The sequence below is a fragment of the Hippocampus bargibanti genome, linkage group LG07 (genome assembly GCF_051943395.1).
Source record: "Hippocampus bargibanti isolate YZ-2025 linkage group LG07, ASM5194339v1, whole genome shotgun sequence".
Taxonomy (NCBI): Eukaryota; Metazoa; Chordata; class Actinopteri; order Syngnathiformes; family Syngnathidae; genus Hippocampus; species Hippocampus bargibanti.
In genome coordinates, this window is record NC_142740.1 from 467501 (window position 1) to 690000 (window position 222500).

A 222500-nucleotide genomic window follows, 5' to 3' on the forward strand; every position below is an offset into this window, starting at 1 on the left:
GCCTAACCCTAAAACGAAACCCTGATTTGTACTTGGAAAGACAAACCCTACTTTGAAGCCTCTCCCTTAGTTTTAAATCTCACAAACCCGAACCCTGATCTGAAACTCAAACCCTACTTTGAAACCTTAAACCTAGTTTGAAACCCCGTCCCTACTGTGAAACCCTAACCCTAGTTTGAAACCCTAACCCTAGTTTTAAATCTCGCCTTGAAACCCTAACACTAATCTCAAATCCAAACCCTACTTTGAAACCTTAAACCTAGTTTGAAACCCTGACCCTACTGTGAAACCCTAACCCTAGTTTGAAACACTAACCCTAGTTTTAAATCTCACATTGAAACCCGAACCCTGATCTGAAACTCAAACCCTACTTTGAAACCTTAAACCTAGTTTGAAACCCCGTCCCTACTGTGAAACCCTAACCCTAGTTTGAAACCCTAACCCTAGTTTTAAATCTCGCCTTGAAACCCTAACACTAATCTCAAATCCAAACCCTACTTTGAAACCTTAAACCTAGTTTGAAACCCTGACCCTACTGTGAAACCCTAACCCTAGTTTGAAACCCTAACCCTAGTTTTAAATCTCACCTTGAAACCCTAACCCTAATCTCAAAGCCAAACCCTACTTTGAAACCCCGACCCCACTGTGAAACCCTAAGGCTAGATCGCAAGCCTAACCCGAGTTTGGCGGGGCTTGACTCTGTCATGAAATTTGCCGAGTCTCACCGAGCAGCACGATGATGCAGATGAGGATCCCGATGACGGCGCCCATGCCCAAGCCGGCGGCCATGACGCGTTGCGCATCCACGCAGTCTCCGTGGCGGTCGCAGCGGCACACTTTGACGCGCAGGTACGACGTCTTGGACATGGGCGGGTTGCCCGAGTCGGTGACGACCACGGGCACCACGTAGACGCCGCGGGCCGGCGGGCCGGCGCGGGGACGCAGCTGTGCGTGTTCACCTGTCGCAGCCAAAACGTAGCGCTCGCTAGTTCGCTCTTGGCTAGCAATTTTCATTGACAAGGTCATCACGTAAACGGGATGGATCGTTTGCAGTTGCGGAGATGTTCAATGTTCTTACTGAAAGACTAATTATTCCAAGGGAAGGTTTTATATGAACACGGTCCGATTAAACTTGTGCTAGCTATGCGCTAGCTAGTACGTGCGCCAACGCGAATGTCACGTTTTGACAGAAAAAGGCGGGAAATGCGAACTCGCTGACCGCTGAGTCGTCCGAGCGTCCAGTTGCGTCGAATGTCAGCCGGACGGGTCGGTAGCTCAAAGGCGAAGGGTCCGGCGTTGGAACCGAGGTCCGCGTCGATAGCGGTGATGTTGATACCGCCGCTAGCCTCGGTCCTCTCGCACATTTCCACCTCCGGGGGGAAGACTTGCGGTGCGTTGTCGTTGATGTCCACCAGGTACAACTGAAGGGTACCCGTACCGCCGGCAGGGGGGACGCCTGCGCGGACAAAAACGTTAGCGACGGTGGCATTCCGTTCATCTGCGGCTGTTTTCCACTTTCGACAGACAATCGTTTTTTTCTCCGAGTAGAACCGACGATTCTGAGCGGAAGCGGAGAAGGAATTTGGGAACATTGGGAATAAATGGAAGTATTGTCAGGAGAGAACAGTACACGACTGTTGTCCCCCGGGAGTTTGAACGATGAGACCAACACGCCGTCACGAACTGGAAAAACGACACCGCGGCGTAGCGGAATGACAAAAAGCTACGTAGCCATCTGCATAGTCGAAGGAAAACGGCAAAAAATCATCAAGTAGATTCAGCAGTTTCCATCAAATACGCAGCGGTGAGCTGAAAATGCTAAGAAAATGGCTAGCTAGCGGATGGTTGTTTGCGTAAAATTGTTAAAATAACGCCTTGCTGTTGTGAGCTGAAAAGGCTAACACGATGCTACATGGGCTCGGATTAGTTACCTGAATCAAATGAAAATCAACAAAGGATTGTTCTATTTCAAACTTATTTATGGCTATGCGGCTGTTAGCTGAAAATGCTAATGCGATGTTACCCTGCGGTGGCCTTTTAATGTAATCATTTAATCTGTCCAAAAAATCAATCAACCAATCAACAGAGACCCCTTTACTTTATCTACTGCGGGGTGGTCGGTGATCGCTCGTATTATCTGGAGAATGTGGTGTGGTTGTTAGCTAAAAATGCTAACACACCATTACTAGCATAACCGACGTTTTCAAGTGTTTTCAAGAGGACTCAAAATCTGTGACTGTTGTGCTCGTTTTTGGTTCTGGTTCTCACCGTTGTCGGCGGCCATGAAGGTGATGTTGTACATGTTGTTCTTGACGTACGGAGATTCGCGATCCAGGACGGCGATGGTGGAGATGCGTCCGTTGACCGGATCGATTTCCAGCCAATTGGCGGGGTCGAACATTTTGGAGTACCTGCAGCGGTGAGATTGAGGTGAGGCGGTGCGAGAAAGAAAGGTTGGCGCGATGCCGCTGCGGTTCGTTTAAAAATTCGAGCGGTCGCAACCCAACAGAAAGATGCTAAAACCTGAAATAGCCTCCGTGTAAAACGCGACAAGCTAAAAACAAAATGGCGGTGGAAAAGGACAATGGCTAAAAACTCCAGCGCAAAAAGCCGTAGTACGACCCAAAAGCAGAATTGTAAGACGCCAACGGTAAGATCAGAGTAGTCAAACATCTTGGAGTCTGGTAGCGAGACAAGCTAGCAGAAAATGAAACCCCCCCCAAAAAACGGTGGCTAGCCGCAACCCGCCAGGAGGTCCTCACCGGACGGTCTGCCTCATGAAGCGGTCGGGGTCCTGCGCCGTGAAGGTGGTGAGCATGGAGCCGGCGGGCATACCCTCGTCCAACTTGATGGGTTTGGGATTAGGGCTGAACTCTGGACTCTCGTTGACATCCAGAACGCGGATGGAGACGGTGGCGGTGGACTGGCGCGGCGGGTGGATGCCGCGGGCTAGCGGGCCTTCGTTTTGCGCCTCCACGTTTAGCACGAACGAGCGAGTCAGCTCAAAGTCGATAGGCTGCGGAGGGACGGATGACGGACATCAGCGCCGCCGGAGACGGGGCGCCGAGGCTCGAGCGCTTCTGACCTTGACCACGGTCAGGAGCCCCTCGTTGGTGGCGGGGTCGGTGGGGATGGAGAAACGTCCGTCGGGGTCTCCGCCGACGATGCGGTAAACGGCGTTCCAGGCCGAAGAATGCGGCTGATCTTTGTCCGTCACCGTCAGGTTGGTCACGATCGCGTTCGGCAGGTTTTCGTGGACCTCGCCAAAGAACTGCGAGGAAAGGTCGGCCGCCCGGGCGCAGATCAGCGACGGAAACCGGCGCGGTCCGAGACGGGACGGGACGTACCGTGTCGGTGGTGAACTCGGGCGGGTTGTCGTTGACGTCGGTGATCCCGATGACGGCGGTGGCGGTGTTGGAAAGTCCGTACGTGGGGTTGCCTTCCATGTCGGTGGCTTGGATGATCAACGTGTACTGAGAGACTTTCTGGAAAGCAAAACCGGGGTCGGAAAAACACGCTACGCCAAATTAGCGACCGCCTGACAACGCCACACGCGCCAGCGTTCACTCAACCCGGAAGTCAATCAAATAGATAGAAAGCTAGCTAGCTAGCTAGCCAATAGATAGCTAATAGCTAGAAAGCTGGCCAACTATATAGCTAGCTATATAGATATTATAGATTATTAGATATTATCACGTTGCTGCTGTGAAATGTACATTTCTCCACTGTGAGACTAATAAAGGCAAATCCAATCCAATCCAATCCATTATATAGCTACCTAGACAGCTGATAGCTAGCTAGGCCCTTGAGAGTTATGAAAGGCGCCTAGAAATCAAATGTACCATTACTATTATAGCTAGTAGCCAGCTAGACAGCTATCACATAGCCATTAGATAGCTAACCAAATATCTAGCTAGATAATAGATAGCTAGCCAGATAGCTAGCCAAATTGCCAGCCAGCCAGCTACACAGCTAATAGATAGCTTAAAAATAACAAATAGATAGCTTGGTATCTAGCTAGATAACAGATTTATTTTACTTAGCTAGCTAGTCAATCAATAGCTAACAGATGCCTCGCTAGATAGCCAGCCAGCTTGATACCTAATAGCTAGCTAGCTAGATAGCGAGCCAGCCAGATAGCCAATAGATAGCAAATAGCTAGCAAATGTATTTTCTCCACCGTTGAATTAATAATAATAATAATAATAATAGTACATTTAATTTACATGTGTTGCATTGTATTTTGGACAGCTGCCCCCATTTCAAGCTCAGATAACTCCAGACCTATATAACTTAGGAATGAACTGTTTTTTTTTTCTTATGCAATCAGATTTCATCCGGTTTGAAGTTCTCATCTTCAAACCGGATGAAAGTTTACTCCAAAGACCCAGAGACCAGATCTGATCCGATTTCCTGGAGTTCCGACGGGATAGAATCCAATTTACAGTTCGCGCCGCCGACGATACGCGCGATCCATTTTCATTCACAGTCATTAAATTCCACGCGGCGATTTGCTCCAATTATGAAGCGATTCAATTCACTTCAAAATATGACAAGAGACCATTTCCTCCAATTACCGCGTAAAATGATGGACTTCCATTACCAGGTTGGTAGCGCGACATTTGCGCTAATTAGCGCGCGCTATCAACCACCCGTTGACCACGTCAAAATAGTTGGCTAATTTTAATTGTGGCGTTAACGGCTAACGTTCAGGGGAGGTGATGACAAGGCAATCAAATGGACATCCGTGACGGAGTGACAAAACATGTTTCGGATTTCAAGTTAGCGTGATCAGCTAACGCCATCGGAGTGAATTAGCCACGGGCGTCGCTAGCCTCCATCTTTTTTTTGACGGCGCCATATTGGCATGCAAATGACAAACGGCCAACGTGGCGGAGCGGCGACAACATTTTGCCGCCTCTCCTGGTGTCGGATTATGACTTGAAAGAAAGAAAGAAAGAAAGAAAGAAATGGCAATCTGTCTTAGCGCTGCGGGAAGCGCTTGCGGGCCAGACAGACGTTGACAGGCGGAGCTTCCATATGGCCACCGCACCCCCCGTTTCCCCAACACACACACACACACACACACACACACACACACACACACACACACACACACACACACACACACACACACACACACACACACACACACCTCGCGGTCCAGGCCTGCTGCCACGGAGATGATGTCACCAGTCTTGTTGTTAATGGTGAACATGTTGGAGGACGGGCTTTGGGGATTCTGAGTCAGGATCTTGTAGCGTAGCATCCCGTTAGCCGTCTTGGGATCATCCTTGTCCACGGCCATCACGGTCATCACAAAGGTCCCTGGTGGAAACGGGTGGAAAAACAATTCAATGGATTAAAAATAATGGATTGGGACTAATTACAATACAATACGATATATATTGATCTGGCAATAAAGCAGGAAAAGCGGACTTTGGTAACAACCCTGTGGATACTGGTCATGCAGACGACGTGTTGCTGCGCCGCATGGTTGACGTGGGAGTTGTTTAAAGGCATACAAAGACTGGAAGACGGAGGGGATGTTTTCATGAGCTTGTCTTGAATTTCCCATTATACGTTAGCATCATGCTGACAAAGTACACTTGACAAAATCGTCTTTTGTTTTAAGTGAGATTTTGTGTGCGCGTGTGTGCATGTGTGTGTGTGGAGGGTGGGGGGGTCTAGACTTTTTATATTGACTGTAATAAAAAAAAGTACAATGATATTTTAACCAAATTCACCACAGGAGTGAGGACTTTGAATGTTCTCATTCAAAGTCCTTACTCCTGCAGTCATTTCAGTTTCAAATCCATTTTTTTATTGCTTTGTTTTTTTTTTAAAGAAGTTGAAGTGGGAAATGCAGGTAGGGGGACACCAAGTGTTCAAATGTAACATTAGTTCTTCTCTAAACTTATCAAGGGTGGTCTTCACTCTTTATCTGGAGTTACCCGGACCTCACAAAAACGTTCAAACAGGAAAGTGTGCGTGTGTGTGTGTGTACCGGGCTTGGATCCTTCCGGAACGCTACCATTGAAGATGTTGTGCATGAACTCAGGCCGGTTGTCGTTCTGGTCGATGACGTTGATGTGGATCTCCACGGGGCTCTCCACCTGGTTGCCGTTCAGGTCCACGGCGTGGGCGCGCAACTGTGGCCAAGACATATACAAAAAATAAAAAACAAACAAAAAAAAACAGACATTTAAGGGACTGTCCGTTTTTTCCTCGACTTTGGAGATTGTCAAAGTGCAGTCAGTGCGGGTCATGCCACAACGCCCTTTTAGTTGTTTTCAAGTTGACGGCAAACAAAAACATAAAAAATGAACATTAGACTACGAGTACATAAGCACAACAACATAGACAAGTTAAATAAAGCTGCCTTGCTGTCACATTTCCATTCATTCATTCATTCATTCATTCATTCATTCATTCATTCATTCATTCATTCATCTATTTATTTTTGTATTTCTCTATTTATTTATTTCTCTATTTATTTATTTATTTATGTATCTGTTTATCTATCTAGTTATTTATCTATTCATTTTTGTATTTATTTATCTATTCATCTTGTCATTTGTTCATTTGTTTATTTATTTATTTGTTCATCTTTTTATTTATTACTGTTTATCTATTTAGTTATTTCTCGATTTATTTATTAATGTGTTTATTTATGTATTTATTTCTCGGTTTATTTATTTATTTATTAATCTATTCATCCGGTCATCTGTTTATTTATTTATTGATTTATTTATTCATTTATTTATTTATTCAAATGGGTAGCTAGCTACGTAGCCAGCTATCTAGATAGCTAATAGATAGCAAATAGCTAGCAGCTAGATAGCTAATAGATAGCAAAAAGCTAGCTAGCTAGGTAGCCAGCTCGATAGCTCGTTAGACAGCCAGATGAAACCTCTTTGTCACCGCAGTCCAAATCCGGCTTTTTTTTTTGTAATGTTGCTCCCGAGCCGAGCGGAATACATTTGAAAAAGTAGCAGAAGTCCTTCAAAAATAAATAATAATAATAATAATGATAATCCAGTGGGACGGCGTCCATGGAAATCACCAGCGTGTAACCTTTTGATGGCGAGCACCGGCGGAGCGCAAATCTGGAGTCGCAGCAGGGCCATTTGCATTTAAGACGCCTCATGAATATTCATCACGCTGGATGGCCTTGTCACAAGGGTGACGGGCCGCCATCTTTATTCAGCAGCTAAACTCAACCAATTACAGGTCAAAGGTCGCGAGCCAGCCCATGGCTTTATTCGTCATATTTGGCCTTTTTTTTTTTTTAAATTGGCCCAACGCTGAGAGGCAAGCGTTGGCGCCGCTCCTTTGTTCATCTTTGACGCCGATGCTGAGCCACAAAAAAATTAAATAAAATAAAATTATTATTATTATTATATTGCATACGTTGTATTTTATTGATGTAAAGTCCAAATGTTTATGTGTAAAGAATAGCTATCCAGTGGGACCTTGTCTTACGCACTTAATTGGTTCCCAGACAGAGTGTGTAAGGCAAAAAGTGTGTATCCCAAACATTAATTTCCCATAGAAAACCATTAAAATGAGAATAATCCGTTCCCAGGTCTCCATGAAATATAATTTTCAACTAAATATGCCTTAAAACTACAAACAATATACCTTATGTATGTATAATAAATGTGCTATTGTATTGTAATGAAAGAGATACACTGCAGGGTATAATAAAGTCCTTTTATTTATGTATTTGTATACTTGCTTGTAGTTCTACGGTGTTGTGAAATCACATTAAAGAATTAACCATCAGTACAAAGAACCTCTGTTTGGAATGGAAGCACAGAAGGCTTTCAAGATAACGTCAAAGTAGTACCTTTACGAATGAATAAAGACTGGAGATCTTTGAAAAGTGGTCTGAGTGTCCATCCATCCAGAACTTACATGAAAGTTGGGAATGTGCTCGCGGTCAAGAGGCTTGGTGACGGACAGCTGACCCGAAATGGGATTGATGATGAAGATGCCCGTCGGCGGCTGGTCGGCACCGGGACCCGTTACGCTGTAGCGTAGCATCCAGCTCTTGTCCCGGTCTGATCGGATCTGGAAGAGAGAGAGACAGATCAAGTACTTCCGCCATTTTGTTTCTGGGAATGTGCCCACCACAAGGTTTGACAACCACCAATGATTTCTTGTCGGTTGCCACGGCAACAGCGGATCGATTTCTTATTGCGTTTACGGACTTTGGCAACAACGTCATCGATACTTGTCAAGTTAACAATATGTCGCTGCTCTGCGCGGTCGACGTCGTAGTTGTTTCGAGGTGTACAATAACTGGAAGATCAATGGGACGTTTTTTATTAGCTTGTCTATGGAATTTCCCATTATAGGTTAGCATCAAGCTAACAAACTTAATTTTTTTGTTTGACATTTCACGCGCCCTTGTGAGTGTAAACAACATCTAAAAAGTACCGTCCGAGCTTTGAAATCCGCAATTGATTTCTAGTCGGTCGCCATGGCAACAGCATATTGGATTTCTTATTGCATTTGTAACGCCATCGATATTGGTCAAATAGACGATATGTCGCCGCTCTGCGTGGTTGACATCGTAGTTGTTTAAAGGTGTACAATGACTGCAAGATCAATGGGACGTTTTTCATTAGCTTGTCTATGGAATTTCTCATTATAGGTTAGCATCAAGCTAACTAACTTAAGTTTTTGTCTTAAGCGAAACGTGCGTGTGGACACCATCTAAAAAGTACCGTCCGGCGTTTGTCACCCGCCAACGATTTCATGTTGGTTACCACGGCAACAACGGATCCGATTTCTTGTTGCCTTTGCGCCCTAAACAAGATCGAGATGTTTTTTTTGCAGTTTTTCTTCCCCCTTGGCAGGCTATCCAATCGCTTTCGGGATGAATAATGAAAATGTACATCTGGCCGACTGGGCCCTGGCGGCGTGTAAGCTCGGAGCCAGGTTTAACCGCCACGCCCGGGGGGGAAGGGGGGGGGGGGGCGCTTTTCCTTTCGGATGGCTGCAACTGTCAGACTGCATTAAATTGTTCATCCGGGGCTGATATGTCAATTTGTTTGTTTTTTTATGTGTGCAGGAATGATCGGAATACATTGGTTGAATCAGTCAGGTGATGAAATACACTGATACCTTGGCTTACGAACTGAATTGGTTCCCAGACAAAGTGTGTAAGGCGAAAAGTCTGGATTCCAAAATTTTATTTCCCATAGGAAACCATTAAAATGAGAATAATCCGTTCCCAGGTCCCCATAAAACATCATTTTCTAATTTTCTAAGCCTTAAAACTACACAAAGTATACCCTATTTTATGTATAATAAATGTGCTATGGTATTATAATGAAAGAAATAAACTGTACAGTATAACGAAGTGGTTTTATTGACCTTTGTGATGGCTTGATGGAATGGAGTGACCTGTTTCATAAAGACTTGATGAGGAACGTAACCTTCTTCTTCCACCATTTTGAGGAAAAGGTGCTTTCTCTGCCATCATTGTACCTAGTTCCTCATCAATTGTGTTCTGTTTCGCTGGGTTGATCGCTTTTTCCATCAAGTGTACAAATGGCTTGTGTGGCTTGTTTGTGGAGCCTGATGGATGGGATATTTTAACCTTGCAGTCTACACTCTGCCTTTGAACTATCAAAGTTGAAACGAGTCCACATTTCACTGTTTTGTATCCATTTTCTCACGCCTGCGTGACCTCCCCTCACAACCGAAGACTGGGGGCGGGGAATGGAGGACAAACATGAGTTGGCTGCCATTTTGTTTTTAGGAGAACGGGCTCGTTCGCGAACGACACATCACTCATGGTGGCAGCTCCGTGCGTATCCCGAAAAATAGTTTGTATGCCAAGGTAAAGCGTAAGCCAAGGGCTTGGCAAAGCGACGTATGACTGTATTGCGGCGCGACGATGTGAAATTGTCTCGTCAAGCAAAAACAGGTTGCGATGTGTATCCCGCCAGCCGCCTGGCCCTCGCGTGTGCCTTACCCTGACAAGGTCCTCGGGGAACTGTCCTCGCGAGTTCTCGGGGACGTTGATGGGCGGAATGACCCAGTCCCTCTTGACTCGCCGCAGAGCACCGTCGCCCCTGACGACCGCGAGGCCGCCGGCGCCTCTGCGCCATGGAAACAACGTCTTCATCTCCGTCTTCGTCTCCGATGCACGCTGAGTCAGTGTTGCATCATCGGGTTTCACCTGCGACACCAGGTAAACAAGCGTCATGCACTGCGCACACACGTAATAATACTACTACTACTCCTACTACTAATAATAATAATAATCCATTTAATTTTCATAGCGCCCCCCGTAGCGCTTATTACGATACTATTTCTATGCACGCATGGAGAAAATTACATGCGCGCAGGGTCGGATATATCGATAGTCCCGGTTATATCGATATTTTTTCCGACTCCCGAGAATATCCATATCACGAGACTTTACTACGTATTGCATTTTATTTTGTACATCTGCCCCCATTTCAAGCTCAGATAACTCTAGAACCAAATAAGGTAGAAATGGACTCTTTATTCTACCTAGTGGGGTATCTAACATTGAATGTTGATGTAGTCCTAAAAGTCAATATTCTGTGGGTCCTGGAATTGGAGCGACAATGACAAAAACCCGGCACGGCAGTGAATGAGTTAACTGGCGAAGCGGATCCGAGTTCGGGTCGGCCTACGAATACGAGCGGTTGTAAACCATTTCACGGCGGCCACGTTTTTTGCTCATGGTGAAAACGACCTGAGCTCCCAAGAGCTCCATTTGCCTTAATTGTTGCTAGTCAAAGCGCCGTAGCGGTCGTAGCGGCGAATGTTGCTTTGCTGCCTGGCGGGCTAAATGCGCGCTTATTAACACGATCGTCCGCAAGACGTAATAACACGTGGCTCTTTGACTCGCATTGTGTCTGCGCTCATCAAAACTCCGCTATTGGCTAGCAACCTAGCTGGGTATCTATTTGCTATCTATTAGCACACGTAGCTATGTAGCTGGCTATTTATTAGCTATATGGCTATCTAGCTTGTTAGCGAACTGTCGAGCTGGCTATCTATTTGCTATCTGTCTAGCTAGCTAGCTATGTAGCTGGCTATTTATTAGCTATTTTGCTATCTAGCTAGTTAGCTAACTGGCTATCTATTAGCTATCTGTTAGATAGCGGGCTAGCTTTCAATCTATTTGAGTCACTTCCGGGTTGAGTGAACGCTGGCGCATGTGGCTGCCGCTTCTCACCCGCAGAAAAACCAATCCTGTGACTGTAAAGTGACCTTGAGAGTTTTGAAAGGCGCTTATGAATTAAATGTATTATTATAATCTTAAAAGTGCTCTCTGGTTGAGTTTAGACCCCGCAAACAAACAAAAAAAAAAAACAAACCAATGTCTCTCACCTGCCCGTTCCTTTCGGCGGAAGGCTGGACGACAAGGCGGACTTTGGTGTTCCAGATCCGTCTGGTGAGAGGCTCTCGAGCGTAAATCAGCGCCGTTTTCTCCCCCGGTCCGGCGCCATTCAGCGCGTAGACCACACCCTCTTGGCTTACGTGGAAATCGGACGCGTCGTCAGCGTGGAGACGCACCTTCCCGCCGCCGCAGTCCCGGAAGCTCACTAAAAAAAGATGGATGCGAAGGTTGACATCATACCAAAAATACGCGAAACACGGTGAAAACGTAGCAGATGTAGCGCATATGCTAAAGCTGCTGGTCCTGTCGTTTTGATTTCAACAACATTTTCATGGTTTCGCAGTCGCGCGTCGGCGGCGTCGACGCGCCGTGTGATGTGCTAATTAGACAAGCGCTCCAAAGTGGGGAAAGTAAATCCATTTAATCCTCCAATCAAAAACAAGGCGTCAGCGCCGTGAGCGCCGTCAGCGCCGTTAGCGCTGTTAGCGTCGTCAGCTTTGTTCTGCTCTGCAGCCCGCCGCGCGCCATTTTAGCTTAATTGCAACCACTGTTAGCGTTCGCGCGTCTGTTTAAAAAAAAAAAATCATATTTATATAGGTAGCTATCTATTAGCTGGCTAGTTAGCTTTCTATTAGCGACTGTATCCTGTGACTGTAAAGTGACCTTGAAACCTACTGTATCTATTTGCTAGCTAGCTAGCTTTCTATCTATTTGAGTTACTTCTAAGTTGAGTGAACGCTGGCGCGTGTGGCTACCGCTGCTTAGCCACAAAGAAAACTTATCCTGTGATTATAAAGTGACCTTGAAAGTTTTGAAAGGTGCTTATGAATGAAATGTATTATTATGTAGATTATTCCCCCCGTCATTGTTCATGACAGTCCGACATTTCCCATGATGCATAGGTTCTACGCCGGCGTGGAAAAACAGGCACGCCGACGGATTTAACACACCGCATGCGCCGCATGCGAGCGCGGGAAGAAAGTGGAGCGGAACAAAGGCGATGTCGTTGCCACGTTGCCACGTTGCCACGTTTGGCTCGGGACGCTGGCATTGGCAGAGGAACAAGCAAAGGGCCTCACGAGACACACGCGGACGGAGAAGGAATTAAGGGTCAGAAAAGTCGCCAAACATAGCGACAAACAAGCTCTTGATGATTAGGAAAGTAGTAATTGGAAGACATGGGGGATGAGTAATTCACACTTCCTTTGGACGACATCTACGTGTCACAATATGGCGACGGAGCATGAAATGAAGCTGCCCGAGTCACTTCAACCTAGTTCCTTGGCAACACAGATGGCGGTGCAAATGGCAAGACAAAACTCCTCAATTCACTTAGATTGAAATCATTGCTAACAGGATGACACCAGGTAGCGGCTAAGCACCGGACAAAGCTTCCCAAGTCACTTCAACATAGTTCCTGGTCCAAAGAAGAAGACGCTAGTTGGAAGAAAATGACGACGACAAGCAACTCAACTCACTTCAACCTAGCTCCTTGTAAACAAGCTGTCATTGGATAGCAGCAAACACCACACCAAACTTCCCAAGTCACTTCAAACTAGTTCCTGGTCAAAACAAGAAGACACTGGATGGCAGAAAACAACTACGCCAAGTTCCTCAACTCACTTCAACCGAGTTCCTTGGAAAGAATCTGTCATCGAATAACAGCAAAACGTGACACCAAGCTTCACAAGTCACTTCAACTTAGTTTCTGGTCAAATTTATTGATTAAATGTATTTCTGTATTTATTTATTTAAACATTCCAATGTATGCAAATACACTTGACATAATCCCGCCCCTTTGGCAGAGTTTCTCCGCCCACGACTTTGAAGCCAGGCTGGGTGAAGATCCATCCTTTTCAAATTGTGCCAAAAAATGGCATCAATTCTCCTTTGAAGTCATGGGGGGGGGGGATTCAGGCTAACGGCTATTGTGTCAATTACGACGCTTAGGTGGCAAGCTAGCACAACAAACAGAGCGAGGGTCACCTGAACGCGTTGGAAAGCACACCGAGACGGACTGTGAAGAGGCCTGCCTCCGCGGAATGTTGATGGATGGGAAAAACAGGGAACGTTGGCCACGTGTAAAGATGGACTTTCGCACGCCAAATCCCGCCGTGGTGGAGCGTGCTAGCTAGGCTTAGCGGCACAAAAGAGCCGTACGTTTACATCAACGCGCAAACACACAAAGTGCAAAGATTAAAAGTCAACAAAGGGAAGTTAACTGGATTAAAACCTCCATTTTTTTTCCAAACCATTTTTCCCGCCGCTAAATAATCAGAAATACTTTTCAGGCTAGCGGCGTGCGAGCGCGACAGCTGGCTGTCGCTAGATAAAGTGCGTCTTGAAGGCCCGCCAGAGGTTGCGTCTTGGCACCGGCAGCCACCCGACAACGTGCACAAGATGATGTTTTTCTTCGCAGGAATTTCATAAAGACACTCGCTGCGACGGGCGGCGCCTTCGCACACAAGCCGCGTTGCGGAAAAAAAATACTCAATTACGCATTGATAATGACCGGTAAATCCCCCCCCCCCCCTCCTCATAAAAGGAAGATATGGTGGCTCAAACGCGGGCATGCTAGCATCTTTAAAACTAGACTGTCACATATTTATTTTTTAAATCTAAATATTTGAAAATAAATATATAAATGAATACACAAATAAATACACACAGACAAATAAATAAAGAAAGAAAGAAAGATTGAGTAGCAAGGACGATCCGGTGGGAATGCGGAGCCCAGTTCTACCGCCATTCATCTTTTTTTTATTAGCGTCAGGAAATTTGCTTTTTGACAGCTCAACGACTGCAGCAAAGGACAAGCAGGAAATTAAAGTTGTTTTTATTTTTAATTTTCTCTTAGAAAATTGCAAAAGAATGTCGCCACGGTTCAAAATACACATATATTGATTGATATAGCGCTTTAACAACAGCTAAAGCTGGAACGAAGCGCTAACATTGACAAAAGGCAAACGCTGCGAAGGGAAAAAACATTGCAAGAAGTCTGACCAGCGCTTTATCGGCGCCACCGTGCAAGAAAACCCAAACAAATTCAGGAATGGCGCTTCACGTCATGCTTTTCAATTCCACAATAAATTCGGGAATGGCAGTGAATGAGTTAATGAATATAAAAAAATGCTTGAATGTGTATGTCAAATACTGTAATTCAAATAATTGTAGTATTTCTATATTAATATTTTTGCATTTACAGCTATCAATTTTCCAACTAAACGATCTTTTTTTTAATTTGTAATTTTGAATTGTAAATGTAATTTTTTTAATTAAGATACTATTTGATTAATGTGTACATATTTAATGACTCATTTTTCTGTTTCTTACTTACTTAAAGTGACATACTTTAATGCATCACCAATCATCCAAAAATTGGATGAATATTATGATTGCGGAAAACAAGCTAAGCACTCTTACGACACGGGCGGCCATGTTGTCGACTAAAAGTGACATCACCGTTCCACACGACAACCAATCGTGGCTCGCTTTCAGAAAACAGACGTTGGCAAATGGCTACCCCCGAGATCGGCAAACACAGGTGTTTTTTTACGTAGTCATTTATATTCGCCAAACACAAGAATTGCGGTATAAGCTAACGACACTTACAACACGGGCGGCCATGTTGTCGACTAAAAATGACATCACGGTTCCAAGTAACAACCAATCGTGACTCGCTTTCAGAAAACAGACGAACTGTTGGCAAATGGCCCCCCCCCCCCCCCCCCCGAGAGTTGCAGTTTCGGGAAAAGTGCAGCGAAGCAGGAAATTAGAAAATGAGCAATCACGGATGAACATCTGTTCAAATTGTCAAATTTCCCACAACTCCAAAACATCACACGAATAAACAAAGAAGTCCTGCCAACTGTTTGATTGGAAATATTCGCCCTGGTGCTAATTATTTAGCCCAGATGTGAATACAGTGATACCTCGGCTAACGAACGCTTTAGCTAATGAACTTTTCGCCTTACAAGTGTTAAATTTGCGAAAATACAATCTTGGCATACAAACTATTTTTCGGGAAACACACGGAGCGCCACAATGAGTGATGTGCCGGTTCTCCTAACAAGAAGCTGAAAATGGCAGCCGACTTTTTTTCCCCTCTAGTCCCCGCCCCCAGTCTTCGGTTAAAGCCGCACGTGATTGGTCAAGATCCGTGATAGAGGAGGGAGGGGACACACACAGCAGTGAGCGGGGGGGGAGGGGTTCCAGAAACACACACACATACATGAAAGAGCATGAAACAAAAAAACAAAAGTGAAACGCCAAGGTATCACTGTATAGCCAACAATACTTGTGTGAATCCTTTTGGTAGCAATCAGCTGACTTCCTGCTTCACAGGAAGTCAGCTGGGATCATTTTCATGACTTTTATTTTGGCGGCAATGCGTCAATCCCGAGTGGCGCATCGCGCCAAATTGACAGCAGAAAAGCGCTGAGTCGCCGCCAGATGTAAATCCACTTGATGATGGACGTATAAATCTGCCGTACGCACACACACACGCACACACACACACACACACACACACACACACACACACACACACACACACACACACACACACACACACGCGCGCGTCAGAAAAGTGGTTGAAAGAAAATGGCGCCATAGCTTATTGCGACAGTCCAGGACACACAATCAATATTTGTAGCGCCGAGCGGGCGACAAGCGCTGATGGGCCGGCTCGCCGCTAGCGGCCAAATGACGTTTACTTCATTACGCTTCTTTATTTAATTGCGCGCAGACGCCGAAGCGCCCGGGGGAAATCAAAACTGGCCGGCGTATTTTTGATTTGATTTGATTTCATTTTTAATCGAGCCGTTCGGCTTCTGAGGACGCCATCGACGGCGGTCGGGCGGAGCAAAAACAACGCGGCGGCGGCGGCTACTTAACATAATTGGCTTTTAGCTTTGCGGCTTGCGTTAGCGCTTTGGTCTGACAAAGTGTGTGTGTGTGTGTGGGGGGGCTAAGTAGGATCCTCCAGATCGCGTCCGTCCTATCCAGCCTGTTTTCAATCCATCAGCTCATCAACAAGCTCGACAGGAGCCTGATTGACATCCTTCTTATGTGAAGGATTCCGTGTAGGATGTGGTGTACCGCAGGGATCAATCTTCAGCCCAATACTTTTTTTCCCAAATGTCGTTGAATTGACGATGCGTAAGACCATATCGGAGCCTTAGAAACCTTAGACTCTCTTCTTTCATCAGAAAAATAAGAGTTAATTCCTAAATTATATGGGTCCGGAGTTATATGAGCTTGAAATGAGGGCGGCTGTCCAAAACACAATACAATACAATACATATTGATTGATATAGCGCTTTAACAACAGCTGAAGCTTGAACAAATCGCTAACATGGAAAAAAATGGAAATGATGCTCCCCTGTGGGGAAAACATTTCCAGAGTTCTGACCGGTGCTTTATTGGCACCCAAACAAGAAAAAACAAAACCCAAACAAATTCGACAATGATGCTCCACGTCATATTTTCAATTCTCGAAGAAATTCGCCACCTGAAATGATTTTAAAAATGATTATGATTATTGCTATTGTTATTGTTATTTTACCTCAATCACTGCCATTTTTGAATTTATTCGTGAATTGAAAATATGACGTGGAGCGCCATTCCTGAATTAATTCAGGTTTTGTTTTTTCTTGCAGGGAATGCCGATAAAGCGCTGGTCAGACCTCTGGCAATGTTTTGTTTTTTCCACGAGGGGGCAGCATTTGCCTTTTGTACAGTCGCCCCCCATTTCAAGCTCATATAATTCCAGACCCATATCATTTAGGAATCAACACTTTTTTTCCTTATGAAAATAGAGAGTCTAAGGTTTCTAACGCTGTATTGAATATTTATGTCGTCCTAAAAGTCAATATTCTGTGGGTCCTGGAATTGGAGTGACAATGACAAAATCCCTGGCACTGGAGTGGACACCTATTTGCACATGGTCTGGCAGTTAACGAGTTAAGTTTTGTTGACCGCCGCATTCCAAAAGACGAGTCGCTGGGAAATGTGTGCCAAATCTACCACCAAAATCAAGCGCGAGGGCAATTTGCAATTGAAATTCTCCGATTGTCATTCTGCTCAGCGGCCCCGAGGGGGCAACATTGCGCACCAACCGCTGATTGCGTCGTCGTTTGCTTGTTGATTGACGACGTTTTCAGCTTTGACAGCGTCTCTCCGCATTCCGCCCGCCATTATTGGGAGATAATTGCATTTTCTCTGCTGTTTGTTTCCGAGATGATGATTACGGCCCACAAAAAGCCATTTCCCTCGAGGCAGCCATCTTGCATTGGATTTCTCCCATCTGAGACTCGTGACTTCACAGCTAAATTACAATTCACGCTTCAGTGACGACGCGACTAATGACAGTCGCCAAGACCACACATACACGCACACGCACGGACACACACACACACACACACACACACACACACACACACACACACACACACACACACACACACACACACACACACACACACACACACACACACACACACGGCGACTGTTAATGGAGTCATTGACAGGTCCGCCTACTTCCCCTGGAAAATAGATCAGCACTTGAATTTGAGCGAATCAAACGCACCTTTTGTCCGCCTTGGGAACGTTTAGTGCGCTTTTAAAGCGAAGGCCCCCCTCGAGGGAGGTGCCTTGTTTTGAGGGGATGGAGGGAGTGGGGGGTAAAATACTAGCGGCAAAAAATGATCCGGAGTTTTCATCTGAGGCCGGCGATAACGACGTAAATCTCGTTGGCGGAGGAAATCGATGGCGGTGCTGCGAGGGACGGGCAGCCCTCACACACACACACAAACACACGCACACACACACACACACACACACACACACACACACACACACACACACACACACACACACATTCATACACGATTTTTGCACAGAGTGGGGACTTGATGTGTGAGGCACACACACACACACACACACACACACACACACATTCATACACGTTTTTTGCACAGAGTGGGGACTTGGTGTGTGAGGCACACACATATACACACACACACACACACACGCACGGAGAACGAGATAAAGCCGCTTTTTGGAGCACCTGAGGCTGCTACGGGAAATCCAGCCCCGCTTAGTATTCTTCAGAACTCCGATTTGAGCAGTTAGCGACCTATAAGCGCGCGGCGTATAAACGTATTTGCCTGCTCTGTCATCACCACACGGCGAGGGGCAAAGTTCAAACATAATACAAAGAACGTTACGCAATGCGGATTTCATTTAAGCAGAAATCTGCTAGCTTGATGCTAACATGCCATGTAGAATGCCATCGACATCGGCTAACGAATCTTTTCGAGGGTGTTTTAACAGGATCAGGAAATGAACTTCAATGGAGGACGGATGGTTCCGGAGTGTCGGTCGCCATTTGGATCACTCAACAAGTTCAAATCAAGGGACGATTAGCGCTCACTTTTCCCAAAAAGTGCTCGATGTAGCGTTTGGGGGAGTAGCAAAACCATTCCTAACACCCTTTTGGTATTTTTCATTTGCCGCTCGGTTGCCAGCTGCCGTTTGGAGTGGCTTTCATCTCCCGCAAGAGCGTCATCATCATCATCATCATCATCATCATCATCAGCAAGCCCGAATGAACGAACGGCGTCCAGCAACGTTAGCGTAGTGCGGAAGTCGCTAACGGCGACGCAGATGGCTCCATTTGGCCGGCCGCCGTTTATTCGACACCACCTTTTTATTGCTGATGTGTGACATTTGCGCCGCCGTTACGGTTGACATTTTGGCTCCGTTGGGCCCGCGTACTCACCTTCCAAAATGGCAGCCAAGCCAAAAAAGAACAAAAAATGGACGTGGTTTTATTTGTTATGATTTGATGCGTAACCAGATTAAATCCCGCGTGGTTGGTCATTTTGTGATCCGATGACGGTTAATCTACAATCCAGGCTGATCATGCAGTCGTGGGATTTTTCAGAAAGCTTCGCTCAAAACAAATGAGCAATAGTTGAGCAAACATTTGACGACGCTGACGGAGCTCGCATGACAAAGTCAATCTTCAATCAATCAGTCAATCTTTTGTTGCTCTTGAGCCATTAATATCTCTCTCTCTCGCTCGCTTGCTCTCTTTCTTTCTTTCTCTCTCTCTTTCCATCCATCCATCTCTCTAGCTAGCTAGCTCTCTATCCCTCTAGCTAGCTAGCTATCTCTTGAGCTAGCTAGCTATCTATGTCTCTATCTATCCATCTATTGCTCTCTCCCTCTTTCTCTCTCTATCAATCCAGCTACCTAGCTAGCTAGCTATCTCTCTAGATAACTAGCTAGCTATCTCTCTAGCTAGCTATCTATCTCACCCCCTCTATCTATTGATCTAGCTAGCTCGCTATCTAGCTCACTCTCTAGCTCTCTTGCTAGCTAGCTCTCTATCTGTCTAGCTAGCTAGCTATCTTTGTCTCTAGCTACTTATCCATCTATCGCTCTCTCTCTCTCTATCTAGGTAGCTATCTATCTAGCTATGTATCCCTCTCTAGCTAGGTAGCTATCTATCTCTCTAGCTAACTAGCAAGCTAGGTAACTATCTAGCTAGCTATCTATCTCACCCCCTGTATCTAGCTGGCTATCTAGCTCTCTACTTCTCTGTCTGTCTGTATATATAGGAGGAGGCCGGGGACTGTGGCAGATTAATGGCATTTCTGTTCACTTCATTGGGGGACTCAATTAGCCCAACTCCACCGCAGCGTACATGGAGGTCTGCCTGCAACCACCCCCCCCCCCACACACACACACCTCCATTACGGCTCCTTCAAACACACACACACACATAATCAGACAGTGGTTGCGGTTGGTCAGATGCGAGGTCGGGCGTGCTGACATCATTCATTTAGCAGCAAATGGCTGAGAGACGGAGACGCAACGAGGGAGGGAGGGAGGGAGGGAGGCGCTGGAAGATAAATGGACGGACGGGATTGAGCCGAGACCAAGTGTGAGTGAGAAGACCTTGTAGAGCGCAGACGAGCACACCGACATGAACGCCGGCTGATGTTGGGATTTGTAAACTCAGCATCCACATTGTCATGAGAAACAAGCTTCTCACACATACGCACACTCACATTTTCGGGCATGTTTGAATGTCAGCACTTTCTTTCTTTCTTTCTTTTTAAACGGCGGAAGGTGGGGGGGAAGAAAAAAAATATGAAATTAAAGTCTAATTGCTTTTCTGCCGGGAGAATCATCGTTTTGCTTTGCTGGAGGAAATATTTAACTGCGTAAAGGGGGACTCCAGGCGACATTTTCTTTGCCATAATGGCTTTGATTTACATCCAACATAATATCAGGTTAGATATTATTAACATGAATATTGGTTGACTTCAGTTGAATACATTCGCATGAGGCAGGCTCGGATGTCAACACGTCCTCAGTAGTCATTATTCTTCACAGAGGATAAAGAACGCATGCCAGTGGGTCGCATCAGAAGAAATCATCAATAAATACATACATAAATAAATAAAAAGAAGAAAGAAAGAAAAAAATAGATACATAAATAATTAAATAAATAAATGTAAATAAATGAATACATAAATACATACATGAAAAAGTACATAAAATAATCAATGTGTAAAACTAATGAGAATGATGGCACGTCTGTATGTGGGAAAGCAGTTGAGTACGTGACGGCGCCACTTTGGTGCCACTTTGGCGCCACTTTGGCATGACTTTGTGACTTGTGAGCATGTCAACGTGAGGCGTTTTGCCGTCCCGGCGTTTTGTTTACACCTGAAACGACGCCGCTCGCTGACAGCTCTCGCCGAGCGAAGACGCTAAGTGTCGGAAAGTATACCGCCGAGGCGCTAACGAGCGGAGGAGGGGATGCGGCGAAGCCAATGGGGGGAGGGGAGGGGCGCTTTGAATGGGGATCCCCATCCCGCATGCAGCTGCCAGCTTGATGTATGAGGCCGGAAGAAAAGAGGACACGCTCAACAGCCCCCCCAACGCCCCCCCATCTAGGCTGCAAGTTGAGGGACTGCAAAGGCTCATTTACGCCAAACGCTTGAACGGGAAGGGCCTTGGGGCTTCACTTCAAATGCATTTGAGGAAAGAAAGCAGGAAAAGGAAGGGCCACACGCGACCACACGCGACGACAACGCCCGATTTTCTATTCGGCAAGACTAACTAAGACGTTAATTTCCTCATTGTGGGACAAAGAAAGGGTTTCTGATTCTGATAAGATCAATTAGTTGGATTTTTTTAAGTTATATTTAAAAAATAAACTAAATAAAAACAAGAAGAAATCTACTGACATTTTATTTCTATAAAATTATATATTTCATTTTTATTGTATATTTATAATATACTATCTCTAGCTGGCTAACTAGCTAGCAAGCTATCTATCTGTATATCTATTGGCAATATAGCTGGCTAGCTTTCTAGCTAGTCCGCTATTAGCTATCTAATAATAATAATAATAATCATAATCCTTCATCCATTCCTTTCATCACTTTGCTGCTGTAAAATGTATAATTCTGCACTGTCAGACTAATAAAGGCAAATCCATCCATCCAATAATAATAATACATGTAATTTCTAAGCACCTTTCAAAACTCTCAAGGACACTTTATAGCCAGTTAGACAGCTAGCCAGCTAGCTATACAACTAACAGATAGCTAGCTAGCCAACCAGATAGCAAATAGATAGCCAGCTAGGCAGCTAATCACGTCTCCATTTTCTCCTAAATTTCCTTCCGATGACTTCAATCTTTTTTTTTTTGTCGAGCGGACTCGCAACCAAAAAAAGAGCCTGGAGTGGGAAGACGCGCTTGCTTTGCTTTGGGGTGTGTATGTTGGCTCCAACTGTGGGGTTTTTCCAGAAAGAGCGCGCGCGTCGTATCGCCGCCGCACACTTGCTGACGTCATGGGACGGATGGATGGGAAAACGAGCGAGGTCAGAACAGCTGGGCCTGCTGCTCGCCACAGGAAGTCACCGAGAGCAGCTGACTCGCTCAAACACGCACACGCACACACAAATGAGGCCGGGGGGGACGCAAGGGGGGCGCAAGGGGGACGCAAGGGGGGCAAGGGCCTTCTGTGGCAAACTTGCTGGCCCGGCCCGGCCCGGCAGCTCTATCAACTTTCCCTTCCCGCATTGTGTTTTTTCTTTGTGGTTTGCTGGCGACGTGAAAGAGAAAGTGGAGCGGCTTCCCCGAAAAGCGCCTTTTCTCCGTTTGACGGCGCTTCCGAGCGACAACGACCATTTCAAAAGTCCCGTCGGACTCAGCGGAACCTGAAACTACAATTTCAAGACGTCAAAGGAATTCATCCGCAGTCAAGTCCCCAAAAATATGGATTTATTTATTTATTTATTTGCTATCTAGTTCCCTGGCAGGCTATCTAGCTAGTCGGCTACCGATATAGCTAGCTAACTATTAGCTATCTCGCTAGCTTTCTATCTATTTGAGTTACTTCCGGGTTGAGTGAACGATGGCTCGTGTTGCTGCCGCTGCTCACCCACAGAAAAATTGATCCTGTGACCTTGAGAGTTTTGAAAGGCGCTTAAAAATGAAATGGATTATTTTTAGTTATTTATTTATTTATTAGTGTTTTTGAATTTTTCATCAATTTAATTATTTATTAACTAATTTATGTATTTAATTGTTGTCTATTTGTTTATTTATGTATCCGTTTATTTCTTTATTTTCCTTTTTGTCTATTTATTTATTTAGTAGTAGTTAGTTGTCAAACAAATGAATACAAAATAATAACCACACACCAAACAAATAAATACATTGCTAGATAACTATAAATAAATGAATGAATACATGACACATTGAAAAAATAAATAAACACTAATAAATAAATAAATAAATACATTATTTAATTGATGGGAATAAAAGTAACAACTAATAAATAAACGCATGCATAAATAAATACACAGAAAAATAAATAAAGAGATAAATAAATACATACATAAATCAATCAAGAAATAAAATAAACAACCAAATAAATAAAAATAAATAAATATAATAAATAAACAAATACATAAATAGACAAACAGAAAAATAAATACACAGATAAACAAATACATAATAAATAAACACACACTAAAATAAATAAATAAATAAATACATTGATGGCTAACTTGATAAAAAAACAATAAATAAATAAATGAATAAAGGCAGTGCTCACAATGTAAAATCGGTCGTGTGACTACTTCCCGATTCGCGTTATGTTGAGCAGTAAAAAAAAAAAAAAAAAAAAGGACAGTCTTTTTTTTAAATGCGCACTATAAAATTATAAAATGCTGAGTCGTGCTACAAACAAAAAAACAAAAAAGGCCATCAAGACAATGAAAAGGGTCACGCCGCCCCCCTGACCCCCGACCCCTCGAGACCACTACTGAAAGTCAACGCTAAGCGTTTTCAAACAATTGAATTGGTGGCATTATCGCCATTTCCTGTTTCCTGTCACGCTATCCCTCGGCCGTCACCTTTGACCCCTCTTTTCCCATCTTCGCCGCCGTCGCCATCTTTGTCGGCGCGCTTTCCCCGAAACTTACATCATCTCTCATTAACTCATTCACTGTCAGACCAGGTGCAAAAAAATATGTCCACTCCAGTGCCAGGGTTATTGTCATTGTCACTTGAATTCCAGGAGCCACACAATATGGAGGTTTAGGACCACACAAACATTCAATGCAGCGCAAGAAACCTTCTTTTCTTTCATCATATAAAAACAGTTCATCCCTAAATTATATGGGTCTGGAGTTATCTGACCTTGAAATGAGGGCAGCTGTCCAAACTAATAATAAAACATGTAATAATACATTTAATTTCTAAGCGCCTTTCAAAACTCTCAAGGACACATCACGGGATAAGAACTTCTTTTTGTGCGGGTGAGCAGCGGCAGCCATTTGCGCCAGCTGTAAGGTAAATAAGGTCAATATTTAATTCCCTTCGTAATCGTTAAAATTAAAAGGTAACTGTTAATGCTAATATTAGCTTGTAAATTTTTGGTGTCATGTCACTCCCAACAAGTTAGCCAAATAGCACTTTTGAGAATTAAGATGGCTATATAGCTATCTAACTAGCAAGCTATTGGCTAGCTAGCTAGCTTTCTTTCTATTCGAGTTACTTCCGGGTTGAGTGAACGCTGGCGCATGTGGCTGCCGCTGCACACCCGCAGAAAAACTTATCCTGTGACTTTAAGTGACCTCAAGAGTTTTGAAAGCCGCTTATAAATGAAATGTATTATTATTTTTTTCTTCTTCTTATTATTATTATTATTAAAAACAAGCAACAATAAAAAACCCAAACCAATTTGGGAATGGCGCTCAACGTCATGTTTTCAATTGGCGAAGAAATTTGGGAATGGCGGCGAAAGCGTTAACAACTCACGCACGTTGTACTCCGATGAAATCATTTACGGCGATGATTGCTCGGCCATTTTGTGTGTTAATTTGTCCTTATTTGCAATATGTTTCCTCAAAATGCTCATTCTGTCGTTTTGTTGAGTATTTTTTCCCCCAAGTTGAGTTTTCCTCAATCGTACGAAATCGTCATGAAAAAAAAAAAAAATAAAAAAAGTAGTTCAACCTCGAACTCTTGTTTAGCGTCATTTGAAACGGCAACGGTCAACACGGCCTTCCTTCCTCTTGACACTTTTGTTTTGTTTTGTGTGTGTGTGTGTGTGTGTTTTTGTTTTTGTTTTTGTTTTGTTCTCGTTTGTTTGATTGCGGCGTTGTGTTTGCCGCCGACGCTCTTGCCTCGTTATGCTTCGCCGCGTCCGGACAAGCTCAGTCAGGCGTGAAGGTGCACACACACGCACACGTACACACACACACACACACACACACACACACACACACACACACACACACACACACAAAGAAAATGACACACATTGTTTTTGCTGCTGCGCTAAAAGAATCCAAAGTGACTTTTTGACCTTTTGGTGGTGGAAGCGACTTTTTCTTTTTCTTTTTCTTTTTCTATGCTTTGATTTTTTACAGTCCGAAGGTTCAAATCAATTTAGTTTGCCGGCAAAAAAGTGAAGCTGAAGCTTCCTCTTGACATTCTTGCTGAGCCATGTATTGATTTTGTGTATGTGTGTGTGTGTGTGTGTGTGTGTGTGTGTGTGTGTGTGTGTGTGTGTGTGTGTGTGTGTGTGTGTGTGTGTGTGTGTGTGTGTGTGTGTGTGTGTGTGTGTGTGTGTGTGTGTGTGTGTGTGTGTGTGTTGGATTGCGGAAAAAATACATTTGAAAGTATCAGTTGAAACTTTAAGCGCGATTTAAAGAGCATTGATTTAATTAAAGGCGTCTTTTGAAACTTGATGCCGGCTTCAAAACTCAACCATGACCTTTGTTTGAAATTCATATTTTAGGGGTGGGGGGAAGGGGGGGGGGCATTTCAGGTATTGGTATGGGGCCGATTCCAGCCTTTAGTTCAAGATATTGGCTACTCGTGGACGCTGTCGATACTAAAATAAATAAATAAATAAACACACAAATAATAAATAAATAAATAAATAAATAAATAAATAACCAAACAAACAATTGGATACATAGATAAATGAGCAAGCAATTACATAAATAAACAAAAACATAAAATAAATATACATAATTAAGATAAACAAATAAATAGATAAATAAATACATAAACAAACAAACAATAAACACAACAAGTAAATAAAAATACATAAATAAACAAATAAACACACAAATAAATAAATAAATAAATAAATGAGTAAATCAATCCCGCAAATAAATAAATAAACAAATAGATAAATAAACAAATAAATAAACAAGCAAATAAATACATAAATAAACCCAGCAAATAAAAACATAAATACCAGATAAATAGACACATAAATAAACAAGCACAAAAATAAATAAATAAACAAAACAAATAAATATAAATAAATAAATAGACAAATAAACAAGCAAGCAAATAAACAAATAAAAATAAACACATAGATAAATAAATAAACAAGCAAATAAATAAACACACCATATAAAAATAAATAACCAACTAAATAAATAAATACATACATACTAAATAACTAAATAGATAATTGAATAAATAAATCAATAAATAACACAAATGATATCTAACAAGTCCTCCTCAGGGGGACACGGCGGCAGTTTGACACAGAAAGTACTTTCTTGATTCTGAAACGATATCTGAAAGTTGAAGCGCTATCGCTACGTGCTATCGCTACGTGCTATCACTCAAACAGTCATATTGCGATGGCTGGAATCCCAAACAGGGTCTTCCAAAAGCCAAAGTGACTTGAAAGCCCAACACAAACCTTCAACCCCTTTTTGTCAAAGCCACATGCTAAATAATCCACAGAAATCTTTTTTTTGCTTGTTTTTCTTGTTGTTTATTTTAAAAGCGTAATCTCTCTCCTCGGTGCAAGTAAACAAGCTTCTGCTTTCACGCCGCAAATCAAATGGAAATATTTAAGTCCCTTCAATCTTAAACTTAAGCTGCGCATAAGCTGCACTTTTTTTTTTTAACTCTTTTTAAATCCTGTTGCGGAGTTGAGCCAAATATTTGCATGCCGGCGATTAAATGCGCAGAGTGTCACGTCACGCATGCGCATTTCATGTCTTTTTCGCATCTGAGTGAAAGTTGGAAGTTGAGCAGCGTCCACGCGTTTGGGACTTTGAGGAGGCGGTGGGGGATTGTGGGGGATTTCCACATCACATAAAAAAATGGAAAAAATACATCTGTGTGCAAAAATGTGAGCACTCCAGTGCCAGGGTTTTTGTCATTATCACTCCAATTGCAGGACACACACAATATTGACTTGGAGGACTACAGAAACCTTCAACGCAGCGTTAGAAACTTTAGACTGTCAGAAAAAAAGAGTTAGTTCCTAAATAATGTGAGTCTGGAGTTATCTGAGTTTGAAATGGGGGCAGCTGTACAAAATACAATACAATGCGTATTGATTTACGTAGCGCTTTAACAACAAGCTAAGCTGGAAAAAAAGCACTAACATGGACAAAAGGGAAATGCTGCCCCCTCGTGGAAAGGAAAAATATTGCCAGATTTCTGACCAGCGCTTTATCGGCACCCAGACAAGAAAAAAACCAACCCGAACAAATTCAGGAATGGCGCTCTACGTCATATTTTCAATTTGGGAAGAAATTTGTGAATGGCAGTCAATGAGTTAAATTTAAGTTATTTTTTTTCCATTTTACAAAAGCAATTTTAATAAAAATAATTCATTACAGATTTTATATAAATAATAATAAAATAAAAATACTAATAAATAAGTAAATGTCAATTAAAATGGCAAGGTATGTGAAATTCATTTTGAAATTGCTCATTGACTATAATGGTGATGATGATGATGATGATGAGGATAAGCAGAAAAGTCACAACCTGGCAACCGCACATGCGTTCTATATTTTTTTTCGAGGGGGGGAGGGGCTCATGTTTACAAACACCTCCAAGCACCCACTTGGCCAAAAGTGATGAAATGACATTTGGTCAAGTGGATGAACTGATGACCTTTGAACTCGTTCGGTCCTCCGCTCAAGTATTGCGCAACACCGATGAAACATAGAACATGGCTAAACATGGAAAGCAGAAATACACGCAATGCGTGTGCACGCGTGTGCAAGTATGCGGCCAACATCGGGGGCTGTTGATTTTCTTTTTGTGTGATCACAGACATCGGAAGCGTGTGTGTGTGTGTGTGTGTGTGTGTGTGTGTGGGGTTGCATCGCGGACGGGGCTAATCCCACTCCACTCTCAGTCTTGGCAAAAGCCTCCCACCCACTCCGTCAATCTCCATTGTGGCTCAAATGGCGGCATTGCGCTTAAACAACCCCCCCAACCGCAAGCGGGGGATTATTACTCCGTCTGTGTGTGTGTGTGTGTGTGTGTGACTGACCGTTGCCGACGGCCTGTCCCTGTTCCAGTTGGCGCCGCCTCTCCACCGTGTATTCCTCCTGCGTGAAGCCCCTCATGCATGGCGAAGGTGAAGGCGGCCCGCCCAAGACCGCCACCTGCGTGGGATAAATGACAAATGGGGGTCTTTTTATGGTTTTTTGGGGGGTTCCATTGCTCATAATCATCATCATCATCATCATCATCATCATGCATTTCATTTCTAAGCGCCTTTCAAAACTTTCAAGGTCACTTTTCAGTCACAGGATAAGTTTTTCTGCAGTTGAGCAGCAGCAGCCACACGCGCCAGCGTTCACTCAACCCGGAAGTAACTCATATAGATAGAAAGCTAGGTAGCTAGCCAATCGATAGCCAACAGATACATAGCTAGATAGCCAGCTAGCTAGATACCTAATAGATAGCGTGCTAGATAGCGAGCCAGCTAGCCAGCCAGATAGCTAATAGCTCGCAAATGATATTTTCTTTTAATTTACGTGTTACATTGTATTTTGTACATCTGCCCCCATTTCAAGCTCAGATAACTCCAGACCTATATAATTTAGGAATTAACTTTTTTTTCTGATGAAAGAAGAGAGTCTAAGGTTTCTAACGCTGCATTGAATGTTTATGTCGTTGTAAAACCCACACAAATATTGCGTGGGTTCTGGAAGTGAAAATGACAAAAACCCTGGCACTGGAGTGGACGCCTATTTGCACATCATCTGGCAGTGAACGAGTTAATGACGTCAAAAAATGGAAGCATTTACAAGACAGGAAGTAAGCACCAAACTGTAATGAAAGCCAAGCCCCCCGCCCCCCCCCCCCCCCCCCAGGGGGAATAACAACCGCAGCGCACACAATTAATGAGGTCAGATCAGTGCGATGATCATTAGCGTGTCTCCTGTTGTTTTCAACAAGGACCCCTGGTGCCCCCCCCCCCCCCCCCCCCCACCAATAACAACACTGTCTGACTTGCTTGCATGTAAAGCATCTGTTGCAGCTTGTTAACACGCTAATGGGTTAGCGTCTGGAGGGAGGGAAGAGGGGGGCGGGGCGATTAAGTAGGGGGGCGGGGCAAAGTAGGGCCACTGATTTGCTTCCACTTAACCCAAAAACTTGGATTTAGCCTCGCCGGATTATGTCAGCGGGAAGTCAGCTCACATATGGACCGGACAACAAATGTTGTACAATCAAGTCGGCTACCCCAACGAAGTCAAGCTAAACGGCGCAAAGCTAACGACAATCAAAGATAATAAATAAATAAAGACTCAAATAGGTAGAAAGTTAGTTAGCTAGCTAATAGATAACTCATAGATAGTTAGCCAAATAGTTGAGTAACTCAAATAGGTAGAAAGTGAGCTAGCTAGCTAATAGATAACTAATATATAGCTATCTATATAGGTAATAGCTAACTCATAGACAGTTAGCTAGATAGTTGAATAACTCAAATAGGCAGAAAGTTGGCTGGCTGGCTAGCTGGTGGATGGCTAATGGATAGCTAGCTAGATAGCGAGCGACCTGGATAGCTGTCTAACTAGCTAGCTAGCTAGCTATTAGTAATCTATTAGCTAGCTAGCTAACTTGATCTATTTGAGTTACTTGCGGGTTGAGTGAACGCTGGCGTGTGTGGCCGCCGCCGCTCACGCACAGAAGAACGTATCCTGTGACTGTAAAGTGACCTTGAGAGTTTTGAAAGGCGCTGATAAATCAAATGTATTATTATGATTAGAATCCACGTGGCAGCCATTTTTGCATTCATCCCTCCTCAGTGGGTGTCTCACCGCAAAGCTAATTGTTGTTAGCGGCGAAAGAAAGACCCACAGTCGTGTGGCGCTAAGCTAGCAAACGGTCAATGTTTTTTTATTTCCCTCGCCAAGGCGCTTTTTCACTGACGAGGCACTTCAAACGCCTTCTCGCTCGCTAACTGATGACGCGGCATCAGGCTACTCGCTGGTTTGGGGACCTTGCTCGAGGACACTTTGACGTGGTCCCAAAGGGGCAAGGATCCAACCCACAACCGCTCAGAGACGCAATATTTAATAAATGGACGCAAAATGAACATATAAATCACAGGTGTCCAAGTCAAGGCCCGGGGGCCAAATCTGGCCCGCCAACTCATTTTATTCGGCCCTCGAAAGCTAATCAAGCATGACAAGTTCACAAGATGCTTGCTAAAGTCCAAACCAAAAATTTTTGCATAGAAACCACAAAAACAATCATTATTTTTGACTAGAGTTATTCATGAATTTGTTGCGCGCTCTAGATGAAATATGGCGAGGGGATTAAACATTCTAATGCCTTCCCCAAATTCATAACGCCCCCCCGCAGCAAAAAAATGAAGTTGACACCCTTGTTGTAAATGTACCGTACGCACAAGTATCAATAGGAACTAAAGGACTTTGATATCCAGCTAACTAGAACCCGTACAACTAGCATAGATAGTCAATCAAAGAATGATTTAAAAGATCTAACTAGAACACATATAATATAAATGACAAGGTGGAAAGCTTGATAGAATTAGTCAAGGTGCTTCAAACGACTAACGTACCAAAAACAAAAGGAGTAAAGATGAACATTTTATTATTTTGGAGGCAAAACAAAGAAACTAGATCAAGATAAAACAGCTAGAACTAGTCCAGCTAGATATCTCTAGCAAATCAAATTATTAAACACGAAACAACGTTCCAAATACGTCAAAAAAATCGATAGATCTAAAACCAATAGAACTAGACAGCGTCGGTCGTGAAGAACGTGAAGATCTCATTCGACTGCGGACAGTATAGATCTCGTCTAGTTAGAACGAACGTAGGACGGATGGATGGACGTCACTACGACACACACCAAAAAAAAACAAGTCAACTCGTACGGACGGAGAACTCCAAACGAGTAGACGGATTTCAACACGAATCATTATGGGATGGAAGCGCAGTGTGTTCTTCAGTGTGTGTGAATGTTGCTTTCTCATCCCCCCTCCTCACACGCACGCACGCACGCACGCACGGACCCGAGCCGCTTCGGCGCAAAGAATGGAAAAAAATGGATGTCAAAAATGGAATGACAAGCGTGACATGGTCCAAATCTGATCCAAGATAAGCAGCAAAGAAGACAAAGCGATTATTCTATGATTCTGTGCGCTTACGAGCTGATCTCAGATCAGTCGCCAGCCCCATCAATACTGTCCGTTAGTTAAGGCTGACAATAGCGCTACTATTAGAGCGTCTCTGTAATGAGATAGGAAAGGTGGTCTTTAGGGGGGGGGGGTCTCGCACATGCGTGTGTGCGTGTGTGTGCGCGTGTACGCGTACCTGCAGCGGGGCCGCCATGAGCGTCCAACAGATCCACAGTGGCCGCATGTCGTGCTCGTTTGTGGGGATGTTGAATCCCTCCAGCCGCCCGCCTAGCCTAGCCTAGCCTAGCCTCGCTTCGCCTCGCCTCAACTGTGAGCCTCTGAGCTCAGCAGACGAGCCAGACCCCCACCGAGACCACCACCACCAGCGGCGCCTCCTCTTTCTCCTCTTTTTGCCTCCGCCTATTCTTCTTCCTCCTCCTCCTCCGTACCACCTATAAATGTTTATCTAGCGCCTCCTACCGCTCAAACACAAGCACGAAAGGCGTTTTTTTTTTACTGCTACAGTACCGTACCTTTTTTCCCCCTCATTGAACACATTTTATGAATTAAAAAAATAGAAAATATCCATTTTAGAAAAATGTTTACATTTTTTAAAATCGCCATTTTAGATTACTTTACACATTTTTGAATCGTCATTTTAGAAATGTTTTTTAAAATTTCAAAAATCGCCATTTTTGATTTTTTTCATAAAAATTTTAAATTTGCCATTTTATAATTCTTTTAGAACATTTACAAAAGTCTCATTTTTTTCACAAAATTGTGAAAATCGACATTTTTTAATCGTAATTTTAGTTTTGTATAAACTACATTTTCGACATTTTTTAATAACATTTAACATTTTTTTTACAAAATTTGGAAAAACCACATTTTAGAAAGGTTTTATTTATTTTTTTGTCGTAATTTTAGATTACTTCACATTTTTTTTTTAAATTGCCATTTTAGAAATATTTGTAAAAAAATCGAAAATCGCCATTTTTGATTTTTTGGAACAAAATTTTTAAAATCGCCATTTTAGAAATTTTGTATAGCATTTATAAAAGCGTCATTTTAGATTTTTTTTTCACAAAATTTTGAAAATCGACATTTATTGTTTTTTACAAAATTTAGAAAATTGCAATTTTACAATTTTTTTACAAAATGACAAAATTTGCCATTTTATAAACATTTTTATCAACTTTAGAGCATCGTCATTTAAGAATTTTTTAGCTACCGTAATGTCCTTTTTTTCCATCCAGATGACTGAGCAATGAGCAAAAACCTAAACAAAAAAAAACATTTATTTGAATAGATATTTAATATTGATTATTTCCTGAAAATTATTTTTTTCCATGTTCAGCGCTTTGTTCCAGCTTCAGCTGTTGTTAAAGCGCTATATAAATCAATATGTATCGTATTGTATTTTTTTACTTCTTAAAAACGTAACACAGTACATGTATTTGTATGAATTATTAAATACAGACCTACTTGAGGTAACATACAGAAAAATAATCACGAAATGGGACAGATAGATATAATTTTGTGCTTCAGATAGATCCAGGTAAGCAGAACTAGCAGTCGGTTCGTGAAACTGAGCAAATATTGGAAATTTCCGAGGTTTCGTGAAGGCGTCATTTACTTGAGATGAATTCCTCTTGAGTGGCTAATCAATACTGGAGCTGATTCCAAACAAGTTGCTTCTTGTAACTGATTGCAAATCGCATTCTCGCCAATTGTGAGCGCATTGTTGTTCGTTGAAGGGAGATTGGATCAACATTGTGGTACTTTGTAGCGCATTGTAGCACGTCGTTGACAAATTCCTCCTGTACACAAAAACAAATACACTCATACCTTGGCTTACCAACTTATTTGGTTCCCAGAAAGTGTGTGTAAGGTGAAAAGTGTGTATTGCAAACATGAATGTCCCATAGGAAACCATTAAAATGAGAATAATCCGTTCCCAGGTCCCCATAAAACATCATTTTCTAATTTTCTAAGCCTTAAAACTACACAAAATAGACCTTATTTTATGTATAGTAAATGTGCTATGGAATTGTAATTAAAGAAATAAAGTGCGCTGTATATTAAAGTGGTTTTATTGACCTTTGTGATGGTCGTTGATGGCTCGATGGAATGGATAGCTTTTTGCATTAAGTGTCGAAAAAATCCGGCGGCCATTTCAGGAGCTCCAAGAACCGGCTCGTTTGCGAACAACACATCACTCATTGTGGCGCTCCGTATGTTTACCCCAAAAATAGTTCCTATGCCAAGGTAAAACTTTCATAAATTTAACGTTCATAACCTGAAGAGTTGGTTAGCTAAAGCGTGTGTAAGCCGAGGTATCACTGTACTTAGAAAAGAACACAAATTGCACACACACTGTGTCAGAGTTGAAATCCGGGGTCGGATGGCATGCAAAAAAAGTTTCTTTTCGAGATCACAAAGGTGCAGGAGATGTTGTCATGGCAACTTGGGGGGGAAAAAAAAACAACAAAAAATAAACAAACGCCAACATTTTTAACAAGCTTTGGGAAACGAACGACATCACAAGAGATTCTCCAGAGAATTGAAATCTGCCAAGGGGGGGAAACAGCTAACATTTGCTAGCAACATCCCACATAGCATATTTTTCAAAATGGCGCCACATTTTGACCCTCTCTTTTTATTTTTGTAATCTTTCAATTTGACCAGTCGTTGACATCTTTTGGTACTTAAAGTGCTTCCAGCGCGTTTTTCAAAAGAGACGTTGGCGATGATTGAGGATGTGAGGATGTGAGGGGGGGGGCGGAGCTGTGGGAGATTCTGGGCTGCTTTAAAAAATGTCGGATTTGGGACGCGGCGACAAAACACAAAGAACGGCTTTGAAAGTGTGACGGGAGGAAGAAGAAGAAGAAGAGGAGGATGAAGAGGAAGACGATGGTAGTGATGCTGTGATTTGGCTCACATGAATGGCGGAATGACGATTTGGATGAAAAATGGCTGACTGCATCAAGAAGGCTGTGAAAATAAACAAAAAAAATAGTGCGCGTGGAAGGAAAATGCGGGAAGGAGAGAAAAAAATGGTGTTCGGGTATGCCTGTGACTGCCGTGGGTGCCAGATGGAAGCAACACTATGTCAAGAGAATGGACGTAAAAACGCGGGTAAGGACATTAAAAAAGGGCTAATGAACTACGACCCGTTCGGGTATGTTTGTCTCTAAAAAAAATGCCGTTACGGTACTTATGTGACTGCCGTGGGTGCCAAAAGGAAACAGCACAATGTCAAAAGAATGGACGCAGAAATATGGCGAACGAGAAGAAAAAAAGGTCAATGAACTACAGCCCGTTCAGGTAATGTTTATCTTGAAAAAATAAAAAATTGAGTTCTGGTGTGACTGCCATGGGTGCCAAAAGGAAGCAGCTGCACACTGTCAAAAGAATGGACGCAGAAATGCGGGTGAGGACAGAAAAAAAGGTCAACGAACTACGGCCCGTTTTGGGTATGTTTGTCTCTAAAAAAAAAAACAACAACAACAAAAACATAACAAACAAATATGATGAGGGTACTTATGTGACTGCCGTGGGTGCCAAAAGGAAGCGGCGCAATGTCAACAGAATGGAAGCAAAAACGTGGGTAAGGACAGAAAAAAAAGGGTGTTGTGCCAGTCCGGTTTTGGTTCCGTCCGTCCCTCCGTCCCTCCGTCGGTCGGCATGCGTGCGTGCGTGCATGGCTTGGTTCTCCTTCCTTTCTTCGTGCCTTCCTCGTCATTCATGTTTGATGCTCGGCTGTCTCCTTGATTACTCGCCTCTCACCTCACCGCTTCAACACTGTCCAGTCCAATTACACCCTGTGTGTGTGTGTGTGTGTGTGTGTGTGTGTGTGTGTGCGTGTGTGTGTGTGTGTGTGTGTGTGTGTGTAAGTGCGTGTGTGTGTGTGTGTGTGTGTGTGTGCGTGTGTGTGTGTAAGTGCGTGTGTGTGTGTGTGTGTGTGTGTGTGTGTAAGTGCGTGTGTGTGTGTGTGTGTGTGTGTGTGTGTGTGTGTGTGTGTGTGTGTGTGTGTGTGTAAGTGCGTGTGTGTGTGTGTGTGTGTGTGTGTGTGCGTGTGTGTGTGTAAGTGCGTGTGTGTGTGTGTGTGTGTGTGTGTGTGTAAGTGCGTGTGTGTGTGTGTGTGTGTGTGTGTGTGTGTGTGTGTGTGTGTGTGTGTGTGTGTGTGTGTGTGTGTAAGTGTGCGAGTCTGCTGATGTGAGAATGGAAGTCGTTTGGGTAAGTGCGTTTTTCCGACACAAAAAAGAGCCCATTTTCCAGACTATAATAAGGCGGATGTTCTTTGCAAAAATCACTATTTTTTAAAATGTTCAGACAATTTAGAAAATCACCATTTTAGATTTTTTTTTTACAAAATTGTGAAAATTGCTATTTTAGAAAATTTTTTATTTTTTTTTTAAAAAATCGGCATTTTGGAAATGTTTTAAAAAAATTTGAAAAATTGCCAATTTAGATTATTTTGACAAAATTTAGAAAATCAACATTATATTTTTTTTTTATTTAAAAAAAAAACCATTTTATAAAATATATACAAAATTTTGAAAATCGCCATTTTAGATTTGTTTTATTTATTTTAGAAAATCGGCATTTCAGAAAATGTTTATGAAATTGAGAAAATCGCCATTATAGATTTTTTACAAAATTTTGAAAATCATCATTTTAGATTTTTTTATTTATTTTAGAAAATCGGCATTTCAGAAATTTTTACAAAATTAAAAAAAATACCATTTGAATAGTGTTTTGCAAAATTTTGAAAATTTCCATTTTAGAAAATGTTTATGAAATTTAGAAAATCACCATTATATAATTTTTTGACAAAATTTTGATAATCACCATAGTAGATATTTTTTACAAAATCTAGACAATCGCCATTTTAGAAAATGATTGATTACAAATTTTGAAAAAATTGAAATCACCGTTTTAGAATTTTTTTTCAAAATTTAGAAAATTGCCATTTTAGAAAATGTTTGACATTTAGAAAATCGCCATTACAGAACTTTTTTGGGCAAATTTTTGAAAATAACAATCTTAGATAATTTTTTTAATTTAGGAATTTGACATTTACGAACAATTTTACGAAATAAAAAACAATCACAATTTTACAACTGTTTTGCAAAATTTTTAAAATTGCCATTTTATAAAATGTTTATGACAATTACAAAATCGCAAATATAGAATTTTTTGACCAAATTTTGAAAATCGCCATTTGAGAAAATGTTTACAAAATTTAGAAAATCGCCATTATAGAATTTTTTTTTTTTACATTTAGAAAATTGACATTTTAGAAAATTGTCATTCAGTCATTGTCTCATCGACAAATTTTCTATTCCTAATTGAGCCTCTAGATGGCAGCACTTAGCACACGTAGCTAACAGCGCTTCATTCTACATGTGGGCCAGACGTGATTGATTTCAGTATTGATTCTGATTGAATGAACGTGATCGTTGACGCGCTTCACGTGTATGGGCACGTGAAGACGCAAGTGGGTTGCGGTGAGGCCATCTTGAGGCCACCCCCACTCGTCATGTAAAAATAATAAATGCATCTACGGCGCTATGATGATAAAAGTTGAGATGTGAAATAGAAGAGCGAGCGCTTCCTTCTTCAGAGCCGAGCGTCAAAGTGGGACACCATCAGCTTTCATCATTTGCCGCCAAACTGCAACGCAAAATCCAAGATGTCACATTTTAAAAAGATATATCTATTCATTTCATAAATGACGAGGAAGCCATCTATTCAACATATTTGATGAGGCTTGCCTCGACAATGCGTACACAGGGCTTACAATTTCCCAGCCTCCCTGAACACATCATCAGCAGACTTCCAATTCAATAACATACGGAGTAATTATTAGTGCTGAACTGACGAGTCCAGCGGTTCCAAACCGGGGGTGTTCACGCCCCCTAGGGGGTGCAAAAAAGCTTCCTAGGGGGGTGCGAGGATACAGGGGGGGGGGGGGGGGGGGTAAATTTACAATTTTTCTGGGATAATGGTCGGGTCACTGAAAAAAGTGAACAATTCTGGGATAATGCTAATTAAGCCTTATAGCGGTAAAGTAAACCAATTCTTTTTCTTCTTCTTCTTATTAAAGATATTTCATATTTTTTATTATTTATTCATCATGACTATTTTATGTAGTCCACTCCAGTGCCAGGGTTTTTGTCATTCTCAGTCGAATTGCAGACCCCACAGAATATTGGATTTAAGGACGACATAAACATTCAATTCAGCGGATGAAATTTTCGAAAGTCTTCTTTCATCAGAAAAAAAGAGTTAATTCCTAAGTTAGATGACTCTGGAGTTATCTGAGCTTGAAATGTACAAAATATAATACAATACATATTGACTGACATAGCGCTTTAACAACAGCTGAAGTTGTAACAAAGCGCTAATACGGACAAAGGCCTCGTGGTAGGGAAAAAACATTGCCAGAGGTCTGACAAGCGCTTTATCGGCACCCCTGGGCAAGAAAAACCAAAACGTGAACCCATTTCGGAATGGCGCTTTTCGATTCGTGAATAAAGGTTTTGTTACCTCCAAATTATGTTGACGATCAATTCGTCAATTGTAAAATGACCGAAGAGCAAGCGAAGAAGATGGCGGCGTCGTGTTTCTCTTCATTTGTTTTGACAGGCCAGCCCTTCCCCCGCTCCGCATTGCATGCGCCGTTACTCACTGCGACGCCGAGCGCGGCGGACATCTTTGATCGCTCCCGCGTCCCCGCTCGCGTCTCATCCGTCATGGCGGTCGGCCGGCCTGCAAAATTAACGAGGACGCGTGAATCCAAGTTTGACTTTGCTCCATAAAACATCATCGCCGACATGACATGAAGAGCGTCATTGTTTTTTCATGCGTCAACCGAGATGCCGTGCGAACGCCCGCTCAGCCTCCATCTTGGAAGACAGCCAACCAAGTAACACAAATACCCGCAAAAGAGCTACCTCTGCTCGTCCATCATATTCGTTATATTCTGATGCAAAATTGTGGAAATTTGCACACAAAAAAAAAGCGTTTTGGGAAAAGAAGAGAGTGGGCGTCGGGCAGCAGATTGAAGCGTCGCTCGCTCGCTCGCACGCTCGCACGCCAACTCGTCTTATAATTAAAAGGCGGCAGCTGGCAAGTCGTCAGCGACTGGCGCCGCGTCCCAATCCGGTCCTTCATCTTCCCCGAGTGCTTCCTTCTTCCCGATTGGAGCTCACCTCCGGAATCTTCCATAGGACGAACGGAACGATGTGGCACGGCAGGCGATTGGCAGGTCGGAACTGGGCGGGTGTCGCTAATAAACGGGTGTTGTGACCCGGCCAGGTATGAACTTCATGGAAATGGATTTCTGCTTTTGAAATGCGCGGAAAATCCTACTGGACCTTCCGCACCCTGCCCACCACCTTTTCCACTACTCCCCTGAGGCAGATGCGACCGATCTATGCGCACCAAATCCAGCATGCATTTAAACAGTGTGGCCCACTCTAACCCTCGCCCTCACTCCTAACTCTAACGCTAACCGCTAACCCCTAACTCCTAACCCCTAACCCTAACCCTAATGATAACCGTAACCCTAACTCAAACCTAACCCTAATCTTTAACCCTATCTTAAACTTACCCCTAACTCTAACCCATAACCCTAAGCCCTAATTTCTAACCCTAACAACCCTAACAACCCTAAACCCTAAACTTAACCCTAAACCCTAACCTTAACCTCAACCCGTGACTCTACCCCTAAGCCAAAAGTGCATAGTGCCTCTGCAACTTTTCTTGATCATGATACTAGTGCAGCGTGTTGTACCGGAGAGCAATTCCTTGCATGTTCAATAAAGTTGGTTGTGATTGTGAAGTGGCTCGGGAATGGGAATGTGAATGTGACTAGATATGAACTTGTTGGCAAAAGAAAGACGAAACATGAAACTGGTGTACACAACGGGAGAAACAGGCGATGATTGAACACGGCGCAAATCAACGCGTGGAAATGTGGAGAATGAAGCGAGACGTGAGCAAGGCTAATAATGCGACAGGCGCGCGGGCGGGTTTGCCAAAGCGGCGGGATAACGAGACAGTTGAGCGGCAGGTGGGGATCGAGGAGGGAGGGAATGCCCTCCGCTTACTTTTTGACCTTTCCTTTGCTGCCCACAATGGCACATTTCCATGCGCAGAATTTGCAGTTTGGCTTTGCCGATTTTTTTCATCGAAATAAGCGGATGAAAAGCAAAAAAAACAAAAGGCAGGGATCCCCGCGGACGGATGGAGCAGATGTTGGCGGCGGCGATAAGGGCCAACGGAATCTATTTTTACGTCGTCGCTCTGCGGTCAGGCGGAGTGAAAGAATGCACTCAAGTTAAAAGATTGAAGGGCGAGCGCATCGCACGATCAACTTTGTTCACGTCAAAGTGACGCAAAGGAAAAATGGCGGCACCAAAGTGAAATTGGCCAGAAACAAACAGAAACAATCAAAAGACAAGAAATAAATACGTACATAAATAAAGATGCTAATACTCCCAATGAGAGTGGTACTGCCCCCTACTGTCGTGGATGAGAAATGTCACCTTATTGTCACAGAGGAAAAAAGCTCTTCTAAAGTTTTAACATGTAATTTGTTAGTCAATTTGTCAATTTATCAATTGATCATTTTATTAATTATTTTTATATATTCAGAATCATAAAGCCTTTAAAGTCCCACAATAGGGAAATTAGCCAAATTTGCATTCATTTATTTATCTGTATATATATATTTTTTTAAGATTTTTGATATCTTTTTATGTAAAATTATTAATTTATATGAATGTATTTATCTCTCCTTTTTTATTTATTTAAAATTTTGTATGTATTTATTTATTTGTTTAGTTATATACAGTATTTTGTTTATTTATATATTTATTTGTTCATATATTTACATATTTATTGTGTTTATTGTTTTTTTTCTCAAATATTTATTTATTGTGTTTATTTATTTAGTCATTTATTTATTGTGTTTGTTTATTTCTTTATTTATTCATTTCATATATTCATTACATTTATTCATTTCATTTATTTACTCATTTACTTGTTTATTTATTTATTTATATATTTTTTTAGTTTATTTATTTATCAATTTATCTATTTATTCATTTATTTGTTTATTTACGCATTTATTTATTTATTCATTTATTTACTTATTTATTTGTTTATTTATTTACTCATTTATTTACTCATTCAGTTACTCGTTTATTTACTCATGTATTTGTTCATTCATTCATTTATTCATTTATTTATTTACTCATTTATTTACTCGTTTATTTGTTCATTCATTTATTCATTTATTTACTCATTTTGCATGTAAAAAAAGTGTCTTCCTCATTTTCCAAGCGGGCCAAATGAAGAGAATTCTTTTTGGGAAAGTGTCCTGGCATGTCATGGTGGTGATGAAGAAAAAAAATGGTTAGGTTTGTTTTGTTTTGTTTTGTTTTGTTTTGTTTTGTAAGGCCGATGCGACTTTGCTGGTGAGGCACGCGGCGTGACGACGACAGCAGAGTGACACGTCGTGAAGTCGACATGAAAAGCTGCTTTGTGCTTTTTGATGGCGCGCGACAGCGCCCACTTTCAGATGCTAATGGCGAGCCGGCGCAAATTATTCACTGCAAGGACGTGGAGAGAAAAAGGAATTCCGTCGAGGAACAAAAAAAAAAAAAAAAGAATGTGAATCATATTTCAATTCGGAATGGATACCTAATGTAAGCCTCATCATCAACATCATCATCCTCATCCTCATCATCATCCTCATCCTCATCGAGTCAGCAGGCTTTCTATTCAGACTTCATTTGGTCCAATTAAAATGCTGCAATGAAATGTTGCAATTTGCCAGCGGGTCGCTCGCTCGCTCGGTGGGTCGGTGGGTTCTGGGCGTACCCCGCCGACCGCCTGACGGCAGCTGGGATTGCTTCCTGCAGCCTCGCCACACTCGTGCGTTTCAGCACTTTGAATCGTGGAATGGAAATGACATGAGCATTTTTTGGGGGGCGGAGTTTAGAGCGTTGTCTCGGGAACAAATTCAAACTCTTCTGGACTTTGTCTTGCAAATGATGTCGACGCTCAATTAAAGGACAAGCGACGTCGCCGGACAAGTTGTGTCCATAATTTGTAAAATGACTTCTACTCAGCCTATATTACAAAGATTCCAGCGCATATAGTAGCTATATTTTACCTCACGCTGAATATTCGGGAAGTCTTGTTTTTCAGTTGGTGACGAGTCCGTACGTGACGTCACTAAAGGACCCCCCCCCCCCCCTGACCGACAAAAAGACACATTGAGCAGTCCTTCCATCACGTCAATGTATTTTGCTGTACTGTTTGTCAGAAAACCTTGATGTTGCACCCAAAAGCCGCCAAAAGAGGGCGTCCAAGCTCCATGGAAGGAATTTATCAGCCTGTGGAAACGGGCCGATTCATTCCTCACGGGAGCTGGTCGCCATTTTTGGGTGCGACATTCCCCCCCGCCCGTTTGCCTCAAAATGACACGGAAATTTTTTTTGAAGCGATTGCAAACTTGTATGCTTTCCTCTTCAGAACTATTTGAATCATATTCATAACTAGATGTGTAACAAGAGAGCATATTATCCGAATCTGAAGCCATTTTTTTGGATTTTTCAGCAATGCAAGATGTTTTGGCGTGACGTCACGACCTGGGGGCGGGACTTTCTGAAAATACCCAATCCGCAGCTCCATTTTTGGCAGATTTTGAGATAATGCATCCTCATGTGTTCATTTGAGAGATTTCTTATGGGCTGAGGGATAAATAAAAAATAGCTGAGTGAAAACGTTTCATGTCCGGGTGTCAATCAAAGAAAAATGTACATACTTTACTCACCCCAAAATAATAATAATTGAAGGAAAATTATAACATTGCCCAGGTAAAAACTTTTACACAAAAAATAAAAATAAAAATAAAAATAAAATAATAAAAAGATTTTCTAAACACAAGCTAAAACTCCCTTCAAAAAATAAAATACAAATATTTTTAAAAATGCCAAGTCATTCTCTAAACACAAGCTAAAACTCCCATAAAATTAAATACAAATATTAAAAAAATGCCAAGTCATTTTCTAAATGCAAGCTAATACTCCCATAAAAAGAAATTAATAAAAATATTTTTAAGAATGCCAATTTTTTAAACGGAAGCTAAAACTCCCATAAAAAATAAAATATATTTTCAGAAATGGCAAGTCATTTTCTAAACACAAGCTAAAACTGCCATAAAAAAATACAATAAAAATATTTTAGAAAATGCCATTTTCTAAAGGCAAGCAATATTTGGGGAAAAGAGGCAAATCCATTGAGTAGAAAACGTCCTTGAAAGGAGCTCAGCAGGCGAGTGAACGACTGACTGTTAATTCCGTTTAGCATCATTTTTTTTTTTCTTCCTTCTCGGCAAATATCAAACAAGCTGGCGTCATGGACATGACACTTCGAAGCGGCAAAACAATCACGCACGTCGTTCCTCTTACTAAGTACGCGTGTGCGGAGGCACGCCTGCACTTTGCCTCCTCCGATATTTATGTGGCGACGCGAGGTACAATCGAGCTTGCGTGCCACTTTTTAACTTGCTTCAAAAAATCATGTATTATAATAATAATAATAATAATACATTTCATTTATAAGCACCTTTCACACAGGATATTTTTTCTGCACGTGAGCAGCGGAAGCCACACGCGCCAGCGTTCACTCAACCCGGAAGTAACTCAAATAGATGGAAAGCTAGCTAGCTAGACAATCGATAGCCAACAGATACCTAGCTAGATAGCCAGCCAGCTAGATACCTAATGGCCAGCGCTTTATCGGCACGCAAACAAGAAAAACCAAAACCCGAATGTCGGTTTTACACACACACACACACACACACACACACACACACACACACACACACACACACACACACACACACACACACACACACACACACACACACACACACAAAAGAATTCACGAGGGCTAAAAAGGTCTCATTATCACGGTTTTGTTATCACCGTCCTATCACCTCCAATATGTGTTTTTTTTTTTCGTTTCTAACGTCGACAGCGCCGATTAAAACTTTAATAACGGCATCACGCGGCTCCTTCCGCTGAGTGACAGTCATTTTGAAACGGGGAGATTCTCGGCACGCCGGTTGCTATGGTGACGGGCTGCAAGTGACAATGAATTCAAGAGAAAGAAAGTCTGTTGTCAAACTTAGGCGGCGACTAAATTTAGGCGGCAAAAAGGGGGCTCGGCTCATCTGCCAAATGTCTGAAGATTTATTTTGGACTTCCAGGAACACACCGTGGTAACCAGTGGTGGTGTTCAATGGACAGGAAAGGCCGAGCGAGTGTGTGTGTGTGTGTATACATAACACACTAAGTCCCCACCATGACATAAAAGCATGTGTGTGTGTATATATATATATATATATATATATATAAATAACACACCAAGTCCCCACAATGTGGAAAAACGTGTGTGTGTGTGTGTGTGTGTGTATGCCTCAAACACCAAGTCCCCACCATGACATAAAACATGTTTTCACACACACACACACACACACACACACACACACACACACACACATATTTTTATATATATATATATATATATATATATATATATATATATATATATATATATATATATATATATATATATAACACCAATATATATATAAAACACCAAGTCCCCACCATGACACGAAAAAGTCCCCACAATGTGGGAAAAACGTGTGTGTGTGTTGTGTGCGTTTGTTGATGCGCTTGCTACCTAGCTTCAAATTAGTATCAAGACGATGTTTATTTAAAAGTTTGTTCCTCTGAAGGAATTTTTGCAACAAGAGCGATGATGATGATGATGATGATGAAGACGATAATGACGAGCAATTAGTCTTTTTTTAGCCGTATCTTCGCGGTTTGACTGAAGGCAGGCTGGTGTAAAGGCGGTAATGAGTATGCGTCCGGTGATGTCACCATGGCAACGCGGCACCCTGCGGTCAAATGTTGGAGGTCCAAAGTCTTCACGCACACGTTCTAGTATGGTGTCCATTGTCCACTGTATCATTTCACTGACATTTGGACCTCCTCCCCCGTTCAAGACCAAGGCGAACTGGCGTATTACTGGCGTCCCCACGTTTCGTTTTCATCGGATTCCGCGCCGTTCATTTGTTTTTCCTACCAGACAAATGCGAGAAAAGCGAACAAGCTGGCTGTTAGCGATATAGCTGCAAAGCAAACCTCTGAAGATGGAGGACACCGATTCGCTGTGGCGAGCCCTGAAAGGAAAAGCCCAAAGGACAAAAAGAAGAAGCTATCTATTAGCTATCTTGAGAGTTTTGAAAGGCGCTTATCAATGAAATGAATTGAAATAAAAGAATCAATAGGTCTGTGTAATACTGCCCCCGGTGGCCAAGACAGGAACGTCAAAGGTATCAGCACAGTGTAAAATTGAGTCGACGCGTTGACTCCTTTTCGGTGCTGCTTATTTGGTCCAGCGTCATAGGAGGGGGCGGAGTGGGCGGAGCCTATTCGGGGCCGCTTATCCTCACGACAGCAAATGCGTTCAATCTTGTCGCTGGTGTCCCATTTTCTTTCTCTGGCATCATTGGGCTCCAAAGAAAAGCCATCGAGGCAACTGACGCATTTCAAAAAAGTCAAAAAAATGTGTTTTTTTTTTTTGCTCTTTCACGCACACGTTATAAAAGAGAGAGTTTAAATCTCTCGACACCCTATTTATTGAATTCTGCTGCCTGGTTACAACAACTTTTTTTTCTTTTGAAGCAACAAAAAGTGGGCTTTTCATATCCGCTGTATTATCTATAAATATTTGAAGAGCATGCAAATAAAAAATGAGAATAAGGAGCGGAGATGGGGGGGGGGGGGTTGGAGGTCAAGAAAAAAGTACCGTACTCGTTGCTTGTGATTTTCATTTGTATTTTTTTAAGCCGGGTTTTCTGACTGGAACCCTTTCAGGTCTGATCGAGTCGACTCCTTATTTTTTTATTCCTAGTTTTTTGGAAAGCAATCAATCATTTCCCAGAGGTTTCACAACGAAACAAAGTCAGACGTGTGTACAAGTTGAAAGTGAATAGCAAAACACTCCACGAGACGTCACAAAAGAAGAAAAAATAGGACTTATGAGAGATTCTCAATCTCTAGTATCCAATTAGAGAGCTGTGTCACGTTAGCTAACAAACGACTTAGCTCTTAGTTGTGATTTAGCTCTTACCGGGTAAATATTACAATTTCCCAGCTGCCTTGAACACATCATCAGGATGATGATAATAATAATAATAATAATAATACATTTCATTTCTAAGCGCGTTTCAAAACTCTCAAGGTCACTTTACGGTCACAGGATATGTTTTTCTTTGGGTGAGCAGCGGCAGCCACACGCGCCAGCGTTCACTCAACCCAGAAGTAACTCAAATAGATAGAAAACTGGCTAGATAGCTTGCGAATCAAGAATCAACAGATACCTAGATAGATAGCCAGCCAGCTAGATAGTGAATAGATAGCTAGCTAAATAGCTAGCAAGCCAGCCAGAGCTAATATATAGCAAATAGCTAGCAAATGATAAAAATAATGTTGTTGATGTTACCTGTACATATATAATAATAATAATAATAATAATATAAAAATAATAAGTCGCCAGAGTGCTTCAATAAATGAAGAAAGACGGATGCTAGTCAGCATGGCTTCTCCTTGTCTGGCCTCGCAGTGAGGTCATGAATATTTGATGACATCATTTTAGGCTGTCAAGTCACACGATAAAACGCATTTGTGCTATTGATTAGCGACCCCGCGGCGCGCTGATTGTCTTACGGTGTCACGGACGTGTCGCTCCTTCCTCGTCCTTCATTAATTATGCAGAACATAAATTAGCAAATAGAAAAATCGTATTTTTGCAGGATCGGTTCAGAGGGGCTTCACCGGGCTTCCGCTGGAACGCTAGCTAAGCTAACACATGGATAGCGCGATTCATTTCAAGGACAACCGACACCTGTGTACAAGTTGCGTCCATAGTTTGGAAAGAAAAAAAATGGTGTCGGTTGTCCTTTAAAGCTTCACCAAAAAGTTGAGATGCCATTGAGACGGTATTTGAGCTTCAAATGCTTGAATAACTCGAGTAGGGCGACCCCCAACGTACCCCGGCACTAAGCGACATCCGCTAGCAAAGCAATCGAGATCCGCGGAAATAAATCGTGCGCCTGTTTGACACTTTGATTTGAGCGTCGCTCATTCGCCGAATCTGCGGCGTAAGCGTTTGTCAGAGGCGGGAGCGCTAGGTGCTAACGTCTTGATGGAACACACCCGATGGATAGCAATATAGCGTTCCGCTTGGTTGACTCTTTAGCGTCTAGCGGGAAGCTAATTAGCAAGGTAACGGAGAGAACGCTTTGCGATGCATCTGAGCTAGCTCCCTAATTACTTTTAATCGCCGCATCTCAGGAAGACTTCGTTAGCGGGCTGATTAGTAAGCCGCAGGAACAGGTAGCTAATAATAATAATCATAATCAGAATCAGAATCAGAATACCTTTATTCGTCCCGCAATGGGGAAATTTGCAGTCCACAGCAGCAATTGAAGAGGGATGGGGTTGGGGTGGGAGTGAAAGGATAGAAAACAAGATATTCTAAGCATCTAATCATAATCATAATCATAATCATAATCATAATCATAATAATAATAATAATACATTTCATTTATAAGCGCCTTTCAAAACTCTCAAGGTCCCTTCACAGTCAGAGGATAAGTTTTTCTGTGGGTGAGCAGCGGCAGTCACACGCGCCAATGTTCACTCAACTCGGAAGTAACTCCAATAGATAGAAAGCTAGGTAGCTAGCCAATAGATAGCTAATAGCTAGCCAGCCATATAGCTATATCGCTAATATATAGCTAGTTAGATAGCCGGCCAAGGAGCTAGATACAATAGCAAATAGCTAGCTCGCAAGATAGCCAGCTAGATAGCTGGATAGTTAGATAAATAAATCAAGAAATATTGGTGTTGTAATGGTGTAATATTCTGGTTAAGGTGGAGGTAAAAAAAAATAACTTTGTGGGTTTTGATTAAAAAAAAAGCTTCATTTAAAAAAGTAAATACATAAATAAATAAATAAAAGGAGAAAAAAAAGAGAGTACAAGTCCGTTTGGAGGCACAAAAGTGCCGCGGGGATTTTTCAAGGTCTTGTCTAATCCGCCGAAGCTTGTTTACGGCCAACGCTAAAAGCCTGCAGAAGAAAAAGAAGATGAAGAAGAAGAAGAAAGAAATGTTTTTCTCGTCATCCTGGTTATGGATGTACAGTGATACCCTCAGCTTACGAACTTTTTGGTTTACGAACGTTAAATTTATAAACATTTTACCTTGGCATACGTACTATTTTTCGGGATACACACGGAGCGCCACAATGTGTCGTTCGTGAACAAATAACCCGCACAAGCCATCTGTACACTTGATGCAAAAAGCGATCAACCCAGCTAAACAGAACACAATTGATGAGGAACAAGGTAAAATGATGGCAGAGAAAGCACCTACAAGGGATCATTCCTCAAGATGGTGAAAGAAGAAGGCTACGTTCCTCATCAAGTGTTTCATGCTGATGAAAGCGGCCACTCCATTCCATCAAGCTATCAACGACCATCACAAAGGTCAATAAAACCACTTTATTATATAGTACAGTGTATAATACCATATCACATTTATTATACATAAAACGGGGTATATTTTGTGTAGTTTTATGGCTTATTTAGTAGAAAATTAAGTTTTATTGGGACCGGGGAACGGATTATTCTCATTTTAATGGTTTCCTATGGGAAATTAATTTTTGGGATACACACTTTTCGCCTTACTTACTCTGTCTGGGAACCAATTAAGTTTGTAAGCCACGGTATCGCTGTATATAAAAGAGCCAAATGCAAAACTAAAATAGTTTCTGTACATGACGAGGGAATAAATGGGCTTGATGTTTTGATTTGAATTCTATGGGCAATTACTCACGGCCATCTTTGCTTGTTGATTCAAAGAATCTTTTTGTTTTCATTCACGGTGCTTAAAAAGGGCCTTGAACGATATGTCACGCGGCTTAGTATATTTTAAATATCAAGCATGACGTTTGAAGTGGGCCTACAAAAAATGTTTTATGCTGAGGCCCGAGCCCCGACCCAACCCCCCCCCCCCCCCTTTAGCTCTGATGTTGCGCCGCACTTGATCTACCGTGTCCAAAGTCTTTTTTTTTTTTTCGGTCGGAATTTAAGAAGTGAACTTTATTCACCCGAAAACTAAATAGTCCTTCAGGCAGGTGGACTTTTATTCCCCGCCCCTCCATGAGCTTAGAGCAGGAATGTTCAAAGTGTAGCCCGTGGGCCAAATGCGCCCCATGGTCAATTTCTATTCGGTCCGTAGCCGCCGTGATAAAATTAAGAAGGTCTGGCAGTGTCTGAAACTCCTGACAAAAAGTTAGCGGACACCAGGGCAGACAACTCTGAAAAGTTGCCTGCCCCATTTTTCACAATTTGAAACACAATAACACACTTTGCATACCAATCAGAAGTGTGTTTCGTGCTTCGGACTATACCGTGACTGTAAAGTGTACTTGAGAGTTTTGAAAGGCGCTTAGAAAGAGGAGTCCACGTGGCTTGTAGCAATTTGCTTGTAGCTTTTGCTTTATTGAATAAAATACGTGTTTGTTTTGAAATTTTATTTATTTATTTTTCTTGAGGAAGTTGTCGGCCACCCGGGCCGAGACGTTTTGAAAGTTGTACGCCCGACATAAAAGTTGTACCTCCGGGCAGACGTTATTTCAAACACTGGGTCTGGTTTGCATGTAGAATTGATACATTGGGCAGTAGCCCTGTTAGCTGCGTGTGCTAAGTGCTGCCATCTAGAGGCTCAATTAGGAACAGCAAATTAGTACATAAGTCTGACTGAATGAGCGCCCCGATTTTCCAAAATGGCAATGTTAAATTAAATTTCAATTTTCTATATTCATTCACTTTTCACGATCTTTTAATATTTTGTAAAGATTTTCAAAAAAGGCGATTTTCTAAATTAAAAAAAAAACTATTTTCTTATTTTCTAAAATGGTGATTATCTAAATATTTTTTTTTTATTTCTCCAATGGCAGTTTTCCTTTTTTAATGTTCTAAAATGGCGACAATCAACAAAAGAACAATTATTTCTGTTCGACTGTTACAAATGTTAATTAAAGTGTTAAAAGATGAATATTCAATGTCAATGTTCAATGTTGATATTCATGTTCCAAATGAACGAAAACATGCTGATGATGGTTGAAATTAAAACAAAAAACAAATACGTATCTTGAAATAAATTGCTGTCATTTGTAAAGAACGTCCACCTGCGTCATTTTGAACACACCCCCTTTGCAAAAAAATGTGGACGCCCCTCGTTTAGACATTCTGCTTTCTGAGGCGAAGGTAAGTAGTGACATCTACAGGCAACGGTGGGAACTACACATTAAGTTCCACTCCAAACTGTTATGGGCCCCGCTGACCATTTTTAGGCGCGTATACTAAAAAATGACACATTAAATAAACAAACAAACAAATAAATAAACAAATATATAAATAAATACATACACAAATAAAATAAATAAATAGGGAAACTAATCAATCCATAAATAAATAATAAACAAACCAATCAATCCCTAGATGGGTAAATAAATAAACAAACAAATAAATAAGTAACTACATAAATCAATACATACCTAAATACATAAATAATAGAAAGAATAAAAAGGGAAAGGTGAAAACAACAGCTAGCGCCACATACAAAGATACAAATAACCCAAAAAATTGGGAGTAAAATAAGAACACCATTTCTTGTCAAAACTCTGTCATTATGCAAAAAGAATCGTTTTCAAAAGCGGACATTGTTTCTTGCAAAGTCCGATTGATGAATATGAGCGATCCTTCGGTGAACATGTTGGCGCAAGTGAAAATATTTGTGGGCGGGATGTGAATGAACTCTGGACGTTTGCATTGAGCTTTCTTTCATGCATGAAGACTTTTCTTTGGAAAGCTTAGGACACACCCCAGGGTGTGCTGGATTGATGACTTTCTCATTGATTGATTTATATTAACAGGAATGTGTGTGTGCCTATTGGACCAGTACAACCCGTTTTTTGGACTTTGGGGCAATTGTGGTCTTTGTTGGTTGGTTGATTGAGATCTGTTGAAGCATTCAACAGATCTCAATCACAAGGAAACATTTCAAGGACAAGCGACGCCTGCGGACAGGTTGTGTCCAGAATTTGTAAAATCACTTCAAATCACTTCTACTGAGCGTATTTGACAAAGATTCCACCGCATATAGCTAAATTTTACCTTTTAAGACTCACGCTGAATATTCAGGAAGTCCTGTTTTCCAGTTGATGACGATTCCTGACGTGACGTCACGTCAGGAACGCCTCTGACCGAGAAAGCCACACACAATGCATTTTGGGTACTTTGTTTGCTCTGAAAACTTTGTGTTGATGGCGAAATTAGAAGGAAAACACATCAATAACGCCATGATCGTGAATCGTTGTGTGTTGCACCAAGACAACTATTTGATACTAGTTCACACAAATTGCCAGCAGACAAATCAGCCCATTTCCAACGGAGCTTTGGCTCCATCTTCTGCATTTCCCGGGTGCTAAATTGCTGTCATTGACGGCTTGAGTTGATACGGGAGGACTCCTTTAATCGATTGCAAACATTGATGCTTTCCTCTTCAGAACTATTTGAATCCTATTCATAACAAGAAAGCATCTTCTCCCAATCTGAAGCCATTGTTTTGATTCTAGAGCATGTCGAGACGTCCTGATGTGACATCACGAACAAGGGGGCGGGACTTTCTGAAACTCGGCATCTCCGGGGTCATTTTTGAAGTCGTTTTGGGACACTTGAAGTCGTTTTTATTGGTATTTTGCATTTGACTAAAAATATAAGCCTGCGTGTTTTGGGTATTTAAAATGCTAACGTTTTTCTGATGTCAGTTAGGAAACAAAAAAAAATGGTGTCGGTTGTCCTTTAAATGCAAAGTTCAAAAAAAATTGCTAAGTAAAATTATTAAAATAATGCAAAGGTGCAAAAACAATCATGGGCATTGTCGCAGAGCGCCATTTTTTAAAACCATTTTAGATATTCCATTTGTGTGTGACGTCACCGTGTTTGCTTTAAACTCTACAACTCAACATAAATGTGTTTTATGGCTTACGTATATCATGGCGGTGTTGGTGAATTAGCATATCTGGCATGAATTTTGCCGTCAAATGAACTCTGACCTCCTTTAACCTCCTCATGGCTCAATGTCAAGTTGGCATTGACAGAAATGCACTTTGTGCAAATGTCTTGCACTTTTGTGACTCAACGTTGGAGTGAAATGTAAAAAGAACGCACATGGCACACCCTCGCTGGACTCCTCCCCATCCGATACGACAAACATTTGCTCTGCCACTCGTTTGATGGATTCTGCTTGAAACGCAACGCGCGACCCGTCGTCATCTCAATCACCTTTTGACGCACGCTTGCGCCAAACGCAGCATTCAAGTTAACGCAACAACCGCAGTTCTATGTCGTAGTGACGTTTTTTTGTATTTTATTTTTTTTATGAACGCTTGAGAAAATGTTCAGCTATATTGACCTATCTAGCAATCTATCCATGTATCTAGCCATCGATCTATCTATCTATCTATCTATCTATCTATCTATCTATCTATCTATCTATCTAACCATCTATCCATCTAGCTAGCTAGCTAGTCAACTGGGTAGGTAGCCATCTAGCTAGCTAGCTAGCCATCTATCGAGCTAGCTAGCCATCTATTTAGCTAGCTATCTAACATAGATCTAGATAGCTATCTAGCATCGATCTAGATAGCTATCTAGCATCAATCTAGCTAGCTAGCTAGCCATCGATCTAGCTAGCTATCCATCTATCTAACTAGCTATCCATCTATCTAGCTAGCAATCTATCGAGCTAGCTAGCCATCCAGCTAGCTAGCTAGCCATATAGCTAGCTAGCATCTATCTAGCTAATTACCCATCTATCTAGCTAGCTACCCATCTATTTATCTAGTTAGCTAGCCATCTATCTAGCGAGCTATCTAGCCATCTATTTCTTTGTAGCTCTATCTATATCTATATGCATATGTAATAAAAATCCAGTTTTCTGGCCAGTTGTGCGATGCATGAGATGATTTCTTACTTGTCCTTTTTGAGGAAGCCATGACGGGTTGAAGTCTCACTGAAGGCCTTCTGCAGGCCGTGCTTGACTGCTGCTCCCATGCAAAGCCTTCCAACGGCTTCTTCTTCAGGCCTTTGTTGGGGCTGTTGGCAGGCAAGGAGATGTGTTACGTGTCAAGAGCAGAAAAGTAGGTTTTATTTATTGTTTAAAGAGAACACAGGTTAAAGATGCGTCCTAATTCAACGGTATTTTGAGAGCAATTTAAAACAACTATCAAAGTGCTTTGCAAATATCATCAATACAACAATAAATGTGTCCTTCTTGATTTTCGAGCAGAAGCCAAACATGCATTTATTGATTAATACATGAAACAAATATGTTAATCTATTAAAATCTTAGTATATATTTGTATTTTATTTGGGGCGAGGGGGTTATAGACATACAACCACCCACACCTACCACCCGCACGTACGCAAAGGGCGAGAGGGCGGTCCGCCATACAAAAAGCTTCCCTCTGCTCTTCCTCAGCTCAGACTTGAAGAGGACCTCCTACGAGGCTTCGTGATGGCCCGCGTGAGTGTTTTGTTCCTCCTGGTGAGTCACTTTGAATTATTCATACCTTGGTGGCATTGAGAGGAAAGGAAAGGAAAGCAAAGGAAAGCAAAGATGGATACAAGAATTGGATTCAGGTGGAAAGCAAAAGCCTAGGTAGAGAAAGTCGTACGTTTTTATTGGTATGCATATTATTTATTTATTTGACTATTTATTTGTATATTTACCCATTTATCTATTAATTTATTCATTCGTTTATGTATTCATTTATTAATCGGTTTATTTATTTATTTGTTTGTTTATTTATTTATTTATTTAACTATTTATTTGTATATTTAACTACGTATTTATCTGTGTATTTATTCGTTCATTTATTCATGTGTGTATTTATTCGTGTATTTAGTCATTTATGTATTCATTTATCATTTATGTATTCATTCATGTATTTATTTATTTAGTTCGTTATTTATTTATTTATGTATATATTTTTTTAATTTTTCTATCTGTCCAAACAATTTATTTATTTAAATATATTCATGTACAAATATATTTATATATTTTTTCATCTGTCTATTTATCTGTTTACACAATTTCAGAATCAGAAAACCTTTATTCGTCCCACAATGGGGAAATGTATTTATTGACAGTATTTACTTACTGATGTATTTATGTATTATTTATTCATGTATTTATTTATTTTAAATCTTACATCATACACAAAGCACATAATAAACTACTAAATATATTTAATTGGTGCACAAGCGGAGACATGAACTTTGAGTAAATGGGGACAAGCACAGGTGGTCTTTGGGGTGCGTACAGGTGGGCAATAAGACAAATAAATGTACATTTTGGTTACGTCCAAATGGACACGGGGGAAAAGTTAGACAAAAAAAGTCAATTGAAACCATTTAAAGGACAGGATGCGTCCATGCACACAATGGAGACATGCTGTCTATTTTAGATTGAAAGTGTGGATTAGATGGTGGGACATACTCACGTGAGGACGGTTGAAGGTGGTCTGAAGAGACATCTGGACGTTGGACAGGGAGTGGATATCAGGTACACATGCCATGGGGGATGGAAGCAGGGTATGCGGACGGGTGGGAGTTGTGTCCAGGTGGACAAAAGGCGTTTTTGTGGAAAGAAAGAAGAAAGGTTAAATGCGACCCGTCTCAAGTTTCACACACACACACACACACAGTGACAATTCATTGACTTTTTTTTTTTTTAATGAGCCTTACAATTAAAGCTGGTTTCACTTTGCAGCACACAATTTGCTCAATGCCGAGATCCAGCGCCCAAAATAAATGAATACATGAATACAGCAAGAATTCCAGGGTCCGTCCAATACAAACGGATCCTACAGGGTTTGTTTATTTATTTGTCTTTAAGATAATATAATTTAGTTTAATGTAACATTATTTCATTTATTTATTTATTTTAAATTCAATATACTAATCTAATTTGATTTAATGTAACTTTATTTAACTTCTGTATTTATTTATTTTCAATTTAATATATAATTTAATTTGTAATGTAACTATTTAATTTATTTATTTAATATATTATTACATTTATTGTAACTTTATTCTATTTATGTTTAATTTAATATAATATAATTTAATGTAACTTTATTTTATTTATGTATGTTTAATGCAATATAATTTAATGTAACGTTACAGTATTTATTTGTTTGTTTATTTTTAATTTAATATAATTGAATTTAATGTAAATGTATTTTATTTATTCATTTAATATAATGTAATTTAATTTAATGTATCTTTAATTATTTATTTATTTAATATTCAATATACTATGATTTAATTTAATGTAACTTTATTTTATTTATTTATTTATGTTTAATGTAACATAATTTAATTTAATGTAACTTTATTTTATTTATTTATTTATTTTTTATTTAATATAATATAATTGAATTTAATGTAAATGTATTTTATTCATTCATTTAATGTAATGTATTTTAATGTAACTTTATTTTATTATATTTGATTTCATTCTATGATATAAAAATTCAGCCGCATAAGCCGGTTTAAAATGTGGTGGGCATGCCTGTCATGAGAAGACCCACAAAACAGTCTTGAAAAGTCCCGACATTTTAAGGAAGTCTGACATTTGAATCTGAAGAAAACATGTGAAGAGTCACGGTGGGCATTTGTAGGGATCCGTCATAGATCAAGTCATCCCACCCAAATGCTCAACCTGAACACCACGATCCTAAATTGCGAGAATGTGATCTTTCAACGTCGGGCGTTCCCGAGCAACAAATTGTGACGACTCGTCGTAAAAGACAAAACGTAGTGAGCCACCAAAGTTCTGGAAATCAACCGATCGCAAGCTGTAGCCAGACAGGTGCCTAAACTTTTGTGATTTTTTCACCCGCGAGTGCCTGGTACCGCCATCCCAATCCGGGAAAGAACCGGTGCGGAAAAGAAGAGAATGGCTTCTGCCCCCAAGGCCCCTCAGGGAGAATCGAGACTACACGGGGAAGGAGTCGATCGCCAAGGCAAGTGCCGCTTTTGACCACAAGGGGGTGCTACAAAGACGCGTTTTGCTTCCAAAGCTTTCCGTGTCCGTCGCCTGCGAGTTTTCTCGATGTTACAGATTCGATCGGATTTCGAAAGCGATCGCAATATCAGCTACTCCCTGGAGGGCGTCGGTGCTAGCCAGGACCCGTTTAACGTCTTCGTGGTGGACTCCAAAACGGGACTCATTCGAGTCACCCAAGTGCTCGACAGGGAGGTCATCGGCGCCTACAATGTGAGCGAAGAGCCGCCTTCAAATCATTCACTTTTGACTTTTTATCCATAGCTACATATTTGTACTCCAGAATATTAATTACTTTATTTTGAAAAGCATGAAAATGCTTGTCCAAAGGGTTATTTGAGTTATTTCCGGGTTGAGTGAAAGCTGGCGCATGTGGCTGCCGCTGCGCACCCACAGAAAAACTAATCCAGTGACTGTAAAGTGACCTTCAGACTTTTCAAAGGTGCTTCCAAATGAAATGTATTATTATTATTATTGATTCAAAAAATGGAAAATGGAGCTGTTCGGGCAATTCGCTATACAAACACATTTCTAACATCTTCTCTATTTCCTTACACATCCTGCCACAAAATGTAGAAATGATTGTTTTGAATAACGGAATAGGTTGAATTTCCACTTGTGCCATGTAAGGTTTTGTTGCCACCTAGTGGACAAAATAGTCTCCACTACCGTATGTGCATTTCACATTCTGAAATACGGTGACTAGAAGATAAAGCATCTTAAAGGACTTAAAAGTTCTGTTTGTGATGTAATGTAAGGAAAGAGATGCCCATTTCACTGTACGATAAGAGCATTGACATCAAATGGACGCTATAATTTTTGCTTTTTTGAATGTTGCTGTGCCGATGACCATTTTGTGTTTGGGAGCCTTTTACTGAGCGAGTTGCTTGTTCTGTAGCCACAAAGGGACATAAGTCTTCTTGTGTCGGTCCCAAGCCCGGATAAATACAGAGGGTTGTGTCAGGAAGGGCATCCTTACTGACTTAATACTGACTTAATGCCTTTTGTCGTTGTTGTTTTGGCCAATTCTTGGTACTGATTGTGGTGTGTTTCTAAAATATGCATATAATGCCGTGGAGTAAATCAAGTCACGCCCTTGGTGTTTGTCATATCAGCTGCTGGGTATCGCCCGATTCAACGATGGCACCGAGGCAGAGAAACGGATTGACCTTCGCATCAAGGTGTTAGACGAGAATGACAACGAGCCACAGTTTGACGCCATGGATCCCGTCGACGTGTATGAACGTAGCCCTGCGGGTGAGAGAATATGAGCAATAATGCTTGGATCGTACAGGTCCATGAAAGAAGAATTTTGTGGCAGCTCGGATCTCAGCCTGATTAGTTCAATCACACTTACTTGGGTTGTATTTCATAAGATAAACTATTCTGGTCTTGCTTATTCCGATCGTGGTTATAGAAAGCTGGAGCCCATTCTAGCCAACAAATATCACAATAATTATGACTTCAAATACATTAAAACGTCACACTGAAAAGTTACTTTCACTCCAGTTCAGTAGATGGCAGTGTAGTATTACAAAGTCAGGCCCAACTGACTGAGCCATGAAATGGTTAATTTTTAGTTTGACTCTAGTTTTTTTAAGCCCCTGTTTAACAAACTGTCAGTTTGGTAGAGGGGGTGGGGAAACATCTGACATATATGGCGTGTCTCCGTTTCCAGGGACACCCATCACGACTGTCACAGCGACTGACGCCGATGAACAGGGAAACCCAAACTCTCAGCTACTCTACACCATTGTGAAGCAGAATCCACCTCACGACATGTTCCGCATACGCAACGATGGAAACATCTACGTGGACAAATCTACTCTGGATAGAGAGGTACCTGCCACCCTCAACAAAATGAAATGTTTGTGATGAATCAACTGCGAAACGTTGTGGTTTTGTTACCGTCAGACGACAGATCGGTACTTTGTGACAGTGCAAGCTCAGGACCTCAATGGCGACCCAGACGGCCTCACAGGAACCAGTACCTTGACCATCAATGTGCTGGACATCAACGACAACATACCAACGCTGGAAAAAGACCAGGTGCTTGCCATTAAGAATGAAGAATGCTATATTTCCGAGAACTGACAAGCCATGCGTTCTCCTTGGAGTATGAGGGAAGCATCATGGAGAACACTCAGGGTGTGGAGGTGATGAGGATCAAAGCTCAAGACCTGGATTTGAAGGACACAGAAAACTGGCAAAGTGTGATTGATATTGTCAAAGGCAACGAGGCCAAGTACTTCAGCATCAAAAGTGATCCAAAGACCAACGAGGGCATCCTAATGCTTGATAAGGTAGGGGTGGAAAGGAACAGAACCATGCAGGCTATCCGGACTAGCTTCTCAAGTCTCAATTTGAAACAAATGTGTACAATTTCACAGCCTGTGGATTATGAGGACGTGAAGGACCTTGCACTTGAACTCACCGTGAGGAACAAGGCTCCGCTTTATGAGGGACTTCCGCAAAGCACGACGCATAAAACCTACCCTGTCAAAATCAACGTACAAAACCAGCGTGAAGGTCCATATTTTGATCCCAAAGTCAAAGTGATCACCGTGCCAGAGGGAGGCGGTGTTCCGGGCAATGATGTCATTGCACATTACCCGGCACTAGATGGTGACACTGGGAAACCAGCGGAGAAAGTCAAGTGAGTTCTGCTAGTGGTGGAAGTTGTTTTCCAACAATTTAATCTTGTGAATTTTGCTGATAGATTGCATCCTGTAAAGAATCGACTGTTCTGTGTTGTAGGTATCTTAAAGGTTTGGACCCTGACAACTGGCTCACCATTGACCCAGAAACAGCTGACATCAGATTGAACAAGATGCCCGACAGAGAGTCCACTTTCTTGGTTAACGGGACATATTACGCTCAAGTGCTCTGCATTTCGGAAGGTAGACAGCAACAGTTGTAGCAATTAGTCACCCGATTTTAACTCTGGGGAGGTCCCAGCAGTTGTGGGGTGTAACTAAGGGTGTAACAAATACTTAAGTTACTGAATTTGAATTGACTTCCAGGTATCTGGACTTTATTATAATTAGTTTATTTACATCATACATAACTCCTTCACTCCCGTTCATGACTGTAGGGGATACATCTTAATTGGGAGGTTTGTCAGTCAATGAGTTTTAATCCCAAAAGAGTCTCAAGGGGGAATTGGCAGTCATAAATGCTAAAACTCCAGTTGTCAGATGGTGTGTCCTTTAGCGCAACAGAAAATAGTTTACTTGGATATTTACTGTAGTTTACAGATTATTTTACAGACATGTTCTGGAATCTGAGATGCAAGATGTTAGACCAATGACTTGATCTGAATCAGTCCTTCAAACTTCACCAGAATCTTTCTGGACACAAGTATCTGAACAAAAACCTTTACTGCAGTAGGGAGTGTGAGTTTGATCGCCACTTTTGGTTCCCACAAACAGACCCCCCCTCGACCACCGCCACTGGCACTGTGGCCATCCAGGTGGAAGACCTGAACGACCACTGTCCCACCCTGACTAGTACTGCCCAAACTCTGTGCATTCCCGATGATGCCGTCATCGTCACAGCCGTCGACGAGGACGACTTCCCCAATGGGGCTCCTTTCACCTTCGAAATCATCTCAGATGAAAAATGGCAGGCGGAGCATCTTAACGGTGAGGAGACCGGTTTGTTTTTGCATTTCATTCGACTTCAGCCTTCAAGCTCTTGTAGATCAATTTGTGTGGGCAGATACCGCAACCATCCTGAGAGCCCAACGGTCCTTATGGCCTGGTCTCCACAAGCTGGAGTTACTGATCAAGGACCAGCAGGGGCAGGCGTGCTCGGAACCACAGAAAATGGTGGTCCAAGTGTGCACATGCGAGGATGGATTAATCTGTGGGAGTCGAGGCGGAAGAGGTCAGCCCAACAAGAAATCTGAGTTAGGACCCGCAGGCATCGGACTGCTGCTCCTAGGCCTGCTATTGCTACTGTGTAAGTCCGATGAAAGAGATTAGAGTTTCTATCACACATCTTATTACGGGAAGCCTGGGAATTCTCTTCCAAGAATGGCATCACAAGGTTTTTTGTGAGTCTGATCATGACAGCCAAGCCTATCAAATTTGGTGTTGAAAAGGGGAATTGGCTTTGAGCGAGGTAAAAAAAAAAAGTCTTGCGTTGTTGTTCTAGTGGTTCCACTGCTGTTGCTCTTCTGTCAGTGTGGCGGGACTGCAGGACTGCCAGGGAGTGCGGCGGTCATACCGTTTGAAACCAAGTCCCACTTGGTCAACTACTGCACTGAAGGCCAAGGGGAAAACACGGTCAGTCCTGATCACTCTATCAACTCTTGAGGACACTTATTCCGTTTTTGACTTCTGACCGTCTGCCGGGTCTTTGGCAGGAGGTGCCGCTAAACCTCATCCCGACACAGCAGTTTGCTGAAGATGTCAGCGATCACATGAAGCAGTCGGTCCTTCTGGACACCTTCCAGGGAAACATGGAGCAGTCATGGGCAAGGAGACAGGCCAACATGAACACCTTCTACTCTAGGTTTGGGGCTGCAGCGATAGGAAACAAGGCCATGGAAGTGCACGACAGCATCGCTCTTCCGGACCACCTGTTAGCCCAATACTACCAACAGGTGAGAAATAGCTTTACACCAGTGGTGGGCAGGTAATCATCACAACTTTCGTGTTTTGTGTTATGTTTCAATAGAGGGTGTACAGCGAAGGTGGCGGAGGCAGCCTGGCGGAGAAGGACGGTCTCTTGAAGTACAATTTTGAGGGCCAGGGCTCCTCAGCGGGCTCGGTGGGCTGCTGCAGCCTCCTGGAGAACGACAATGACCTGGAATTCCTCGACAACCTCGACCGCAAGTTCAAGGCCTTGGCGGAATTGTCTCGCGGCTACAAGTTCCGAGCACATGTCATTCCGCCAGCAACAAAGGTCATAAGTGGACCAAGGCCAGAACTCCCGAAGCTACCACCAGTTGTCCCCGTAGTGGACCAGACTGCAAATCAGGTGGCGAAGGAAAACATGACTATGCGGAACCAAGGAATTACTACAATGAAGGCAGGGATGGAAAACCAAGGCCAGATGTTCTTGCTCCAGCAGCAGCAGCCAATCTATTACGCCACTGCTACTCCCATTCAGTATGTAGTCCAGCCACAAGTCCAGAACACCATGCTGCTGGCTGAGGCACCAGCTACTGGTCTTCAGGGTGCCGTTCTGGCAGCACCTGCTCAAGGGATGTTAGTGTCTGGCGGACACACCGAGAGTTCTGGCATGGTGCTGGTTGAGAACACGAAGGTCCAGACCAAGATCCCCGGCAGAAATAATCCCAGCCTCCAGAACATGGTGGTTGTAGAAAGCAACCGCCCTGTAGGATCTGTAAAAGTTCTCGGGGGGAGCCAAACTTCACCTGGGCAAACGGGTGAAAAAATTGAATGGATTTCTAGTCTTCAGAAAGTCCATTTGGTAGATGGGTCATCAACCATACACAAAGCTGGAAGTATGTCCCAGAAGAGGAACACCTCTGGGTTGAAGTCCTTTAACAGCAAAAGCACCACCACCGAGTCCACCGGACCTCAGGTGGCTTCTCCCACAAGCCCAATCTACCGCAAATAGTGGCGATGAGATGAGACACTTGGATACTTTTCCCATCCGGATTTTGAGCCATTCCTGCTGACTCGCTTCCAGGGAAAGGGACTGAAACCCTCGGATATTTCTGTTTCTTTTTATCTTTTTAAAAGTATGTGTTTGTTTGTTTTTTATGAGGTACTTTGCAATCAGGCGTTGAGCCTCCTTCCAATACTCTTTAACTGTTTCATAGTTGTGCAAGTTACTCGCCGCCTGTTAGCTAGCTTGTGGCTAGCGCCTGTGGTCATATTGTGGATGAGCGCCTTGACATCATGCCCCAACGTATTTTTCAATTACTTGTTTATTTGAAAGGCACCACGCGCATTGATGAACACTGCTACAATACCTGCGTAAAACTTTCCAAGTTAGCATACGGCTAATTTACATGTGTAATCCCTTGGCATGTCATAGGCGCTTAAAAATGAAATGTATGATCGTGATTATTCTTCTGGTGTTTGTTTTGTTTACACGATCTTTAAAGGGCAACCGACGCCACTTTTTTGTTTTTTAACTGACATCAGAAAAACCTTTGATATCATCTAAAATACCCAAAACACGCAGTATGATATTTTTATTCAAATGCAAAACACCAATAAAAATGACTTCAAGTGTCCAAAATCTGCTAGCTAGCTAATAGCCATATATTCGCTAGCTAGCTAGCTTGCTATCTATTTAAGTTACTTTGGGGTTGAGTGAACGCTGGCGCGTGTGGCTGCCGCTGCTCACCCACAGAAAAAAACTGATCATGTGACTGTAAAGTGACCTTGAGAGTTTTGAAAGGCGCTTAGAAATGAAATGAATTATTATGATATAAAACAGAAGAAAACAGAACAAAAACATTTTAGGGTGCAACAAACACAGCATTTTCACCGCTGCAAGTGTCAAATAAATTCCACTTGTCGCAATGTTAAGCTAAAACGAATAGCGAATTAAAAAAAAAAAAAAATCACCCGGTCATGTACCCAAAAGAAGCAAAGAGCACTTTGGGTGTGTCTGCTGAGATTGTGTGTGCCTGTGCATGTGCGGCTTTTCGTTGCGGAACCGGTTTTCAACCCCCAACCCCCAATGCACATACGCACACCACCATTTTGTTTCTCGCTGTCACTCGATTAAATAACTCAGCATTATGCTTCCTTATTATTCATAAATGTATTTGGCTATTTGATGAAATAATACCGAGCAGGCTATCTATGTCGCTGGCTATTTATTAGCTATATGGCTATCTAGCTATTTAGCTAAATGTCTCGCTGGCTACCTATTTATCTGTTAGCTAGCGAGCTAGCTTTCTATCTATTTAAGTTACTTCTGGGTTGAGTGAACACTGGCGCATTTGGCTGCCGCTGCTCACCTACGGAAAAACTGATCCTGTGACTGTAAAGTGACCTTGAGAGTTTTGAAAGGTGCTTAGAAATAACATGGATTATTATTATTATTAATAGACAGAATTTCCATGGCAACGGAAATGAATGAACGTCAATGTCATTTATATTACTAATGTGTATTTTTCGGATTGTTGCTATTTGTCCTTCACGTCTCATCTCCATTTGTATAATTCTATACATTCTCCTAATGTGCACTGTCAGTTTGTTGTCTACTCCCACGCTGAGACACACCTTTGGTGAAAAGGAGGTGGGGTAGGGAGCAGGTTTCAAAGCCACACCCACATTGATGCTAAGAAGATGAATTTTGTAACTATCCAGCGCAAGAGAAATTTTTCAAAGGCTCCTGGTAGGAATTTGGGAAATTCACTTTTAAGACTTAGAGGACTCAGATTAATCTAGCTGAGTTACTTCCGGGTAGAGTGAACACTGGCGCGAGTGGCTGCCGCTGCTCACCAACAGGAAGAAAAAAAAAACTGATCCTGTGACTGTAAAGTGACCTAGAGAGTTTTGAAAAGTGCTTCGAAATGAAATGTATTATTATTAGCTACCTAGCAAGCTAGCTATTTGTTATCTATCAGCTATCTGGTTGCTATCTAGCTCGCTATCTGCAAATGTCCCCATTGTGGGACGAATAAAGGTATTCTGATTCTGATTCTGATATCTATTAGTTATCTATTAGTTAGCTAACTTTCTATCTGTTTGAATTATTCAGCTATCTAGCTAGCGAGCTATTAGTTATCTATTAGCTAGCGAGCTAATTTTCTATCTATTTGAGTTATTCCGGGTTGAGTGAACGCTGGCGCATGTGGCTTCCGCTGCTCACCCACAGAAAAACTGATCCTGTGACTGTAAAGTGACCTATCATTATAAGCGGAATCCATAATCCCAAATGTGTCATATTTGACCCCAAAACATCTGTAATTCACTCTCCTCCCCTCATCTTAACGACAGTCACCACAAAATAAAATTTGAAATGAATCAATATTGAGTTCCAAATTTGCAAAGTCATCGTTGTCGTAAAAATGTTGCGTAAATAAAGCAACCAGACTTAAGAAGCTAATTTCATGAAACAGCAAAACCCTTCACTAAATCGCCATGGTGGGGTGGTTTAATTTGGATCGTTCGTACAATAGACTGCTGAGGCAACATAGGCTTAGTTATGCTGATGAGGTGATAGCAGGGCAAATGGGGCAATCAGGCCAGTCGTAGACCCCATAATCAAGCAGGACAATAGAAGTAATCAGTCAGGACAATAGAAGTAATCGGTGTAGCCTCAGGAAATAGTCCTATGCTCCCCCCAACCTCAGTGCAGGGACCTATCCTAGCAAAGTGCACCGCCACGTCTGGACAGTAGGGATATATATCGGGCCTAAACTACCAGCAAAAAAAAAAAAAAATAGTTCGCTGACGAAGCCTCTTGGATAAGAAGCGAAACGTCCGACACCTTCAAAGACGGCTGAAGAAACCTTTTCATCGATGGACCAGATTTTAGCACAACCCTCCAAAACTTGGATTCACTCTTCGGAGAAAGAATGACCGAAATCGCAATTAGCTTAATCAATAGCTTGTTTTGGGCGCGGCGGCTACGCTAAGACTTTCGTTCAAACTTATATTGCTCTTGGTGTGAGTCACTTAAAGGGTGACTCATAGACTCAAGGTCTTGTTTATGCTGTCGAGTCTCTATATGCTTAACGTCTGTGTAAGATCTCAGTCGTACAGGAGTGGTCCATCCATGAAAAGGTTTCTTCAGCCGTCATCTGTACAAATTTGAAGGTGTCGGACGTTTCGCTTGTTTTCCAAGAAGCTTCGTCAGCAAACTAACATTTTTGCTGGTAGTTTCAGCCTTATATATATATATATATATATATATATATATATATATATATATATATATATATATCCCTACTGTCCAGACGTGGCGGTGCCGGACCCTGCTATGATAGGTCCCTGCTCTCAGGTTGGGGGGAGCAGAGGACTACTCCCTGCGGCTCCACTGATTGCTCCTATTGTCCTGACTAACGACTGGCCTAATTGCCCTATTTGCACTGGTATCACCTCATCGGCATTACTAATCCTATGTTGCCTGTTGTACCCACCATATCGGTTTAGTGAAGGATATGTATATGCTAGAATCGCCTAAAGATCGGTAAAACCAGCCAAACACCATGAGCCATTTCCCGGCTTTCCTGATTTACTACAACCTTTCCAACTACTAACTCGGGGAACCAATCACTAAGCAGCAGAGAAAACTGAGGCGCTGACATCTGATCCGACGACAAAACAGGCCCGACGACTGAAGCGCGTGTTTGTTTTCAACGCAGGCAGTGGAAGCCCCGAGCGAGCGAGCGACCGGCATGTAGCGTTAGCCCGCATTGTTCTGTCACCGCAAAGTCACTGACGCTACTTCGTCATTTACTGACTTACTCACACTTTCTGGGCGCGGCGCTCCCGTCAGCAGTTTTAGGTGAGAGAGTGATTCTCATGGCGGAGAAACCGTTTTGGGGGCTTTCTAAACGTCAACACATTTTTTGGGGTGAGCCGACATTTCTGACATATTCTCCAGAAATGATAAATTACAGTGTAGATTAGATCATTACCTTAGAAGGGCATATGTGAGAGCATTAAATATGACGGATGGTCAATAATACGACGCCAAGACGGTTCGGCTTACATTGGCGAGCGGGCTAGCTATTAGCTATCTAGCTAGCTAGCCGGCTGGCTAGCTATTAGCTAGCTAGCTAATTAGCTGGCTGTAGTTTGCTGACAAAGTTTCTTGGATAAGAAGCGAAACGTCCGACACCTTGAAAGAAGTAGAGATGAGGGCTGAAGAAACCTTTTCATCGTATCCTGTGACTGTAAAATGACCTTGACAGTTTTGAAAGGCGCTTAGAAATTAAATGTATCACATCGATCACATCCCCCCACACTCACTCTGCCCACTTGCAGCCTTTTCAACTAACTTTTCAGCTTATGGTAACTCATTCACTGCCATTCCCGAATTTATGCAGGAATTGAACAGCATGACGTGGCGCGCCATTCCTGAATTTGTTCGCGTTTTGGTATTTCTTGCGAGCGGGGGTGCAGAAAAAGCACTGTTCAGACCTCTGGCAATGTTTTTCCCTTCCACGAGGGGGCAGCATTTGCCTTTTGTCCATGTTAACGCTCTACAGCTGTTGTTAAAACGCTCAATAAAATATAGCTATCTATTAGTCAGCGAATAGATAGTCAACACAAATGGACGCTGGACACTTTTGTCACATCCCTACAGAATGCGAGGCGACTAACGACACTTTTCAGCACAGCTAGCACGGGAACAAAACGTAATTTGCGTAATGAAGAGTCGACCTCTGCGCGGCGGGTCGAGGCCTTAACAGGACCGACGTGTTCTCACTCTGCTCTTAAGGCCAAATATTTCTGCCAAAGTTTCTCAGGCGCACACGCTAACCTGTCGCTGCCTGCTAGGCTTGCTAGGTGTGTGTTTGTGTGTGTGCGCACGCACCTAGCAAGAACAAAGTACTCCTCCCCTGGATAAATAAGCCTCCTCCCAGCCCGGTTCGTCTCACATTCTCAGGAAGCGACGTGGGCTTCGTTACATGGATGCAGGGCAGGAGTCATGATTTTAAAGTTTGTGTCGCTCTTGCTAGCCGTAAGTACAAATCCTTGACACGCTTTTGACCTCGTTTCGTTTTTAACTGAAATTTAGCGGCTAGTTGTTTGGTGAAAAAGCGGGTGTGGAATTTTGGAATGTGAAACTTGGAGCTCTCGGGCAGGTGTTGTCATGCCGTATGTTGTATGTACGTCATTGCTCAGGTGTAAGGTGAGTTTTATTTCACCCTAGAATGCGTTGATTGTAAATAGACGGTTGTCACGGCGATACAGGTGCAAGGCGAACAAGTCTTGTGCGGTTTGCCTGTCGGAAATGATTCAAAAAATGTTGATCATATTGGGGTAAAAAATGCCAAAAGAAGTTGGTTAAAATGCACTTATGGGGGTCAAATGTGGCTTGGGTGTTAAGATTGTGGTGATGCTGTAATATTATGGTGAAGGTGGAGTTTAAAAAAATTACATTTGTGTCAAATGTTGGTTGAAATGCAGGTCAAATCTGATTAGAATGCGGGTAAACAAAGACAAATTGGTTCAAAATGGAGGAGGCAAGATGGTGAAAATGTTAGTCAGATTGTGTAAAATGAGGTCAAAGTTCTGGAATATGACTACGTTTGGTGAAATGCCAGTAAAATTGTACTCTGAAAACAAATGTTGGTCACAAATGAAATAAATACTCCCCAAAAATATTGATTTGAATCGATCAAAATAATATTCCAATGTGAATTGTGGTCACTTTGGTAAAACCAGTGTTTGAAATAACGTCTGCCCGGAGGCCCGGGGCGTACAACTTTTACGTCGGGCTTACAACTTTCACAACGTCTCGGCCCGGGTGGCCGACAACTTCTTCAAGGAAAAAAAAAGATTATTTTCAAATCAAACGTTTGTTTTATTTCATAAAGCAAAAGCTAGAAGCAAACCGCTACGAGCCACTTAGACTCCTCTTTCTAAGCGCCTTTCATAACTCACAAGTACACTTTACAGTCACAGTATAGTCTGAACACGAAACAGGCTTCTGATTGGCTGCCATGCCGAGTATGCAAATTGCTAAACAAACGTTCGTTTTGTTCGTAATTTTAAAAAATCCTTCATACTTCGCAACAATGTTTTATTTTTTTTGCATTTAGTCGTCTTATTGTGTTTCAAGTAGTGAAAAATGGGGCAGACAACTTTTCAGAGTTATCTGCCCTGGTGTCCGCTAACTTTTTGTCATGACTTTCAGACACTTTGATAAAATGGAGGAAATGGTGTCAAACCTTGACAGACACGTCGTCAAATGGAAAAACTGCAATTCAAACTGAATTTAAGAAAGAGTCCAAGAAATGGTTTGAAAAATGAAAAAGACTTTAACCCAAAAGCTGACGATCGTACCAACATTCGAAATGGCGCATCTCTTGACGTACGACATCATTTCACTCGTTAGACGGCTAATAATCTGCTTGTTCGTTTTCCAAGGCCGCCTGGTCTTGACTCATCAAACCAAAATAGCTTTGAGTGAAAAGCACAACCCCGGGAGAACATATTTGTGCCGGTCGTTGAGATAAGCGAGATCATGGTGCAAGGTCAAACTCCAGATCAAGTGCTAGTGTTCAATTGGGATCTATCGATATCGTATTGATATTGGATAATAGTGGGTTGATATCAGATGATAACCCAGCCACGTATCAAGATTTGTTTTCGCTATCTCAAACCGAGCTGCTGAAATGTTGGAAAGTTTAAATTTACATACCATTTGAATACAAGACAATACTTAGCAGTGTACGCTAATGCTAATCTGATTTTTATTACAGATGGTCATGTAAATTTGAAATATTGTTCGGCACTCTGAACAGTTTTGGGCAGCGTTACAGTCAGGGCCTGTCGGAATACTTCCGTGTTTGGTTAGCCTTCGGGTCGGGTGGGGTTAGCATCACTCAGAAAGGTTGAGGGTTAAAATTAGAGTCAGATGTTTGGGTTGCTATTGGCGCCTCAGAAAAGATACAGACGGCATTTGAGAGCTGTATAAACAAGCAATATAAAAATACACGGCAAATACTTCAACTTATTGAAATATTGGAGATCAATATTGCGATGCTTAGCACATTATTGTGATCACAGGTTTTCGCTACTCTTTTTACTTTGATGTTGCTAGCTCATACTAACTTCTGCAACGACATGGGCAAAGACGTACCAGCATCAATTCCCTCGGGGAAAGTAACTTCATGCTCATTCTGTACATTCTTCACGGACTGCTTGTGCTAACTTGAGGACTTTGGCAGTCAAAGTATACGCTGCCACGCCCGCTTGTGGCAGTTTGTGCTAACGTTGCTCACCTGCGCGCATGCACCGGCTCGGAGTTCAGTCTGCGGGCGTGGCAGGTAGACAGGCTGGTTGACAGCTGGTCGGGTAGCTAGGGTGTGTCAATGAGGACTTGGGTGTTAGGGTGAGGATTAGGGTTTTTGTTAGGGTGTTGCGGTTACGAGGACTGGGTGTTGTGCTGTTGGAGTGTCAGGGATCTGGTCTTAAGACATTGGATGTGGTGTTTTGGTCTTAAGGGAAGGGCCAAGGTGTTGGTGTTAGGGGGTCAGTATTTTTGGCAGATGTGACGTTTAGGGTGACTTCGGAGGTTTTGTGCTACATGAGTGTTGACTTCCTACTTGGGACTTTGAGGACTGTTGACAAGTGCAGGGTGTCAACGTAAAGTCCGCCTGACTTATTGTCACTTCGCCACCGCTTCAACGTTTGGTTGCAGGCCCGACTGGTTTGTCCGCATTCAGCCACCGACTCGCACCAGCGGACGACAGTCAGAGCCTCAGGCTAACACGACGGTGGGAAAAAGTATCAAGCGTTTCATACAAAAACCTCAAACGCCAAGCAGGATACTGGGAACCATAAATTATATGGGGCAAGTCTACATGCTTCCAACAATACTTGACCTTTATGTTGCTGTGAATGTGAGCAAAAGGCACCAAGAAGGGTCAGCGACACTTAAGGACATGACGAGTGTCCATATTTCACTATTACTACAAGTAGTATACTATATATGTTTGCATTGAATAAAGGCTCGAATAATTGTCAATACAGTACAGTACAGTACAGTACAGTATATGAAACTTTGGATTTGCGGACAGGATTATGAGACCAAATGTTCTTGGTCATCTTCTGCCCACATTGCAGGAAATAATAAAAATGATGTTAAGTCTTGCTAGCTCGTTCACTTGCATTTATAAATCCAATAAACAAACATCACGATGTGAATTGTTTTGCCAATTCTAGACGGCTGCCCTGGTGGGGGGTGAAGTCCTCTCCAGACGAAAAAGACACTGGGTGCCTCCGCCAAAAGTTCTGGTAGAAAACACGGACTACTCCAACGAACTCTACGTGGCGAAAGTGAGTACAGTACAGGTTGATCCGGCGGAGCATTCATTTGTTACACGTTTGCTTTTAGTGCCCCCATGTGGTCCAATTTCGCAACAATGGAAAGCTGTCGTTTATTCATCATCACTGTACGTTTCAGATCCACTCAGACTTTGATGACGGAAACGGGAACCTGGCCTACTCCCTGGAGGGAGTGGGTGCCAACCAGTACCCATTCCACCTGTTCGTGGTGGACCCTAGAACGGGCTACATTAAGCTCACCAAGAAGCTCGACAGGGAAGAATACAGCATGTTCAATGTGAGTAAGGGGCATGGGAGGCATCTGATGTCAACAACCATATCATTTTTAAACCCAAATTCTGGTTTGAGGTCCTTGAAACGTTAAACCGAATGTGAAAACAGGTCAAGACTAAAAATATTTCTGACCCATAGTTACAGAAATATCTCAAAGACCTTTTTCATCGGCATAACAATGAAATTTAATGCTACATTGACATATGATGTCATCACAAAAAGAGGGCGATGCGTGTAACATCGCAAAGTCAGTACGTCAATACCGAGAAATTAAAAAAAAAACAACATCGAGAAAGCGCCATGCCTGAAATACCGACAAACGTTTCAAGACATTCAAATATCATCTTCTGAATGATTGATGATCAAAAGCAGTGCTAAGAACGACTAGCAAGACGAATCTGAAACTCTAACCCTAGTTGAAAACCTCGATAGTCAAGCCTGTAACATTGATGGCCTCGGGTTCATCTCCGAAGCCGTGCAGTATCAGGCCGCAAGTGTATCAACTGATTCGTCACCGTGCTTGCAGCTGTCAGGGGTGGCGACCTACACAGATGGCAGGCAGGCAGAGAGAAACATCAACATCCGCTTCAGGGTGGGAGATATGAATGACAACTCCCCGATCTTCAATGTCATCCCAGCTGGCTCGGTCAATGAGCGCAGCGGTGTAGGTGAGCGGATGGGTCGCCTGGTTGGATTCTACCACGGCTGTGCATGATTGGTCACCTCTCCTCTTGTTGCAGGGACGTACGTGATGAAAATCAGTGCAACCGATGCTGACGAGCCGGGAAATATCAACTCTCAAATCGCATACAGCCTGGTGGGCCAGGATCCACCCGATGACATGTTCTACATGGAGAACGACGGGACCATCTACGTTAAACGCACCAACTTGGACAGAGAGGTACGGGGTAGACATGCCTCAGCCACAGGAGAAACTCTAAATTTGGCTTGAAGAAGCAAAAATCTCAGTTCTTAACTTCAAACACTAAGGTAGTCTAAAAAGCATTATTTAAAACCACACCCTATCTTACAACCCTCATCCAGGGATAAAAGTCTAATCCTATCCTAAAATGCACAATTGAAACCGTACCCCTTAAAACCCTGAAACCCTAATTTGATCTCTTTACTCTTGTCTGAAAACCTTCATCTGTAACCGCCTTTTGACCTTTCAGAAAACCGAGAAGTACACGCTGACAGTGAAGGGTCAGGACCTTAATGGTGCGCCAGGCGGGAACAGCGCCACCAGCAACGTCGTCGTTAAACTATTCGACGTCAACGACAACCAGCCCACCCTGGAAAAGAGCGTGGTACGTCATCTGCAATTGTTATTGCCTTCATTTTAGTGAGTTTAAAAAAAGTCCATTGCCTCTAACCCATGTATCCACAGTACGAAGGCAGCATCTCGGAGAACACGCAAGGCGTTGAGGTGATGCGGATCAAAGCGAAAGACCTGGACCTGTATGGGACGGACAACTGGAAAAGTGTCTTCAAGATCGTCAAAGGCAACGAGGCCGGGTACTTCAGCATGATCACCGACTCCAAGACAAACGAGGGTGTCCTCATGCTTGATAAGGTACAAAATGCCAAGTAAGGTTTGAGACAGAAAATGCGTAAAAGTAGATTATTCTAGAGGTCACAAGATGGAGAATATGGTATCTCAAGAAATCTGGAAATAGACAAATTTGCACATTCCCCAGCGTAACTTGGTAGTTATACACTTTTGACGTTTGAATTTGCCATTGTACTTAAAAGCATGTGTCCTGTTCCAGGCTGTAGATTATGAAGATGTGAAGAACTTGGACCTGGGGATTGCTGTGCTGAACTTGGTTCCTCCTTATGATCCATCTAACCCAACCACAGCTAACATAGGTTTTGGTGGGGGAGCAGGTGGCGGAGGAGGTGGAGGGGGTGCAGGTGGAGCAGGGGGGGGCAGTGGAGGAGGGGGAGGAGGGGGAGTAGGAGGAGGCGGAGGAACAAGTGGAGGAGGAAGTACCAGCTGGTTACAAGGTTTCAGCACTGGGATGACAACTACCACTGGAGGAGTCACGTGGAAAGGCACAACATACAAAACCTATCCCATCAAAATCAAGGTCAAGAACCAGCGTGAGGGTCCGCGTTTTGACCCCAAAGTAAAAGTCATCACCATGTCTGAGGGAGGCAGCTCGACCTTCAACATGAACAACATCATTACTCGCTATGCTGCGCTAGACGGCGATACGGGGAAACCAGCCGAGAATGTGAGGTGAGTGGCTACACGGGTACAATGTGATACTACTTTTGACTTGATCATAAAATAAACCAAAACAAACTACTGCCTAAACATCTGCTTCTTTTTACAAATATACACAGACCTGAAGCAGTCTGTTCTTGTGCATTTGGGTTTCAGATATGTTAAAGGTTCGGATCCTGACAACTGGCTCACCATTGACCCAAAGACCGCTGATATCAGACTGAACAAGATGCCCGACAGAGAGTCCACTTTGTTAGTGAATGGCACCTACTACGCCAAAGTACTCTGTATTTCTGAAGGTACATAACCACAATCAGCCCCCTGACTCTTGTGTCGGTTCAATCCTGTACATAGCAAGTATACATTGACGTTTCCAAGAGTAAATCCAATCAAAGTCTGTAAGTGTGGGCGATGATTGTCCGGGTGTCTACCTACATACAGTGTTGACATACCATTCTTAGTAAAAAAAAAATACTTAAATAAAAGACTCTGGATGTTCCCCATAAATAGATGCACCATCGGGAACGGCTACTGGGACTGTAGCTATCCAGGTGGAAGACTTCAATGACCACTGCCCCACCCTCACCAGTACCCTCGAGACTCTGTGCATTCCCGACGATGCGACCATTATCAGCGCCATTGACGGAGATGACTTCCCCAACGGAGCTCCGTTCACTTTTGAAATCATCCCAGAAAGCACTGAGGGAAAATGGCAGGTGGAGCATCTCAACGGTGAGGAGACAACGTACTGTGTGTCGCTTAGGGAAAAGCTGGGTCCTTTCACGAGTTGCTCAAATGATTCTCTAAGTTTTGTGAACTCATAAATACTGTGAGAATCCATCTTGAAGGCAAGGTTAAGTATAGAGCTTAAATTTCAGGCTCAATCTCACTGATACATTTGTGTGGACAGATACCGCAGCAATCGTGAGAGCCCAACAGTCCTTATGGCCTGGCTTACACGAGGTGGAATTATTGGTGAAGGATGCGCAAGGGCAGGCGTGCCCGGACCCACAGAAGGTGACAGTCCAAGTGTGCACCTGCGAGGACGGAGAGATTTGCGGCACCCGAGGCGGAAGGGGTCAGCCTGACAAGAAGTCCGAGTTGGGACCAGCAGGCATCGGTCTGCTGCTACTGGGCTTGCTGCTACTACTGCGTAAGTGAAAAATTGTCTCGTTTTGGGTGAGGGCAGACCCCGTCCGTCTGAGCCATGAGCCGAAACAGCACTTGCTTATGCTTACACAACCACAAGGGGGCCTCTGAGGGCTATTGACCGTTAATACACCTACTGCACAGTTTTGCATCACCAGTAACATGGCACTGTGGAAGGTGGTCATGAAAAAATAAAATAAAAAATAAAACAGAATCAGAATCAACTCTCGTGGCCACGTTTGTAGAACACACAAGGAAGTTCTCTCCGGTAGTCCAGGCTACCCTAGTATCATCGATAACAAGTAACCATGATAAACAAGGACATGAGAAATGACTATGGAACGATATTCAGTAATCTCGAGGTACACAAACTGGCTCACCCAAATACTTTTTTTTGTTCTCACAGTCATCCCTTTACTGCTACTCTTCTGCCAATGCGGCGGAGCTGCAGGCCTACCGGGAAACTTTACCAGTCTGCCTTTTGACACAAAATCACATCTCATTAATTACCACACCGAAGGCCAAGGAGAGAACACGGTACGTCACTGGAAAATGTTCTGCCTGATCTGTAATTTGGGAGAAATGTACTGACAAGGTTTGAACTACCACAGGAGGTGCCACTCATGAACATGCCCACACAAGTGGATGCCGTGGATCTCCAAAAACAGGATGCGCAATTTTACTCGGATGGGAGGAACATGCACGGCTTTCAGGAGGACTTTGGTATCAAAAGAGATTCGATGATGGGAATGAGGAACCAGCGAAGGCTCTACTCTGAGTTCCAAAGGGAATCGGGGGCAGCTTATGATGACATTGGTTTCCCGCAACACATCCTTGCACAGTACTATGATCAGGTACGGACTTAAATGTCCTAATACCAGATGTCGAAAGTAGAAGCAGAAGTCAAGATACTTGTGTAGATAGAGACTCTGGTCAACATTGAAGTACTTTAACTTGAACTGGTTAAAAAAAGACAGATGAAAACAGTTGCTCCTGATGTTTATCATCAAACCATGTCTTGGTCTTCCCTCAACAGAAGTTGAGCGGCGGAGGAGAGGACTTGGCAGTGAAGGACGCGCTCTTGGTATTCGACAACGAGGGCCAAGGCTCCCTGGCCGGCTCCGTGGGCTGCTGCAGTCTTCTGGAGAGTGACAACGATCTACAGTTCCTCGATGACCTCGGACTCAAGTTCAAGACCCTGGCGGAGGTGTGTGGCGGCAAAAAGATCCAAACAGAAGTCACTCCGCCGCCCCCGAAGGTCTTGATCGAACCGAGGCCAGAACCCCCCAAGCTGCAACCGGTTATCCCCAAAGTAGAACAGACCGTGACTCAGGTGCTGAAGGAAAACACGACGACGCGGAACAAAGGGAGAACCACAGTCATCGAAGGGGTGGAAAATCAGGGGCAGATGTTCCTGCTCCAGCAGCAGCAGCCAGTCTACTACACCGCCGCCGCCCCTGTGTTGCAGCCGATGCAGTATGTGGTCCAGCCACAAGTCCAGAACACCATGCTGCTAGCTGAGGCACCGGCTACCAACCTCCAGGGGATGATGCTGGCGGCTCCGCAAGGCATGCTGGTGCAAGGACAGACGGTGATGTCTGGTGCGCAAGCCCAAGCCCCTGGCATGGTGCTAGTTACGGGTACCCCTGGATCACCCACGCAAGGCATGATCGTACAAGGACAGACGGTGGTATCGGGCGGAAAAGCTCCGGGCTCTGGCCTGGTGCTGGTTACCGGTAACCCGGGGTCACCGACACAAGGCCTGGTAATCCAAGGAAAGAAGGTGGTGTCTGGGAAACAAGTCCAGGGGCCTGGCGTGATGTTGGTGTCAGGAGCGCAAGCGGGAACCTTACCCGGCTCCAAGACCATCATTGAGAGCAAGATTCCTGTGAGCAAAGTGGTGAGGACAAGCCAGACCTCCATCAAACAAGGCGGCGTCCAATTGCCAGACCTCGGATTGCCCCAGATGACCAACATCTCTGGATCTCAGAGCACCACGGTGACATCATCCAGCAGCGGCGTGAGCAGAGTACCGACATACCGCAAGGTGGTGCGACAGGAAGAGAAGCTCACCGAACTGTGAGAAGGACCGATGACTCTTGAAAGCAACTTTGGTCAAGGCGGCTCCCTCGACTATTTTGTTAGCGTGCAGGTTTTATTGGTGGTGGATATTCTGCAGCGGCTTTGCCTCGGCGCGAAAGTACATGCGTCTGCACGTTTATGCTAGCCGGCTCCTACCCGTCTTACGTGTTATGCTCTTTCTCACGCAACCAATACGGAGACCCTACCAGACACCCCATGGAGATAACGTGTCGGTTTGGGTCGGAATGGAGATTACGGACGCCCAAAGTGCTCCATTATCTCTTTGTTGGATATTTTGGCTGTGCCTCCGTGTTTCTGCCAACGATAACAAAAATCTCTTGCCTACCTTTCATAACCAACCGAGTCAAGTGGCAAATATTTGGCTTATACCGGACTGTTTTTTTCTTTTTGTGAACAAGCTAAATGCCAAAGGATCGCGTACGATAATACACATCTCACCTTCTTGTTTTCTTGCTAAAATTCACCCTTTTTTTGGGGGGACCGGGGGGGGGGGGGGGTGGCCCTGACTCCTTCGGTTGAGCCATCCGGTATATATTTTGTCTTTTTGTCTGGCTGACATATTGCCAAACACAAATGCGTTCTGACCCTCACTGTGTCCAGAACTTCACAGAGTAATCAAGTACCGTTTCTACCAGTTAGCATCCAGGAACACTCACTGCAGCTCTTCTTACCTTAAAATTTCCCACAGTGGATTAAAAAAAATACAGGAACTGGACAACTAAGGACTATAAATCAAACCTCTTACGGACTGATTTATTGATTGGTTGTTTTTTTATTGATTGATTGATTGATTGATTGATATGTTGATATGCTGGTTTATTGCTATGTTGGTTGATTAATTGATCAATCAATCAATTGCTTGAGCAGTCAATCGATTGACCAATTGATGGATTGCTTGATTGACTGATTGACCAATATATATATATACAGTGTATAGTATGTATTGCACCAAGGTGGGTTGTTCGTTCGTTGTATATCAGGAGAAGGCTTTGATTGACTTTTTTTAATACAAGAGTACTTCTTTTTTCATTGATTGGAAGATGTTTTCTACAGCCAAATAAAAAGATGAGGTAGCGACATTCAAATGTTTGGTTTGTTTTTTTGACTCCACGATGGCCTTTTGCACACCGCACTTGATTTTAAAGGTGTTTGGCGCAAAAGGGGAGGAAAGGAGTTGGCTCATATCATGAAAGTGCTTGCTTGGCTGCCAACCAGGAAGTGGCGGAAGGAGCTGGATAGATTTCTCAATAAAGAGGGCGCTATATCAACACCCATCTGCTGAGTCATCACAATGTATGCCAGGGTTATTTATGGCGATGCAAAATCGCACTGGAACATACTAAGAGCCATTCCAGTCTTCAGGGGGGCATATGCTAATACGTAGGGAGTATATGACTGGAAACTTGGACGGACAGCATGTCCCTTTATGTCCCGCCCACGGGGACGGATGGGAACACAGAAGTGGTATTTGGGACATCGTCCTTTAGCTCATCGGAGCAAATGGCGTCATCCATCTCAACAATGTAACGTTTCACTGAGCGCTGATGACTGCATTACCCCCCCCCCCCCCCCCCCCCCCACGTCCTCAAAGCCCATTGATAATCAAAATTGATGACTTAATGACAGGAAATGAGCGTTTGGGCGAGCAATTACGCTTTTTTTATTTGCACGTTCACATGGCAGCTTTGAAATTTAGTCTCCTTTGAACGAATGTCATTCTTTGTATTTAGAAAAGTAAAGTTATTTTATTTTTCTTCGGGGGAGTGTGAACCTTGCAGTCAATCGGAGTTTTGGATTGGCTTTAAGATGATAAGGGCTATGTGTCACAAACAATATTTAATGCTAAGGCGCACACCCAAAATGAATCATTTATACATTTTAGTATTTTTCGAATGAATTTTCCATGTACGATAATTTACATATCCAGGCAACATCCGACTTACTACCGAGTTCCGTTCCAACCAAACGGTCGTAAGTCCAAATGTCATAAGTCGGATGTTATGTGTATTATCTGTCTCTTGAAAAAGGAAACCATAGTTAAATGATTCACTCTTGCGGAAATCGCGCCAATCTATAAGTTAGCATTTGATGTTAGCTCAAAATGCTAACCAGTGCTGTACTCACCTAAGCTATCCAAATGTCAATGGAACCGATACAATTCAAAAAGTACTCTGGTGACTTTCCTGGTTATTGGCACTTTTATCTCAAGACATCTTTCAACAATGAAATGAATGGAAATGTCATTAATCGGTTCCACCCAGAAAAACAGCGATGCTAACAGTACGCTCCTAGCCTCATGTGATGCTAGCAGCGAAGCTACCATCGTTTTTTTTTAATCAAAACTGGTCTGAATTTTGTTGTTAATGAATTTGTAACGTTTTTAATGACTTTTTTGTTATCCTTTGAAACATTAAAATAAAGTATGTGTAGATTAGACGTGAAATATGAAATATGATAAGAGGAAACCAGTGTGAGCGCTCGCGCGAGTGGTGGGGGTGTATCATGCTCACTTGAAAGCAGCTTTTTCCGCATACACCACCTCCGCGTCCTCCTCCGGAGGGGGTGGGACGACGCGGTGGAGGGGGGTGAGATGTCACATCACGTGGTGTCGGGGTTGAGCTCGGCGCCAGCTCCTTGCCAGTTTGCCGTTCCGCCATGACGCGAGCTCGGCTGCCGTGGAGACTCTTCTTCTTCTTCATCTTTTTCATCTTCCGGAAGCCTCTGCAGACACAGGTTGGTTGCTCAAAGCGTTGTTTGGCGCGTCGTTGGCGTGTGCGCACAATACAGTACGCGTCCGAGGAGGAGGGGTTGTTGGTTGCTATGGCGACCGCTTCCACCATCAAGTAAAGATTTGTGGTGAAGTGAGGCGTTTCGTTTACTTTTAAGGACTAAAGAGGCTCAGGGTGAGTGATGGAGAGTTACGTTATTATGTCATTGGACTTTGGTCAACAGAACTCAATACTAATTATAATAATTATCATGTGGAAGCGCCTTTCAAAACTCTCAAGGACAATTTACAACGAACTCCCGCTATAATGCTGTTTATAATAATAATAATAATAATAATAATAAATACATTTCATTTCCAAGCGTCTTTCAAAACTCTCAAGGTCACTTTACAGTCACAGGATCAGTTTTTCTGCGGTTTTTAACTCAACCTGGAATAACTCAAATAGATAGAAAGCTATACAGTTAGCTAACTAGCTAGATAGCCATATAGCTACTAAATAGCCAGCTACACAGCTAGCTAGCTAGCCAGATAGCTAATGGATAGAAAATAGATAGCAAATAGATAGAAAGCTAGCTAGCTCGCTAATAGATAGCCATTATATAGCTAACAGATAGCTAGCTCGATAGCCAGCCAGCTAGCTATCATATATATGAATACATTTCAACAGTAGCCAAAATGGAACTGTATAGTGCCACTTAGCAGTTTTTTTGACAACGATACTAGTGCAGCGTGTTCTACCGGAAACAAATTCCTTGTGTGTTCTACATACTTGGCAATAAAGATGATTCTGATTCTGATTATAGCTAATAGATTGCTAGCTAGTTAGCTAGGTAGCCAGCTAGATAGCGAATAGATAGCAAGGTCGATAATCAGCCAGCTAGTTATATATTATTATATTATAGCTAATGATTTTTTTCCCTCCCCGCGATGGACTTGTGGACACCAAGGACATCAGTCGACAAAAGCCTTCAGGAAGAGTTGAACAGATTTTGTCTACCGCGGGTTTGTCTTGTAACGGTTTTCCATAGACCGGTTGTATATTGACTCATATGGACCATGACCGTACCTGATTCGCTGCAGCAGTTCCGGATATGAGGCGTAGAGGTCCCGGGTGGTCTTAAGCAAGGAAGTGAATCTTTTTCTAGGAAGCACCGAACAATTTTGATAAGAGATCAGAGATATAGACAATTTTTGGGAGGGGGGTTATTTTTCACGCGCAATGGTAGGCGTTTCACAAGCAAGATGGCAGCTCGGCATCATTTTTGAACCTCCCCCTGTGCCTCCTCCACGTTTGCGATGGGGAGCCCATTAGGCTTGAAGCTTTATCGTCATCCATAATGGATGAAGCCAGAGTCAAAGGCGCTGCCCCTCATCGCCTCCCGAAGGAGGCGTTCAAAATGGACACTTCGTCAGGGACATCGGTCCACGCAGACCTGCGGAGAAAATTAAATTAACATGGAAAATACATGCCATTTAAAGAAAGTCAGTATAATAATAATAATAATAAATAATAATAATAAAGAGTTCAGGATGATAGTACAGCATGTAGCGTGTACTCAGAGTTCGGTGAGTGTGGCAGTGGGAAGGGGCGGGGGGGCAGGGCTGGGAGGGAGTTGAATCTCTTGACTGCCTGCTGGCAGGAACTGTCCTTGAGCCTGCTGGTAGATAGCTAGCTAGGTAGCCAGCTAGATAGCAAATAGCTAGATAGCCAGATAGCTAGCCAGCTAGATAGTCAGCTCGATAGCCAGATAAATAAAAATAAGTGAATTAATATGTGTCAAATGAATGTTTATGTAGTCCTAAACCTCAATATTCTGTAGGTCCTGCAATTTGAGTGACAATGACAAAAAAATGCCACTGGAGTGGACACATTTTTGCACATCGACTGGCAGTGAATCATGTGCTGACACTGACGTCTCACAGAGAATGTGTGTTTGGTGCCCCCGCCACGACCCCCTTGCAGGCACGGCTCTCGTCAGCCCACCTCAAGTGTTTGTTTGCGTGCTGGTTGGCGGTGTTGCTGGGCAGCTGGGTGGTCTACGTGCAGTACTCGTCGTACTCGGAGCTGTGCCGAGGACGCCAGTGCGCCGCAGCCACGGTGACGGAAAGGGAGCACATTTGACGCTGGGTACTTGAGACACTTGGTGGTCTGACGCTAATGTTGTCTTCAAGTGTGCCAGATACAGAAAGGGTCTGGTGGACGGCTCGGCCTGCAGCAGCTTGTGCGACAAGGACAGGTTGGAGCTCAACAGGTGTCTCAGCACGCATGCTGCCAAGCAGGTATGCTCGCTCTGATTATTTTTCACCCCGGTGAAGAACCCCGTCTGGGATTAAATTCAAGGGGCAACCCGGTTTGGATGAAGACGGCAAGTTTTTGCGTCAACGTGGTTTTTCCAGGTGTACTCGGGCACATGGGGCGACCTGGAAAGCGTCGTCAGGTGTCGGTTGGAAGAGACCACTGCTTACGACGCGGGGCGTCAGATGGAGGCCCGGAAGGAGATCGGCGCCCTCTTCGACACACCACCCACGGGGACTTCCATGGAGAAGTTCAGGGAGATGATCCACGACCACCTCAAGGTACAAAGCGGGAGATTGAAAATCAGCGACCCTCGATTTGTTCGGGGTTCCTTGGCCCGCTAAAGGCTAGAAAACACCGTTTCAAAGAACCCACACCTGGAAAACTCAACACGTGGTTTTTCCTCACAGGCCAAAGTGGATGAGGAGCAGGCCAACCTCGGCGAGCTGACCGCCCGGGCCCTGGCGGGCGCCGACGCCGACGGGGACGGCCGCATTTCCCTGGCGGAGGCCAGATCTTCGTGGGCGTTACTGCAGCTCAACGACTTCCTGTTAGCGTTAGTGTTGCAGGAGCGAGGACACACCCCCAAGATTCTCGGCTTCTGCGGGGATCTCTATGTGACGGAGAAGGTACCCAACGCGCCGCTCTATGGCGTCAGGGCGCCGGCTTGGATGCCTGGCAGGTTGCGCCGCGCTGCCGATCACTGGTTCACACCCGCCTGGCACCACAGAGCCAAGATCTCCATGGGACTCCTGGAACTGGTGGAGGATTTGTTCCACGGGGCCTTCGGGAGCTTCCTCGTGTGCGACCTGAGCGCTGCCCGCTTCGGGTACACCGGGCGTTACGATTTTCGGGTGGCCGACACCCAGAATATCGTTCCTCAAGCCACCTTCCAGGAAGCCATCCGGCAGCAGAGGTGCGACAAGGACACGGACTGTGTTTACGGCGTGGACTGTGTCACTTCCTGCGACCTCACCAAAAGGCGCTGCACCCCCGAAGTGGCCGAGCCAAACCTAGTGAAAGCCTGCCGGGTCCTGGAAGACTACGTCCTGCAGGGAGCGCCCTCAGACATCCGCGAGGAACTCGAGAAGCAATTGTACGCCTGCATGGCGCTGCGGGGATCGGCAGAGCAGGCCGAGATCCAACACTCGTTGGTTCTCAACAACCTCAAGACCTTGTTATGGAAGAAGATCTCACACAACAAAGACTCCTAACCAAAAGATATTGTTGGTCAAAGGATTTTAATCCGGATAAGGATTTTGGCGGGCTTTACGGGAGTCTGAATTTAGCGTATGCAGAATTACGATCCAAAATATTTCTTGGGAACTTTGATCTGGATCCAGACGCAGATGCCTCTTTTTATACAGATACTGCACATATTTCATTATTTGGATTCACAACCTGTGGGGGACTGAAGGTGGTTTTTGCTAGTCCGCCAGCCACCGTGATCTAATTCTTCTGCTTGAGTGTAATTGTCTTTAAAGGACAACCGACGCCATTTTTTTTTGGTTTCCTAACTGACATGAGAAAAATGTTTTATCGCGTCTAAAATAGCCAAAACACGCAGGCTGATATTTTTAGTCAAATGCAAAACACCAATAAAAATGACTGAAAGTTGCCCAAAACTGCCACTAATGAGCTCAATACGGGGGAGATTCAGAATGTCCCGCACCTCGTTCGTGATGTCACGTCAGGAAACTCCTTCACAAACTGTCTTGCTCCAGAATCAAAACAATGGCTTGAGAGAGTTCAGATTGGGAGAAGATGCTTTCTTGTTACTCATCCAGTGATGAATATGACGCAAATAGTTGTGAAGAGGAAAGCATAAATGTTTGCCATCGATTAAAGAAGTCCCTCCGTATCAATTCGAGCTGTCTGGACTCCAATGTAGCGTCCCAGAAAATGCACATGATGGTGCACAAGCTCCATCTTGTGCATCTCCAGATTTGTCCGCTGGGAATGTGTCACCTTACACCTTCTTTATGCATGTTATCGCAATTGAATGCAACATACAACGATTCACCATTGCGTTATTTATGTCGTTTGCCTTCTATTTTCGTGATGTGTTTGCAGATGGAAAAAGTACCCAAAATGCATTGTATGTCGCTTTCTTGGTCAGGGGCGTTCCCTCCGTGACGTCACTCGAAAACAAGACTTCATGAATATTCAGCGCGAGTCTTAAAAGGTAAAATATAGCCATATGCTGTGGAATCTTTGTAAAATGCGCCCAGTAGAAGTCATTTGAAATGATTTTACAAATTATGGACGCAACTTGTCCGAAGGCGTCGGTTGTCCTTTAAATTTCTTTGCTTTGAAGAATTCTATGTGTGAAGCTAGAAGCTCACCTAATTCAACTGTGTTTCTCGAGCACTTTCAAACTGAATATGCTATATTTTGAAAAAAAAATGCTATCAAATGAACAGAAAGTATTGATGGCAATGGATATATTAAAACTCATTCAACACATTACAATTTAGGCTGTCGTTTCCTCATATTTTCTAACGGGGAAATCGAAGTTAGTGGCTTGCTAGCCTTGATGACAATTCGAATTTCCCTTGCTTCGACGATTAGTCATTTCGATAACTAGTGTGTAATAACATATTTCACGGTGTAGATTAGAATCACGTGAAATACATACATTCATAAATTGTCGGCTGTAACACATCGGAATCGGCCAGTCAGAACAAACGAAGCAACGACGCCCTCTGACGACTAAAGAACTCGTCACCCACCGAATGACGACGACGCCAGAGCTCGATGCTAAAGCTAACGGCGCTGAATCCACATCTTCCAGTCCGTTCAACATGGCTCCCTTTCCGGACGAGGTGGACGTCTTCACGGGCCCACACTGGCGAATGAAGCAGCTGGTGGGGATTTATTCGGAAAAAGTAAGCGTGCGGGAGGAGCGTTCGTGTTTCAAATGTCTTCTTTACAACGCCGATCGAAAGACGACGCTCGCTGGCGTTAGCTTAGCTAGCTAGCTACGTGCTTATGCAACAGGCTTTTTTTTATTATTACAACACAGCTGCGGATTTATTTTCATTAGTGCGTAACCAGAATGACTTTCTGTAAATTTGCGAATTAAAATGATACTTACAATGACGACTAATGCACCGTAATGTGAGTATGGTGGCTAACAGGCGTTAGGTGGAAGATGGGTGTTGCAGCCGCGGGGAATGACGTCGACGAGAAAACAATAAATATGTACTTCAACCCCAACCCTAACAATAACTGAAAGGATTTTTTTGTAAGTTTCTATGACCTTTGTGAAGACAATGGTGTGATTGTGGGGATTATTTTTTTTTAAATAGTTTTAATACACGTTGTTTTTATCAACCCAACTGAAGTATCACTATTAGTAGGATGTGACAAAATGTTTCAATAATTCATCACACATTTTCTACTACCATATCAAAGTGCATTTAAATGATGTATAGATTATTGTTCTATGACAAATAATAAGGAAATAATGGAATTTTTAATTGACGAAATTTTCTGCCTGTAATTACACAGTTAAAATCTGTGACCGAGTTCTTTATTACACATTAAACTATCGTAACCTTAATTTTGGGCGGATCGTAACGAGTAAGGTACCGTTGGAAAGCTTTTGAAATTCTAAATAAGAACAGAAAACACAAGAAAAGATTCAAAATATAAATCAGCAAATATCAACGATCGAATGCAGGGAGATTTTCGTCAAAAATCCAAAATGGCTGTCACTGAATGCTAGGAAAGAAAATTGCCAGCTCTAGAAGTATATATGCTAATGCTTCTTTTTGCTTGAAACGTGGCAGTTATGGAGAAAAATATATATTCTACCACTTCTAGGTGTTATAAAAATACAACTTACTCACCTTTATAAACTGTAGTGTAAGCAAAAAAGAGCGTAAACTTCAATCCCTTTTTTCCCAGTTTCTCGTTGTCGTATTGGGAAATGTCAAGAACCAGCATGAAGGGAAACTTGTGTAATACGTCATCATAAACTGCATATCTTGGAAAATCCAGCCAAAAACCATGACAAACTTCACAAAAATGCAATGAGATATGACTGCAAGTACAGAGTGCGCTCGCTTCACTGGACAGAAACAATCGGGGTGGAATAGAGCAAACTGTAGCGTATGTAGCGTACTATGTAATTTCGCAGGGAGAAAAAAAAGAACTTTGAAGAATGAGCATTTCATCACAAACAAAATGTGTTTTAATTACCTTCTGATGTTGTTTTTGATTGACAGCTCTCCGAGACCAACTTCTCCAACATTAGCGATTTCCGCTCTTGCCTCAAGTCGTTGCTGGCCACCTTCAAGGAGTTCAAGATGCACGAGCAGATCGAGAACGAGTACATCATCAGCCTGCTGGAAGAGCGCTGCTGCACCGTCTACAACATGCACTCGGACAACAAACTGTCCGACATGCTGCTGCTCCTGGAGAAGGGATTGCATAACGTCAAGGTTGGCCTGCTGTCGTGATGCCGCTTTCCAATGAGGGGGGCGGGGGGGCCTTCTGAGCATCTTTTTCATGTCCTTGCCGGTGGGCCAAGTTACAAGTTATGGAAAAGGGAAATAATAATAATAATACATTTCAGTTTAAGCATCTTTCAAAGCTCTCAAGGACACTTTATAGTCAGACAAGCATATAATATCAATAACTTAACCCATAATAGACAAGGATAGGTACTATAATAAATAAAATACAATCACAAATAAATAAAATACAGATATAAATAGAAACAAGAGGGGAAATGGAAAGTATGGACATTTCTGATAATTTCTCATTGGAATTTAAGCCAGTGATTTTTTTTTCAGTGTTGAAAAATTGAAATGGAAATTTGCATGGAATCAATGTTCTACTTTTAAGAAGTAGTGGAAATAATATTTCATATATTTCACTGAAGTAATATTAGCCAGTGGGTTTTTTTTCTTAAATTGAACAATTATACGGAAATTTGCATGGAATACGTTGTCTACCTTTATGGAAAAAAACTCCCAGAGGAAATATTATTTCATACAAGTAATATAAGCCTTTTTTTCTCTTCCAAATTGAACATTTTTAATGAAAATTTGCGTACAATACATATTCTACTTTTGAGAAGGAAAAACTACAAGAAAAAAATAGATATTTCATACAAGTAATGTAAACAATTGTTTTTCTTCCAAATTGGACATTTATAATGAAAATTTGCGTAGAATTAATTTTCTTTTTTTTTGAGCAGAAAAACTCTCAGAGGAAATAACATTTTCTATAATTAATATAAGCCATATTTTTTTCTTCAAAATTGAACATTTTTCATGAAAATTTGCATGGAATACGTTTTCTACTTTTCAGAAGAAAAAATCCAAGTGGAAATAATATTTCCTACAAGTCATTTAAGCCATTGTTTTTCTTCCAAATTGAATTGGAACATAGCTAGCTAGCTAGTTAGACAGCTAATAGATAGCTAGCTCGGTAGCCTGCAACGGTGACCCCCATTTAACCGGGAATAACTCAAATCGCTAATAGATAACTAATAGCTAGCTAGCTAGCGAGTTAGACAGTTAATAGATAACAGATAGCAATAATAATAATAATACATTTCATTTGTGAGTGCATTTCAAAACTCTCAAGGTCACTTTACAGTCACTGGATCAGTTTTTCTGTGGGTGTGCAGTGGCAGTCAAATGCGCCAGCGTTCACTCAACCCGGAATAACTCAAATAAATAAAAAAACTAGCTAGCTAATAGATAGCCAACAGATAGCCAGCCAGCTAGCTATATAGTATAGTATAGTATAGTATAGTATAGTGTGTGTATAGCAAAATGCCATATTCTCAATGTTGTGCGTTAGCATTTAGCTGAAACATTATGACACAGCTACGCCGTTTGCCACGTCCAAAGTGCTGACTCCTTCCACGACGTGTGGTCTTATCTATTGCTAATAAAGTTGTAATCGTCGTCCGTCATTCCGAAAGTGAAAGAAAACGATCAAAAAAAAAATCGACCAGTTTATCGCTCTTGACAATATTTGTCGTGTATATAGAGTGAGTACGAGCAACTGAACTACGCCCAGCAGCTGAAGGAGCGACTGGAGGCTTTCACACAAGACTTCCTCCCCCACATGAAGGAGGAAGAAGAGGTAGACCACCATCTTCAACCTTTGACCCTTTGCGGTACTCACGTTTAAAATGGCTCGATGAAGAAGATGGCGTGCGCGGCTCGCAGGTGTTCCAGCCGATGCTCATGCAGCACTTCACCTACGAGGAACTGAAGGCCATCAAGAAACGGGTGATGGCGCAACACTGCACTCGGCAGTGGCCCAACTGCGCCGCTCAAGTCCTCAAGGGCTTCGGCCTGTGGAGCCACGCCGAGGAACTGCACAAGGCCTTCAAATACGCAGACCACGAGAAAAGACACTACGGTGAGTGAGACGACCACAGTCACATTTCGGGGCAAAAGAAGAGATTTGGCTTACATTAGCTAGCTATTGGTGATATAGCCAGTTAGCTATCAAGCTAATAGCTGGCTATCTGTTAGCTAGCTTGACTGGCTATCTGTTGGCTATCTAGCTCGCTGGCTGGCTAGCTAGCTGTCTATTAGCTGGGTGGCTGGCTATCTAGCTGGCTAGCTTTTAGTTTTCTAATAGCTAGCCAGCTAGATAGCTTCTTCTTTTCCTCAAATATACATTTGGGAGGAAAAATAAATACATAAACACCACTAATCAGAAGCTAGCTAGCTAATAGATAGCCACTGACATGATGGAATTCATCGAGGAAAAGGTTTCTCCATCCGTCCTCACCAGCACAACTTTGACTTTGCAAACAGGGAGAGAGCTGACGGGTTTTTTCCTTCCCGCAGGCGGGGACGGGGCGCACGACGGGGCGCACGACGGGGCTTGTTCCAAGCACATCTCGCAGCTTCCGGCTGAAGTGCTCTTGAGGATCTTGGGGTATTTGAGCCCACCCGATCTTTGCCGTTGCAGCCAAGTGTGCGCTTCCTGGTCCGAGCTGGCCAAGACCGGGTCTCTGTGGAGGCATCTCTACCCCGTACGCTGGGCCAGAGGTAGGTCCTCCCTGTTTTTTTTTGGGGGGGGGGGAAACAGTTTGGCTGGACCTTTACGTCATTGGATTGGATGAGCCTCGATTCGTCCCGCTGTGGAAGAATGGACATTTCAGAGCAGCAAAGTGATAAAAAGAAGAAGTAGAAAAACAAAATACAGGAGCTGCTGTCAAGGTAGCCACTCTCGTGGCGGCCATCTTGAAGTCAAAACAATAACAAGTAATGTGACACAAAAGACAGACGAACATTCAATCTTCAGCATTTTCTGCACACTCTCAGTTGAGAGAGGATCAAAGCGTCCTTTTCACCAGTGGATCAGGGACGTCATGGTGGAAATGCGCACGTCTGCTACAAGCTAAATGTTGAAAGCAAACGTGGTGAAAGCAGTAGCATCCATTGATGAAAAGAAATTGTCTCACATCTCCTGTCCCACGTTGATCCGCTTTAATTCCAAGCCGCGACCGTTCGGCTGCACAAAGCGGGGCTGTGAACATGCCGGCCATGACAATCGCAAAAGAAAAGCAAAATGGCCGCCGAGTTGTCCAGCCATGACAGTCAAATGGCAGCGACATTCCTCTCGGATCAAAAACGGTGCTGGCATATTGGTGCTGCTGAAAAGACGCTACCGCTAAGCACAGTCTCTTCCTTAATGAATGCTCAAGCCAAAAATGCTAACAACAATCGGTCTCTATTTTACACGATGCAACAACAACTCAAAGTGACAAAAGGAAACACAAAAACAACCAAAAAAAACAAGTAAGGCTCGTGAGCGCACTTAGCTCGCTATATCTATTAGCTATATAGCTGGCTAGCTGTGTGGCTAGCTAGCCATATAGCTGGCTAGCTGTATATATTTCTAGTTAACTGGCTCGCTATCTATTAGCTTTCCTATCTATTTGAGTTACTTTCAGGTTGAGTGAACGCTGGCGCGTGTGGCTGCCACTGCTCACCCATAGAAAAACATATTCTGTGACTGTAAAGTGACCTTGAGAGTTTTGAAAGGCGCTTAGAAATGAAATGTATTCTTATTCTTATGAAGGTGACTACTACAACAGCCCCCCCGGCAATTCCGACCAGGAACCGGATGACGGCTGGCTGAAGAGTCGGGAAAAGGAAGTGAGGGCGTACCAAGAATGGGACGAGGATGCCGATATCGATGAATCTGGTGACCTTGGCGTTTTTTAAATTCTATGGTGGCACAGTCAAATTGGGGTTCTCCAATGTCTCGGTTCTCAACCAATTTGTTTTTTTTTTTTTTCCGGGTTTTTGATACCTGAGTTTATAAGCTCTCGATCAAACAGAGTGTACCTGAATGCACCACTCGACTCCCCTACGCTTCCTTATACGTCACTTCCTGGTTTGGCGTCTCGTTGTGAGCGACGCATTAGCCTCATGTAGCATTCTATTGTGAGCAGGCGTCTTTGTATTATTGTTCAATCACGATTAAAAAAGCAGACATTGCTTAGAATCATTCACATTTCTGACTTCCTCCCATGGGAAAAAAATGTTTTTATACATTTTAGTCATTTTCAAAAGGAGTTTTTTGAAGACAGTTTGTTTTTGATAGTTTAAGTAAAACTTTGTTCAATGTCTGATTTGTTTTCCTTTTAGTGCTTTTTCCAAAATAATAATAAAATAGATTTAATTTAAAATGGAGGACTACTGTACATATAAAAAAGAAAACGTGTTCAGGCTAGCTAGCCATCTAGCTAGCTATCAACTACTTATATCTGGCAAACTACCTAGCTGGCTATCTATTTGCGATCTTTTTGCTATCCATTAGCTATCTGGCTAGCCTTCTATATTTGAGTTACTTGTGGGTTGAGTGAATGCTGGCGCGTGTGGCTGCCGCTGCTTACCCACAGTAAAACTCATCCGGTGACTGTAAAGTGACCTTTAGAGTTTTGAAAGGTGCTTCGAAATGAAATGGATACTTATTCTTATGGAAAATGGTGTTTTAGTTTTTGAACAAATGGGTTTTTGAACCGCTTTCTGGAACAGATTATGGTTGAAAATCCAGGTTTGACTGTACCTTGATTTAAGAGATGAGCGCACGCCTTCCTTCACCAGCAGGGGGCGGGGGGGGGGGGGGGGGGGCAGTTCATAACTGTCCAAAATGGCATTCAGAAGTCAAGGAAGTATCATGAACAATAAGGCAGGACTTTGCGTCTCACGTGATGTCGTTGACGTCTTCAGATGAGCGCGGCGACTCCTCGTTGGCCATCAGCGCGGCCCAGCGCGAGAAGAGACTCCTGCACGGAATCATCCAGAATCTTCTGCCGCTCGTCGGCTCGCACGTCAAGTCGCTCGTGCTGGCCTACGGATCCACCGTGTCCAGCAAAATGGTGAGTACCACGCGTGTGCGGAGGGGGTATATTTGAGAGAGGAAAAAAAAAGGATCATATCATGGTCACAAAAAAATTAAGGGATATTTTGATTTTTTTCGGACAAATATTTCTTATGGACAATTGTCAAAAATTAAACAAAATGTTATGGAAAAAAATGCATTAAAAAAGTGGTGTGTGTATATATATGGATATATATATATATAATGGTTCCAAGAAATTAATGGATATTTAGAATAAAATTTTTTGGTGGACGATTGTCAAAAATTAAACAAAATGTTATGGGAAAAAAATACATTAAAAAAGTGGTGTGTGCATATATATTTATATTTATACATATAATGGTTCCAAGAAATTAATGGATATTTAGAATTAAAAAATAATACATTTTTGGTGGACGATTGTCAAAAATTAAACAAAATGTTATAAAAAAGCAAACATCTATTATCTGAAAAAACAGGCAAGTACTGTAGTTTTCAGACAAATAAATATTTGAAGACAAATACCACACAGCTATTAGCAAAAACTAAAATATGAAAAAAAAAAATATATTCCTCTATGTTTTCCAAGTCTCCCAAGTGTGTTGCAACAGGGAGACTTGGAAAACATGGAGGACTGCGGCCTTCGAGGACCGGAGTTTGACACCTGAATTACAGGATTCAAGCGCATTGGACACATTTCAAATGATTGAAATTATGAAATTATTATTCCATTATTATCCGCAGGTCCGTCAAATCCTGAACCTGTGTCCTAACGTGACTTATCTGGACCTGACGCAGACGGATGTCACCGATTTTGCTTTTGACAGGTAAACTCGCTCCCTTTGACAATCAAGACATGTTTTTGCAGTTCAACCCGGAAATAACTCAAATAGATAGATATATAGCGAGCTAGCTAGCTAGCTCGTGAGGGTCGTTGAAGTCCACTCATGAGTCTCAAGCAGCGTTTCTGAATGACGGTTGCTAGCGTAGCAATCAAGTCCTCGTTTTCATCGGGATTACCAAGAGTCTACTTGACGTTTGAATGAAAAGGACTAAAAGGAGCTAGCTATTTGCTATTAGCTGGCTAGCTAGCTTTCTAGCTCACTTTACAGTCACAGGATGAGTTTTTTTTGTGGGTCAGCAGCGCCAGCCACACGCGCCAGCGTTCACTCAACCCGTAAGTAACTCAAATAGATAGAAAGCTAGCTATCTATTTGCTCTTAGCTAGCTAGATAGCTGGTTCGCTAGCGACCTAATTGGCTGGTTAGCTAGCTACTTTACAGCCACAGAATACGTTTTTTTTTGTGGGTTAGCAGTAAGTAAAAAAAGTAACAAAAAAGTCAAAATATGTATATAATATATATATATTGACTTATAGCGGTTTGCATACGACATTTAGAACTTTTGGTTGTGACTTTAGCAAGCATGATGGAATTTCACGAGTTTGCTTTGGCGGCCCGAATAAAGTGAGGCTGGGGGGCCAGATTTGGCCCGCGGGCCTTGACTTGGTGTCATGTGACCTTTGGACCCGGATTGTCCTCAGCTGGTCCTACGTGGGCGCCTGCGCTTCTCTGGAGCACCTGGACCTGTCGGGTTGCGAGCAGATGACGGACCACGCCTTGAAGAGACTCTCCTTGGCGCTGGGGGACCTGAAGGCCCCGCGCCAGCCGCGCCGCCGCCGCCATCTTCGGCAGAGGGCCGCTGTCATCTTCAAGCAAGGCGGCGGCGGCGGCGGATGGCGGCCCGACATCGAGGACTCGGCCCAGTGGACGCGGTGGGGCTGCGACGAGGCGGAGAGGCGCTTGCTGGACACTCAAGTGGTGGGCAACCTGTGCTGCCGCAACAACAACGCCGCCGCCATTTTGCGCTCCGGCTTTTGCCAGGCCCTCTGGACTAATGGCCGCCGCTCGCCGGCGGAGGCCAAATGCCCCAACAACAGGACCAACAGGCGCGTCCTCAACTTTCTCAGCTTGTCCGGCTGCTACCAGATCACAGACGTGGGACTCAGGTACACTTGACTACAATATAAATCAATACAAATACATTCAAATACATCCATGGATTTGTACACCATACAAATACGTCCGTTTGATTGATTTAGGTTTTTCTTTTAATAGAAAATAGATACATCTATTTTTTTTATATTAAAAAATATTTCATGTAGATCTTACATTAAAAAATAATATATTTTTTTTATATAAAATACATATTTTATGTAAAAATATCTGATATGTTTTTTATATCACAAAATATTTGATTAATATCCTGATGATCTTATTAGATGAACGAGAATGAGATTATTATCAAATGGCAAAAAAAATATGTGAAGAAAATATTTTTTTATATAAAAAATATTTTAGATGAAAAAAATCTCTTTTTTAATACATAATGTGGATGATCTTGTATCAAAAATATAATATATAAAATATTTTTATATGTAATATATCATATAAAATATCTATATTATATAGATCTTTCATATAATTGTATTTATCTTTTTGTTTATAATAAAAACATTTAATATAGAATAAGAGATATTTTTACGTAACTATATATTTTATATAAAAATATCTATAATTAATATTTTTTATTATATATATTTTTTTGTATGTATAAAAATATCAGTTATATATATTTTTTTATATTAAAAAAGATATGATTAATCTGATTATCCCATGACTTTAATTAGATAATCAGATTTTTTTTAACTTTATTATCAAATATCAAAATGTGCATTTGAAAAAAATATGTGATTTTTTTTGTATACAAATATTTTATATAAAAAATCCATATTTGCATCTATTCTTTAAATATTCAAAATAGTTAATGTAGATAATCACATATTTAAAATATAATAGATGTTTATATAAAATATTGATTTTATGTAAAAATATCTATTACTTTCTTTCTATTAAAAACAATGTGATTAATCTTCTGATTATCTTATTTAATTAATTAAATCTGTCATGATTTTTTTGCATACAAATCTTTTATATAAGAAATATCTATTTGCATCTATTTTGTAAATATTAAAAATATGTAATGTAGATAATCGCATAGTTAAAATATACTCAATGTTTTTATATAAAATATCTATTATGTAAAAAATAATATATATATATATATATATATATATATATATATATATATATATTATGTTTTGATATAAAGTATCTATTTTATGTAAAAAACATTAAATATGTTGTGATGTTTTTGTATAAAATATCTATGTAAACAATATATTATTATTTTTTTCGATTAAAAATGATATGATTAATCTCCTGATTATCTCATTTGATTAATTAAACGTGATTTTATAAGAAATATCTATATTTGCATCTATGTTTGTAAATATTGACAATATTTAATGGCCTAGTTAAAATATACCAGATGTTTCTTTTTATGAAGTCTCTACATTTGTTGTTGTTTGTTTGAGGGCCATGTCGGAGCTGGGAGGCCTCCCCTTTCTGGAGCATCTCAACCTATCGGGTTGCCTGTCAGTCACGGAGGCGGGGCTTCACCAGCTCGTCTCGGCTTGCCCCGCCCTCAACGACCAACATTTCTACTACTGCGATAACATCGACGGTAAATCAAGTGTCACAACGCTTTTTTACAAGCTTTACCGAAACAAGTACAGGTGACATCCGACTTGTTATTATTACCACATTTCAATCGGTTAGCTAAAATACAACGTGAACTTCACACTAACCATGCGAGTTAATATGACCAAAGAGATTACATTCAAATCTGTTAGCTAAAATCCAACAGGGACGCAATGCTTATGTTTATGTTTCTGTAGATTATATTACTCATGTTTTGATTTGGTTTTTCTATTTATTTTTTGGTATGTGTTTGTTCAGGTCCATACGCAGACACTGCAAGCGGATGCCAGAACCTGCAGTGCGGATTCAGGGCGTGCTGTCGCTCCGGAGAGTGACGAGCCACATCACGCAGCCCCTCTCCCAACTCCTAATTGCACTTTATCCAACCGGGTGTCACTTGCTGTGTGAAACCGTTAAAGACACTCCCAAGGACCTTTTTTTTGGTTTGTTTTCGAGTCACTCTTTCAACCTAAACGACATCATTTCCATCTAACTTTTCACCCCCCGATGTATGATGAGTTTGGTGTTTTTCGTTTTGACTTCCCTGCACGAAAGGGGTTTAGGAACAAATTTGAAACACTGTCATTATAAAAAAAGGAACGGCAGAGAGTAAGGTTGTCATTTCAGAAGAAAAATAAAAGTGATGATTGAAAACAAAAATGGCTGCCACATTTTATTTATATGCCTGTTAGCTAAAAATAAAAAAGGTGATTGTTCATAAAAACAATTTGAATCAATATCTTTCTTTTGGTATAAAACTTTGTGGGTAGAATCTGAAATAGAGAAAGAGAGAAAAAATGGAGACAAATTCATTTCAGCGTTATTTGGTAGTGTGACGGCACACAACTACAACGCCATCCGACCAAGAGCGAAAAGTATTGAGAGTTGATAGAAAGCTAGCTAGCTAATAGATAGCTCACAGATCGCTAGCTGGGGCTTTACTCAACCCGGAAGTAACTGAGATAGAAACCTAGCTCGCTAATAGATCGCTAAGTTACTCAGATAGAAAGCTAGCTAGCTAATTGATAGCTAACAGATAGGTAGCTAGGCCTTCACTCAACCTGGAATTTGAGTATTTATTTACTTATTTGCTTTCTTACCGTGTTTTTGTTGGGGTGGGGGGGGGGGGGGTGCGCGTCAGGAGCGCACGAGTGAAGCGAGGTACACCCAGACCGAGAGTACGTTGTTGGGGTACGGGTGGATGTAGACGGCCAAGGCGAACTCCACGTTGGGCGTCTGAATGGTGTGCACCCCCGTGCTGTGCACCGCCTCCACCACGGGGCCCATTTCGGAGAAAGCCATGTGCAGGGGGAACCCCGAAATCTGCCAGAGGGGCGACGGGAACGTCAGAGCTTTGGAATCATCAGTGAACAAACCTCGGCTTACCAACGCTTTAGCTAACCAACTTTTCGCCTTACGAACATTAAATTCGCCAGAAGATGATCTTGGCGTACCAACTAGTTTTCGGCGGACGAACCAAACCGCACGGTCGAAAAGCGCCGTGGTGCCTGGCCGACTAGTTTTCCACACCCCCTTAGAGTGCAGACGTGCTTTGCTATTGAGTGGAGTACTTTTGCTATTATGGGACTGGAAAAGACCCCACCATATGCTATAAGTTTTCAGGCTTATTTAGTAGAAAATGATGTTTTATGGGGAGCTGGGAACAGATTATTCTCATTTTAATGGTTTCCTATGGGAAATTAATATTTGGAAGACACACTGTTTGCCTTACACACACTTTCTGGGAACCAATTAAGTTCATAAGACAAGGTATCACTGTATTAATTTAGTAAAACATTTTTATAATTGTATTGTGCCAAGTAGAAGTGAAAAATGTCTGACCCGGTTGTCACCCAGCAGGTTCTGCAGGTCGTGGCGGTGACCCTCGGCCAGGTCGCGTCCGGCGTTGCCGCCTGGCCCGCTGGCGCCCTGTTCCAAACTGGGGAGGAATTGCTTTAGGGCGCTGGTACAGTAGCGGTTCCAGCGGGTGGGCCGGTGGGGCCGCCACTCCATTAGCTTGTTGCGCAGAAGCTTCTCCAGCCTGACATAACAACAATTCATAATCATAATAATACATTTCATTTCTAAGCGCCTTTCAAAACGCTCAAGGTCGCTTTACAGTCACGGGATACGTTTTTCTGTGGGTGAGTAGCGGCGGTCCGTAAGTCACTCATATAGATTGAAAGATAGCTAGCTAATACATAGCTAATAGATAGCTAGACAGAGAGCTAGCCAGAAGTCACTCAAATAGATAGAAAGCTAGCTAGCTAGATAATAGCTAGCTAATAATAATAATAATAATACATTTGTGAGCGCCTTTCGGGGCTCTCGGGGTCACTTTACAATCACAGGATAAGTTAGACAGCTATGTAGCTAGCTAGCTAGACAATGAAAAGTATTACTAGCTAACTATTAGCTAGCTATCTTTCTATCTATTTGAGTTACTTCCGGGTTGAGTGAATGATGTTTTTATCGTGAATGATGATTTTATATATATATATATTATAAGCAATTAAATATGGCCATAACACTAGCTATCTAGCTAGCTATCTATTAGCTACCTGTTAGCTATCTGGCTAGCTAGCTATCTATTAGCTACCTGTTAGCTATCTGGCTAGCTAGCTATATAAGCGACTAGCTAGCTAGCTATTAGCCATGTGACTGTCTAGCTCTCTCTCTAGCTATCTATGATATAAAAAAATGTATATAATATATACGTATATGTATAAAATATTGGTAAACATAATATGGGATGTTAAAATGTTAAAATGGAAAGGCTCACCTTTCTTGAAGTTCCACTGCGGTGGCTTTGTCCGAGTGTCGGTATAGCAGCTCTTCCGGCTGCACACCGATTGCACATCAGCACACGTAGACGGAAATAATGAATAACCACCGCACGGGTGGTACGATGGAGTTTGCGAGCGTCACCTGCACGCTGGAGAGTCCGGGATGGGCGAAGGAGCGGGTAAAAAATGGCCTCCAGCTATTGGCTCGGCTCACGTCGAAACTTATCCTCATGGGGGACGTGTGCTCTTGAATGTTGAACCACACCTGATACAAAACAAACAAACAATGATTCACCTCTTAGCATCGAGCTAATTTGCGCAGAACGTAGACTCACCGAATGTTCAAGATGATTTAAAGCCATTAAAAATGGGCCGAACACTAGATAGCTAGCTAAGCGACTATCTAGCTAGCTATTAGCCATGTGACTGCCTAGCTCTCCATCTAGCTATCTATTAGCTAGCTTTCTATCTATTCGAGTTACTTCCGGGTTGAGTCAACTCTGGCGCGTGTGGCTGCCGCTGCTCACCCACAGAAGAACATATCCTGTGACTGTAAAGCGACCTTGAGAGTTTTGAAAAGCGCTTATAAATGAAGTGTATTATTATTATTATTATTATTATTATTATTAAACAATTGAACTGAATGAATCTAAATAAACAATCAAATGAATAAATACATAAATAAATAACCGAATGAATGAATAAATAGATAGATAACTAACTAAATAACCAACTAAATAAATAAATAACCAAATGAATGAATAAATAAATAAACAAATAAATAACTACACAAATACATAACTGAATAAATAAATGAATAGATAGATAAGTAAAACAACAAATAAATGCAGACATAAATAAAATAAAAGAAAAGAAAAGTAGCTGACTAAAATGACAAAAAGCACATTTTGGGGATTTTGGAACACATATTCCCTTTAAAATTGGATGTAAAAGTACTTTTTACTTTTAAATATGTATTAATTTATAATCCAGATACTATTATATATAAGTACTGAGGAAAAATGCTTTTTAAAGGTGATTTTTTTGGTGTCATTCACTGCCAGATGATGTGCAAATAGGTGTCCACTCCAGTGCCGGGGTTTTTGTCATTGTCACTCAAATTGCAGGACCCACAAAATATTCACTTTTAGGATGACATAAACATTTAATGCAGCGCGAGAAATCTTAGACTCTCTATTTCAATGAGTTAAAGGTGCTTTTTTTAAGAGGTAAAAAGAGGCTAACTGTTCGGGAGGTGATGATTTGAAACATTAAATGTAACGACCATCATTCAACTGTGAACACTTTTCTCGCAAGCAGTTTCTTGACTCACGTTGTCACCGTTGACGAGGCATCCGACGGCCTGCAGGGGGCAGAATGTGTCGTACTGTCCGTAATGTTGCCCGCTGCAGGGGTTCCAGATGAAGTAGCGGCCATGTTCCAGCGTCAGGACGTAGGCGCTGGAGCCCTGCCGACACAAAATAGCTTTTGACGAGTAGACAAAAAAAAAAAAAAAAAAAAGAAAGTCATGTTTTAAAGGACAACCGACGCCTCCGGACAAGTTGCGTCCATCATTTGTAAAATGACTTCGACTCAGCGTATTTGACAAAGATTCCATATGGGAGGACTCCTTTTATGGATTGCAAACATGTATGCTTTCCTCTTCAGAACTATTTGAATCATCTCCATAACTGGATGAGTCACAAGAAAGCATCTTCTCCCAATCTGACGCCATTGTTTTGATTCTCCAGCAAGGCAAGACATCTTGGCGTGACATCACGAAACAGGGGGCGGGACCTTCTGAAACTGGCCACGTCCGGGTTCAATTTGAAGTCGTTTTTGGACACTTGACGTCATTTTTATTGCCGACTAAAAATATCAGCCTGCGTGTTTTGGCTATTTTAGATGCGATCAAACGTTTTTCTGATGTCAGTTAGGAAACAAAAAAGTGATGTCGCTTGTCCTTTAAATAAAATACTATATCATTTTGTCCAGTGCCCAAATAAATATATAAAATAAAATACAAATATGAATGCTGCAAATGCATCATCCACAAAATGGCCGCCTAACCTCCGGTATGGCAGTGCCAATAACAAGCCACGCCTTCTTGCCAAGGAACAGGAAGTAGTTGCACAACAACACGGCGTGTTCTTCTTCGTCTCCCGCCAGCAACGTCAGGAATTGCTGGAAACAATAATCCATTAACTCAACAACAACAACAACAACAATAATAATAATAATAATAATAATCATAATAATACATTTCATTCATAAGCGCCTTTCAAAACTCTCAAGGTCACTTCACAGTCAGGATAAGTTTTTTTCTGTGGGTGAGCAGCGGCAGCCACACGCGCCAGCATTCACTCAACCCAGAAGTAATAGATAGAAAGCTAGCCAGCTAGCTAATAGATAGCTAATCATTCATCGCCATTCCCAAATGTATTCGGGAATTGAAAAGAACGACATGAAACGCCGTTGTCGAATTTGTTTGGGTTTTGTTTTGTTTTTTTCACAGGGGTGCCGATAAAGCGCCGGTCAGACCTCCGGCAATGTTTTTTCCCTTCCCCGAGGGGGCAGCATTAGCCTTTTGTCCATGTTAGCGCTTTGTTACAGCTTCAGCTGTTGTCAAAAGGCTATATAAAAATCAACATGTATTATATTGTATTTTGTACATCTTCAAGCTCAGATAACTCCAGACCCATATCACTTAAGAATTAACTCTTTTTTCTGATGAAAGAAGAGTTTTCATTTCATACGCTGAATTGAATGATTATGTCGTCCTAAAACTCAATATTCTGTGGGGGCGGCAATTTGAGTGAGAATGACAAAAACCCTGGCAGTGGAGTTTTGGGACTTTTTTTTGCAGTGAATGACTTAATATGGTCCAAAAAACATACACGCACACACACGCACACACACACACACACACACACACACACACACACACACACACACACACACACACACACACACACACACGCACACAGTCAAGTCTCCGTGACGTGATACTGACATCACAAGTGCTCCACAGGTCACAGATGCCAGCGAAGGACACCCTGTCCGGTAGAGACGGAATGAGCGAGACAAAACGGGCCACCTGGGCCTGCGTGGAGAGAAAAAAAATGATTTTATTATACAGTGCAGTTTATTTCTTTCATTACAATACAATAGCACATTTATTATACATCAAATAAGGTATATTTTTGTGTAGTTTTAAGGCTTATTTAGTAGAAAATGGTGTTTTGTGAGCACCTGGGAACGGATTATTCTCATTTTAATGGTTTCCTATGGGAAATTAATGTTTGGAATACACACTTTTCGCACCGGATAAATAGATAAATGGGATTCCTCATCCATACATGGTACAATCAATAACGCAACCGTTTTTTTTGTGCGGGTGTACCACAAGGCTCTTACCGTAGCCTCCTGAGGTTCTTCGGCTAACAATTCCTGCGGCGGGTTGAGCGGTCGTATGTAGCGCGTGATGAAAACCGTCTTGCCGTTGAGGTCCACCACGGTGGTCGCGCAAGGCCGGCCCGGGAATTCTGCGCACGAAATGCGCTCGAAGCGCTCGGCGGCCATTAGAAGGCCTTCGTCCTCTTGGCTGTCAAACTGAGAGGAGACTTTTTTCAAAGGTGGGTTGCGGCGGCGGCGGCGGCTAACGTGTGATGCTAGCGGATGATTGATTACCTTGAGTTGCTTTATCTAGAACATGCAGAGAAGTAAGAAAGGACAGAAATGAATGAATGAAAAATAAATAAATTAATTAATGACCCCATAAATAAATAGATAAAAATATAAATAAATAACAAAATAAGTAACCAAATAAATAACTACATAAATAAATATAGATAAAAAATAACCAAATAAATAAATAGATAGATAAATAAATAGACACAAAATAAAACACTAAATAACTAAATAAATAAATAAATGACCCCATAAATAAATACATAACTGAATAAATAAATAAATAAATAACCAAATAAATAACTACATAAATAACCAAATAGATAGATAGATAGATAGATAAATAAAACACTAAATAACTAACTAAATAAACAAATAAATAAATAAATCACCAAATAAATAACTAATGACAGTGCAGGGTGGGGGAGCTACTGGGGAAAGATTCACAACAAATTTGCTAAGGTGTCAAAACGGCATGCTAGGCTAGCAAAATGAAATAAATAAAAAAAAAGAAATGTAAAAAACAAAACAGGCAAGTGGAAGCCACGTGCATTCTAGCGGCTGTTGTCATGGTGACAGGTCAAGGGGGGGGGAGCGACCTTTTCCCTGATGGATTCGCCGGGCAGCAGCTGAGGTTCGATGGTGATGAAGAGTGAGATGAAGGCTCCCTGGCAAAGGCTCTGCATGGCCTCGTAGGCGCCCGCGTTGATGTGGCTGCACTCCTTGCTGTAGCCCAGCAGCACGGCTGGCGTGTTCACCTTGAACGTGCCGTCGATCTGAACGCGTCATTTCGCATTTGGGAAGAAGAAATATTGTAAACATTGCATTTTTTCATGTTTCAATGTTTCAATTAGAACACTAGTTGTTTTCTTGTATGGAATAGTTTTACGTCGTTATTTTTCCAATGTTTGTGCGGTTTTTTTTTGTCCATTTTGAATTTTTTTTGGGTCAAAATTTCGTTGTAGTTTTTTTTTATCCATTTTGAAATTTTTTTTGGTCAAAATGTGATATTATTTTGGTAACTTTGTTTTATATTGACTAAGTTTTTGTCATGTTTTTAGCATTTATTTATTTATTTATTTAATTTGGTGTCATAAATATGATCTAAATAATAATAATAATAATAATACTTACTCAGGAATTGGTGTTTTTATTTCCAGAATATTTTGATGTTCCCAAATATTGGTATTAAAAAATAATAATAATAATAATAAATAAAAAGCTCCAGACACACTGACCCTGGACTGAGCGTAGATGGTACTGAAGGGGATCTTGACGGAGCCCAACCAGTGCTTCTCCACGCGAGTGTGCTGCGTTTTGTCTTTGTCTTTCTCTTTGTCACTCTGCGCACACCACAAGATGTCACATTTGCATCAAAGCGACGACATCCTTCACCAGGGAGGAAAACAAACAAACCAAAACAAAACAAAACCTTCGGGCTTACCATCCCGATGTCACGAACCACTTCATCAAAGATGTTAATGAAGACGTCATCCTTGACCGACTGCAAGCTAGCGATGCTATAGTCACCGTTCGGTGCGCTGATGATAGGGAAGAAAGGGGGTAGGGCAAGAAGAAAGTATTAACAATAAAAAGGAGCATTTAACTCATGCAAAAAGTGTCCACTCCAGTGCCAGGGTTTTTGTCATTGTCACTCCAATTCCAGGACCCACAGAATATTGCCGGCCTAGCTAGCTATCTATTGGCTATATAGATAGCTAGCTGGCGGGCTTGCTAGTTAGCTATCTATTGGCTAGCTAGCTAGCTTTCTATCTATTTGAGTTACTTCAAGGTTGAGTGAACGCTGGCGCGTGTGGCTGCCGCTGCTCACCCACAGAAAAACTTATCCTGTGACTGTAAAGTGACGTTCAGAGTTTTGAAAGGTGCTTATAAATGAAATGTATATTATTATTATTATTATTATTATTATTATTGAGAAGTAAGAAACCTTAGACACTCTCCTTTCATCAGAAAAATGAGTTAATTCCTAAATGATATGGGCCTGGAGTTATCTGAGCTTGAAATGGGGGTGGCTTTACAAAATACAATACATACATATTGATTGATATAATAATAATCGTCATAATACATTTGATTGATAAGTGCCTTTCAAAACTCTCAAGGTGACTTTACAGTCACACGATATGCACTTTAACAACAGCTCAAGCTGTAACAAAGCGCTAACATGGACAAACGGCACACGCTGCCCCCCCATGGAAGGGAAAAACATTGCCAGAGGTCTGACCAGCGCATTATCGTCACCCTTGGCAAAAAAAAACCAAAACCGGAACAAATTCGGGGATGGCGCTCCACGTCACACTTTTCAATTTCCGAATACATTTGGGAATGGCAGCGAATGAGTTAATATGGTGACATTTTCGCTGTTTCGCAAGCAACAAGACTCGGGACTTACCGAAAAGGCAACTGCAGCTCTTCGTTCCAGCAAGGGTTGGGCCCGTCGGCGGTGGTGGTTTGAAAGACGTTGCGTTGGAAGGAGACCTCCACCAAAGGCCTCACCTGGACCTGCGGCCACAACACAAACACACTCGTCGTCACTTGTCCTTGAGATGTCTTATCATCATAATACATTTCAATGACGCGCTATCGTCACGTTAGAGCGTCCTACCTGGTTGATGAGCCAGTCGCTGGACCGAATGGCGCCCTGCGATGATTGGATGGCTTTACTGGAAGAGAAAGATTGGATTGGATTTTACTTGAATCAGATTTGGAGTTTTCACGGGCCGAATAAAATGACGTGGCGGGCCAGATTTGGCCCCCGGGCCTTAACTTTGACACCAAAAGTATTGACTGTCAAGTGCGTGCAATTTCCGGTTTTTAAATTAATTAATTAGTTTTTTTGTGGGGCGGGAGGGATATATTTTGCCAAATGAGAGTTCCGAAAACAATGGATGGGGGGGGGAGTTTGTGGCGTACCTGCTCTGCGAGCGTCGCACGGGGACGTCGTACGCCCTGAGGACGTTGACCAGAAGCTTGATGTCTCCGTCGGACAGGTTTTGAGCCGTCACCTTCTTCCTCTCCTTCCTCTGAGGCTTCAGAGGACGCTTGGGCTCAGCCAAGTGGAAGAGGTTCAGGCCCAAAATCCTGATTGGTCCCCCCAAAAAAATATCTCGTTAGCAAACTCCATGGTGGCATATGCCCATCTACATCAGGGATGTCCAAAGGCTGTTTTATTCAACTCAAAAGAATAAAACAGATTATTTTTGTCATAAATTTTGTACCGTTTTCATGTGGATCGATAATACAGTATATCGTATGTGTATACAGTATATCGTATGTGTATTACGCAATCCGAGCTGGCATTAACTTTCAAAATAAAAGCGACTTTATTGGAAAACAAGTCAGGCCTTCAAAATAAAGACACACCGAAGATCAGAACAGTTTTAAAATATGCTCTTTGGCGACCAAAAGACTTTACTTTGAAGGCTTGACATTTGACAGAGTTGCCAATATAATAATTATTATTATTATTATAATTCTAATTAAATTGCAAATTAAATTGCACATTTCTCCATTGTGGGACAAATAAAGGTTTTCTGATTCTGATAATAATAATAATAATCCATTTACATTTTATTGTTTTACATTTATAGTACCTATGCTTGTCTGTGACTGTAAAGTGTCCTTGAGAGCTTTGAAAGGCGGTTAAAATGAAATGTATTATTATTATTATTATTATTTCATTGATAAACGCCTTTCAAAACTCTCAAGGTCACTTTACAGTCACAGGATACGTTCTTCTGTGGGTGAGCGGCGGCAGCCACACGCGCCAGCGTTCACTCAACCCGGAACTAAATCCAATAGCTTGAAAGTTAGCCAGCTAGCTAATACATAGCTAATAGATAGCTAGATAGAGAGCTATCTAAGCGACTAGCTAGCCAGAGAGCTAATAGATAGCTAGTGTTAGGGCCATTATTAATGAAGCGGGCAACAGCTAGCTAGATAGTTAGCTAACAATTATTCATCATATTGCCCCATAACTTGTAAAAGAGTTGCCAAGCAAAGCAGGAGGGAAATTGTACTTTGGATCTTGAAAGATTCGTTTTTTCGGCAGATCCGCTGGAACGGATTCTTCAAACGTTCCACTTGAAACCAAAAATGGTCAGCCTCCAAAAAGTGATTTTATTATTCCCTATGTCGCTCTCTGGGGATCATTTTTGGACACCCCTGATTGATATTGAAAGATAATTTGTCTTGACAGAAAGAAGTCAAAAAAGCAACGGCGATTTTATCAGCTAACATTACTCAGTCACGTCGGGAATTTGTACGAACAGAAAAAAGATCGGCATTCCATACGTTTTTTGCGCAATCTATTTTTCAGTCACGACTTTTGCTATCAACACTAGAAAAAAAAAAACACATCACATGCGAGGATGGTTGCGAGCAAGAAAACCGCCTCATCTTCAAGCTTAGCAAAAGCTAATTGGTCTTGTCGCCAATCACAACTAAAAACTAGGATGAAAATCGCGATAGGAGGAAAGGTAAGAAAAAAACAATGGAAATCTTTCCAGTTTTTTTGAACAATTTGGGAGTTACATTTAAAGGACAACCGACACCTCCGGACAAGTTGCGTCCATAATTTGTAAAATGACTTCAAATGAGCCGAACTAAGCCCATGTGACCCACATAGGCTTAGTTATGCCGATGAGGTGATACCAGGGCAAATTGGTATTTACCTTTTAAGAGTTGCGCTGAATATGACGATCATGACGATGCCCTAAGTGACATCACGGAGGGAACGCCCCTGACCGAGAAAGCGACACAATGCATTTTGGGTACTTGTTTTCATCTGAAAACACGCCATGGTGAATCCTTGTGTGTTGCACCAAGACTACTATTTGATACTAGTTGACACAAATTCCCAGCAGACAAATCAGCCCATTTCCAAGGGAGCTTGGGCGCCATCTTGTGCATTTTCTGGGCGCTACATTGGAGTCCAGACGGCTCGAATTGATCTGGAAGGACTTCTTGAATCGATGGCAAACATTTATGCTTTCCTCTTCAGAACTATTTGAATCAAATTCATAACTGGATGAGTAACAAGAAAGCATCTTTTTCCGAACTCTCTGAAGCCATTGTTTTGATTCTGGAGCAAGGCAGTTTGTGAAGGAATATCCTGGCGTGATGTCACGAACAAGGGGGGGGGACTTTCTGAATCTCCCCAGTTTCAAGCTCATTTTGTGGCAGTTTTGGGACACTTGAAGTCATTGTTATTGGTGTTTTGCATTTACCAAAAAATATCAGGCTGTGTGTTTTGGCGATTTTAGATGCCATAAAACCTTTTTCTGATGTCAGTTAGGAAACAAAAAAAGGGCGTTGGTTGTCCTTTAAGAAAATATCTCAGCTACGCCATGAAGGGAGGGAGCTACTTGGCTGGGTTATGTGTTCTAACTAGCTGGGGAAAGGGGGAGGGAAGGCTATGGAAGTTTAGGGGGTGGTTGGTAAAGAAGAACATACTGAACATACCCTGAACCGGCACCGCTGTTAAACATGCATAGCAGAAGAAAACAGAGAGATAATTACAACAGAAAACATGATCAAAAGACACGAGCGTTTGTAGGGAAATAAACAAACCAAATGTGGTTGCAAATTGCTTCTAAACGGCGCCTTGAGTGGTTCCAGAATTATTACAAAATATATATACATTAAAGTTCCACTTCCGTCCATACACATTCTTCGTACTTACATCAGCAACTCTGCCCTGCCGGTCATTTCTATCTGCTCAGGATTCCTCAGCTCTAAAAATGCGCCGCCATCTTGGAGGTGGCGATCTGGCACTCTTTGCAAATGTACTCCCCTTTTCATTGTTTTGTGTGTGTGTGTGTGTGTTTTCATTTTGTTACATAAATAGTCAGGGGGATGGGGGGGGGGGGGGAACATGCAGAGGGAATACAAGACAGAAAATTAAGTTAGTGCTTTAACTACAAGGACACGCAATCATGCATTTAGAAAGACACGACAGGATAAAAGGTCGCTATTGACGATCACGTGCTTCCAGGTGGCATCACGAGTAAGCTAGCTGTGTCATTTGGCCACGGAGCAACAATGGCGGTGATGTCATTTCAACATTCTTTTCATTCATTGGACTGTTGGAAAAGACGTGAAGTGACATAAGTGGCTGGGAAAAGGGGGATGGCATGCTACTTGGCAAATTGCCGTTTTCGTGTTTATTATGTTTGTCGTTATAAGTGCCTTGCATGCCGGGTCCGAGAGGACAGTCATTTTATCTGTGCTGTATGTCACGCATATTAGCATATTTGACAATAAAGCTGACTTTGACTTTGAGTGGCGTTAAGCTAGCAGGCTAGCTGCGTTTTGGTGGATTAATCAGACAGCCTGAATAAACATTTGATACATGGAGTTCTAGGGGGGTCAAAGTCATTTTTTTTCCGTGGGTGGGCCATGTTGTAGTTACGGTTTCCTATCGGGGGGGGCGTTATGACTTTGGGGAAGTCATTACAATGTTTCATCGCCTTCACATATTGCATATAAATTATTGATTAACTAGTTTTCAAATTTGAAGTCAATAATAATGACTAAAAATGTGGTTGGGATTTTAGCAAGAATGATGGAATTTCAAAGGTTTGATTTGATTTTGCGGGCCGAATAAAAAGATGTGGCGGACCAGATTTGGCCCCCGGGCCTCGACTTTGACACCTGTGCTGTCAAAGAGGGAGACAAAAAAGGTTGTTTTTTTCTGGACCCATTTTTTTTTATAATCCAAAGCTTTTGGTTCATGGCTTTTAGTCCCAGTTGGCGATAGCCGCTTACTTTTCAGCCACCTGGATGTCGCCTCTAATTATAAACAACAACAAAAAGGTTCTACAACACAAGCTGAGATAATGTGATGCAAACAAAAGTTAAACGTTTTGGAACGAGTTACCCAAAACACGGCATCTCCTCCTCGATGACCATGTCGGACAACAGGAAGTGATGGCTAGCAAGGAGGAACCTGTGGATTACCGCCTCACGAATCTGTCGGCGGGGAAAGGATCACTCTGAACGCCAGTTCTTTTTGCCGTACAAATATTGGAGAGGAAGTGATCATCCAATCGCTTTGTTCAATCACCTTCTGGAGGTACTTGGCCACCAAGGCTCGATGGGAATCGAGATGTTCTTTGGTGTCGATGATCTCGCCTTCTTTTAGCCTCTTTTCGTAGTCCTGGAAGAGAAAAAAAAAACAACAACTAAAAAAACGGACATTTCTACAGAGAATGTAGACACCATCATTTTCAGAGGGTTTCTCTTTTTAGGGAAAAATGACATAGTACAGTGATACCTCATCTTACGAACTTAATTGGTTCCCAGAAAGTGTATGTAAGGTGTAAAATGTGTCTTCCAAACATTAATTCCCAATAGGAAACCATTAAAATGAGAATAATCAGTTCCAAGGACCCCATAAAACACCATTTTCAATTAAATAAGCCTTAAAACAACACACAATATGCCTTATTTTATGTATAATAAATCTGCCATGGTATTGTAATTAAAGAAATAAACTGTACTGTGTATATTAAAGTGGTTTTATTGACCTATTTCTGATGGTCGTTGATGGCTTGATGGAATGGCTAGCTTTTTGCATCAAGTGTCTCGAGGAGCTCCTGGTTGGAACATCTTAGAAGTTGTGATATTGCACTAGCAACAGATGCAGGCAGATACACTAGAAACTTTATGAATAGCTGGTTCCCTCGCTTGTATGTTCTCTTCAAATTGTACAGATGGCTTGTGCGGGTTATTTGTGGAGCCTGATTAATGGGATATTTTAACCTTGCAGTCTACACTGCCTCTGATCTATCAATAACGTTGAAACGAGTCCAAATTTCACTGTTTTCTATCCATTTCACTTTTGTTTTTTTTTTTTGTTTCAAGCTCTGTCGTCTCCCTCTCGTGTATGTGTTTCTGTAACCCCTCCCTCCGCTCCCTGATGCGTGTGTCCCCTCACTCCTCTACCACGGATCTTGACCAATCACGTGCGCCTTAACCGAAAACTGGGGGCGGGAAATAGAGGAAGAAAAAAGTTGGCTACCATTTTCAGCTCCTTGTTCGGAGCTCCAAGAACCGGCTCGTTCGCGAATGACACATCACTCATTGTGGAGCTCCGTGTGTTTCCCGAAAAATAGTTTGTATGCCAAGATTATATTCTCGCGAATTTAACGTTCGTAAGGCAAAAAGTTTAGCTAAAGCGTTCGTAAGCCGAGCTATCACTGTATATATATCTATATTTTTTTTTTATTATGTTTTGCGGCGCTTGCGAGACAGCACCGATTTCAAAAAGGCATTTCATGATGTCACGACAGGTCATTTCGTGCCTTGTTCAATGGCCGCCGTTTACCTGAAACACTTTCTCCGCGACTTCTCTCTCGCGTGACGGGACGCACTTGTAGTTGCGAAACTCCGGCACTTCCTGGTTCCGGAGCGCCAGCAAACGGAAGCGGCGCGATTGCGCCAATTCGTCGTCGCTGGCAAAGTTGAACTCCTCCTGCAGCTGCTCCAGACGGAAGTAGTCGGGGGCCGTCACTTCGCCGCTGCTAGCCACCTGACACACCAAAAATAATTACGTGTATGCGTGTGTTATTTATTGTATTTGTTTTTAAGGTGCATACTTGAAGCAGCTGCATAATGGAGGCATTTTTGGGATCGTTGGGGTCCAGTCGAGACTGCATGGCCCACTCGCTGATTTTTTTGGTATCGCCAGATGACCCGATGTGGGAAACGGCGTCAATAGCACCCATGCCGCTGTGAGGGGAAGATGAAAAAAAATGCATAAAGTGCATAAATCATTTATACACAATACAGTAGCAGGGAAAATTGCAAGTTATTATTATTATTATTTTATTTTTTTGATGACATCAAGATTTTATTTTACTTGCTTGAATTTCTTTATCGATTATCATCATGTTCATGACAATCATGAGGAAAGACTATGAGATGAAAACACTAGAGCAAGTGGTTCTTTTATGACGGTCGTTTGTCAACTACAATTGAGATTTGGCATCATAGTTTTTATTAGGTTTTATTGTTTTTTGGAAATATAAATATATATTCAGTTACCTTTAATTAAAATCTGAGTTTTTTTACATTTTATTTTTTTAATTTGATTTTTTTTAATTAGATTTAGTATTAACTTTATTTTGGGATTTATTCATTTATCTTGTTGTTAATGTATTTGTTATTTTATGTTACTTTATTTATTACTTTATTTATTTATTACTTTATTTATGTCTCTTTTTATTAATGTATTTATTTATTTTTTTTACTTTTTTATGTATTCATCTTTTTATTTATTTATTGTTAATGTATTTATTTATCTATTTGTTATTTTGTGTTAATTTATTTATGACTTTATTTATCTTTTGTTTATGTATTTATTTATTTGTTCATTTATTTATTTATTGCTTTAGTGATTTATTTATTTGTACGTATTTGCAATATTTGTCAAGTACACGAAAGTGCAATTCTCTTCCTCAACGGTTTGACCTTCCTTCTTTTTCAAGGACATAGAGCAACGCCAAAATACATCAATACCTGAAAAGTATCCATCAATTCATTTCAGTTATTGATGTATCTTTTTAAGCATTTTTGTTTTTCTTATGATCAAAACTATCCTTTCAACATTAGTGATTTTAATAAGTTGTCTTTAATTATAATATAAAAACAGAACATTTCTCCCCTACCCGTGAAGGACGGCGGGATGCTGAGCCATGGGAGGCGCGAGCGGCACGTCGTCCTCGCCGACGCCCCATGAAACGCAGCACGACACTTTGCCGGATGTCAAAAGGATCACGTTGTCGTTGCCTTCGGCCGTGAAGGAAAGGGGAACGTCTGAGTATTGCGTCATCAACACAAAAAGGAATCAGATTACAAATATGAAAAAAAACAATGCATGAACAAAAATTTGAACCGGATTCTTGTTTTTTTGATGAGAATCAGAAAGGAATCAGAAAACCATTATTCGTCCCACAATGGGGGTCATTTGCAAAGGAGGATTGTGCATCATTGCTAGCTATCTATTTGCTATCTATTAGCTGTCTGACTAGCTACCTAGCTAGCTAGCTAGCTAACATGATCTATTATATATAGTTATTCCTGGTTGAACGGGGGTCACCGTTGCTGGCTAACTAGCTGGCTATCTATATGCTGTCTAACAAGCTAGCTATTAGTTATCTATTGGCTAGCTAGCTAGCTAACTTGATCTATTTGAGTTATTCCCGGTTGAGTGAATGCTGGCGCGTGTGGCTGCCGCTGCTCACCATAAAAACTGATCCTGTACACTGTAAAGTGACCTTGAGAGTATTGAAAGGCGCTGATAAATGAAATGTATTATTTTGAATATCCAGATTTTATCATCCACCTAGCTATTTGCTACTTAGCTGGTGAGCTAGCTAGCTATCCATTATCTGTATAGCTATCTAGCTAATTTGTAACAGATAATAAGGAAACAGAATGACATTAACACAACTAGCTAGCTAGCTAGCTAGCTAGCTTTCTATCGTTTTGAGTTACTTCCGGGTTGAGTGAACGCTGCCACATGTGGCTGCCGCTGCTCACCCACGGAAAATCTTATCCTGTGACTGTAAATTGACCTTGAGAGTTTTGAAAGGCGCTTATAAATGAAATGTATTATTATTATTATTTTGACTCATAAGGATCAGTGGCTTTTTTTACAGCCCCGCCCCTTTTATTGAACTTTCTTCGACTGTCTAATACGATTTTGATATGCAGTTAAATACATGTGAAAAAAAATAACAGAGAGACACTGACCGCTGCCCACGCCTTCGTGGTCAAACATCACCCTCTGGTTGCTACTGAACTCAAACTCTTCGATGGACGCGTTGGCCGGCAACACCGAGGAATGCGGGACGGGCACGTAGACTTGTGCCAGGAGCGAACACGATGATCCCACTTCTTCGAAGACCTGCGCAGCGCAAAAATCCAAACGGATAGTCCGTGAAGTACAGACGCTCCCCAACTTACGAACAAATTCAACTTATGAACGACTGTTCATAAGGTGAACACATTCAACTTACCAATGACTGTTTATAAGGTCAACAAATTCAACTTACAAACGTCTGTTCGTAAGGTGAATTTGTTCGTAAGTTGCTTCAGTGCTATATTTTGCATGGAATGTATGTTGAAGGCTTATATAAGTATGTTTAAGGTTTATATAAGCATGTTTAATGCTTGTATAAGCAACCTGTATTGGTTTATACTGAAAAATAAAAATTTCATAAAATATATTATCTTAAAGATATGTACATGTACAACTGGAGAGAAGACTGCATGTCGAAGCTCCCCAACTTACGAACGAGATACGTTCCGAAGGGTCATTCGTGAGGTGAATTTGTTCGTAAGTTGCTTCAGTGCTATATTTCGCATGTATGTTGAAGGCTTATATAAGTATGTTTAAGGCGTGTATAAGTAACCTGTATTGGTGTGAACTGAAAAATAAACATTTCATAAAATATATTCTCCGTAAAGATATGTACATGTACAACTGGAGGGAAGACGACATGTGACTACAAAAACGTTCATATGTCCCGTTGTTCGTAACTCGAATGTTCATAAGTATGGGAGTGTTTGTAAATCCTGTCCATGCTGCAATAAAACAGGCTAAAATACAAACATCAGTGAGGCGTTATTACTTGGTTGTTGTTTACTAGCCGTGCGTCCAGAGAAAGCGCAAATAAACGAAAGGTGAAAAGGTCAAGAGCTAGTCCAGCCATGCGCGGATGAAGCTAACCTGTAAGGAAATGCTACGCGGGCAGTTGACGATCTTCAGGTTGAAAATCTCCCCAAAGTGAACCCTGAAGTCGGAAGTGAGCACGCGGCTGTTGGTCTGTGACACTTCCTTGTCGTTGTAGAGAATCTTGACGAAAACAGAGCGCCTAGCGACGTCCTCTCGCCGAGCTAATTCGGCCCTGGGAAAAGGAAGGAAACAAACATCAGAAACCCGAGACGTGTTCTTGGGGGACACCTGCCCAACATTTTATTATTATTATCATCATCATCATCATCATCATCATTTGCTAGCTATTTGCTATCTGGCTGGCTAGCTAGCTATCTGGGTAGCTATTGATTAGCTAGCTGGCTGGCTATCTAGCTAGGTATCTGTTGGCTATCGATTGGCTAGCTACCTAGCTTTCTATCTATATGAGTTACTTCCGGGTTTTTTTTCTACTTCTTCCTTTCCTTTCCTCTTTCTTTCATGACTTTGCTGCTGTGAAATGTCAATTTCTCCACTGCGAGAAAGGCTAATCCAATCCATTGCAAAACCCTGGCGGTCCTCCTACCTGGGACAGAGCTCCACCTCGGAGATCTTTCCAGAAGCGGTCAACTCCGGAATCAGGTTGGCCTCGCCTGGCTTGCGACGTATTCTGGATGCTTTTTCTCGGACCTGCTGCTCGATGACTTCAAAGTCCAGCTTTTCCGGCGGTTGCGGCTTGGGGGGACCCTCTTGGTCGGATTCGCTTACTTCTTGGTCTTCTTCTTCTGTTTCATCTTGAGTTTGTGCTTTCTTCTTTTTTCCTTTCTTCTTCTTGGATTTCTGTCGAGAGCAATGGGTAGACCGTTGATTGGAATGCAACCGGTCTCATAATGTGTCTCACAATATGCCGGACATTGGAATTTTGGTCTGTTTTACTGCTGCCCCCCCCCCCCCCCCCCCCCATCTAAAATCCACATTAAAGGACAACCGACAAAACACGCAGGCTGATATTTTTAGTCAAATGCAAAACACCAATAAAAAGTGTCCCAAAACTGCCACAAAATGAGCTCAGAACTGGGCATTCCTTTTTGTTCGTGGCGTCACGCCAGGATAGTCCTTCACAAACTGCCTTGCTCCAGAATCAAAACAATGGCTTCAGAGTTCAGATTGGGAGAAGATGCTTTCTTGTTACTCATCCAGTTATGAATAGGCTTCAAATAGTTCTGAAGAGGAAAGCATAAATGTTTGCCATCGATTAAAGAAGTCCTTTCGTATCAATTCGAGCCGTCTGAACTCCAATGTAGCGCCCAGAAAATGCACAAAATAGCGCACAAGCTCCGTTGGAAATGGGCTGATTTGTCAGCTGGGAATTTGTGTCAACTAGTATCAAATAGTAGTCTTGGTGCACCACACAACGATTCACCATCGCGTTATTTATCTGTTTTCCTTCTAATTTTGCCATCAACACGGATCAACACGGTGTTTTCAGACGAGAAAAAGTACCCAAAATGCATTGTGTGGCTTTCTCGGTCACACGCTTTCCTTCCGTGACGTCACTAATGTCCCTCCGTGACGTCATCGACTGGAAAACAAGACTTTCTGAAGATTCAGCGCGAATCTTAAAAGGTAAAATATAGCTATATGCGCTGGAATCTTTGTCAAATGCGCTCAGTCGAAGTCATTTGACAAATTCTGGACGCAACTTGTCGCTTGTCCTTTAATCTACTCCACAGGAGTCAAAGTTAAGGCCCGAGGGGCCAAATCTGGCCACCTGTTTCCTCCTCCAGGCCTTCCATTGGTCAAACTGCTTCTTGTACTCGGCCATCTTGTTCTGGTAGTCCACCTCGCCTTCGGCCTCGAGTTCCCACACCTCGGACAAAATGTCGCTCTCGTACTGTTGCTCGTCCGATTGGCGGTCAACGTTCTCCCTGGGGACCATGACAGCGTGGTTAATTCACATCCTAAGACCTCAACTCTTGCAAGGCATTTTTCTCTCTATTTTGGGCTAATTGGGACCTGATGAGTTTAAAAATAAACAATTATTTCTTTTTAACATGATGTTGTTTCTGAGAAAAAAAAAACTATGTCCACATATGAGGAAATTTGTTTCACATCAAATAAATAAATAAATAAATAAATAACATGACATTTTTTAAATGCCTAATGCTTTGGCCTGTTAAGGTACAAGAGAGTAGCAGAGTACCGTCTTAGAAAGAGTTTATAAGGCGTGTTGGTGAACTTCTGAAACTCTCTGAGAGCCTTCAACTCCTTCCAGACTTTGATCAAACTCTTCAGCAGCATCCTGTCCTTCTCCTGCTCGCCATCCCGCAGTAGACGCGTGTTCCTATCGGGACGTTGGGGTAAAAAAAGTCCAAAATAGTGCGGGGAAACGGGGTGGGGGGTGTAATTGGATGGGGACGGCAAACCGAAAGAACTGACTTGATCTCCACGCTGTATTCCACGATCCTCTGCTGCATGGCCTGGGAGAGGTTCAGCTCGCTGTGGATCTCCAGCATGTTCCTCATGGTGTTCCTCAAGCCGTTTAACTGCAATTCACACAACGCAAGCGTCACTGAACGCATTCCATTTTCAACAATAAGCCTTTATCTCACACATTCCGCTGAAATGATCATAACGGCGGCCATCGCAACCTTGTCCGTGAGGTGCTCGGCGAGGTTGTTGCGTTTTCGACTGAGGTACTGGTCGAACAGCTGAGCGAGACGAGACGCCAGAACGTGCTCGCGACTGAAGAGCGGGTGATGGGCGAAGATGAGTCCCGAGACGTCCACGTCCAGCTGATAGCGACCCTCGGCGACGCCGTCTGCCGCGTCGGCGCTGTAACGGTGGACCTGCTTGGAATTGAGCGGCTGAGGAAGAAGATGGAGGAATGGAAGTGAAATGATTGATTTGGACGCTTGTGAAGATTTTTTTGGTCGTAAAGTAGCGAGGTGCACTGAATTTCACCGTAAATTTAATTCGAAAAATATACGGAAATAAAATACAAAATAAAATTAAAAAAAAAGCAGGGATATCAAGTACCAATACCAACTACCGATACCAAGTGCTAATACCAAGTTCCGGTACCAAGTGCTGATACTAAGTGCTGATACCAAATAAGGATCAAGAGTACTGATACGAGTACCGATACCAAGTACCAATACCAACTACCGATACAACTACCGATACCAAGTACCGATACCAAGTACCGCTACAAAGTACCAATACAAAATACAGATACCAAGTACGGATACCAAGTACGGATACAAAGTACCGATACCAACTACCTATACCGATACCAAGTACGATACCAAGTTCCAATACCAAGTGCAGATACTAAGTGCCGATACCAAGTACGGATACCAAATAAGGAACAAGAGTACTGATAGGAGTACCGATTCCAAATACCAATACCAAGTACCAATGCCAAGTATCGATACCAAGTACTGATACCAAATCCAGCAGATATTTAAACAGCTTCTTCCCCCGTTGCCATTAACTTTCTAAACAGTAACGCAAATAGAACTGTATAGTGCCTCAATTTTTCTTATGATGATACTAGTGCAGCGTGTTGTACCAGAGACAAATTCCTTGTGGTGTGTTCTACATACTATTCTGAGTCTGACCTTCCTGTACACCGTTTGCATGGCAGGGTCCAGGTCGTCCTCCAGATGGAAGAGCGGCGGCCTGGTACAAGATTCCTTGATAGGGTCCGGCAGAGCGATGATCCTGCCGTCATCACCGAACCATTTGGCTCCCTTGAAGGACGTAGCAAAGAAAGAAAATAAATAAAGTAAGGTGCCAAAAGGACAGACTGGAGGAAAATGGCAGTAAGGCGTATCGGAAACCTCACCTCTTCCATTTTTAAAATACGGTTCTCTAGAATGTTCTCGTTGGTGGACCTCACGGCGAGACGCTCACCCACGTAGAGACCTTCTTCCTCCAGGTAGCGAGGCCTCACGTTTTCGGGGAGTTTCACCGAGATTGGTACTATGACACGAAGATTGCGGAAAACATTTTTGTTTGTTTGTTTAAGGAAATGATATTTGTCTTCATGAATACCGATACCAAGTGCCAATACCAATACCAAATACAGATACCAAATAACAATCATGAGTGCCGATACAGAGTACCGATACAGAGTACCGATACCAAGTACCAATAACAGGTACAGTGATACCTCGGTTTACGAACCCCTTGGCTCACGAACATTTAGAAAATTAGAAAGTAGAAAATGATGTTTTATGGGGACCTGGGAACAGATTATTCTCATTTTAATGGTTTCCTAATTTTCGCCTTAAACACTCTGTCTGGGAACAAATTAAGTTTGTAATCCAAGGTATCACTGCATAGATACCAAGTACTGATACCAAGTACCAATACCAAGCACGAATAGCAAGCACTGAGACGAAGTACCGATACCAAGTGTCAATGCAAAGCACTGATACCAACTGCTGATCTTGGTGATATATGACACCGCCATTATTTTTAGATGGATACCAGTACTCATTCTGACTTGATCTCACTAATAACGATACCAAGTACTGATGCCAAGTACTGATACCAAGTGCCTAATACCAAGTGCCGATACCAAGTAGCGATGCCAAGTACTGATACCAAGTACCGATACCAAGTACCGATACCGCTGACACTTTTGTTGTACAATTGACACAATGATAGATGATGAAAAAAAGAAACTTTCGGTTTTTTTTTTTCGCTGGTAGAAATCCGCAGAGTACCACCAACTCTAAGTGGTTTAAGTATCGGCGTCTGGTATCGGGAGCTTTCACAATGTATAGGTAATCGGCCATCCCTGAATAAAAGCTACAAACTCATTAAAAAAAGTGGCGGTGCAATCCGAGTTACAAATGAGCCATTTTCATACCCGTTTGAGAGCTCGGCGTGAAGACGAGAGCGCGATGGCGCAGAGCGAGAGCCCTCAGGCCGATGTACTCGGCGCTCCTCACTTGCACAAAATCCTTGGCCGTTTGCTCGATGACAAAGACGTTGCCGTCCTGGTCTTGGATGAGCGGCTCTTCCTCGTTCTAAAAGTGCATTGTGGGAGGGAATCTGCCATTTTTTGCCTCGTGGAATTATGTGCTGCATTGTGGCAAAAAGATCCCTTTGCATCCAAATACATCTTACCCGGTCTTGGCTTCGGTCTTGGCTTTGGTCGGGGCTTTGTTCCTCAGACTGGTCCGGCTCTTGGCCGCCATCCTGGTCCGTTTTCCTTTTTCCGCTGGTGCTCTCCTCCGGTTCTGGCTCGGGCTCAAAGTTGAGCGTGAAGAAGTTGTACGCCTCGTCGGTGGTCGGACGCTCTTTTTCAACCTGTTCAATGGGGATAAAAATATAATAGTTTGAGACAAAGTGATGCGTCTCTCGCTCATGCTGTACGTCCATATATGGTTCCCAAATATATCTGAAGAGAACAAACAATTTTCTTCCTGTGTTCTTCCATCACCGTTTGGTTCGGGCCGCCACAAAAATGGACAAAATCCGACTTCAACGGACAGTTAGGACGGCGGAAAAAATCATTGGCACCGCCCTAGCCACTCTCGAGGACTTGCACACCGCAAGAATCCAAACTAGGGCGCGGGAAATCCTACTGGACCCTCCGCGCCCTGCCCACCACCTTTTCCAGCTATTCCCCTCAGACAGGCGCTACCGATCCATGCGCACCAAATCCAGCAGACATTTAAACAGCTTCTTCCCCCAAGCCGTTAACTCTTTGAACAGTAGCCCAAATGGAACTGTATAGTGCCCCTTTGCAATTTTCGGATTATGATACTAGTGCAGCGTGTTCGACCAGAAACAAATGTCTTGTGTGTTCTACATACTTGGCAATAAAGATGATTCTGATCTGATTCTGATTCTGATTTGTTTTGGGGGGGATTCAGATTGAAAGATGAATATGGGATAAAAGTTCAGTTTTACTTTAACGCTAATCGTTTCAACGTGATCAGCCAGTCAGGAGAGATGAGCATTTGTTATAATATTAAAAAAACAACACAAACTATTATCCATCCTTATTAATGCTCTAATGATGCCACACATGCTTTGTTTTGAGTGTCAAATGCCCAAATTGAACATATCGTACCGAGACTGCATCCTAATCTTGATCGTCGCCTCAAAAACTGTGCTGATCTGAACTTGAAACCTTTGGTTCGTCATTATTGTGGTGTGCAAACTGGAATTTTTACAGATCAGCTTGGGAAGAACTTTTCTTTCACAGCTACTGATTGAAATGTTTTTTTTTATGGTACCGTCGGTATTACATTCCGTTGAGAACATACGCAGTAAATGTCATGTACATAAATGGATCTACAGTGGTTTGCCTTCTGTTCATTTCCACAGCAAAAAAAAAAAAGCATAAAATGCTCCAAATACCAAAAAGAGCAAGTTAAGGGTCACATTCTTACATATTTGCTGCTCTCCTGGAACTTCACCCGAGATCTGGTGGCCTGAGGACTAAGCTGAGCGGCCCTGCAATCGCCCTCCGAATCTGTCTGTCGCACAGAAGAGGACATTTTAGCCATCATTCAAAATGGCTCCAAACGTGTATTTAACTTATTCACTGCCAGACAATGTGCAAAAAGCTGTCCACTCCAGTGCCAGGGTTTGTGTCATTTTTACTCGAATTGCAGGAACCACAGCATATTGACTTTTAGGACGACATTAACATTCAGTACAGCATTAGAAACCTTAGAATCTCTTTTTTCATCAGAAAAAAAAAAAAAAGGCCAAAGCTGTTTCAGCCTCAAGTAAGTGGCGCTGTACTTCCATTCGGCTTACATTAGCTAGCTGGCTATTTATTAGCTCTCTAGCTAGCTACCTGGCTATCTGTTAGCTGTCTACCCAGCTGGCTAGAGAGCTGATAGCTAGCTATCTGTTAGCTATCTATTTAGCTGTTCAGCTGTCTATTTGTCTATTTAGCGCTTAGAAATGAAATGGATTATTCTTATTCTTATTATTAATGCTGAAAATAGTTTTTTTCTGATTGATAGCTGGTGGATTCGTTTTGCCACTTGGACTCACCTCTCGATCCGACCTGGCGCCTGTCGGCCTGTCTCGGGGTCCGCGTAGGCGACTGGCGTCGACTTCCGACGCCTCCTGACGCTGGAGACTCTCGCCTTGCGACTGGAGCGCACGACAACACGCAAATCAGAACAACTTTATACCCAAGCCGAAGGCCCGAAGGCCCGAAGGGTTTTTTTGTGCTAACCCTGGCGGCTTTCAGCTTCTCCTCCAAACGACGAGTGACAAAGCGGTCAAACTGCTGCGAGGCGCGACTCTTGGGGGCTTTGGAGGCTTTGGAGGCGAGGCCTTGAGGAGAAAATGAAAAACATTTTGAAAGGCGCTTAGAAATTAAATGTTGTATTATTATTATTATTATTATTATTATTATTATTATACAATGTTTTCCCTGCCACAAGGGGGCAGTGAAAAACTGTTTGAAAAAAATTAACAGTTGAATGATGGTCGTTAAATTGAATGTTTAATGTCATTTTTGTTGAGCACTAGCATGTGTGCGTGCTAGCATCTTTAGCGTCTTTGAGGGTCCGCCACAGCTATCTAGCTAGCTAGCTAGCTATTGGATATCTATTAGCTAGCTATTCGCTATCTGTTAGCTATCTATTAGCTAGCTTTCTATCTATTTGAGGTACTTCCGGGTTGAATGATTTTATGGGTCCCTTTTGGAAACGTCAGGGTAGTCCAAAGCAAAAGAACAACATTTGGGGTATTTTTATTGCTGTCTAATGTAATCTGAGTGATGTATAGTTGTTCTTTTTTTATTCACAGCTCTGGTGGAATTTTTGAGGACGGAGAAAAGGGACTCACTGCTTCCCTGAAGGTCTGCGGTCATCTTTGAAGAGCCTTCATCGCTTGCAATCTCCTCCACGTCATCAGCGGGGAACTCCTGGCTGGAAATCTGCTCCAATAGCTATCGTGCAAACCACAAGTCCAATAAGATTTGTAAAGTGGCCAAATTGAACACGTCATATCGAGACTGCATCCTAATCTTGATCCTCTACTCAAAAACTGTGCTGATATGAACTCGAAACCTTTGTTTCGTAATAATCGTGGTGTGCAAACTGGACTTTATACAGACAAGCTTGGCAAGAACCTTTTTCTCCACAGGAAATTTAGATTTATATACATTTATATACATTCATGTACACTCGTACATTCATACATTTGTATAATAATAATAATAATAATACATTTCATTTATAAGGACACTTTCCGTATATTCGTATATTTATATATAATATGTATATAAATTTTTATATATTTAAGTATTTAGATATTTATGTATTTAGATATTTAGATACAGCGGGGCCTCGGTTTACGAACACTTTGCCTTACGAACTTTTCGGTTTACGAATGTTAAATTTATGACAATTAAACCTTGGATTAAGCACTACTTTTCGCAATACACACCCCCCACCACGGCTGGCGTAGTAATCTTCGGCGGAAGAACATCAAAGCACAAAATTATATTTTATGAAGACCTGGGAACGGATTATTCTCATTTTAATGGTTTCCCACGCGAAATTATTTTTGTGATACACACTTTTCGCCTTACACACTCTGTCTGGGAACCAATTAAGTTCGTAAGCTAAGGCGCCACTGTATTTAGATATTTGGATATTTAGATATTTAGATATTTAATTTATATTTCGAATTTGAGACCATTTTCTTTTTTTTTTGGAAAAATCAGGATTATTCTTCTGTATAGCCAAGAAGTGAGTGACACAAACTTTAAGTGAAATGATGGCCAAAACGTGGGTCACTGACCGAGCTCCCTGTCAATGTTTATGCCTTGTTTTTACTCATACTCAACTACTATTGCCACCCGGAAGTATGTGTGACAGAATAGCGGTAGCACAAGATCAACCTTTTTCCTCCTGATCTGTCTCTGGGCGCGTAACTTTTGCTTGAGGGTTTCTCCAGGGTCTTCCTCGCTGCTTTGAGGATCCTGCAACACAACACATAACACCAATCAAATGGTTATGATTGCAAAGGGAGAAAAAAAAAGACGTTCAAAAGACGCAAATCGTACTATACACCAACCTTCATTGCATGAAGCGATTCTTCACTCAGCCCAGAGGACGGAAACAGAGCCTGGAAAGAACATGTTGAGACACGTTGGACATGATTTATTTACTCAAGTATGCCCGAGAATTTCAGATTTATGATCTAAACACTGAAAATAACATTAAATACAAAGAAAATAAGATAAAAGTATTCATGTCTGGTTCTTCATAAGAAGATGCCGAGTGTTAAAGGACAACCGACGTCACTTTTTTGTTTCTTAACTGACATCAGAAAAACGTTTTATGGCATCTAAAATACCCAAAACACGCAGTATGATATTTTTAGTCAAATGCAAAACACCAATAAAAATGACTTCAAGTGTCCAAAATCGGCAAAAAATTGAGCTGCGAATTTTCAGAAAGTTCCACCCCCAGTTCGTGACGTCACGCCAAGACGTCTTGCATTGATGGAGAATCAAAACAATGGCTTCACTTTCGGAGAATATGCTTTCTTGTGACTCAAACAGTTCTGAAGAGGAAAGCATACATGTTTGCAATCCATTAAAGAATTTATTTCGTGCCATTTTGAGGCAACATTGGGGGAAATGTCTCACCCAAAAAAAGAGGCACAAAATGGCGACCTCCTGTGGCCAACTCCGTTTCCACAGGCTTCCTTATATGGAGCTTGGACGCCCTCTTCTGGCAGCTTTTGGGTGCAACACGAGGTTGTCAGACCAAACAAGTACAGCAAAATACATTGACGTGATGAAAGGACTGCTACAATGTGTCTTTTTTCGGTCAGGGGCATTCCTTCAGTGACATCACGTACGGACTCGTCACTAACTCAAAAACAAGACTTTCGGAATATTCAGCGCAAGCCTTAAAACGTTAAATATAGCTATATGCGGTGGAATCTTATTAAAATGAGCTCAGTAGAAGTCTTGTCTATTATTATTATTCGTCACACCTTCCTCGGCAGAAACGAGTATACATGTTTAACTTTTCTTCCATCTATCAGTCGTGGACGAGTATTCTCGTCTACTACCATACCTTCAAAAAACTAGCTACATATGTCTATACTCGTCGATTCTCCGACAGCCGTTGTCGTCGTAACGGTGTTGTTCGCATCCGCATTTGCATTCTCTTTTTTTTTGGTCGCATTTTCAAGTGTTACATGATGAAAACCCAGCAGAACCGAGTTCATTTGAATTATTCAGTCTTTTGTATTGATAAAAGGATTATTGACTCTGTACTGGTAGAGACTAAGCATTTTGCTGAACAAACTGGGAAGGATTTACAAACTGTTTTCATCGCCAGCATCAACGATACCATATAGCACTAGAGTCTGGAAAAGGGAACATTTTTCACCCGTAAAAATGTTGGGGAAGGTCTCACAACATATATATTAAAACTCTGACAGTCAGTACAAATAACTTCAAGTAAAACTAAGAATCTTAACAAAAAAATGGCCCGAAAAAACTGCTACCGTCCAAAATATAAATACTTCAACTGAAACCTACAAAAAAGAATAGCGTACAACAAAGTAAGTCATATTTGAAGATCTCTTCTCGTGTAAATTTTACCTGCTCGTCGTCGCCCTCACTTTTGAGTCTGCCCAAGGTTTCTTGCAAGGATCGTCGCTGCTTTCGCAGTTTATCTCGAATGGCGCTAGGATAAAATAAAACGGGATGGAAAAAGAACAGTTAGCATTAACGTAGGCGCGTGTCTTGTTGTTTCGTGTGGAATTAATCGACCGAATTGTTTTAAGATACAAAGATGGTAACTATTATTGTACATTACCTCGGGGAAGCCATGGCGAACCTAGCGGATTTCTCTGACGTCAAAATGCGATTAATACAACGTAACTATTCGGTCCATTATAACCCCTATATGTAGATGTACTAGAGTCGTTTAAAATTATTGTGCTTCCTTGGACAAAATTCCGAAATACATCTTTAATACCAAAACATTGAGAAATTAACACGGCAAACACTTGAATGTCTTCACTAATTCTCTCAGTTGTCCTACAACAATGTGACGCTTGGTAGCATGAGAGCTCCCATTGGCTGGTTGTAACTGTCTGTCTGGCAATCCTGCTCTTCTATTCGTTCCTGCGTCGATTAACCCGCCTCCATTATATACTTGTGCCTGCTGCTTGGTAACATGACGACGCCATCGTGCGTGACTACGGAAAGCGAGAAGCCGCGTTGTCCTCAATTGTTTACATTTTACAAATGTAAACTCAGTTTGAAATTGGTTCCAAACCAATACATTCGAATGTATTATTATTATTATTATTATTATTATTATTATTATTATTAAAAGTTTAGCGATTCCAATTTCAATATAAATGATTGAAATTCATTTTCTAGTAAAACATATTTCAGTTGTACCCTCGATTAGCTATCTCTCAGCTATATATTAGCTCGATAGCTACTTAGCTGGCTATCTATTAGCTATCTATTAGCTAGCTGGCTTGCTTTTTATTCATTTGAGCTATTCGCTGGCGCGTGTGGCTGCCGCTGCTAAACCAAAGAAAAACTTATCCTGCGACTGTAAAATGACCTTGAGAGTTTTGAAAGGCACTTATAAATGAAATTTATGATTATTATTAACTGTAACAGTTATCTTTAGTAGTGACACGGACATGCTGGAGGCTGTCCATGCTAATTTCGGACAAAAGGCAGGGTACACCCTGAACTGGTCGCCAGCTAATCACGTGGCACATACAGACAAACCGTTGACCTGTGAAAAGCAGTGGGTCATACACGATTAAACCATCAAACCCAGAGTGGTTAGCTTGTTAGCTTAGCGTGATTGTCACTTTTGCCTATGCGTAATCCGCTGCTAGTGTGTCCAAATAGTCTGTGTCGGCGTAGACCAAGAAGCCAGAGAACAAGCTGTCCGCCCAGCCCGGATCGGCAAACAAACCATTCTGGTCATGGTAAAAGATCTCAAGCCACACGGCGTCTTCAGGGTTGAGGAACATCACCGTAGACCCCGAAGCCACGTCGTGGTTGCCCGTGTTGGCGTCAAAGGTCTTGATGCGATGCTGTCCGTTGTGCATCAGAGCGATGGCCAAGTGTTTATTGGCCAGGGTGATGTCGTAGGAGAAGTAATAAATGCCGGGATAGGCGCAGACGAACTTGCCCGTTTGGAGGTTGTAATGGCCGCCCTCGTTGAGGAGGACCTTGTTGAATTTAATGGGTGTATTCTCCGTGGGGTAACTGTTGGTGATGCCCACAGAGAAAGCTGATTTGGGGGCGAGACTCCCGCATTTGCATTGTCCCGGCGTCCCGCCAATGCCACGTTGGCCCTTTTGTCCTTTCTCGCCGTTGCGACCCAAAGGGCCCGGTGGACCTTCACCTCCGTTCTCTCCCGTGGGACCTCGTTTACCCGTAGGACCTCGCTCACCTCGCTCGCCGATCTTCCCCGTGGGCCCTACCCTGCCCTTGATACCTGAAACGCAAATGTTTCGCATGAGCATGTTCTGACCAGTAGTTAGCGATGTAGCATCATTGGTAAGACAAACAAAAAGTTGTTAGGCGTTGAGTGTTCACCCTAAACCTCCGGACCCTAACCCTAACGCCTAACCTTCAACCATAACCCCTAACCTTTAACCCTAACCTGATCACGGGTGTTGCACGAGGGTGACGGCATTTCATTCTCACTCGCCATCACCACCGGGGTCCCCCATGGCTCTGTACTAAGCTGCTTCTACATTCCCTCTACATCCATACCAAGTTACCAAACGGTACTCCATTGAATACCTGGGCTATCTCCGTACCGGTTGGCTATTTTAAGAACCTAACAACGGAAACAGATTTCCCCAACGCGGTTTCAAGCATGAAATCACCTCGGAACGCGGCCATGTTGAAATTTCGGATTACCCGACGCGTGGGCCAAAGGGTCTGTTCTCCAGCCGCCTCGTTTCATGCGACGAGTACGCTTGCTAGCGAGCAGCCTTTGAGCACTTTGACTCGCCGAGCGTTTTTTCGTGTTATGATTTAATATACACTTCATGGGAACCAGCTGTGGTTGCCGTTCCTCAATAAAGATAACTCGGTACAAGGCCGTGAACACACATGTTGAATGACAACATATTTATTTCGGCTTACATAGTCCACCATTTTGAATAATAATAATAATAATAAGAGTGACATGGAAATGAAACCATATGGAAACTGCCTATGATACCTGGGTCTCCCTTCTGTCCCTTCTCCCCCGTCCTGCCATCTCTGCCATCTCTACCAGGGACACCCGGGTTCCCGTCCGATCCCGGGGTCCCGCCCGGACCGGGCTTACCGGGGGGTCCCGGTGCACCTGGGACGCTGCAGAGGAGACGGGGCGCTCCTTTCAGCAACTGTCCGGTGACGCAGTGGCACAGGCACACGGCTCCCATCAAGGCCCACATCTTCGCATCTGGACAGTCAAACAACAAAGACAATATTCGGAAAACAAAAGCTCTGGGATGAAAATAACGTAGCTGGTTATTGATCCACCAACGATAGACAATGCTAACTCTCTGGTGACAAAGGTCCCGACTGTAGAAATCTTGTAGTATCTTCCAACCAACTGCAGCCTTCCTAGTTTGCCCTTGCGGCTCTGTCCCACTTAGCGACAGAGCTAATGACTGATGACCAAACTACCTACTCACCTACAGTACTACTAGCTACTCACCTAGTAGCTAATGGTACTTATCACCAGTTAAAGGAACATTATCCCCTTAGCTAGCTCCTGTTAATCAACGTACGTCACGACTAAGCTACTGCAACTACAAACGTTAGCCTCCGTTGAAATGAATATGAAGTTAGGTAACCGTAGCCCCAAAAACAGAGTCACAGACCGCACTGTGGTTTGGTTATACCATCCGACCGCTACTAATTAGATACTCAGTATAAGATTACTACAGTATATCTATGTATTTTCTTTTTTTTAATGTAGAAAACGTTCTATGAACTTTAAAAGACACATTCTCACCTGATTTCGCATTTCCCAAGTTATCGTAACAAGCGACTAAAATACTAGACAACCTATGGAATCTTCCCATTTGTTTTTTGTGGTCTAATTTTGGGGTTTTGGCGTGTTATATAAAAAAAGAGTGATCCGCATAGCTAATTTCATCAGCGACTGTAATTTGGCGATGACACTCAGAAGAGGCCAGATGCGATTCTCACACTGAGAAGACTGCGGCGTGTTCACAGTCTAATCTTCTCAATGGCCCACAGGGGTTTTCTGAACGTTCCAAATGAAACGTGTTGTCCACCAGCCAACTCCAGTTCACGTGCCAAAACATTCCTCGGAGATGACATCACGGCAGGCATCGTTTTCGTGTCTGTCCAGGGGAACCTCGACATGCGGTTGCACTTGTGCAGACAGAAAGCCAAACAGGAATGTTGATCACGGGGAGAAAAACTACAAATTAATCCCCACCAGTGGTTTGAGTTGCAACACAGCTGGACTCTGATCTGGTTTGACTGGTAAGATTGCGCGTGTCCACCACTACGTGCAGTGGTTTGGTTTTTAGCATGTTCAACCGCAACAAATGGACGGACGGACAAAGGAAACGAGCCATCAAGTGGTCAAGTTGGTCTACAGAAAAACAGGAAGTAAACGTTGCACCAATAAAATGATTCTGAGCCGCAGTCCTTGCGGTGGCGTCGGAGCGGTTTTAAAGAATGAAACCTCGCCTGAGCGTTTGCTTCCGAAGCTTTGATGATGTCGGCATTTGGGGATGGCCATCGGAAACTACAACTAATAGTTTGTCTTTTGTTTGAATGGACCCTAACCTGAAAATATTTCTTGCTTCTTCACAGGAACAATTTTCAAACTTATGTTCGATCCTATTTCCATATTAGTACCGTGAAATGACAATGAGCATGTAGCCGTGCATTGACATGCAAGTTTTGTTTTACTTCACTTCAACGCACACGAGATAAATATATCTTTGTTTTCCGTGCTGGATAAAGAATATATGCACGTGAGTATTGTTTAGATTAGCTCCCTACATGTTGTATTGCGTGTCTGTGACTGTAAAGTGTCCTTAAGAGCTTTGAAAGGCGCTTAAAATTAAATATATTATTATTATTATTATTATTATTATTATTAAAGGTTGATATGATACAGTGACATCGATGCTATTCACTAACCTGTCTATAGTGTTTGGCATTGCGTACTAGCATTAAGCTAGTTTATTTATTTATCAAATTATGTATTTACTTATTTGATGTCATTTTGGAATTATGACATGATTTATTAATCTATTTATCTGTTTATTTACGTATTTACCTATTTTATAATTTATTTACTGTATTTATCGATCAAATTATTTTTTTATGTAATTATGAATTTATTTATTTATCTGTTTATGTATTTATTTATTTACCTATTTTGTATTTATTTACTGTATTTATGTATTTATCTATCAAATTATGTATTGATGTAATTATGAAATTATTTATTTATCCATTTATCTGTTTATTTATTTACACATTTTTTATTTATTTACTGTATTTACTGTATTTATCTATCAAATAATTTATTTGATGTAATTGTGTGATTATGAAATAATGTTTTTATCTATTTATCTGTTTATTTATTTACCTATTTTGTATTTATTTGCTGTATTTATGTATTTATCTACCAAATTATTTATTTGATGTAATTGTGTAAGAATGTATGTATTTATTTATTTATTTGTTTATATTAGTACAACGCGTAATTTTCTTTGAAAGTAAAGTCTATCTGGGAATGGCAACAGACAAACTTTTAAACAATCGCAAAACCTCGCGGCTCACACTAACTTTTGCAAAAGACGATCCCACGCCAGTCGCGGTCATGCGTACGTGCAATGAACGGCAAAATCTCCCGCACGCGCGCGCGCACGCGTCCGCAATCGATGATCTGACTTGTTGGTTGTAAGAGCGGCGTGTCAGTCTTACCCGCCATGCGGAAGTCGTTGTTATTCCGCTAACATGCTAACATGCTAACATGTTCCCGGTTGCATCCGCCAGACATGTGCAAGCGGTGCGTCTGCTGACTGCGTCTTGTCGTGAGTCGGCGAGAGCAGCTGGATGGACGGCCTGCCTTCCATGGAATCCAACCTCCAAATCCCCCCCAAACCCCCAAACCCCTAAACTCCCTTCTCAAGTTCTAAAGTGAACTGACGTCATCAACGCAGACGCACGCGAGACCTAACAATTCATATATGTCATTCCTGTTTCAGCCTGATGAGGGCAGTGTTGACCAATTTAATAATAGAGGTAAAATGGCCCAGAGAAACAATGAATCCTTCCATTCGTCTCTCTCTCTCTCTCTCTCTCTCTCTCTCTCTCTCTCTCTCTCTCTCTCTCTCTCTCTCTCTCTCTCTCTCTCTCTCTCTCTCTCTCTCTCTTTCTCCATCCATCCATCTATCTATCTATCTATCTATCTATCTATCTATCTATCTATCTATCTATCTATCTATCTATCTATCTATCTATCTATCTATCTATCTATCTATCTATCTATCTATCTATCTAGCTAGCTAGCTAGCTAGCTAGCTATTCATCCATATATATATATATATATATATATATATATATATATATATATATATATATATATATATATATATATATATATATATATATTTTTTTTACATGAATCAAATAAAAGTGACAAGTTAAGAAGGTCCCCAGAGGGTAAAGTGTATCTTTGTCGACGTACGTATGGTTTCTGATGACATCTTGTTCTTGTTGTCTGTGTTGACTCTTTGCATTCCTGGCCCGGAGCTGCGCACTTCTAACCTTTCAGTCAAAGAACTCAAGAAGTCATCGTTCGTTCGTTCGTGTCATTGTCAACGTCAACTTTGGCCTTTTGTTTACACGCGGGCGGGACCCCCCAAAGCCCCTTCCTCGGGCCTTCCCTTTGAGGCTAACGTGCCCGTTTCTTGCCCTCTTATTGGATCAAGTTGACATGCGGCGCTCGCTCATGTCCACTCCATGTCTGCTTTCAATTGAGTCTTCCTTTTTTTCTTTTTGGTCTCATGGGCAGCCACAAGACGCTCTGATGTTTGCCTGAGTGCCTGACTTTAATGCTAGCGTCGGAAACACGCGGCCCCGGGGGCCAATGGGAGGTTGTTAGGGGCCACCGTGGTCGTGTTTTGTCTAATCAGATGACAGCGACATAATGGAATTTGGTGGTGTATACAAGGGAGAGAGAGTCAAGGATGACTGAAAAGTGAAAAACATGACGACAACAACAGCTTAAATTTAGGAACTAAAGGAAAAAGGCCATTGCTGCATACACCTTGAAATAAAAAAAGATTAAAAGGCTAAAAGGTGTCATGGGAAAGGGCGTCATGCAGTACCCCTCAACTCCCCCTCCCCAAAAAAAACTTAAAAAAAAAAGAAAGAAATGCTCAAAAAAATAACCGAGTATAAAAATTATAATGATGTGATCGCAATTACGAATAAACATAAAAAATAAATAAATTAATTAATTAATTAATGAACGAATGAATGAATGAATGAATGAATTCACAAATAAATAAATGAATAAATACATACATACATACATACATACATACATACATACATACATAGATAAATAATACAAAAATAAATGAATGAATAAATGAATCCACAAAATAAATAAATAAATAAATAAATAAATAAATAAATAAATAAATGAATGAATAAATGAAACCACAAATAAAAATAAATAAATAGATGGATTAATAAATAACTAAACTAATAACAAAATATATAAATATATAAATGTATTTATGAATAAATACACAAACAAACACACGACTAAATAAATAAATAAATAAATGAGTGAATGAATTAATTAATCAATGAATAAACAAATAAACTAATAATTAAATATAGAAATGTATGAATAAATAAACAATCAAATAAATACATACATTTACAAACAAACACATAAATAAATAAACGGGGCCCCCAAAAAGTGTGCCAGATGTCATGTTTTTCAATGACAAAAAAAAAATTGATAGGGCAGATGGCAAAGTTGGCATGTGGAAATATTGATTTGCGCTTTTCCTTTCCTTTCCGTGTGTTTTTTCCAGCTGGCCCTCAGCAAACAGAGCGTCTATCAACGCACGCCGGTGACACCACGCCACACAAACCCACAAATACGTAGCAAGGGCAAAGCACTCTGTTTGTTCTACCAGGGGCCATTTCAGGGACAACGGGAACCTTTTACCACCTTTGCCATACAAAAAACTTTGGGGGAATTTCAATTAAAAAAAAAACTTTTGCAACATAACATTTGACGAATCGTGAGTAGAGCCACCCAAAAAAGTCTGGAGAAGCTAGGCCTAAAAACACACCGGAAATGGAGCCATTTGGTTGGACGATAGCAACCACCTCAGGGTCATTTTGGACATTTTTGATGACCCCGAGTCACCCTAAATTACAAAATATGTATTTTATTTTCAAGTTGTTCTTATTGTTGTCATTGGGTCTTCTTCTTCATTGTATGCCGGTGAAAATTGGAGTTACTGATCATGGCAAAAACTAATTAAAACGTCAGCCGACAGAGCCAGTGTGCGTGACTTAGCAACATGGGATTTTGTGGGCATGCTTGACATTAGAAAATTCACCCCCCAAAAAATATATATGAAGAAGGAAGATTCAAAATAAAATAAAATAAAATAAAATAAAATAAAATAAAATAAAATAAAATAAAATAAAAGTCAAAATCAAAATCAAAATCCAACCAAACCAAACCTATCGAAACACAATACAATACAATACAATACAATACAATACAATACAATACAATACAATACAATACAATGAAATGAAATGAAATGAAATGAAATGAAATGAAATGAAATGAAATGAAAGAAGAATGTCAAAGTGAAGCAGGTCATCGCCAAATTTTGGGGGAAATTCATCACCAGTCTTCAGTGATCGTCAGTCGTGCTTACTTTCATAACATTTAGTAGACCCACAAAAAGTCAGTCAAGTTTATTCATTTCAATGCTTCCCTTTTTTTAAATTAACTTCATTTAACAACACGAAGCACAGAAAATCTTCCCCTGTCGGGTTGAAGCTCATTTTCTCACCATTTTATTTGTTCTTAATCACCAAACTGCTCCTTGAGATTTTCTTCCGTTGCGATAATTGCAAAATATCCACCACATAAATACTTCCGTTTTTTTCTCTGATATAATAAAACAATATACGTACTCCGTATATATACAGCACTGTCAGTCCCCTTAAATGCGTTAGATGGCGATCTTGCAGCAATTTTGCTTTTCCATCCAGGCTATTTCACCCACTCAGTGACGTCACGGGAAGCTTCTTGTTGACATACGTATTTCCAATGATCCAGAATGTTAAAAATTGAAGGCAAGGAATGCGTGTGTATCCACCAGCGTGTGTACACAGAGCAGGAAACGGCGGCATCCCATCATTCCACGTGACACCCCACCCCCGTTGCCCCTTCCCCATTCACTCTTATCTCAGGCCAAATATTGACTTAGCCATGTTGCTTTTTGTCTTTGCAGGGAATGATCAACAAGCAAGCTGGACACAGCGAGCGGACACACAAACACAATGCAACACCTTTCTGCTATTTATTCAGTTATTTATTTTATGTTTGTTTTCTAGTTATTTATTTATTTTTCTCTCTTGTTTAATTATTTCTTCATTCATCCATTCACAAGAGATCTATTCATTCATTAATATATATTTATTTCTTTGTTTATTCAACCATTCATAAGAGTATTTATTTATCTATTTGTTTGTGTGTTTATTTATTTTCTTGTGTATTTATTTGTTTACTTGATTATAGTTTATGTATTTACAGTTTATTTCTTTAAATACAAAACCATAGCACATGTATTATACATAAATAAGGTATATTGTGTGTAGTTGTAAGGCTTATTTAGTTGAAAATGATGTTTTATGGGGACCTGGGAACGGATTATTCTCATTTTAATGATTTCCTATGGGAAATTAATGTTTGGAATACACACTTTTTGCCTTACACGCATTTTCTGGGAACCAATTAAGTTTGTAAGCCAAGGTATAACTGTACTCACGTAAAGCAACCTATTTAAAACTGCATTTTCCGTGTAGCTCTTTCTCTTGTTTCTATTTATAATTGTATTTTATTGATTATATTCTATTTTGTGATTGTATTTTATTGATTATAGTACCTATGTTTGTCTGTGACTGTAAAGTGTGCTTTGAAAGGCGCTTAAAATATCACGTATTATTATGATGATGATGATTAAATCGAGTGAAGCAAGTAACTCACGCCCGAGTTGTTTCTGTCAATTCCTACAAGTGCCATAAGAGGGCGACAAATCACTTTCCCCGATATTCGACAAGGCTATGGCCTGATGAAAGGAAACTCCTCCTCTTTTTTCAACATACATACGTCGTTGCTTGGCATTCATGTGCCGAAAAAAATGCACCCTACACTCCCAATTGGCCTTTTTTGTCTATTTCATTCAAGGGGTCTCATCGTCTTTTGGGGAAAAAAAAGTGCCAGGATTCCGGAATTGTAAGGGACTTTTCTCCCACCCTTCGAATCCCCGTGGCAGCACTTTCTCTCTCTTTCCACGAGTGGGCCGGCGCATCCAATCCACTGGAGGTCTCCGGAACGGCGGGGGAGGGACCCCTTTGCTCCAGGGATACCCTCTCACACGCTAACACACTCACTCGCTCCTCTCCTTCATTTTTCGCTCGGCTCCCGGTGCGCGAACAATCCAAACGAGAGAGCAAAAGAGAGAAAGAGAGAAAGAGAGAGAGAGAGAACCGCACCGGAAGAGCGAGAGGGAAGGAAAGAGAGCGTTTTGGGGGACAACTACCGTGGAACAGGAACTTTTTTTTCTCGAGTGGAGCACAACATCCATCGGCTGGTTCTTTCCAAAAGGTAACTTTCGTCCTCTTTTGCATCTGTGATGCATTCAATCGACTTCATCTCGTGTGGCACTTTTTTAAACTTCTCCTTTTGCCGTTCGAAAGCGAGGAGAGAAAGTGGCTTTTTTTATTTATTTGTTTTTTTTAGTAAATCATCTGTGCAGTTTGCATTTTCGGGATCTTTTTTTTTAAAGGAATGTTTTTTTAAAAGTTACACGCAATTCACTTTGACGTGTAAGTGGAGTCCACGCGGAAGGTTTGGAGGCGTCACTCGAGCAATAATATTTCACACGAAGAGTCTTAAGGCAACTTTGGTGTTTTCATTCAATCGGGGAGGATGAATGGCAACCCGAGCGCTTGAAACCACAATTGTCCGTTTCATCAGCTCGCGGCGTCCGAACGCAGCGCTAAAAATGCACGGCAGTCAAGAAGCGACAAGGCTTTGAACGCATCAAAAAGTGTTCGCATTTATGAAATCATTTTTCCAGTTTGTCCACCATCGTTCGATTGACGTCGACATTCAACAAACCGCTGTAGTTTTAGCACATACATTTGACATTACATGTTACTGTATATTCCCGTACGTTGAACGCAACACGGGTGTTTTCACTCATTAACACGATTACGTCGTTTCATTTGCTCGCTAAGCAAATCGCCAAATCAAACGCGGAAATTAAAAAAGCCGCACTTATTTCTTTTTAATTTAAGAAACGAGAGAGTGAACTTAATGAGCAGGAACGCACATCGCCGTCGGTGTTCGTTTATAAAATCACGACTTTGATTCCTATTTGCGTATTAAAGTTAACTTGTTGACCCTGAACTCACCACAGTTGTTTCAATTCATGAAATACAATGTTGTCGCTTGTTGACCTTTGAACCCTAAATGAGACATTCATGTTTCAATTGATGAAACCGCGCCATGTGAAATGCTGAATTTTGGGACCGTGATTACGACGTTCATTTATTCAATACGTACAAAGTTTGAATTGCAGACCGTAAAGGCACCACGGCTTGTCTGTCTCTTCATCAAGTCACTCTGATTTTAGTTGATTGTGTCGAGCCGCTCAGTCTCACGGTTTTGCGGTTGATCATTGGAATCCGAGGTTCTGTTCTGCCTTCCGATGTTAGCGCTTGCACGCTGTGCGGGTACTCCGGTTTCCTCCCCCGTTGCAAAAACACGCCCGCTTGCTTGATTGGGGATGACAATTTGTCCTTTCGGGGTGGCTTTGAGCTACTTTGTAGCGGATGCTTGTTTGTTTGAATGTGCCGTGTGATTGGCGAGCGACTAACTCGTTTTGGATGTCCTCCGCTTCTCGTACAAAGTTGAGGATCGCTTCAACACACCCGTAACCTGTCAAGGGGGGGAGAAGAATGCATGGTGCCACCGTGCCTTTAAATCAAATCAAATGACATTTAATGGTTAAAAGAGATCATAACTGCTTGACGGACAGGCGTTTGTTGACTATCTTATTTATTTAGTTATTTATTTATTTATTTATTTATTTAAGATTTATGATTTATTTATGTATGTAGTATTTATTTATTTATTTATTTATTTATTTATTTATTTATTGATGTGTTTATTTATTGATGTGTTTGTGTATTTATTTATTTATTTATTTTTGTATTTATTTATGTATTTATTTATGTATGTATTTATTTATTTTTGATTTATGATTTATTTGTATATGTAGTTTGTATTTATTTATTTATTTAGTTTTTATTTATTTATTTATCTATTTATGTATTTATTTATTTTTAATTTATGATGTATTTATATATGTAGTTTTTATGTATTTATTTATTTATTTACTGTTCTAGAGCAAGGCAAGACGTCCTGGTGTGACATCAGGAACAAGGGGGCGGGACTTTCTGAAACTCGGCATCTCCGGGGTCATTTTTGAAGTAGTTTTGGGACACTTGAAATCATTTTTTCTTGGTGTTTTGCATTTGACTAAAACTATCAGCTTGCGTGTTTTGGCTATTTTAGATGCTATCATGCGTTTTTCTGATGTCAGTTCGGAAACAAAAAAGTGGTGTCGGTTGTCCTTTAAAGTGTGCAGAAGTGAGTTTGGAAGTGGGGGGTGAGGCCACAATGAATGATGAGCAACAACAAAAAGAGAACCCTCCCCAAAAAAAGAAGAATCGCGTTGAAATGGAAAGGTCCGCATGGCACGGCGTAACTAAAGCCACATTTGCATCTGAAAACTTGCCACTGAAAGAAATTCCGAGAGTGTTGCTCCTGTTATTGTCGCCGGAGGCTGAGCTCGCTTGCCTCAATCGCTCTTTCTGCAAAGTGGAAAATGGGAAGAATCACCGGATTCAATGTCGCCAGCATGCATTGTCTTGGTGTTTTCATCCAAAACAACGACATTTGTTCAGAACACTGTTGCCTTACTCGACTTGAATTCATTCACAAATGTATTCGGGAATTGAAAATATGACCTAGAGCGCCATTCACGAATTTTGCATGCTTGGGTGCTGATAAAGCGCTGGCCATGGCCTCTGGCAATGTTTTTTCTTTTTCACCGGGCGGCAGTATTTCCCTTTTTTCCATGTTAGCGCTTTGTTACAGTTAGCTGTTCTCAAAGCGCTATCTAAACCGATATGCGTGTATTGTATTGTATTTTGTACATCCACCCCAATTTCAAGCTCAGATAACTCCAGACCCATATCCCTTAGGAATTAACTTTTTTTTCTCATGAAAGAAGATCCTCTAAGGTTTCCAATTCTGTATTGAATGTTTATGTAGTCCTAAAACTCAACATTCTGTGGATAATGTTTATGAAAAAAAATCACCCAAAATTTTTCAGAGACACAATAATGACAAACTGGAGAAAAAAGAGAGACAAAATGCTGCCAAAAATAAAAAAGATTTGGAATTTGAGTGACAATGACAACAACCCTGGCACTGTAGTGGACACATTTTTTGCACATCGACTGGTATTAAATGTCTTAATAACCACTGTAGTGCCGCCCTTGGTTTTACAATCAGCACAGTTTTTAAGGAGAAGAAAATTTAGGTGGCAAATTTGAGTTTGTCATTGCCAATTCGTAGGGAGATAAAATGCCCCCCCAAAATTGGGAAAGCGAGAAAGATCAGCACAGTTTTTGAGTAGAGGAAAAAGTTTAGGGGGTGAATTTTAGTTTTTTGCACATCGTCTGGCAGTGAAGGAGTTAAAGTACAATGCAGTCACACTCATTATGTGTAAGTTTTTTCAAATATTAATATATGTCACATTTTTGAAAATTTACGATTAGTCCATTTGAATACATGCTTGTAAATGCTCACGTGATCTGCTATGGAGCACGTGAGGCTTTTTTTTCGAGAGTGTGATGGATGGACACGATAGGTAAACAGATGTTGGACAGAAGATGTGCTGTGCTTTGAAAAATGACCTCATGCTAAAATAAATAGGGTGACAAGTACGGACAGCATGCACTTACTTAGGCGCAACAGTTGGCCCACAGCTGAAAAGCAAAACGCACACGGAACAAAAGAGACAAAACGCTGCCAAAAATAAAAAAGACCCCCCAAAAAATTTGAAAAAAAAAATATTTAGCTCAATATGCTCCATTTTATTTCGCCATTTCTCCATTCCCCATATTACTTTTTTCAGGAAAAAAAAAAAGATTTTAAAAATCTGAACAGAAAAATATGTATGTCCAAAAATAGGTTACCAAAACAAAACAAAAAAAAAAAAAAAATCCCCCATGCAAATTTTCAAAGACCCAAAATGACACATTTTAGGAGAAAAAGAGACAAAATACTGCCAAAAATTAAAAAAAGACCACCAAATGTATTGGTAAAAAATATTTAGCTAAATTTACTCAATTGTATTTCACCAATTCTCCCTTCCCCCTATTATTTTTTCAGAATTTTTTTTAAAGCTGAACAGAAAAAATATATGTCCGAAAATAGGTTATTACAAAAAATGTGGGGAAAAAATGACAAAAAAAGAAACAAAATGCTGCTAAAAAGAAAAAAAAAAATATTGGAAAAAATATTTTAAGAAGCTGAACAGAAAAATGTGTCGAAAAATAGGTTACTACAAAAAAGTGGGGGGAAAAAAAAAATTCAAAGATAGAATTGGAAAAAAAAAAATTATTTTTTTAGGAAAACAAAAGATTTGAAAAAAATCACCACAAAAATATTCAAAGAAAAAAAATTAAGAAAAAAAAATATTTGAAAAATCTGAACAGAAAAAAATATATATGTTCAAAAATAGGTTCCTACAAAAAAGTGGGGAGAAAAATGACAAAAAGAGACAAAATGCTGCGAAAAAGAAAAAAAAGCCCCCAGAAATATTGGGATTTTTTTTAAAAAAGCTGAACAGAAAAATATGTATGTCCAAAAATATGTTACTACAAAAAAGTGGGAAAAAAATGACCCAAAACATTTTTCAATGATAGAATTGGAAAAAAATATTATTTTTTCAGGAAAAAAAAAAGATTTGAAAAAAATGACAAAAAAACATTTCAAAGGTAGAATTGGAAAAAAAATAAGAAAAAAAGATGTAAAAAATTTGAACAGAACGAAATATATATGTCCAAAAATAGGTTACAAAAAAAAAATATATATATATATATTTTTATTTTGGGATGTACGGTATGACGCTGTGTGCTTTGGATCAGGTTATAAATGGATGAGGTTTGGGCGTGTGGATGAATAATCCTTGTAACTCCGCCCACTTCATTCATTGGCCGAAGCGAGTCAAGGAAGGGATGTTGTCTGTCTGTCTGTCTGTCTGTCTGTCTGTCTGTCTGTCTGCCTTTTTCCCACGAGCCTTTTTCCCCTTTGACGCCAACGTTTCAGGACAACTTTCCTTTCTTTCTTTCTTTCTTTCTTTCTTTCTTTCTTTCTTTCTTTCTTTCTTTCTTTCTTTCTTTCTTTCTTTCTTTCTTTCTTTCTTTCTTTCTCTTTTTTTTTTCTCTCTTTTTTTCCCATGGGCCATCTTGCCTCCGCCTGGGCCACAAAGCCACCACATCACTCAAACGGAACCTCCCTCTCGTCTTTTCGCCCTTCCCTAGATTATTTTTTTCAGGGAAGAAAAATTAAAAAGCTGAACAGAAAAATATGTATCTCCAAAAATAGGTTACAAAAAAACTGGGGGAAAAAAATTGCAACAAAAATTTTCAGACACAATAATAATCATAATAATAAGAATAATAATGATAATAATAATCATCATCATAATCATAATAGTACTAATAATCATAATAGGGCGGCCCGGTAGTCGAGTGGTTAGCACAGCGGCTTCACAGTGCAGAGGTCGCCGGTTGGCGTCCCGGTCCGGCCTCCCCGTGTGGAGTTTGCATGTTCTCCCCGGACCCGCGTGGATTTTCTCCGGGTCCTCCGGTTTCCTCCCACACTCCAAAAACATGCACGGCAGGCAGATTGACCACTCCAAATTGTCCCTAGGTGTGAGTGTGAGAGTGACTGTTGTATGTCTTTGTGTGCCCTGCGATTGGCTGGCAACCAATTCAGGGTGTCCGAAGACAGCTGAGATAGGCTCCAGCAACCCCCGCCACCCGAATGAGGAAAATGAGATGAGATAATATCATAATAATCATAATAATAAAAGCTTCTGTATTTTGTTTCTACTTTCATTCCTTTCATCACTTTGCTGCTGCGAAATGTAATTTTCTCCACTGCGAGACTAATAAAGGCAAATCCAAATAATAATCATAATCATAATCATGATAATAATACATTACATTTTAAGCGCCTTTCAAAGCTCTTAAGGACACTTTCCAGTCACAGACAAGCGATACCTTGGCTTACTGACTTAATTGATTCCCTGAAAGTGTAATGCGAAAAGTGTGTATTCCAAACATTAATTTCCCATAGGAAACCATTCAAATGAGAATAATCCGTTCCCATGTCCCATAAAACAGAATTTTCAACTAAATAAGCCTTAAAACTACACACAATATACCTTAATTTTTGTATAATAAATGTGCTATGGTATTGTAATGAAAGAAATAAACTGGACTGTATTTATAAAGTGGTTTTATTGAGCTTTGTGATGGTCGTTGATGGCTTGATGGAATGGATAGCTTTTTGCATCAAGTGTCTCAAGGAGTTGTACATCTTGGATATTGCAACAGAACACACTAGAAACTTCATTAATAGCTGGTTCACTTGCTTGTATGTTCTCTTCAAATTGTACAGATGGCGTGTACGGGTTATTTGTGGAGCCTAATTGATGGGATATTTTAACCTTGCAGTCTGCACTTTGCCTTTGAACTATCAATAACGTTGAAACGAGTCCCAATTTCACTGTTTTCTATCGTTTTTCTCACTCTTTTGTTTCAAACTCTGTCGTCTGCCTTTGCTGTGTCGTGTGCTCACAATGTAGTCACAACAATTTCCTCCACCTCCCCAGTGGATGTGACAAGCCACTTACTTTCTCGCCACCGCAGCCTTTTTTGTCAGCAGCTTAGCGACTGGTACGTAGCGACATTCCGGGATGTGGCATTAAGTGGAGAGGAAAATGCTATCCGGCTCACGGAGCTCGAGGATGAGTGTTTGGGATGGCAAGAGGACAAGCATGACGCCAAGAAAGGCTAGCGCCAAGTTGTGTGCAGGCCTGGATCCCAAAGCCTTCTTTCCTCTTCATTTTCTAAATGGCTTGAGTGGGATCCAAAAGGAGCAGAGAGGCTTTTCTTCCTCCAAATTGGCACCTCAGTTCCCTTACAGGAAAAGAAAACACGTCAGGCTAGCGATCGGGCTTAGCGCAAGGCAACATGTCTTTCTTTTCTTTTTTTTTCTTCTTTTTCTTATTTTTATTCTTATTCTTATTCGTATATGCGGTCAGTAAGGGAGAGGCGTCTTGCTGGGTATATTGGTTGGCATTTTGTTCCGGTCGCGCGGGTCATTGAAAGGACACGGCGCGAATGGCGGCAAAGTATCTGGCTAATCTGCCGCCATTACGGTGATTAAATGGCCAGGGATTTCGCCGTTCCCATCAGTAACAATCAATGGCTCCAAAAATCAATAAGACACGTGAGATCTTCTCAGCGAGCGCATCCATCTGTGCAGCCACAAAAAGCGTCAATTAATGTTAAACGAGACGGATTTGGAGCATTAAAAAAAAAAATTAAGCGGTTTATGAACTTGCTTCACGCATCCGCGTTTTTAAAATTTTAATCCCTCCGTCCGCTTGGTCGCTTGCCATATACTTTTACTTTTTTATCTGTCACGCTATTGCTAATCTGTTACTCGCGTTTAGCGTTAAGTAAGTAGTACAGTCATACCTTGGCTTACGAACACTTTAGCTAACGAACTTTTGGCCTTATGAACGTTCTTGTAGCTCCTGAAATGGCAGCTGGCTTTTTTGTCCCTCTATTCCCCGCCCCGAATCTTCGGTTAAAGCCGCACGCGATTGGTCAAGATCCGTGGTAGAGGAGGGAGGGCACACACGCACGCAGCAGTGTGCAGAGGGGAGGGGTTACAGAAACACACACACACGAAAGGGAGATGGATAGAAAATGGATAGAAAAAACAGTGACATTTGGACTCGTTTCAACTTTATTGATAGTTCAATGTCAGAGTGTAGACTGCAAGGTTAAAATATCCTATCAATCAGGCTCCACAATAACCCACAGAAAAATCCGGTGACTGTAAAGTGGCCTTGAAAGTTTTGAAAGCCGCTTAGAAATCAAATGTATTATTATTATTATTAGTAGTAGTAGTAGTAGTAGTAGTAGTAGTATTAGTATTATTACAAGCCATCTGTACAATTTGAAGAGAACATACAAGGGAAGCAGCTATTAATGAAGTTTGTTATTAATGTGTCCGCCTGCATCTGTTGCAATATCACAACTTCTAAGATGTACAACCCAGCTCTCTCTCTTGTTTCTATTTATAATTGTATTTTTTTTATTGCATTGTATTTCTGATTATATTTTATTTATTATTGTACCTATGCTTGTCTGTGACTGTAAAGTGTCCTTAACAGCTTTGAAAGGCACTTAAAATGTAATGTATTATTATTATTATTATTATTATTTACGCTTAAAATGTACTTTATTATTATTATTATTATTATTATTATTATTTTATTTATGCATTGCATATGCATTATTTAAGCTATAGTTTATTTCTTTAATTACAATACCATCGCACATTTATTATACATAGAATAAGGTATATTGTGTGTAGTTTTTAAGGCTTATTTAGTCGAAAACGATGTTTTATGGGGACCTGGGAACGGATTATTCTCATTTTAATGGTTTCCTATGGGAAATTAATGTTTGGAATACACACTTTTCACCTTACACACATTTTCTGGCAACCAATTAAGTTCGTAAGGCAATGTATCACTGTAAGTGAATAAACACGATGAAAATGGACAAATATCTTGTTTGTGTCCCAGTATGAGGCGAAGTCAAGGCTGGAGAAGTTGGCCGCTGCCGCCGCTGTCGCCGCTGCTGCTGCCGCTGCTGCTGCCGCTGCTGCTGGTCCTTCTGGGAGTTTTGGGGGCGACGGCGCAGAAGCTGCCCACGCGCGATGAGGGACTTTTCCAGATGCAAATCCGAGACAAATCCATCTTCCACGACTCGTCTGTCATTCCCGACGGAGCTGAGATCACTGGCTATCTTTTCAGGGACACGCCCAAAAGGTGAGAAAAAAAACAGCACAAAAACAACCTTTGCTATTCTTTTTTAAAGGACAACCGACGCCCCGCACAAGTTGTGTCCATCATTTGTAAAATCACTTGAAATGACTTCTACTGAGCGTATTGTACAAAGATTCCAGCGCATCTAGCTATATTTTACCTTTTAAGACTCGCGCTGAATATTCAGGAAGTCTTGTTTTCAAGTTGATGACAATTCCTGACGTGACGTCACGGGGGGGACGCCCCTGACCGAGAAAGCGACACACAATGCATTTTGGGTCCTTCTTTTTCATCTGAAAACACCGTGTTGATGGCGAAATTAGAAGGAAAACACATAAATTGGTGAATTGTTGTGTGTTGCACCAAGACTACTATTTGATACTAGTTGACAGCAGACAAATTAGCCCATTTCCAACGGAGCTTGTGCGCCATCTTGTGCATTTTCTGGGACGCTACAACTCAAGGACACTTTAACTCATTTTTCTTGGTGTTTTGCATTTGACTAAAAATATCGGCCTGTGTGTTTTATATATGCTATAAAACGTTTTTCTGATGTAAGTTAGAAAACCAAAAAATGGTGTCGCTTGTCCTTTAACGCCATGTGGGTTGACAGCAAAATAAATAATTCATCTGAGAAACACGCTAACATGTGGTGTTAGGTTAGCAACCGAAAGCACATAGCTATCCAGGTTTCAGCAAAATCTAACGTTACCGTTTGTGATGACCCCCCCACCCAGGTACTACTTTGTGGTGGAAGAAGACAACACGCCGCTGTCGGTGACGGTGACGCCGTGCGACGCCCCGCTGGAGTGGACGCTGACGTTGCAGGAGTTGCCCGAGGAGGCGAGCGGCGAGGCGTCAGGTAATGGCGAGGGACGACCGCCAGTGAGCTTTAATGAGCGGTCTGCTGTGGAAAAGGGCGCTCGTCGCTGAGGTTTTCATTAAGTCGCTCCGTCTACCGCTTGCGTCTTTAATTTGACACTCGCCGTGTGTGATTCAAAGACATGACGGCCCTTTACTTAGCGCTGATGGTTTCAAGTTCGGGTCCCGCTGCGCTCGTCTGTGTCTCGCCTCCTCCTCTTGTGTTTCCCTTCGCGTAGATCATCCAGTGTCCGAAAAAAAAATCTTCCCGTTCTGTTCTGTTCAAAACTTTGCTAACGATATCGACATATTACCATATGGTGTCGGCGATACTGATGTGACGGTGATACTGATGCGAAAAACTTTGCTAAGGATATCAACATATCACCATGTCGTATCGGCAATACTGATGCGAAAACTTTAGCGAACGATATCAACACATCACCATACGATATCGGTGATACTGATGCGAAAAACTTTGCTAACGGTATCAACATACCACCGTATGATATCGGCGATACTGATGCAAACAACTTTGCTAACGATATCAACATACCAGTATATGGTATTGGTAATACTGATGCGAAAAACTTTGCTAACGATATCAACATACCAGTATATGGTCTTGGTAATACTGATGCAAAAAATTTAGCGAATGATATCAACATATCACCATATGGTATCAGTAATACTGATGCGAATAATGATAGCTAATAGCTAGCTAGCTAACTTGCTAGTAATAATAATCCATTTCATTTATAAGTGCCTTTCAAAACTCTCAAGGTCACTTTACAGTCACGGGATCAGTTTTTCTGTGGGTGAGTAGTGGCAGCCACACGCGCCAGCGTTCACTCAGCCCGGGAGTCACTCAAAAAGATAGAAATCTAGCTGGCTGGCTAATAGAATGCTAGATAGCTAATAGATCGCTAGACATCTAATATGTTTCCTGACTCAATTAGCTAGCTAGCCGGCCACATAGCCGATAGATAGCCAATATGATACAAATGGTATCATGATACCATTGATAACAGTAGTATCAGAATTTATCGTCCGCGATTCAAATAGTAGCGTGATACTTTTCACGGTGCTACAGATAGTATTACAATACTGTCCCAATGTTCCAAATAGATTTGCGGTACTTTGCCACGTCACAAAACGACGCCGGCGGTTGCGCATGGCGTACGTGCGGTTAGCACATCTGCCTCTCGTGATATCGGATACGCAGTCCAGAAAAATGTAACAAAAAATGGATGGATGGAAACTTTGTCGATGATATCGATATTAACAAGATTATAGATATTATGAGCATACTTTGGAAACCAGATGGATGGTATGTTATGATAATTAGCCAGTGATACCGATAGCGTATCGTGATACTTTTTCCACATGAGGCTATGAATGGTAACGTTTCGTACGGGAACACCTGGATTTAAATGTCATGTCTAAGCTCAACCAGATGATTTATTGCTAGCGTTCGCCGTCGCTGACTTGTTCTTGGCATCAAAAAAGGCAACGCCGTCCGTCTCTTCCTAAAGTGGATCAAGCGTTTCAAATTTGGAGTTTGTTCTCATGGCTGCGCCGAGAGCAGATCACTGGAGCGTTAATTTTTAGTACGCCGTCGAGAACACTCTTTGGTTGACAAACATAATATTATGGTTTCTCTAGCATGAGCTTGAACTGTTTCCGAAGCCACAAGGAGCTTCTTTGTAGCCAAAGCCAAGTCAACGACACGGCCTGTGATCTTTTTGGGATGTTTACAGTGAAAACACGGCGGGGGGTGTTTTTTGGGGGTAATTGGAACGCTTGAGGCTTTCTCCAAAAGAAAAAAACATACTCATGGTATCACGCTACTTCATCAGTGATACCTCAGTTTACGAACTTGATTCGTTCCCAGAAAGTGTGTGTAAGGCGAAAAGTTATGAGTGATTTACAGATGTTTGCGACAGTCTCACGCGCGATACTTGCCAACAACGTTGATAGCAGTGCGAAATGCCGCCAACGATATTGCTGATGAACGATACTTTTGCAACGACCGCGATATTACCAGAACTCTTTGCCAACACTAACGATTGCGTCACAAAGTTTTACCAACAGTGTTTTGTGTAAAGATCACAATATTAGATTGATGGTTTGGATACAGTACGATGATAAAGCAATACCGATACTGTCACTCAACGAATCGTCTTGCCAACGATATCGACCGCACAGGGAAACAATTTTGGTCCGATTTTGTCCTCAGGGGAGCCCGAACCGTTGGAACAGCAGAAGCAGCAGATGACGGCGGACGAAGGTACGCAGCTGTTCACCTACAAGGGCAACGACGTGGAGTCCTACGTGGCCACCAGTACGCCGTCGGGCGTCTACCGGCTGCAGCTTCTGTCCACCGAGAAGGACAGCAACTTCAAGGTGTACGCCTCCACCACGCCGGAGTCTGACCAGCCCTACCCGGAACTACCGTACGACCCTCGCGTGGACGTCACCTCGCTGGCTCGTACCACCGTCACCCTGGCCTGGAAGCCCACCCCGACCGGGTTCCTGATGGGCCAGCCGGTGCAGTACTGCGTGGTCATCAACAAGGAGCACAACTTCAAGAGCATGTGCGCCGCCGAAGCCAAGATTGGCGCGGACGACGCCTTCATGTTGGTCCCCAAGCCGGGTAGGGACTTCAGTCCTTTCGATTTTGCCCATTTTGGCTTCGTCCCGCCTGGGAAAGGTCCGACGAGCAACAAGATCTCGCGGGCGTACCCGGCCAAGGCCAAAGTGTCGGACATTCACAAGCTGTGCATCGGGAACAAGAACATCTTCACCGTCTCTGACCTGAAGCCCGATACGCAGTACTACTTTGACGTGTTTGCCGTTAACTCCGCCACCAACACCAGCACGGCCTACGTGGGCACCTTCGCCCGGACGAAAGAAGAAGCCCGGCAGAAGACGGCGCAGCTGAAGGACGGCAAGGTGTCGGATGTTTTCATCAAGAGAAAAGGCAGCGAGTTCCTCCGTTTCGCTCCCGTGTCGTCGCACCAGCGGGTGACCTTTTTCGTACACACCTGCTTGGACGCCGTACAGGTCCAGGTGCGGCGCGACGGCAAACTACTACTCTCGCAAAACGTGGAGGGCGTGCGACAGTTCCAACTGCGCGGCAAGCCCAAGGCCAAGTACCTGATCCGCCTGCGCGGGAGCCGCAAAGGCGCCTCCACCCTGAAGTTCCTGGCCAGCACCCGAGCGGGCGGCAAGCAGCCTTTCCCGTCCCTGCCCGAGGACACCCGCATCAAAGCCTTCGACAAGCTCCGTACCTGTTCCTCCGTCACCGTGGCCTGGTTGGGAACGCAGGAACGCAACAAATACTGCATCTACCGCAAAGAAGTCGCCGACGACTACGGCGAGGAGCGGAGGCGACGCGAGCAGAACCGCTGCGCCGGGCCCGAGACGCGCCGCAAGTCCGAGAAGGTCCTGTGCAAGTACTTCTACAGTCCCAACCTGCAGAAGGCGGTGACCACCGAGACGGTGACGGGCTTGGAACCCGGCAAGAATTACCTGCTGGACGTCTACGTGGTGGCGCACGGCGGCCATTCGGTCAAGTACCAGAGCAAACTGGTGAAAACGAGGAAGTACTGCTAACACTTGACTATGCCGCGGAAGAAGAAATCTATTATAAATATATCTATGGAATAAGTTTATTGAACTCTTTGAAAGATACACAGACTGACTACTCACCTGCGACGCCAGACGCGACCGTTGCCTCCATATTTATGTTGACATTCGACCTCGTGAGCGGGCTTGGCTTTCGGCGTCGCTGCACGACTCTTGACCGTCGGACATCGGAAAACAACGGAAAAAGTGACTGATTGTTGTGGTTTTTTTTTATGGAACACATACACTCAAAAGTAAAGTTTTGAGTAAGGCTGGGCGGGGGGGTGTTCACATTTAGGCATTCCTCTCTGGAGTTCTCTCAAAAGAAAATCTGATTGGTTTCAGCCACTGTGTGATTTGTCATCAAGCGATTTTTCTGCAGTTTACACAATACAGGTAACATCCCACTTACGACCACCCGTACTTATGACCACGACCTCCAGACCCTATTTTTTAAATTTGAATTCTGCGCCTGGCACCGCAACGCGCTAGCAGGCCGGCAACGTGTACGACAATTTTGTCCAGCCAGCCAGCATGTCACTCTCGCACAGCAATCGACCGTGTGATGGCACCAGCGTTTGCGAATCATTTAGCCTCCGAGTCTCTATTCAACATTTTCAATGGATTTCGACTTATGACCATTTTGACTTACGACCGTTTGGTCGCAACGGAACTCAGTCGTAAGTCGGATGTTACCTGTACATTAACAAACAACATTTTTTTTACACAACTGTGTACTTTGAGTTCCACATCGTGACTACTTTTTACCACCACCGCATGCCACAATCATTTCGGATCACCATCACGTGATCAATTATGTCAATGCCAAATGTGTGTGTGTGTGTGTCTGAAATATTATTGTACAGCGTTGCCTCACTATCTCGCATATTTTTTTTTTCTTAGCAATCATTTTTGTTGTCAAACGACTTATCGCGATTCCCTCGCACGCGGCAAAAGGACAGATGCACTTTTTCAGTCATTTACAGTAAAACACACATCTGTGTAAGCTCTTAGTCGTACAGGAGTGGTCCATCGACGAAAAGGTTTCTTCAGTCGTCATCTGTACTTCTTTGAAGGAGTCAGACGTTTCGCTTCTTATCCAAGAAACTTCGTCAGCAAACTAAAGTCTTACTGGTAGTTTCGGCCCTAAGACTACTGGTACTACTGGTAGTTTCGGCCCTACGTATAGGGCCGAAACTTCAAAGTCCGACACCTTCAAAGAAGTACAGATGACGGCTGAAGTAAAACACACACACAAAAAAAAACGCTGCTGTCGGCCACAGCTCACGAAAAGACACTCAGTTGAAGATGCGGCAAGGTTACAATATGTACAGTATTTTCTGTACATTTTTTTTGCTGGCAATTTTTTTGTTCTTTCTTTGTGTTTAAATTTGTACGCTGTGTTTTAAAAAGTGTCGTTTTAATATGTTCAAAGCATGTGTGACGGCTCAAAATGGAACAAATATCTTTTATCCCCATTTTTCACATGTCGTGTCCTGTTTGTTATTTAGCGCTAGATTAAAAAAAAACAAGAGAACATAATCAGTCACTTTTTCGCTGGTGAAAATACAAAAAAAAATGATACACGGATCCAAGGATGCTTATCTTGTACAGGCAGAACTTTTGCAAGTTATACGGAGACTTTTAAATTATTTTCTACTTTTTCTGTCTGTGTGTGTTTCTTCTCTTGATGATGACGTGTTTCCATGACATTCCCTTGTGTAATCGCTTTCTTGTAACTATGTCCTGTGCTTGGCAAATATTGCGCTATTATCACTGTATCAATGTGAGTGAGGGTCTGTGTGTGTGTGAGTGAGTGTGTGTCACATGTACAGAGTTGTCCTGCCAAATATTCATGTACATAAAGACTAAATATCGAAGACGTAATCCCCGTGTCAACCCACGGGTGTCGTGTTCTTTTCGGGATGATAGTGCTTCCTGTTTACGTTGAACGTGATCTTCCGCGAAAGACGTTTGCAAGGATCGCAAAGGACTATGTCAATCAAGTGAAGACACGCCCCTCCCCCCCAATGAACAAAAAATGAAGATGTCGGCCGTTTTTGATTGAATCATCCATTTCTTCGTTTTCAATACCTGCCGTCAAGTTAGTGGCCCAAATTAGAGGTTTTGGCAAATTTCACCAAGTCCCCACTTAGTCTCAACTTTTTGGGTTGAATTGCCAAAATGGAGATTGTCAACGTATGAGCGCAAAAATCTCCACAAAATGGCTGCTTCAAACTATACACTGCAACGTCCTGTTTACTTTGTTGATAGAAGGAACTGACGTGTAGGGTTTTATTTTTTGTTTGTAGGACCCACAAAACACCATCACCCCTTTAACGCCGTAATGCCGATCCTGTCAGACGAAGCGTCTGGCTTTTTACCACCCGCAGGTTTGCGTGATATCATGGCGAGAAGTTCAGGTGAACCTTGTCACGTATGCTTAGCGTCAAACGAGCGCACCCCACTTGGAGGAAAAGCAAAGAGGCTCCTGCTCCCCCTGAATTCTATTAACCTCACGTTGCCCCGTAATAATAATAATAATGCCATTGTCGTTAATAACCCAGGAAAGTTGTACTGTGATACCTTGGCTTACGCACTTAATTGGTTCCCAGACAGAGTGTGTAAGGCGAAAAGTGTGTATCCCAAAAATTTATTTCCCATAGGAAACCATTAAAATGAGAATAATCCGTTCCCAGGTCTCTATAAAATATAATTTTCAACTAAATAAGCCTTAAAACTACAAACAATATACCTTATTCTATGTATAATAAATGTGCTATTGTATTGTAATGAAAGAAATACACTGCATTGTATAATAAAGTCATTATATTTACCTTTGTGATGGTCGTTGATGGCTTGATGGAATGAGGTTCAGACTTCTCTTTCTGTGTTATGAAAGTCCGGTTAGGCATCTTTTTCCAAAAAAGGCCGGTCTCATCTACATTAAATACTTGCTGAGGAACGTACCCTTCTTCTTTGATCATTTCGAGGAATGATCCCTTGTATCAATAAACGGCGAACTTCCAGGTTGACGCATGACGATATCAGAATGAATTAGCCGTGCTTTCTCGTATATAATTGCTTCACTCACGCTGTTGCCGGCTAGTTGCTTTTCGTTAATTCAAAGTTTTTCAACCTCTTCTATTGCCCGAGATCGTTGCTTAGACAACACGGAAATACCTTTAGCAACACAAGCACCTTTAAAACCTTCTTTGTTGCGATGGATGGTAGAAATGGTCAACTTAGCATGCTGGTACTGGGCTGCTAAGTAAGACAAACGCACACCTCGTTCGTGTTTCTCAATGATCTCCTTCTTCTCCTCGACTCTAATTTTGTTTTGTGTCTTCTTCGGCTAAACACGACCCTGTGGTGGGGTCTTTTTCGGTCCCATAACAGCAAAAGTATCTGTAAAAAAAAAATCCTTGACGATCGACGTGCGCACTCAAAGAAAGGGGATGTGGAAAGGTAGGCCAGCTGGGGCGCTGTTCGGTCATGTGGTTTGGTGATCTTCCGCCGAAGATTTCTCCGCCAGCCGCGGTGGGGCGGCGCTTCATGTGTATCCCGAAAAGTAGTGCTTATGCCAAGGTTTCATTTTCATACATTTAATGTTCGTAAACTGAAAAATTCAAGGTGTTCGTAAACCGAGGCCCCACTGTACTTTTTTTCCAGTTGGAATTGGACAAAACTAAGCTTGACTTTTCAACAATGGTGCTGATGGAATGACCAGTGTACATAACAGGAGACCTGGCTTGCATCCAGGCCGCAAAAAAACTAAAATAAAAATGGAGCTGCAATAACAACAAGGGCGCTGCGACTTGTCATTTCTTCTTCTTCATTTCTTAATTCATCGGCTCTTGTAATTGCCGCAAAAGACGAGAGAGTCTCGGCCAAATGAAAGGACGCTTCATCCCGTGACCTCACCACTTGAGGAAATGCTTTATTCGGCCTTGGAATAGGGAGTTGCGGCCAGTCGGGGCGGAGGTGGCCGGGCCCCCCTCCCGTCGTAGCGGTCGGTATCAGGTTTGGGCTATTTGAGGCTGGGGGGGGATGCACACATCAATTTTGGCAAATGTTGTATGGAAGCATTTGTGCGTGGGCCAAACGGGAGGTTTCCCCTCCAGAGAAAATATTTGCTCCAGCTTGAAAGAAGCCCCTCTCGACCGTGTCCTAAACGTGATTTGTGTCATTTTTGGCATCACCCGACGGTCATGGCTTGGCGGCGCTCCCAAAAGTGTCCAAGTTTTGCTCGGCGCACTATTGAATGAAGAGAGAAATACGCTTGTGTCATGTGATTTGTCGGGGTTTTTTTTTTTCATCGTCTATCTAAGCTACCTACCGCTTTGGTCTATCAGGCGGAGGCGGAGGCGGCAAGTAACGTCTGGACCGCATCCCCAAAGGAGATTTAGAAGAAACCGAGAAAAAAAGTCAGTCATTTTAAATCCATTCACTTGGCCCCCGTGCTAAAGAATGTGACGCCCGTCTGTCTGTCTAAAAATAAAATAAAATAAAATAATATTTGGATTGGATGTGCCTTTATTCGTCTCGCAGTGAAGGAATTTACATTTCACAGCAGCAAAGTTTTGAAAGTAAGAGGAAAGGAAAGAAAGAAGTAGAAAAAAGGAAAGGCCACTCTCGCAGCGCCATCTTGAAGTAAAAAAAAAACAAAACAAAAAAACTAAATAACAAATAATATGACAACACAAAGACACATAGTCATTCATTCTTCAGCACTTTCTGTACCCTCTTTGTGACATGAAGCAGTTCTAGATGAAAGAGGAGAGGATCAAAGCATCCTTTTCAACAGTGGATCAGAGACGTCATGGTGGAATGTGCATGTCTACTACAAGCTAAATGTGGAGCAAACACCAAGCTGTAGCATCCATTGACCTATTAATAATAATAATAATAATAATAATAATAATAATAATAATAATAATAATAATAACACATTTCATTCATAAGAACCTTTGAAAACTCTCAAGGTCACTTTACAGTCATAGGATATTTTTTTCTGTGGGTGAGCAGCGGCAGCGTTCACTCAACGGAAGTAAATAGATAGAAAGATAGCTAGCTAACTAATAGATAGCTCATAGATAGCTAGTAAGATATCTAGCTAGATATCTGTATAGCTAATGATTGCTAGCTAGATAGCTAAAAGCTAGCTAGATAGCTACCCAGCTAGATAGCTGGCAAATATATAACAAATAGATAGATAGCTAGGTAGCTAGCTAGAGAGTTTGATAGATAGATAGCTGCATAGCGAAATAAATAGTATCATATACACATGAAGACATTCTAACAATGAAGAATTTGAGGAAAATTTGATGTCATGCAAAATATTAGTGAACTCCACAAGACCTCAGTCTAGGGAACTGAACTTTAGGGGACCCCACCTTTAGCCCTATTGATTTCTTTCAAAGATTATTTTTTATTTTTATGTTGAAACATAAAGAACAACACAAAGTGTTTTGTAAACACATTCAAAGGGGGAAAATATTAAATTTGGTAAAGTAGTTCCTCAAAAAGAAACGATTTTGTCAGCCATTGTTTTGTTCTTGAACAAAAATAAGTAAAATAAATGTGTATTTTTTTCAAAACTTTAATCTTTGGACAATAAAGTATACATCTTTATTTGTATTTCACGACGGCATGAATGAGCAACTTTGTACTTTTCTGTCTTGACATCCACGTTCGCTTCAACCAAGTGCTGCTTTTGCTAAGTCATCACTGATTGGATGCAACAAAAAGTCCACCTTCTGGCTACAACCTTTTTGGACCAATCAGACGGCGCCGTTTGCCTTTCCTGCCCAGAACCCAGTAGCAACAAGTCCGACCTGGACCTGGACCTGGACCGGGACCCGCACCTGGACTATCCCCGCAGTAGAAGACGTCAAGAATTTTAAAGTGAGAATGTTCCCTTTGACATCCAGCTTCCACGAGGTCCATTTTGTCGACTTTTTGCTTTTGTCTGCCCGGTTATGACAGCGGACCATGTTGGGGATGTACGTGCCGGACAGATTCGCCCTCCAGTCGTCCAAGGTCCAGGATGGAATCGGTCTGTTCACGGCGCGCCGGGTTAAAAAGGTTTGTCGTCCTTTCCCCACCTCGAGTGAAGTGACTCGAACTCTGCGTGTTTTGTGTCCAACTGGCCCTTCTTTTCAAAGCGGCTGTCAAACGCGAGCGAGTTGTGACGTGGGTGCCACGTAGCAAACACAACTTTTTTAGCGTGTGTGTGTGTGTTACTTTCTTTCCCCATCCTCCTCTCCACGACAATTTCTCCCCCTCTAAACGTTGTCTGTCAGTTCACCTCGACACATCAAATCGATTTTTTATTAAAAATGATATGCGAGCAGCTTACAAAGACACTTAGGGAGCATCTCGTAACTGTTTCGATGAAGTAGTTCTTTAAAAAACGGGGGGAAGATGACGCGTGGGTCCCCACGCCACGCCCCCCTGTCTGGAGTTTGGGAAGTTGAAGGTGCGTTCAATTGCTCCCCTTAAGTATAGGAAAAATAACCACCAACTGAATATGCACTTATTAATAGACAGATTAAAGTTGCAGTTTATGACAACGTATTCAGGTTTATCTCGATGGTCGCAACTGCTACAATCTGAAAAGGGTCATTCCGATTTACCACCTGACTTAAATGCAGCATACAACATTTCGCGAACATTAAAAGAAAAACAAGAAATAATTCCGAGTTCCTACTCTCCACAAATGCAACATACAACATTTTGAGAACATTGAAAAAACAATATCAATATGTTGATGGTTACACGTGATGTCACTTTTAGTTAGCAGCTAGTAGCAAAATCGACGCATACTAATAGTAAATATTGAAACATTTTGCTCTTTAAATCAATATGTATTTTATTTTATTGTAGTAACTCGTGAGCAGTCGTTGGTGGTTACCTGGGCACACGTGATGTTAATTTTGGTGAGCAGCGAGTAGCAAAATGGGCGCCTACTGATATGGATAAATACTGAAACTTTATGCTACTTAATTCTTAGACCGCAAACGTAATATTCGAATTTACCAACTTTTATCAATTTGTGTTTAAAACCATGTTTATTGCTTTTAGGCCACATGTTTTATTGTTTTGTTTTTAAAGGGAGAAAAGTTTGGTCCCTTCGCAGGGGAAAAGAAATTACCATGCGAGTTGGACGAAAGCTCCGATACGAGACTAATGTGGGAGGTGAGTGCATGTTTTGCTATCTGGATTGTCTTTGTTCAAGCGATAAACTGCCCTCAACATTTAAACATTCAAGGGGTCACGAAGATAACCAGAATATGACGCAGACAGACTTCCGCCAAGGCTGGAAAATGTGGCATAATCTTGTCTGTGTTTACTTGTATGTGAACGACCTACTTCCGGTTTTGTGTTGGCTCGTCAAAAACGCTGCTAAGCGACAGAAATGTCAATTTGTGTTATATTGTCCATTTATAGCTGGCTACCTAACTAGCTATCTATTTGCTATCTATTAGCTATCTATCTATTAGTTATCCATTAGCCAGCTAGCTAACTTTCTATTTGAGTTATTGTAGGCTACCTGGCTGGCTATCTATTTACTATCTATAGCTATCTGGCTATCTATTAGTTATTTATTGGCTAGCTAATCTTGCTATCTAGCTAGCTATCTAGCTGGCTACCTTGCTACATATCTATTTGCTAACTAGCTTTCTAACTGGATACCTAACTAGCTATCTATTAGCTATCTATCTCGCTAGCTATTTATTAGTTATCCATTAGCCAGCTAGCTAACCTATCTACTTATTCTAGGCTATCTAGCTGGCTATTTATTTTCTATCTATTAGCTAGCTGGCTAGCTCTCTAACTGGCTATCTATTAGTTATTTATTGGCTAGCTAATCTCACTATCTGGCTAGCTCTCTAGCTGGCTATCTATTAGTTATTTATTGGCTAGCTAATCTCACTATCTAGCTGGCCAGCTTGCTAAATATCTATTTGATATTTATTTGCTAACTAGCTGTAAAGTGACCTTGAGAGTTTTGCATGGCGCTTATAAATGAAATGTATTATTATTATTATTTCATTACACCGGTATCCAGTGAGTAGTGTTGGTTAGTTTTCAAAGTTAAAAAGTTAGTTAAGAAAGAGGTCCAGTGTGCGCGCTTCAAGCTGCTTATGAACACTATACGTTGAAGTTTATTGACCGACAAAATATGAATCAAAAATAATTAATGCACTAAACCAGCTCTAGGTTAGCACACAATGCAAACCGCATAGATCGGTTAATGGTTTAAAAATTGGTTTAATGTGTTTCCTGCTGTATGTTTGTATAACGCATCATACTGTATTGCAGGTGCGTGGCAACAAGGGTGACGTCCTCTATATCTTGGACGCCAGTAATCCGCGCTATGCTAACTGGCTACGTTTTGTCCATCAAGCACCCTCGCAGGAGCAGAAGAACCTTGCAGCCATACAGGTACATTTCTTCATCCAAGCGGACACAGCGGAGCCTTTTAATACCACTTTAAATAAGTTGCGGCAGACGATAACTCACCGTTTCACTCCAAAATCTTTGTGGTGTCTACTGGAGCCCACTTTAGAGCGCCTCATTGTCGGCCGTGAATGTGCGCATGTCACGCAGAAAAATTCACAAGTGTGGGGAGGGTGTAAATATGTATTTTTAAAAGGCTGACATGACAGCCTTTGTGTTGTTTGAGGCTTCAGGCTAGCGTGACCACTTTTGGCCGAAACATACTAAAATCCAAGTGAATATAAACATACCAAAATCCAAGTGAATATATATGAGCCAGGGGGACAAGTGAGCCAGGTTCAAAGTTCACCTGATCAAACCCTTGAAAAAAAATGTCTTTATTAACTTTGCTGTCCAAAGACATCCGGATAATGACGTCAAACCTCCATTTTGTCCAAACAGAGGGGATTCCAAATAGGCATAAATAACCATTACGATGATGAAAGCGGCACAATAAATGTCAGCGCTGACGAAAGGCAGAGGTTTACGGCACACGCGCTTGACCTTTGGGCGACCAATCATGTGGGCCGTTGGGGGTATTAATGGGGCGCACCTCTTTGACCTGTTGGATTTTTTTCCCCCCTCCCCGTTTTGCTGAAGGATCATCTCCTCGTCACAGACGCCGAAAGCTAAAAACAAATGATGAGCAGCCATTTTTAAAAACACCATCCTCCATATTGACAGCACTGGTAGTTTGAAATGCTTTTAACTCACTGCCAGGGTTTTTGTCATTTTCACTCAAGTTCCAGGACCCACAGAATATTGAGTTTTGGGACTACGATCTATCTATTTAGCTATCTGGCTGGCTATCTAGCTGGCTAGATTTTTATCTATTTGAGTTATGTCCAGGTACAAAAGTATTTTGTACCTTACATATTTCATGTTCGTAAGGTGATAAATTCGTAAGATAAAGCGTTCGTAAGCCGAGGTATCTCACTGTGTTTAATGGCGACTTTTTCCAACGCCCAACAATGTTGTTTTTGTGAATCCATTCTGCTGCTCCTGAACGGCTTTGTAATTTCGCCTTAAAACCTCTGCGCGCGCTTTTCAGGACGGCGAAAACATCTTCTACTTGGCCGTGGACGACATCGAGACGGACACGGAGCTCCTCATCGGCTTCCTGGACAGCGATATGGAAGAGGAGGAGGAGGAGGAAGAGGAGGAGCTTAGCAAAGACGAGGACGAGAGCAGCAAAGAGGCAAAGCACCTGGTTGAAATGGGTACGCCCATCGCCATCATCATCATCATCATCGTCGTCATCATCATCATCATCCAATAGTCCAATTGATCTTCACTTGGACTTTTTGTTGATTACCAGAACTGGTCATCAAGAAGGAGGACCACCCGTGTCTACTATGTGAGAGCAGCTTCCCTAGCGAAGAAATCCTGGCCGCCCACCTGCAGAGTCTGCACCAGAGACCCGGCACGGATGAAAAGGACTTCAAGTGCAGGAACTGCGGCAAAAAGTTCCCTGTCAAGCAAGCGTTGCAACGCCAGTGGGTACCATCTTCATATCTTCAATCTGTTAGAAGGAGAATCCACCATCTTGGTTTCCGTTCGGGTTGTCGCTTGTTACTGTGGCAATTGGGGTTTAGTCACCAATGCATCGGATTGGATTAGCCTTTATTACTGTTATGGTGGAGAAGTAATAATAATAATACATGTCATTTCTAAGTGCCTTTCAAAACTCTCAAGGTCACTTTACAGTCACAGGATCAGTTTTCCTGTAGGTTAGCAGCGGCAGCCACATGCCCCAGCGTTCACTCAACCCCAAAGTAACACAAATAGATAGAAAGCTAGCTAGCTAGCTAATGGATAGCTAATAGATAGCGGGATAGACAGCTAACAGCCAGCCAGCTAGATGGCTAACAGCCAGCCGGCTAGACAGCTAATAGCTAGCTAGCTAACGTATAGCTAATAAATAGCGAGATGGCCAACAACTAGAGAGCGAACAGCCATACAGCGAGACAGCTAATAGCCAACAGCTAGCCAGCTAGCTAGCTAGGTAATGGATAGCTAATAAATAGCTAACAGTACATTTCACAGCAGTGATGCAAGTAAGCAAAAAGTGATGCAAAAAGGGAAGGAAGAAGTAGAAAAACAAAATACAGGAGCTGCTGTAAAGGCACCTCCTCTCGCGACGCCATCTTGAAGTCAAAAGGACAAAAAAAAAACTCTTGCTGCCGACTCGACCGCCATCTTGGACGTCTTAGACATTGAAATCATTTGTGGTTTTGTCAAATAATTGCCTTGATGACATTAGAACTTGACAGGAAATCTTTGGAGTCCTCCGACATGCGGTCTTGCGTGCTACTAAACTCCTTCCATCGCGTCGTAATTTGGTTTTGGACTTTTCCTTTCAGTGTGCTGCACTGTTCCGAATCGGTGAGCCCTTCGGGAGACTCCAAAGCTCATCACCAGTGCTTGCTGTGCCGCAGCTCCTTCACTTCCCAATCCAGGTAGTCTTGACATTAGTACATTCAATCATTCATTCAAAACACGCCACAGTCCCAAAGATGAAAAACCCACACAATTAAATACATTTCTTAAACACAATTCTTCCCTCTCTGCGATCTTTTGCCTCCACAGTTTTGAGCAGCACAAGGAGGCTTGCAAAGGCGACGCCCGCTTCATCTGTAAGGAAGAGAGCTGCGGCAAACGCTTCAAGAGCAAGGACGCCCTGAAGAAACATAAAGGGAACGTGCACACAGGTCGGCGCCGCCGCACTTTTTACGACTCTTGCCGTCTTTGCCTCTAATTACCACGTAATTGCGCAGCGGCACCTTCTGGGCCCCCGAATAATTTGGCTATTTCGGGCAGGATGTAAGGATGTAGGCCGCGGGCGACATTGACACGGAGACTTTGATATCAACGAGTGATTGAGCTGAGATTTAGGGTCCCCCGTGTGGTGTAAACGCTCGGTGGGGGTGGAAGCGGATCAGACAAGGAAGTCATGTCATCATCAAATAAGATCTACGCGCCATCATTTAAAAAATACACATATAAATATATAGCAGATCGACAATGTCTTTTTCACATTGTTCATATTTTTAGGGAATGCACGGAGGAAACTGACATGCACCATATGCAACAGGAAGTGCTCGTCGTCTCTCAATCTGCAAGAGCATCGAAAGGTAAGCAATATTACACATTCAATCAACGCTAGGAAAAAAAGGAGGAGATTAAAAAATGTTAGGCTCACACAGAAATGAAAAAAAACAAACAAATCAAAACATATATATATATATATACACACACACACAGTAAAGTCTCGTTATATCGATAGTCCCGGTTATATCGATATTTTTTCGGACTCCCTTGAATATCGATATAACGAGACTTTACTGTATATATATATATATTGTCTTTCACTGTCTCCCAGATCCACGAAATATTTGATTGCCATGCATGTGACAAGAAGTTCATCTCCACCAATCAGCTCAAACGACACATGATCACACACTCAGGTGAGATAAACTCGCCTCTTCAGACATTTTTATTGTAAGATGTAAAATAGTGACCTTTGATTTCAACCGTTTTTTTTGTCTTGGGTCTTTCCAGAAAAGCGTCCGTACACGTGCGAGATCTGCAGCCGCTCGTTCAAGCGCCTGGACCAGGTGACGGCGCACAAAATCATCCACAGCGAGGACAAGCCGTACAAGTGCAAACTGTGCGGCAAAGAGTTCGCCCACCGCAACGTCTACAAAAATCACAAGAAGGTGTGAAGTTGACACAAAAAAACAAATGAAACGAACATTGGCAGTGAGACCGTTTGAAATTAAATCGTTAGCTGAATGCTAACATATCATGTGGAACGCCATTGATGAAGTCAGCAGAGACATCACGCTAATTTGAATACAGGTGCTTTCAACACTCGGAAACAGAGGAGACAACAGAAAATAGTTTAATTCAACCAAACGGCATCATTTTTGTCAAATAAATGTCCAGTCGCGGAATGCGCATGAAGACTACATCGTACCGATGAGGCTAAAATAAAATTAGCCTCTAGGCTAACGGAAATTAGCTTAGAATTACAAACCAAAATATTGATGAGAAGGTTTCACCTGTCGGATGTTTTGCTTCTTATCCAAGAGGCTTTGTCAGCTAACTAAAATTTGCTGGTAGTTTTGACCCTACATATATCCCAACAATCCAGATGTGTAGGTACCGGACTCTGCTATGATTGGTCCCTGCGGTTGGGGAGAGCAGAGGACTACTCCCTGCGGCTACACTGATTACTTCTATTGTCCTGACTGAGTATGGGGTCTACGACTGGCCCGATTGCCCTGTTTGCTCTGGTATCACCTCATCAGCATAACTAAGCCTATGTTGCCTAAGAATGACCCAAATTGATCATCACCCCACCATGGCGATTTAGTGAAGGGTTTTGCTGTTTTATGAAAATAGCTTCTTTTACTCCCCTTTCAAACCATCTATTTTCTTTTGCTAAGATTTTAACCTCATAAAATCTTAGCGAAAGAACATTTTAACCTCATAAAATACAGATGACGGCTGAAGAAACCTTCTCATCGATGGACCACTCCTGTACGACTGAGAGCTTACACAGACGTAAACCAAAATATTGAACCAAACTAACTGTATCATAAAAATATGGTGGCGAGCCATGAAAAGACCTTTAGAGGGACAACGTTCCCAAAAAGATGAATTTATCGGTTAGCATTTTCCATTTTTTCACAAACGCTCGCATCCGAAGCGTCCGTTGGCGTCTTTAAATGTAATTTGGGCTCCCCCTTTACCCTCGTCTCTGTTTGCTTTGGGGATTGAGATGTCACTGAGGCAGACAAATGGAGGGCAGCGTGGCGGAGGAGCAAAAACAGAAGCACTTTGAACTTTAATCCCCCTCTCATCCGAGCCGCTTGTCTTCATCAAGTCAACAGAGCTGAGCGGTCGCGAGGAACGAGCCTTGTGGATGATCCCGTCCGTCACCCCGACTTCTCCATTGTTGTTTTTTTTTTTTTTCTCTTTCCTCTCATAGACCCACTCGGAGGAAAGACCGTTCCAGTGCGACGAATGCAAGGCTCTTTTCCGCACACCTTTTTCTCTACAGCGCCACCTACTCATCCATAACAGTAAGGGCGTTTTTATCAGCTCCATTTTGAATGATTTTGTGCTAAAAACATGATGGAAATTCTGCAACATTTACCACAAATGTTCCTGCGTAGTAACGAAAGTGAAGTGGCCTCTATATGGACCCCTGTGGTACCCCTTTTGTCGAAAGTGATAGGTCAGAGACAACACACGCACCAACGTTCACTCAACCCAGAAGTAACTCAAATACATAGAAAGCTATCTCGCTAATAGATAATAATAATAATAATACATGTCATTTTTAAGCGCCTTTCAAATTTTTCAAGGTCACTTTACAGTCACAGGATAAGTCAAATATGCTCAAGTAATCCTAGTAACGCAATCAATTTGAAAAATATTTTTATTTTTAATGCGTTGGGACACTTTATTTTCTTGCTGTTTGAATGGTTTTAGTTTTGAAACATTCCCCCTTTAGTAAATCTGACCCCAGGGATGTTATTTGCTTTTCCTGAAAGTAACAAAAGCTGTGATTGTGGCCCATTTTTTTTTTTAAATCTGGAGTTCTTTATGCTTTTAGTTCTGTTCTGTCAAACAACCATTTCATGTTCGATTCAAAATCACATGGCACACAATGCAGGACGAGTCACGCTTGTCCTTTGTCGTTGCTAAAGTGGCTCAGGTCAAATTGATCTTGGAGGAGGGAGGGGGCGTGTTATTGAAGAATCTTTTGTTGACAAAGAAGCCGCCCCTTTTTCTCTGCAGGTGAGCGCACGTTCAAGTGCGACCAGTGCAACGCCACCTTCAAGCGCAAGGACACCTTGAACGTGCACATCCAGGTGGTGCACGACGGCCACAAGAAGTACAAGTGCGACCTGTGCGAGAAGGCCTTCGTCACGCCCTCCGTCCTCAAAAGCCACAAAAAGGTGACGGATCATCACTTGGTTTTTTCTTCGGCTACGGCTAAAACGCTTAAGATGCCCCCCCCCCCCCCCCAAAATGGATTCTCATTGATTAAAAAAAATTTGAAAAGTAATTAGAAATTAGACAGACGATACCATTTTAGGAAAAAAAAAAAAATGTAAAAATACAACAAATATTTGAAGGAAAAAAAAAAATCACCAAATAAATATTTAAGGAGTACAATTTTGCCAGAAAAAAAATCACAAATATCTATGGACAAAAAAAACAGGACAATCAAAAATTGACAGATGACAGATTTGTTCGGCTACGGGTGAATTTTGATTGACATCAATTAAAAAAAAGACAATAATAATAATTTCAAAACTCTCAAGTCACTTAACAGCGTGATGCCGCTCAAGCAGATTTTACGGTGGGCCTTGGCCACACGAGTGACTTTACAAGTAAACCGTCAACGCAAGAGCGTTGATGGCTGTCAAGAAGCGTCCGTCTGCACCCAAGAAGGCAGCCTCGTCTAAAAACTGCAAATTGATCTCTTGTCTGATTGAAAACGGCCGCTCGTCCAAGCTCTCCACAGGCTTTCAGAGCCCCCAAAACCGATCCAGCCTCTGATTAGAACCCCCCGCCACCCCCGATCCGACAAAGTGCATCCAGATTGAAATTGTCGGCGGCTTGTTGCCACGTGGCCGATGGGTGCCGTCTCGGAAACAGTGGGGAGGGCGGAGATGGGCGGATCGGGATCAAAGTGGGCCGAGCAGTGCAGACGACAACCTGCTGGCCCCCAAAAACGTTGCCCCGTGCAAAATAAGGTGAAAAACTTAGCACTGCCATGTTCGCTTAGGCTCACTTTCGTCCCGTCTCATTTTGCACAGATGGGAAGAAGAAAAGGAAAGCGCCAGAAATCTAACCCTCTCACCAAAAAAGGCAGAAAAAAATATACAAATCATATTTTTGAGCTATAAAAAAATATTTTAAAAAATGCAGAAATATTTGATGTAAAATTACCATAAAATGTGTGAACTACTAAACAAACTAAAAAAAGACTGAAAATATATATAAAAACATTATTTTTGAGCTTTAATAAAAAAATGCAGCAATACGTGATGAAAAATTACCGTAACATGTGTGAAGTACTAAACAAACTGAAAAAAAATACAAATATTTTTTTAGCTTTAAAAAAAAAAATACAAATGCAGAAATATGTGATGTAAAATTACCATAAAATGTGGGAACTACTAAACCAACTAAAAAGACAGAACAAAATATACAAACAATATTTTTAGCTTAAAAATAAATAAATAAAAATAACAAATGCAGAAATATGTGATGTGAAATTACCATAAAGTGTGTGAACTACCAAACAAACTACAAAAAGGCTGAAAAAATATACAAATAATATAGTTTAGCTTTAAATACATTTTAAAAAATAGTATGTGATGGAAAATTATATTAAAATGTGTAAACAACTTTAAAAAACATCAAATGTTGGGAAAAGTCGAAGGTTTTTGACAGATACACAGACTGTATATTTTATGAAAAATGTTAATACAAATATTCATTCAATATCCCATCAATCAGGCTCCACAAATAACCCTCACAAGCCATCTGTACACTTGATGCAAAAAGTGATCAACCCAGCTAAAGAGAACACAATTGATGAGGAACTAGGTAAAATTATGGCAGAGAAAGCAGCTACAAGGGATCATTCCTCAAGATGGTGAAAGAAGAAGGCTCCGTTCCTCATCAAGTGTTTCATGCTGATGAAAGCGGCCACTCCATTCCATCAAGCCATCAACGGCCATCACAATGGTCAATAAAACCACTTTATTATACAGTACAGTTTATTTCTTTAATTATAATACCATAGCACATTTATTATACATAAAACGGGGTATATTTTGTGTAGTTTTAAGCCTTAGAAAATAGAAAATGATGTTTTATGGGGAGCTGGGAACGGATTATTCTTATTTTAATGTTTTCCTATGGGAAATTAATTTTTGGGATACACATTTTTCGCCTTGTCTGGGAACCAATTAAGTTCGTAAGCCAAAGTATCACTATATGTGTATTAATAGATATGTTGTTTTTTTTTCCGACTTGGCATTCCACCTGGTACTTTCCCGTCTGGCTGCGAACAAGTACACGCACGCGTTGTATATTTTGCAGTCCGATGATCTCATCTCCGCCAGCGGTTTAAATGACAGGCATGCTGTCACATCCACACCGGCTTGTAAAAAACGTTTCTGGTCAATTCCCCGCATTCCTCACGCAAGTCAGTGTTTTACGAGGCGGCGTCACCGCCGACGTTTGCTTGATCGTCACGCTTCGTGAGGCTTTGCGATGCGTTTCATTAGACGGTGGTGTTGGCGGGAAGCTCCGCCGAGCTCGGTTGGAATCGCAAGGGGGGGGGGACGGGAGATGAAGAAAAAGGATATGAGGGCACATATGCACCGTGACCTTTGGCGCTTTAAAGGACAACCGACACAGTTTTTTTGTTTCCTAACTGACATCAGAAAAAGGTTTTATAGCATCTAAAATATATTTTTAGTCAAATGCAAAACACCAATAAGAATGATCTCAAGTGTCCAAAAACGACGTCAAAATGAACCCCGAAGTGGCCCGTTTCAGAAGGTCCCGCCCCCTTGTTCGTGATGTCACGCCAAGACGTCTTGCCTTGCCCGAGAATCAAAACAATGGCTTCAGATCGGGAGAAGATGCTTTCCTGTGACTCATCCAGTTATGAATAGGATTCAAATAGTTCTGAAGAGGAAAGCATAAATGTTTGCAATCGATTAAAGGAGTCCTCCCATATCAATTTGAGCCTTCAAGGACAGCATGTAGTGTCCCAGAAAATGCACAAGATTGCGCCCCAGCTCCGTTGGAAATGGCCTGATTTGTCCACTGGGAATTTGTGTCAACTGCTATCAAATAGTAGTCTTGCAAGTCGTGCAACACACAACGATTCACCATCGCCTTATTTATGTGTTTCCCTTCTAATTTCGCCATCAACACGAAGTTTTCAGACCAAACAAACAAAGTACACAAAATCCATCGTGTGTCGCTTTCTCGGTCAGGGGCGTTCCCTGCGTGACGTGACGTCAGGAATCATCACCGACTCAAAAAACAAGATTTCCGGAATATTCAGCGCGAGTCTTAAAAGGTAAAATATAGCTATATGCGGTGGAATCTTTGTCAAATACGCTCAGTAGAGTCATTTCAAGTGATTTTACACATTATGGACACAACTTGTCCGGAGGCGTCGGTTGTCCTTTAACTCAGTCAAAGCCAGACAAAAAAAAAAAAGTTTCTTGGCTCCAAGATGCGATAAGATATTGACCACTCGGTTTGCTTCAGCATCGTTCCCTGACACCCCGAGTTGGCACCAAAGTAATCCTCCAGTCGAAAATATATGACATTTTCCCATTTTGGCTAGCAGTGCGAGGCCCACGTTGATGAAGTGACAGCTAGCCTCCCGTAAAAAAAACTTTTAGAGAAAGAAAGAAAAAAACAGAAGTCCAGTAAAACTGCTCCCCTTGAAGCAAAAAGAAAACCAGAGGGATTCGGTAGACGTTTACAGGGTGTTTTTTTTGGAAAAGTGCCACATTAAAAATCGTATTTAACGGCAAAACGATTGTTTTTCAGACGCACACTGGTGAGAAGGAGAAGATCTGCCCTTACTGCGGACAAAAGTTTGCTAGCAACGGGACGTTAAGGGTCCACATCCGCAGTCACACAGGTCAGTCGTCTCATGTTAGCATCGTTAGCCTAGCTTGCTAAAAACTCAATGATATTATCTCTTGAAAATGCCCAGTGAGACGTGATACAACGCTGACGTGCTAACAGTTGCTATGCTAATACACAGAAAAAAAACACATTAAAAACACATAGGTAGAATAATTATAATAAAATAATATAATTATAATAATAGAAATAATAATAGTAATTGAGTAATTTGAGTTATTCCGGGTTGAGTGAACGCTGGCGCGTGTGGCTGCCCTTGCTCACCTACAGAAAAACGTATCCTGTGACTGTAAAGTGGCCTTGAGAATTTTGAAAGGCGCTTATAAATGAAATGCATTATTATTATTATTATTATCTGATCCGTGGGATGCATTTTTTTGTGTCAAAACGTCACTGAACGGATCTTCCGCTTGATTGGTTGCCTTCAGGTATTGGCGCGCTCGCTGTGGTCTTTGTCAACGGCTTTCTTCGTCAACGTGCGTGTTTGGGTGCCAGGATGTAAAGCCCTGATTGCATTTATGTAGGATAAACAAAAAAGCCAGGAATGCTCAGGGGGGAGGGGTGGGAGCCGAGGGGGGACACCTCAAAAGAAAGAAAAAGGGGGAGAAAAGAACACTCTAAGAAAGCATCCAAACGGACGACCTTTGACCCCGGACTGCCTGTAAATCTGTCCCGCTCCTTCTATAGGTGGAGATTTTTTTTGTGTGTTGTTGTTGTTTGCGAAACTTCGGTGAAAGGCGCAAGTGGTTCCCGGAGAGGCCATCCCGACAAGGTCGCGTTGTTCTCAGACAGAAGAAGAAGAAAGAAAGAAAGAGAAGTTGTCGGAACTTCTTTCTTCTTTTTTTTCTTTTTTTCTTTTTTTTTCTTGTTTCTTCTTTTTCTTTTTTTCTTCTTTTTCTTTTTCTTTCCTTTTTCTTTTCCTTCTTTTTTTCTCTTTTTCTTCTTTTTTTGTTTTCTTCTTTCTCAAATTGATAGAATGCTTGCTAGAATTACTCAAATCGATTAAAAAGCGAGCTACTTAGCTAATAGCTAGCTAGTTCGACAGCTATAAACTATCCAGCTAGCTATTGAACTAGCTAGCTATTAGCTAACTATCTCGCTTTTTATCTATTTGAGTTATTCTAGCTAACTTTCTATCTATTTGAGTTACTTCTGGGTTGAGTGAACGCTGGTCGCGTGTGGCTGCCGCTGCTCACCCACGGAAAAAAACTTATCCCGTGACTGTAAAGTGACCTTGAGCGTTTTGAAAGGCGCTTATACATGAAATTTATTATTATTATTATAAATGAAAAAAAAATACTAATAAAATCTGACTCACCCATCAGTCGAAAGTCACTCATGGAAAAATGAAGACGGCAAATAAACTGGCGGCAATTTATTTTCTTTCCTTTTTTAAACGATTCCAACATCCTTCGCAAAAACAAAGCAAATTTCAAGCGGTGGCGCTAACCCCCCCCGCCCCCCTCGACTGTCAAGGATGTGCCAAAGATGGCCTCCGGCTGAGCTTAAAACCTCTTCGGCGGACGACGCCGGCCGGACTCCATCTTGTTGCTCTTCCTGCTCCACAGGAACCTTTTCTTTTTGCCTGTTTCTTGTCCCTCGTCGACAAACCGTCAAACGCCGGCGTTTCGGATATTTCAATATCGGAAAAATTCCATCCGAGCGATCGTCAACCTTGAAGTTGATCACCAAAGTATTTGTACTTTGGAAGTGCTCACCACCGATGAGAGAAGCATCTCCAACCGAGAAATGGAATCCTCGCCGTAAAAGCGGTCCTTGACAACTGTCTATTTAGCTTGGATTTAGTTTCCCTTGAACGCTGTTTGATCGCCGTCAAGTCAAACAAATTCGTCGCCGTCCCGCCTGGCCCGAACCGCCTCAACCAACAAGCCATAAAATGCCAGCTGTCAAAAAAAGAAAAATACATAAACAAACAAAATAAATCCCCAAAAAACGCTGGACGGAGCACGGCCGCGACCTTGCGGCAGTCGGCCATGATGAATCCTCCCGTTGGTTTTGAGAATTTATTGTCTTTGCGCCTGTAGTGCCGTAAAAAAATACAATAAAATGGTGGCGCGGCGGAGATTACCAACATCGTAAGTCACTAGAAAAGTCTACTTTTTAAAAGTACAGTAAAGTCTCGTTATATCGATATCGGATATTTCGATAGTCCCGGTTATATCAATATTTTTTCGGACTCCCTTGAATATCGATATAACGAGACTTTACTGTAGTTATATGTTGGACTTAAAACAAAATACAGGAGCTGCTGTAAAGGCAACCGTTTTGCGGCTGCCATCTTGAAGTCAAAACAGCAACTAAACATAATGTGACTCAGACAGTCATTTGCTGCCTATTTGCTATCTATTAGCTATCTGGTTAGCTAGCTAGCTATGTAGCTGGCTATTTATTAGCTATATGTCTATCTAGCTAGTTAGCTAACTGTCTAGCTGGCTATTTTTTTAGCTATATGGCTGTCTAGCTAGTTAGCTAACTGTCTAGCTGGCTATCTGTTAGCTATCTGTTAGCTAGCTAGCTTTCTATCAAATTTAAAACAGATTGTTATCTTACAGACAGTGTATTGTCGGTGTTCAAATACCTGACATGTTTCGGCGTCTACTTCCGCCTTCGTCAGAGTGACACTGACGATACACTGTCCGACAATACACTGTAAGATAAGAATCTGTTTTAAATTTGATATCAAGTAGACAGGATGAACTTAATACAACTAGCTTTATATCTATTTCAGTTACCTCTGGATTGAGTGAACGCTGGCGCATGTGGCTGCCGCTGCTCACCCGCAGAAAAACGTATCCTGTGACTAAAGTGACCTTGAGCGTTTGGAAAGGCACTTATAAATAAAATGTATTCTTATTATTACAGTAAAGTCTGGTTATATCGATATCGGTTATAGCGATAGTACTGCTTATTACGATACTATTTCTATGAACGCAAGGAGAAAATTTACATGCCGCAGGATCGGATATATCGGATATAGTCCGGTTATATCGATATTTTTTCCGACTACCGAGAATATCGATATAACGACACTTTACTGTATTATTATTATTATTATTATTATTATTATTATTATTATTATTATTATTATACTTACTAACTGATAAGAATAAGCAGAAATGAAATAACATGGGATGTTTTTAGGATGCGTATATAACTAGTTCTAACAAATAGAAAATCTGAAAATTCAAATAACTTTATTTTCGTGCAATACACAATTGTTGAAATAGCAGTGACATTCATCAGCATGAATTTCTTCTCCCTCACCATGTAAGCATTAAAGTGCTAGCTAACTAGATAGCTGGATATATAGCTAAAGGATAGCTAATATATAGCCCGCTATCTAGCCAGCTAGCCAATAGATAGGTAATAGATCACCAGATACATAGCTAATGTATAGGCAGCTAGCTAGATATCTAACAGATAGCTAATAGATAGCCAGCCAGCCAGCTAGCTAATAGACAGTTAGCTGGCTATATATTAGCTATCTATTAGCTATATATCCAGCTAGATAGTTAAATAAAAAGTTTCAAAATGAATGATTGCTAACTGAACTCAACTCTGTATTTACGTTATAATTCTCAGCCGTAAGAAAAGCGGGCGCAATTCAAACCTGACAGTCACGCAAAATCAAACATTTGGAAGCGTTGAGGACGTATAAACATATTTCTTCCTCGGCAGTCCTTGGATGCCGTGCAACGCAGTGGTTTGGTTGACACGCTAATTAGTCATTCCCCACTCTTTTTTTTTTTTTTTTTTTTTGATCTCTAGAGCGATTGACACGGCCATTTTCATGACATCAACAAACCCCAAATCATGGAGCGGGTCATCACAGTGGTCGGCTGGATGTGTAATCATGGCATTTTAGTCACTTGCCAGATAGAACTCAACAGATCATTCTAGAACCACACCCCCCCCCCCCCAAAAAAAAAAAAAAAATGAAAGCGCTGCCACATAACATGGTGTAATTACAGCAATGATTCATAAAGCAGCTTGTCGTTGAGTCGAATATCCCGCAAATGTCCGCCGTGCACGCAGACCTGACGCTCGTGGGCTGAAACAACTTCCAATCAGCCACTTCATATTCAATTTCTTCTTCTTTACCTTTCGGCTTTTCCCTTCATGGGGTCACCACAGCGACTTCATTAAAAATATATATATTTATATACAAAATGTATATTGTGAGAGTGAGGGGGTGTGAAAGTGTGTGTGAGAATGAGAGTGTTAAGTGAGATAGTGTGAGTGAGAGAGTGTCAATGAGTGAGTGAGAGAGAGTGACTGTGTGAGTATGACTGAGAGAGTGTGAGTCAGTGAGAGTGTGAGTAAGAGTGAGTGGGAGAGTGCACGTCGTCATTGTCATTATTATTATTATTATTATTATTATTACTGTGTGAGTATGAGTGACAGTGTGAGTTAGTGTGAGTGAGAGAGAGTGACTGTGTGAGTGATTGCCAGTCAATGAGTTGATAACCGCCTTGGATTTACAATCAGCACAGTTTTAGAGTAGAAGAAAAAGTTTAGAGGGTGAATTTTAGTCCAACACTGTATTGAATGTTGATGTAGTCCGAAAAGTCAATATTCTGTGCGTCCTGGAATTTGAGTGACAATGACAATAACCCTGGCACTGGAGTGGACACCTATGTGCACGTTGTCTTCAGTATGATTTTCATTAATCAATAGCGATTGTTGTTTTATTTATTGATATACATATATTGGGAAGTCTTCCAGAAGAAAAGGAGAACAGTGAAACGACGCCGCTAAACACCAAACCTCACGTTAGTGTGCAAACATCAACTTACGCGGTTCGATGACACACCGCGACACATCCCGAAAATCCCCCTTTCACCCCCGGTGTTCTTTCAGTCTGCCGCCCTATTTTTTCTTTCTTGTTGACAAACAGGAAAATGTGAAGGCCAGATGTCTTTTGAAAGAAAATAAACCCGATGTAAACCCGACGTAGCGTGCGTCGAGTCCCGGGAAAGCCATTAGCGTTTTTAACAGTGCCGCGACACAATCTGCCAGTCGGCGTACGTTGTGGTTTTGGACGGCGGCCGTCGAGGGCGAGGGCTCTTGTTCGCTAACGTGCGGCGCAGACGGCCACGCCCGACCGCCGCGCACCCGCTAACCTATGCCAGCTAGCTTCTGGTTGTTAGCTAGTTCAACGCTAAACGTGAATCTGCTTTTTTTGAGGCAAGAATGTGTAAATAACACACAGTGGCCATTTTAGTTGTGGTAACCCAAATTTGTGAATGCTAACCTCTGCCGATATATTATCATAATAATTTAATAATAAAAATAAAATATTTAAATAATCAGAATCAGAATCAGAATCAGAATCAGAATACCTTTATTCGTCCCGCAATGGGGAAATTTGCAATCATTACATTATCATAATAATAATAATACATACATACAGCGCTTCAGCGGCAGCCACACGCGCTAGCGTTCACTCAACCCAGAAGTAACTCAAATAGATAGACGAGATCCTCATGTTTTATCTTCTACTCAAAAGCGTTGTTGATCCCAAATCAGTCACGCTTTGCAAGGTGGTGTTAGTGGTAGTGGTGGTGGTGGACCCCAAAAATACAGGCAGGGGGGAGGAGCAAGGGTGTATTTGACAAATTGTATTAAATAAAGTCGGCAGGAACAAAATCTCAAACAACAAAGTCATCAGAACAGAAAGGTCCAAAGTAGAAAACAAAACCAGGAGTCAAACATGACAAGATGAAACAAACCTGACAGGGTGAAACAAACATGAATGGTGATGTCGGGAGTCCTGATAACCGCCACTGATTAAAATGACCGACACCCGTGCAACCGCAGGCGCGACCCAACAGTGCCACCTGTTGGTCGCAAACCAAAACGTCACAAAATAAACCGGCGCTAACCTAATTTCGCGGACAAATTTAAAGTATGCTTTCAAGTACACCGTGCTGACGTTTAGCAAATGCTATCTGATACATTAGTGTCACATATGGTTGACTTTCTTCACGACGTTTGCAATAAAAATGTGAGTCCGGGAATCATTTTGTGTGGATCCTGTCAAAAAGTTTTCATGGCTCATAAATACTGACCTCATGCTGTGCTTTTTTTAAAGATCAGCAATCAAGTATGGTGCAAGTAGATCAAGCACACGCTAAAATAGATCCATGTGTCCATGCCGACTTTGACCGACAGCTTGTCACTTCCCCTTTGTCATCATTCCGGGGGGGGGGGGGGGGGGGGGGGGGGGGGGCTCGAATGGGGATCAGTCGGGGAGGCGGTCCGGAGTCGCTTTTCACTCCAATTGCTCACCGAAGCGGCGGGACGGTGAGCCAGGAGGTTTTTTTTTTTTTGTTTGTGCCGGCAAACGTTAGCCGGGCAGTAGCGAGTTTGCGTGTCTCGCCTTTTGGAGATCAACGTTATTCACCTCCTTTGTTTGATCCGTGGTACGATTTAGGTCAATTTTAATCCAAGTACAAAATTGCTATGATTCGTGTTCATGCTAGCGACCAGCAAGTAAAGTGATACCTCAGCTCACGAACTTAATTGGTTCCCAGAAAGTGTGTGTCAGGCGAAAAGTTAGTCTGCCAAACATTTATTTCCCATAAGAAACCATTAAAATGAGAAAAATCCGTTCCCAGGTCCCTATAAAACATCATTTCTCCACTGGCGGCAAAATGCGGATCCTTCACAAGAACAACAACTTTAAGTCAGGGTGCTTGAACGGGACAAAATGGTGGACAAAAAAAACCAAAAAAAAGTACAAGGGTCCAAAATATACACAATTAATATGTTCATGTTCAAAATAATGTTCTGGGACCACTAATTTGAAATAGTGATACCCCGTCTTACTGACTTAATTACCCCATCGCCATTAACTCTATAAACAGTAATCTAAATATAACTTTGTATATAGGACCGAAACTACCAGTAAGACTTTAGTTTTCTGCCGAAGCTTCTCGGATGGGAAGCGAAACGTCCGAAACCTTCAAAGAAGTACAGATGACGGCTGAAGGAACTTTTTCATCGCTAACTTTGTCATAATTTTTTAATGATGATACTAGTGCTACCGAAGACGAATTCCTTGTGTTTTCTACATACTTGGCATTGAAGATGATTGTGATTGTGATGATCCGACCTTTCAGGTGAGCGTCCTTACCAATGTCCCTACTGCGACAAAGCCTTCAGCAAAAACGACGGGCTGAAGATGCACATCCGCACGCATACTCGAGTGAGTCCAATTCTTTTTTCTCTCTCCTTTGGACATTTTGTCTTTGAAAATAGCCCGAATTTGGTGCAACGTCTGGATCGTCTCACCGTCAGACTCGTTACTGACGTGATGGTAAGATCAAGCACGGAACCTATGTCCAATTTTTGGACTTTAACTATGTGTGTCATTCATTTTCATTGACTGAAATGTTGGAAAACGCACAAAACAAGTTCAGAGATCCAAACACAAAATACCACCTACACAAAAAAATCAAGAATTATCTTTTATCTATATCAAGGCATGTCATCGGTGACAAAAACCTTCCTATTATCGATAGTATATACAATCCTGGGAAAGTAGCCAGACTCGCTGTCTATATGCGTCCAGCGCGACGTTCACATGCTTAAAAGTAGCCCTTGTTTACCCTTCTGGTAAACAGTCCTCTTTCAACAAGGCGGCTGTGAAATTTTTAGAAGGGTTACGTGGACGTAGAGGCAAAAAGTAGCAAAAAGTTCAGCCGTCATGTTGTTCACATGTTACACATGGTATTTAAATTCATTTTAGAATACGTACAAGGCATATTTGGCGCCACCGCAAATACCCCCTAAAAGAAATCAAATAAGAAGTTCCGTAAATAAGTAGATACACAAATGGTGTTCATCGGAGCCATAATTAGCATTGTCCATTAATGACCGTGACAGTCGAATTGCGTCCACCGCTAGCTTTCCTTTTTTAACGCTGTCCAGAACTCGCAGACGTCATTCTCGAGTGCGCCGCTGATTAGCCGATGAACGTTTCTCCCCGCCGCCCCGCTCTGCCTTCGCTCACGGTTTAAAAAAAACCCGCCCCTGATCGCTTCTGCCGCGCAACCCGATGAAGTCACCGTTACTTTCCAACCAACAGAATGACGAGTTCAGGCGCAAAAGCTGACAGGCGCTATTTAGCCCCAAAATACAACCACGCATGCTAGCAGACGGCTTTGTTACACCGGGGAACAATTTCAAAAGAAAAACATCAATCGGGTTTGATTTTATTTTTTTTTGTCACGCCGCTAAATTGCTGTCTGCCTTTTTTCAAGCACGTCAAGTTTTTTTTCTTCCTAGCTTACCAACGAAGCTAAATTGTACTGATTAGCTGTTGCTCGCTCAGCACGATTGGGCTAATCTGCAGTTAACTGGCAATTTGAGAGGTGTGTGAAGCTTTGAAAAGCTTAATACGAACAGCGCCACGGTGGGATCAACGACCATCACAATGGTCAATAAAACCACTGTATTATATAGTACAGTTTATTTCTTTAATTCCAATACAATAGCACATTTATTATACCTAAAATAAGGTATATTTTGTGTAGTTTTAAGGCTTATTTAGTAGAAAATGATGTTTTATGGGGACCTGGAAACGGATTGTTCTCATTTTAATGGTTTCTTGTGGGAAATAAATGTTTGGCAGACTAAATTTTCGCTTACACACACTTTCTGGTGACCAATTAAGTTCGTGAGCTGAGGTATCACTGTATACCTAAATCAATATGTATTGTATTGTCGTTAAGTCGATTGATCTACTTCATTTTTTGTTTTTTCGTTTTTAAAGCTTTTAACGACTGCATGTTATGTTTTATTTACATATGCTACATACGCACCGGTTTCATATTCTAAAAAAAACAAACAACTCTTTGGTCAACCTCATTGAAAATCGTGTTTTCATTTCTGAAAGCGCCATTTTTATTGCAGTTGGTGTCGGAGCTCCAACGTCCAAAATCGTCCGTTTTTGTCGTGAACGTCGTCGGGCCGCAAAAACCGCGTCGGCGCCGAGTCCGAATGAAACACGTTTGTAAGGTCACGGTGACGAGAAGCTTTTTAATCAAGGCGGGTTTTTTTCTTGCAAATAGTTTTTTTCTAAACCGGTCGCGTGGCTTTAGCGGCGCTACGAGTCGACGTTTCTATGAAAAGCGTCCCAGGCGGGCCAACGGCAGGTCATCCAATGTTTTTGTTAGATTTCAACGGTGACCTGCGTCAACCTCAATGAAAGGCAAGCGCCTGTTTCAAAGGGCTCCTGAATGGAAACTTCCGCACGTAATGAGGAGCTACGCCACCGCACGCACACGCTTTGCGCAATGACAACAAACCGCTAGCACAAACGGGCAAAAAAAAACAAAGTGGAAAAGTTTACGTTCAAAAGCGCGGACAATACATTTTGTACGTACCTTTTTTTTTTTTTTTTTTTTTTAGTACAATATTTACATTGCTTAATAGTATTGTGAATAGTTTCTTTTTTAGGTTAATTTGGGGGAATATAAGGGCAAAAAAAACAAATTGAAGGTCTTCCTTTTGGGGAAATGTATTTGTAGGTTGTCTTCTCTGCCGAGAAATCAATACTTTGTCTTCATTTTTTGGAAAGCGCACCCTTAATGGCATGTCTTCCCTATTGGGAATATTTCTTTCTCTTCTTTTTCAAATAGTTTGACATCAGTTGTTTGTCTTATATAGTTTGTCCTTTTTTTTAGAAAGCGCAACATCTGAGTGTGCGCTGAGTTAATTTTATTGATTGATTGATTTATTTATTTGTCTATTTATCTATTTTTGCTCATTTTTTATGTATCTTATTTATTTATTTACACATTTATTATTTGATTATTTTTCTTTTTATCTATTTTTTATTTGTTTATTTATTTATCTTTAATTTATTTATTTGTCTATTCATCAATTTTTTTTGTAGATTTATGAATCAATTTTTATTTATTCATTTAGTTACACATTTATTTATATTTTATTTACATTTTATTTATGTATTTATTTATTTTTAAATCTATCTTTTTATGTATTTATTTATTTACACATTTATCTACGTAGTTTATTATTTATATTTTATTAATTTTTATTTATTTATTTATCCATCCTTTATTTTTTTGTTTATTTTTAAATCTATCTTTTTATATATGTATTTACACACATATTTATTTATGTGTCTATTTATCAAATTATTGTTTATTTATTCATCTATCTTTTATTTGTCTATTTGTTTATCTATTTTTTGTTTATTTATTTAATCTTTTATGTATTTATTTGTTTACACATCTATTTATCACATATACACATCTATGAATGTATTTATTTATTTATTTATTTATTTGTCTATTTATCTATTTTTTATTCATTAATTAATGTATTTATTTATTTATTGCTCTATTTATTAGTGTGGTTATGTATTTCTTTCTTTCCTCATTTTTGTATCGATCCCTTTGGAATCGCTCACTGGCCTTGAGACCCCACCCGGTGTGGAAAAACCCCCAATTAGCCACCCTGCAATGTCATCACCACTTCCTGTTAGCACGTGTTAGCACGTGGCGTTACCAACCGGGGGACGCCACGCGCAGAAGTGAGCTTTTCTTCTGCGTAAACAAACAAAGACTCTCAGTTTAGCCTTTTCCATCTGGGTCAAAGGTCAACCGGCCAAACAGCTGGCACAAAGTGAAGGTCAACGGGTACAGATGTTACGTGTTAGCCCGGGGTCACCCGCATCGATGCATTGTGGGTATGCGACGAGGCCCGCGTCCATGTGTTCCCTGACCCTTCAACGTTAACCCTTCAACTTTAACCTTCTCCTCAAACGATCAAATGTTTTCATCTATCGATAAATCAAAAGCCAACAATGTCAACGTTGGCTCTTTAAATCAGGGGTCTCCAACCCCCGGCCTGCCGTCCGGTACCGGTTCCCTGATCAATCAATACCGGGCCGCAGACCTGTCGGGACACAAGAATTAAATATCTATTCTATTTTTTATTTTTTAATTATTTTTAATAGTATTGATGTTTTATTTATTAAATGAGCCGAGTGGTCTTTTATTTTGAAAAAAATCTTTTATTTTGAAATGACTGGATTCCCGTCTCTGTTACGTCTGCTCATTTAGCGCCAATTTTTAACCCAGCTAGCAAGAATGAAATATCAATTTTATTTTTTATTTTGAATGTTTTTAATATTATTGATGTTTTATTTATTAAATGAGTTGAGTGGTCATTTATTTAGAAAAACATTTTGTTTTTAAATGAACAGATTCTCCTCTCTGTTACGTCTGCTCATTTAGCGCCAAAATTTAACCCAGCTAGCAAAAGCTCCATATGGAAATATGGAAAAAGTTAGTTTGTTATTATCCACCCCCCCCCCTCCCCCAGTTTTCACAGTTGCTCAGTTACTTCTTCTTTTCCTTTCGGCTTTTCGCCACAGTCCGATGCCTTTGGGAAAAATTTGGGACACCCCTGAATAAGATCTGCCCCCCCCCCCCCCCCCCCCCACACACACACAAAACGTCGCCTTTTGTATCCTGTGTCAGCCACGCCCCACCCACACGATAGCGCTTTTTCCCAGGCCCTTAACTTCCTGCATTCACCCCCCGTTGCCCTGACAACTGGGCTCTCGGGATGTTCCATCCCATCGCCTTTGGTATCGCACCAATAGCGATAAAAGGCCGCTTGTCAGGGCGTGGGAGGGCCTGTGGATTTGAGATACGCCCTGACAGAGGCCATCTTGGTAGGGGCGCCATGATATGGGTTCAAATCTCTTCCTTTATTTATGTACAGGTAACATCTGACTTCCGACCAGCTCGACTTACGACCATGACCTCCAGAGCCTATTTTTAACGCGCTAGCAGGCCGGCAACGTGTACGACAATTTTGGCCAGCCAGCATGTCACACACTCGCACAGCAATCGACCGTGTGACGGCACCCGAGGGCGGAGTCATTTAGCCTCCAAGTCTCTATTCAACATTTTGAATGGATTTCAATTTACGACCATTTCAACTTACGGCCGTTTGGTCAGAACGGACCTCGGGTGTAAATCGGATGTTACCTGTATTTATTTATCTATTTATGTATTTATTTTTGCTTTTTTTTAACATTGCCGATAGTGTGTGGGAATATTTTCATGCACAGCATCACGTCATTTTCACCCATGGCTTGCTTTTTGTGTTTCAGGAGAAGCCATACAAATGCAGCGAGTGCAACAAAGCCTTCAGTCAGAAGCGAGGCCTGGATGAACACATGAGGACGCACACGGGAGAAAAGCCTTTCCAGTGCGACGTGAGTGTCCGTCACCTCCACGTCACGACAATTTGTGTTTAACTCATTCACTGCCTGACGATGTGCAAAAAGGTGTCCACTCCAGTGCCAGGGTTTTTGTCATTTTCACTCAAACTGCAGGCGCCACGGAACCTTGAGTTTTAGGACGACATAAACATTCAATGCAGCGTTAGAAACCGTAGACTCTTTTATTTCATCAAAAAGTAGTTAATTCCTAAGTTCTATGGGTCTGGAGTTATCCAAGCTTGAAATGGGGGCGGATGTACAAAATACAATACATCCATATTGGATGATTTTTTTTTCTCCTTGTGATTCTCCCCGCAGGTGTGCGACCTGTCCTTCAGCTTGAAAAAGATGCTAAGTTCACATGCTAGATATTAGCGTAGCGTGGGGTGGTTTGTACATCATAGCTGTTAGCTTAGCTTGATAGCTTTTAGTTTAGGTAGCAAAAGCAGGAAGTCGAAGATCATGTAAATATAGCTGCTAATATTCGCGACATGCTAACTGTTAGCACTAGCGTCATTACAATATCCCCATGTTTTTTCCCTTGTGATTCTCCCGGCAGGTGTGCGACCTGTCCTTCAGCTTGAAAAAGATGCTAAGTCGCCACAAGCTAACGCACAACCCCAACCGGCCCATGGCCGAGTGCCAACTTTGCCACAAGAAGTTCACGCGCAACGACTACCTCAAAGTGCACATGGAGAACGTCCACGGAGAGACGGACGGATAAGACGGATGGACGTGTCGCTGGAAGGACAGACGTATGGAATAACTCAATCACACAATTGCGGCGCCACGTCTGTAGCTTTTAATGTATCAACACAATGGCCGACGATGCTAACTTCCTTAGCATCAGGCGCTCGTGTGTGGACGTCGCCAACGTCCGGGTGGCAGAAGACAAATTTTACAGCTTGACGAGACCGCGTGAAGACAAAAAGGGAATGCTACACCAGGTAAATTAAGCGGGAATGCTAACCGTAAGTTCAAAAATATACATGGTGAAAATTCAGATATAGCATGCTAATAATGCTAATGAATTTAGGTAAGTGTAACAGTGGTATAAAATGCCTTTTTAGTACAGGGGACATCCAACTTACGACCGGCGCGACTTACGACCACCCGTACTTACGACCGCCAGACCCTATTTATTTTAATTCTATGCCTAGCCCCGCAACGCGAAAAGGGAATGCTACACCAGGTAAATTGAGCGGGAATGCTAACCTTCAACTTACGACCTTTTTGACTGACGACCGTTAGGTCGGAACGGCACCCGGTCGTAAGTCGGATGTTACCTGTATTTATTTCTTCGCCTTAATAATGACGAAAACCAAGTTAGCATACGCTAATTCTCTGTATCTCTATTTTGTATTTTTGTACGAAAAAAAACAAAAAAACTTTGTAGTGTTTTGCTAGCTCTTTAACTTCAGGTCCGCGACTTTTCTGCCACCCAGAAGTACCTTGGATCTTATTGTTTACAAAACAGGATAAAATGATCAATAATTTTCTTTATCAGGTGCAGCTTGGTGCAAATTGGTACCGCACATTTTTTCCAAAGTTCACCTTTGTGCCTTGTGTTTTATTTTGTATGTATCTGGAATATTTTATTTATATGATTAAAATGTGTACCAAATCAAAAGCCCGAATCGCACACGTACACAAACCTCATTGTCTATGTAATTACATCAAAATGTCAATTTGCCTGTGTTCACGCTCACAGCGGCGCAGATGGCCCGTTTCTAATTGAACATTCGGGAAAATACCAAAAGAAAACAAACTCCGTTCGAGCGCGCTTTACGCTGGAAACTAAAATAACATCCGACACATCAAATTTGGGATGTCATTTTGAAACCACATGCTAAATTCACGTGATGTAAAAATATAATGATGGCACATGCTAATTTCATAATTTTGACAATGTGTAGCGACTGCCAAATTCATTGCATAACTTGTGACATTATAATAATAATAATCCATTTCATTTCGAAGCGCCTTTCAAAAGTCTCAAAGTCACTTTTCAGTCACAAAACCGGGTTTTCTGCGGGTGAGCAGCGGCAGCCACACGTTCACTCAACCCGGAAGTAACTCAAATAGATAGAAAGCTAGCTAATATATAGCTAATAACTAGCCAGCTAGATAGTAAGCCAGATAGCTAGCTAATAGCTAATATATAACCAGCTAGACAATAAAAATAAAATGTAAAATTTGAATACATTTCATTTGTAAGCGCCTTTCAAAACTCTCAAGGTCACTTTACAGTAACTGGATCAGTTTTTCTGTGGGTGAGCAGCGGCGGCCACATGCACCAGCGTTCACTCAACCCAGAATAACTCAAATAAATAAAAAGCAGATAGCCAGCTTGCTAGCTAGCTAGCCAATAGATAGCTAATAGAAAGCCAGCTAACCAGCAAGCTAGCTAAAGATAGTTAGCTAGCTGGATAGATAGCTAACAGATACAATCACGTTGTTGGGTTGACGATGCAGGGCGATTTTCACAGATGATAGATATAATAATAATAATAATAATACATTTCATTTGTAAGCTCCTCAAAGTCACTTTTCAGTCACAGGAGAAGTTTTTCTGTGGGTGAGCAGCGGCAGCCACACGCACCAGATAGCAAATAGCTAGCTAGCTAACATACATGCACGTCACGGTATCCTCCACTAACGCCGTGCGTTCACTTTATAATGTGAAAGATCACGAAGACGATATTATGCTAGCTAAATATGTGACAGCTCATTTTCCCAGGTTGTTTTTCTTTTTTCTCCCCAACCAAATATTTCCTGACTCGGAATTCCCGCTCGACGTTTCTCCTCCAGCGTTTTGGACGAGTTGGTGTAATGTCACGTTAGTGGCACGCTAATTAAAAAGTGTTTTTGCGTCTCCTTGTTAATCTGTCTTCTATTCCGGGACGGGCTAATTGAGGCCTAGCGGCGTCACGCTAAGGTGCCTCTAGTCATCTGCGCTCGCATGGCCGCTTTTAGCTGTGTGAGAAGATGCCGTCCGCGCTTGCCGAGAAATTGGGCAGGATTGCGGTCGGGAGGCCGATTTGTCGCTCGCCGTCTTCTGGTTGACGGCACGTTGAGATGATGGAAGCCACCTTCGTCCCGCCAGCTGTCGTCAGCCTCATTTTCGCGCAGTGGAAAACAGAAAGACACCCAAAAAATAAATAAAAAGAACAACAACTACATGAAAACATTCCCACACATGCTGGCCAACATGTTGTCAAAATGTCTTCCCATGAAAAGCGGGCGCTTAGGAGGAGAAAAGGTCACCGGGAAAATTGCCATTTTAGCAGATTTTTAAAAAACATTTGGAAAATTGCCATTTTACAATTGAAAACAAATACAATAAAATTGCCATTTTAGAAATGTGTTAACATTTTTGAAAATCATCCTTTTAGAAACAGTTTTGACAAATTAGAAAATTGTCATTTTACAAGTTTTTGAAAAATGTGAAAATTGCCATTTCAAAACATTTTAAAAGCATTTAAAAATTGCCATTTTAGAATTAAAAAAAATAGAAAATTGCCATTTTAGCAGATTTTTAAAAAAATAGAAAATCGTCCGTTTAGAAATGTTTTGAAAAATTGGACAATTGCCATTTTAGAAGATATAAAAAAAACATTTAGAAGATTGCCAAGTTATAATTGTTCTTAAAATGCAGAAAATCGCCATTTTAATTTTTTTTTAATTTGAAAATCGGCATTTTCAAAACATTAAAATAATTGAAAATTGTCTTTAAAAAATGAATGTAGAAAATCACCACGTTAAATATATATTTTTTTTTTAATTAGAAAATATCCATTTTAGAAAAATGTTAAAAACATTTAGGAAAAAACCATTTTAGAATTTAAATCGTGAAAAAAAAATCACCATTTTAGAGAATTTAAATATTCTAATCACAATTGTAGAAAAAAATAAAACATGTAGAAAATCGCTATTTTAGCAAATTACAAAAATTTGAAAATCGCCATTTTTTTGAAAAAATTAACATGTAGAAAATCAACATTTAAGAATTTTTTTAAATTGGAAAATTGCCATTTTAGAAAATTTAAAAAAACATGAAAATCTCCATTTTAGCAAATTACAAAAATTTGAAAATCGCCATTTTATTAAAAAAAATTAAAATGTAGACAATCAGCATTTCAGAAATTTTTTAAATTGGAAAATCGCCATTTTAGAAAATTAAAAAAACATGAAAATCTCCATTTTAGAAAATTTTAAAAAAATGAAAATCACCATTTTAGAAAATGTTTACAAATATAGAAAATCACCATTTTAGAAAAAAAAAAATAGAACTTTGCCATTTTAGAAAATCTAAAAAACATTTAGAAAGTCACAGTTTTACAAAATAAAAAATTGAAAATCACCATTTTAGAAAACGTACAAATGTAGAAAATCACCATTTTACAAAATTAAAAAAAATGTAGAAAATCACCACTTTACAATTATTATTTTTTAAATGTAGTAAATGGCCATTTTAGAAAATTTGGGGAGCTCATTTAGTCAATGACTCATGTACTAATTTGCTGTTCCTAATTGAGCCTTTAGATGGCACCACATCGTGTGCTACACGCAGGTAACGGCGCTACTGCCCAATGTATCAATACTACGTGCAGTCCAGACCTTATCGATTCCATGACGGCGGCTGAAAATTGATCAGGGGCCGCATTTGGCCCCGTGCCGCACTTTGGACATCTCGTCTGGTGTAAATATTGGCGTGTTGCGGTCGCACGCCAGCGCAAGTGTTATTGTCTTGCCTGGACATTCCCTCTTTGACGTGCGGCTTTCCCAACCACTCATTTTCTTGACGGGACTTCCCCCAGCCGGCCGTGACGTGACGTCGCCGCTCACCTCCCTCATCATCCTCATCCCGTCCGCCGCTTCCCTCCGACTTTGAGCATCCGTCACGACACTGCGGGCGTGCCTTGCATTTAATTGCAGGTTGTGAATGGAAAAGTGGGCTTTTTTAAAACATAAACCCTACCCGCCGCCTCTTTCCACAGATGATCATTTGGCAGCCAAACGCGGGCACGCACGGCGGTGGCAGGTGTTTCCGCGGCGACAGGGCAAATACTGCGTGAGCAGAATGGAAAGGGTCAAAGGTCAAGGTGTTAAAGTCCTCAAACTACAGTGCAGGTGGCCAAAGAGCGAAGGCTTCAAAGCCTTCCTTTGAAACTCCAACCTTGTCTTGACACCCTCATTTTCAGGGTTTTACAACCCGCACCCTTTTTTTCAGTAACTAACCCTGGTTTCAAATCCGAATTTGAAACCCCAACCGTGGCCTGAAACCCTACCTTGAAACTCAAGACCTGCCTTACAAGCCCGATAAGCCCTTTTCCCAGCCCTAACCAAGAACTACTTTCAAACCTTAACCCTTGTTGAAAACAGTTGATACCCGCTTGAACCACCTTGAAAAACTCCTTGGAAACATTTTTTTCCAAACCCTAAGCGATCTTGAAGTGCGAATTTGAAATCCTAACCCTGGTTTAAATCCGTCTGTGTAAGCTCTCATTCTTACAGGAATGGTCCATCGATGAAAAGGTTTCTTCAGCCGTCATCTGTACTTCTTTCAAGGTGTCGGACGTTTCCCTTCTAAAGTCTTACTGGTTGTTTCGCCCCTATATATATATATTTATATATACCCCTACTGTCCAGATATATCTTGGATAAGAAGCGAAAACGTCCGACACCTTGAAAGAAGTACAGATGAGGGCTGAAGAAACCTTTTCATCCTGGTTTAAATCCCTAATTTGAAATGTGCAAATTTACTTTAAACCTCTAATCCTGGCTAGAAAGCCAACTTTCGAACAACCTCCAAAGGCAAATCCAATCCAATCAATTGAAATCTTGTCCTGAAATTGTACTTTGAAAGCCCTAAACCTGCCTTAATAGCCTAATCCTGTCTTTCCAGCGCTACTTTGACACCCTAAGAAGACCCCACCCTACCCAAAAACATAAGCACAAACGAGTGAATGGGCAAAGTCAAGCCGCTTGTTCCTCAAGCTGTTGTCGCTCCGTCTGACATCATTTTGTCCTCACTTTCCTCGCTGGTGTTTAGAATTTGCCCCTTTGCGGCTGTAACACGACACCACCGCCACTCGGGTCTGTTTCCTGTTGGGGGGTGGGGGGGGGGGGCAGTAAGGGAATGTGTACCCACCCACCTTTCATGTGTTGGTTTGCACTCGACTGAACCGTGACACACACACACACACATGGATAAACACACGTGCACACTAGCAGGAGCGCTAACATTTGCAGCAACCCTCACTACCCCCCAAAAAAATCACTTTGTCCCCTGGATGAGGTTTTGCATCTGGGACCTGTGAAGAAACCACTAAACGTAGACCACACGCACATAGATGGGGAAAACCCTAAAACAGGCTTTAAACTCTTGAAACCCTAACCCGGCCTTGAAACCCGAACCCCTCATCCAGACGTCCTGAAACTCGTACAACGATTGAAAACCGCAACCCTTTTTTGTAAACCTTGGTTTGGAACACTGACCTCCAAATCCAGGCATTTGCAAACCTAACCTTGAAATCTCCAAGCCGGACTTGAAACCCGAACGTGAAACACGCCTAATTGGAACCACATGAAACTCGCCTTGTTTCATCCAGGGCCAAACCCTACTTTAAAACCCTTACACGTGTCACTTAAAACCCGATCAAAACCAAAAACTGGGTTCAAACCCTAATTGAAAAAAATTGTAACCCAGTCATGAAAGTTTAAAACCCTAACCCAGACTAAAATACTCCTTCTGAAACGTAGCCAATGTTGGAAACCCCCAACTATGTCCAAAAACAACGGAAATTGAAGACCCTACCTTCAAAGCCCTGACCGTGTGTAACCTAACACCCGTTCAAAACCCTAAACTGGATTCAAACCCTAATTGAAAAAAATTGTAACCCAGTCATGAAAGTTTAAAACCCTAACCCAGACTTACAGGCCCCTACTGAACCCATAAGCAATATTTGAACCCCTAACCTGCATCCAAAAAACAAGTGACATCAAAAACCCGACCTTCAAAGTCATTAGCGTGTGTAACCTAAAACCCGAAACAGGGTTTGAGCCCCAATTGAAAAAAAAAACAAAAAACCTTATCCCAGTCATGAAAGTTTAAAACGATAACCCAGACGTATCATACTCCAACTGAAGCCATAACAATATTCAAAACCCGAAGCCGCATCTCAAAAACCCTACCTTGAAAATCCTGTTTTTTCTTTCTTTTGTCTTTTTTTTCTGCAACATTTTTAAACGTGGTGACCGTACTGACCGCTTGTCCCATGTAACACCCCCGCCATTATGCCCCCCCCCCCCCCCTCCCCCTCCAGGCCTCATTCCAAGCAAATCCTCTTCATGTGTGCAGATGTGAGGAAACCCAAGTGCTTGTTGACACCAAATGTTTCCAAACAGGCTTTCAAGCGGCCAAAAACGATGGCGTTGAGCTAAATTTGTCGGGAAACGCGAGACTTTGTCTTGTTTTTGGCTGACCCTGTGAAGCGCCGGCCATTTTGGGCAACCGTGTTCGAACGCAAAACACGCTTGGCTTTTGAGACGCATGAAAAACACCTCTTGAAATTGGATCCGTCCGCCTCTTTGGAGGGAAGAAGCGGCCGCTGCCAGATAACTGGAAGCAGATCTTGGCAAAAAGACCAGCTAGTTGATTTTTTTTGGTGCTCTCATTTGACCTTTTTGACCCCCAAGTGGGGGCGACAGGTGGCGTTGTCTTGCCCACTTGATTTTTTTTGGGGGGCGGTCTCTCCTCTTTTGGAAGCAACTGAGGTGACGGTCTTTGGCCTTTTGTATGGCTGCCGTGATAGCTTTCAACTCATTCACCGCCATTCACTAATTGATTCGGGAATTGAAAATATGACGTACAATATGCTCATTTGCCGATAAAGCGTTGGTCAGACCTCTGGCAATGTTTTTTCCCTACCACAAGGGGGTAGCATTTCCCTCGTTTTCCATGTTAGCGCTTTGTACCAGCTTTAGCTGTTGTTAAAGCGCTATATGGATTGTATTTTGTACATCTGCTCTCATTTCAAGCTCATATAACTCCAGACCCATATCATTTAGGAATGAACTCAAGGTTTTTTACGCTGCATTGAACTTTTTATGTAGTCCTAAAAGTCCAGATTCTGTAGGTCCTGGAATTTGAGTGACAATGACAAAAATCAGCATTTAGTGTGAATATTTCTTGATTTATTTATCTGGCTATCCCGCTAACTAGCTAGCTACTCGTTAGCTAGCTGTTTGCTATCTATTTGCGATCTAGCTGGCTGGCCGGCTATCTAGCTAGCTATATAGCTGTCTACCTGGCTGGTTAGCTATCTATCTCGCTAGTTATTAGCTATCTTGGCTAGCTAGCTTTCGACAGTATTTGAATTACTGCCGTGTTGAGTGAACGCTGGCGCATGTGGCTGCCGCTGCTTACCCTCAGAAAAATTTGTCCTGTGACTGTAAAGTGACCTTGGGAGTTTTGAAAGGCGCTTATGAGTGAAATGTATTATTATTATTATTTATTTATTTATTTGTAATTTATTGTACACATTTTTGCACATCTAGCAGTGAATGAGTTAAGCGCTTTCTGCACCCTCTTTGTTACATGAATCAGTTGTAGATGACAGACAGGATCAAAGCGTCCTTTTCACCAGTGGATCAGGGACATCATGGTGATATGTGCACATATGCTACAAGCTAAATGTTGAAATCAAACACGCAGCTGTAGCTTCCGTTGACGAAAAGAGATTGTCTCACATCTCCCGTCCCACGTAGATCCGCTTCAATTCCAAGCTGCGACCCTTCCACATAAAACCAGCGCTAGCAACCAAATGACGGCTCCCTCTGCAAATTGTTGCCGTTTTGAGTTGGTAGGGAAAAGTGATCCGGGTGAGGGATTTGTTCATGTCTGCAAATATTCCCATTGGAGGAGGTGAACTTTGGGCTGAGGAGGTCTCCTGGGAGACCCAAACATCTCCTGGAAGAGCTTCCAGATGGGACGTTGTCAGCATCAGCGACACTCACTGTGGATCAGCTATCTGTGTGTGTGTGCGTGTGTGTCTTTGGGGGGTTGGGGGTCACTTTCTGAGTGACAGGCTCTCCGTGTAAATGAGTACATCAGTCAGGGAACGACAAGAAAAATAATCATCACTTCAAGAGGAACTTAGGAACGGAGTCTGCAAGAGGACCATGGTGACGACAGGAGAGACGTTGTGGAGGAAGGCAGGTTCGGGGGGGGGGGGGGGGTCCATTTCGGTGTCCCCATTCGGCAAAAATCAACTGGAGCTTTTTTTTTTACCTCCAAAGTGAATGTGCGTGTTTGTGTGTGTATGTGTGTATGAAAAATACCTATAACGGATGAATAGCTCAGTTGGTATACTAAATAAATAAATATAACATCAATATATAATATTAAAAAAATGTCAATAAAAATGGATCTGGAAAAAAAAAAAAATCCTTAAATCCGACATGCCATAAAATAAAGGATATGAACAAACATTTTTAAATCAAAGTACCACTGATAGACAGTGAGTATTCACCTGTATGTCACATTGGATAATAATATTAATAGAATGATAATAATAATAATAAAAAGAAAAAAATAACGAAAAGAACAAGAAAGAAAGAAAATTTAAATTAATGTACATTAAAAAAAAAGAAAATAAAACATTAAGTATTAGTAAGTAAAATAATATGAAATAAGATAACATAAGATACATTCAAATACAATGACATTAAATAAATCAAGGGACACTTGACAGTCACTGGATTTTCTTTTGTGTGGGTGAGCAGCGGCAGCCATTCTTTGAAGTAGTCTCTCTCTCTCTCACACACACACAGACACACACACCTACCCCAACATGTTTCCTGCACTGGCAGCTCCCCGCGACTAAATGGTGTGTAATGAGTGTAATTCTCCCAGATTGCGAGCGTGTCTGGCCCAAGTGCGTGCTCAAGTCTCATTTTTTGGGTGGTGCGTCTGTGGGCCAGATGGAAACAAAAAAAAAAAAAAAAAAAAAAGTGAAAGGCCAGCTGGATTAAACGTCGCCTGCTTGAATTCCTAAAAAGAATCCAACGTCCGGCTGCGAACACCTCCGAGCGAGCGAGCGAGCGAGCACACGTGGACGAAAGCTGCTGGAAAGAAGGCGCGTTCACATTTGGATGCTCGCAAAGCCACAACATGCTTTTTACACATCCCATATTAGCGCACTTTTTGCTCAAAGAAAATATGGGGAATCGGGACAAGAAGGGAGGTCAGAAACTACTAGCTATCTATTAGCCATCTATTGCCTATCTAGTAGCTGGCTAGCTAGCTTTATATCTATTTGAGTTAGTGGAGTAACCGTGGCTGCCGCTGCTCACCCACAGAAAAACGTATGCTGTGACTGTAAAGTGACCTTGAGAGTTTTATTAAAATGTCAGGCAAAGTCCATCGGAGAAGAGAAAACTCCTTCACTGGCAGACAATGTGCAAAAATGTGTCCACTCCAGTGCCAGGGTTATTGTCATTGTCACTTGAATTCCAGGAGCCAACAGAATCTTGAGTTTTCAATTCAATGCAGTGTGATTATGTTCTACGACCCCATTGGCTCGGGTGTCAGCTCTTTAGCATGACTGAGCCTCTGCGAGCCTAACGATCGAAGAAGTCTGTTGGAAGCACGTCGTCCATTAAAGCTCAAACCGGGACTGCATAAACATTCGATGCGGCGTAAGAAAGCTCGGACTCTCTTCTTTCGTCAGAAAAAAAGCGTTAATTTGTCAATGAGATGGGTTTGGGGTTGCCCAGAATGCACCAGGAGCGCCCTCGGATGGAGCGAGTCCTCGTCAGCACGTGCCGAGCAGATGCCGACGAGCCTTCAAAGCCACAAATTAGGCCCAATTATCGCAACATCGCAATGAATTTCATCCACCATTAAGATTGTTTGCGCCGTCCAGGTGTTTGGAATCCCGCCGGCGCGCTCGCAAAGCGCTTTCGGCGGGAAAATACCCGCCTAGGCCCCCCCCCCCCCCAAACGCATCTGTCCCTCGATGGCGTTTTAATGAAGGTCATTAGGTTTTAAGAGCCTGATTTCAAAGGTTGCTAATGAGAGCTAGCCGGCCACTCGCGCGGGAGCAAATAAACAACGTTAGCTCAACTGCACAACCAAACACACCACGCAGGAAATTGCAAACGCTGCCTTTTTAAAGCTCGTTTTTTCACCTTCCTTTGTTCGTTGGCAGGAACCAATCGGGTTCCAACAGCTGTTCTTCAAGTCATGTATTTATTATTATTAGTAGTATTATTTGTGTGTTTTTCTCTCTGTCAGGTAACAATTAGGGAGTATAATGTATATATCTAGCTGTGTAGCTATCTAGCTAGCCTATCTAGCCATCTATCTAGCTATTTATCTTGCTAGCTATCCATTCACCCACCTACCTACCTACCTACCCACCTACATACCTACCTACCTACCTATCTAGCTAGCTAGCTAGCTAGCTTTATGTGTTGTTTGGGATTTTTGTCTTTAAAAAAATGCTGGAATTATTATTACAAAAAAATGTAATGAGTTTTCTGAAAAGAAGTTTGTGTGAGTATGTGTTTAGTTTCCATCGTAACTTTGTCGCAAAGTCTTTTGTTGGCTTTTTCATCTTTTTTTGGGGCGAAATCTTCACATTAAAAATGGAAGACTTCAAGAAGGCAACGGCAAGTAACGCCAGTGACTTAGCTTGTTATCGCACTGCTACGCTGCTACGCTAACCCTCAGGCTTTTGTCACATACTCTGACCCTCCCTGAACCCCCTACCCACTAAACCCCCTGATGATTGCTTCCACACACACACACTTTCCAACCCAAAGTCCAGCTGCAGATTGTAAAAAAAAAAAATATGTAAAACAAGTGGCTGTTTAATTTCTTTCTTTTCATCTTTATTCACTTTTTTTCATTTATGTATTTATTTATGTATTTATTTATTTTCTCTGTGACGCAGAAACGCCGCTAAGCTAATTGGGACCAAGGTGCAGCATGGAACGGGTCATCCAGGACATTTTACTGTGAGACGAGTGCAAGGGACACTTCCAGGTGAGGCCAACCTGAACAATAAATACACAAATAAATACATAGATAGATAGATAGATAAAATGGTAAAGAAATAAAAAAGTGATTTCTAAACAAAGAAATGAGTGAATCTTGATGTTGGTTATTTGACTGGTCGCAGTGTTGTTTGTGTCGCTGACGACAATCGTCAAATTGTTCACAGTTGCTCTGGATTCGCCGGTGGTTTGATTGTAAACAGAAAGCCCCCCCTTGAAAAAAAACTGCACTTATCAGGCCAATCGCGCTGTTGCAGTGATGAAAGCACTGGAGAAAAAAAAGTCTCCGAAAAGAAAAAAAACAGTATGTAGTTGTGGCAGGTGCGGGCGGTTGTTGAGTTCATGGGAAGCAAAACCATTTCAAGTTCATTTGATGACGTCAAGGTGGTTCGGGGGGACGCCAACAGATGATGCCAAATTCTCCATCCTTTAAAAACGCTACTCCAACGACTTGTTGGCAAGGAGAAAGGCCATTTGAATTTGGAGCCATTTGGGGCCATTTGGGGGTCTTGCTTAAAATGATGAATGTGCAAAAAAAAAAAAACTGAGGCAAGTAGCAGTCGTAGTATTCTGGTTGATGATGATTTTAATGCGAATTTGGGGTAAAACTGATTTTGGAACAATGGTGAGGAAACAGTTGAGAAGTGTACAGCATAGGATGTGTGCCTTTAAGGGGCGTGACCAAGCGAAGGACATGAGAAGCTTTACTCACGTTTGCCGATTGTGTCGCGTGTGAGCATCTGGATGTGAGCGGTGGCCAACGGCAGGTTTCGGCCTTGAAGTAGCTCCTTCGTTGCTTCGTTATGATTTCATTTTTGTTGGGGTGAAGTGAGGACAAATTTGGGAAGAACCGAGTTGCCAGCGGGGGGCCGCCGCTGTCTTTTCAGTCACTTTTGTTTTTATTTGCATTTTTTTTGAAGCCCCACCGCCACCCGCTAAAAGCTTTTTGACCCCCACTCGTCACCAGCGGGGCGACAGCCGGCGCGAGAGGGCTTAAAAATGAGCCGGAGGCGGAAAGCCATCGGGAAGCTTAATTACACATAAGCTCTCTGTGTTTAAGAAGCGGCCGACGGGATATCCCGAGCGGCCATCCGCACACCAACATCTGGATCATCGCGGATGTCTGCGCCGGAGAGGAGGTGGCAACAAACTACGCACTCACTATACATGAGTCCATTTGTTGGGGGGGTTAAAATTGTCTTCAATCTGACACAAGGCCACCTGTCGTTGGTGTTTGATGTCCATTTTCTTGAGAGCAATGTGCAAATATTTGACATATTTACATATCTTCCTTTTTTAATGCAGTCTTTTCCCGAGCCAATGCCAGCTTTGCTCGGAATGCTTCCAGTCTACTCTGGCTATCTTATGCCCTGAAAAAAAGTACATTTAAATTAAATAAACAAACAAATAAATAAATAAATAGATACATATATACATAAATGGATAAAGGGATAAATAAATACACGCATGAATAAATAAACTGATTCATAAATAAAGGAATGAATAAATTAATAAATAAATAGAGACAAATATATAAATAAACAAATAAATAAATAGACAAATAAACATTTAATTAAACTGATTCACAAATAAACAATACACGAATAAATAAATAAATAAATAAATAAATAAATAAATAGGTAAATACATAAATAAATAAATAGGTAAATAAATTGGTAACTAAATAAATAAATAAATAAAGACAAATATATGAAGGAATAAATAAATAGACAAATAAACATTTAAATAAATAAATAAACTGATTCATAAAGAAACAATACATGAATAAATAAATAAATACATAAATAACTACACACATAAATACATAAATTAATACATAAACAATACATGAATAAATAAAAGGATAAAGGAGTAAATAGACAAATAAATAATCATACATAAATAAATAGACAAATAAACATCTAAAAAAATGACTAAATAAACTGATTCATAAATAAACAAATACATGAATGAATAAATAAATAAACAAACACATAAATGAAAAATGAGTAGATAAATAGAAAGACAAATAGACAAATAAAGAGATGCATAAATAGATGGGTGTTTAGTAGTTCTTTTGGTGTGTGGCGTTGGACCTTCGTGGCCTGTGTTTGTCTTCCGCCACTTCATTTCAAGCAAAATTTATTGCCGCTGAAATTTACGAGCCCACAACGAAAAAGATTGACACATTAATGAATAGAACATGCAAGGTGATTCATCGGCCTTCGGGGGAAGCAGCTGCCCTGGCTTTGTTTTGCGCCATTTGTCAGCCGACCGGAGCAGCTCGTGTTCGCGTCCGTTTATTGACATTGATACTGTGTGTGTTTTGTGTGTGTTTTGTGTCTCTGTGTGGGTTCGAAATCATTTGAATTGGAACGAAATGCGCTGAACTGTGCTCCAAAATTGTGACAACAGCATTAGCGTTAGCAAAAGATGCTCCATCAACTTGCCATGTCATAGCAGTTACAGCCAGGTGTCGTAAAATCACATTTTTATGACTTTCAGCAATATATTTTTTCATGTTTTCAATTGGGTCCCCACAGGGAAAATATTTCGCACATCTAGTCCCCAACAAATAGCAAAAACGTGTAGCTGTATGTGTTTGTGGGTGTATGTGTGTGTGTGTTTCAAACTCATTTGAATAGGAACAAACTGCACCGAACTGAATGCCCATCCAAAATTGTGACATCAGCATTAGCGTTAGCAAAATATGCTAATATAATATCAACTCGCCTTGTCATAGCAGTTAGAGCCTCCACCCAAAAACAAGTGTCTTAAAATCACATTTTTATGAGTTTCATAAATATATATCTTCATGTTTTCAATTGGGTCCCCACGGACCGAATCTTTCACACACCTAGTCCCCACCATGTCACAAAAACGTGTAGCTTTGTGTGTGTGTGTGTGTGTGTGTGTGTGTGTGTGTGTGTGTGTGTGTGTGTGTGTGTGTGTGTGTGTGTGTGTGTGTGTGTGTGTGTGTGTGTGTGTGTGTGTGTGAGGTCTGTAGTAGTGCGCTTTACTCGCCTGGTAATTACACAGTAGGGCAAGCGATGCAGCTCCGTGAATACATGGCCGCACTTTTCTGGCGGGTTGGGAATTCCGCCCCCCTACTCCCACCCGCCGTCCCCAACTCGCCCTCCCTCGCATTTGAACACGGAACGTTCCGCAAAGCATTTTTCCAGAACTGCCTGCGTTTCTTTAATGAGGGCTCCTGTTGGAGATATTTGTGGCGCAGGAAGACGCTAACGTGTGTTAGCGAGGTTGAGATTGACCGCGGAAGGTTCCAGAAGCGATGGGGGAGGGGGGGAGGGAATACCAGTTTGTTTTGGTTTATGTGAGAGAGGGGTTGCGGGTGTGCCCTCCGTGTCAATACGGTCTCCATTTTAAACGTTTTTTATTTTGACAAAAAGTGTAAGTTCATTTCCCATCTGCAAAGTTTTTGCTAATGCTAATCGACCACAACAAAGCGTCATCTCGCAATTTGAAATGTAACAAGCTTTGACCAAAGATTTAAGGATTGGTTTGAATATTTTTCTGGAACTTTCCAACTTCCAAACACATCATCAGCGTTCCTAAAAGGAGGAGGGGGGGGGGGGGGGTGATCACTTTCACAATTTCCATCGACGGCACCGCAATTTTCGCTTTGCCTCTCGGGCACTACCACAAATCATACAACGCTGCCATTTTGAAATGGGAGATTGGTTGTTTTTCCAGAGCCACAACGGCGCACACAGACGTGACTTCACGATGCGTGAAACGCCACCTGACTTGTTCAAGACAATTTGGTGAAAGTGAGCCGCTAGCCGCCGAATCCGCCACATTCTTTCTGACATGTTTATATAAAATCACCTCAAAATAGGGCGTTGTCGTAGCTTCGGTTCCTTCCTTTATTTTACTTTCGCTGAACCACAATATGTGCTGTTAGCTAGGCTAACGCTAAAGTATCGCTTTAGCCTATTTCAATCAATGACATTGCATCAGACAAGCACCCCCCCCAAAAAATAATAAAAATAAATATAAAAACACAATATGTGCTGTTAGCTCGGCTAACGCTAAAGTACCGCTTTAGCCTATTTCAGTCAAAAATACAGATAAAAATACGCGTGAAAAAATAAGAGCAAAAAACCTTTGTCGGACAATGGTGAAGAAAATGGCAATTTCCAGCTGCGAAATTTGAAAAAGGAAGAAAGTAGCAAAACAATGATTAGCATGCGCGAAAACGAAATGAAAGTATCTGAACTGTACTCGGTAGAGAATGAAATCCAAAATATAAGATGTAAGAATATAGGTCACATCCGAGTGACGACAAAACGGTCGTAAGTCGAAATCCATTCAAAATGGCCGACGTGATGTTTACACGACAGTCAATCTGTTCTTTTTAAAGCAACATTTTTTATTGAATACTATTATATAACAAGCTGATTACACTTCATTTATAAATTTTATAACTTTTAGTGTCATTTTTATCATTTTATATTTCATATTATCATTTTTTTTATTGCATACCTGTACCTGTATTGGATACAAAACTGTTTACTCTACAGTTCATTTATAAATGGTATACTTACCTTTTTGTATCATTTTTATCCTTTTATATTTCATATTATCGGTTTTTATTACTGTTGAATGCGCTGTTGAAAAATTGCTCTCCCTGCTAACGGCCAGAAGAGGTCGCCCGACACACAAGAAGTTAAAAAAGCAGTGAACAATACTATGTTGCCGAGACTGGATTGAGTGTAGTCACGCAGTCTTTTGCTGTGCGAGTGTGTGACATGCTGGCTGGCCAAAATTGTAGTACGCCTTGCCGGCTGCTTGCGCATGGCGGTGCCAGGCGTAGAATAAAAAAAAAAAAAGAAAAAAGGGTTTGGCGGTCGTGGTCGTAAGTACAGGTGGTCGTAACTTGTGCTGGTCGTAACTCGGATGTTAGCTGTATATGCAACTGCATATGTGCGATTTAAAATGAGGTCAGTTTTTGTTTTGGCGGGTGGTTCTTGTCATATTGGATAGTAGCGCAATTTTCCCACCCCGCTAGCAAGTCGAGCTAAAGTTTCTCCACCTGTCAATCCTTTGGTCAACCTCAGCAGTTATTTTGGCCCCGGCGTGTTGTTTAGCATCACATGAACTCATCAAGAATTTATAACGCAATATGAAACGGCCGCCACGGCGGAGATATTCGCCCGCCGTGCTCACCGCTTCTTTATGATTGACGGCTCAGTGGAGGACCGCAATAAAAGAAATAGAATAGCGGCGATAGCAACCCTGGTCGGCGCTCTTCAAGGCCGACGTGACGCTTACGTTAGCTTTTTTTTAGACTGACATATTGGTCATTTTTCCAAACACACACACAGCAGAAAAAAATGTCCACATAAGGGTTTTATTTTGTTAGAAAAAAATGAAAACTGCAGGTTTAAAATGTTTTCATAGCTTGTCTTAAATACGCTTTAGCTAACGAACTTTTCGCCTTCTGAACATTACATTTGCGAGAATGTAATCTTGGCATCCAAACTAGTTTTCGGCGGACGAACACCAAACCGCACGGTGCCACGGTGGCTAGCGGACTAGGTTTCGTCACCCCCTTTCTTTGAGTGCGGATGTGGTTTGTTATCGAGTTGAGTACTTTTGCTATTATGGGCCCGAAAAAGAGCCCACCCCAGGCTAGTGTTAAGCTAAAGAGGACACAAAAGAAAATGACGGTCGAGCAGACGAAGGAGATCATCGAAATACACGAACGATTTGTGCGTTTGTGTGTTTGTGTGACTTAGCGTATTTGTACCAGTATGCTAAGTCCACCATTGCTACATGTGGCTAAGGGTGTTTCTGTGGTGTCTAAGCAACGGTCTCAGGCATTAAAAGAGGTTGAAAAACTTCTGTTGATTTGGATTAACGAAAAGCAGCTAGCAGGGGACAGTGTGTGAGGGTATTATGGCCGAGAAAGCACGGCAACTTGACTCGGATATCATCTTCACTCGGCAACTACATATCCCTTCAAAGTCCCTTAAAGGACAAGCGACGTCTCCGGACAAGTTGCGTCCATAATTTGTAAAATGGCTTCACATGACTTCTACTGGGCGTATTTTAACAAGATTCCACCGCATAGAGCTCTATTTTACCTTTTAAGACTCGCGCTGAACATTCAGGAAGTCTTGTTTTTGAGTTGGTGACGAGTCCGTACGTGACGTCAGAAAAGGACCGCCTCCTCACCGTAAAAAAGACGCATTGTAGCGTCTTTCCATCACGTCAATGTATTTTGCTGTACTGTTTTTTTTTAAACCGTGTCTTACACCCAAAAGCCGCCAGCAGAGGGAGGCAAACTCCATGCAAGGAATGTATCAGCCTGTGGAAACGGGCTGATTCATTCCTCCCCGGACCTGGTCGCCATTTTCTGCCTCTTTTTTTGTCAGAGATTGTCCCCCAATGTTGCCTCAAAATGGCCCAAATAAATTCTTTAATCGATGGCAAACATGTATGCTTTGCTCTTCAGAACTATTTGAATCATATTCATAATTGGATGTATAACAAGAAAGCATATTATCCGAATGTGAAGCCATTGTTTGGATTCTGCAGCAATGCAAGACGTCTTTGCGTGACGTCACGAAATGGGGGCGGGACTTTCTGAAAATGCCCAATTCGCAGCTCCGCTTTTTTTGCTGATTTTGGACACTTGAAGTCATTCTTCTTGGTGTTTTGCGTTTGCCTAAAAATATCCTACAGCGTGTTTTGGCTATTTCAGATGTTATCAAATGTTTTTCTGGTGTCAGTTAAAAAACAAAAAGTGACGTCGGTTGTCCTTTAAAAGGGAGATCAGACTGAAGCACACACCACTCATCGGCTCGCACTTTATTTTAGTGCTTTATTGCTTCCTGCCAAAGTGAAAGAGCACAAAGAACTGTAGACCCCCCCCCACCGACCCCCCCACTGTGTCAAACAGCTCTGCGGTGGGCAAAAGCCCGTGAATGGTTGGATGCCGTCATCGTTATCCTGCCAATTAACGCTCGTTTGTCTCTGGGTGAATTCAATTAGGAGCGTATTCATGAGTGACCCGAAATGGTGTGGGCAGTATGGGGGTCTTCACGTAAACCCCCCTCCTCCCTCGACGCCCTGCTTCCAGGCCACCCGCTGTCTCTTCATTGACAGCATTCTACCCCCTGTGCATGCTAGCTAGCTAGCTAGCTATGCTTGGATGCGCAGACAGAGGGGTGGTGGTGGTGGTGGTGGTGGGGGGGGGGGGGGGGGGTTCAGGTAAAAAGATGAGGCAGTGCGAAGGTAAAATGTGTTAGCGATGAAAAAGCACCATCCATCCACGACCTCGATCGACATGACATGTCACATGAACAGCAAAGACCGAGATTTTTGGGGATCAACGGTCAGTAGCGCGTCCAAGCCGAAGCGCTCCAGCCAAACGGACCAACTTCCGTCACAGTCAATGTTCCGACGCAGAGCACATTGTGGGCGTCCGCAGGCTTTCTGGTGACTCCATTTCCCGCCAGTCGGCGGGCAGTGATACAAACCGCATTTTCTGCTGGAGTCTGCTAAGTCCATTTAGCGAGCCGCTAGCAAGTCGATAGCTTGATTCTTCGTTGATGAGAAGGTTTTTTCAGACGTCGTCTGGACTTCTTTCAAGGTGTCCGAAGTTTCGCTTCTTATCTAAGAGGCTTCGTCAGTCAACTAATTTTTTTGCTGGTAGTTTCGGCCCTATATATATATATATATATATATATATATATATATATATATATATATATATATATATATATATATATATATATATATATATATATATATATCCCTACTGTCCAGAGGTGGCGGTGCCAGACCTCTGCTATGATAGGTCTCTGCTCTCAGGTTGGGGGGAGCAGAGGAATATTCCCTGAGGCTACACTGATTACTTCTATTGTCCTGCCTGTTTATGGGTTCTACGACTGGCCTGATTGCCCCATTTACTCTGGTATCACTTCACCAGCATACCCGAGCCTATGTTGCCTAAGATGTCTGTTGTCGGAATGAGCCAAATTGAATCTCACGCCACCATGGCAATTTAGTGAAGTTTAGTTTTCTGTTTTATGAAAATAGCTTATTTTACTCCGTCTTCAAAGCATCTATTTTCTTTCACTAAGATTTTAACCTCATTGTTGTCAAAAGCGTGGTTGCTAGCTTTTAGGTTCACCCTCACACGCTGTCCCCTGTTAGCTGCTTTTGGTTCATCCAAATCAACAGAAGTTGTTCAACCTTTTCTATTTGCTGAGACCGTTGCTTGGACAACACCGAAACACCCTTAGCCACACGTAGCAACGATCGACTTAGCATACTGCTACTGAGATGCTTAGTTACACAAATGCACACCTTGTTTGTGTTTTTTGATGATCTCTTTGTTCTGCTCGACTGTCATTTTCTTTTGTGTCCTCTTTGGCTGAACACTTGCCTGGGCTGGGGTCTTTTTCGTTCCCATAATAGCAAAAGTACTCCACTTGATAACAAACCACATCTGCACTCAAATAAAATGGGTGTGAAAGTACATAAAAAAGTAGTCCGGCAGCCACGGTGGCGCTGTTCGGCCGTGCGGTTTGGCGTTCTTCCGCCGAAAACTCGTTTTCCAGCCATTGTGGCGCTCTGTGTGTTTCCTGAAAACTACTTTGTATGCCAAGATTTTATTCTGGCAAATTTAATGTTCCTAAAGCGAAAAGTTCATTGGCTAAAGTGTTCGTAAGCTGAGGTAGCACTGTCTTTCACCAAAGATGAGATTCTTGCTCAACAAAACAGAACAATCTTTGACCACTGGCGGACATTTTTATTGCCGGCTAGCGCAGGTGTATCCAAGCAAAATCCAAGCCCCTGTGCCGCAGATAAATTTAGCCCAAGCCTTTGAACTTCTATTTTGGACATGGAAGAATTTCCGAGAGGGAAAATATGTGTTGCAAATGAATTTCTGTGCAAAAGAACGCGATTCAAAACCACGTCATTAAGACTCAAAGTCACCATAATCTCTAAAACACGCCGTGACACGGAAAAGAGCCGAATCGACTGGCGGCACGCACACATTCCCAAGGTAGGGCTCATTAACGCCCATATACACACACACACACACACACACACACACACACACACACACACACTGCAGAGGAAAGTGTGTTAAGGTGCTTTTCGGCGTTAGCGGCAGCTAGCGTGACGGTCTGACCACAGCGTGCTTCTTAAGAGGATCCAGTTGAAAGCTGCTAAAGTCAGTATGTTTTATATTAGCCGTGGATCTGTGTAAGCTCTCAGTTGTACGGGAGTGGTCCATCGATGAAAAGGTTTCTTCAGCCGTCATCTGTACAAATTTGAAGGTGTCGGACGTTTGGCTTCTTATCCAAGAGGCTTCGTCAGCGAACTAAAATGTTATATCCCGACTGTCCACTTTCTCTGGAATCACCTCATCAGCATAGCTAAGCCTATGTTGCCTAAGAAGTCTGTTGTACGAACGATCCAAATTGAACCTCACCCCACCATGGTGATTTAGCGAAGGGGTTTGCTGTTTTATGAAAAAAGCTTCCTTTACTCCCTTTCAAACCACCTATTTACTTTCGCTAAGATTTTAACCTCATTGTCGTCAAATGCACCTGAAAGCTAGCAACCACTCATTAGGCTACCTTGTTAAGCTACGTACTTGGGCGGCGTTTTTATGCTACCTTGTGACGCTATGTTGTGATGCAACATGGCGACACTACGTGGTGACGTTACATGGTGACGCTATGTTGTGATGCTACGTTGTGACGCTACGTTGTGACGCTATGTTGTGACGCTATGTCGCGATGCTACATTGCGACGCTACATTGCGACACTACATTGTGACGCTGCGCTGTTACGCTATGTTGCGCTATGTTTGTCTTACGCTACTGCTTCATGCTACCATCCTACACGAAGGTGTCATGCAACGTTGTGACCCCACGTTGCGATGCTACATTTCGCTACGATGTTTAGTTGCGGTTTTATGCTAACGGTGACACACTCAGAAGTCATGCCGCGTTGTTACATTACAATACTGTACGCCAATTCCATGCTATCATGTTACACAGCTCTCTCTCTCTCGCTAATGACGGAAGATAGCCGCTAGCGGTCGGCGTGTTTGGCCTGCGGCGTAATGGCCTCATTGAGAGTGAGCGATGAGCGCGTTGACATAATGTGACAGTGATCTAAATCCAAGTCCAGGACGGCCGTCCTCGTTGCGCGTTTGGATGGCGTCGCCCTAGCGAGCACGTGAGCCGCTGATTGTGGCGCTAAAATGGCCTTGGTGTGCATTCATCGGCCACTCGTTAGCTAGCTATCGAGCGTGCGCGCGTGCATGTGTGTGTTGGTCGTGACTTCATGTGGAATGACTTGGTCACAGTCATCCGGTCGGCTCTTCTTTTCATGGCTCATTATGATTTGGCAATAGTTGAAGCACTACATCGGATTTCAATTGATGTGTGCTCGGGTCATAAAAAAATGAAGAAATAAAAAGATACAAAACAAACTTCGGTCATCTCCTATACGTGCAATTACACCTCCGCGGACGACAAGGCACTCTATAGTGGCCAAGTGTCAATCTGGACGCTTGTTTTCGCATTTGACCGAACTTTTCTCTTTCTGTCTTGGAGGATGAGAAGCTGGATGAGTGGCAGATCATTTGTTGTTGACTTTGGATTTCGTTTCAAGAAAGAAACAAAGTCCAAAGTCATTAATGGTGCCCCTATTATTTTCGGGGGACTGAGCTCGCTCGTGGTGAGGTGCTTTTGAATCCCCACGTGACTGTGGCTGCTTTTTCCAGATGTGATTCTATTCCTGTCAGAGGTGGATTTGGCTGAGTCTTTTGGTTAGCAAATGACCGTTTGGGTCTCCCGTCATCAGTTCCTGGACACATTTTAGCTCTCCAAATTTGGACAGAGCAACTCCTGTTTCTGGTCGCTGGTTGGAGACCAGGATGTCTCCTCAGTAGTTGTCAATAGAGCAAAAAAAAAAAAAAAAACATCTCTCGATTGCAATTTCAAGTGTTATTCCAGCCGATGAAATGGACAAAAAAAAAAAAAAAAACGATCGACTATCTAATACGCTGGTGTCAAAGTGATTTGAAAGATTTGAAAACTAGTTATTCATTCATCTATTGTGCGCTCTCTGTGTAATATGTGGATGGGTTATTTACAAAACAGGTGAATAAATAAGTAAATAAATAAATAAATGAAAAAATAAATACATACATAAATCACTAACTAAATAAATAAATAAATACATATGTAAATCTCTAACTAAATAAATAAATAAACACGTACATAAGTAATTATGTAAATGACTATACAATTACTAAATAAACAAATAAATGAATGAATAAATAAATATGTATATATACATAAATAAACGCATACATAAATAAGTAAATGAATAAATAAATAAATAAATAAATAAAAAGCACACTTTTTTGTTTTTGTTGTTTTTTTGGGAACCCTACCGTGGGAATGACAGCGTGCGACGGCGAGTCTTTGTAGTGCAGAAATACATTTGTCATACTGCAGATTACGCAGCTGCGCTGTCCTATTTTGTGTGTGTGTGTGTGTGTGTGTGTGTGTGTGTGTGTGTGTGTGTGTGTGTGTGTGTGTGTGTGTGTGTGTAGCCGTCCATCACAAGGCGGATCTCAAACCTTCAATTTGAACATCCCCACCCCCAGACGGCGGATAAGCGAGGTTTTTGCGCCGCGGATCGTCCGTCGACGGGGCCGCACCCACCCGGATTGATTCGTCTGCAATTAGCTTTGACAAAAATATGCATGTTGTCATTTTCGTGGGAGACGGCGAACGGGTGTCGCTTAAGTGCTCCACTGCCATTCAGCCGCAGACGGGTGGGTGGCTGGAGGGGGTTTCTTGGGGGGGTTTCTTGCGCATGCCGGCGTTCACTCGCCCCGGAAGTGGCTCGGGTGGATGGAGGGCTAGCTGGCTAGCTAATAGATAGCTGTATAGCGAATAGATGGCCGCTAGCTAGATAAATAAATCAAGAAATATTCAGACAAGATGCATCTATCTGGCTATCTATTCACTGTGTATATATACAGTAAAGTCTGGTTATATCGATAGTACTGCTTATTACGATACTATTTCTATGAACTCAAGGAGAAAATTACATGCCCAAGGGATCGGATATATCGATAGTCTGGTTATATCGATATTTTTTCTGACTCCCGAGAATATCCATATAACGAGACTTTACTGTAAATATATATTCCCAGCAGAAATCAGCCCATTTCCAACGGAGCTTGTGCGCCATCTTGCTACATTAGGACTTCAATGACGGCTCGAATTGATACGGGAGGACTTCTTTAATTGATGGCAAACATGTATGCTTTCCTCTTCGGAACTATTTGAATCATATTCAAAACTGGATGAGTAACGAGAAAGCATCTTCTCCCAATCTGAAGCCATTGTTTTGATTCTCGAGCAAGGCAAGACATCTTGGTGTGACATCACAAACAAGGGGGCATGACCTTCTGAAACTCGGCATCTCCGGTTTCAATTTTTGAAGTCGTTTTGGGACACTTGAAGTCATTTTTCTTGGTGTTTTGCATTTGACTCAAAATATCATCCTGCGTGTTTTGGCTATTTTAGATGCTCTAAAACGTTTTTCTGATGAAACACAAAACTAGTGTCGATTGTCCTTTAAAGGTTCCAGGGGGGGGGGGGGCATAAAACAGACAAGCTGGGGGCTCTCCAGGACTCCAAACTTTATTTCGAGATCTCATTGTGTTCTGATTTGTTGTATTTTTTGAGGCCAGTCCAGAAACGAGGCCGTCTCGACCCGGACCGCCTCATCTTGTGTCCCTCGGCCTCTTAAGTCCTCCAGTGAAGTCCTTCCAGCCGCATCATAAAAGAGGCCATAAATCTCGCGGATGACACTCAAGTCTTTGCAAAGCAGCAACCCCCCCCCCCTCGCCTCCCGCCCCCCCCTTCAACACTTGACTGTAATATCTCCCCTCGCGGCTTCCAAAGTGCGCACAAGCGCTTTGCTAGTCGAATCCCCCGCCCGCGATCGGCTATTCTGGTCTGCGGTACCGAGCAATTAAGCTCCTGTCGTTCTCAGACGTCGTGCTCATAAAACGCCGGCCCGGGTTTAGTTAATTAGTTCCAGTGTGCGACCACGAGCGAGCAAAGCGGCGCTGGTGGGATGGATGGATGAATGGGGGGGGGGGGGGGGGGGTCGAAGACGACAAAACTGGGACATGGACAATGAAGCCTTTGCTCAACAGCCACTTGATTAGGTACACAAACGATTGGAAAGCGGATTTGGTAGCGCCATTTGTTTAACTCCGGTGCCAGGGTTATTATCATTTTCCCACAGAATATTGAGTTTTAGGCCTTCATCGACATTCATTGCAGCATAACAAACCTTAGACTTTCTTTTTTAATCACCGAAAAAGAGTTAATTCCTAAGTGATATGGCTCTGGAGTTATGTGAGCTTGAAATGAGGGTGGGTGTACATAATACAATACATATTGATTTATATAGCGCTTTAATAACAGCATTAACATGGACTAAAAGCAAATGCTGCCCCCTTGTGGAAGGGAAGACATTGCCAGAGGTCTGACCAGCACTTTATTGGCACCCAAGCAAGAAAAAACAAAACCCAAACAAATTCTGGTATGGCGTTCCATGTCATTTTTTTCAATTCCTGAATAAATTCGGGAATAGCAGCGAATGAGTTCATACTTTTTTTGTTTTTGAGATTTTAGCGGTTATTTTTTTAAGGGTGGTGGGAGCGTCAATTTTACCGAAACTTTGAGATTTTCGTTGCCATGACGACGTGTAGCTCACCCAGTCCAAGTGACATCCGAATAATTATCGATCTGAGCTAACTATTTTTTTCCCCCGCAAACATCAGTTATCCACCTCTGTATGCCCTCTGCCCGTCTCACCGCGATGGGGTGCAGAGCTTTCAGCCGCTCTGCTCCCAAACTCTGGAACTCACTTCCACCCAACATCCGTAATATTGACTCCCTTCAAAAACCTCCGTTTAAACTTGCATTCATGGTCTAGTTTAATAATAATAATAATAATAATAATAATAATAATAATAATAATAATAATAATAATAATAATAATAATAATAATGTGAGACTAATAAAGGCAAATCCAATCCAATCCAATAATAATAATAATAATATATTTCATTTAAAAGCGGCTTTCAAAACTCTCAAGGTCACTTTACAGTCACAAAATAAGTTTTTCTGTGGGTGAGCAGCGGCAGCCACACGCGACAGCGTTCACTCACCCCAGAAGTTACTCAAATAGATTGAAAGCTAGCTAGCTAGCTAGCTAGCCAATAGGTAATAGATTTTTCAGATCGATCGGATTAGTTCAGTAACCCAAAAACGTATTATTATCGCCCACAATGTCATTGAAATGAAAGGACAAATTGGGAAAACTTGCTGTCGGAAATGTTTCACCTCCCACGCCGTCAATATTTCTTTTTGTCAGTTTGCGCTGAAGGACGTCGCCATCCATCACCCGGGAAATTTCACACAAAAATGACATATGTGTGTGTGTGTGTGTGTGTGTGTGTGTAGATCAAGTCATCGGCGTTTCATCCGTTGCAGCACCTTGGGAGACGATTAATGGCGCCCGTTGCGCCGCGTGATGGATCTCCAAGCAAGGTAGAAGCCGTTTAATCTCGGTCGGAAGGGGCTCGTCTTTCTCTGGCTGGGCCGTGAATTATCGCCCTGACCCGTCGTTGGGCACCAACACTTTCCGAAGGTCAACATTTCATCATGGCATTGAACGCATCGCCATTTGCAAAGTCGCCGTTTTGCATCCCATCATCTATTTAGGTCATTATTGTCAGAGCTCCAGCTTGTGGTATTTTTAGGGAATTATACGAATTTTTGTGGGCCGGTTTTTTGCTAATATGTATTGATGTTTTTTTTTTTAATCCAATCAAATTTCAGACACGGTGTTGCCATGTCAACCTAATCTGCCCATGTGATTTTTAGGATACAGTCAAACACATCCATTTTCGTTTTGCCCCCAAAAATGTTCACATTCGAAGTCACGATTTCATGCAATTGATTTTCCATTTGCAGATTTATTGATTTATTTTTCCATTCGGCCATTTATCGACTTATTTATTCATTTGTTTATTTGTTTGTTTATTAATTAGTTCCTTTATTGTTCCTCTCATCTTTCATGTATGTATTTGTTTGTTTGTTTGTTTGTTTATTTATTTTTATTTTTGTGTATTTATTTATTTACTTATTTATTTATTTACGTATTTATTTATTTATTTATTTAGTTTCACGTTTATGTATTTATTTACTTACTTATTTTTATTTTTCCATTCACCTATTTATTTATTTGAAATGATATATATATATATATATATATATATATATATATATATATATATATATATATATATATATATATATATATATATATATATATATATATATATATACACACAAGTTTCGACTCTATCAGTGCCAAAATCATGTGGTTTTTTTTTTTGGGTGGCAGGATATGATAAATGAAATGTCATTTCATTCAGATGGTGCAAATGGCAAACCCCACAACGAGCGCCACGTTGCGCTCTATTGATCGTTTGTATCATTGCAATGCGATAGCGGCGCCGCTTCAAAGGCCTGAAGGCCTCGTCCCTGACATCGTCTCGATGAATCCCGTCTCATATTCGAGGGTCAATTTTCCATCTGCGTCTGAGCAGCCGGTCCGGCGGAAAAAGGCGCTCAAAAAGAAAAGTTTGGGATTTGGAATGGAGCCAAGGATTATCGGATCAGAAAGGGGCTAATCCTTCCTCGCCCCCGCCGTTAGAGATGATGAAATGACAACACATGCAAAACTTCTCCAAACTTGCTTCGTGAATGTGAGTACTTAGCCGAAGCGGGCTCACGAGATGTGATTTTTTTTTCTTTTTTTTTGCAGGGGGGGGGGGGGGGGGCTGGATTAAGCCGTGTTGATCCCGTTGCCGAGTGCGGAATCACACGAGGAATGTAGCAGTTCCAGAGGTTGTCTTGGCCGCAATTATCTCCGTGGAAGCTAATTGGAAGAGATGTGGGATAAATCCCAGCCGGGGGGGCGGGGGGGTGTCGGGATCTTGTGCTCATTTCAAGCTGACCTAATAAGAGTCCGTTGGCTGCCATGTTGAAAAAAAAAAATGGCCGTCGAGAGTGTGATCTGGCAAGAGAAAGAATCCGTCTCGCTTGGCCGCATCTGGTGCCGGCGGTTCTTGCCATCTTCCAGAGATGCTTGTCACTTCTGGGAACGTAGCCCACCGCTAAGTCCGTAGAACATCCCCAACAGCACGGACGGACGCTCGGCGGATTCCAACGGAGCGCTGGAGTGTGTGCAGACGTACTTAAGGACAAGTACGGATACTTGATGTACGCGACAACACAACCGTGGACACCAATGACGGCCCGCGAGTAGTAGTCGTAGTGCCGCTACTCGTAATATTAATGTTGTTCCGACTTCTGAGTAGGAACAGGGCTGGTTGTTGTCGTCGTAGTGGTAGTAGGAGCGGTAGAATGTAGAGCTAACTGTAGTATTTTTAAACGTAATACGTCTGTGTAAGCTCTCAGTCGTACAGGAGTGGTCCATCGATGAGAAGGTTTCTACAGCCGTCATCTGTACTTCTTTCAAGGTGTCGGACGTTTCACTTCTCATCCAAGAGGCTTCGTCAGCAAACTAAAATGTTTCCAGAGGTGGCGGTGCCAGCACTCTGCTCTGATAGGTTCCTGCTTTAAGGTTGGGGGGAGCAGAGGACTTTTCCCTGAAGCTACACTGATTACTTCTACTGTCCAGACTGATCATGGTCTATGACTAAGCCTACGTGGAACGATCTAAGGAGTCTGTTGTAAGCACGATCCAAATTAAACCTCACGCCACCATGGCGATTTAGTGAAGGGTTTTGCTGTTTTATAAAAATAGCTTCTTTCACTCCCCTTTCAAAGCATCTATTTGCTTTCGCTAAGATTTTAAGCTCACTGTCGTCCAATGAGTGTTTGCTAGCTTTTAGGGGCATCTGTACTGCAGATTGAGGCCCACTAGTATTATCCCTGCCGTGTTGATGAAGTCTTTTTTGGAGAACGTGTTTATTTTTAATCGTAATGTTTATGTAAAAGTTTGTTTAAAGTAATGCAGAAAGTTGTTGCCATAGTCGTGTCAGCGTAGTCCAGGGTTGCACTGACGCAGTAGTCGTCATAGTCGTTGTCGTGGTAGTAGTATTAGTAGTAATAGCAGTGGAGGACCATGAATGTCAATTCTAGGCCTTCAGTAGTGCTATGTCTGAAGTGCTCCACAGCTGCGAGTGTGGTGTGATTTACGACACGTCCACTAGAGGGTGTCGTTGGCCACGGAAATAACTTGTGACTTGAAAAACGAAACGAACGAAATACTGTTATTAGAATGTTCACATTTTTACGATGAACGTGTGAGTTCATGATAACCTCATAAAATTGCGATATTATTTGCGATTTATGCTATTTTAACTCAGTCTTAACTGATTTACAACTCATGTTGAGGGAGGAAAGAAACTTTTGACTCGTGATAACTTCATCAAAAACTTCAACATGTATTAGACTGAATTAAACAAATAAAGCAGATATCACCCTAAAATCCATCGAAGAGACGCGGGAAATGGAAATAATCCTGGCACGCTAATGTATGCTAATCTGAGTGGAATATTTTCCAAGGCTTTGGGTTGGGAGTCAGATCTTCTTTCCAATCGGCGGAATCCGAGACGTTGACCTCGTCAAAATGATGGCGAGTCTTTGACGGGCGAGTCGGCAAACTTTGATAGCCCTGCCAGACATTACAACAAAAACAAAACAAACATACGTCCACAAGATGCGGTTTCAATTTGATGCCGATCATCAATAAATAAATACATAAATAAAAAATGAATAAAGAAAGAAAGAAAGAAAGAAAAAGAGATACATAAATACATAAACAAATAAATAAATGTGTGAATAAATAAATACTGAACTACATAAATAAATAAATACATAAACAATAAAATAATAAATACAAAAAATAACTTCCTAAGCAAATAAATAAATAAATAAAATAAATACAACAAATAATAATAACTAACTAACAACTAACTAAATAAATAAATAAATAAATAAATGAACACCTAACCAAATAAATAAAAATAAAACTAAAACTAAAAATAAAAATAAATAAATAAATAAAAACTGTGGCATTCTATGAGCTATATCAATTCCAATCTCAATGATTCTTTTCCTCAAATGCGTGTGCTTCGCAGAGGATTAAGAATCTACGCCCGTAAGTGTTGTTCTATTCTCTGCAAAGGCGATTCAAAATACCCTTATTATGTTTTCCATTCTAGGCCTTGTGTGTGTGTGTGTGTGTGTGTGTGCGTGTGTGTGTGTGTGTGTGTGTGTGTGTGTGTGTGTGTGTGTGTGTGTGTGTTTGACGTTTCGCACGCCATCTCATCCTTCCTCCAATCAGTCACGTTAACGATCCCTCCCTCCCCCCCCGACTCGATATCACCGACTCTTTTTCTGTCTGTCTGGCTGACAAAAATAGAGCTGAGACGTTATTTCCTCATTGATTTTTTTGGGGGGATGTGACCTTACCGTCACCCCCACCCCCACCCCACCCGGCGTAAAACAATCGGCAACTTTATCACACTTTGCTCGTGACAGCAGAGAAAACGGCAGGGAGACCAAGAGGCTGGCCGGCCGGCCGACGGCGCCCACAGCCCGACGTTTCCCCACCGCAAGACAACTCCATCCATTTTTAGCCTTTTTTCCTCTGGTTGCGAGTGTGAATTATTCGACCTCCCGTCTCGGGGGAGGTCGAAAAATGAAGCTGAGGGTGAAGAGGTGCGGCCAAAATGAGCCCGCTGCAAATTGGCCCCGGATCATGTGACGGCGTCGAGGCCGACCGAGGTGGCGCTCGGGGCCCTCCGATGCTGATGATTGATTAAATGGCGCACTAACGGCACTTAGGAAGGCTTCGTACTGTAGACGAGAATTTGAAGAAAAATAATGTCACTTTTTAAAATGAACTTTTAAATCGATGAGAAGGTTTCTTCAGCCGGCATCTGTACTTCGTTGAAGGTGTCGGACGACGCTTCGCTTCTTATGCAAGAAGCTTCGTCAGTAAACTAACATTTTTGCTGGTAGTTTTCCTCAAGATATATATCCCTACTGTCCAGACGTGGCGGCGCCAGACTCTGCTATGATTGGTCCCTGCTCTCAGGTTGGGGGGAGCAGAGGACTACTCCCTGCGGCTATACTGATTACTTCTATTGTCCTGACTGAGTATTAGGGGGTCTACGACTAGGCTGATTGCCCCATTTGATCTGGTAACACCTAATCAGCATAACTTTAGCCTATCTTGCCTACATGTTTTAAAATGTATGCTGTTTATTTGACATTTGACAATTTAAAAAATATATATAATTTGTTTGATTGTAATTTCTTGATATTTTGCCGAAAACAGAATTTGAATTTCTTGATTTTGTTGTGGATTTTTTTAGAAAACAAATTTTTGATATTTTTCCCAAAATCAGAATTTGAATTTATTCATTTTGTTGGGGATTTTTTTTTGATTTTTTTTTTTTTTTTTTGCCGAAAATAGAATTTAAATTTCTTGATTTTGTTGTGCACTTCTTGAGAAAAAATATTTTAATTTTTGATATTTTTGCCAAAAACAGAATTTAAATTTCTTGATTTTGTTGTGGATTTTATGTTGTAGATGTTTGTACTTTCATCCAAAATCTTTTGACATTTCCTTTTGACCTCTTCAAATGTTTGGTTAATATTTAACTTCTTGAAATTAGCGTGAAAAAAAAGATTGTAATTTGATCATATTTTTTTTGTATTTTTGCTTAAAACTGAATTTCAATGTCATGATTTTGTTGCGGATTTCTAATCATTTCTCTGTCACCAAAATAAAAGCGGCAAAACTCCCCAGGTGATGCCTCTGAAGATCGCTGCACTTTCCTCCCATTAGCCATGTAGCGCAGCACGTGAGCTACGTGGCTAACCAATCACAACCTGTCGGGAAGGCTGCAGGTGAACCCCGATCGGATGTTGCGCAACTGCACCTGGCGTTCTTGTCACCGATGCTGCATTTCAATCCTTGTCGCCCTACTCCAGGCACTCGTAAGATGAGGCGCGGCGTCGTAAACAACATTTTCTCAGTGTGTGTTCTGACCCCCCGAACCCCCAAAACCCCGAGGAGGCCAGGAACGGACTCCATATTTTTTTTTCTCAGGTCGGACAGCTGCTGAGAAACGTGAGTAACGCTCATTTAATACGTGGACATGTGGGTGGACGGTATGTCCTCTGGGACGTCCTCGAACGGAGCGAGGACCTCCACCAAGGCCTGGTTGATATCAAGATATGACGTTTATTGATATTGGGGAAAAAAATGTAAACGTCGGTCTCGATCATGCAGTTTGTCAAGTAAATTTTAGCCCAATTGGTGAAATAGATTTGAAAAATTTGGCGAGATTTAGTTCCTCGCAAGCGACAGGAAACAGGAAACAGTTCACGCCATTGTCACTTTGGGGTCTGCTCCCCCCAACCTGAGAGCAGGGACCAATCATAGCAGAGTCTGGCGCCGCCACGTCTGGACAGTAGGGATATATATCTTGAGGAAAACTACCAGCAAAAATTTTTGTTTGCTGACAAAGCCTCTTGGATAAGAAGCGAAACGTCGGACACCTTCAAAGAAGTACAGATGACGGCTGAAGAAACCTTCTGATGGAAGTTGATTTTTAACTCGAAAGGGGGTGGGGGCGGTCTGGGTGGGCGGGAACCAATCCAGGAAGCGAAGCGGCCGTGACTTCACGGTCGGATGCGCTTCCCACTGGCCCCGCAGACGCCGTGATTGATTCACGCTTTGAGTACACAGCTTATTAACCCACATGCCACCCCCCAAAAGGGAAAATAATGACACAAAGCGGCCGGACCCTGCATAGCAACGGCGCTGGTGATTGAAAGTTGTAACCAGGGTGGGAAATATTTCAAGCTCAATTTATGTCCATGTGACCCCGCCCCCCCCCCCCCCCCCCTCATCGCCATGTTTATTATGTGACATTCTTTCAATCCCTCCTCATTGAGTGGCGACATTACCATCTTCTTTGATGGACTCCATCCGCCCCAAAAAGGAGGCGAGGGCGGTCTTGGGGGGGGGGGGGCCTTAAATGAAGGTCTGTCTTCATTGCGCTTCCATTCAAAAAAAACTAACTTTGACCCCTCCCCCCTTACTCCCTTTCGGATACGCCCTCTCGCAACTCGCCCGCCAGGAACTCAATGTTACATTTCCCAAATTGACAAATTTCCCATTAAAGTGGGGGATAGTGAGGGACGTCTGCGTGTGAGCTGTGGCCAACAGCAGTTCTAAATTTTAGCAGTCTATTAGCTATCTATCCAGCTGGCGAGCTATCTATTGGCTAGCTATTATCTGGCTAGCTGGTTAGCTGGCTATCTATTAGCTAGCTGGTTACCTATTAGCTATATATCCAGCTAGCTAGATATTAGCTATCTATCCAGCTAGCTAGCTATTTATTAGCTATCTATTAGCTACCTTGCTAGCTTTCTATCTATTTGAGTTACTTCTGGGTTGAGTGAACGCTGGTGCGTGTGGCTGCCGCTGCTCACCCACAGAAAAACCTATCATGTGACTGTAAAGTGACCTTGAGAGTTTTGAAAGGCGCTTAGAAATGAAATGTATGATTATTATTATTATTATTATTAAATGTTCAGATATTTTTGACATTGTTGCGTACTTGATAGTCATCGTAGTTTTAGAGTAATTTAGTTTTTTAACCAAATTGAAGTCGCTAACTGAGTTATAAACAACCAAAAAAGGTAAAAAAATAATAAATCCAACTTAATAAGTGAGAGGCGATGTTATTATTTGATCTAATATCGACTTTGTTAGCTAGTAAGTTACAGTTGGTCGTTTGTACAGTTAGCATCCATTTTAACGCACTCATTTCCTCATATTGGGAGAGATTATAAAAATGTGTCTGCGCAAAAGGGGGTTTAAATTCCCGCTTAAGCATTTATTCCAATCTCCACGGGGGTGACATGTAGGTCACGGGCAAGTAGTTTAATCTTTTTTCCTTTTAATACAGTCTCATCAGAAACATAGCGAGTGAGTTAGCGAGGTCACATGTCGCCGCGGATGCTTTATGATCATCCGTGTTCGAGAATGATGGTCTTGAAGGTCCTTGAAGGCAACGCCGTCTGTCTGCAGGTGGCTCGAATCAACAAGACCGTAAAACACGACTTTGCCATTTCGGGACTTCTACCCTCGTAAATCAACAAATACGCGGATACTGTACGTCATCGGATGTGTTTGCCATTTATTAGAAGTGAGGAGTTATTTTCACATTTTCATTCGCTAACAGTTTAAGCGCCAAAAAAAGCAATCACTTTGTTCACAGCTTTATCTGTGGTTTTTTTGTTTTTGTTTTTTAACTTCATGCTTTATGCTTATTTTAACTGACGGATTGAAGTAATCTACTAGCTAGCGAAGAACAAACATTTCACAGTTCCAGTAAAATCCGAAAGGGACAAGCTAATGCCAAAACACCAAACACAGGTAACAGAATAACCAACGGACCTCATTTGCTGAAATTGAATGAAGAAAGGAATAAAACATGTAGCTAACACAAGAACCAAACTAACAAACAAAGATAGCATGCTAACTGTACAAACGACCAACTGTAACTTACTCGCTAACAAAGTCAAGTAGCTCAGTCATTGTTAGCTAACAAAATGAAGTCGCAAATAAATTGAAGTAACATGTCGTTTTTTAAAAATGTTTTTATTGTTCAGTTTCAAGCGTTCCAAGAAGCTAGCATGCTGTACAATAGTATAACTGTACAAACGACCAACTGTAACTTACTAGCTAACAAAGTCAAGTCGCTTAGTAATTGTTAGGCAGCTAACAAAATGAATTGAAGTCGCAAATAAACTGAAGTAAGAAGTCGTTTTTTATGTTTTTGTTATTACTCTCTTTCAAGAGTTCCACGAAGCTAGCATGCTAACTGTACAAACGACCAACAGTAACTTACTAGCTAACAAAGTCAAGTCGCTCATCATTGCTGGCTAACAAAATGAATTGAAGTTGCAAATAAACTAAAGTAACAAGTTTTTTTTGTTCTGTATATTTTTTGTTGCAACTGTGCTACAAGCTACGAGCGTTCCAAAAAAACTTCCTAAAACGTGTAACTTGCACAATTTACTCCTGTTGTAAATCTGTGTGAATTTACGATCCCCGGGTGGAGCTGAAACGTCCCCTCGCCAACAAGGAACAAGGTCAGCGTTCCACCGCGTGTTGTCTTGGACACTGAAGGTCTCTGGGCTCCAACAACGTCTGTCCGTCCCCCCCGTCCCCTCTTCGTCCCCCGCTAACGGCGCTGTAAAACGCAATGCGTTATATGACCGCACTTAGCCACATTACACGCTATCTTTTTCTCAAACGGGGATGACCAGACGTCATCTTTTCGCTCGGAGACGTCTAATATTTTTGCGGCTTGGCAACAAAAGTAAAGCAGGATTTTGTGAGACCGCCGAGGTGTCAATCATTCTTTAGCCATTGCGTCCACATATGGTCGCTGTCAAATTTAGTCTTCATGCATTGCTGCTGTTTATTAGTTGGTGTTTAATTTCCATCCATTTCAAACAGAAACGAACAATCAATCGTGCCATTTTTGGAATGTGGGAGGAAACCGGAATACCAGGAGAAAACCCACTCAGGGATGTGGAAAATATGCAAACGACACTTAGGGAGGCAAGAATTCGAATCGAGTGCAGCACCTCTGCACTGTGAGGTCGACAGTGCAGTGATTTTTTTTTTGCCGTAATTTTTTGGGAAAAAAATTGGCATTTATTGTTTATTCAGCTAGAAGCATTGCTCTTGCTATTTACATTCTTGTTTTTAATTATGTAAACATTTTTAGAAAAAAATACATTCACAAAAATGCTATTGCTATTTCCATTCATATATATATTTTAATTGCGTCAAAAATGTTTGAAAAATGTCACTGTTTATATTTAGCTGGTGAGATTGCTATTGCTATTTATATTCTGATTTTTTAATGTTAATTGTTTTGGGAAAATTGGGATTCACTGTTCGTATTTAGCTCGCAAGATTGCTATTGCTATTTACTGTATATTTGGTTGTTTTTTTTTTACTTTCGTAATATTTTTTTAATTGCCCTTTGTTGTTCATATTTAGCTATCAAGATTGCTAATGCTATTTACTTTCATATTTCTTCTAATCACGTGAATATTTTTGAAAAATTGGCATTCGCTGGTCATATTTAGCTAGCACGAATGCTATTGCTATTTCCATTCATTTTTTTTTTTAATTACATCAAACATTTTTGAAAAATTGGCATTCAATGTTTATATTTAGCTAGCAAGATAGCTATGGCTATTTATATTTGATTTTATGATGTAATTGTTTTTTTTTTAAATTGGAATTCACTGTTTGTACTTAGCTAGCAAAATTGCTATTGCTATTTACATTTGTATTAATTTTTTTATTACGTGAAAAAAATGACATCCACTACTTATTTATATTTAGCTAGTAAGAATGCTATTGCTATTTACATTCATATTTTTATTACTTAAAAAAAAAGAACAATTGTCATTCACTGTTTGTATTTATCTAGCAAGAATGCTATTGCTATTGACATTCATATTTATTTAGTTTTTTTTTTTAATATGTAGAAAAAGTGTCTGGAAAATGTTTAGGTGAGCTTTCTTTGGCCCTATTTGACTTTCTCGGCATGTGCACGTGTCAGAGTTCACGACAGTGAGGCGAGGCGGGTCACGGCGAGGTCATTTCAACTCTGTCTTGGTGGTCCGCAGATGTCCAGTGAGCTTGTGTAGCTCGTAGATTTGCGCATCTTATCTACGAGCCAATCACGCGCGGCGGCTGACATGTTATGGCTACGCTAGTCGCCGGTCGTCGCTATCACGGTTAGCAGTGATAGCCGCTTGGGACAAAACGCTTCGGCCAATCAGACGTCGCGTCAAAGTCCTTTGATCGGTCATGTGAGCCTTATAAAATCGGAATTAGCATCAACGATAGCATTAGCATCGGCGCTCTAAGATCAAGCCGTCCCACTCGTGTGATGTTTTTTAGAGGCGTGACCGTCGGTACCCGAACCCCGAGAAGCTGTGATGTCATATTTATTTATTTATTTATTTGTTCATTTATTTAGCTACTTATTGAGCTACTTATTTTGCTATTTATTTAGCTATTTATTTGTGTGTTTGTTTATGTATGTATTTATTCATTCATAGATTAATATTTTTGTTTCAATATTAGCTTTCTATCTATTTGTCTTACTATTCTATTTGAGTAACTTCCGGGTTGAGTGAACCCTGGAGTGTGTGGCTGCCGCTGCTCACCCACAGAAAAAAAAAATATCCTGTAACTGTAAAGTGACCTTGAGAGTTTTGAAAGGCGCTTAAAAATGAAATGCATTATTATTATTATTATCACCATTTAGCAAAATGGCCACCGTTTTATCCGTGGTCATTCGTGAACCTTGACCTTTCGTGTGTGTGTGTGTCAGGGTGATAGCTGACCCACCCGCGGCCCTTTTTAATGGCTTCCATCAAGCGCTAATGGTGCCCACTCCTCCTTTTCATTGTTGACATGTGACTTTTAGCCTCAGATGCTAATTGGCTAATAGGCGGCTAATGCAAACGAGCGCCCGTCACTTGCGGTCAATGCCGACGAGTTCGCTCTCTCGTTTGTCCGTCCGTCTTTATTAGCGTGACGTCATCTGTCTCTCGTTATCGCCTCCTGGAAGCAATCACACACACACACACATAAAGAAGACACGTGGAGCCCAAACGGCTTTGTTACATGCCGGATTTAATTGACAAAACGTGTCTCGTCATCAGCCATCTTACCGCAATAATTTGGCGACGATCGACGATGACTCAACGAGGCACGGCATCAATTACGTTTTACGCCTTTTTGGAAAATTGTCGAGTGCGTGATGATGACACACCCCCCCCCCCCCCCCCGCCCCCCACCCCTCTTTCCGACCCTTTTGGCATCCTCCATCTTGCTGTCGATAAAGCTGATGTTTTGGAGACGGGCAGAAGAATGATATGCAGTTTTCACGCTGAAAGTTTTATTTTGGCGGGGTTGGGAAATGTGAGGCGTTTTAAGAGCGTGGCTTCCTGGTGTTTGTTTGTTGAAGTGTCGGGTTCACAATGGGGCCATTGAGCAACTTGAGTTCAAGTCGTGCTAGCGCTTGACGGCACCTGCAAATTGGCGGGCCGCATCGCCACGGCCTTTCGCGGGGTCAAGCGCCCCCCCCCCTCGGGGTGGGGGGGGATACATCTAGAAGGAAGGAGCACCACTAAAGTATTACGCAATTGCATTGTTTGAAATAGTTTTATTCTGATATAATTCACAAATGTCCAATGGTATTCTTGTCATGTTTTTTTTCAACTCAAAATTCTAAAAAATAATTTTTTGCAACCCATCAAAAGTGTTCAAATTTAATATGTGCAACGTTTCCCCCCGCAAAAAATGAAAATAAATAAATATATATATATATATATATATAAATGTTCAAAAATATATATACGATATCTATTTTTTTGTACATTTTTCTGAAATTTTTGACTTAATTTTCCAGAATTTAAGAAATTCAACTTTTTGCTTGAGCAATATAAAACGTCATTTTTTTCCATGTAATATCTACCATATTTTTCTGACTAAAATTTTCATTTCTCTGGTTTTTTTTTTTCATTCAATCAAATTGACTGTAGTTCAGCTTTCCAGCCAATTTCACAGCAACTTTGTGGAACCAGCATCTCATTTTCTATTTCTGCTTTCTATTTTCATGACATCCCGGCATCACCCCCCAAACGTCTTCATGAAAGCCACGTCTGGACCCGTAACCGAATGCTTTAGGCAAACACGTCCAAATCACGACGACGCCACAGTGGGCGCGCTCACAGTCTTCCGACCCCTGCGGACCCCCTCCTGACAGGTAAACACACCTATTTATTTCTCATTTCATGCAAACGCCATCGAAAAAAATGCGGTCAAAGTCTGCCACGCAGAAGCCGGAGCCGGCCAGCGGGCTCGCTGCGCAAGGTCAAGCAGCCGCATAATGAGGCCTCTGTCTTTGCACACGCTTTTAAGCACACGCGGGCAGTCGGTGCTGCTCAAAATGTAGCCATCGTACTTCATTTTCACTCATGCAATGTAGCACCTCAAAAACTGCTTTGCTCAGTAGATGCTACAAGATGGCGGCGGCGAGCGAGTGAGTGATGGAGAGGATCAGAAAGCATCCACACGTCAAGCCCATCAAGCATGTGCACAATTAGGCTTACGTCAACCATTGAAATCAGTTGGAAGTAAAATGATGAAAAGCAAAATAAAATCCACAATTACGTCAATAAATAAACTGATGAATAAATAAATAAATAAATACATGTATAAATAAATACTTGAATAAATAAATGGATACATAGATACATATATAAATGCATAAATAGATACATCAATAAATAAATTCACAAATGAATAAATGAATAAACAAATGAATACATAAAAAAATAAATAAATGAATACATGAAAGAATAAACAAATAAAAAAACAAAGACATCCATAAATACATCGATAAATAAATAAATATATTGATAAATGGATAAATAAATAAATGCACAAATGAATAAAGGAATGAACAAATGAATAAATAAACAACTAAATAAATGAATGCATAAATAAATAAATAAAGAAATAAATGATAACTTCGAAATAATAAATAAATAAATAAATAAATAAATAAATGAATAAATAATACTAATAAATACATAGATAAATAAATTAATCAATAAGTAAATAAATAAATACACACAGAATAAATAAATACGATAAATAAACGAAAACTACTAATAAATAAAGAAAAACACAAATACCTGAATAAATAAAGAACTGGGGGCGGGGAATAGGACAAAAACAAGCCGGCTGCCATTTTCTTGTTAGGAGAACGGGCTCGTTCGTGAATGACACAACACTCATTGTGGCAGCTCCGTGTGTATCCCGAAAAATAGTTCATCTGCCAAGGTAAAATTTTCATAAATGTAACGTTCGTAAACCGAAAAGTTTGTAAGCCAAGAGGTTCGTAAACCGAGGTCTCACTGTACTTTTTTTGGCAGCGATGACTCGGCCTCCGACGGAAGCGCCGAAGCACCGTTCAACTTGTGAGTGAACTTTGTCGTTGGCACGTCGCAATGCTAAGCGCTCATTCCCGTGTCGCAACACCACCACCACCACCCCCCCCCCCTCTGGAACTGATTTAAATGGACCAAAACCAGAAGCGAGATGTTGGGAGTGGAAGTGGAGCTTTGACGTTTGCTTTGTTGACATGCGCTCTCCCCCATTTCATCTTGGCAATAATCCTCAATGACAACACATGGGGGATTGGTGGGGGGGGGGGGTTAGTATGTAGCATGGATTCAATTCAAAAGCAGGCGCAGGGCGGGATAGGGGGATCGTCTTCATCTGTCTGTCACTACTATGGCTATCTAGCTAGCTACCTATTAGATATCTGTTGGCTATGTGGCTGGCTATCCATTAGATGTCTATTAGCTAGCTATACATCTGTGTAAGCTCTCAGTCGTACGGGAGTGGTCCATTGATGAGAAGGTTTCTTCAACCTTCATCTGTACGGACATTTGGCTTCTTATCCAAGAGGCTAAGTCAGCAAACTAAATTCGTATAACCTCATCAGCATAACTAAGCTAAGCCTATGTTGCCTAAGAAGTCAGTTGTAGGAACAATCCAAATTGAACCTCACCTATTATGAAAATAGCTTCTTTTACTCCCCTTTCAAACCATCTATTTACTTTCGCTAAGATTAGCTAGCTAGTTGGCTGGCTATCCGTTAGCTATTTGTTGGCTATCAAGCTGGCTATCTGATAGATATCTATTAGCTCGCTCGTTAGCTGTCAGAAAAACAGATCCAGTGACTGTAAAGTGAGCTTGAGAGTTTTGAAAGGCGCTTAGAAATGAAATGGATTATGAAATCGTAGGGTGGAGGGGCTGACTAACGAGGTAGCTCATCCCTTTTACCGTTCCGAAAAGGCAGGGTGGTTCGAGCCCGGCTGGTTCCGCTCAGTTGGCGTTAGGCGTCGAGCCGTCTAATGGGAGTCGACAGGCCATTTTGGGGGCCATTAGCCATCACAAAGTCGCCATTGAAGCCAAATGATGTCCATTTGCTTTTTGATGTTGCCAAAACGCCGCCAAAATGGCAGATCTGTTCGCTCCAATTTCAGCTCACACTAGCCAGATGTTTCCAGACGCAACCTTTTAAATACGCCGAGAAATTGGATGCAGAATGGAGCCCAAAAGCACAAATCTTGATTCATTTCGCTCACAGGTGACCTTTTTTTGGAATGTTGCGAGACATCAATTGTCAAACACCGCACCTCAGCGTAAAACAATTTGATGGAAAACATTTTCCCACACATATTTGGTTGGGTTGAAAAAATAATTGCGCAAAAGTAGGCTAAAAGACTGTATTATGGTCTTAGGCCTCTGACTTTGACACCTGTCATGTAAAGGATTAGCCAAATAGCTGAATAGAAAGAGAGCTCGCTAGCTCGACCTCGTTAGCTAGCTAGTACGGTAGACTGACATTCATTCACGTTAGTAAACTTACACCTTCTTTATGAGTGTTACCGCAATTGGCTGCGACACACAACGATTCACCATCACGTTATTGATGTGTTGCACCAAGACTACTATTTGATAGTAGTTGACACAAATTCCCAGCAGACAAATCAGCCCATTTCCAACGGAGCTTGGGCGCCATCTTGTACATTTTCTGGGACGCTACATTGGTGTCATTGACGGCTCGAATTGATACGGGGGGACTCCTTTAATCGATGGCAAACATGTATGCTTTCCTCTTCACAACTATTTGAATCCTATTCAAAACTGGATGAGTAACAAGAAAGCATCTTCTCCCAATCTGAAGCCATTGTTTTGATACTAGAGCAAGGCGAACTTTCTGAAACTCGGCATCTCCGGGGTCATTTTTGAAGTAGTTTTGGAACACTTGAAGTCATTTTTCTTGGTGTTTTGCATTTGACTAAAAATATCAGTCTGCGTGTTTTGGCTATTTTAGATGCTCTAAAACGTTTTTCTGATGTCAGTTAGGAACCAAAAAAATGGTGTCGGTTGTCCTTTAAACATAGTGTACGTATAAAAATTTTATACTATTCACATCCATCTGGAAGAGCTGCGCACTGCTTCGATTTCCAAACAAAATCAACCACGTCCACAAAAACGCTATCAATGAGCATCCTCATTGTTGACGTACTTTATGACGCAAGACTAAACTGTTTTTAATTCTCCCAATGAGGTTTCTATTAAGGGAGGAAGTGAGGGGTCAAAGGGGGTCGAAGGGGGTGTTGGTGGAGCGTTGTACCCGTAGAATGTGAAGTGTCCAGCAGGTGGCCGAGGTGTTGAGGTTTGATCGTTAAACAGAGAAGCCGTCATAAAAGATGAGGTTGGCGAGGGGCAGCGAGGCCCCAGCGGGGGGCCACGCCTTTTGGGGAGTCGAGTTTCCTTCATCTATCAGCCACAATTACCATCTTGGATGCTTTGTTGGAATCGCCACAGACATCAAAGACTGCTGAAGATTTTAATATATATTTCACTTTTGATCCGCCTCTTGAAAAATAAAGCCGCCATTATTCCTGGTCCGGAACAAGACTCTGGAGAACCGGAATGTATCTAGCTGAAATATTGGTTTACAGTTGCACCCTCCCTCCCCCCCGCAACCGCCCGTTGAGTAAAAGACAATAGCGGACTGACATTTTATCTCATTCGCCGCCATTCACAAATGTATTCGGGATTTGAAACTATAACGTAAAGCGCCATTCCTGAATTTGTTCAGGTTTTGGTTTTTCTTGTCAGGGTGCCGATAAAGCACTGGTCAGACCTCTGGTAATGTTGTTTTTTCCTTTCTACGTTGAAACTGCTGTCTTTCCGAATAGTGCAACTCAATGTATTCTGTTAATATATTTAACTAAACCATATACTAGCTTAATGCTACCATTAACATCATGCAAATGTAGCCCAAGGTACAATCTCACTGCCTTTATGGGTGAAGTTTAGCTTCGTTTTGATCTTTTCATAGGTAGAAACAATCGTTGCGCCGTTGTGGGGGTGAGCACAGCCTACTTGATTCCTGGCTTATTGAATCACATCCCCTTTAGGCCATTTAAATTCAGTGCAGGTGAGTTGCGCTAGCTTACATGGTGGATAATCTTAAAAAAAATAACAATGCTGATCAATTGGTTCAAGTCACCGAAAATTTTGCATTTTACAGAGAGAAAAACTCATGTTCTCCATACAAAAACTACGTGAAGTCAACATAAAAAAACGCACGAAATGGATCAATGAACATCACTCGTACCTTTAATTCACAGGTGTCAAAATCAAGGCCCGGGGGCTACAAAATTCCACGCTCAAGCTATTGATCTAAGTAGCTAGCGAGCTAGCTCGCGAGAGAGTTATCTAGCTCTCTCTCTATTCAGCTATCTGGCTCATCCCTTATAATATAGGTGTCAAAGTCAAGGCCCGGGGGCCAAATCTGGCCCGCCACATCATTTTATTCGGCCTGCGGCAGCAAATCCAGTTTATGAAATTTCATGACGCTTGCCAAAGTCCAAACAGTCATTATCCTTGACTTCAATTTTGAAAACTAGTTTAGCTTTAATATGTAGAAGTGAATAAACATGCTAATGGCTTCCCCAAATTCATAACAGGCTCCCGAGAGGAAACCAGAAGTACAATGTGGCCCACCCGCGGCATAAAAATGAATTTGACACCCCCCGCTGTATAATCGCGTTTCACCCCCCGCACTACAACTCAGACCTGATTTCAGCCAGGCTAAAGTCACATTTACTTTCCGACACCAAAATGTGAGATAGAGCGAGGGCGTGTAATGGAAAACGGCCTTGCGAGGCGTTTTGCCAAATTCCAAGACGCTGTAAAACCCACTCCCTGCACCCCCTCGCAGCCCTTACACACACAGACACACGAAAATGAAGACGTGCCAGTTTTTACACCAAGCGCACCTGTGGCTGTCTGCAAAAATAGAGCCTGTTGCGCAAAATCCCGTTGACTGGTTAAAAGAAATGTCATGATAAAAACCTTGAAACTGCAAAACGATCGGGGCTTGGAAATGAAGCGGATTTACAGTACGTGGTACAGGAGATGTGAGGCAATCTCTTCTGTTCGCTGGCTAGCTGTTGGCTATCTATTAGCTATTTGTTAGCTATCCATTAGATATCTGGCTTGCTATTAGCTGTCTAGCTGGCTGGCTGTTACTTGGCTAACTGTTGGCTATCTGGCTACCTATTAGCCATTTATTAGCTATCCATTAGCTAACTGGCTAGCTATTAGCTGTCTAGCTGGCTGGCCGTTACCTGGATAGCTGTTGGCTATCTGGCTATCTATTCACCATTTATTTGCTATCCATTAGCTAGCTAGCTATTAGTTGTCTAGCGGGCTGGCTGTTAGCTGGCTAGCTTTTGGCTATCTGGCTATCTATTCCCCATTTATTTGCTATCCATTAGCTAGCTAGCTATTAGTTGTCTAGCTGACTGGCTGTAAACTGTCTAGCTGGCTAGCTGTTGGCTATCTGGCTATGTATTAGCTATTTATTTGCTATCTAGCTAGCTTTCTATCTATTAGAGTTACTTAAAAGCATAATTCACAAATAAACAACAAAAAAAGATGGATGTTTTTTTGTGGGAGCGGAGTGTGCGTTTAGGCGCTACTCGCGTGTGATTTATGTTGCCAAGGTCTAATTGGCAGAGAACGTCGGGGGCCAAACTCCACAGAGGCTGCTGGCGCGTCATCCATCTTTTATTCCGCTTCACCATTCCTTTTTTTTTTTTTTTTTTTTTTTTGGAAGACGTGATTTAACACCTTCCACCAGCATAATGTCTCCATGGAAATCTTGATATGGATTTACTTTTTTTTTTAAATAGCCAATAAAATGCTTTTTTTTAAGTGCAACGCGGGAGAGCTTATGAAGGCTTCATTTAATTGGACACATTTTGCCAGCTGCTTGAAACGTATGAAAGCCATAAAATGTTACCGTCTTGAAATGGGATAGCTTTTTTTTTTTCAAACGCGCATTGATGTACAAGACGCTTGCTTTGAGCCAACATTGAAACGTCTTAATTAGGTAATTTCTGGTTTTTTTTTTTGTTCTCGTCAATATGTTTGTACATATTCAAAATCACGTTGGAAAAAAAAAATGACATTCATTAGTCGGTAAGTCATTTGTTTATCGTAGGCAGGAAAGTGAACAATAAAATACAATAAAATAATAAAATAAATTAATAAAATCAGATAAAATAATAAAATTAGGTAAAATAATTAAATGAGATCAAATAAAATAATATCATAAGATAAAAAGTAAAATAAAATAGAATAAAATAATAAAACAATAAAATAAAATAATCAACTAAAATAGGATAAAATAAAATAATACAATAATACGATAAATCCTAAAAGAAAATGAGATAAAAGAAACTGAGATAAAATAATAAAATGAGATAAAATATAAAACAAAACAGTATACGGCATGAAAATCAATGACCCGTGACCACAATTCAACAGCAAGTCGGCCATCTTGATTTTAAAGCAGCCATTTCATATTTTGTAATCTAAAAAAAAAGACACCCGTTTCTCAAGGCAACGTAAAACTGGGAGCACATGTCTGCCCTGTCAAGAACAGTCTCGAGAACCCCAAACCCGAAATAAAACAGGAGGCGGCCATTTTGGTTTGAAGCTGCCATTTGAGAGGAAATCCTTCAAATGGAACCTGGAGCAGCGAATGACCTCAAATGAGCCCCAATCGGAAGGCCGTATCCAAAACAGATGGGCCACACCAAAGGACCACATTTTTTTTTTTTTTTTTTTTTGGAGATTGTTTATGTAACTTTGGATCGTTGAGCGCTGATCCGTGGCAGCGTTGCACAAACTTTTTGAACGCAGACGGCGGGTCGTCGGTGGCGGCAGCGGCCTTATAAAAGTGGGGAAATGTATCCACCCTCACCGTCTTCCCCGGAGAGCCATATTAAAGGACAACCTTTGTAAAATGGCTTCAAATGACTTCTACTCAGCGTATTTGACAAAGATACCAGCGCATATAGCTATATTTGACCTTTTAAGACTCGCGCTGAATATTCCGGACGTTTTTGAGTTGGTGACGAGTCCTGACATGACGTCACTGAAGGATCGCCCCTGACCG

General features: G+C 41.8%; 10 protein-coding genes and 1 long non-coding RNA gene across 23 annotated transcripts in view; 7 read left to right on the forward strand and 4 right to left on the reverse strand.

Annotated features, from left to right (window-relative positions):
- LOC148895025 (cadherin-2-like) overlaps positions 1 to 31775 on the reverse strand; it is a 37380-nt gene extending 5605 nt beyond the window's left edge. Inside the window, exons 1-13 of one of the 2 annotated variants that reach the window (XM_089000696.1) lie at positions 31565 to 31772; positions 28264 to 28378; positions 11386 to 11600; positions 9992 to 10198; positions 7921 to 8076; positions 6008 to 6152; positions 5156 to 5328; positions 3348 to 3485; positions 3086 to 3271; positions 2763 to 3016; positions 2269 to 2411; positions 1220 to 1456; positions 726 to 959 (exon numbers count right to left, since the gene is read on the reverse strand). In XM_089000696.1, coding sequence (XP_088856822.1) covers positions 726 to 959; positions 1220 to 1456; positions 2269 to 2411; positions 2763 to 3016; positions 3086 to 3271; positions 3348 to 3485; positions 5156 to 5328; positions 6008 to 6152; positions 7921 to 8076; positions 9992 to 10198; positions 11386 to 11600; positions 28264 to 28378; positions 31565 to 31612 — 2251 coding nt within the window. In that variant the 5' untranslated portion in view covers positions 31613 to 31772. Of the gene's footprint in view, positions 1 to 725; positions 960 to 1219; positions 1457 to 2268; positions 2412 to 2762; positions 3017 to 3085; positions 3272 to 3347; positions 3486 to 5155; positions 5329 to 6007; positions 6153 to 7920; positions 8077 to 9991; positions 10199 to 11385; positions 11601 to 28263; positions 28379 to 31564 lie in introns of both variants that reach the window. The other variant, XM_089000697.1, reaches the window with a different exon arrangement.
- A 15624-nt stretch (positions 31776 to 47399) lies between these two features.
- LOC148895026 (uncharacterized) lies at positions 47400 to 83603 on the reverse strand. Its single transcript, XR_016115549.1, has 7 exons — positions 83520 to 83603; positions 83155 to 83286; positions 79193 to 79559; positions 77906 to 78116; positions 54106 to 54138; positions 52575 to 52696; positions 47400 to 47601 (listed from the first exon to the last, which is right to left on the reverse strand). It is a non-coding gene; the product is annotated as an uncharacterized LOC148895026 (long non-coding RNA).
- LOC148895027 (desmoglein-2.1-like) lies at positions 53106 to 63625 on the forward strand. Its single transcript, XM_089000862.1, has 14 exons — positions 53106 to 53147; positions 55513 to 55632; positions 55731 to 55886; positions 56789 to 56930; positions 57352 to 57512; positions 57588 to 57722; positions 57791 to 57976; positions 58064 to 58329; positions 58431 to 58573; positions 59105 to 59317; positions 59394 to 59636; positions 59832 to 59962; positions 60043 to 60282; positions 60357 to 63625. The coding sequence occupies exons 1-14, from the start codon at positions 53118 to 53120 to the stop codon at positions 61263 to 61265; spliced, it is 3075 nt and encodes a 1024-aa protein (XP_088856988.1). The 5' UTR covers positions 53106 to 53117; the 3' UTR covers positions 61266 to 63625.
- Positions 66231 to 76474, forward strand: dsg2.1 (desmoglein 2, tandem duplicate 1). The gene is made up of 14 exons (XM_089000861.1): positions 66231 to 66305; positions 69518 to 69631; positions 69759 to 69917; positions 70440 to 70581; positions 70654 to 70814; positions 71086 to 71220; positions 71301 to 71486; positions 71683 to 72155; positions 72300 to 72442; positions 72654 to 72875; positions 73054 to 73296; positions 73699 to 73829; positions 73904 to 74146; positions 74329 to 76474. The coding sequence occupies exons 1-14, from the start codon at positions 66273 to 66275 to the stop codon at positions 75373 to 75375; spliced, it is 3432 nt and encodes a 1143-aa protein (XP_088856987.1). The 5' UTR covers positions 66231 to 66272; the 3' UTR covers positions 75376 to 76474.
- LOC148895029 (divergent protein kinase domain 1A-like) lies at positions 77994 to 81636 on the forward strand. Of its 2 annotated transcripts, XM_089000865.1 has the most exons (5): positions 77994 to 78128; positions 80090 to 80224; positions 80299 to 80406; positions 80524 to 80703; positions 80833 to 81636. In XM_089000865.1, the coding sequence occupies exons 1-5, from the start codon at positions 78051 to 78053 to the stop codon at positions 81634 to 81636; spliced, it is 1305 nt and encodes a 434-aa protein (XP_088856991.1). In that variant the 5' UTR covers positions 77994 to 78050. The 2 variants fall into 2 exon arrangements, with proteins under 2 accessions (XP_088856991.1, XP_088856990.1); XM_089000864.1 differs by lacking the exon at positions 77994 to 78128 and having other exon boundaries at positions 79554 to 80224.
- On the forward strand, positions 83145 to 94002 carry fbxl5 (F-box and leucine rich repeat protein 5). The gene is made up of 11 exons (XM_089000867.1): positions 83145 to 83310; positions 84655 to 84870; positions 86435 to 86530; positions 86617 to 86812; positions 87250 to 87453; positions 88490 to 88615; positions 89647 to 89795; positions 90521 to 90603; positions 91320 to 91784; positions 93213 to 93361; positions 93637 to 94002. The coding sequence occupies exons 1-11, from the start codon at positions 83158 to 83160 to the stop codon at positions 93711 to 93713; spliced, it is 1914 nt and encodes a 637-aa protein (XP_088856993.1). The 5' UTR covers positions 83145 to 83157; the 3' UTR covers positions 93714 to 94002.
- cc2d2a (coiled-coil and C2 domain containing 2A) lies at positions 91656 to 122611 on the reverse strand. Of its 7 annotated transcripts, none has more exons than XM_089000853.1 (42): positions 122412 to 122611; positions 122195 to 122279; positions 120649 to 120699; positions 120473 to 120553; positions 119413 to 119515; positions 118796 to 118896; positions 118609 to 118710; positions 117993 to 118079; positions 116719 to 116901; positions 116459 to 116618; positions 115427 to 115563; positions 115200 to 115331; positions 114228 to 114443; positions 114016 to 114122; positions 113780 to 113920; positions 113348 to 113504; positions 112163 to 112416; positions 111613 to 111790; positions 110634 to 110787; positions 109547 to 109694; positions 108476 to 108608; positions 108205 to 108408; positions 106942 to 107034; positions 106756 to 106847; positions 105559 to 105669; positions 105339 to 105353; positions 102789 to 102956; positions 102481 to 102538; positions 102268 to 102377; positions 101299 to 101395; positions 101093 to 101197; positions 100454 to 100630; positions 99855 to 99869; positions 99582 to 99776; positions 99178 to 99267; positions 98235 to 98348; positions 97498 to 97632; positions 96307 to 96429; positions 96161 to 96219; positions 95221 to 95419; positions 94479 to 94701; positions 91656 to 91794 (listed from the first exon to the last, which is right to left on the reverse strand). In XM_089000853.1, the coding sequence occupies exons 1-41, from the start codon at positions 122423 to 122425 to the stop codon at positions 94516 to 94518; spliced, it is 5070 nt and encodes a 1689-aa protein (XP_088856979.1). In that variant the 5' UTR covers positions 122426 to 122611; the 3' UTR covers positions 91656 to 91794; positions 94479 to 94515. The 7 variants fall into 7 exon arrangements, with proteins under 7 accessions (XP_088856979.1, XP_088856984.1, XP_088856982.1 ...); XM_089000855.1 differs by lacking the exon at positions 91656 to 91794 and adding an exon at positions 94039 to 94151; XM_089000858.1 differs by lacking the exon at positions 105559 to 105669.
- A 392-nt stretch (positions 122612 to 123003) lies between these two features.
- On the reverse strand, positions 123004 to 127753 carry c1qtnf7 (C1q and TNF related 7). Its single transcript, XM_089000866.1, has 3 exons — positions 127553 to 127753; positions 124809 to 125033; positions 123004 to 124070 (listed from the first exon to the last, which is right to left on the reverse strand). Exons 1-3 carry the CDS (start codon positions 127557 to 127559, stop codon positions 123442 to 123444), a joined length of 861 nt encoding a protein of 286 aa, XP_088856992.1. The 5' UTR covers positions 127560 to 127753; the 3' UTR covers positions 123004 to 123441.
- A 4526-nt stretch (positions 127754 to 132279) lies between these two features.
- Positions 132280 to 149995, forward strand: ndnf (neuron-derived neurotrophic factor). 2 transcript variants are annotated; one of them, XM_089001544.1, is made up of 5 exons: positions 132280 to 132509; positions 140878 to 140919; positions 140950 to 141123; positions 141858 to 141982; positions 144221 to 149995. In XM_089001544.1, exons 2-5 carry the CDS (start codon positions 140879 to 140881, stop codon positions 145597 to 145599), a joined length of 1719 nt encoding a protein of 572 aa, XP_088857670.1. In that variant the 5' UTR covers positions 132280 to 132509; position 140878; the 3' UTR covers positions 145600 to 149995. The 2 variants fall into 2 exon arrangements, with proteins under 2 accessions (XP_088857670.1, XP_088857672.1); XM_089001546.1 differs by having other exon boundaries at positions 140956 to 141123.
- A 639-nt stretch (positions 149996 to 150634) lies between these two features.
- Positions 150635 to 179131, forward strand: prdm5 (PR domain containing 5). Of its 2 annotated transcripts, none has more exons than XM_089001610.1 (17): positions 150635 to 151698; positions 152728 to 152811; positions 153940 to 154062; positions 155168 to 155336; positions 155435 to 155612; positions 156480 to 156575; positions 156706 to 156827; positions 157171 to 157250; positions 157499 to 157583; positions 157678 to 157835; positions 159113 to 159206; positions 159928 to 160088; positions 163726 to 163819; positions 170970 to 171055; positions 176003 to 176107; positions 176673 to 176868; positions 176958 to 179131. In XM_089001610.1, the coding sequence occupies exons 1-16, from the start codon at positions 151606 to 151608 to the stop codon at positions 176835 to 176837; spliced, it is 1893 nt and encodes a 630-aa protein (XP_088857736.1). In that variant the 5' UTR covers positions 150635 to 151605; the 3' UTR covers positions 176838 to 176868; positions 176958 to 179131. The 2 variants fall into 2 exon arrangements, with proteins under 2 accessions (XP_088857736.1, XP_088857737.1); XM_089001611.1 differs by having other exon boundaries at positions 150636 to 151518; positions 151600 to 151698; positions 176673 to 179126.
- Positions 179132 to 215076: 35945 nt separating this feature from the next.
- LOC148895035 (sodium-dependent phosphate transport protein 2B-like) overlaps positions 215077 to 222500 on the forward strand; it is a 22267-nt gene continuing 14843 nt past the window's right edge. For all 3 annotated transcript variants that reach the window (XM_089001203.1, XM_089001205.1, XM_089001204.1), the window contains exon 1: positions 215077 to 215204. The gene's annotated coding sequence lies outside the window, so the exon portion shown is untranslated. The remainder of the gene's footprint in view (positions 215205 to 222500) is intronic.

Coding starts and splice junctions, on each gene's coding strand:
- dsg2.1 (XM_089000861.1), top strand. CDS start 66,273: ATGATTTTAAAGTTTGTGTCGCTCTTGCTAGCC. Junction 70,815..71,085: donor GCACCAACTTGGACAGAGAG/GTACGGGGTAGA, acceptor TTGACCTTTCAG/AAAACCGAGAAGTACACGCT. Junction 72,156..72,299: donor AAACCAGCCGAGAATGTGAG/GTGAGTGGCTAC, acceptor TTTGGGTTTCAG/ATATGTTAAAGGTTCGGATC.
- prdm5 (XM_089001610.1), top strand. CDS start 151,606: ATGTTGGGGATGTACGTGCCGGACAGATTCGCCCTCCAGTCGTCCAAG. Junction 151,699..152,727: donor CGGCGCGCCGGGTTAAAAAG/GTTTGTCGTCCT, acceptor TTGTTTTTAAAG/GGAGAAAAGTTTGGTCCCTT. Junction 156,576..156,705: donor TCCTTCACTTCCCAATCCAG/GTAGTCTTGACA, acceptor TTGCCTCCACAG/TTTTGAGCAGCACAAGGAGG.
- c1qtnf7 (XM_089000866.1), bottom strand. Junction 124,071..124,808: donor GGGACAGAAGGGAGACCCAG/GTATCATAGGCA, acceptor TTTGCGTTTCAG/GTATCAAGGGCAGGGTAGGG.
- LOC148895029 (XM_089000864.1), top strand. CDS start 79,967: ATGACAAAAAAATGCCACTGGAGTGGACACATTTTTGCACATCGACTG. Junction 80,225..80,298: donor GCCAGTGCGCCGCAGCCACG/GTGACGGAAAGG, acceptor GTTGTCTTCAAG/TGTGCCAGATACAGAAAGGG. Junction 80,704..80,832: donor TGATCCACGACCACCTCAAG/GTACAAAGCGGG, acceptor TTTTCCTCACAG/GCCAAAGTGGATGAGGAGCA.
- ndnf (XM_089001544.1), top strand. CDS start 140,879: ATGAGGCGAAGTCAAGGCTGGAGAAGTTGGCCGCTGCCGCC. Junction 141,124..141,857: donor TTCAGGGACACGCCCAAAAG/GTGAGAAAAAAA, acceptor CCCCCCACCCAG/GTACTACTTTGTGGTGGAAG. Junction 141,983..144,220: donor GGCGAGCGGCGAGGCGTCAG/GTAATGGCGAGG, acceptor TTTTGTCCTCAG/GGGAGCCCGAACCGTTGGAA.
- fbxl5 (XM_089000867.1), top strand. CDS start 83,158: ATGACGACGACGCCAGAGCTCGATGCTAAAGCTAACGGCGCTGAATCC. Junction 86,531..86,616: donor ACATGAAGGAGGAAGAAGAG/GTAGACCACCAT, acceptor CGCGGCTCGCAG/GTGTTCCAGCCGATGCTCAT. Junction 86,813..87,249: donor CCACGAGAAAAGACACTACG/GTGAGTGAGACG, acceptor TCCTTCCCGCAG/GCGGGGACGGGGCGCACGAC.
- LOC148895027 (XM_089000862.1), top strand. CDS start 53,118: ATGGCCCGCGTGAGTGTTTTGTTCCTCCTG. Junction 57,723..57,790: donor CAACGCTGGAAAAAGACCAG/GTGCTTGCCATT, acceptor TTCTCCTTGGAG/TATGAGGGAAGCATCATGGA. Junction 57,977..58,063: donor GCATCCTAATGCTTGATAAG/GTAGGGGTGGAA, acceptor ACAATTTCACAG/CCTGTGGATTATGAGGACGT.
- cc2d2a (XM_089000853.1), bottom strand. Junction 118,711..118,795: donor AGAAGCTGAAAGCCGCCAGG/GTTAGCACAAAA, acceptor CGTGCGCTCCAG/TCGCAAGGCGAGAGTCTCCA. Junction 111,791..112,162: donor GAGGTGGAGCTCTGTCCCAG/GTAGGAGGACCG, acceptor TCCTTTTCCCAG/GGCCGAATTAGCTCGGCGAG.